The sequence below is a fragment of the Chenopodium album genome, chromosome 14 (genome assembly GCF_948465745.1).
Source record: "Chenopodium album chromosome 14, dcCheAlbu1.1, whole genome shotgun sequence".
NCBI classification, from domain to species: domain Eukaryota; kingdom Viridiplantae; phylum Streptophyta; class Magnoliopsida; order Caryophyllales; family Amaranthaceae; genus Chenopodium; species Chenopodium album.
In genome coordinates, this window is record NC_137847.1 from 4,013,680 (window position 1) to 4,250,000 (window position 236,321).

General features: G+C 34.7%; 15 protein-coding genes, 4 non-coding genes and 3 pseudogenes across 21 annotated transcripts; 11 read left to right on the forward strand and 11 right to left on the reverse strand.

Annotated features, from left to right (window-relative positions):
* Positions 1 to 10,990: 10,990 nt before the first annotated feature.
* LOC145577620 (uncharacterized) lies at positions 10,991 to 12,819 on the reverse strand. Its single transcript, XM_081635109.1, has 2 exons — positions 12,693 to 12,819; positions 10,991 to 11,328 (listed from the first exon to the last, which is right to left on the reverse strand). The coding sequence occupies exons 1-2, from the start codon at positions 12,817 to 12,819 to the stop codon at positions 10,991 to 10,993; spliced, it is 465 nt and encodes a 154-aa protein (XP_081491235.1).
* A 16,626-nt stretch (positions 12,820 to 29,445) lies between these two features.
* Positions 29,446 to 30,645, forward strand: LOC145578615 (uncharacterized). The gene has a single exon (XM_081635910.1). It carries the CDS (start codon positions 29,458 to 29,460, stop codon positions 30,322 to 30,324), a length of 867 nt encoding a protein of 288 aa, XP_081492036.1. The 5' UTR covers positions 29,446 to 29,457; the 3' UTR covers positions 30,325 to 30,645.
* A 48,007-nt stretch (positions 30,646 to 78,652) lies between these two features.
* LOC145579899 (protein unc-13 homolog) lies at positions 78,653 to 83,103 on the forward strand. The gene is made up of 5 exons (XM_081637194.1): positions 78,653 to 79,337; positions 79,721 to 80,590; positions 81,016 to 81,474; positions 81,579 to 81,768; positions 81,864 to 83,103. Exons 1-5 carry the CDS (start codon positions 78,939 to 78,941, stop codon positions 82,775 to 82,777), a joined length of 2,832 nt encoding a protein of 943 aa, XP_081493320.1. The 5' UTR covers positions 78,653 to 78,938; the 3' UTR covers positions 82,778 to 83,103.
* A 543-nt stretch (positions 83,104 to 83,646) lies between these two features.
* Positions 83,647 to 100,160, reverse strand: LOC145579900 (dolichyl-diphosphooligosaccharide--protein glycosyltransferase subunit STT3A-like). The gene is made up of 23 exons (XM_081637195.1): positions 99,937 to 100,160; positions 99,712 to 99,774; positions 97,653 to 97,708; positions 97,201 to 97,272; positions 96,922 to 97,027; positions 96,745 to 96,795; positions 95,531 to 95,626; positions 95,319 to 95,378; positions 95,123 to 95,236; positions 94,237 to 94,323; positions 93,184 to 93,287; positions 92,045 to 92,140; positions 87,555 to 87,675; positions 87,344 to 87,424; positions 87,124 to 87,255; positions 86,784 to 87,032; positions 86,043 to 86,186; positions 85,123 to 85,309; positions 84,930 to 85,027; positions 84,636 to 84,715; positions 84,446 to 84,533; positions 84,123 to 84,212; positions 83,647 to 84,036 (listed from the first exon to the last, which is right to left on the reverse strand). The coding sequence occupies exons 1-23, from the start codon at positions 100,051 to 100,053 to the stop codon at positions 83,977 to 83,979; spliced, it is 2,352 nt and encodes a 783-aa protein (XP_081493321.1). The 5' UTR covers positions 100,054 to 100,160; the 3' UTR covers positions 83,647 to 83,976.
* A 2,054-nt stretch (positions 100,161 to 102,214) lies between these two features.
* LOC145577621 (SNW/SKI-interacting protein pseudogene) lies at positions 102,215 to 104,213 on the forward strand (annotated as a pseudogene).
* A 3,391-nt stretch (positions 104,214 to 107,604) lies between these two features.
* LOC145578616 (protein phosphatase 1 regulatory inhibitor subunit PPP1R7 homolog) lies at positions 107,605 to 112,450 on the reverse strand. Its single transcript, XM_081635912.1, has 6 exons — positions 111,995 to 112,450; positions 110,417 to 110,647; positions 110,078 to 110,224; positions 109,827 to 109,969; positions 109,611 to 109,725; positions 107,605 to 108,133 (listed from the first exon to the last, which is right to left on the reverse strand). Exons 1-6 carry the CDS (start codon positions 112,310 to 112,312, stop codon positions 108,050 to 108,052), a joined length of 1,038 nt encoding a protein of 345 aa, XP_081492038.1. The 5' UTR covers positions 112,313 to 112,450; the 3' UTR covers positions 107,605 to 108,049.
* A 410-nt stretch (positions 112,451 to 112,860) lies between these two features.
* LOC145578617 (uncharacterized) lies at positions 112,861 to 118,435 on the reverse strand. Of its 2 annotated transcripts, none has more exons than XM_081635914.1 (9): positions 118,277 to 118,435; positions 116,866 to 117,308; positions 115,482 to 115,561; positions 115,274 to 115,372; positions 115,086 to 115,184; positions 114,914 to 115,012; positions 114,732 to 114,830; positions 114,222 to 114,384; positions 112,861 to 113,424 (listed from the first exon to the last, which is right to left on the reverse strand). In XM_081635914.1, the coding sequence occupies exons 2-8, from the start codon at positions 117,260 to 117,262 to the stop codon at positions 114,280 to 114,282; spliced, it is 978 nt and encodes a 325-aa protein (XP_081492040.1). In that variant the 5' UTR covers positions 117,263 to 117,308; positions 118,277 to 118,435; the 3' UTR covers positions 112,861 to 113,424; positions 114,222 to 114,279. The 2 variants fall into 2 exon arrangements, with proteins under 2 accessions (XP_081492040.1, XP_081492039.1); XM_081635913.1 differs by having other exon boundaries at positions 116,866 to 117,311.
* A 377-nt stretch (positions 118,436 to 118,812) lies between these two features.
* On the forward strand, positions 118,813 to 120,407 carry LOC145578618 (pentatricopeptide repeat-containing protein At1g77170, mitochondrial pseudogene; annotated as a pseudogene).
* Positions 120,408 to 120,451: 44 nt separating this feature from the next.
* Positions 120,452 to 121,561, reverse strand: LOC145578619 (lachrymatory-factor synthase-like). Its single transcript, XM_081635915.1, has one exon. It carries the CDS (start codon positions 121,275 to 121,277, stop codon positions 120,606 to 120,608), a length of 672 nt encoding a protein of 223 aa, XP_081492041.1. The 5' UTR covers positions 121,278 to 121,561; the 3' UTR covers positions 120,452 to 120,605.
* A 570-nt stretch (positions 121,562 to 122,131) lies between these two features.
* On the reverse strand, positions 122,132 to 124,028 carry LOC145578620 (uncharacterized). The gene is made up of 2 exons (XM_081635916.1): positions 123,848 to 124,028; positions 122,132 to 123,373 (listed from the first exon to the last, which is right to left on the reverse strand). The coding sequence occupies exon 2, from the start codon at positions 123,351 to 123,353 to the stop codon at positions 122,334 to 122,336; it is 1,020 nt and encodes a 339-aa protein (XP_081492042.1). The 5' UTR covers positions 123,354 to 123,373; positions 123,848 to 124,028; the 3' UTR covers positions 122,132 to 122,333.
* Positions 124,029 to 137,486: 13,458 nt separating this feature from the next.
* On the forward strand, positions 137,487 to 138,674 carry LOC145578621 (uncharacterized). Its single transcript, XM_081635917.1, has one exon. It carries the CDS (start codon positions 137,604 to 137,606, stop codon positions 138,297 to 138,299), a length of 696 nt encoding a protein of 231 aa, XP_081492043.1. The 5' UTR covers positions 137,487 to 137,603; the 3' UTR covers positions 138,300 to 138,674.
* A 4,451-nt stretch (positions 138,675 to 143,125) lies between these two features.
* Positions 143,126 to 155,691, forward strand: LOC145579902 (golgin candidate 1-like). 2 transcript variants are annotated; one of them, XM_081637197.1, is made up of 21 exons: positions 143,126 to 143,469; positions 145,229 to 145,309; positions 145,633 to 145,682; positions 145,785 to 146,393; positions 146,489 to 146,551; positions 147,148 to 147,225; positions 147,328 to 147,531; positions 148,048 to 148,104; positions 148,248 to 148,322; positions 148,422 to 148,493; positions 150,143 to 150,205; positions 150,291 to 150,389; positions 151,289 to 151,360; positions 151,499 to 151,567; positions 152,732 to 152,779; positions 152,868 to 152,963; positions 153,083 to 153,159; positions 153,872 to 153,917; positions 154,030 to 154,128; positions 154,205 to 154,249; positions 155,027 to 155,691. In XM_081637197.1, exons 1-21 carry the CDS (start codon positions 143,442 to 143,444, stop codon positions 155,096 to 155,098), a joined length of 2,103 nt encoding a protein of 700 aa, XP_081493323.1. In that variant the 5' UTR covers positions 143,126 to 143,441; the 3' UTR covers positions 155,099 to 155,691. The 2 variants fall into 2 exon arrangements, with proteins under 2 accessions (XP_081493323.1, XP_081493322.1); XM_081637196.1 differs by having other exon boundaries at positions 151,283 to 151,360; positions 155,027 to 155,689.
* Positions 155,692 to 156,403: 712 nt separating this feature from the next.
* Positions 156,404 to 167,791, forward strand: LOC145577622 (putative RNA-dependent RNA polymerase 5; annotated as a pseudogene).
* Positions 167,792 to 170,540: 2,749 nt separating this feature from the next.
* LOC145577623 (putative RNA-dependent RNA polymerase 3) lies at positions 170,541 to 181,365 on the forward strand. Its single transcript, XM_081635110.1, has 17 exons — positions 170,541 to 170,692; positions 170,773 to 170,899; positions 171,341 to 171,412; positions 171,898 to 172,084; positions 173,051 to 173,337; positions 173,442 to 173,585; positions 174,204 to 174,275; positions 174,385 to 174,456; positions 175,534 to 175,643; positions 176,209 to 176,357; positions 176,721 to 176,943; positions 177,368 to 177,593; positions 178,388 to 178,530; positions 178,777 to 178,939; positions 179,852 to 179,987; positions 180,629 to 180,774; positions 180,880 to 181,365. The coding sequence occupies exons 1-17, from the start codon at positions 170,580 to 170,582 to the stop codon at positions 181,117 to 181,119; spliced, it is 2,610 nt and encodes an 869-aa protein (XP_081491236.1). The 5' UTR covers positions 170,541 to 170,579; the 3' UTR covers positions 181,120 to 181,365.
* Positions 181,366 to 193,088: 11,723 nt separating this feature from the next.
* Positions 193,089 to 194,933, reverse strand: LOC145577624 (uncharacterized). The gene is made up of 2 exons (XM_081635111.1): positions 194,780 to 194,933; positions 193,089 to 193,528 (listed from the first exon to the last, which is right to left on the reverse strand). The coding sequence occupies exons 1-2, from the start codon at positions 194,931 to 194,933 to the stop codon at positions 193,089 to 193,091; spliced, it is 594 nt and encodes a 197-aa protein (XP_081491237.1).
* A 6,185-nt stretch (positions 194,934 to 201,118) lies between these two features.
* LOC145577625 (putative RNA-dependent RNA polymerase 3) lies at positions 201,119 to 211,262 on the forward strand. The gene is made up of 22 exons (XM_081635112.1): positions 201,119 to 201,209; positions 201,500 to 201,535; positions 202,012 to 202,065; positions 202,162 to 202,288; positions 202,381 to 202,522; positions 202,678 to 202,755; positions 203,064 to 203,256; positions 203,611 to 203,758; positions 203,867 to 203,960; positions 204,059 to 204,202; positions 204,577 to 204,660; positions 204,823 to 204,879; positions 204,975 to 205,046; positions 205,745 to 205,851; positions 207,005 to 207,153; positions 207,297 to 207,522; positions 208,100 to 208,325; positions 209,113 to 209,258; positions 209,857 to 210,019; positions 210,358 to 210,502; positions 210,752 to 210,915; positions 210,994 to 211,262. The coding sequence occupies exons 1-22, from the start codon at positions 201,119 to 201,121 to the stop codon at positions 211,249 to 211,251; spliced, it is 2,904 nt and encodes a 967-aa protein (XP_081491238.1). The 3' UTR covers positions 211,252 to 211,262.
* Positions 211,263 to 212,926: 1,664 nt separating this feature from the next.
* LOC145579903 (NADP-dependent malic enzyme-like) lies at positions 212,927 to 227,134 on the forward strand. Its single transcript, XM_081637198.1, has 20 exons — positions 212,927 to 213,224; positions 214,610 to 214,730; positions 214,824 to 214,898; positions 215,158 to 215,309; positions 215,387 to 215,492; positions 215,585 to 215,650; positions 215,730 to 215,825; positions 215,910 to 215,981; positions 216,083 to 216,166; positions 216,252 to 216,314; positions 224,605 to 224,640; positions 224,777 to 224,824; positions 224,917 to 224,970; positions 225,078 to 225,176; positions 225,262 to 225,351; positions 225,498 to 225,575; positions 225,704 to 225,778; positions 225,866 to 225,956; positions 226,451 to 226,579; positions 226,708 to 227,134. Exons 1-20 carry the CDS (start codon positions 213,094 to 213,096, stop codon positions 226,794 to 226,796), a joined length of 1,755 nt encoding a protein of 584 aa, XP_081493324.1. The 5' UTR covers positions 212,927 to 213,093; the 3' UTR covers positions 226,797 to 227,134.
* A 534-nt stretch (positions 227,135 to 227,668) lies between these two features.
* On the reverse strand, positions 227,669 to 227,755 carry TRNAY-GUA (transfer RNA tyrosine (anticodon GUA)). The gene is given in 2 exon segments: positions 227,669 to 227,704; positions 227,719 to 227,755. It is a non-coding gene; the product is annotated as a tRNA-Tyr (tRNA).
* Positions 227,756 to 227,855: 100 nt separating this feature from the next.
* On the reverse strand, positions 227,856 to 227,941 carry TRNAY-GUA (transfer RNA tyrosine (anticodon GUA)). Its single transcript is given in 2 exon segments — positions 227,856 to 227,891; positions 227,905 to 227,941. It is a non-coding gene; the product is annotated as a tRNA-Tyr (tRNA).
* Positions 227,942 to 229,438: 1,497 nt separating this feature from the next.
* Positions 229,439 to 229,512, forward strand: TRNAT-AGU (transfer RNA threonine (anticodon AGU)). The gene has a single exon. It is a non-coding gene; the product is annotated as a tRNA-Thr (tRNA).
* A 271-nt stretch (positions 229,513 to 229,783) lies between these two features.
* On the reverse strand, positions 229,784 to 235,293 carry LOC145578624 (protein EIN6 ENHANCER-like). The gene is made up of 4 exons (XM_081635918.1): positions 235,079 to 235,293; positions 231,616 to 231,913; positions 231,188 to 231,255; positions 229,784 to 230,307 (listed from the first exon to the last, which is right to left on the reverse strand). Exons 2-4 carry the CDS (start codon positions 231,788 to 231,790, stop codon positions 230,176 to 230,178), a joined length of 375 nt encoding a protein of 124 aa, XP_081492044.1. The 5' UTR covers positions 231,791 to 231,913; positions 235,079 to 235,293; the 3' UTR covers positions 229,784 to 230,175.
* TRNAY-GUA (transfer RNA tyrosine (anticodon GUA)) lies at positions 234,595 to 234,682 on the reverse strand. The gene is given in 2 exon segments: positions 234,595 to 234,630; positions 234,646 to 234,682. It is a non-coding gene; the product is annotated as a tRNA-Tyr (tRNA).
* Positions 235,294 to 236,321: the final 1,028 nt, after the last annotated feature.

Sequence of the window (236,321 nt, forward strand, 5' to 3'; positions counted from 1 at the left end):
CATTGCATGAACAAATTTTGCACTTAAACAAACGGTGGAGTTAAAGAATTATGTGCTCACACATTTGCTTCAATCACAAATATGTATAACTACATATGTATGTACAATAATCGGTACATAAGTGATAAGTATGCCTATTGATATATATCTCTATAGGCACAGATTTACATCAATTGATAAAAAGAGTACGTAGTACGGAATATAATCAAAACATAAGTCATAAATAAACAAGTGAAAATGTCTTCTAACTATTATCTGGTAGAAACATGTAACACTTGCATCTGATCCAAAGCAATCTTCTCCTAAACAAAATGATAATCAATTTAACATGTTTAGTGCGTTGGTGTTGAACCAAATAATAATTCATATCTTAAACCTATGAAGAAATATTTGTAATATGTGCTCTGTCACAATCTGCAAATTGTTAACTTCATTAATAACGTGTTACCATCAAATTATCAATAATACATTAATACATCTGATTAGTCGTTGGGCTGGACACTATATTAATATTGCCTAGTGCGTAATTGATTTGCTTGATGTAGAATTATTGAATTAACATGGTGAAAATTAAGAGGATGTTCTCATCTCTAAGCAATATTTACGATGTCATTGCATGAAGTCTCTTTGTTTTATTGGTTGCATACAAAAAGTAACTAAGTATCATTAGTGTAGTACGTAGTAGTATAGTACGAATGAGTACAATAGTACTTTACTAGTATAAACATAAATTAATTATAAAAAAAAGGAAATATTAGAAAAGTACTTTACTAGTATAAATTAATTTAGAAAGGAATTATTAGAAACTCTATATGTATGTATATATATGTATTGATACTATGTACATACTAACAAGTATTTTAGATTTAATTTATCAAATTAATATTCACTTACTCCGCATTTCTTTTTACTAAAACATACAAAGTATTCCGTAACCTATAGTGATCGATTTTGTTTTGGGAAATCTATACTGAATACGTACAAACCATGTTTACATCAAAATAAAGAGCAAATTTAAAATAAAATAAAATAAAATAAAAAAAGCGATGTCTAAAGTAAATATACACGCCACTACCTAATTTAATTAAAGGTTTACCCGGAAACAACTAAAAACTATATATACTAATACGTACACCCGTATAGGCATGCAATATCGTTGTTCAAGTAGATGGAGACAGAAGTAGTCATTTCCTAAAGAGAATTGAAGGTGATGATAATCATACTTCATCCGTCTTTTAATTAGATACTTACTTTTTTTTATTATGTGAGTAATAAATGCTAAAATTAAACATCTAATAAAGGACGGAGGGAGTAATAATAATAATAATAATAACATCCATCAATTTTAAACACAATGAATAGTACTTGTTTGGTTTATTTACGTACCACATTTCTTGTTAGCTACCCCCCTCGGTCAATTTATCTTCAATTCTTTCGTAATATCGCAATAAATTTTGTAAACTTAAACTGTATTGTTTTTTAGTGATTAAGTTTGATTGATAACCAACCACATTTCACTTTCTTACTTAAGATTTTATTTTTCTTTCATGTCATCAAAGTCTCGATTGCTACTACTCGTATGTATTATTATTAACTTTTAATTGCCTACCACCTTCAATAAAGAGAGTTTATATTATTAATCTATCTAAAGGAGAAAAACTTGAAGTAGTCAATTTAAATATCTTCAATTATGTTCGGATATGTTCTTGTAATTTTGTACGGTCTCGAACCATTGCTATGTCTGATAGATCTCCCCTAAAATTACACGGAGTAATTACAAAATTTACGAATATTTTTTATTCTTCATGTACATTATTTGTTTGTGCGTAGTGTATATTAGGTGGTTCTATCTGTTGCCAAGTAACAATATGATCCTAATGTAATCTATACTTCGATCGATTTCTTTTAATTCTTCTTATTACTCTTACTACTTTTTATCTCTTCCAAAAATTTCAAATAGAAAAAACATAAATAAACAAAGAAAATCGCAAACATTAGTCTAGCTAACAAGTTTAGCCTTTTTGGTGACTTTCTTCAACCTTGATCAAGAAGAACATTGAAGTAATGATCACCCAATCATGTTAATGCATTTTAGGAAATAGAGTGTCCAAACTTTAAAGGTGTTTTTGGGAACAAAAAAATGCAATTATTCGAGTTATCCTAATGGCTAAAAATGTGCTTCAAATGTACTCTTTTGATAAATCACAAGCAACATATATAATTAAGATTTTGTCCTACAACATTTAAAATGAATTTAGGTGTTGAAATCTTAAATTTGTACCATCATCATTAGCCAGTATTTTAACTTAGATTAAACATATATGGAAATTCCAATGCTTTTAAAAAAGAGTTTATTACAGCAAAATCTAAATGTTAGCTATATCGTACTAGTAGTATTTATAGTGAAGTAACGCAGTTAGCAATTTCCTTTTTTTTTTTTTTTTTTTTTTAACTTTTGTAACTAGACCTAATTATTAAATGGGGTGGTCTGAATAGGTTAATATATAGTAAGGTAAAAATGTAAAATAACTAATTGATAAAAGATTGGCTTGTATTATGGGCCAATAACAAGTTAAATTGGGTCAATAGCGGGTCATTAAATTAGTAGACATATTGATAATTGTCAATGAAAAAGAATAGTTATTATATATTATATGAGATCAAAGCTCTGGATTTTTCATCCAATTAACCAAAAAATGAGAATATTTTATATATATTCTCTATCGAGCAACCTCTAGCTAAACAAGACGTTATCAAACACAACAATCAAGCTATATATATCAATTAAATCAAGACAGAAGGAGTAAAAACAACCCGTGCGACATGAGTACGAGTAATATGTAGTACTTGATGAAATTCACCAAATATCATAGTAAGAACTTGATAAGTATTTTGTTGTTACAAAAACACGTAAAGGAAACAGAGAACAACTGTATTTGTACACTAGTACGGGTTGAGTACTTGATATTGGACATAAATAAAAATAATCAGTGGTAAAGAAGGTCGGTCCATAACAGCTTCAGTCCAGAAGAGTGTTAAATTCATCGGCCCACTTACCAGCCAAATATTACGCATACACGTACAATTGTACAAATCAACGTCATGGTCAAGTATACATGCATATCATTCATGCACTCATGAGTCATGACTTCATGAGTCAAGCACTCAGCTAGTCAGAAAAACAAACTACATTTAATTTAGAGCAGGGAAATCGATTATCTTACCTTACCTTTCCCTCTCTACTCTCAAGCGTTGATCTGCGTAGCTAGACTGACTTAATTTGTAAAATGTGTGTGGTTCAATAGGATCTTTCACCTTACAAACAAGAAAAATAAGTTTAGATAAGTGTAGGTTATATAAATTATTAATAAGACTACTTAAATTCAATTACAACTAAAATAAGCTTTAATAAGCTCAAATAAATTCTGAAAACAAAATATATGTTGAATGAATAGAAAACACCCTTAGGACCTGTTCACTTCAGCTTAATTTCAGTTCAGTTCAATTCAGCTCCTAATTTCCTTCTCTCATAAAATATTCATTTCAGCTCAGTTCAGTTCAGTTCAGTTCAGCTCCAATAAGTTCAGTTCAGTTCAGCTCAGTTCAGTAAATATGAACATAGCCTTACTCAATCTACTCTTATCTACTTGAGACACTTTAAACTAAAAGATAAGAGAAAAGAATGGACCACCTTAAGTTAATTTTAAGGAGCAACAAATGGAATAATACAATACTTTATCAATTACGGAGTATTTCTTTACTGATAAAAAAAATAATTAAAAGTAAACACATGTAAAATGAAATAAAGAGTTTACAAAAATTGTCTCATTGCATCCATTGGTGGTCATTAAACATGTAACTTTTTTCCTTTTTTGAAAGCTAACTAGACGTTCACCGTGTAAGGTGTAAGTGTGTAACACATTGCCCTGCCCTTAGTGATGAGCAAATTTCAATCATTGCTACAAGCCTTCAAGTAGAGAAATTTATTGCACCTTTTCCCAATTGTATTGTTAGCTGTAACCGCTGCCTAAAAACAAAACTTGAGTAATGATGTATTGCAAGTGAGTAAAAAAAAAAAAATCAAATGAGTCATAATAAATCTTTCTCATTAAGAACCTATTTTGTGAAATAAAATAACCTATGTATAACCGTCTAACTTAAGTGCTTTTTGTGAAAAAACTACCTTATAAAAAAATTGTTGTAAGAACTACCTTATAAAAACTAAATGTTGTAAGTTGCCTACATATGCTTAGCTTGATTTAACAAAGAAAAAGGAGAATTAGGGGTTATAAGGGGCCGATGGAGAAATTGGGTGTGAAAAGGAGAACAAATGATTGAAAACGGATCATTAAACATCCCTTATTCAATGCAATAATCCGACAAAAGGTAGCTTCTTACAACATTAAGTGTTTTATATGGTAGATTCTTACAACATCTAGTGTTTATAAGGTAGTTCCTTACAACTTTTTTTTTAATCAGGTAGTTTTTCACAAAAACTGACATATATAAGGTAGTTCTTCACAAAAGGTCCTTTAACTTATTATTAGTGATGTTAAGAACAAATTTTACAAGGTACACAAAATAGATTTGATTATAAGAGCGAGTAAAAACCCTAACAAATACAAAGGACCTATTCCGATTTACTGAAAATAATTGAACTGAACTGAAGTGATTGGGGCTGAATTGAACTAAATATACCTTAAATAAATTGTTTGTGAGAAAAAAAAAATTAGGAACTAAACTGAACTAAACTGATTTGAGCTAAACTGTACTGAAATTAAGCTGAATGGAACAAGCTCAAAGTACAACTTTATGTTAAACCTAATACTAGAAGTAGATAATATCTAATAAACACAATATAAGCATCTATTCATTTACTAGTGATTGTTATAGAGAGATCCAATGATCTCGCATCAATCGAGTATGCAATATGCTTCTTCAATTTTTGGATTTGTCTACTGTGTCATTTTTTAAAAAATGACACCATAACATGATGAGGTGTCATCTTACGATTGGTCCATTTTTGATTTATTTTTAAATACCTAAACATGCTATACATGTATGTATAATTGTGAATACGTGTATTTTTTTTATAGAATACATAATTATAGCTTTTTAAAAATTATTTTTATCTTAATAAAATCATTTTCGAAAATTAAATTAGAATTAAAATTTAGAAAAAAAAAATCATCTTTGTTCTTCGTTGTTATTCATTCATAATAGTTTTGATTAATGTATAATCTATTCGTAACGCAGATCAAAATTTCAACCACAATTCCGACCAAAATTCTGACACAATTCCGACCAAAATTCCGTCCAAAACCCCGTCCAAATTCGGGTACAAATTTCGTTTAGGATTCAATTGATAATTTTGATTAATGTAAAAATCACGTTATTTGATAGTTTTGAGAATGAAAAAAGCCTTAGGAGTGTCCGAGTGTGTATTATGATGATGTAAAAGCTAGACGAGTCATTTCGATTCCTGTACCGCCCACGATATCTGATAACAACCTCACCTAAGTAGATTGCCTATGAGCATTACGTATTCAAAAAAGGTAACCAGATCTGCAGATTTTTCAGTTTTTTTAACGTCAATGGATAATGAGGGTTTGTTCTTCGATTTAGAGTTCGATTTTTTTTTTGCACTGTTTGATTCAGAATCGTGTTTTGTGATTTTTGTAATATGTTTGTGATTAGGTAATTACCTGTATTTAGTTAGGTCATCACCTTAAAGTTGTAGTTATAATTAATTAGGTCATTACTTGTAGTTGGAATATACTTGTGTGTAAGGCACTCATTAGTACTCGTACTAGTTTTGCAAAAAATATTTTTAAAATCTTCATGATATTATTATCTTATTATATTTTGGAAAAGATATTTTTGAAATTTTTATCATATCATTTTAGCAAAAAATATATATGGGATCATTATCTTATTATATTTTGGAAAAAATATTTTTAAAATCTTGGGCATATAAATTAGTGGTTATAATTTTGGGATATTCCTAATTATTCACCTTTTTTTTTTTTTTTTGTTATTAGCTATATATGGTTCTTTATCAAATCCTACCACGTTCATCAGTAGAATTTTACTTATTTTTCTTTTTTCACGTTCAATTGTAGAATCATAAGTCCTTCGATCGAAGTTGGTACTGTTGAAATTAGGAATTTAGATAGTATGTTTAAATGACTTTGGAAGTGAAGAGTTCAATGATTAAGATAATTAGGAATTTAGATAGTATGTTTAAATGACTTAATTTGCAATTACCTTTTGGATCCTTGTTATTATGGTTTGACTTTTGCAACTAATCTAAACAACATTGAACATCCCGCATAAATATTTTGCTTTGTTTTTTATTTTTCTTGCTTGAACTCAGTTTGTTTTAGCTCTGCTTTTTGGTTTTTACCCTCAGTTGAATCAAAAAAAAAAAAAAATTGACAGGTATTAAAGACACTGTATAAATTTTCCCTATATATATTTGTAGAGTTGCCTTATTTAAATATTGTATTTCTATTTAAATTGTTAATTTTATATAATTGTGTATGTGTTTGTCTATTGATTTTTTTTAGGAAATCAAATGTTATTATATTAAAATCTATTCAAATGTCACCCATAAATCACTTGCTATCTTAAATTCTTTATAAATGATTTACAACTGAAAAAACAAAAATATATAATTTTTTAAAGGAGAATTTTGTGACGGTGCATATTGAGATTAAAAATTGATATGAGTGAACAACTAAATGAGCCTGTTGGGAGTTGGTCAAAGATATTGAAGTTTATATCTGAAGACTAACTAACAAAATTCTAGGGATTTTATTTTACAAATTCAATAAGGCTTCAATTGAAAAAAATTCAAAAACCGCTTAAAAATTTTCAATTAAAATACCGCTTTTAATTTCAAATTTATAAAAGGGATTTTTTAAATGAAAAACAAAAATAAAGGGATCTTTTTTTAGAACAAATTTTATGTAGGGGTTATTAGAAAAAATAATAAAAAAATAAAAAAAATCGAAAACCGCATTAAAGTATTCAATTTCATGTAATACTATATACTTAGGTTATTACCTATAATTGCAAAGGTTATTACCTTTATATGTTGACAGGGTTAAGTCGTATCACCTAATCAAAAGTACCTAAATCCTCTAACTAAAGTAGATAGGGAAGTAGGGTCGAATCCACAGGGAAACAAGTCTTTCTATTCCTAACTAATTATTATAATCTAAATTATCAAGGTAACCAATATTGTTATTGTAAAAAGGAATTAAACTACGGAGATCAAGTTCAGGGAGAAAAACAATAATAAGAAGGCCTAGGGTCACAGGTTCACCAATAATTAATATTCTGGGATAAAACATGACAATCAATAATCAACATTGCACAAATAACATGATTAACAGGCTCTCGCAATTTATCAATCAACATAGAACTAACAGGCTCTCGCAATTTACTAGATCTAAGTTCCTATTGAAAATAGCCTTTAATATCAAATTAACATCTGCTCGATTCATCAATTCAATATTGCTATACTTTTACAATCAAATCACATCTGCTCGATTCATAATCTAATTGCAAAAAAATTAAAACAATTCAACACGAAATTATTATGCAATATCAAATATCAATAATAACAAATTATCCCTTCATATTAATTATGGATCCCCATAAACCTTAGAATTAAACTACTCAGACATAATTAAATCTAAACTAAACGAAGCAATAAAAGTAGTCATGATAGAGTAAAGAAATAAAATAAATAACTGAGATTAAAAGAGAAGAAATCGTTACCAAAGTTAAACGGAACAAGAGTTGTAGAGAGAGAAAATAATACTAAGAGTTTAAGAGAAGAGAGAAAGAGAAAAGTTAGAGAGAGAAAAGAGAGAGTAACGGAAGGGAGAAAAGAATTCCCCCCTAAATTCGCTTAACAAAAGCGTATTTATACTAAGCTAGAAAATCCTAAGTTAAAACAAATTAAACGACGCTTAAAACGTCCTCCAGAAACACGCGCCCGATCGGGCAAGGCACCGCCCGATCGGGCGCGCCTTTTTGATCGGACGAAGGGCTGCTGCGATATAAGTCTTCTTTGCCCGATCGGGCGCGCTATCGGGCGGATCATCGGGCGGACACCTTTCCTCGTTTGGGCTCGTAACTTGGCCCAAACCAAATATCCTCTTTGGGGCTTAAATCATTCGGTCCAAATGTCTCGTCTTCACACAAGTCGAGCCCTTATTCACCGGCTTGATTACTCTAACCGATCTTGGGCTATGAAAGATGGTCGTGCTCCTCCAATGCTCGTAGTTGCTCCATAAAATCCCGGAAAAATGCTCCAAAGGTGCAATTCCCTACAAAACTCAACCAAAACTACGAAAACACATATCTATAACCCTTATAAAAGCCCCAACCCCCCTTACTATTCCAAATTTACTGTTCCTTATGAACAGGAAATTGACGTTTCTGCCCTCCCTTGCCCTTAGCACCCTTCCTTGATTGACCAAATTTCCAGGGGTGGTTTGGTCTTTTTGCTTTGACATTCCAAGTGTTCTGAATGAGCTGACGCGTGGCATTCATCCTCTTGGTCTTTTCGTGTTGCCCATTTCTCTCTCTTGCTTTTGCTCCTCTCATCATCACTTCTCCTAAGCATCCTCAAATTTCCCCCTTTCTCTCCTCCATTGAAGCGCACTTTGAGTTCTCCATTAAAGCGCACTCTGAGTTCTCTGATCCATTGAAGCCTACTTTGAGTTTTTTGCCGGTGAATTGGATTTTCAACTTTTAAGTCCGGCGTTTTCTGGAGGTTTTATTGTTTTATCCTTTGTTTTTTTTCGCCTGATTTCGAAATTCTAGGGTTAGGGTTAGGGTTAGGGTTTTTGGTTGGTTTTCAAGATACTCAAATCTTGATTTGCTTTAATCAAAATTCTTCATCTTTTTTGATGAAGTTGAGTTACTGGGTTCATTTCTTCTGCTGTAAATCGATTGAATTGTAGTTTGAAGCAATGTTTACACCCCATAAGAAGGTTTTTACGGATTGGTCTTTGTCGCCGAGGAGAGAGAATCAGAAAACTCCAGTGCCGAATACTAATTCTAGCGCACGAATTTCTGAAAATGGAGGTGCGATTGCTGTTAGGGATGGAGACGATCTCGAAGATTTGGATGGAAGAACTGCTAAGCTTGAAAATGAGGTGGGTTTATTTGTTAATTATATCTGTTTTATCTTAATTACTTAATTTACCTGTTTTTTTTTTTTTTTTTTTTTTTTTTTTTTTGCATGAATTATGATTTTTTTGCTCACCAGGGTTTGCTCTGTTTTTACTTTATTTTTGTGGGTCTTACTGTATTTTTTTCAATTCAATGAATTTTAGTATTTTGTGCTCTGATTTGAGTAGATTTGTAGTTTTGCTTAACGATATAAGTACTCCGTATTGTCTGAAGTATAATATTAATGAATGTTGGGTCTACTTGAGTAAGGTTGAGAATTAGTTGTTTTTTGCCGTATTTTAATTGGAATTCCCCACTTAAAAAAAGAAGAAGCTTGAAGCTGTGTATGTATTGTAGTCAGTGAAGTGTTGGGTGTAGCGGATGTGAGGTGCATTGGGTTAATTTCTTCTTCCGTTGTACCAAAATGGCGATCGACCTTGAATTATTACCATTTTTAGCTTTTATCTTCTTCATTTCGTTCTTTGTAAGGTATGTGGCTTTGTTTTAAAATTTAACAATTTTTTTCCCGCTTCTTGTTGTTAATTGTAAATAGATAATAGTGTTTTTTTGTTTTGGCAGCTGTTAATTTCATGGAGTGGTTTGATGGAGCTTCTTTGGTCGCAGCTGTGGATCTGGTTATTGCTATGTGTGAGGTGTGGTTAGTTATTGTTTCGCATTTTTTTGCGAATTTTAGTTTAATTATTGTTGAGTTTGATGAGTAATGTGATTTGGTTGATTTAATTAATTAATTAGTTCATTGCTATGTTGTTTTAGTTTAGTTAGTTAATTAGTTCATTAGCCTAATTAAGTATGTTATGTTTTAGCTTTAGCTAATAAAATTGTGAACAAAAATTAATTTCCTGTAGATTTCTATTATAAATTAATTAGAGATTAACTTAGCCTCATTAAGTATGTTAATAAAAATTTGGCTTTGGAGGTTACAGTGGGAAAGGAAATTTGCTTTGGAGACTACACTGTTTAGATACAGTATTTATACTTTGTATTAATTAATGGTTTTGTATTAATTCGTTATTTTGTGTGATTTTTGTTTTTCGGTGCTTGTTGTTTTTGTGAAATGTGGTTGTTTATTGTTTTAGTTGGGTGATTTGATGGATTTTTTTTACTTTTTGAATGTGGGTTGGTTTAGCTTGAGCTTTTATAAGGGGAATGAGGTGGTAGTACTTTTGGGATTTTGAGCTTTTATCTGCAATCATACTTACTGGACTTTGTGTTGTTAATGCTGGGAAAATGTGTTGATGTTAATTAGGTTTTCAATCAATGCCTTAGAATTTGGACTGGAAATGTACAATCAAATTGAGATCTTTGAAGTATTAGTCATCGGTTTTGATTTTTATTTTATTTTTTTTGGTTTCGCTTCACTGGTTCTGATTATGAAAAGAATGTCATTGGGTAAAATAAACTCAAGCCAGTTAAATAATGTGTGAAAGGGTTGAGTGGTAAAATTACCAATAGGTCTGGCTGACAACTAACTCTCTATTTTCAAGTTGCTCAGAAAAACAATGATGTGCAATTGCCAACATATATTGAGAGGTGAGTTCTTAAATAAAAAGTAATCTTTATGTGGTTTTCCCCTGTTTAGCTGTTTGATTTTGACTGTTCACTTTTGAAGTGCATATCAGATAAATTTTTGTTATCATTGTTAAATTTTTTTTTTTTTTTTTTTTTGAAAGAAAAGATAGCCATGTATTAAAGATTAACCGAGGTCCAATTCCGCCAAAGTGATAATACTTTGAGGGAACGGACCTAAACGAAGAAGCTCAGAGTTAGTGCCGGTATCTCACCTTGCAACGAGGTGAGCAACCGTATTACAAGATCTTTTAATGTGAGCAAAATTACATCCAACAAACAGCAAGCTATCTTTTCTAATATCTTCATAGACCAAGTGAATAGGAGACATCCCACCAGCAGCAGACTTCACAGCTTGAATGGCATTCAGAGCATCACTTTCTACCTCAATTCGATCATACCCAAACCTTCTAGCCACCTGCAGCGCATACCTTATTGCTATAGCTTCAGCCACCTCTGAGGAAGTATAATGTGATACCCTGGCAGCAGCAGCTAGGATTTGGCCCTCCTCATTGCGAATGACAACACCAAGCCCCACCTTGCTTCCCCCTAGCACATGTGCATCTGAGTTTACCTTGACCCATCCGTGACTAGGATTTGGACTTGCATTTTAGAATGTTTCTGCCAATTGCAAATGAATGCTCATATGGTATGGAGTGGTTACTGCCTACTGATGTGGGCTGAATGATTAGATTAATGTTATCATTCCCAGCACTATTTGCATTCTTTTAATGCTGATTTATAGTGGCTATTTCTTCAAAAACTTTAGTCTGGTGGCTAGAGAATATTTCCAAGATATAGGCAGTGTTATGAGCCAAGGTAATAGATTTCTTAAAAGCAAAAGTCTAAATTTAAGTAGTTGTATGACTTGTATAATAAAAAAAAAAAAAAAAAAAAAAAAAGCAAATGTCATTAAATTTTAATGTGAATTTGTGGACGTGTAAGGTTTTTCAAAATGTTGTTAAAATGTTTAATTACTTCTCATTTGATGAAAATAAATTAAATCATATCAAGCTCTTGTAAATGGATTTATAGCTTAGTTAACTCACTTAATGGATAAGTAAATAAACAGGCTGTTCTGAGCTGATATCCTGATCCGTTATGATTGATGCACAGGTAGATAGTTTAGGTCTGTTTGTGTGTACATCTTGCATCACTGCATATGATCTCGACATAAATTATCATGTTTCTAGACCTGCTATTTGCGATGTAGGAAGGACTCCAAAGTGTTTGCATTGCAGGGAGGGTGAGGGGTTGCATTTTGTACTTTTCTTAGTCTAATAACAGAAAAGTCATAAAGCTAAGGTATGAGATGAGAGTGATAAAGCACCAATCTACTGTTTGAATCTGTTATTACCTTTCTCATTTATGATTCTTCCAATAAATCCTATCTACTGAAGAGAAAATAATACTCATTTTATCATGTTTGGTGTATAGCACGGATTGTGGAACTGAAGGTTCTTGTGAGAGAAGCTATGACAGTTCAGCAAGAGTAAGGGTACACCCTTTATTAGTATGATTTCATGATGTCATTAATAAATGCTTTGAATTGATGTATGTTTCTATTCCAGGAGGACAATAGTAGTAGAAGTTGTAATGGGGTGCTAGACACAGGTAATGCATTCTAAATTCTTTAAATGTTAACTCTTGATAGTGATCTGACTAACTACATAATCAGTGATTATACGGAGTATGAAGTTTGAATATTAGATATTCGGAAATATTATGGCTTAGGCACACATTTGTATGATTGCTATTTCATGGTTAAAAAGGCGGCAATAGACATAGTTCGCCTTTACCTTTTGTTTCGATTAAAGTGTGATTAGTTTCCTATATACTAGCTGGGAGGTAGGAATTATCAAGTTATTGTGGAACATTTTGTTATTTGATATTGACATTAGAATGTGGAGTACTGAATCGCACATAGCCAGCAGCCAACATTACAGCATTTGGGTTCTCACCTTGGAAGAGCTTTAGGTTCTCACCTTGGAAGAGCTTTAGGTTCCTCCCTCTCCACGCAGCCCACATAAGAGCAGCCATAGTGCTCACGACCCCTGCATTGTTAAATAATTGGTGGAGTGTTAATACCTGATTTAAAAGTATTGATTCTTTATCAAATCTTGCGATCATGGCGTATGGGTATGGATATGGGTGAGATTTTCTCTATTTTTTGCAATTAAATTGATTATTTTGTTTTTATTTTTGTTTAATTAATTGGAATTTGGTATAATTTGATTTCATAATTATTGTTGTTATATTGTCATTAATATCTTAAATTTTTGGAAAATAGCAGCTAAATTCTTGATTATCTCTTTATATGAATTGTTTATAGCTCCATTGAATCTAGATTTTGTTGGATTATAGCCCTCATTGATGTGGTATTGTTGATTTAAAAAAGCAGGATCACACAAGGGAGCCCATACTTGATCTTCAAAATGTGAAATATCAGCTTGTGGCTCTTTACTTTCTTAGGGCTTAATTGTTTGTATTTAACATGCAGAGGTAGCTTTAATTATTTTGGAACTTAATGTATTTGTTTTTGGTTAATGTTGGTTATGTTAAATATAATAAGTGTAACTTGCTATTACACTATTACAACAGAGTTCCACTCATTTTCTGATTAAGAATAAGTTTTTTCGTATAAATATATTAAGTGTAACTTGCTATTACACTATTACAACAGAATTCCACTCATTTTCTGATTAAGAATAAATTTTTTTCTTGTAAAATACTTCGTATTGGGTTATTTATTTAACCTTGATTTTCCACTTGACTCCCATCCATCTTCATTAAATCTTAATTAAACTCATTCATATGTCCATTTTTCTAGCAAGTAAAATGAAAAAACTATTATGATAGCTGGTGGCTAATGACTTAATTGGAGGTAAAATGACCGGTACCTCCAATTTGGGTATATTGATCATTTTTTTAAAAAAGAACATCATTAGTGTTTACTGTTTAGTGTATGCTTTATTTTATGGAAAAACAAAGCAAATAGAAAATCAACAATGAAATATGCAAAATCATAAGAGACGAGTAAGTAAGGAAAGTACTTAAGTACTTAATATGGGGAATGAAAAAAAAAAAAAAACAAACAAATTGAAAAAGAGTATTTGTTGTAAAACCTTAGAAGACGGGGTGAAGTTAAAGGAGAAGGTAAGCAAAGAAACAAGATAGCGATGAGGTAAGGTGGGGTTAGAAGACACCAATAATAATGAGAGTTTATAGTAGAATTATGCTGGATTTATACATATGTGCTTTTTAGAAGAGAGACAGAGGAAGATAGAGGGGAAGAAAGTACAAACTCTAATAATAAGATTGAAATGGATAAATATTCTTATAAATGTGAAACCCAATGAAGAAAGTACATATGCAAGTAGCACTTAACTATAAACTCTCCAAATTGTTAACAAATAAAAAGAGAATAGAGGATGGAATATAAACCACTTAAAAAGAGATTCCTAAATGAAATAGATTACTAGAGAAAATAAATAGGATACAAGTAAGTAAGTAAGATGAATGGAAGATTTTTACTCTATTGATATTACAGCACTTAGACCTCTTTCGTAAAATAACACAAGAACAAGCTATTTATGTTATAATAACATAAAGACCTTTAAGATAATTGTTCAACAATTAAAACTTATAATTATGATACACTTATTGAATAGCTCGTAACAACAAGAATTATAAGCATTTTTAACAAAGATTTTGTGCTAGATTGGGGGGTGAAGGGGGGGGGGGGGATCAAGAGAAGGGTGAACAAGTACTACCTATAATTTTATTTTATATCCAATTTTTAAAATAAAAAAAAAAAGGAGAGAGGGAACTACGAGAAGAATAATTAGTAAAAAAAGAGGGAGTTTGGTTAAATAAAGGAAGGAATTGTGAGAGGTAAGCAAGTGTATATCAATAATTTTCAAAGAAAGAGTAAGTAGACAAGGTCAGGGGAAGAGAAACAAAAAAAGAGAGGAGAGCTTTGGGACAATAGAAAGAGTAGGTGAGAACAAAGCACTTTAAGAGATCATTTTTAGTATTTAAAATTAAGATACAACTGTCACAAAGGAGATAGATAAATGAGAGAAATTAGGAATGTGAAAATGAAAAAAAGAAAAACAAGGAGGTGGTTCAATGACTATTTTTATAGATTGTAATCAAAGAAGTGATAAAAATTACTTTTTTAAAAAGATTCTAAGATTTTAAAAACCATACAGGTTAAGTGTAAAAATGTTAAGGAATATGGAAAAGGAGAGGAGAACAAGTGAGGGTTGGAGAAGTGGTTTGAATTGAACGCAAGTAAAGATTAACTTTATGAATTTTGTAAAATTATAAAGTACGGAAGGATGGAGTAATGGAAGGAAGGAGTGAGGAAGAGAGATGTGGTCACTTAATTGCCAATTTTATGTGCTCAAACTCAATATTTGATACTTTGTATAGAAAGAAAATTGATCAATAATATTATAATTAGGAAAAAAAATCAACCTTAATGTAAAATTGTGATAGAGGGGGGGAGAGAGATAGAGGGGGGGGGGGGGGGCGGAGGGCGGGGGGGTGATGAGGGAGAAGGAGAGAACATTAAGGGACATGCGAGAGAGCAAGAGAGGAGGAGGAATAGAGGTATGTGTTGTTGGAGAAGAATCCAAGTTAGAGAAGGGATGTGGAAGAGAGAGGGGCCGAGAGAAAAAAAAGGGGTCAGGAAAAAGAAAAGGGCCAACGTAAAAAGGGTAGGCCAGGAGAGGAGAGGAGAGGAAAGGAGAAGACATGTTGGGAGAAGTGAGGAGTCAAGAAAGACGAGAGAGCGGACATAAGAGAGATCAGGAGTGAGAAAAAAGACCCAAAGTGAAAAGCTACAAAAAAGAGACAAAGAAAGTTGAGGAGTTGGGAGAAAAGGAGAGCAATATTAAGAGACTAGGAGAGTGACGACCATGAGAAATCAAAAGAGAAAGAACTAAAGCAATACAGGAAGATAAGGGTTGAGAAAGAAAGATAGGTCGGTAGAAAGAGAGAAGGCCCGAGAGAGAAAGAGATTGAGAGAACAAAAGAAAAAGGGAGATAGAGAGAAGGCCCGAGAGAGAAAGAGATTGAGAGAACAAAAGAAAAACGGAAATAGAGAGAAAAGGGAAAAAAGGGAGAAAGTGTACACTACAACAAAAGTGACATAAGGTAACAACAATTGGTAAAACTTTAAAAGTTATAAGTTTAATCAATAATTGATGTTTATTTTTTAATTATTGAATTTCAATTTTAATTTGGCAAATTGGATGTTGTCAATCTTCCAATCTCCCTAATCGAAACACCCGATCTGCAATCTTCTTATCGCCCCGATCGCACTACTCAGTTCGCTAATCCTCCAATGGCCTTGATCGCACCACCCAATTTGTCATTCCTCCAATTGCCTTGATCACACCACTTAGCTTGTCAATCCTCCAATCGCCCTAATTGCACCACCCAGTTTGTTAATACTCCAATCACCTTGATTGTACCACCCAGTTTGGAAAACCTCCAATCGCCCTGATCTCAACACCCAGTTTACCAAATTTCTCCAATTGCCTTGATTGTACCACCCAATTTGCCAATTCTCACATCCTTTTTATCGCACCACCTAATTTTCCAATCCTCCAAACGCTCTTATCTTAACACCCAATTTGTCAATCTTCTAATCACCCTGATCACAATACCCAGTTTAAATTTACGAGGTGAATGTATGTATAGTGTTACAAAAGAATATAAGCCGTAATATTTGACTCCTAAAGCTGGAATGTCGTGACTCCTGAATATATTTCATTTAGCAACTCGGAATTATCAACCACTAATGCTTAGATGAATAAGTCATGTAAGCCTCAGCATAGCTCAACCTTCTATATAAATAAACAATCTATAGCATTTAATGTTAATCAATCAATTTTATTCATAGTCTCCATTAATATTCCTATTGACTATATATTTCATTGACACTTTACTAACCAAGGTTGGTATTGTATTAAGTGAATGTTGACTCAATGTGTAATTGTTACATGAAAATTGAAACACCAATAGATTTGTTGCACAATAAGAAATTGAATTCATTTAATTCAGTCAACACAAACAATTGGTAAAACTTTCAAAGTTATAAGGTTAATCGATAATTGAAGTTTATTTTTCAATCATTAAATTTCAATTTTAATTTGGCAAATTGGATGTTGCCAATCTTCTAATCTCCCTAATCGCAACACTCAACTTACAATCCTCCAATCTCCCTAATCGCACTACTCAACTTTTAAAGTCATTCCTCTAATTGCCTTGATCGCACCACTTAGTTTGCTAATTCTCCAATCTCCCTGATCGCACCAGTTTTTCAATCCTCCAATCACCTTGATTACACCACCCAGTTTGTCAATCCTATAATGGCCCTGATCTCAACACTCAGTTTACAAATCCTCCAATTGCCTTGATTGTACCACATAGTTTGCCAATCCTCACATCCCCATCATTGCACCACACCCAGTTTTCCAATCCTCCAAACGCTATGATCATAACATCCAGTTTTCGAATCTTCTAATCTCCTTAATCATAACAACCAATTAAAATTTATGAGAAGAATGTATGTATAGTGTTACAAAAGAATAAAACCCTTTTGATATTTGATTCCTAAAGCTGAAAGGTCTTAGATATTTGACTCCTGAATATATTTCATATGGCAACTCAGAATTATCAATCACTAATGCTTAGATGAATAAGTCATGCTCAACATAGCTCAACCTGCTATATAAATAAACAATTTATAACATTCAACATTAATCAATCAGTTTTAGTCACAGACTTACAATCACCATTAATATTCTTAATGACTATTTCATTGACTCTTAACTAACCTAGGTTGGTATTGTATTAAGTAAATGTTGACTGGAAGTGCAACTGCAACATGTAAGTTGAAACATCAATAAATTTGTTGCATAATAAGAAATTGAATTCATTCAAATTAATAAACACGCCCCAAAATAACATGTTTCCAAACAATACTAATTGTTCACAATATATGTATATATATATATATATATATATATATATACATATATATATATATATGTACCAATTACATGAACACATAAACAACAACTAATTACACACTAATCACCGAAGCGAAATCACCATTGGGGGACCGCGCGCGTAGCGCGCGGGCCAACAACTAGTTAGTAATAAAAGTGGCTCTAAAGAGCCAAAAACACTACTAATTATGACCAAGGGACGGGGGTAAAATACTATATAAAATAGACATATCATATGTAAAACTAAATTCTGATTTGTTGAATTAAAAATAATACATTATAGCTAATAAATTAAAATTCCATTTTACTAAAAAAAATTTAAATCCATAAAGTAAATACCATGAGAATTAATTAGCTCATAGAAGTCCTATGCATGATAAAATGATGAGTTTACAATTTGTTTGCAATTGATGTAGCTCTACGGTTGTTTAACCGTAATTTTTACCATTACTATTAAAGGTTAATGTTTTAAAATATCAAAATACCTTATTTTTTAAATTATGTATATATGAAACTAGTTTTAGTCGACATCATTAAAAAAAAAAACAATGTAACAAAAATATACGTGATCTATGTAACTAGTTAAAAAAAAAGGCGTATGTTACATACAAATCTAATCCGAAAATTTGTTTGTCATTGGAGTTGGATTGGAGTAGGGCTTATGTTGATTAATATATGTAATCTATAATATTATTTATTGAAAAAGTACGAGTATAAATGAACAGAGCCGATCAATAACTTACTCGGGTTCAAGCTCGGTTGAAGCTTGTTCATTTTCTCATATGAAATCTCGGGATCGTGCATGGACTCGCCTAAGTTAAATGAACATGAACATAACCAAGGTAATACTCGGCTTAGTTAATATACACCTCTATGAATTGAACAAGCATTAAAGGTTAGCCATTACTCCCATCGTTTCATAATGCTCGCAAAACTTTCCGTTTTCATCCGTTTAATAATAATTGCAATATTTCCTTATTTTATAATGACCTACAATTACTTTCTATTTCTATCAACCCCTTTTACACTATTTTTTATTACTACATTTCTTTCTCCTACTAACAATTAAATATATCTCTAGTAACCATACTTTATATCAAACAATTCTCCTTCTGGTCACAACCCTATAATTTTCCAAAAACTTTTAGCCAATCCCACGTTTGCGATTATTATGAAACATATGGAGTATTTATTTTCTAACAATATATAAGTATATTATAGTATAGTGTGAGAAAGTATATCATAATCTAATATTTTGTCACTTCCATATTATAATAAGGTTAATACCAGAATATAAAAAACATTGTTTTCCTATGTAGTGACCAAACCTAGTTTAAGTCATTACCTAATCCACAAACAAATTCGAGAAAACTTAATTATATTTATCGGATCAAACAGGGGTTGCAAACAAAAAAAGAATGCGACAACTTCATCTTCTACAAACTTGATACTCCTTGTTCTTTGACAAAATTATTGCACAATTTGAGTCCACATAAATCATATTTCCGAACCATTGAAAGAGGAATTCTTTCTTTGCAAATACTTATGAACAATATTAATTTTCTAACAATATATAAGTATATTATATTATAGAATGAGAAAGTATATCATAATTTAATATTTTGTCACGTCCATAATATAATAAGGTTAATACCATAATATAAAAAAGACTGTTTTCCTATGTAATGACCAAAGATAGTTTAAGTCATTACCTAACCCACAAACAATTTCGAGAAAACTTAATTACATTTATCAGATCAAACAGGGGTTGCGGTAGGTAAAAAAATGCGACCACTTCATCTTCTACAAACTTAATACTCCTTGTTCTTTGACAAAATTGCACAATTTGAGTCCACATAAATTATATTTTCGAACCATTTAAAGCGGAATTTGTCCTTTGCAAATACTTATAAAAGAGATTGTTATTGAGATTTTTTTACGAACGAAAACCTAAAAACAAAAACTGCAAAAAAAATAATGCAAAAACACAATTTGTTTTCGAATTTTTATCACGATTTTAGTTGGGTTTTGCAAATTTATCAACAACGAACATTGAATTTAGGAATGGGGGGCTAATCTATGACATGATTGATGAACAATGATGAACGATGATGAACGAACAATGATGAACGATGATGATGAACGATATGATCGAACGATGATGATCAAACAACGATGAACGATGATGATCGAACAATGATGAACGATGATCGAACAATGGTGAACAATGAACGATGAACGATGATGAACAATGACAATCGAAGAATGATGAACGATGGTTTCTAATTATAATTATAAATTTGAAAATAAATTTATATTATAAAAATAGATTTTCATAATTTATAATGATGTATTTCTAAAAAAAAAATACATGTATTAAAAAGAATACATAAAAGAATACAATTTTAATACATTGTGGGCATTAAAAATAATTCAAAATGAAAATAAAAATACAAAATATAAGTCAATTAAATCTTGCCACATCAGCAAATTGTGGTGTCATTTTTAAAGAATGACACTGTAGAAAAATTATCAATTTTTACTACAGCAAAAAGTCAAAGGATTTTTATGTCTTAAGATTGAACGTAGGATTTATTCTTACTGTATGGCTTCTTAATATATAAAAGGGGGAAAAAATTGTTGATTAAGGTAATTAAGTATTCCGTAATTTATATATAATACTATCTCCATTAATTATTATGTGCAACTATTGAGTATTAGTTATGAGATATAAAAAGTATTAAACTTGTACATAATAATTAAAGGATATAGTTCAATAATTTGACTTTATTACTCGTATTATATATAGCTAGTAGCCTTTTTTTTTTTTTTTTTTTTTTTTTTTGGGACTTGCAAGAGGATACTTACTTCCGCCACGTCAAATTTACGTAGAATAGCATTTTTTTATGGCAACACGGTTTAGGACATAGCTAAAAAAAATTAAAATAAAATAAACTAAAAAAAGCTAATTGTGGAGCATACAATATTGTGTTGTTGGTCCCTCCTTTTCCTCTCTGAAATGGTGGAAAATCTAAGACCAACTATAGACAAGATTACGTTTTATTTTTTGTTTGTTTGTTTTCTTTATCTTTATGAATTATGAAGCTAGTTTTTTCATTTTTAAAGTTAATAATTATTAATTTCCAATTTCTCATGCATTGCATGGTGGATGTTATTTAACACGTTTTCATGTCGTCAAACTTATATTAAAATAATTAGCTATTAAAACTAATGGAATTGAATCTATATATTATATACTCTCAAAATAGAAGCAAATAAAATCCCAAAATAATCTTTGCTCAATCCAAGATATTACTAGGTAGAAATTAATTTTGTTACTTGACGAAAAAAAACAAAGGCTAGTGTATGTATGTCTGTGATTAGGACTGGTGTTACAGTATTAATTTGGTAATTATTGGCTTAAAAAGAAGAAATAAAGATGTTGTAATTATTTCATAACTTTTGATACTCCATTTACTCATAGGGAATCGATTAAAGAAGAAACTTGATACCCCATTAAAGAAATAATAAAGATGTATGAGGTACAATAATTCTCCGTATTTTGTACGGAAAAAGGCATACAAAGCTTTAAGGGCTATGTATATTTAACAGTATAAGAAGCTTAAAAAAGAGAGCATTAATGAAATATAAACATTACTTATACTAATTTACGCGTATTTTTATCATGCATTCCTAAATTAATACGGAGTGCTAAATAAAGAAAGATATTTAATGTTTTTATTTGTAGCCCTTAGGGCTACATAAAGAATTACATTTTTTTAGCACCATTGTCACTTTACGAGTTTACGCTAATCAATGCAATTCTTTGGTCATCAATATCTTTAACTATATCTATACTATATATTAAAAGGTGTTTCCAAGTTTGTGTATGTGTCACGTGTATCCTTTCTCACATATATATTACACCACATCATCATTTAACTACCATTAACATCATCCACATAATCATTCAATGATCTAAATTAAAAATGCATACAAAGAGATTCAAACCAAAAACCTCTTAATTTGAATGAAAACAACATGTATTACCATCTAAGCTAGAATAAATCATGTTCTACTAATTCACATTTATACCTAAATACAAGTATTAGAATGTAAAATAAAAACAAAATAAATCCAAAAATAAGTTGTTTTTCTCATTGTATTCTAATTTACCCACAACATAAAAGTTAACAAGACTTTTAAAGCATCTAATATAAAAATGAAATTATTTAAATTATCACCCGAAGCGAAGCCCGGGTCACATACCAATTTAATATTTGAAAAGTAGATGCTGAGACGAATTTAACGAGATTTTATATGACTATATTTTCTCTTACATATAAATCTCAAAAGATGGTCAAGGAAGGTGGTGTGGGATACAGTGTAAAAGTAAAAATGATGCAATTAAATATATAACAAAAAAAAAAAAAAAAAAAAAAAAAACTGCGGATTACTTGAGTAAGGGTATAAAGGTCTCTCCACACAATATGTTGGCGTTTTGATCTTATTGATATTTAGCGATTTACTTAAAAATTGATCATTCGTATTTCAAAAGTAGAAATCAAGATTAATCTAGCTAATAGTGATACCATACTTTTAATTCATTCCTTTCACGAAAAAAATCAGCAAAAATAGAGATTGGATATGATGATTTGTGAATTAAATAGCGTAGATTGTTACCCCGTATTATATTCACAAATTCTTATATGTGGCTAGCCACAAAGTGTGGTCGCTTCACATATAAGACGATTAATTAAATATTAAGGGTCATGGTAATAAGCAAGAGGGGTTACCTTGATGCATATGAGGTTACTTTAATGGGAAAATAGGATTATTCTTATAAATAAGTGGAGTTGCTCTTCATTAGTACGTCAAAATAAAAGAAACGGGCTACTCAAATGAATAAATGAGGTTACTTATATTTTAATCTTGATATTAATTGTGTACATAAAACCATATATGGGTTATTTTTATGGATAAATATGGTTACTCTTATGAATAAATGAGGATACTGTTAGAGGATCGTTTTAACCAAAGCTTAAGTTTATGGTTTAAGTCCATAATCGAATACTCGGTCACGTCCCTTCAATGAGAGTCATTTGGGCTTGAAATGTGGATCATCATAACTTAGGTCTCCGTAAATTTAGCACGTTATATTTCACTTGAAAGGAGTTGATGACATTTGAACATGATAATTTTGTGTCACATTAGCAATACACATACAAATATACTGCAGTACGTGTGACTAACTACACACAAGACCTATCACATTTTCATAAAAAAACAAAAAAGTACTTGTACTAAGTTAAAATAAATAAATAAATAAATAAAATTGTGAATTATTACCTCATCAATTTTGGAAGAATTCTAATACTCAACATATTCATAGATTAACTTATCACAACAACTTTTTCTCATTAAGAAGATCATGGCAGGTAACAACTCGTATCATCGACCGGAACCCTAATTTTTTATTATCCCCTTGTACAAAATATCTAATATTATTAACATTTATTTCAAAAAAAAAAAAAAAAACTATCATTTAATCGTCCAGAATGGATCAAGTAGATTATATTATCATGAAATAATGGTCTATGAATGAATTCCAGATATAACATACATTTCTGTTGCAGAGACCAATTAATTCAACCTAAATTAGTACTATTAATGAGGTATGGTCTAATGCTCCACTTCTAGCGCATCCCATGACATGAACAAGCAGAGATATCTTAGTATAATTTAATTTTAAGATCGTATGAAATATAAATGCAAGCTTTATTACATGCATAAATTAAATGATGTCATGTAGATTGCTGAATCCTTTAGTACTTTGCTTCATCTTTATTGAAAATTTTAAAAAATGTAGATAGTATTGATATGATATATCGATATTTGTTTTCTGTTCCTTTTTATGTCTCGATTAGGATATTTCATTTGAAAATAAAGAAAATTTAATTATGAGTATTCTTTGATGTATGAGGAAAAAAAATATATATATATATTTTATACTCCCTCTGTCTCATAATACATTGCCTCTTTAGGTTTTTACCCGAGAATTAAGAAAATTGTAAATTCTTTAAAATTAATGATTAGAAGTATATATGTGCATGTGGGGTTAGAGAGATAGAGGGAAAGAAAAAATAATTGGGAATAATCGAAGAGATATAGAGTGAAATTGTTGGAAAATGATATTAAAAGTGGAGTACAAAAAAGAAAAGAAAAAAAGATGACAACTCATCAAAAAGAGGGAATAATATCAAAAAGTACAATCTTTAAATAAAAAAGGGTATGGTATTTTGATTTACCTACAAATGAAAAAAGGCATTTTATTATGAGATAGATGAAATATTATTAATCTATGTTTTTTTAAATACTTTGTAATAGATAATTGAAGATACTTATTAATATTCAAAATACGTGTATTGAAAATTGCGTAAAAAAAAAAAAAATTGTGTAAAAAATAAATAGAAAAAACAATAAATTATAAAAATTTCATACAAGAATACGACGTATGGACACACGCCGCCCGGCCCAACACATGTTGTTTGTGATATGTACTGTGTGCATGCTTCGTGATTTCTCCATACAATTCATGTTTATACATTTTCATCGTAACATTACCTTAAATAATTAATGAACAATATACAAAGTATAAAATTTACTCATCTATTCTTTATCTTTAACCTAAGGAAATATTATGATGTAAAATTTACTATTAAAATTAATTTATCGTCAAAAAGTAAATTAAATTATGTGTGCATCTAGTACATACTTTACACATTCATACTCAAATTAAAATAGATATTGTTGATGTTTGTTACGATTAGATCGTACGACGGTGGATAATTCTTTGTAGGGAGATGGTAATACGTCGCTTTGTATAATATCAACCACAAAAAAAGAAAGTATGTATGTTATGTTGTTAATAATGGTACTTAAAAGTCACTAGTAGTACTGATTTTTAATTGTACGATGTGATTTTGGACCTACCATACGTGCAAACTGCAAACATATTATAAATAAAAAATCTTGGTCATCTTCTCAATTGTGCCTTAATTAATTACGCATATTTTAATGAGAAATCAAGAAAATCAACAACTACTACATCTTCAAAGATCTAGCTAGGCTCCACGATCAATTCTCATTAAGATTGAGCTGAGGGAAGAAAGGAACAATGTAATGTGATTTGGATCTTAATAGATAATCCATTGGATCCGATCCTACAAAATAATGTAATTGATTTTGTTTTTTTTCCATTCTATCGACTTTTGTGTTTCATTTCACGAAGTATTCAATGGTCCATAAGTAGATAGATATGAAGCAGATGAAGTAAATAAGATGCATTTGTTTATTTAATATACATATAATAAATTTATATTAAGCACCTTATTATAACCAAAATACTTTGCATGACTTATTGATATGCTTTCACGTAATTGACTTACATTAGAAAAAGAGATTAAACACGAAAAACATTGATTATGTAGATCTCGATTATGTGCAACATAATACAATTTTAATTAAGTTCGACTTCATAAAAAAACTGTATACATACTCCGTAGTACTTGTGTTTTGTATTCAACACATGCTTAATTTCTTTTTCAATATTTAGATATTGTCTTCACTTGATTGTCCAACATTAAAAGTACCATTAGTGAAACCTAAATAGACAGTGCTAGCAGACTATGTACCACTTATTGTCAATTAAAAAGTTTTTTCTTCTCTTTTAAATTTTCACCTCATTCCAAACAAAGTGAATCAGATTTGAAGGTTCAGTTTGTACTTTTGCATTGTTTTCAAATATTCTGTATGTCATGGACTATACACTATCTTGGGCATCTTAGTGAATTTCTAGTTTCTACAACTGTTTCCTTGCTTACATCACTGTGTGCCCACTTAATACAAGTTCATGAACTCACACATCATGTGTCAATGGTCAACTTAATACTAAGTTCATGAACTAATGTATTGATCATGGTGAGTTTAATTAGTTCACTAGAATTGCACTTATCTGAACTTATATTACTTGTCTAAATATATTAATCTCGAATTTGACTTTATGATATATATACTTGTTGGTCTTGAACTTAAAATTTCCAAACTTTCATCATTAATTAAGAATTACACTTGGCTAACCTTATAAGTCTTGATCTTATATGGACTCATTGATCCTATATAAACTTACTTCTCTAAAATAAGATGAAAAAAAATAGAGCATAATATATTCTTCTTTAGCAAAATCAAACCGTTCATGAAATTTAATATACAAGTATTGGAAACCAAGGAAACAACTTAATGTACCACATATCAAAATTTTATAATAAGTGAATTATAGCATGTGCCATTTCCTATTTTATCTACCCATAGTCAAGCCTTTACACTTGTTATACCCCTCTTAGCAATACTTACATAGTTACATTTGTACCTATAACCTAGATTTATATAAGGAAAGCAAACTCGAGTAAAATCAACACTAAGCCAAGTCGGAATTTTCACATATAAATGAATTATATGTGTTCACAACATAGCAGAAAATCATGAACTTATCTAAATTATACATATATATTTATTTCATGCAACATTGTCCGCTTTAAAATAACCCGAAACCGAGCTAATTAACTATAGTTTTTTTTTTTTTTTAAATGGAATAAAGAGGGTTGAATTCATTTGTTAAAAATCATTCAACACTTATAACCATCCTTTACAATCTAGATTTTCAATACAACTAAAGTCTTAACAGCACTAAATAATTAAAATTTAAAAATTTAACCTCAATTCATTTAATTACCATTAAACGAGGCCCACAAAGCTGCAACCATAAACTTTTCTTGACAAATGATTGATATAAATCAAAATTTAATTCATTTTTCGAATCAATTAAGCCCAACACTACGTCCGACCCATCTAGACAAGATGGACCTATAACCATCACTACTAAAAAACAAAAACCAAAATTACCAAAACTTTTTTCAGTCAAAGAAAAAAAAGGTTGTAAAATAAAATATTTTTTTATTGACTGTAAAATTATGAGAAAAAAAAAAGGAAAAAAAAAACGTGTGCCAGCTGTAAGCATGAAGCTTCTCTCATATTCTTGGGGTACTCATTTTCAGCTTCTATTTCCACATTTTGTAGGGTACCCACCGGCTCACCGGGCCAACCCGTACAATAAAAATAGTTAATAAAAAAGCGAATTACAATAAAAATTAAAAGGGTTTTTCTACATTATAACCCTCTAATTTTCCGTTTTCTACGATGTGCCCTCCCTTTTTGAGAAATCTACACTGTAACCTTAAAATACATTTAGTTTCTATACGGTAACCTTGCCGTTAACAAATTCCGTTAGTGGGGCCTACTCACCATTTTATAATTTTTTTTATCAATTTGCGTGTAGAAAATGGTTCCGTTAAAGGTTTTGGGGGTATTTTGGCCCTAAAGGATCCAAACTGAGCTCAAATTTAGCATAATAATAACACAAATGCCTCGTTTTGCATATTAAAAAATGTCTCGATTTGCGTGTTTATGTATTTAATATGCAAAACAAGACATTTGCGTCATTTTTTTGTGAAATCTGAGCTCAATTTGGATCCTTTAGGGCCAAAATACCCCCCAAAACCTTTAACGGAACCATTTTAACACGCAAATCGATAAAAAAAATATAACTAACGGAATATGTTAACGGCAAGGTCACCGTATAGAAGCTAAATGTATTTTAAGGTTACAGTGTAGATTTCTCAAAAAGGGGGGACACATCGTAGAAAACGGAAAGTTGGAGGGTTATAATGTAGAAAAACCCAAATTAAAATAAACTCACTGTTAATTATTGTATAAGGTAACTTACTATTTACTCATGGTTCATCTTAATTTGTGTGCTCCTTCATTAATTATAAACATTTTCCTTTTGTTGTTTTAGTTGATAGGTTTCCTCTTTTGTTCTGTATCATGCACAAATTCAACGGTTTATATATACTTCTAATTATAAATATGTAAAAATTATAAATAGTTGATATTGTATAAAAAGTACGTTTTTTTTATACAAATATACAATAATACGTGATTTTTAAAAAAAATCTCACATAAATATGTTTTTTCATATATATATAAATCACAAAAATACTACTCGTACTTCGTAGTCAAAATAAAAGTTTGTTAATAGTGTAAAACTCAAAACTTACTAACAAAAAATATCAGAAAAAATATATACTACAACCCCAGATAATTAAAAAAAAAAAAAAGGCCAAATTTATAAGTTCTCATTATCAAATTTATTATTTAGCAATTAAATAAACATTGCTTTGGGTGTATCATAAGGTGTTCCATTGAAAGTGCACATCTCTTTCCTTGCAAACAACAGGCCGGCAGCAACTAATCTCTCCAACAATTTTAATTGTAATAAAGTGTGTTTTTCTTGTTTTTTATTTTCTTCTATTTGGACTGAATCTTGCTATTCCCTGATTTTCCATATAAAGTAAGAGGTTGTACTTATTTCCAGCAAATAAAGGAAATATCTTCAACCATTATAAAATTAATTTTTTACTTTTCCAACTCAATCATAATAAGACATTTATCATAATGTAATTAAAAAAGGTATTGAAGAATTGTCAAAACTGAAGTACATTTTTCTTAAAGTATTATCTTAACACGGATTATGAGTACGGAGTATTAAGACATCTATTTGTACAAATAACATTAACAGCTAGTCGAGTTCTTCTAAAAATGCATTGATCGAATCAGTAAAACACGTTAAAGCAAATTATCTAAATTTTCGTACCTAATCTATTATCAAATATATATTGTAGTACATATTATTCTTGTAATCAAGCCTCGATCTTTGATTCCTAGGTAATACCATGAGTCAAATTTTTAATTTTTTACAAACCTTAACTTTTACCTGCATCCGATACTACAGAAGGTCAACTACGGTGTATGAAAGAGGGGGACGGGAGTATATAGCATCAGAGAACGAGTATATTAATTATTATTAATAATATAAGAAAAGTGATAAATATAACCATAGTCCTAACGGCTATGTATAAGAAGCTAAAATTGAAAATATTGACGATAGATTAACATTTATCACACCAATATGCGCGTTATTTTGTCATAAATTTTCAACTTAATTCCATTTTAGGAAGTATATTTAATGTTTATATATAGCCATTAAGACTACATATATCATTACCCATAAAATAATACAAAAATCACACTATATGATCATATCGGAACAATAACATATAATTGTAAATATATACATATAACACGGCAAAGAGATTCTACATTATACAATCACATAATATTTTTTTATTAATGAAAATTTAGAGCTTGAGTTTGTAGATTCAAAGCATGATTAAAATACTAAGACGAAGAATAATTAAGATTAATTAACAGTAATCAAGTAACTAGATATTCCCCTCATTTCCCTCCAAGTCCTGTATCCAACACGCCCCGCCTCACCTCTATAGGCGTAAACCTCGTGTCTTTGTCCATACTCTTCACTTTTTTCCCTCCCTATATAAATCCCTTCTCCCCCCAAAAACCTCTACTAACTTTATTTTCTCTCCCTTCCTCCTTAATTGGCTTATATTTATAATTTCACTCTCAAATATTAATCTATTGGTTCATAATTCAGATGGCACCAAAATATGATCAACATATGTACCAAGAGAATTCATCGGACGCCTCATCGACGTATAACGATGAGGCGATGGCGATAAACGTGGATGAGAATAATAATAGTAATAGTAGTCTTAATAGTAAGAAGAGACAGAGGGATACGAAACACCCCGTGTACCGGGGTGTTCGTAGGAGAGCTTGGGGAAAATGGGTTTCCGAGATCCGAGAACCTCGAAAGAAGTCTCGGATTTGGCTCGGGACTTTCTCATCCCCTGAGATGGCGGCTCGTGCACATGACGTGGCCGCCTTGAGTATCAAGGGCTCTTCTGCTGTGCTTAACTTCCCTGATCTCGCACCTTCTCTCCCACGCCCTCTCTCTAACTCTCCTCGCGATGTCCAGCTCGCGGCTGCCAAGGCAGCCGCCCTCGAGTTCAACTTCACAACAACAGAAGAAAACACCGCCACCACCACAACAACTACAACAGAAGACAATGGTGCTACTACCAGTACCAGTAGTAGCGGTAGCAGCACTGCTGCTGCTCCTGCTGGTGCCACTACCCAGGAGCATGCAACGAATAGCAGCAGTGCTGCTACTACGGATGTGGCACCAGCCTCGCCTTCCACATCCTCATCAACAACCGCATTGTCCTCAGACTCCACGGTCGTGTCAGGGGACGAGGAACAGCTACTAGGAGAAATAGTAGAGCTGCCAAGTTTGGAAGACGAGTCCGGGTTCGACTCAGCGGAGTTCGTGGACAGAACGTGGTTAATGTACGAGTTCTACGACTCGGATCCACTGCTTCAATGCTGGGTAAATAATGAAAATACAAGTGCTACTGAGGGGTATTTTGGGGAACAAGGTTTGAGCTATAATACCTCTTTTGACGCTTTGTTATGGCATCATTAAATGCAAAAGCATTTTTTTTTTCTTATAATTTTTTTTTCTAAAAAAAAAAAGTAAAAAAAGAGAGACATGTTCTTCCCTCCTCCTTAAATTGCCTTTAAGGCTTTAAGTGATGGCAGATATATATATTAAGGGAATTAAATAGAGATACTTTTTTTTTAATTTTTCTTTTTATTTTATAAATTTTTCCCTTCCCACCATTTTTCCAGGGAAATTTTTTTAGTGATTGTGATTATCGATGAGTTTTTTTTTAATACGGAGTTTACCAAGTCTCAACTGCTCAATAGTATAGTGTATGTGTGTATGCAATTACTCATATTTCATAATGCAATTTGTGATGACACATTATTATTATTTCTATCATCTTTTCTCATATCAACTTAAAAACTTACATTATTACCCGAAGGCCGGCCTAATCTGGAGATATATATTTGACTATTCCAATATCAAAGACTTCAGGTTCGGTAAGTTATAAAATCTAAAACAGTCAAATATATAAAAAACAGAGCGAGTAATAGCTAGCGCTGGCCTGACTAAGTAGGTTTGATATGGGTTGACACGATCATTTATTAATCATCTCCATTCTCCTACCATCCCCCTTTTGCTACACATTTTGACCAAAACTTGAAAGGTAAGGACAACATGTTGTTATTATAATGCACTATCAATTTACCAATAGTGTACATAAGGTGATGAAGAAAGTAGCTTACATATAAAGGTGATAGTCTGTTATGATTTTTAATAGATGCAGAGTACTTGTACATATTATTGCATTTAATTTGTATTGAATAAATGAATGGCAAAAAGTATTTACTTCTCTTGATTCATTAATAGTGGTAGAGTATTAAAATGAGGATCATTTTACGGTATTTTCCAAATCTTTTACTCACGTACATTTGTTTGAATTTAACCATGTGAAAGTACATTACTCCGTAGTAGTAACTAAAAACTGAAAAAAAAAAAAAAAAAAAAAAAAAAAAATTTAAAAAATTGAGTATAAAATTATTATAGAAAGAAAAAAATGCAATAAAATTCATGTAGAGGTTCATTTTCTAGCTAGAACTGTCATGTCTGTCAAAAACTGTTTGCTTAATTACTTGCACAAACATATATAATTGTAATTGTTGTGTAGGGAAAAAATTAATAAATACCGAAATAAATTACTAAATTACCCTTAACCTCGAAACTCGATCTTTGTAAAAAAAATCAATTTATGTTTGTGATTGTTCCATTTTGTTAGGGGTGATTTTGTCTTTTCATTCTTGGTCGATGCATGTAAATTTCATTTTTTTTAGCATATGTTTGGTCTCTTTTAGAATATAGAACTTCATATAGGTGTTAGGAGGGACAAGGTTGGTAGCTTAGTTAATTTTGTTGGGACATATCAATTTCCAAAATTTGAATTGATCTTACATTTTTTTAACTAGATAACTTTACAATTTCACTTTTGATTAAAATTTACTCCATATACGTATATATATGGGACTACATCAATTAATGAGCCAAAGATCTTAACCATTTTCTCAAAGTTTTTATAACTAGCGTTTGATCGATGTCAATTTGTATCATAGCCCTTTGTACCTGTTATGAACCAACAGTGACGACGACAATAATACAAACAATAATGTTCAATAACATTCCACCGTAAAGGTGATGTTCTTTTGCTCCACCATACTCCGGTTTAATAATTTTCACCGTCAATTAATATTAATTTCAAAAACTAAAGTTGATGGTAGGATTAAATAGTCACCTATACTACGGAATATACGCCAATATTTCCAATCCGAGTTTGTGAAGGTATAAATATTGGCAAATATATCCAATCTCATATGTAACTAACAACCTAGACTAATAACTACTTGAATGACAGTTTTTAAATAATCTCCAAACTACTATTTGGAAAAATGGAATAAATAATAATTAAATTAATACACCTATTGTTACTTCATACCACCTCTTAAGCAACATCCCAAATTAACTAATACTCCTATTAGATTAAATAATTATCTTTCCGTACACCATTTTAATTGTATGTACTCCATAAATTTAATTTAATTTTAAAAATCTAAAAGAAGCTAATTAATGTTGAATTTTATGTCATTGCTTATTTACTTGGCTACCATAAAATGAGACAGATAATATTAGAGTGGTAGACAGCTAGAAATATTATAATTATATCACAGAAACTATGTAAATAAAGTGTTAAGAGAGCGTTAAATTAAATGGCTGCTGAATATTTCATTATTAATGGTCACAACAAACACGTCAATTAAATAGTGGCACATGATAGTGTTACACGTATAAGTGGTAACTACAGGATTTTGAATTATTGGTTTCTTTATTTTAATTTTCAAAGGGCCCATTTTATATCATCTCTAACATCTATTCCTTCTTCCAAATTTTTGTATCTTCTCTTTAAGTTATTAGGTGGTTGGTGTATTATATATATTTAATATAATGGTGGTGTTTAATTAATTACTTACTCACCCTACTTCATTTAAAAGATATGTGTGGTAGAAAAAAAAAAAAAAAAAAAAAGGTTTTTTAGGGTCTGGTTCCTCTCCAGTTTCCATTTGTTTCATAAATATTGTGACATGTAGAGTTTCATGATTCACATTTCACAATACATAATATTGGGAATAATACAACAAAAGTCCAAACGATAAACTATGATTTTCCTTTCATATAGTTAAAGAGGAGTGTGTGAACTATGTAAAAGCGCAAATGCGTGGTACTATTTCTACAAAATGAAGATCGTACAATGTCCAAATATAAATGGGTTTTGGACCTTTTTTTTTTATTTTTTCTTAGTGATGATGTGTAATCTAGTATGAGAAGTGAGAATCAGGCCATGAACAAAACTTTTTGAAAAAAAGAAGGAATTCAGAATAGATAGTTGATTTGATTTGCAAAAACATGAAAGGTGATGTAATAGGAGAATTTAATGTCTCAAAAGAAAGGGGATGGACTGATGCAGATTGCAGTCATTGCACCTTGTTGGGTGAATGTGGATCAATAGATAGCTTATTAGTTATTTACTAGCCTGTTTTTTAGTATGTGTTGTTGAGTGTATTTTGGATGTAGGTTAAACTTGCTTTTATATATGGAAGGTTTATGCACTCAACATAGCTAATCAAGAATACGCCACTAAAGTTCCTTTGCAATAATCAAATTATTTGCTTGATAAATATTGCTAATTAGTGAGTGTAGAAAATGGAACAAAATAGAAGCAGATAAAAATAATGTCAAAAAGGATGAATAGGAGGGGGTAAGGTGATACGATGAATTAATTAAGTAGTTTAAATTTAGATATGGATTTGAAAAAGTTTACAAGTAGATAGAGAACAAAAATAAGCAAACTTTCGTGTTATATATTACTATTATTACAGCATGTAAACTGTGTATTTGGCTACACCATGTGGCCACCTAACACACATCAAAACCTTACTTAAATACAAAGTATATAATAATAAATAAATAAAATAAAAACTCCATAAGCAATTAATTCTACAAAAGAATTACATTCAATCATACATACTATAAGGTATCTTATTAGTTTACCAATTTCACGTATTACTTTTTTCCATTTCATTTTCTTTACTTACTTTATTATCAGTTTTGAGTTTTTGACTCTATTTTATTTTGTGTTACCAAACATAGCCACCGTAACAAACAATTAACTAGTTTTTGACATATAAAGGAGATATGTGAATTAATTGGTTTCAAGGTAAAGATGCTAGCTAATTGGTTGAAAGTATATAATACTAATATATACTTCATACATGATTGCTTGCTATCATTTGATTATTTAATATAAGCAACTATATATACTTTTAGGCTTATTAAGCCAATGGATTACATATGGATCACGCTAACGATCACTATCACCTTGAAGCATAGAGAATATACAGTGCAATTATCACAAAATTATGCACCAAATATTTAAAAGAGACAAAGAAAAACAGCTTAGCTTGTTATTATTGACAGAAATCTCAGAATCATGCACATAAATATTCGTTCTCGACCAGATTTATAATGGAGTACTTGCTTGTTTTTTATTATTATTATTATTATTATTATTATTATTAATTTTTTTAAACAGTTCAAAGCTAATTAAGGAGTACATCCAAGTGAGTACTTGCTTCTTTGGCTAATTAAGGAAAAACTATGGTACTTTCTCTATTCGGAATTAATTGTTATACACCGTACTTTGTATATAAAATAATACAAATTATTATATTAAAATATCATAAAAATAATAGTTATAAGCCGTACTTTATACATCCTAACTAACTCAGTATCTAGTAAAGTAATCTAACATAGTCTACTCCTCAATACCCCTCTATGTAAATATGCCGGAAATCAACATAGGAAAATTGACTATTTGTAATAATTATATCATATCAACTATGAACACATTATAAAACAATTTTATTTGTAGAATTCATTGTATGGTCCTCTACTCATTATATCTTTTGATATAATTAATTAATATGCAGGAGTGGAGACCCAAAACCATCAATGGCATAGAAAAAATATTATCCATCACATAGAAAAAGCAGTATTGCATAATAAATATATCTAGGCATCTTTTAAAGAAGTCAAATTTGCTATTGTGTTACACAATTCAATTCAAATAGATCATAATTATTTTGTGATCATCAAGGTTACATAATATGTATCTCAGCTCTTTTGACATTATGGCTAGTAAATAGTAATTAATCTTTGATGGCTGTAGCAGCACAAAAAAGGTGGCCACTTTAATTAGTTATATTCAACTTAATAATTATGCTTTCCTCCATTTACTTTTTATATATAGTATGATAAAAGTTTGGATGGTGCCTCTTGAAGGGCACAACATATATATTATTGAAACTAATTTTCTTGTGCAACTTGGTATTTCACTATTTCTAAAGCATAGGAAAAAGGTTCAATTTTTTTGAATTTATCTCACTTCTATTTATTAATTAGTCTACTAATTATGTGACAATATTTAAGAATACATGCATAGTGCATTATAATTAAACCCGATCACCTTATGCATGTAGGGATTATTGTATATCATCAAATCAAGTAAAATTAAATGGCTAACTGTGCTGACATGGTCTTAGATCACTTCAATCTAATACGTGTTTTATACGTTTAGAATACATTCAATCAGATCAGTAAGGTGTTGTCTAACATTTCATTGAAAAAAGTTCCCCGATTATCCTGTCACCATCGAGTCTAATTAACTTGAACAAGGATATTAGGATATACATGCTTAATTATAAGTATTTGTTTCAAAATTAATTAGTTATACATTTCATGGAATCATACAAGGTGCATTATACATGAGGTATATAATAATTGTATACTCATATACATGACGAATATTCTTGAGTAGAATTATCAATGAATATATCTCTAGAAACTTTGATTAACTGGTCTCCTTCATTTCGTTCTTCATTCACATATCTAATTTCAAATCATTGAATAACTTAATTACCTTATTCCCCCATCAACCAAATCCCAAATTGATTCCACAATAATAACATTTTCATATTTAGAATACCTAATTCATCAACAATAATATTCACTATTCTAGTATTAATATTGGTTTATAGGTAACAATATTAATTAAGAGTCAAACTCACTAACCAAACCCTTAATTTATTAATTAGAACAAGTTACACGTTGTGCATGATGGTGTAGGTTGACAAATATTGGGCACCCATGCTATTGTTTTTTCCACATGTGGAGATCAATGCAAATCCAAGGTGCCATGCACACTCCATTTAATTTATATATATAAATCTATATTTTATTTTATTTTTTGTAAAGATAAAATATATATACGAAGTATATATAATATATATGGGTCCCCAAAGCCAATCATCTTGCACCAAAATAATGACGAGACTTAGTCGTTTCGTTACATCATTTAAGAATGCAACTATATGTGCTTCCAATTCCAAATAGGGAAAAACAAGTAATCATTATTTCAAAGTTAAAAGCCTTTAATTTTTTTTGTTGATGCTAAAATAAAATAAAATCTTTCAACGAGTTTTAATGTAATATAAAAGTGATGGACAAGCATGAATATATAGTGAGAAGGGATTTTTTTTTATTTTTTTTTTTTTTTTTTTTTTTAACATTTAACTTAAGTTGCAAGTTAAAACAAGAAAAACTTTTGTTCTAGGTTTGATAAATATGTCTAGTTTAATTGATCGAAGCTCAGTCACTACATGAAACCAGTTTGGATAACAGGATAAGAAGAACTGGTTTTACCACTTAAAAACTTTTCATTGGTGAACCTGATTTGAGTTAGTAGCGTAGACTTCTTTAGAGAATATACTTACATCCTCAAAGTCTCCCTAGCTAGTGGAGATTGACTCCCAAACCTCAAATTTAGAAAGTTCTTTTACCACCAGGCCAACACGCGTTGTTTAGTTGTTTGCATATTTTATAACTTTTTGTGTAAAAAAAAAAAAAAAAGAAAAGAAAAAACTCGTTAAGAAAATGGATGAAGTACATTAATAAAGGTAAAAAGGTAGAATTTTATACAAAAGTTAGAGGGAGAAAGTGGAAAAAAAGTACAAGATATGTGCAAAATTTAAGTATAATTTAGGAATTACAATGAATAAAGTTAAAAAATTGAGGGTATAGTGGTCTTTACATGCTATCTATTATAAGTAATAGAAATAGGAATAACATTTGAAACTCCAACATAGGAAAGCAGGAACTATATTATACGAAGTAGGACGAAGGGAGTATATACAATCTATTGTTTCGGGAATGTACGTAATGATTTTCTCCATACACCCGTCAAGTATGGACAGAATACTTAATTAACACCAATGGCAAAGTCTACTGGTATGTCATAATAAGTCCTGTAATGAATATTTAATAATCATTTATATATATATATATATATATATATATATATATATATATATATATATATATATATATATATATATATATATTTCATCAATTTTCCAGAAAACTTATTTGGTCGGTTAAGAATTCGGTGATTTTCTCGACATTTGCCTTTCAACGACCAAAAATTATCTTATGGGTCAAATTGGCAACAAAATTTATGAACTCCATTAATGTTTTTATTTTACTTATTTATTTATTTATTTTTATTTAGTCATTAAAAATTACTCATTGAGTCATTAATATTTCAGTAATAATTATTGTGCGCATTAAATAAGATAGTCCTACTTAGTACAGTAATCCTTTAAATAGAGTAGAAAATTATGATGGTACACGCTTAACATTGTGACTTATAGCTGAAATTAATTTAATTAACAGAATACTTAATTAGAATTAAGGAAATGCTCCGGAATTTTCTGACAATAAAGTCAAAGATTAGTTTACTTAATTTGACAGATTTATTTGATCTGTCTTAAAGAGTGTAAACACACTAAACAGTTGGCTTTTGCCTTGGAGTTAGAGATAATTAATCAGAAATTTGTCGATTAGAAAAGTTAAAGTGTTACTCCGTATTAAATAATTATACGTAGTCGTACATGCAATCGATGTAGTTTAGACATATTTCTTACAAGTTACAACAACATTAGTCTATCTTGTAGCTTAAGTGAGAAGAGCAAGTGTCACTCATGATCAAACACCTTAAAATGAAAAATGAAGTTTCATTCTTTAAGTATATCTAAATGCATGTAAAAATCTATACTTGCAAACAAGTCTTAAATTTTTTAACTAATTCTAGTAGGATATAAACATTGTAAAAAAAAAAATGTGATTATACATGAAAACAGTTAAATTAAAGATATTTCAAAAAAAAAAAAAAAAAAAAAAAAAAAAGTTTAATTAAATAATTGTATGCAGTACATAATATATTGATCAAAGGGTGAAATAATTTAAAATTTGTGCTTGCGAACAATTAAAGAAGAATCATGCAGACTTTCACAATGTGAAATTATATATTGTATTATTATTATTATTATTATTATTATTATTAATTTTTTTTTTTTTTTTTTTTTTTTTTTTTTTTTTTTTTTTGCAAATGCCAATCATTAGACCAATTGTTAAATGTGGGATCTAGGTAAATTGTGTTGGAAATAGGGCAAATTTAGGTGAATGAGATAAGAATTGGCTTGGAGTGTTATCTCAATTGCTGGCTTTTGGGAAAAGCCTTTGTCCCACATTGGAAAGGTTAAAGGGTTTTAAATAGACTAAGGGTCTGTTCTGATTTACAGAACTAAGCTGAATTGAACTGATTAGAGCTGAACTGAAGTAAACTAAGTAGTTTATGAAAAAAGGAAATTAAGAGCTAAACTGAACTGAACTTAACTTAACTGAAATTAAGTTAAAGAGAACATGCTCTACTTACAATGTGAATTATGTAAACGATATTCCGTATGTAGTATTTGAAGTGTTTTTCACTAGTGGTTTAGATTAGAAGGCCGGGACAACCTTATATTACACGCTCCATTTCGTCTATCCAGTGCTTAATATTTGAACTTTTAAATGAAGTGATCTTGACTTATTTTTACCAGCCATGCATCAATCCTCTTCCTCTTCAATATATATATATAGGGGAGAGATCCGGTAAGAACCCTTCTTTATATAAGAACCCTTTCTTATGTAAGAACACCTTATGTTCTAAATTATTCCTATGTTCTAAATTTTTTTTTCTGCTTATGTTCTAATGTTTTTCCTATATTCTAAATTTTTTCTACTTATGTTCCAAATTATTTCCTATCTTCTAAATTTTTTTAGCTTATGTTCAAAATTTGTTTCTATGTTCTAAATTATTTTTTCAGCTTATATTCTAATTTTTTTTTCCTATGTTTTAAATTATTTTTTCAACTTATGTTATAAATTTATTTCCTATGCTATAAATTATTTTTTCAACTTATGTTCTAAATTATTTTCTTATGTTCTAAATTTTTGTTTGCTTATGTTCTAAAATTTTGCTATCTTCTAAATTTTTTTTCTTCTTATGTTCTAATTTGTTCTGCTTATGTTCATTTTTCCTATGTTCTAAATTTTTTTTCTATGTTTTAACTATGAATTCCTCAAAATTACAGAAATTTCATTACTAAAGTATCATTTTAGATGGTTAGATCAAAACTAATAAAGGGCTGAGATTGATTCTTATATAAGATTGGATTCTTATATAGAGAAGAGTTCTTACATGATATATATATATATATATATATATATATATATATATATATATATAAAAGCATATTCAATTTTCTAAGCTTCAATTCTCCCTATCTGAATGCATAGGTCATATGCATCTAACACCTCGTTTTAAGGAGATTCATCAAGTAATCAGGCTCATATTACTTCATCATGATGTTATTAATATAATTATATGTTGATACATTTTCTCGCTTATTAAATATCATTATCCATTGTAGCTCTATATATACCATGTATTGAAGTATATATGTTTTTTTTTTAAAAAAAAATAATAAATAAAATAAAATAAAATAAAATAAAATTTAAGCCAAGTCATCATGTGAAAGGGTCAATGAATAAACGTACATGGTTATAGCCTTATAGGCTTCCAAATATATCTAAGTTTGATAGGAAGTCAAATCCTTAAAAAGCTGCTAGCTTGTCTTTATATATTTGTTAATTAGTGGCTAGCCAAATGTACAAAATTCATTGTCTTTAAACATTTTCATGCCCATCAAATTATTAATTAGTACTTCTATTTTCTGAATTCTCATAATTGTTTTGTTTGTTTGTTTGTTTTTTTTTTTTTTTTCCTGATATTGTAGCTACATGCTAAAATAATTGAAAAATAAAATATTGAAAAAATATAGGTTATCCCATCCTCTGATTTATTATTTTACATATATTCTTTATATGGCACTCTACCATGTCTTACTTCCATTTTTCTTTCTAATATAGGGTTGAAGGGTTGTTGGGGCAATATAACATACATATCTGAAATTAAAGTCAGACGCATGAATTATGGGGAGCTAAGAACATGGTCAATTGATCACTCTTTCAATTGATATGATTCTTGATATTAGGAGCATTATAATAGATTTTTAAACTTCTATTCAGTTCAGTTATTTCTATTTTAACTTTTTTCCCGAAAAGAAAATCATATCAGAGGGAAAAAAAAACACCAGATTGAGAGATTAAAACATAATCTATTTGACAACATATAAAATTAGGTTTGAATGGATTAAATCAAAACATTAATTAGTTATCTCCATTACTGTTTTTACTTGTTACCCATTTTTTCTAAATAATTAATTCACATTCATCATAAGCAAAATTCATCATTTTTATACACACTCCAAAACTCTTGTGCATCATTGAGCAAGCTAAGAGTTATAATCAACTAATCCAACTGAGCATGGGCTCATATACTAGCAACATACTGAATGTAGTTTTTTCTACCCATTGCACATTCAATAAAAGATGAGTACAATCTACTACATTATTTTAGATGTTCTTGACCTTACAGTAAAGAGTGGAGATTGGACTTGTGTACAATAGGTTGCAGCCTTGCAGCTTAGAATTATCTTCCCCATTTGTAATTTGTAACGTCCATTATAAAAATAATATACGAAGTATATAAAAAAAAACTTGTTTGTCTTCTGTGAATTAGTGGGTAGAGAGTTCTAGCTTAGCATTCTCCCAACATGACCAAACAAACCCTAATTAATTAAGTACGTACGACCTTTATTTATTTTTTATTTTTTTTTGTTGATTGAAACTATTAAATTAATTACTAGTACATGTTTTCATATTTTGTAAGTGTCACACATAAAATGTGAAATCATTTATTTTTTAAGGATTACAAGTTTACAACACTATAGATTTACACAACAAAATAAAATAAATACTCCATTATGATAGATGATAAATAAGTACAAAAAATACAGGAAGAAATGGCCGACCTCCCCTTTCTCTAAGGGTCCATTATTATAGATGCACGACAATCAGTACATTTCCTAGTCTAAGTACATGGTACCATTTTTCTGGTTGTAGTAACGTTGTATTTAATTTCTTGTTGAATTAGCTTCATCACTTTCATCCTTTTGGTTCCTTTGGTGTGGATGCAAGCAACTGTTTAAATACGAGTTGAGCTTAATTTTAAGAAAATAATACACAATATGACTATATATTTAGATACGAGTTGATCAGTTTAATTTCACGACAAAATATGATCAGAGGGTGAGTCAAATATCTCGATTGTACTATTGTGAATCTGTGATCGACTAGCTCGATTATCTCCATACCCTTGACATGTCTTATTTCCTAGTTGTACTTGGTATGCCAACTCATATATTAGGTAGATAAGTGGCTAAGCTAGCTAATATCTAGTTGGCAAATAAAATGGAAGCTTCCTAAGACTAATTAAGGGAGAACAATTTGAATAATGTGAAAACCAGGTGACCTCGATTGACCCTCCAAATGTGTACATATTTTGATCTGTCTCACGTGCACTTCACTTATACGTTGACCTTTTTTTTTTTTTTTTAATTAATTTCAACGCATCACCAAAAAATCAACAGCATTAGTCTATAGCTTTAATACTAACAATTTAATTTTATTTTAATTTAATAATTAAAATCGTATTAATCAATCTCTGTCTTTGTATTATTATTACATTATTATTGAGATCTACAAGATACCATTCTCCGTTTATGTCGCATCTTCTTGACGTCTTCATGCGATTTTTTTTTTTTTTTTTTTTTGAATAACTTCAAAATTATTGATACTTCATGCCATAATTAGAAAATTTTTAAGGTAACTTAACATTATTAATGAGTGCCAAATAAGAGTTCATATAAATTAGTTTATTATAAGTTCGGATGGTAAAACATAGTTTGTAGCTGACTGAAACAAAATGTAATATTCCTATTATTAAATTATCAAATAGTAAAACATTTTCAATTTTTTTCTTAATATTTATTAAATTAAGAGCTGAACTGGACTGAACTGAACTTATTAGAGCTGAACTGAACTGAACTGAAAATAATCGTATGAGAACAGACCCTTAATTAATGTTTTATTAGTATTCTGTATTAAATTACTCTAAAAGAATGAAACAATGTTGTCAACATTTCTATGAGACATTAAGAGTACATTCCAAGTATAATACAAACAATAAAATTAGAAAATGTACTGTAATCAAGTTATTAGTTCATTATAAAAAAAAAAAAAAAAAGTTATTAGTTCATGTTTGTACGTAATAAACCAAATCTCCTGATGAAGCTTGTTTGAAGGCTACTAATATGGCTCTAATCATGTGATTAATTCACATATATATATTTCTATTAATTACTCCCTTATAATCCGTTCTTAGTATCTGCACCATCTCAAAGATATTGTAGGAGTATATGTTCACTACTCACAAATATCAAGAATCAATTTAATTTAATTTAATTTAAGACATAAGATTTCATTAACAAATACGGAATATTATGTTAGTATCATGTAAATGGACTTACTTGTATATTAAGGTAATGAGAAAAGGACTTACTTGAAGGGGAATATAAGGAAATCTCACAATAAGTCCCCTAAGATTGAGGTAGAAAACCATACAGCTACACCATACATAACATACGATTATATTATACAAGTATTTGGCTTTTATGTGTTCAAACATTTTAAGCATTAACCACTATAATTTCAAAAATAAGGATTTGTACTACTATTCATAATATGCTTGTAACTTTGTAAGTATATATACTCCCTTGAAAAATTTACTTTTGTTTAAGTATAGGTTTAAACGTAGTATTTCCTTTGTTTCAATACAATATCCAATGCGAAGAGTTGAGCATTATCAAGAAGGATCTAGTAAGATTCCACATGCTAGGAGAATAATGTACACTATATATAGGATCATTTATCTTAAATATATTATTCAATTAGTAAATATATCCTACGGAGTAATTTTTTAGATTTATGATACTCAATATACAAGTATATTTTTAGCTATAATTGAAAAGATTGTTTCTTATGTTATGTTATCTTTAGTTTTGTATAAATACTCTACTAGCTAGAGAATTTTTTTCTCTAACTCAATAAGGTGAGATTTGCACAATTCAAACACAATTTTCTAATTTTGTCTTCCAACTACCTTTAATTATTATTATTATTTTCAAATTTATGCTCTATAAAAATGTGGTGTGTATTTAAGTATATATTGAATTAAAGTAATTAACATATGTATAATAGTTCATCTTATTATTGGAGTGCTATGTATTTGGACTTTAAATGAAACGTTAGCTTCAATTTAACTATTTATAAGGCCCTTCTTGTCTGGTAAATACAAATTTAAATTATACGAATGTGGAATATTTAGAGAAGAATTTATTCATGAAAATGTTGAACTAAATGTGCAAATCTTTCTAATAGTAGCCAACCCTAAATACAATCAATATATGTTACATGCACTTTAGTGAATATTATTTAAATAATATGTCTGTTATAATCTATTTATTATATGATTATTAATAAGATCGGCCTTTAGCACGTATAAGTGTACAAATTCTTTAATAGATTGTTCAATCAGCCACATCAATCTAACTCAAGTTAATGGTTAGTTAGGAGACTTACGTCTTCTATGATGATGAATATTGTTAGGGTTGGTGAGTGCATATATAGTAGAAGCAAATTAAAGATGTAGAGTTTGAGAAATGAACACATAATATTTAATGTGGAAAATTTTCTCGATATAGGTAAAAAGAGCATGTGAAAAAATAATACACTATATGAAAATATGAGAGTATAAGAACCCTTAAAATGATCGGTAGTACAAACAAGCTCTCACTATAGGAAAATAAATAAAGGTAAGACAAATAGTATAGGAAAAACACAATATTAACGTAGATAAAATTCTTAATAGAGGCAAAAAAACCCACAATGACGAGCATCCAAAAATAATCCTCTATATGAAAATAGGAGAATACAATAAGTCAATAATTTTCGAAAGGGTAAGTAGTATAAGAAAGCTCTCAATATAAGAACTCACAAGAGAGTAGTACAAAAAGGAAATAATGAATTCATATAGATAAGGTGGATTGTATACAAGGATATTAGAAAGGTAAGAAGACTTGTGTATAGGCATGACTTCTTGTGTGTATATATCTTGATTTAATGCCCATGACTAATATTTATATTTAACTAGTCTTTTGACCCGTTCAATGCACGGCCGGGTTGATATTTAGGTTAATTTTCTTGAAATGCATATATTTGTGTAATATGAGTCGGTGTTGTTTTGGAATTTAATTAGGTATATATACATAGATTTTGTGGGATATGAAATGACATATTGGTTAAAATTATATTTAAAGTTTAGGAGATAAAAGGATTATTTAATTGTTTATGTAATGTGCACTAATTAGTTTAACTTTAATTTATTATGTTAGAAATGAAGCATTTTATTTTCTTACTTAAATTTACAAGTTTCAAAATGCATAAAGACTTACACATTATTTATTTATTTTATTTTTTATATTAAAAAGGAATTACAAAAAGGGGGAAAGGAAATATTAAGGGAAGCGGCATGCGGCATGTGGCATGTGGCATGTGAGTGATTGTAATGACATGTGGCTTAGTATAGATGTGTGGTTTGTGCTTTTAAATAATAAGGGCCTGTTCTCATACGCTGAACTCAGCTGAACTGAACTGAACTGAACTGAAAATAAACTGAACTGAACCGAAAATAAACTGAACTGAACTAAAAATAAACTGAATTGAACTGAACTGAACTTAAGTGAAGTGAAGTGAACTGAACTGAATTGAACTGAAAATAAACTGAACTGAAAATAAACTGAACTGAACTGAAAATAAACTGAACTGAACTAAACTGAACTGAAAATAAACTGAACTGAACTGAACTGAACTGAAATTCAACGTATGAGAACAGGCCCTAAGTATAGATATAGATGTCCGGCTTGATGCATCATTCTAGTAGCTATAATATATTAAAATGTTAACAAACCATATCTTCTAGTTGCTTCCAAATTCCAATTACAAGAATTCTCTAGACCGTTCAAGTAAATAATTCTAGAGAAATCATGAGCAAATAGTCAAATACTAATATGAACACAATAATTTAGCATATTATATATGACTCAAATTATATATGGACACAATAATTTAACATGACTCAAATTTAAAATAGACTCAGCTCGACCCGACCCAATCTCACTAAACCCTACTCAGATCTGAACACCTCCAGATATAAACTTACAAAGTACTCCCTCCATCCATCCCATAATATAAGTTTATCTTATTTTACACGGTTTTGATCAAAACATACATTTAATAACTATCTATATCTTTAAATATGTATATGAACAAAGGTTATACATAAACTATATGTTTAAAAACTATGTAATGAGACAAAATGTGTCACATGAGTAGCTAGATTTTATTTATATACTCGCTGGTATTCCTTATTAATGATATTTTTGACTAAGTTTATAAAATTTGACCATAAAATTAAAAATTAGGATAATACATTATAAAACAGAAGAAGTATATTTTGATTTATTATGAACCCGGGGAGTAACACATTACACATGTCAAAATGAATATGAACTTTTTACCAATCTTCCATTTTCCTACTAAGAAAAAATAGAAAGTAAGACAGTCGGCATATATATGAGGACAGTTGGAAGTGATGCATGTTTTCTCTTCTAGTCAAAAGTCAACGCAATTACTTGGAATTAACACTGCAATCTGATTGGCTAGAACCTAACCTGAAAAGGCAACTTTTAAATTTTAGGTCCCCCCTTAATATATTTATTAAGACCCTTTACCAAATAAAAAGGGGTTTTTAATTTTTGTATAATATTATTTTGCATATTGATTATGATTATTTCATGGTACGTCAATTTAACATATTCCAAGTTTTTTATTTTCAAGATTTGCGGCTGTCGACAGGATAATTTGGTTAACTTATACTTGAAAAAAAAAAAAGGAAATTTGAAGAACAAATTAAAATGGTAGCAAGATAATCTAAGTGGGGATATTTGGTAGATTTTGTTCTTCTTTTGATTAGTACAATGAGTGTCCGGAAAAGTAAGGAGGAGAATGTTCTTGGTAAGTTTAATTAATAGTCGGTGAAGTAGGTTTTCATTTGAGTTTAATGTACTATAATAAAATTATCATATGTGGCTACGTTGGATACACTGTATAGCCAAGGCGGATTACTTATTTAAGCGTTACTTATTTTGGGGTTACTTATTCAAGGGGTCGGTCAAAGGTTACTTATTCAGGAATTATTTGGTCGGGCAGGGATTATTCGATCAGGGGTTACTTATTTAGAGGTAATTCGGTCGGTTAGAGGTTACTCGGTCGGTCAGGGGATATTCTCACACAGAAAACGCGCTAACTGACTAACCCCAGAATAAGTAACTCGACCATGACCGACTGAGTAACCCCTAATTAAATAATTAATCCTGGCTACACGAAAAAGCATCGAATTTTATTTGCTAGGGGCATTTAATCATTTTAAGTAGCGGAAAGCCGGAAATTAACCATATGTTGATGAAATTAAAAATACTGCATAGTGATTAATATAAGTTTGGGCTAAGGGTTCAATTGGTTCATAATTGTATGTAAATAGGATATATGATACTAACGAGTTCGGTTTGAGACTTCAAGTTGTCACCCATGCAACCCTAGCAAGGGGCTTTTTTCTTTGTATGTGTCAACTATGACAAAAGTTATGTTCAATCTTTCAACCCTTTAGTTTAAAAACTTTTACTTATTAATATATTAGCTGTTATATTCACGTATGTAACTTTTTAGAAATGAGTATACGTATATAGGAGATTGTAACTATGAGTATATTTGCACATTAGTGTTGTTTGGTCAACTTTTGTCGACTTAAATTATAATGACATGTAATAGAAAATAGAGTAGTTTAATTTAATTTCGCTTTCTAATGAAATTGATACCAATATCATGTCCGCAATTTCTAAAACATATACAGTATAATTTATACATACACCGATCGAAAATGGTCCAGCTAAAGAAAAATACACAAAAAGTACGTGGTGGCAAGCCATAGAGCTGCCCAAAAGTACTGAAGTAAAAGAAAAACTACACAAAAAATCAAACCATGTTGAAGTTATGTTCAATTATTTAGGGCCTACATGTTATTGCATGAAGAGATGGTAGTCTCTTTCATATCTCTTAAAATCTTTTACTTAATAACTTTTTAAGCATAGAACTCTTGATTAGTGTTCTCCGGTTAAGCCACGTACATTTAACCCCAAAAAGATGGTTCAAACATATAGTCATGCATTATCATTATTAGACCATTAGACTAAGGTGGTTAAAACAAATTAAACCATAAAATAAAAACCAACTTTGCATGACTTCTTGAATGGCCCGGCTCATTACTTTTTTTAAAAAATTCTTTTTTCTAAAAGGCATCAATCAAATGGAAATGGAGATATAATATTATCAATTTCACTTTTGATGAAATCATGACAATGGGAATCTATGATGGTTTCATTATTAGTGTTGTTGATTTCAATTGAATAGGGACTTCCTTATGAAAATTGGAGTGCATGTTTAGGTATTTTTGGGAAGTTGATTGCATCTCCTAAATTCACTTTGGGTCGTGTGTTTCTTTTTTGAGTAATGCTATAAGCCAAGTCTAGTTTAAGGGAAACGGATAGTGTTGCATATGATAAAAAGTTATTTCAAGTTATAACAAGAAAAATCTTTAAAAAAAAAAAAAAGAAAAAAAATTATAACAAGAAAAAAAAAAAAAAAAACTTTATAATTTTATTTTTTTTCCGTTTTTGAGGCTAGTTGCGATTAAAAGATATCCAACGCGTACAAAAGCAATAGAATTGCTTGGGTAAATTCTTACTGTCTACACATTAAGTTATTATCCACTTAAACCTTTTCTAATTCCAATTAGGGTCTGTTCTGATTTATTGAACTGGACTAATTGAAACTGAACTGAACTGAATATTTTATAATAAGAGAAGGAAATTAGGAATTGAACTGAATTGATTGGAGCTGAACTGAACTGAAAATAAGTTGAAGAGAACAGACCCTTAGTATACCTTAATTTTTTAAAATATTATTAAGGGTTCATTTGAATTTTACCTCATTATGTATATGTTTGAGACATTCAAAAAATTCATTTGATACCAATGAGATATGGAATGATGATTATAAAAAGTACTTCATATCCTATAGCTTCAAATTCAATCCAATATACATATTTAATAAATTTTAAGAACCCTATACCTAATTGAGAAGGAGGGATGCAAATGAGCATGGAAAAGAGAGAAGGAAGCAGAATATGAGGTTTCACTAATGGAGCGTATGTAATATCTATCAAAATTTAAACATTTAATATCTCATAATTACAAGGTGAGTTTTTGGAATTCGCGTGGTCATGAAAATGCTGCAATTTTAGCATATACGTGTAATAAATAATTTTTCATTCCTAAGCTTTGTGTTCGACCAATTTAGCAGAGTGACAAAGACATCACTGAAATTATCATTATTGTAATTATTTGGTGTATGGAAATATGACTAAGATAAAAAAAAAGGTAATAGTGTATGGAAAAGGATATAAATTTTATGATGGTTAAAGATCATGCTTTTGGTAAAGACTTTGGTGCTTTTGTCTTTGTCAATTACCATTTTAAAAATAAATAGAATTATCGTCATTATAATTTGATGGTGTACAAAAGCTTTCACCTTCTTAATTTCAATCATTTTCAAATAAGACTATAAAAGTTACATGATTATATTTTATATATTTATATGAGTAACGTAACCCTCATATAAGAACTATTACATGGTACGTCTTTCTTTTCTATAATGATGATGTCTCTTAGCTTGTTTTTAGCTAATTAAGATCCATTGCTTAACCATGCACTTTAATTAATAATTTTATTGACATTTTAGATGTGCTTATTATTGATTATTGATGGTGATGAGATATTGGACTAATGTTTTTGTTGATTAATTACTTGTAACCTTTTCACCGTGACACAACTTGGATAGCATTATACTCCGTATGATTTATATCTCAATAAATCCCATGTTAATAAAACAATTGAAGAGAAGAATAAATCACTTTATGTATTTCGCACAAGACTAAACTAAGAGGCTACTATCTTTATTGCCGTAAAATTTTGGGTGTTTAGGATTTTGAGGAAAGGAGGAGGGGAAGACAACGAAATTTTCATCTTTCTTTTGGTGAAAATCAGATGAAGCCCGTGTGATGCACGTTTTGTTTGAATTTTTAAAATATTTTGTTTTATTTATGTGCTAAAATTTGTTACATATTTAAATAAAATTCCTAATATCAAAAAATAATATTTTATATTTAATTAGTTTAAACTAAAAAATCTCATTCGTCAATTTTGCTTACATGGCATTTGAATTATTTAATTCTAAAAGAAAATAATAATCTATTATTTGATTGGCCACAACTAAAATTTATACTCTTGCATGGCGCGCTAAAAAAATTAAATCCCACGTGGCTCTCTAAAAACTCGGAAAAAAACTCCCCTTTATATATATATATATGATTCTACCGTAGTCATTTGAAAATGAATATATATATATATATATATATATATATATATATATATATATATATATATATATATATATATGATTCTACCGTAGTCATTTGAAAATGAATACCACATGTTTAAATATTGGATAGATATGAGTTAATGATTTTAAAATTATTTTTAAATGCTATAATTAATTTTCCTTATTAATTTTCTAAAAAAACCCTAGCCTCCTCTCTCTGTTCTCTCTCCTAAACTTTAGTCTCCATTGTTACCTTTGAAGGGGCTTACATCGGATTATTCACTGGTGGAAAGCCCCAATCTTTAAATCTTTTATGTTTTCTTTGTTTTTTAGATTGTAATAATGTCTCTCTCAAAAGGTAGGGTTTATCTCCTTCGAAACACAAGATTTTTTCGATCTCCTTCGAAACACAAGGTTTTTCGAATTCCTTTGAAAGATAAGGTTGTTTTATTTGTGCTTAATAGGGTTTCTAGTTGCGCGGGGCTTCATCAATTGATTATGGCTCGGATTCGGGTTACGAATTCAACACAAGAATTTTCTTCCTCACAAAACTATGAAGCAGCGACGGATCCACTCAAAAAGTTGTATGAGACAACGAATCGAGAATGTGCTGAATTGTTATATCTATGTATTTGGATTCTTAGCCCTTCCCCGATTAATTCTTGTTTGATTTTGTTAAAACTGTTTTCAATATCGTTAATTGTCAATTGCAGATGCCATATGGCTTTATTTAATGAAATTTAATGTCCTTTGGGACTTCTTTAAAAAAAAAATGTATTTTTTATTTATGATATTAGTATTAATCTAAAAAATCTAAAAAAATGAAACTATGAAATTGATTTCAAATTAATGTAAACATTTAAAAATGATTCAAAAATCATGAAATTTTAACGTTCATTTCTAAACATTATGATCGTCATTTTTCAAACTACAACCATCATGTAATTTGATTATATAAATAGCGTAAGCACAACCCTCTTACCCTTGAAAAACTATTGCACATTTTTTCTTTTCTATGTATCCGTAATGATGGCTCGCTCTTTATGTCTTTAATTAATACGAAGTACCTTATATTCACATTTTTTTTAAAAATAGAAGTACATAATATTCACATTATGAAGTGATTGAAGTACATACTATCTCCATTTCATATTATTTGTAATAATTTGATATAAAATAGAGAGAAAAAATATTTAATTATTACAAAGAATATGTAACGGAGTTAATAATAATTATTCACTCCTTATACTCCTACATATCCCCATGGTCGGCATGCATGCAATTGCAAGCCGTACGTACATCAATTATATGCGTTGAAAAGCAATGTCATTTCATTTTCGATCTGTTTAAATTAGCTATCATTCTTTAACTATGGAGTCTCTTTTGGCCCTTAGCTTTCATTTTCTAATTTACTTGGCAATTTTACCAATTTTCCGGACCAACTTTTGTGGTCCACCCCTTTGTTCTTTCAGAATTTTTTTGTGTCTCCTATATAGTACTACGTAATAATATTTCTCATGAGTGTTCATAATGGTCGCCTATTATGCAAATTATAAAGTGGTATAACTTTATCTGCTCGCTTAGCTTAAATATAAAAATGCATGACGTACCATAATATGATTTTATTTTTTAATTTATCTATTTAATACATTGACAATACGTGGAACAATGTTTGGGCAAGCTTAGCTTGATTTGATACAACAAACAAATCCAAAATTTGGGCATTAGAAATAATCTATCATTATTATTCTCTTGAAATAATATTTAAAGTCGTAAACTAATCAGATGTGATAACATTCCTTATCAATTAATTAATTAATTAATTACCAAGTCGGATGAATGTCAAGAGTTCGACTCAATTAATTAGATGAACAAGTTAATTAGTGTCAATAATGATTTAAACAAATATAAAATAAGTAACAACATGAATACAAATATGACACAAAATGACTTGGCTTATATTGCATCTATATATAGTTAGCTTATACAGTATATCAATAGTGGAAAAGAATAATACATTTGATTTGTAGGGTTTGATCAATGCATTTAAGATATGGTTAGGTGCAAGGAGGATAACATCAATTAGCTTAACTGGCCATGTGAAATTAAAGGGAGATAAGATATATTTCACCTAGTTTTAAAAACTTTTTACAGAGCATTATTTATTTATTTATCTTAGCTTAATCGAGTCTCTTAATCCAATCAACTCGCTATAGTCTACTACGTGTGGCATGCATATATGTGGTGACAAACACAGTACACGATCATCCTTCATCACACATTAGCGCGTGTAGTTAATTATGTACGACATGTGTACCTTACGTGCGTGTCAACAAGTTGTCCAAAACATATAATCAACGTGTTGTTATAGATGTTTTAAACTTATTGTAAGAGATATATTTGGTTGCAAAATCGATAAAATAAAGACTAATCCAATATGCTTTCTTAAATATAAGTTTTGCAAATACGATAAGACACATATTTTATAAGTTATTCATCACAACTTTACAATTTTAATTTCTAATAACATGTGGTTGTTATACTTATTATAAGTTATAACGTAATTTTAAATTTTACTTATTTTTACTAGGCCAGGCCATAGGCCAAGGTATTTTAAGTCAATAATTAGTGATATTAACAAAAGTCGGCAAAACTCTTTATACAAAGTACGAAATGTATATACGACAAACTTGACAATCCTTTTCTACCATTATTGTTTGGCCCCAAAATATGGTTTGCTAAAGATGAAATGACGTATACAATATTATATATGAAGTCTAGAACTTTAAGTTTTTTTAAGAAAAAAAAATCTCAAAAGTTGAAATTATTTAGTTAATTTAACGTTAGTGAAAATACAGAGTACAAGCTACTATTATAAAGTTCATTTTGGATTATTAGAATACAAAACTCATAAATACTAGGATGATCATATGATGATATCAATAATACTGTATGTACTTTTACTATTGTCCCTCAAAAATAAGAAAGAAAAAAAGTTTAATCTTGTACGTACTGTCAAGAGACTAATCATTCCGACAAGAAAAATATCTGATCAAGATATAGAAATGATTTGACAGTCGCAGTCAATGATAACAATACAAGGTAAAGAATAGTGATGCCAAAGGTTTAGATCGAGATAATTTAGAGGTGATCAATGGTCTGGCCGAGTAAAAAGTCAGCCTGATAAGTCGGGTCGGGTCAAGATCTGTGTCAAAACTCATAAAATTAGACGGGATATAGCGGGTTTTTGGAATTTTTGGGCCTTTTGCCGGGCCAAAAAATAGCTAGCTGAAGATATTTACAATGTTTGTCCATGGCATGTCTGAAAAAAAATATTTCATGTCGAGCCGGCTTTTATGTCGTCCATAGCTCTCTCAAAATTAGGTCGGAATCATCTTGATCACCTCTAAGATAATTGAGAGAGGGGGATTAATCGTTGAGTGTACATGGCCGGGTCGACACCAGAGCCATTTAGGCACATCACGTAAATTTAGATCCTAAACCAAGCCCATCATAAGTCCAACAAATCCCGAGAGACACGCTATTAGGCTATTGTTGAATGCATAATTAAACATCTCTTTAAGGTAAAGTTTTGGGTGAGACGGACTCACCGTGAGTCCGACGCCACCACGATCTCCCGCAGCTAGCCTACCTCGTCCTTAACCCAGAAACTCACACCTCGACTCCAACTCACAAACACCCACCTCGGCCTTGACCAAAAATACCCACCCGACTTTGACCTCGGCCCTGACCAAAAACACCCACCCGACCCTGACCTCGACCTTGACTAGAAACACCCACCCGACCTTGACCATAATCGTTCACCTCGTCCCCCACTTTGACTTGACCCAGAAATGCGTGAATCTTGGTCGTCGAAAATCTAGCTATTTCAATTAAGGTGGGTGGTGGTCGCAGTTAAGGTAGGGTGATGGGGTGGTGGTTTCTGTTCAGTTGGTGCAAGGTTGAGGAGATAGAAAATATTGTAGTTATGGAAGAAGAAGAAGGTTATTGGCAGGGCCGTCCTAAACTATTTGGGGGCCCTGTGCTATTAATAAAATTTATATTTCTACTTGTTACTTTTTCTTATCTCAAATACTTTGCAATTTTTGTCATATTAAATAAGTGGTAAAAAAATTATGTCCACTAAAAATTAATACATACATAAAGAAAATAAGTGAAAATTATCAAACGATACAAACTTAACCAACTGAAATAAATAAAGACTTAAAAAACTACGTCAAACAGCCAAAGTTTAGAGAATTAAAAATGAGTCAAAAATCTGGGAAAGGGGAATCGAACACAAACCTGATAAAAAAGCTAGCCTCATTTATTTGTGTATGTTACCAACTTAACCAACTGATTGTTCCTTAATTTTTGCTCCTTAAATAATAATTATACTTTATCAAAATTTTAGATTTTGGGGCCCCAAATAATGTGAGGCCCTGTGCTGTTGGGCTGTTTGCACAGCCCAATAGCCGGCCCTGGTTATTGGTGAAGGAGAAAATTATGTCAGGTATTAGATGTTTATTGTTTGGTATTTTATTGTTATTGTTTGGTATTAGATTAGTATTGTCAGGTATTAGATTAATATTAATTGATTTAATATTTGTCGGGATTTAGAAAATTTTAGTTAGAAATAAGATTATTTTTATCAGGAATATCATAAACAAAATAAAGATGTTAGTTAGGAATAAGATAATTTTTATCAGAAATAAGACTATTTTAGTCAAAAATAAAACTATTTTAATCAGGAATAAGATAATTTTTATCATCGGGTTTCTCAGACCCGCTCCTTTTTGTTGCTGAACCCGGTCTCACGTGAGTCCGTTCTACGCAAAACCTTCTCCCTTTTTAATGTTTGGCACGAGCTCTACATGAGTACAATTGACGAGTCTGCTTACCATCATGCTTATTTTTACATATCAAAAATTTACTCGGTAATTCATAAAATTTATGTAGGGACTCGCTGGCAGCTTAAGTGCCTAACACAACCCTACGCCAGGACTTTGTTATAAAAAGACTTGCACATGCTTGTGAATCTGGTTAAGTAATTTGATGCAGAAGGAGTATTCCTTTATGATGAGTTTTGTTTAGCAAGCAATAGTTGATATGTTACGATGTATATGTGTTTAATGTTAATTTCTTTTGTTCAATAAAAGTTAAAATGTTCGTTAAATCTAAGAGTTTATTTTATTCCGGAACTAATTGACAATAGGACGAATATTAATCTACTTCTCCAATGTAGGAAACTTGAATCATTTTATGAGGTCTCAACAAAAGGCCAGCTCACGCAAGTCAATATCAATCTACATACTACATTATTATCTTCATAGCAAATCAGCCAAAAAAGTAGTCTTTCATAGTTTACTGTTAAGTTTGTAAATTATACGAGAATTAATTACTGTATATACTAGTATTGCTATCGTTAATAATTTACGTACATGTTTATTTTCTGGTTTTTCCTGCAAATTATTGTATATGTAAATGGGTAGTCAAATTTGTCTCTTTATTAGAAAATAAAGATTGGACAAAGACAAGGTAAATTGCCGGTTGTTGGGTTGGGCTGGCAGACTGACCAAAACAAACACCGCCACATCCCTAACACTATATAATACTATCTCCGTTTTTTTAGTTGACACCGTTTGACTTTTACACTATTCACAAACTACACTTTAACTAGCATTTGTGATTTATAGCTACGACAAAACATAGTCAATTGGGATCTTGTTTAAATTGTCTCAATGTATATTTTATTAATATCTACTTTTTATAATTTTACAATATCGAGAATTAGAGATATTAATCATCAAAATAGTGCGTTGATAAGCGTGAAAGAAAAAAGGTGTCAACAAAATAAAAATGGAGGAAGCATGTAGTATGCTTCTATGATCCAAAATTAGCCTACTTGATATTACCAACAAGTTTGACCATTACTATTCAAAAAAAAAAAAAAGTTTGACCATTAATCAAAATTCTCCCATGTTTTGGTAGCCATTCATATTACTAATAAGAAAAAAATTGGAGGAAGTATTTCGCAAAAAAATCAGTGCACTTACTCTTTTTGTATTGGATTAATCGCATCACCAGGTGTTATACAAAGCTTGGAATGAGTGTAGGCCAAAAGTTGAAATTTTAAACAACTAGTTAATGGAGTAATAAAGTGAAGACAGTGGAGCAATTTAATATTTTGTGAAGAAAGAGGTAAAATATCAATTCAACCAAAAGTTTAAGTTGATGATGTTGGAGTCTTAACATTGGTTTTAAATTCTACTCTATATCATACTTTTAAAGTATCAATTCAATCAAAAACCTAATTAAATTGATGGTTTTGGATTCCTAAGACTAGTTCTAAATTATGTCATAATAGAATATATAAAATTAACGGTGAAACTCCAATCACCAACTTAAGCTATTAGTTGAGTTAGTTCTTGACACATTCTCAATCATCATTCCATACTACATTCTCTAAAATTGCATCCAAATATCTGATTATTCAAGCCAAAACAAACAATTTTCTACTTTTGAGCTTTGTGTTTAATCATAAATAGATGACCTTCCAATCTTAGCTAGCTTCCATGCATACACCTCGAACATGTGAGGGTCGTATATTCATGCACATAACGACATACAACCAACTCGTGTAATAAGAACTTGTGATTAACATATGTTCCTTTGCCAATTAAGTGTATGACCAATTATTGTACAAAGTATATATACACTCATATGTTTTAAAATTTTTAGTCGTCTTATATTAGAGACAAGATCAAGGTAGGATCGATAGAGGACTAAAATTAGACATGGACAAGTTTTTAATAAAATTTGCTTATTTTGAGCTTAGTATATATAATCATAAATGGAAGACCTTCCAATCCCATCTTAGCTTCAATTCCACATATACTCTTCCAACATGTGACGTCGTATATTCATTCACATAGCGACCACATACAAGTATACAACTCGTGTAAGATCGAGCGAGCTTGTGATTAACATATATATGTTCCTCTACCGATTAAGTGTATCTTCCTTTAAGGTCGCCGGATACACCAAAACACAAGTATATGACCAATTATTGTACCAAGTATATCATTTTCTTCATTCTACATTCATATACTTTAAAATCGATCTTAAAGTCTTCTATTATTAGAGACAAGATCAATTGTAGATCTTTAATTTCTTCTCATACCAAAATGTATGGTCATAGAGCTAATAAATAAACACGGCCAAGTTTATTATAAACCAAGTGATACATTTGTATAAACATTGTCTTAATTATTTAGGTTTGCACCAATAAAAATAAACATTTTGGTCCACAAAAATACACTTATTTGTCTGGCTCCTAGCTTCATATAGACAATCTTAAGTATCTTGCCTACTAATTAAGGAGGTTGACCCAAATTTATAAGCTTTGTTGGAAGCTAGGTTGTATAATTGATACAAACATTGCCTTTCCTACTTGCAAATGTAGATGGCCGATTATCAGCCATGAATAATTATTTGTGACACTGTGAGAGGTTGTTGTCCTCATAGAGTACCCTAGGTTTTTTATTTGGTACCACCAGATCGCGTCATAGCTAAGAGCTTGTTCGTTAATGTTATAAGTTAACGTTAGCAAATCATGAAATATCTATGACTAATTTGATATACTATTTGTATATGACTAATTTTAAGTTTATTTTGTTGCATTGTAATTTATGTTAAAAGTCTTAAAGCCAAATGTTTTAAGTTATTAATATGCTTCTTTCGGATACATTTGTTATTAAGGTTTATTACACTTGTTTCGTGTAAAAACAATGGGACCTTGCCGAAGGTCCAGTAAGGTGGTGAAGACTGGGCTCGATCCGAGTGATGATGGACCGAGGGTTTCCTGCACAGCAAACACACGTAAACTAGCCTCGGGGGTGCTGCCGAGGAAGGCCCCTCCGATGCTAAAGTTAGTACAATGTGTAGAGAGAGAAAGCTATGCAAGAGAATTAATTGCTTGAGGCTTTTTTTTCTGTGTACAAATGTAATATTGATGGCTTTTATACCTTGGCATACATGAGAGAAATGGGCTTGGGCCCAATTGACTTGCCTTGTGGACTGATCTTGACTTTAGCATTATTTGGAGAGTTGAACCTTCACCTTGGGCTTTTAATTGGATCATTTAATGACTTGACCCAATTGGACTAAATTGGACCCAAACAACTTGCCCCCCAGACCCGATTTGGAAGAATGACGGGTCGGGTTTTAATTAACCAGAAAAAGGAGGGAAGTAAATGATTTTAATTAATCCAAAAAGATTTAAATTTAAACCGCCATTAACGAGATAACGGCTGACGGATGGATAATTTGTGGAAGTTGGACGGATAATGGGTAGTTAACCATTAATTAAGGGTAAACGTGTTTAACGGTTACTTAATGAGGAATTTAAGAGCAAATTTAAGCGTGAACCCCTAAAATTCCCATTTCTGGAAATAAAACCAAAAAGGGACGCACTCTTTCCTCATTTCTTCACCAACACGAGATTGAACCCCGCAAAAGAATCCCTGAATCCGCATCAAAACTTCGCTGAATCCCCGAGAAATAAGCTTAGAAACCGAAATTCGTCATTCCGAACTTGTAGATCGGCGAGTTCCGCTTCAGATAAAGGTAATTTCCTCCGATTTTTGTTTGATTTTTTTTCGAATTTGAACTCCTTCCCCCTTTTCTTTCGACTTTTTCTTCAAAAACCAACAATGGTGAGAGGAGTTAGAGGTAGAGCCCGTGCTCCAAGAAGAGCAAGGCAATTCCCCGATCCCCGGAATAGGATTGGGACATGGAACGGACAAGGAGTGGGGTCTGACCCTGCTGAAGGAATTAGGGCGACCCCAATTTCATCGGCGCCTCCTGAAGGAACGGAGGAGCCGAGCGTCTCTGGGCAGGACGAAGTAGTTCCCGCTCAACTTTGGGATGTCCTTCCTGGATTTCAGGAGTGGCAGGACGCTGAAGTAGCCTCGGCCATGATAAAGAACTGCCCTTACCATTGGTGGGTAAAGCACGCCGAAGTATATCGGTTTGCTGAACAAATAGAGCTGCACTATGGCATAATGGAAGCTGATGGGTATTGGTGCACAATGCCCGTTGCATCTGATAGAATCCATCGTCCGCCCCCGGGGTACGTGGGGGTGTACACAAGACAGCTTCAGTATGGGCTGAGGTTTCCTCTGGACACATTTGTCCGAGACTTGCTGATCCACTACAGGGTCTCCCTGTGCCAGCTAACTCCCGTCAGCATCCGAAGGGTGATGACGTATTTGTGGGTCTGCAAGTTTTTCAGATATGTGCCGAACCTCCACTGCTTCAAAAAGCTTCATCGGCTAGTGCCAAACACTCAAAGTGGGCACGGTGATCATGGTCCTGGGTGGTACCGAATTGAGTCTCGGCCCCAGTATTTAACCATGTGGCCGAATGACTCCTCAGATAAGGAATGGAGGGGTCAATGGATCTGGGTTAGGGCGCCCACAGATCCTGCCCATCCTTACGTCTTCAGCGCTCCCAGGTATCTATCTGATCCTGACCCTGAAATGGGAAGTCTGGGCCCTCCCGAAGATAGAGGCCCAGATCTGCACCTTAACCAGCAAAATATTTTCGGCCGGATGCTGAATCCTGGGGGCGCTGGAGGCCGAATGAAGTATATCCCGGAGACTTGGCTCCCGGATAACCACTATATTTTCCAAGAGCACATGCTAGCAGCTGTCGGGCTCAGCCGAAAGTTCAGGGATGGTAAGTTTCTTCGGCTGGGGCCGAGGCCTTTATTATTTATTCTTAGCAAGGATTTTGTTTTACACTTTCCTGCTGGGCCGATCCAGCATTTTTATTTTGCTGAACTGACCTTTGCTCTTTTCTTATACTCAGAGCGGAACGAGACAAACGTTGGCATCGACTACAATCGTCTCGGCGTCAATCAAGAGAGAGTTATTATCGACCGGGCCCCCACTATCACCGATTCAAAGCACAGGGAGGTCCATCTAGATCACTCTCATCTCCAAATCGAGGCTGTTGCCCTGTATCAGAGGCAGAAGCCTTGGTGGAAAAAGAGAGATCCTTGGCTTCAACTGCTAGCTGAGGAGCTTGAAGCCGCCCGTACAGCCGAGGAGGTTGCATGGGCTCTTGAAGCTTGTGAAGGAGGTGAAGGGTCCTCCAGGGCTGCTGAAGAAAAAGCAGCAGCGAGGGCGGCTGAAGAAGAAGACGAGGCTTTGCTGGAGACCTCGGTGAGTTGCGCTTAACTTTTTAGCTTTGAAACTTCTTTTTTTTTTTTTTTTTTTTTACTCACTCTTCTTGCCCCCCCTGTTTTTTGCAGTCCGAAGGGAGCAAAAATCAGAGAGAAGGAAAAGCTCCTGCTCGTCCCGAAGATCAAATCCGGGAAGACTCCGAAGAATCGGACATGGATGAGCAGCCCCTTCAGAAAAGGAGGAGACGGATGGCCATCATCGGCCCTCATGATTTCCAAACGGGGCCGAGGCCGTCCGGCGTCAGCATCAGAGAGCCCGGGGAATTGCCAAGGGTTCCCCCACCACCACCACAATCTCCACCGAAGACCCCTCCCCCACCTCCTGAGATGGAGGTGGACCAAAAGACTCCCGATCCCAAGGGAGGGGTTCCAGCCGAGGGAATTGTAGATAATGCCGAAGGGAATAATGTTGAAAGTGCTGAGAAGCCCGCTGCTGAGGGTTTCTCAGCTGATATTGCTAGAGAGGTTGAGGCTTTCGTCCTCAACCCCGAAGAGGAAGCAGAGGTCATCGTCATCGGCTCTGCTGAGGAGGAAGAGAAGACTGCTGAAGAAGAAGAAGTTGAACCCCAAAGGGTTCATGAAGCTCCCGAGTCTTCCTTCCCCTCCCTCCAGACGCTGCACTCTGGAGAGATGGGGTTCTCGGCCTCCCGAATTCCAATTCCAGATCATATCTAGGACATCATATGGGGCCAGAACCGAGAAGGTGCAGAAGCCTACTTCGGCAGTTTTGCTGGAATGTCCGAAGTAGACAGGGCAAGGGCCTGGTCGTTGAAGGCCACTGCTGGGATGGGTGAATCCAGCAGATCTGTCCCAGACCCTGTAAGGACGAATCAACTGCTGATGATGCAGGTAAATCCTTACTCTTGTTTTTATTTTTCTATTCAGCTCTTCAGCTCCAAGTTATTATGTTTGTTGTTGTTTTTTTTTTTTTTTTACTGAGTTGTGCCTCTGCTTTCAGTTTGTGCACAATCAGACTCTCACTGTAGAGCTGATAGACACCCTACAAGATAGGGTGGACGATGCCGAGCATGCCCAGAAGGTGGCTGCTGAGGAGCTGAAGCTTGCTCAGATGAGGCAGGCAGCAGCTGAAGAAAAGCAGAGGGAAGGGGAGGAATACGAAAAGAAGGCTGCTGAAGCCCTCCAGACCTTCTGCACTGCTATGGAGAGGGAGGTTTTCCCCCCGCTAATAGAAGGGGAGAACTTTCTCCGAGATCACATGGGAGTGGACGTTACCAAATTCAAGGCTGCCATTGAAAGCCGAATCAAGGATGGAGCTACTGCACAAGCTGAGGTGCAGCAGAAATTGGAAGCTTCAGAAGCCAGTAGGATGGCTGCTGAAGAACAGCTCCAAGCCCAAAACGTCCAACTCTCAGAGGCTGTTGCTGCTGCCGAAGCTGAGAGAGCGAAGCTGAGAGAGGCTGAGGATCAGCTAAGGGTCAAAAATGACGAGCTGACTCAACTGAAGGCTGAAGCTTCAGAGGTTCAGCAAGAGCTGAACAAGCAGAAGGGTGCCTCTTCCAAGCTCGCTGAAGAGCTAAATCAATCCAAGAAAAACTTGGAGGAGGTACAGAAGAAGCTAGCAGATGCTGAAGCCCTGCTCAAGACCCGTATTTATACTCAAGAGGAGTACAAAATGGGATTTAAGAACGGGTTCAGAGTATGCCGAAGACTTTGTCTCCATGCTGAGCCGAATCTGGACTGGTCCAAGTGTGCTGAATGGGGCCAGGATCCAGAAGATCCCCATATGAAGTTCCCTACTCAAGCCGAAGCTGAGATTCTTGCAGCTGAGGAAGCTGAGGAAGAAGAAGAGAGGAGGGAAGCTCAGCAGGGTGCACAGCCTGCTTCATCTGCTGCTGGAGCTGAAGCCAGCATTGCTGATCATTCTGATCCTCGGGCTGAAGCATAGGAACTCGGGCAGTCGTCTTCAGAATCTTGCGGTTCATCATGCGCTCAATTTTAGACTTGCCGCTTCTGAAAAAATTATTTTGCCTTGTTTTTTGCTTCAGCTTGCCTTGATGTACAAACTCTGCTTTATCTGTTTTTGTATTGTACTTCGGCAGCTGTATTTTTCCGCTTGTGGGCGGCTGCCGATATTTCGTTATGTCCTAGACAATCCTGAATTCTGTAGCTCATTTTCTGAGCCTTTGATTTTTATCTGATGCATTTTTCTTCAACTACTTTGCCTTATTTTGAATGCTTTACTTTTTTCTTAAAAACTTGCAAAGTACAAAGCTTTCAGCTTGAGGAATTCCGCTGAAGATAAACTTGCGCTGACAGTGCTTCCTGCCTCCCTCAGTAATCTGAAGACTCAGGTCTTTGGATTACTGAATTGGATTTCTGTCTAACTTTAAAAACGGGTATCTGAAACACAAGGCCAACTGAAGGCAATGTTTCGAATAATGGCTTTCTGGGATACAAGGCTCAGTTAAGGCAATATCCCAGACTTGTCCACAGATTTAGGCCTTTGGAGAACAAGTCTTGCTGAAATTTAACCTCAGCTGAAAGACCAGAGCTCTTTGAAAGGCGAGTTCGTCAGCAATCTGAAACCCAGTTACCCGTAGGCGAAGGTTTCAGACGAGGCTGAATAAATATTTTATAATAGTTGCCGTTATCCTTGGTTTTCTCTCTATCTTTAAAAATGGATATCTGAAACACAGGGCCAACTGAAGGCAATGTTTCAAATAATGGCTCTCTGGGATACGAGGCTCAGCTAAGGCAATATCCCAGACTTGTCCATGGACTCATGTCTTTGGAGAACAAGTCTTGCTGAAGTTTTAGCTTCAGCTGAAAGACTAGAGTTCTTTGAAAAGACGGGTTTGTCAGCAATCCGAAACCCAGCTACCCGAAGGTGAAGGTTTCAGACGAGGCTGGATGAAAACCCTTAAAGAGTAGATAGAATGAAGAAAACTTAAAGGAATAAAAAGTTGCAAAATTTTATAGAAATGGTGGCTCTGAGGCCTTTCATTAATAATTCAAAATGTACTTACAAAGATTGTTCTGCCCCGAAGGGTTTACACATGGTATTTCTTAAGTACATCGGCGTTCCAGTGATTTTTCAGCTCAGTTCCATCTAACTGGCGGAGTCTGTATGTCCCTGGCTGAAGCTCATCATAAATTTCATAAGGTCCCTCCCATGCAGCTGAGAGTTTCCCATGGATCCGGCCTTTCTGAACTGCAGCAGCATTCTGAAGGACAAGATCTCCAATTTTGAGAGGCCTTGCATGGACCCTTCGGTTGTAAAATTTGCTGATTCTCTGCTTGTAAGCAGCCATTCTGTCTCGGGCTGAGTCTCTCACTTCGTCAAGGAAATCAAGGGATTCCTTCATAAGTTGCTCGTTCTCGGCCGAGAAGTGGTGCACTCTTAAACTTTCAGAACCGATTTCCACCGGAAGAACGGCTTCGGCACCATACACCAACTCAAAAGGTGAATAGCCCGTTGCCTCTTTTTCAGTTGTCCGAAGTGACCAGAGGGTTCCTGGAAGCTCCTCTATCCACTTGGACTTTTGATCTTCAACCCTTTTCTTCAAGGCGTTGAGGATTTGTTTATTTGCAGCTTCGGCTTGGCCATTACTTTGTGGATGACACACTGCTGAATATGCCAGTTTGATGCCGAACTGATCTGTGTACCGCCTCAGCGGTAGATTATCAAATTGCCTTCCATGATCAAAGACAAAAACCCTCGGAATACCAAAGCGAGTAATAATATTCTGCCAGATAAATTTCCTGACAGTTTGCTCTGTGATATTCGAGGCTGCTTCAGCCTCAATCCATTTGCTGAAATAGTCGATGCCGACTATTAACCATCTTTTTTGGTAGGGTGCATCTGGAAATGGCCCCAGAATATCCAGCCCCCATTGGGCAAATGGAAGCGGATTTAGGATCGGCTGAAGGTTTCTAGCTGGCTGATGGATGACTGGTGCGGATTTTTGACATTTCTCGCACTTCCTGACCAGCTCCTTGGCGTCAGAGACCATGGTGGGCCAGTAATATCCGGCCCTTAATGCCTTGTGGGCTAGGGTCCTTCCCCCAATGTGGTTTCCACAGATGCCGAGGTGAATTTCCCGAAGGATATAATCTGCATCTGTTGGTCCCACGCATTTCAGCAATGGGGCTGAGAAGGACTTTTTTAGAAGCTCTCCTCTGAAGACGATGAACCTTGAACTAGCTCTCTTCAGCTTGGAAGCTAGAATTTTGTCTTCGGGAATTTCTCCCCGAAGCTTGAAAGCTAAGATGGGGTCCATCCAGCTGGGCTCTGGGTCGGCGCAGCACACTTCGGGTGCTTCGTCGACACTTCTTTCTCGGCGCACCTCCACGTATACAGATCTGTTCAGCTCGGTAAGAGTTGAACTGGCAAGTTTGGAGAGTGCATCGGCTTGAGCATTCTGACCCCTTGGGATCAGCTGCACTTCGAATGTTCTCAGCTTTGCAATAACTGATTTGATCTTGGCAAGATAATTTACCATGGAGGGCTCTTTAGCCTCGTAACTGCCACCAATCTGATATGCAACTAGCTGAGAGTCTGTTTTCAGACAAACATGCTCGGCTTCCAGAGAGATGCACAATTCTAGGCCTGCAATTGCTGCCTCGTACTCAGCCTCGTTGTTCGAAGCCTTGAAAGAAAATTTTAGTGCATACTCAAAGGATTTGCCTTCGGGAGAGGTTATCACTACCCCTGCCCCCGAACCATTTACGGTGGAGGATCCATCCGTAAACACGGTCCAGATTTTCTTTTCATCGTCTAACGTCTCCTGGTACGAGCATTCGGCCAGGAAGTCCGCTAGAGCTTGAGCCTTGATGGCTGCTCTCGGCTGGTAGCTGATGCTGAATTCAGTGAGCTCAAAGGCCCACTTGGCCAGCCTACCCGATTTTTCCACTTTGCCGAGAACTTTTTCCAGCGGCTGATCAGTGAAAACCACTATCTGATGGCAATCAAAATAGGGCCTCAACTTCCGAGCGGCTACCACTACTGCAAAGGCAATTTTTTCGAGTAGAGGGTAACGAGTCTCGGCATCTGTCAGAGTATGACTGACGAAATAGATCGGTTGCTGAATTTTATTTTCTTCCCTCAGCAGCACTGCACTGATGGTGGCCGGGCTAACAGCCACGTACAGATATAAAGTTTCTCCCTCCACTGGACTAGCCAGAGTTGGGAGCTGAGCCAGATGCTCCCGAAGCTGCTTGAAGGCCTCTTTTTGCTCTTCTTCCCAAATGAGCTCCTTTGTTTTTGGAAGTTTCAGGGCTTTGAAGAAGGGTAACCCCTTGTCTGAAGCTCTTGAAATGAACCTCGAGAGGGCCGCCATTCTTCCGGTGAGCCGCTGAACGTCCCTTTTTGTTTTCGGCTCAGGAAGATCTAGAGCTGCTTTAACTTTGGAGGGATTGGCATAAATCCCCCTCTTGCTGACCATGAATCCAAGGAATTTCCCTGACTTCACCCCGAAGACACACTTCTTCGGATTCAGCTTCATTTGATGTTTTCTTAAGGTGGCGAAGGTTTCAGCCAGGTCCTTAACATGGTCTTCAGATTTCTTGCTCTTGACGATTGAATCGTCAACATAGACTTCCATGTTTCGGCCTTTTTGATCGGCAAAAACCTGATCCACCAGCCTTTGATATGTTGCCCCCGCATTTTTCAATCCGAAGGGCATCATTTTGTAATTGTACACCCCGGCGTTCGTGACGAATGCCGTCTTTGCTCGGTCGTCGGGGTGCATGAAGATCTGATGATACCCCGAGAATGCGTCCATGAAACTAAGCAAGGCGTGACCGCTCGTCGAGTCGACTAGCTGATCGATTCTCGGCAAGGGATAGAAATCCTTCGGACAAGCCTTATTTAGGTCCGTGAAGTCAACGCACATTCTCCAGGTACCATTGGACTTCTGAACCATCACCACATTGGCCAGCCATTCTGGATACTGACAAGGCTCGATGAAACCTGCGTCCAGCAACTTTTTGACCTCGGCTGTGATGTCTCGGTTCTTATTTGCGGAGTAATTCCGCTTCTTTTGCTTAACTGGCCGACACGTTGGGTCGACGTTAAGCCTATGGGAGATGAGGTCTGGACTTATCCCCGGCATATCGGCTGCCGAGAAAGCAAACACATCTTTGTTGTCCCGAAGGAGTTGAATAAGTTCACAACGGGTGTTCGGATCAAGGTCCATCCCGATTGTTACACATTTCTCAGCATCCCCTTCGGTCAATTCGAGCGTTTCAGTCTGATGATCCGTGTCCATTGCTGATGGACTGGATTCTTCACAATCCGGCCTGCTGTCTATATCAGCAGGCATCCCAGACTTCTTTTTCTTCGGCTGGCTCCCTGAGTCTTTCGGCTCAGATGAAGAGCTTGCCTTCTCTTTTTCTGACCCTTTTTCTTTGGGTACAGAACCTTGCGCTGAAGCACTTAGGCCTTTCGGCTTCTTCGTGTTCGACTCTTTTTCTTTTTCTTTCTCCTCCTCATCCTCATCATCGTCCTCTGGGCGACCAGTGGATGGCTTGAGGTAGTTGCATCTTCGGGCTTCCTTTTGGCTGCCCTGAATCCTTTCGGGGAAGCCGGCGTCTGAAACGTATATCATCAGCTGATGATAAGTTGAGACAACCCCTTGGATCTCGTGAATTATGGGTCTCCCCAAAATCACGTTGTACACTGAAGGAGCATCAATGACCAAAAATTCGGTCATGACATTCCTAGCTGCTTCGTCGCAGCCGATTGTGACAGGAAGTAGGACCTTCCCATCAGGATAAGTTGAAGCCCCATTGAATCCGGATACTGGGTAGGATACCGGCGTGAGGTGCTTGGGCTTCAGCTTGATTTGATTGTAGGCCTTCCAAAACAAAATATTTGCCCCGCTACCACCGTCAATTAAGACTTTGCTGACGTCGTGGTTGGCCACCGTGGCGATTATCACCAACGGGTCCTCGTGAGGGTACGTCACCCCCCGACAGTCAGCGGCTGTGAACGTCATGTTCGGCACCGGTGACCGGGGTGGCTGTATATCAGCATGATTCACCTGATGGGTCAGAGCCCTGAGGTGACGTTTGTTCTCCCTCCGAGAGCATGTTCCTCCCGAGATAACATGGATTGGAGGGAATTTTCCTTCCGCAGTTTTGTTGTTCTTTCGGGGGAAGTTAATTTCTTGCCGAGAGTCTTTCTCAAGCTTCTCGGCCTCTTTTTTCTCGCGGTGATCCGCGATATATTTTTTCAAGTACCCTTTCCGGACCATATCCTCGATTTGGTCCTTCAGCTGGATACATTCTTCGGTGTTGTGTCCCGGTGATTCGTGGAACTCGCACCACTGGTTTTTATTCTTGCGCTGATACCACTCTGGGAGCGGTCTCGGCTTTCTGTAACTCTGCTCCTCCTTCGTTACACTGTAGATCTTAGCGCGCGGAAGGGAGAGCGGAGTGTAAGATTCGTACTTGCCCGCGAAAGGAGCAGATTTTTCCTTCTTCGACTCATTGGCCGAAGATTGTTCCGAGGCTTTCGCCTTTCCCTTTGCCTTATGGCCTTGGCCTTCAGACGAGGGTGCTTGTTTTTGTTTCCCTCCCCCAGATTGGGGTTGGGTTTTTGCTTTGTTCCACTCCTCAGCTCGGATGAACTTATCCGAGGCATTCAATGCCTCCTCCAGGGTCTGAGGTGAATTCATGACCATGAAGTCGGAGAACGGCCCAGTTCTGAGACCGTGTTGAAGGGCGAAGACTGCCAGCCCTTGGTCCAGCTGAGAAATGCTGGATGACTCGTTGCTGAAGCGAGTCAGATAGTCTCGAAGGCTCTCGGCCTCACCTTGCTGCAGGCCCATGAGCTCTGCGGTAGTCTTTTCTCGGCGATTTGCCGTGGAAAACTTGCTCTTGAACTTGGAGGACAGATCGTCCCACCCAGTAATTGAGCCTTCTTTAACTCCCTTGGAGATCCACGCTTGCGCGACCCCCTTGAGAGTGGTTGGAAAATATTTGCACCAAGTTGCTTCGGACCTGGGGCAAAGATGCATATGAGCCTCGTACGAGGCAATATGGTCCTTCGGATCCGAAGTTCCATCATAAGTAATGTGCGACGGGATTTTGACCGTCGGCACATGGGACTCCAATATCCATTGCTCGAATGGAGAACTGGAGGGCAGCATCACGGCTTTGCCCTTATTCCCAGCCGAAGGGACCGCGCTCCGCCCTCTCAGAGAGGTAGAAGTGGTTTTCGTCCCGGGCTGGGAGGTCTGGGCCTCGGCTGCGGGGTAGGAAAGGCGACTGTGCACACTTCGTTCCCTCTCGCCGAGCCGGTCATGAACGCTTCGGCGAGCAGTTTCTGGCCGAGAGGCAGAACTGCTGCTTTTATGGGTTCGGCTCGTGACGAGCTGAATGGAGGAATCCCTGAAGAAGTGAGAGTTCCTGTTTTTCTCCCTCTCGGTTCTCCAAGTATCCTCTTCCCATTCGCCAAGCTCCTTAAAAGAGGAGAGTTTCCCCCCCCTGGCCGAGGCACCTCCGCTGGTTTCTGGTTTGCGGAGGGGTTCGGCCGCGTGGAGGTGGCACGTTTTGGGCCTTCATGGCTTCCATGAGGACCGCTAGGGCTCTCACTACCTCCTCCGAGTTGGGTCCCGTCAAGGGTGTCCTCGGCTGGGAGCGAGAGTTGGTGCGAATGCTCCGAGATTGGCTCCGGGCATGAGATTGAGTCCTTTGACTGGACCAGTCGTCCTCATTTGACCGAGGTGGGCTCGGCGGATGATTGGACTGGATGATAGGAGATTCGGATCTCTCCCTAGGCTCCTCCCGAGAGTCGGGTCCCGCGGAGGGGCTCCTATCCCGAGGAGGAGATAGGCTAGAAGTGGGGCGTTCCGAGGGACCCCCTCCTAGTGACTTTCGGCGCTTTCTCATGGGAGAAGCCCCGTCGTTTTTGTTCTTGCGATTCTTAGCCATTGGAACTAAGATTGAGGTAGAACGATTGAAATTGGCTTAAGGATTTTTTGAAAGTCTTCCCCACAGACGGCGCCAAATTGTTTCGTGTAAAAACAATGGGACCTTGCCGAAGGTCCAGTAAGGTGGTGAAGACTGGGCTCGATCCGAGTGATGATGGACCGAGGGTTTCCTGCACAGCAAACACACGTAAACTAGCCTCGGGGGTGCTGCCGAGGAAGGCCCCTCCGATGCTAAAGTTAGTACAATGTGTAGAGAGAGAAAGCTATGCAAGAGAATTAATTGCTTGAGGCTTTTTTTTCTGTGTACAAATGTAATATTGATGGCTTTTATACCTTGGCATACATGAGAGAAATGGGCTTGGGCCCAATTGACTTGCCTTGTGGACTGATCTTGACTTTAGCATTATTTGGAGAGTTGAACCTTCACCTTGGGCTTTTAATTGGATCATTTAATGACTTGGCCCAATTGGACTAAATTGGACCCAAACAACACTTTTTCTAAATAAAAGAGTTTTATCTTATGACACCTTTATATGTTTCAGATGGATTTTAAAAGATCCAATCATAAATTACCACTTTCTTCTTCATTCAATCTCAAAGCATTAAAGTTGCACCAATAATATAATGTTTTTGATTAAATTAACTTCGATTCTTCAATTCATCTTTATAAAAGTATTGAAAAATGCAAATTATTAGAACATTCTATGACAAGGTGTTAACTAGAGATAAGATCAAAAACCTAATATAATGCATGTAACTTCATGCATGTCATCATATAAAGGAGAAAAAGAAAGGCCACAAAACAAAAAAAAAAATAATAAAAAATATTTTAAAAAAAAACTTAAAGAAAAATTTGAAAGATACAACTCAAGTCATCATACACCTGAAAGTTACATAACATACCACTACAATCACGTACTACCATCGTAACAATTCTAACCAATAATTAAACGTACCATAAAAGTTACAGTATTAAACTGTTTTGTTGATTTTAGAGATCAACTATGAGTTGCTTCATATAAAGACGGTCCCTTCAAAGATGTGTTTGTGGCCACAAGCTTCTCAAGAGCCTAAGTAGACAAATCACCAGGCTGTGGAACTTCTTGATGTGGAAGACATGTATAGGCTGACCAATTTGTTTCATAGAATTCTTATTACAATTATTGGTTTTAGGGCCTAAACTGATTGACTGAAATGAGCTGAACTGAACTGAATATTTTATGAGAGAAGGAAATTAAGAACTGAACTGAACTGAACTTATTGGAACTGAACTGAACTGGAGTAAAAATAATCTGAAGATAATAGGCCCTTAAACATTGATATTTTTCATTTTTGCCCCTTATTACTTCATTATTTTTTATTTCCACCTTTTTCTCCTTGTTGCTCATCCTAAATTAATTGCAAATAATGAATTTAATTTGATTTATTAGATTATTTCCCTATTTATCTTCCTTGTATGAAAATATGGATGAATTTCTTTGCATACTAATAATGTGTATGTTTATTTATTTTGTTCATAGTAAGAGGTGGCACTTTACTATGAAACTTGAGATTTGTTTCCTTGCGTGCGTGTATAATTGTTAAGGAATGAGGATAAGCCGATCGATAAGGTCATGAAATTAGGAACATAGTATTTTTTATTTGTTGAATTTTGGACGTAAACACGGGACGTAGATGGATGTATGTGTGCAGTCTGCCCTTATTTGATCAGCGGACATGAGAAATGAAACTTTACTGAAAATTTTAAATTTCACAAATTGAAAATTGTCGTAAGTGAAAATTCTCTTTCTATATAAGTAAAACTTTTCATAAAATTAGACGTTTCTACATTCAAGTATCTAACCAAATAAATCTTAACTTCTATAAAGATAATTTGACACTGGCATTCGGAGCTTCTATCCTAAAAAAATAATAATTCCTACATTAACCAAATAACAGACATCAAACAAGAGAGGAAGAACTAAGGAGTTACAAATAGGGGTGTCCGTTTGGACTTTGGATTGGACTGAAGCCTAGTCCAATCCAATCCGAAATATATTTGGACTCTTATTTTATAGTCCAAATCCAAATCTAAAGTTTTCAAAATCCAATCTAATCCAATTCAAATTAAAATCTTATAGTCCGAATCCAGTCCGATCCAATCCGAATTAATAATAATAAAAAAAACAAATCCTAAGAAATTCAAAAGAATCATAACTCCGATAAACAAAACAAACTTTAAATTGTAATGAGGGGATTTGGCGGATTTGGGCTATTGGGTTTGGGCTTTCTAATGTTATGTGGGTTGAGGTTTATATTATTATTGTTATTATTATTATTATTATTATTATTATTAGGCAAAATTGGCTAGAACAGCACAACTATCGCTTGGGTGTGCTCAATAGCACGGACTTTAAGTGGAGCAAAAAATAGCACAAACTTTGGGGTTGGGTGCGGTAAATAGCACGAACTTTAAGTGATGCGATAAACAACACAAACTTTGGGTTTTGATGCGGTAAATGATATCAGCTATTTCCAGTGTCGTGGATTCCACCGGATTTTGGCCACTATTTAAAAAAATAAATACAATTTGAAGAAAAAATAAACATGGTTATTTTCATTATTTATTGATTCCAACTCCAAAAAAATATAATTTGAAGAAATAAACATACATGGTTATTTGTTCTACTATATTATTATACTACTATAAAATTCTTATAAAAAAAAGATGACGAAGACTATAATAATAGGGTTTTGTATGATTAACTTTGATGGTTTCAAAAAAAAAAAAAAAAAAAAAAAAAAACTTTGACTATTAAATTATGGTAAAAATTTGGATTTGGTGTAATTAATTTTGACTGATTGTAAATTGGGATTTTGTTTGATTAATTTCTTATTGATTTTTATGAGTAAATTTGGGAATTTTTTTGTGTAATTAATATTGATTAATTTAGGGGTAAATTTGGGGTTTTGTTTGCTGAATTATGATTGATTTAAGGGTAAATTGGTTGCAATGCATGAAATTGATTGTACTTTTGAGTTATTCCTTGTTAAAAAAATGATATACTCATATGCTTAATAAATTACACAAATTAAATAAATTAACATATTATATAATAACAAAGAAAAAATTTGCCTAGACAAATTTTAATTACAAAGATTATAGTAGTAACGTGAGATTTTTTTTTTTTTTTTTTTTAAATTTTTTAAAAATAGTGGCCGGAATTTGGTGGAATCTACGACACCGGAAATAGTTGATGTCATTTACCGCACCCAAACCCCAAAGCTTGTGTTGTTAATTGCTTCACTTAAAATTCATGCTATTTACCGCACTCAACCCCTAAGTTTGTGCTATATTTTGCTCCATTTAAAGTTTGTGCTATTGTGCGCACCCAAGCGATAGTTTGTGCTGTTCTAGCCAATTTTGCCTTATTATTATTATTATTATTATTATTATTATTATTATTATTATTATTATTATTATTAAGGGTTTTTCTAAGCTATGCCCCCCAAGTTCTTCGGTTACTAAGTTGTACCCATGCATTTTCAAAGTTATAAGCTATGCCCTCCACCTCACGATATTTTATCAACAATTCCCTTTGACAGCCATATTCGTTAACGAAAATTAAGTTATTTTATTAACAATGGTGTCGTGGCGTTATTAATTTGACACGCGTCCCGTTCTAATTGGTTCAACACCTTAAAAGAATTAAAAAATCAGAAAATAAAATCATAAAAAAAGGTTATTGTTAACGTCACAGGTTATTGTTGATAAAAATTAGTGAGGTTGAGAGCATAGATTAGACGTTTGAAAAGGCATGGGCACAGCTTAGAAACCGAAGAAGTTTAGGGCATAACTTAGAAAAGCCCAAAAATACTTCCTCCGTTTTTCTTTTATTGCACCATAAGGACTTTTACACTATATACTTAATCTTTTTTGACCATTTTTTGTGATTTATCCATTTGGAAAAAATAGTCATGTGGGATCTAGTTAGATTCATCTCGAAATTTACTTTTCAAATATCAATTTTTTATAATGTTTACAAAAGTATAATTAAAGATATTAATAGCCAAAGTAATGCATTGGCAAGCGTGAAACCCCTTATGGTACAATAAAAAAAAGAACGGAGGAAGTATATATATATATATATATATATATATGTACATGTACATATATGTATATGTACATATACATATATATATATATATATATATATATATATATATATATATATATATATATATATATATATATATATATATATATATATATATATATATATATATATAAATTCGGACTATTTGGACTGGATTGGACTTTTTGGACTTAAAAAATTAGAGTCCAAATCCAATCCGAAAATCCGAATTTCAAAATTTTTGAGTCCAAATCCAATCCAAATTAAAAAAAAGTCCAATCCGAATAGCTTATTTGGACTGGATTGGATTTCGGACTGGAGTCCGAATAATGAACACCCCTAGTTACAGAGATGGAATTAAACTCAAAGTGTGTTTATAAAAATAGGTTAACTAATGAAATTGAATTTCATATTACTAGGCTTAATACAACGACTAGGAGAATATATATGAACTTCCCTAAGAGAATAACAAAAAAAATTAAAAATAACCAATTATGTCAAAGATTTAAGTTGTGCATTGTGAAACGTAATGAACGAAACAAGTCAACTTATAAAGAATGGAGGATGTACATGATACTAATGATTTCATGACATTCTTCAGTCTCATATGAAATACGAAGTATTTCATTTTTTTTTTTTTTTTTTTTGAAACCTCGAAGTATTTCATTTGTTTTAGGGATATTAATTATTAAACACTCCATGATATGTTGCATGTTACTTATGGGCTTAGCCTTACTCTGGCTAGCTAGATCGGCCCAAATGTAGCTCATTAAATATGGGCTGTTGGGCTGTCATAATCTCTAGAAATCATGGGCCTTCAAGCCCTTTAGCTCTATACAAAGCGGCCTAATTATTATTATTATTATTATTATTATTATTATTATTATTATTATTATTATGCACTATGTTCAAAAGGCAACAAAAGATTGATTAGTCCATCATAAAAAATTAATCCCTTGAATGATATGGTCCAAATATCATTACAAGTTCACAACATCCTATAAAACCCTAAGATTATACGTCATTTTTTAATATCGAGAAACTTCAAATGAGAATCAAACCTCCGATAAAAAAGAGAGATGGAAGCACCAACCAATGCTCCATAGCCTAATTCTCGTTTCTAAATTACTTAACACAAGTAAATAAACACGTAAAATATACTATCATGCAAATGATACAAATAGCAAATGAATGCTTTATAAATACCACATCATTTAAGGCAACTCATCCAAAACTTAAGGATGTATTGAAAATTTGGGAGTATTTATTAACCATTTCATGTACCAAATGACCATGAATTATTGCATGAAGTCATATTTATTATGTACGAGTACTCATTTATATCACGAGGCATGCATGAGGTTTATGGTTTATGGTTTATGTACTATGGCGTGAAGGCATTACTCACTCTTTCAAATTGTTGAGGTCTAAAGTCCTTAACTACCAGAGTACGCCAAAGGAAATTCTGAGATTTATAAAGGAAATCATGGTTATACCTCCATTTTTTTTTTTTTTTAAAAAAAAAGAAAGTGTATTTATTTTTTGTTTACACTAGTTCTTTGCCCGAACAACGCTCGGATATTTACAAGAAATAAAAATTATTTTTATTTTTATAATTACTATAAGTTTGAGAAGTATCTATTTATGTTATCAAATTATTAATGATTAGATACGGTAATGTAGAATACTTATCTCTAATTTTAGTTTCCTGACATCGTATGAATTTAAAATTGAGTTCAAATCCCTTTTTAGAGTAGAAAACGAACAATACATTTTATATATTAACGATTAAAGATTCAAGGGAATATACAAAAAAATATTTTATTTATTTATGTTGTTATTGTTGCTCTATTTTTTAGGTTGTAAATATATTAATTTTCATGAACAAAAAAGAGAGGAAAAAAAAAGTTTTTGGCGGAATTTTTTTTAATACAAACGTGACACGTGTACTTTGGGGGATAGGGCTGGGGATTACTTTAGTATATTAGAATTGATTCATTTTTTTAAGTTCGACTCACTTTTTTTTTTTTTTTTTTAATTTTAATTTTAATTTTATGATACACATGTATTCAAATTTTATCTTCAACACTATCACACATTGTGAAACCCATATTGTATACTTACTCCGTTTCAAATTAGATGACACAATTTGAGATAACTTGCTTTGACTTCGTTATGTGATTTCAATCCGTTGAGAAAAAGTATAGTTATGTGGGGTTTTGTTAGAATCGTCTCAACATCTATTTTTTTTAATATCAATTTTTTTACTATTTTTGCTCATATGGAATCTTCTATGTTTGCAATCGAACATATGCATTAGTAAACGTGCCTAAATAAAATGCGTCATCATCTAATATGAAACGGAGGAAGTGAAATAAATCTCACACTCGATCTTTCTCCTCATTAAAGCCCTGTTCTCATCAGATTATTTTCAGTTTCAGTTCAGTTTAGTTCAGTTCAGCTCTAATAAGTTTAGTTCAGTTCAGCTCCTAATTTCCTTCTCTCATAAAATATTCATTTCAATTCAATTCAGTTCAGCTCTAATAAGTTCAGTTCAGTACAGTTCAGCTCATTTTAGTCATGAAATAAATCTCACACTCTATCTTTCTCCTCATTAAAGCCCTATTCTCATCAGATTATTTTCAGTTCAGTTCAGTTTAGTTCAGTTCAGCTCTAATAAGTTTAGTTCAGTTCAGTTCAGTTCAACTCCTAATTTCCTTCTCTCATAAATATTCATTTCAATTCAGTTCAGCTCTAATAAGTTCAGTTCAGTTCAGTATACTTCAGCTCATTTCAGTCAATGAAAACAGGCCCTAAGTAAAAATACTCACATAAGTATGTAGAATTCCCAATTTCACATAAATCTCACACCTCTGTAAAATGAACAATGAGAACAAGTCATAATGTGAGTTCAACACCAATATCTCCATCAGGCATGCATACTTGGTTAAGAATGCTTTAATTGGTTACTTTATTATTATTATTGACACTATGTTACATTATTCTGTATAACTTTAGTAAAAGAATATAAATTACGCTAGCAAAGTTCAAGATTCTTGGTTCATCACAAAAAGTAATTTAATGATGATTAGATTGGGCAACGAAAGCTTTCATTATTAGGATACAGTTGGAGTTATCTGGCTTAATTAATTATAATTATTTGTGATTATCCAAAATATGCAAGAAATTTTGCAACAAACTTGTGTTAATAACAATACTAATTAGTTAGGAGCATGTGACAACCATTAAACGATGTAGCATATAGATTCACAAAATCGGCCAAACTATTAAAAGAATATAAAATTAAAGTTAGGAATTATGATTTAGTAACTTTATACTCCGTAATATAAAATGTATAATCATAATTAGTTGTATAATATATATCGTGTTAAATTTTAATTAGTTAATTGGGTGGTTACAAGAATCCAATCAAAACCTAGCTAAGTATAATATATTATCATGCAGCTGGTTGTTCATAGGATGATACAGTCAAGTAAGTTGGTGATGTGCCTAGTCATGCTATCTACTCAAGCCATGGTATAATTTGGCATACTTAAGATAATGTCAAACTACTTTATTGGTAGTTGTTAATTATGTGGGGAAAAATTGTTATTATATCATAAAATATTTTTTTTAGGCATTTCTAATCATAATTCATGCATTACATAACATTCTTTTTCTACAACACTAAATATAATGAAGTAAGAATGTTCCGTGGTCGTTATGGATGTACAAACTTGATCATGTATGTTGGTGATTAAGTTCTTTAGTGTATAAGGTATAACGATTATAATTGCTTTTCATGGGTATCATTTTTATTTGGGGTACTAAGCCGTATGTGTATAGTGGATCGTACGTGATCTCTTGTAGGCAAACTAATTTAATTAGTATATAGGCAAACTAATCCAATTGAGAGAGGAAGACAAATAAATTTTCCAATCCACTTAAGAACCACAATTGGTCATGCATGATAAGGATGAAATTTTTTACCAATTACAAAATTCCTTATATTTTCCTAAAATTCAATCACTATCTTTGCTAATTTTAGCAATTTCTTCCTTTTCAATAACAAATTCCTTTGTTTTTCCCCTTCCAAATTCTACAAATTCCTTCGTGTTTTCACGATTTTTTTTTTTTTTTTTTTTACATGCTTCACTTTGTGAAATAAATAAAAAAAAATGAAGCAATGGTCAGCTTTGGCCTTTGACTTGAAAACATAATTGGCACGGAATGAAAGGGTATTTTCAAAATCTTTATTTAAACATTATATTGGCTGAAGATTCTTTATGAATCAGCAAGCAACATAGCCTAAACAAAAATCTTAATAAAAACATCAAAAGCAATCTTTAAAGTCATTGTTATCCTATCTAATCCATTAAATTGCTTAGCCTTGCATCACGCACATTTTAGACTTGGACAAAATCAACCCAAAAGATGTAAATTTTGCACGATTGATGATTATTTACCTATTTGGCTATCTGTGGTATTTCAATGATTAACTAAGTTTTTTGCAATAAAATGAAATTTATTTACCAATTTGGTTTTTTTTCCCCTCAAAACTAAATATTCAAGAAAGCGAATGTATTAGATAAAACACTAGTGTTACTAAAATAGCATGTTTACTCATTATTAGCGGTTTGATTAATATAGAAAATTAATAGCGTAACACATTTCATCTCTTTATTATGATAGATGATTTTTGGTGCAGCTTTATTACCCTGTATAATAGTTTGACAATATACATATAGACTAATTGTAATAGAAAATCAGTATCTTTACTTTTATTTTTTGAAGTGATTTTACTTAATAACTTGATGCTTAAGATAATGATTAATTTGTAATTTGTTATTTTTTGTAGTGATTTTACTTAATAACTCAATGCCTAAGATAATGATTAATTTGTAATTTGTTATTTTCTGTAGTAATTTTACTTAATAACTCGATGCTTAAGATAATGATCAATTTGTAATTTGTTTACTCTCTTAATACACCTAAGGATTATTATTATTATTGTTATTATTATTTTTATTTTTTGTTATTTTTATTGTTTTTGGTTTTTGGGTGAAGCCTAAGGATAAACTCTATGTGCAGCTTTAAAAACAATTGATATAATTTGTAAAATCCCATCGCACAAACACATCGCGTAGAAAACCTGTTTGAAAAATTCACGAACACTCTATGTTTTCAAATTGATTTGCTTAACTTATTTAAACTTATATTAACTTGAACTTATGTACTTAGATTGCCAAAATTCTAAACTTATTCTTAATCTGTGTTTAGACATAATTTATCCTTTTTTTTTCTCACACTTTTTTTTTTTAATTTTTTTTATAGCATTCCCACACTTACTACGGAGTAGTTATTAGTGTATTAATTTGACCATTATTATTTTTATTTAACGAAGTATAATTTAAATTTATTTTTTAAATTTAAAGATATGTACGGACCAAATATTAAATTGAAGGTGGACTTTTTGAAAATATACAAATACAAATCAAACTAGGGCCAGAAAGACAGTACATCCTTGAGAAAATCCAGGTGTTAAAATTGGAATAATTCAAAATTCCTCTGTTTTTCCTTTTCCACTCTCTCCTTCTTCATCACTTTCCTCCTTAAACCCCCCTTTTTCTCTTTCAACACTTTCTTTTTTCTCTCTCTTCCCCACCAAATCTCCATTATCAAACTCCCATTTCTTCAAAGCAAAGCATCGAATGTTCCCACTCATTCATCGATTTCCAATCAACCCAGAAAAATTCAATCCAAAATAAGAAAACCCATTTCAATTAACCCAATTTCACTACCAAAAATCCCACAAAATAGAAAGAACAATTCATGGTAAATGCAATGGAAATTCTCTGGAGTCCAATTGGTGAATTGGGTGCTGGAATTACACAATCGGAGCTCCGAGAAACTGCGTATGAGATCTTAATCGGAGCTTGTCGGAGCTCTACTGGGTCAAAGCCCTTGACTTATATTCCTCAATCGGAGCGAAGTTCATCAACGGAGAGAGATAGGAGTACGTCATCGCCGTCGTTGCAACGGTCACTGACGTCAGCTGCGGCGAGTAAAGTGAAGAAGGCACTTGGGATAAGTAGTAGCAGTAGTAGTAAGAAAAGAGGAGAGAGAAAATCTGGGGGAACTGTTGGAGAGTTGATTAGGGTTCAAATGAAGGTTTCTGAGCAGACTGATTCTAGGGTTCGTAGGGCTTTTCTTAGAATTGCTGCTGGTCAGGTATGTTAATTAATTTGGAAACTTTGAATTTTGTTTTTTTGTTATTGAATTTTTTTGATGGAATTTGAATTATGATAGTGAGTTGTTTTAGATGTAGGGATGTTAATGAGTGAGTTAAGTCGAGTATTAGTCTGTTCGAGTTAAGCTTGATAAGAATTGTTCGAGTTTGGGTTTACTATGATCAGAGTTTTGAAATATTTGCATTTAATTGTTTGTTTATTGGATTACACTAAATTTGTGAAGAATTAATGTTTGAGATAATGTGTGAAAGTAGTAATATTTAGTTGAGTTATAGTAGTATAGTGTGCTGATTACTGATGCAGTGACTGATTAGGTGTTTAATTATGATTTTCTTTCTTGGTCTCGTTAATTGTATTGATCAGCTAGGAAGACGGTTAGAGTCGATTGTGGTGCCATTGGAGCTATTGCAGCAATTGAAACCGTCTGATTTTCCGAATCTGCAAGAGTTTGAGGCATTTCAGAAGAGAAACTTGAAGTTACTTGAAGCCGGGCTTCTTCTGCATCCTTATGTTCCCTTGGATAAGTCAGACACTTCTGCCCAGCGGCTGAGGCAGATAATCAGAGGGGCCTCAGAGAAGCCTTTAGAAACAGGAAAGAGTAGCGAGTTTATGCAGGTACTTCGAAATGTTGTAATGACTCTTGCATGCAGATCCTTTGACGATCAGGCTTCAAATATGTGCCATTGGGCAGATGGATTCCCGTTGAATCTTCAGATATATCAGGTGCTTTTAGAGGCTTGTTTTGATGTAGACGATGAGACTTCTATTATTGAAGATGTAGACGAGGTTTTGGAACTGATCAAGAAGACTTGGGTGATTCTTGGCATGAATCAAGAGCTGCATAACATTTGCTTTTTGTGGGTTCTGTTTCATCGCTATGTGGAGACAGGTGAAATTGAGGATGACCTCTTGTTTGCAGCGAGCAATCTTTTAATAGAAGTTGAAAATGATGCCAAGAGTATGAAAGATCTCGACTATTCCAAGGTTTTGAGTACTTCATTAAGCGCGATTTTGGGTTGGGCAGAGAAGCAGTTGCTGACTTACCATGATACTTTTGGAAGTAATAACATTGAGTTGATGCAAAGTGTTGCTACTTTGGCGGTAATTTCAGCTAAAATACTGGTAGAGGATATCTCTCATGAGTATCGCAAGAAGAAGAAGAAAGAAGTTAATGTGGCTCGTGATAGGGTTGAAACATACATCAGATCATCCATTCGGACTGCTTTCGCTCAGGTTAACCCTTAGAACTTTTTATATATGACATAAAGTCAGCTTATCTGTATAAATTCTTGCCTGACCTAGTCAATTGCCGCCAACCAATAAGTCTGAGATATTGAGTTGTTGGGAAGCCTGGGCGTAAATTAAAACTGAACAATATAAGTAAACATTTGTGATTACAATTTTTGAAGATGTAATTGTCTGCAGAAAAAATTCAACTTAATTTGTTTATTTTGCGTCTCTCATCTGTTGGTGGTCTAAGTAATGAATTTCTCCTCTGGTTTTTGTCTCGCATCAGGCGAGTCTTACCCTGTAGCTACCGGTACATTAAATACTTATATCTTGCCATGTTTTAGGCTAGATCTTTTAACTCTTCTATTTCTTTTCTATATATTTTCATTCCGTTACACTCATAAAAAGTGTGTTATTCTGTGACACAGAAAATGGAGAAGATCAACTTGAGCAAGCAGTCATCTAAGAAAAACCAGCATAATCCAATACCTGTTCTTTCACTCCTTGCACAAGAAGTCACTGATTTGGCACTAAATGAAAAGGAGATTTACAGCCCTATATTTAAAAGATGGAACCCTCTTTCGGCTGGTATAGCTGTTGCAACTCTTCATGGTTGCTTTGCCAATGAGCTAAAGCAATTTGTTGCTCGCATCAATGAGTTAACACCTGATGCTGTTCAAGTACTCTTAGCTGCTGATAGGCTGGAAAAGCAACTTGTACAAGTTGCAGTGGAAGATGCTGTGGAAAGTGACGATGGTGGGAAGTCAATAATAAAGGAAATGCCTCCCTATGACACAGAAGCTGTTATAGGGACATTGGTGAAATCATGGATAAGGACCAGAGTTGACCGGCTGAAAGAATGGGTTGACAACTATCTTAAACAGGAGGTACATGACCCTCCCTCCTCCCCCCCTCTTTTTTTTTTCTCCAAACGGTCTCAGTTTCAATTTCTCGTGTTAAATTGACCTTATTGGCTTATTCTTTTCTATAGGTGTGGAATGTACAAGCAAATAAGGATCGAGTTGCCCCCTCTGTTATTGAAGTTCTCCGTATTGTGGATGAAACTTTGGAAGCATTCTTCCTGTTACCAATACCTATGCAGCCTGCTCTGATTACTGACCTGACTATCAGTCTGGACAGATGCCTACAGCATTATATACTGAAGGCCAAATCTGGTTGTGGTAAGTCATAAAGAATTATATCTCTTATGCTTGTATAGTGATCATTTTTATAACTATCTGCAACCCAGACTTCTTATCTCCATATTATCCTGCAGGGACTCGAAAAAATTTCATGCCTACTTTGCCTGGCTTAACGAGGTGTTCAGCTGGTTCTAAGTTTTTCAAGAAGAAGGAAAAGTCCCAAATTCCCATGAGAAGATCACAGGTTGGAAATACAAATGTTGGAGATCTTTGTGGGGTATCACAGTTGTGTGTCTGCATCAACTCAATGCAGCGTATCCGCTCTGGAGTTGATGCTTTGGAGAAAAAGACCATTACTTATCTAAAAAATTCAGGATCTACCGACTACAAAGGGTTGGGGACAAAGTTTGACCTATCCATCGCTGCTTCTTTTGAAGCGATCCATCAGCTTTGCGAAATAACCAGCTACAAAATTGTTTTCTATGAGCTGAACCATGTTTTGTGGGACAGTTTATATGTTGGTGAGGCTTCATCTTCTAGAATCGAGCCTTTCCTTCAGGAACTCGAGCAGTACTTAGAAACTATTGCAACAACAGTGCATGATAGAGTAAGAACCCGTCTCATCACCGAGGTTATGAAAGCTTCATACGAAGGGTTTTTGTTGGTTCTGCTTGCTGGAGGCCCTTCTCGCGCTTTCACTCTACAAGATTCCGTCATAATTGAAGAGGATTTCAAGTCCCTATGTGATTTGTTTTGGTCCAACGGGGATGGTTTGCCTTCTGAAGTGATTGATAGGTTTGCAACAACCTTGAAAACTATCCTCCCTCTCCTCCGCATGGACACTGAGTCCGTGATTGAGCAATTCAAGCAAGCAGTTGCAGAGACCTATGGCCCTTCTGCCAAATCCAGACTACCTATGCCCCCAACTACTGGGGAATGGGATATAAGCGAGCCAAATACACTTCTAAGAATACTTTGTCACCGAGATGATGAAGTGGCAGCAAAGTTTCTCAAGAAAACCTATGGTTTGCCCACAAAACTGAGTTAAAGCGCTGTTTACTGCAGAATCTGGGTTTGCCTTGTATATTTTCTATCGTTATGGGCAGAAGCTTAATTCTTACATTATACAAGTGATCCTGCATTGCTAATCAGAGCTTTCAGTAAGTTGCCGAGGATACGCAGTTGAGATAATTTTGTGCTAATAATGTTTGTTGATTATTTTTTTATTATTTATTGACACATGTAAATAATTATACCTCAATTTTTTTTTAAGTGGGGTGGCTTAGAATAAATGTCTGTATTTATGTTCTTTCCCTGAAGATACTTGTTCAAGTGTAGCGACATGATATATATATACAAATTGTCATTTTTTGAGTTCTTTTGCTCGAATAAATTGTTCTGATTCCCGAGGTAAAACACAGCATTAGACTTACACAATAAATATTTTGTCTATCCTATACGAGCACTATGTAAATTGTAAAATGTAAGTTGTTTAACCAAGCTATTGTTTTTTCTGTAAAATGTGAAAATTAAAAAGTCAGATTGGACTATTATACGGGATAAAGTTGATCTTATTAGAATTAAAGTTTCTGAAATTCACTTTTGTTCTAGTAGTTATAATTTTTTTTTTTTTTTTTTTTTTTTTGAAAACTATTTTGTACCATTGGATTATTTTAACTTACCATGGTTCTACAAGTAAAATATACGCAAACAGCCTGAACGGGATGCAAGTAAGTGGGAGAAGTTAAGGGAAATTAAGGACTCCAAGCCTAATCAATCTCGAAATTTGATTTATTCAGCTGAAGCTCTGTTACTTGAAATAGAATAGAATTCTTATCCTGCGTCAATGAGCTCATACAAAAGAGTGAATATTAGCTGTGCAACTGAAATTCAAAATTGGAACAGAATCATTTTGGCTGCAAAAAATAACTGTGTAAATTACTTAGAATCTCTCTCAATGGTCTACTATTTAGTACAGTTTCCATTACCATGCCAAAAACACCACAATCACGCAACCAGAGTAGAAAATTGGAGCAGCCTTCTCTCCCCATGAAGTAAATAACTAACTGGTAAAAGTGAGAGAGAGAGAGAGAGGGGGGGGGGGGGGGGGGACTAAGCGTCGTAGGTAACTATTTCTTTGATTCAATCAATGCTCTATGATTTCTCTCTAGAAGCCCTATGGGTTACAATTGAGTGACCTAAGACTTCCCTACTCTATAAATATGCAACAAGGAATGGAAAAAGAAGTTACTGCCATGGATTCCTTTTCAAAGTGCTGCTTCTTTTTGAGCTAGCTGAGCTTGTTTTCTGACAAAAGCAAGAATACCGTTAGTGAGAACTAAATATTGGTTGGCCAGCAAGGTAAAAAGAAAGTAATGGTTGAATGAAATTACCGATTTTGATTTCTTGATCTTTCCTCTTAATCTGTTCTTTGGAGGCTTCAATTTATAAATCCTTACCATCCAGTGATGAGATGTAAATGCCTAGAGGACACAAAAAATACCCAGACAACATCCTCAGTTTTGAAGGATTGGACAATCAGAAATAATCGATAATATGGCCAGAAAAATCGGTTTTTATTGTACAATTCTTAATCTGTTTCTATTATGTAGCTTTTGTGGTTATGCGAGGGGGTAAGGGGCTACTTGGTACCCTAGTCACTGAATTACAGTACTCCCTAAAATATACGATGTACAATAGCATAAGATTACAGTACCTCCTCAAAATGAGTAAGCTTGAAATGCTTCTTTCCAATTTCAGTCCTCCTAACTCTGTCATATCCTTTTCCATCTGTTTCTACAAATCTGAATCAGGCAAAATAAGTTTTAAGATTGTAGAAATGATATAGAAAAGGTTAGAGGCAACAGAGATATCAGAAAATTATTCGAGATCAACTTCACCCTAACCTGTAGTATGAAAGCTTGTACATTAAACTATTAAGCATCGTTGGTGTTGCCTGAGAGTCAATCCGATACTGACCATCTCTCTGTACAGCAGCACAATTTATATATTTAGCAAGATGAGAATGTTAATTACAAAAAAAGTAAGCAACAACGAACAATAGAGCATCTGCATCTTACTCAGATAACAAGAATGGATGAATTACCCAAAAAGAGAGATCATCGTATAGAAGACAATATAGAGTTAAAGACTAGCTAGGTTAAACTTACTAATTGCTAGAGGTAATGTAAAGTTCTTACCAGATAATCAGGTTCCTTAATATGCGGAAATACACCACCTCCTATTCGAACCATCCATAAGAATTTATTGATATCGTCACTGGGGTAGCCCACAAGACCTATGCACAATAAAATCTCAATTCTAGGTCCCACATTCTATTTTCAATGACCGAAAAAATATCATTAAAGAAACAGCAGTAAGTGGCAAATTAACCTCCAAATACAACGAGGACATATTTAACATCCAGAGAGTTATAAATTTCCCATGCTGCCTTTTCCGGAGAAGACATAGCTGTTCCAACAGTGGCAATGTGAGTATTATTCCACGTGTTATTATCAACAATGACAGTACGGTTGGCCATGGCTGTTGTTTGGTATCCATAGTCCCACCAAGATGCCACCTGCAGAGAAGTTTTTGTTAGGATTTTGTTTCTTCTAACAGTTGGACTCCAAGATATGATATAATTTACATACTTCCCTTGTTAAATATTAGACCAGACAGAGACACATATTAATCAATTACAGAAGAGGACAGATCATACATATGAGAAAACACAATCGCACAAATTTTGCTAACAAAATTCATGAAGTCTTCCAAGCACTACTGCAATCAATTTGAAACGTGTGAATAACAAACAATTGGTCGTGAGTAATTGAGGGGTCATGAAGGATATATCTATTAGGATTTTATCCCCATATCTAGATAATGTACATGGGATTATTGTGATAACTAAAATACAGCAATGAATGGCCTCTCTTATATTTTAGTGATTACCAGATTTTGATTCAGATAAAAGACATTTGCATAAACTACTATTCATCTTCCACCAAAGGCTGACAAACTACTAGGAATTTGTATGATGTAGGTTTCTAAGATAGTATTGGTTTGATCAAAGCTTAAAGTTATGAAGTAATAACGGAAGAGACCACAGGAAGGTGATAACAGACCATAAATCGACAACACCAGTATACCAAACTTTAACAAGCACATGCAAAAGATCAAACCTAATATCACATAGATCATAGATGTTAAAATAATTGAATTCCTTTCCATACAACACGAGTTTATAAGTGTAGAATATGAAGGTAACATCAAAGTGATCAAAGATCATATGAAGACAATACACCACTCACTTTATCATCCACCTCAGTGTTGTGGCTTAACCAAGCATATGCCTCCCTGAAATCATCAAAAACATGCAGACCATCATGTGTATGAGATGTCAAAACAATAGATGGCGCCGAGTATGCCTCTGCTGCTGCCCAAACACAGTGTACCTACAAAACACTCAAACATTTAATCAGCAATACACTTGACCAACTCAACAAATCAAAATAAAACAGAAAGACGCTGGAGAATGGATAAAAATAATCATGACAAAGCCATCAGAGGTTGGTAAACAGAATAAAACTGAAATGCAATGCAGCAGATGCATCCATGACCATATGAGCCCATTTTAAATTCCACAAACCTATTTGCAATGTCTGGTTCAGTATACAGAAGAAATTTATGCTAACCATCACTCGATCTGGAGCCTCTCTAAACAATTGCCTCAAAGCTAAAGCTAAACTCCCTAAATAAAAATTTAGTGTAAGTTATGTGATGTGTTAAAATAATTTTCACAGCCACCAATAAGTAATCAATAATTTTTATTATGGCAAAAGCTAGGGGGAAAAAAAAAGGTTCCTTTTATTCAGAATTCACTTGGACGGAAGGGTAATGATGAAACCAAAAGTATAAGATTACCAAATGTGTCATTAATTTAGGTAATGAAGTCAGAGACACAAGTTGCAAACATATTTTCTGGCAGTAAAAAGAATTGTGATGAAGGTGCAGATGATAATCAATAGCATGGATAAGGAAAGTAACCATACCACATAAAAACCACCCAGCAAGACAGTCAAGAACAAGGCAATTAGAGATGCTTCAAAGGGTAAAACAAGAAGCCTTCTCCCAACACGGGACCTCAAGGGAGCCCTCTCAGGAACTTCCTTTTCCTTTTCTTTTTCCTTTTCCTTCTTCTTTCCCTTTTTCGAAGGCCGCTCTTTTGTGGCATCTTCATTTTTATCAGTTTTTGCCACATTGTTTTGTATCTCAGCATTGCCAGAACTCACTTCTCCTGCCTTGACAGTTAACACAAAACAATAAAGTTTAGCCTCCAGATGAATAAAAAGTAATTCAAATGATTTGAATGTCTTAAATTCTCATAGCCACCTCATCAGGGGGAGTTTCTAACAATGAGGGCATCTGAAATTTGATAGACCGAGCAAAAACATCAAAAGCTTCTGACAGAGCAATTCCAGACATTATGCACGCTGCCGGAGCAAGTACTAGCATAAGCCGCACCTACATCCAGATAAAAAAAGTGAACAATGAGGGACTAAAACAATTACCAATGAAAAAACAAAGTCAAACTTCTTGCTAATTTACTCACCATAACACCTGAAAAGTATACTGACATCACAATGTAGAGGACTACAAACGAGCTTGCATCAGACAGCGGTGAAAAACAAGCCTACAAGAAACATAGACCATTACAGAAAAGTGGATGATTTCACAATGATGAGAGAGAGAGAGAGAGAGAGAGAGCTCAAGGGGATCACTAAGAATTAACTACAGAAAAAAATAATACAAATACAACTTACAATAATTCCAGCGGGAACCAAGAATGCCAATACATTGATGTCCATGAAGTAAGATGGCCATGTAGGCGGTTGATGTTCACTAACACTAGCAATGATCGGTATGTATTTGCTTGCATAAGTTCTGTAATTTTCCGCCCAACCCCCAAGAACAAAGCAAAAACAAAAGGAATTTCATAATCAGCATTTATAACCAGAAATCTTAGAGAGAAGAAGCATTAAGTGAACAATTGTCTATGCTCAGAAGAAAATCTGAACTCCATTAAAATGGAAACATCACAACATTAAAAATCAATAGGCCATATTTGAGTGTGTCCAATATCTAAATACTCCATATGACATGTGGGTTCCACAGGTCGTATATACTTCTTGTGATGTATACATTACCAATCATAAACGACAAATGATCATCCATAGAGCCATGATATGACAAGTATGTGGGTTCAGGATCATTCTATTATACGAGGAGAAGTGATAGAGCCATCATCCTAAGAGAATGATCATCCATAGATATGACTGACACGAGTTAGTTCTCCACACTAAAAAAGACTTCAGACTTATGGAGGAGTTAAAAGTGAAAAGACCTTTTATGGAAAGCTTCCTGATTTAATCCCTTAGGTGTATATATTACCAACCATAAAAGATAAAGGGTTTCTGTCCCTCCACTCCAGCAGTCTAGCATGTATAACTACCACACCATTAGGGTTCAAGCTTCAGTGCAGACGTCATGTTAAAAGTTAAGCAGGCATAAGGCACTTAATATACAGGTTTAAGGATGGAGGAAAAGAAAAGAAGAATGTATCCCACAAATTAGTCCTAAATACTCTAAATCCATTATTATCCTTTTCATATTTAGGATGAAGAAACACGTCTAGAAAAGATACTCAATTTACCTACACACTCCTTTTTTTTTCATCCTTGTTTAGAACAATCAATCAATCAATCAATCAATCAAAGCCTTAATCCCAAAAGTGGGGTCGGCTAACATGAACCAAATTTGATTATTCCGTGTAGTCATCAACATAAATCTTTCTCCTCCATCCCTTACGATCCAAAACTTCATCCTCACGTAAATCCATGCACTTCATATCCTTCCTCACTCCTTCCAACCAAGTCATCTTTGGTCTCCCTCTTCCTCGTTTAATCCCTCCATGGTCCCACTCTTCCACTCTTCGCACCGGTGCACCCTCGGGTCTCCGTCTTACATGTCCAAACCAACGCAGACGATTTTCCCTTAATTTATCTACAATGCCCGCCACACCTACTTTCTTGCGAATAACCTCATTTCTGATTCTATCTCTTAAAGTGTTTCCACACATCCACCTTAACATGCGCATTTCCGTAACCTCCATCTTTTTAATATGCTCTTTCTTAGAAGCCCAACATTCTGTACCATAGAGCAACACTGGTCTTATGGCAGTCCTGTAGAATTTTCCCTTCAACTTTAAGGGAATGCTGCGGTCGCATAGCACTCCCGTGGCCGCTCTCCATTTAAGCCACCCTGACTTAATCCTGTGGGTCACGTCTTGATCAATGTCACCATTCTTCTGGATGATCGACCCTAGGTACTTAAAACATTCACTCATGGTCAAATCCTTTCCATCCAAACTCACCACTTCATTGCTTGTCCCCCTCTGAGTGCCAAAACGACATACCAAATATTCAGTCTTACTCCGACTTAGCTTAAACCCTCTAGATTCCAACCTTTGCCTCCATTGCTCCAACTTGACATTAACCCCATCCTTAGTCTCATCCACCAAAACGATATCATCTGCGAACAGCATACACCATGGAACCTCATCTTGAATTGGTCTAGTTAATTCGTCTAGAACCGTTGCAAAAAGAAAAGGGCTTAATGCAGACCCTTGATGCAATCCGATTGTAATAGGGAAATCTTTTGTCAACCCTCCGCATGTCCTCACATTTGTTGACACATCCCGATACATATCCTTAACTAGGTCTACATACCTTCGTGGGATACCTTTCTTCAACATTGCCCACCAAAGTATCTCTCTTGGCACCTTGTCATATGCCTTCTCTAAATCAATAAAGACCATATGAAGATCTTTCTTCTTTACCCTATAAAACTCCATCATTTGTCTTATCAAATGGATTGCCTCCATAGTAGATCTCCCAGGCATAAAACCAAATTGGTTATCTGAAATGCTTGTGCATGCCCTCAACCTTTGTTCAATCACCCTTTCCCACAACTTCATAGTATGGCTCATAAGCTTAATTCCTCGATAGTTAGAACAATCTTGAGCGTCTCCTTTGTTTTTATAAACCGGGACCAAGGTGCTCTTCCTCCAATCTTGTGGGATCCTTGTAGCCGTCCATATCTTGTTGAAAAGGTTTGTTAACCAATCAATACCAATCTTACCCAAACACCTCCACACCTCTATCGGTACCCCATCAGGGCCAACCGCCTTCTTAGGTTTCATCTTCCTCAGTGCAATCTCCACCTCTACTCTCCTAATCCTTCGCACATACTCCATGTTGATTTCTTCATCACTCATAGAGGTATCTCCTATCACAACTCCATTACTTCCATTAAATAATTCATCGAAGTACCCCTTCCACCTGTCCTTGATGCCCTCCTCTTGCACTAGGACCATTTGGTTCTTATCTTTGACACACTTCACCATGCCAATATCCTTCCTTGCCTCTTGTCTTCTCTTTGCCATCTTATAAATGATCCTTTCTCCCTCCTTGGAATCAAGCTTTTCATAAACCTCCTGATATGCCTTTTCTTTTGCTTGGCGAACAGCTGCCTTTGCCTTACTCTTAGCCTCCTTATACGCTGCAAAGGTTTCATCACTCCTACATTTTCCTAAGGCTTGATAGCATTCCCTTTTTTGCTTAATTACTGCTTTCACCTCTTCATTCCACCACGAAGTATCTCTCTGTACCGAAGTTCTTCCCCTTACTTCCCCTAAGACCTCTTTGGCCACTCTTAGGAAACAGTTCTTCATTCGTAACCAGGTCATGTCCGGATCCACCTCTCCATCCCAATCCGCTTCTTCAATTACCTTTTCTGTAAAAACCTTAGCTTTTGCATCCCTTAGGGTCCACCATCTTATCCTTGGTTCTTCTTGTCTAACTTTTTTCTTCGCCTTCTCTTTCAGACGAATAGTCATTACCAATAGCCGGTGTTGGGTGACCACACTCTCCCCTGGGATAACCTTACAGTTTATGCAACTTTGTCTATCTATGCTCCTTGTGAGCAGGAAGTCTATTTGAGTTGCATTTGCTCCATTCCGAAAAGTTATCAAGTGTGAATCCCTCTTCTTAAACCAAGTATTAGCCAAAATTAAATCATATGATTGGGCAAAATCCATAATAGCTTCACCACCGACGTCCCTCTGCCCATACCCAAAGCCTCCATGGACACTCTCATAGCCATCTCGGCTCGCCCCAACGTGCCCATTTAGATCCCCTCCAATATATAACTTCTCTGAGTGGTGGACACCCTGCACCACCTCGTCTAGGTCCTCCCAAAATTGTCGTTTCTCTTCTGCATCTAAACCCACTTGGGGAGCATAAGCACTGATAACATTCACAATCTCCTTGCCACATAGCAACTTCAGCCTTATCAACCTATCGTTCTTCCGATAGACCTCGATCACCTCTTTTGCCAACCTCTCATCGAGAACCACACCAACTCCGTTCCTAGCTCCACCATTCCTTGTTCTGTGGCTCGTTTCTTGCCCAACATACCATACCTTATACCCCAAAACCAAGCCTCGAGCTCCTTCTCCTGTCCATCTTGTCTCTTGGAGGCACATGATGTTCACGCGTCGTCTTTTCATTACTTCTACCAATTCTGCTGATTTTCCCGTAAGAGACCCCACATTCCAAGAACCAATCCGCAAACTAAATTCTTTTCTCCCACGCTCCCTCCTGATCCCAACTCCAAGTCCTTGATTATTTGACACCACAATTGGGCAATATGGCGCGTCGCTTCTGGGCGACGACCTAGCAACCCTTACATACTTATCACTGCACCCGGGTCTGGGAAGTGCAGCGCGTCGCTCAGTAGGGAACGCCCCAATGGCACGCCCTTGCTCATTTGACACCACACTCGGGCAATGTGGCGCGTCGCTTCTGGGCGACGACCTAGCAACCCTTGCATACTTATCACTACACCCGGGTCTAGGAAGTGCAGCGCGTCGCTGAGTAGGGAACGCCCCCACGAAAATATCTGTTTGGCTCATGTCATGGGATGTGACGAAGTTTTATACTGGCTGTCACTGGCCTACCGTAACCCTCCTCCTTTATCCAGGCTTGGGACTGGCAGCGGGAAACCCACTTGTTTAGAACCTCTCTTTTATTTTTTTTCCTTCACTAGCCCCCATTTAATCAATATTTTCTTCAGTTATTGGCTAATTACACAAACCATAGAAAAAAGGTAGCGGAGAGAAAAACATCTGCATATAACGTTCAAGGAACTATCAGTTAAACTATAAAAGAATATAGCAGGGATAGTTGCATACGGATCAAGGAGACTAAGACTTCGCCCACTCCATCCCATCGTTGGGCTAGAAGCCACGAGCGCAATAAGTATAGCTGCTACAGCAAAACAAACTGCCCTGAAACAGCAAATATACTTGTTCAATCAGTTAAAAGATAAAACAAAATAGCATAATGGGTTGAAAGTTCGATTAAAATGGAAAAATATGCGTTATTTGGTACAATGACACCATCTACGGGCCTTCCATGTTACGGATGCAGGATGATGAGTGGAAAAGTATACTACTACTTGGTCATTAGAACATGCAAGGTTGTCACTAACAATTTAGCACGCATTACATGTTGATACTAAAAAAAAGATACCAGCTAGTCTGTTCGTATTTATGAAGTGGTGGTTTGGTTTTCAAGTAATTACAGTGATGGGTAAACAGAGCTAAACAGGTCTACTCACTCTTTTACAACAAGCTTGACAAGTAGCTCAATCAATGCCAAGAAGTGTGTTTTTATTCAACGGTAAAGTTTGATTTTCCTGGCTAGCGCTAGGCCAAAGCTCCTACTGAATACATGAGACAGGCCAACCCCCAAGAATACCCAATTTAATGCTGGCCAACTCCCTAAAATACCCGAGTTAAGGCTCAGTTGTTCCTGGAGAATATCGTGATTGCTAGTGATATATGAACTTATAATCATGGAATTGACTCGATCAACAGATTCTAGATTATAATTTCATAACTCTAGCCAATTCTCATTCGGGGCGGAACAGATCTACTAATTCTCTATTCCAGTTGGTAAGAGGGATCTTGAACTAAGATATAGACTAAAGAAGCTTAAAAAAGGGTATATAATGATTATAATCGGGTTCATTGAGGGGTTCCCTAGCTAGAGAGGAAGGAAAAATACACAAAGAAAGAACACCAGCAATTCAGCATAAATTTCTCGTGATTCAATCTAGAAGATTATGAAAAAAGAGGATAATGGTTTCCCCTTAAGAAACCAACTAAAAAGAATTAACATAACAGAACTGAAACTTTATTGTGTCAGATCCCCTCTTTTCTGTGACTAAAACAAGTGTTGAAGGAAGCTAATTTAAGCTTATAACTTGGTGAATGTAACAAGAAGCATAAAAAAAAAAAAATTAAAAAAAAAAAAGAGGATTGCTTACAGGCCACCAGTTACTACAAGAGTTACAGCAACTTTGAACATCTGAGGAGAAAGAATTCCCTTGATGTAATACACAAGTGCGACCACATGGAGAATAATGAACACCTGCAGTCATCTTTCATGAATCAGACATCCCAAAAGAAAGTGAAGGTATGAGTCTAGAAGACTAGTTTTCTATGATAAACAAGCCTATGAATAACATTTCAACCCATACAGTCATACATATCAATTTTTTTACCACTTCATACAATAATCTTAAATAATTGATGATTGGTGCGTATGGATTAGAAATTATTGATAGCAAGAAATATCCTAGTTTCAACTTCATAGGAAATTAGGAATTATAATGCTTAAAACTCAACCACTTAACGTCCTGTTTAGGTGAGACGTGTACTAAATTTGATGCAACTCAAACATCTCACATCCTGCTTAGGTGAGACCTGTACTAGGTGATATTGTCTTTTTTTTCTTTTCTTTTTTTTTTTCCCTCTCTACTACCGACAACTACATTAATAGTTATTCTACTTGACTGCCATAGGTAGTACTTAGTTGTGCAATTTTCTAAATTTTCTTCACAGTTGGCAGTTCAAACTTCAAACTAAACGCGTCACAAGATAGAGCCTTGGGGTAGTTGCCTAGTTGGGTTCTGAGTAAATCCTCACCTGCCCAGCCATTATTCAAGTGGGTTCAACACAGGTAGTACTTAGTTGTGCAATTTTCTAAATTTTCTTCGCAGTTGGCAGTTCAAACTTCAAACTAAACGCGTCACAAGATAGAGCCTTGGGGTAGTTGCCTAGTTGGGTTCTGAGTAAATCCTCACCTGCCCAGCCATTATTCAAGTGGGTTCAACACAGGGGGAGTTTGTCAACATCAATAGGCAAAAGGAAGTCCCCAAAAATAAAAACGAAAACCATATCACTTTCTAAAAGAAAATAATTCATATAAACATCTGCTAATTGCTTGAAGTAATTATAGACCTGATGGAAATTCACTTGGTATGCTGTGCTGTATACCAGGAAAAAGAAACCAGAGTATGCATCAATATAAAGCTTACCAAAAATGATGCAAAATGTTCTGATGTCAAGACGGCATTGAAACCAACAACAGGAACCAATGCAGCTAACAATGTGCCCAACACAACCTGCATTCATGATGTTTCAAACAACCATTTTACTCTAAAATAATACGCATGAACAAAATTTAAGATAAAAAATGCAACATCAACCAAATAACTCAAAAAAGGCTCCCATCTTGATGAAATAAAGGGGTTAAATATACACAACCTTAAAGGCTATTTCTAACTCACCCTTACTATGATATCAACTAGAATCTGCTACTTCAGAACAAATTAAAAGTGCAGTCCTTTTAATAAGCTATTTTAATTAAGTCCATTTCACGGTCAAAATGAAGAGAATCATTTGCTCTGTTGGAGATGGACTTAAATTTAGACAGTAAGGAAATCTATTAAAATGGTTTAGAGTATAAACTGATTAGCTTGGTTGATACGCTACTTGATGCTAAAAGAATATTCAAGTTCTTCTCAGTTTGTCACATGATTTGTGCAAAAGAAATTATTTATGCAATTTTACAAGAACAAATAAAGAGTAATTAAATGCAAGTATACAGACAGAAACACAGCATGAACAAAACAAATGTCAGTCTATTAGCAAAGAATTGTAAATAGATAGAGGCAGCCTTCCTTATCCGTACAATGATGTTACAAGTCTTTTTCTTTCTACTCAAGTAACTTCTTCAGTTCTCAGCAGGAGCATAATAATACATCACACCAAATCAACATTCTTTCTTTTCACACAAAACAGAATGAAAAATCCAGCACATCATTCCATCAGTAAAACAGTTGCAAACTGGCAACTTTTAAACTTTGCAAGTTAAACTGTAGGTATTACATAAACAAAAGCAACAATGTTAGAGATGCTTACCAGAGGAGCATATGCAATATACAGTCTGTTAGAATATCGGCCAGTAACAATGCAAAGGAGCACGTGCATGGGAATAAGATTAATTATGAAGGTGTATCCTCCCCACGAGCAAACCTAAAGAAACAGAGTATAACTTACATCAAAGAGCTCAATTGAAAAAAAAAAAAACGATCAAGACAGGTCACAGGAAACCTACCATATAGAAGTATGCTATGGCATTCAAAGTTGCATAAAACAGAGAGCCGGTGTTCAAAGTCTGCACTCAAAAAGTTGGCCAATGTTAACCCACTAATAAAAAAAACCATATAGAGATTGCCAAGCTAGATGAGTTTGAAGCCTTAGAAAAAAAAAAAAAAAAAAACACACACACACACACACACAAGCACAGAAGTTGGGCTTAAAACTTACTTTGACATAAAGACAGAAGGTAAAAATCAATGCAAAAATAGCTACGGCTTCATTGTCATAGCTGCCAGCCACAGATCGAGATATATAGGATGGAACCTGCAAAAGAACAGAGTGAATAAGGATTTAACAGAAACAGAAGTAGCAATGAAAAAACAAAAACTGAAATTCATCATATGCTTGGACATGTGTAAGGCACAAAGAAACTTAGGAATAGTTAAACAAATATACATTTCATACAGGACAATGCAGCCTCGAGCTAAACCTGTACCTTTCTGTTCTGGGTTTTCTAGGCTAGAAACTATAATTCATTTTTTGGTTATGAGTAATTGAATAAATCCAACATAAGATGAACAAGGGTTTCCTCTTGATATTTCTACACATTACCTACTTAAAACTCTGGCCTTAAGAAATGAAAAGAATGTATCCAATTCTTCCAGTAGTCTGAGCTAGAATTCCTGATTTCAAAGAAGTAAATTGTCTGAACTCTTAACAAAGACATGGTATTCTTAAAGTTTTAATTCCTGGGAGCAAATTTTTGTTGAAACCTACCTTTTGAGTTTTGAAGACTAAAACGTTGTAGTTCCAATCAGTTTTACTAAGCAAAATTGACATAAAAACATAGTAGTTCCAATCGGTTTAATCGATAAAGAAACCAGGTGAAAAGAACAAAGCCTTAGAGTCTCTCTTTCAGACACCTATGGTTTCAAGAAGTTTTCTCAAAACATAAAAACGTAAAGAATTCATAAGTGCTGACTACAAATCGATAACAGAAAAATATATATTTTCACCAAATCGGTTTCTCAATGTATAAATCAACAGCGGACTATGCCATTTACATATTCATAGTTCTTTGCATTGTCCTAAGCAATTCTGAATTTGGTTATACCAATATTGGGTTCACTTTTTTGAGATTTGAAGAAAGTTTCCCATTACCAACTAAGTAAAATTAGGAACAATGAAATAAAACATGAACTTTCAAAAAAATAAAGAAATGACTGGCTTTACGAATTTTATGCAGATTAAGAGTCCGTATGTTGGAGCTATTCAAATTCCTTAAACAAAATCAAATGGTGAACAACATACTAATATGCACATAAGAATGATACAAGTATGCTAAATAGTTTTCAGAAAAATGTACAAAAATAAGAAAGCAATAGATGAAGTAGATATAATTGCCATATGAAACAAATTAGACATAAAAATCCTAGGCTTACCATGCCCAATAGTAATGCAGCTGTTAACCCTGCACCCGGGCCCTTCACTTCCTGAAAGATCATATTATTCAATGTTAACCAGTTAAATAAATAAAAAGGTCCTCTAACTTATATTAGGGTAGAAGAAGGAGGCACAACAGTATATATATTAGTTAAGGATTATGAAAAAAAACTGACCTTTGTGAGAAAATAGGTAGCCCATGATGCAAAAGCAGAAAATACTGGTGCAGTAAACACACAGACAGTCTCCACAGACAAAGGGATGTTCACAGAATGCAGTAACCTATCAACACAAAACAATGTCATTTCCTTTTCTCTCAGGTCAAGAACTAAAAAAAATTACTAGAAAAGGAAATAGTAGAATATAAACAGAGATTACATGAATCAGTGAAGCACACAATAAGATACAGACCAGAGTTGGGAAAAATCAGTTTGATTAAAGTATGGAAAACTTACCACCACATGGTACCTGCCGTCAGTGTTAATCCAGGATAAACAGTTCCACCAATCACACGACCCAGTGGGTACCTGAAAGGGGGATAATCACATTAAATATTTTAAAACATCCGGTACAAATCCAAAAGGAAAAGACAACTAAGGGCCTGTTCTCATTGACTGAAATGAGCTGAACTGAACTGAACTTATTAGAACTGAAGTGAACTGAGTTGAGCTGAACTAAACTTATTAAAGCTGAAGTGAACTGAGTTGAGCTGAACTAAACTTATTAAAGCTGAACTGAAATGAATATTATTTTATAAGAGCAGGAAATTAGGAGCTGAACTGAACTGAACTTATTAGAGCTGAGCTGAACTGAACTTATTAGAGCTGAACTGAAAATAATCGTATGAGAACAGGCCCTAAAAAAATGAATTTATATATATTGGTTAGCCAATTGTAACAGCAATTACCAGGTTCTGTCGTCAAACCAGTTCCAAAAATCATATATGCCATTCTTTGTGAGAAACTGAAAATTTTCCATTCATTGACAGTGTAAGACATCAGCTTTCAGCCATTCACAATATCACATACAATAAAAGATTGTAAAAAAAAGGACACTATATGAGAGGTCTAGAGCATATAGATTAACGAACAAGGTATAGACTACAGTGATATTGCACTACCTTAGACAAACAAGGTTAAGTTGATAGAACTGAAATGCATTATTCATTAACAGAAAATGTACTATCCTTTGACAATTGGATTCACACTCTCCCATTCTGCTTTCATTCAATAGAATAAATGACTAGCTTCTCAGCCAAAAATCAGTGATCATTATCAGTTAAAACATCGTCCCATCTCCTCATGTTTTTCATATGTTATAAACATATGATTAGTTCATTTCTCACAACCCACAAACAACACAAAGGTTTTAATAACTTAAAATAAATGGGCAACCACAGGTAAAAAAAAGTCGCTAAGATATATAAGCCAAGTACCCCCAAAGTCAAATCTAACATATTTGAATTAAATAAAATGTACAAATAACAACAAAACAAAATTCATATATTGCACTATATGTCTGTATACAAGTGTCCACATAATAGATTTCAAGGGAGACAGATGCTCTTCTACTCAATAAAACATTAAAAGTTCAAAAATTATTAGACTATTGGATATTTTATTCGTCATTGTTATAGTCCTTCCAAAATGTAAGTTTGTAGGTTGCTGAGACCGGGAACAATTAAGTATATCATGTCATACCTATTTCTAACCTAAGTTAATGAGTCTTTCATCACACACACTGGAGCTTTGCAGTTAAGATTGAATCCTTTAGTTCACTGCTTCGGTTAACAGGGGAGCTTGGCAAATATCATGACCAGAGAAACAAAGATTGTGTATTAACTAAACTTAGAGTTAAATTATGATAAATTATAAATTAACTTATAGCTCCTCCAGTGACTATTTAGATATCTTATCAACTAAATCTGTGATTTGACAGCTAAGACTCTGTTTTGTTCTAGCTTACTTTGTCTAAAATTAAATTAATAGAACTTATCTGAATATATATGAGCTTATCTTTAACTTTTCAGAACTTATCGTCAACTTACCTAAACTTATAGTATCTTGGCAGGACTTATATTATTTCCCTGTAGCAGCACTAACTTATTTTGTTTAAACTAAACTTATTCGAACTTAGTTTATCTAATATAAGTCAAAATAAGTTATAATAAGTTAAAACAAATGGACCTTAAAGATAGTAAACAATATGAGCAAGACCTAAAAGTTTATCTATTGAGGATATCATGATATTCCTGAGAGCACTAAAGCTTGGCAGCCAAATTTGTATTTCAAATAAACTATACTAGTCAAGAAAAAAAAAAAGGTAGACAAACAACGTCCGCACTAAAAGTAACTACAGCAACAAAATCTGCTACAGAGCAAGATGATCAGGAATTCAGGATCCACATTGATAACATGAAGAATCTCAGTCATGTAATCACTTAGAATAATAGTTTCTGTAAAGGCTCAACCCTCAGCAAGAAAGAAACACAATTTAGCATTAGTAATGCCTAGCTTCCACCAAGGCATTACTATTAACCTATTAGTCACGTACATGCATAATACGGAGTACAATTTTTAAATGCTAGCAACGGAAAACCTGGTCATCTAGTCTAGTAACCTAACTTGCAAAACTCAGCATTGAAATAAATACAATTTGTATAATTACTACAGCCTTATTCCCACTAATCATCTCAATAAAATGTCAATTACTCCCTGAACTGATACATTTTAGAAGCACACATGCATTATACACTTCCTAATAGCTATCTGCGAAAAATCGAGCAACGAATGACCTAACTTGCATAATTTAAGCATCTTGAACGATTCGTTGAGCTTATAAATGCATAAACCAAGAAAGATTCAACAAGTCGCATATCCAATTCAAAAAATACCACTAAAAAAATGTCAGAAGTCTACAAAAACATTAAACTGCCATGAAAATCAGCACAAAAGTAAGATAAAAACCTGAGTAACACGATAATTGAAATAAGGATCAAACTCATGAATGACGCTTTCATATTTGATAACCTGCAAAACACATAAACACATTATACCAAATTGCATTTGAATAAACATATACTCGTACATAGAATGAAATCTAACCAGAATTACCAAATCTATGCTTGAAAAAAAGCGAATTAGAATGACCTAAATTATGGATTAGATCTAAATAGAGGAAGAAGAAATTACAGAGAAAAGACGGATCGAGAAAGCGAGAACTCCGATCAAGATGAGGATGAAAACAGCAAGCACATTTCCGAAGGCGTTTCGCAGAGACGATGCATTGGCGGTTTCAGTGTCCGCCATTGGCGAGAGAAGTGAAGCTCGAGAGAGAGAGAGATTTTGCGCAGGGGTTTTGGGTGACTGACTACAGACTAGTAGTTGATGATTTTCATGAGAAGACCTGATGAGTAGACTTCAAGACCTCCAAATAAAACCCCAAATAAGGCCGGTTCACCCCACATTAAAAAAAAAAAAGAAAAAATTCACAACCCGTCACAAAAAAAACCATTATAGACCGATAAGAATATGACAAATGGCATAAAAACACAAAATTAACAAAAATTATATAAGTTCAGGTAAAATTGAACATGACACAAATCACACAATACTTATTTGATTTTTACTTAGGCTAGGCTTATTTGAGATTTTTACATTTCTATTATTTTTGCTAAACTCTTTTACTGAAATTAAATTATTTTTAATGCATTGAAATAAATTTTATTGTATTAAAATCATTTAACCAAACTGAAATTATTTGATTTTACTTGATTGAAATCGGTTTTACTAAACATTTTTTTTTAAGGTGAAGTGAACAAGACTTTAGTTCGGCCATGGTTTAACTTTTGCACTATTTGAACGCTCATTCTACTTAGACTTTCTCGAGTCCTTTGATGCATACCGAGCATTATTGAACCGTTTTTTGAATGTTTTTTTTTTTTTTTGTAATTTTAAGTGTTTCTTGGAGACTTCTTTTAAGTCTACGAGGGTTTAGATTTGGCTTACAAGGCATTTTTTTTTTTCCTTTAAGTATGTTAGATTTATGTTCTTTATTTAATTATGTTTTTAGCAGTGTCTTTTAGGGACACAAGTATTATTCTTCAATTTTATTTTAGATAATTTTAATCTTAAGAGTTGTGCCCAGTTTATCTTCCAGATATACAAAATTTGTTTATGTGGGGTATAATCGTCTTTCAAAGTACCAATGGAGAGGTATATGCGTCTTTTTATTTACTAGTTGAGGGGTACATGTGTAATTTGTTAAATGCAAATTGCAAACAGTAATTAGATAGCTCACCAAAAGTACTGAATAAATGACCATGTCTTTTGAATATATTTACAGAAATAGCCACCAGATTAAAATTCGTTACTATGACAGATAAACTTGTATTTACCCTATCTTATCTACGATGCTTTTTATCTTTTGTTATTAAGAGGTTCAATTATCTAATTTGTTTTAGTATTCTAATATATTTATGACTCTTAAAACTTATTTGTAATTTGCTAGCCTATTACGGAGTACTCCCTCTGTTCCTTTATTTTTGCCCCATTGTCATTTTTTGAGTCAAACTTTAAAATCTTTGACCATAATTTACCGTTAATCTATAAAAAATAATATAGTCATGAGTGGTCTTGCTAGATTCGTCTCATTGTATATTTTATTAATATTATGTTTTTATAATTTTTACGTATATGAAAATAAAGATATAGTTGTTTTAAGACGCGTCTTGGAGACCGCGCATAGTCAAATGGGGCAAAAAAATAGAGACAGAGGGAGTATTATTTAAAGGGTTATTCGTGCAAAAGAAAATCAATATACGGAGTATACATTAGACTTTTTTTTTTTTTTAATTTTCTAAAGTCCTATACATGGTATAATTTCCTTAAAAAAAAAAAGGGAGAGGTATTTAAGTATTTAACTATTTAAGATTGTTCAAAGGGTTATTCAAAAAAAAAAAAAAAAAAAAAAAAAAAAAAAAAAAAACCTATTACGTTTATATTTGCCCCGATTTGAATTTTTTTCACTTTCTGCGCTGCTCTATCTCCTCCATTGAAGCGCGCTCTGAATTCTTCGTTTTCCTCCTCCATTGGTGCAGCTTCCAACGTAAGATATTTTTTTTAATCATTGAATATCTTTCAATATTTAGGGCTTATTTCCGCACTTCGGTTAATTTAATTGTCGGTATAGTTTTAATAGGGTTCGGATTATTCAACTTTTTGAGGTTATAAATACTTTTATTTTTGGAAAGAATTTAGGTTATAAATACTCGAACAATTTAACATGCATACTTTGGTAATTAAGTCATATTTTCTTTTATAATTTGGTGATTCATTCATATTTTCTTTTATAATTCGGTGTTTCATTCATTAGATTGATTATCTTTCGTTTTTGTTGATTGGCAGTGAATTTCGAGATAAGTCTGAAGTTTTCTGGAATTTTTTGTTTGTTTGATTGATTGATTGAAAGATGCCGCCATACGATCACACTAATGATCCGTGGTTCAAGAACCGATTTAGTGCTCAAGAGGGTGTAAAGGGTTTGGCTGATAACGGATATAATGTGCCTCCCAATTTAAATCGGGACGGGTTTAAACCTCGAAAACCCGAAGATTTTGGTGATGGTGGGGCGTTCCCTGAGATTTATATTGTTCAATATCCTTTGGGAATGGGAATGGGAATGGGAATGGGCAGGGATAAGACACCAATTTGTAGGATATTGCCTTTTGTTGTGGATAGTAAAGGGAATGTGGCATTTGATAATGTAGTGAAGCAGAATGAAAATGCGTCGAAAATTGTTTATTCGCAACATAGGGATCTTGTGCCGAAAATTTTGAGGGGGGAGGAGTCTTATTCGGAGGAAGAATTGGAAGAGCTGCAAAAGGAGATTGAAGAGACTACTGAAGCTACTAAAGCTGCAATTGAGAGGGTCATTAATGTGAGGTTGAGTACTGCTCAGCCCAAGAATGTGCCTAAGCATTCATCTGATTCGAAGTTTATTAAGTATAAGCCGTTGCAGCAAGCTCAGGCTTTTAATTCTGGTGCGGAAGAGAGAGTTATTAGGTTGGTAGAGATGCCGGTGGACCCTCTTGAACCTCCTAAGTTCAAGCATAAGAGGGTTCCTAGGGCCTCGGGGTCACCACCTGTGACGGTCATGCATTCACCACCTCGTCCTGTGACTGTGAAAGATCAGCAGGACTGGAAGATTCCACCTTGCATTTCGAACTGGAAGAATCCTAAGGGTTTCACCATTCCATTGGATAAGCGGCTTGCAGCTGATGGAAGGGGTCTTCAAGATGTTCAGATCAGTGACGATTTTGCGAGAGAAGCTTTGGCAATGAGATCAAAGGTGCTAAAGGAGATGGAGATGAAAAAAAAGGAAAAGAGGGAGCTAGAGCACGTTCTGAGAGGAGTGGTATTGCAGCTCCTGTGGCTGCACCTGCTAGAAATATGGATATGGATGATGATGACATGATATCTGATTATGTTGGCAGAGGAGATAGAGAAGTTACAAGGGAGGCAAAAGAGTAGAGGGAAGTGAGATTGGGGCGTGAGAAAATTCGCAAGGAACGGCGAAGGGAGAGGGAGAGGGAGAGGGAGAGAAGGTTGGAGGCCAAAGATGCTGCTATGGGAAAGAGTAGTAAGATTACAAGAGATAGGGATCGTGATATTAGTGAGAAGGTTGCTCTTGATATGGCGTCCGTTGGGTCTGGAAGAGGTGAAGTCATGTATGATCAACGATTGTTCAACCAAGAGAAGGGGATGGAGTCTGGTTTTGCTGCTGATGACCAGTACAATGTATATGACAAGGGCTTATTCACCGCCCAAGCTACACTTTCCACTCTATACCAGCCGAAGAAAGATATGGATAATGAAATGTATGGCGGAGCTGATGAACAGCTTGAGAAGATTAGGAACACCAAGAGGTTCAAACCCGACAAGGGATTCACTGGAACTGCAGAGAAAAGTGGTAAGAGAGAGAGGCCTGTTGAGTTTGAGCAAGTTGCTGAGGAGGCTGATTTATTCGGTTTGGATCAGTTTTTGACTCAAGTGAAGAAGGGTAAGAAAGCCATGGAAATTGGTGGGGGAGGTACAATGAAAGCAAGCGCTGGGTCTACACGGGAAGGCTATGATGGTGGCTCCGGGAGGATCAGGATTGACTTTGACAAGGGGTGTTAATTCTGCATTTGTATTTTTTGTTTCTATTAGCTGATCCTATTTTTGCCCTATAGATAATTTAGGCAAAGTTCTTATGTCTGCGGGAAAGCCGATTGCAGCCAATACTAGCCCTTGTAAGCTTTTTTTTTCTTTTTTTTTTTTTTTTTCTAAAAAAGATAATGTTCATATAAGTACATGATGATCAATACAGAAGTTAGAATAAATCCTTCTAAGGTCGTAAGTTTGACGCCATTTGTCAGCCATCTAATCATGAAAGCCTGTTAAGAGAGAGAATGTGAAGCATAGGCACTGCTGCTATATGTCCATAAGTTGGTGAGCTTCTACTATTCTAATATTCTTTTTGACGCAACTATTCTAATATTCTTTGTTGTTTTTGTTGGGGCTAAAAGAAATGAATGATGAAAAAGGTAAGGAGAAATAGAATGGGATTATGTTTACAATGTATTTTGAATGATTTTATTGCTTCTTATAAGTTAGTTGAATTACAGTGTGATCTTGATACCCCTAAAACCAAAATAATTGGAATAGTAGACTCCTCTTTTAAATTGCTTGAATGAGATTGATATTATGATAGTGTTTTTCTATGTATGATCGTGATTTTTTGCATTATTTGGGGAGTTTTTGCTTATCAATCGTAAATTAGTCTACTTGTATAGTTAAATAATTTGTTTAGGGCCAACACTTTCTCGATCATGTAAGCAAAAGAGGTAAATCAGATCATGCAGAAGGATGTTTCTAATCAATCTGTGGAACATCCTAGGAATGCAAGCAAACTACTCATGCACTAGCTAAGTTGCACTTGGAAAATATACAACATTAGAATCTTTGGCGCATGGAAAATATACAACATTAGAATCTTTTATTGCTGTTAAAAGTCACTTTGTTACTTGTGTTTGTGTTCTTCATTTTAGAGCACTTAAAGGTATATTTTAAGAAGCTAAAAGTTTGTTAATCTAGAAAACTTTCATAGCTTTGTCTTTCGTTAGCAATAGCGATGTGATCACCCACAAGCTTATCTCTGTGAAAGAAGCCACTAAATAAGTACCTTTGTGTTATTTGTCTGAGTTTTTATTACTTGGAATTTGTAGTAATAAGAGGCGTTTTAGGATAATTTATTACTCTGCACTAATTTTCCATTGTGGCTACATATGTACATGTGATTTCAAACAATATCTGAGGATTCTGAGTTGTTGCCTTCTGTGTTTATGCTTTTCTGATTTTTTTAAGGATTTTTGGTACCTTGTATACGGATTGAGCATAGTCAATGCTCACGGGACATTAGAATAAAAATTCTGTTCTACATATGTGTTTTTTTATTTATTTTTATTTTTTACGATCTGATTTAACTCTTTCACTGGAATTAATTTTCTGAAATTTGTTTGATAATGCCATCTTTTATAAGACCAAGTTGTTGTATGATGCTTGTTAAGCTGTTTAACGTCTAACTTTATTTTACTGTCTACTTGGATAGTCATTTGGCCAAATGTGCTGTGCAATGATGTGCAGTATTATCTTGATGTTATGAGCTGCTTGGGGTTGTATATATTTATGTTACACGGAGCTTATTACAAAAGGCTTTTTTGCTTTGTTCTGTTTTAGACAACAGCCAGAGAGTAATAAAACAGTGCTGGATGCTTAAGTTAGAGCTCGAAGGTGTGCATAAAGGTAGATCTTGCACTCAAGTTTCTTTATGCTGCTGAAGTTCTCTACATGTTTCTGAAAGGTAGATCTTTGGGTTTTGATTATTACTGCCCGAGCTGAGGTTGATTTTGGGAATAATCATTTGATTGTTTTTTATGGTGATGCTATTGTTGGTGTTAGGCCCCTTGTAAATTCTCATATATTTAGTGTTAGATCAACCATGGTGATGGTATATTTTGGTGCTAACCTTAGACTTGACTTCCATAATAACTTATAGAATGATATAGTTATGTGGGAGATGCAACTCTTTTTGTACGTAGTAAATGTTTTTATATTCTACTATTAATAATTACCACTAATAGTTGAATTATTCGTTGTAGTTGATAACTAGGGGGGGATCTGATTAGCATGTATTTAATTCTTTAGATTTAGTAAGATGAAGAGGGCTCGTAGTTTCAGTAAAATTTCCCTGTTATTTTGCTAATTTCATTGAATTTTCAATTATTTACTTCATATATTCGACAAAAGGTTTTGCTGCTGACGACCAGTACACAATGTATACAAGGGCTTATTTACCGCCCAAGCTACATTTTTCACTCTACCAGCCGGAGAAAGATATGGATAATGAAATGTATGGTGGAGTTGATGAACAGCTTGAGAAGATTAGGAACACCAAGACGTTCAAACCCGACAAGGGCTTCACTGGAACTGCAGAGAAGAGTGGTAAGAAAGAGACCTGTTGAGTTTGAGGAAGTTGCTGAGGAGGCTGATCCATTCGGTTTGGATCAGTTTCTGACTGAAGTTAAAAAGGGTAAGAAAGCCATTGACAAAATTGGTGGCAGAGGTACAATGAAAGCAAGCGCTGGGTCTACACGAGAAGGCTATGAAGGTGGCTCCGGGAGGAGTAGGATTGACTTCGACAAGGGGCGTTAATTTTGCATTTGTATTTTTTTTTTTTTTTTTTTTTTTGTATGAACTTCCTGTTGGCTGCTCCTGTTTTTGCCCTATAGGTGATCTGCATTTTATTTGACTGAATAATATTTAGCCTTCTGGAAGAGGCCACTGTTTAGGGTTCTAAAAGGTTTTAATAGGGATACTTTTTTTTTTTTTTTTTTTTTTTTTTTAATCACAGTAATCTACTTATCCAAAAGTTTAGGTGCTATACTTAATTGCAGAGAAAATTGATTTAAGATTTGTTATCACTGCCAGTTCTTCTGGGTACGGTATTCTAACCCAAAACTTCCTAGTATATTTTTTGGGGTGTTCAATTAAGGTATGCATTTGAACATAAAGTGGAGGATCATGACCAGGGAGCGTGGTGGTTTTAGGCTGTGGTGTGAGCCGTGTGACCACATCACATCTTCTCTTTAAGAGGAATATAAGTCGAACACGGTATGTTTTCTCATTTCATCTTGTTCCTTGGAAATTACAAAAGGATTACCAAAGATGTAAGATAATGGATTGGAAATTACAAAAGGATTACCATAATGGATCCTTGAGACCAAACTTTGTATTACACTTGTTGAAGGTGTGCATGATTACGAGTGTAATGCACGGTACAGCGGTTCCAAGTCCATATGGTGTTAAACTGTCAATATGGTACACTACTATTACGAGTAATGCTCGGTACAGTCTGGTTCCATGTCCGTATGGTGTCAAACTGTCAATTTGGTACAATACTACAAGATGCAATGATGCACCATCCCAGTCGAATTACCATATGCACTTGAATTATTCTTCATTCATGGACTAATATTAGTAGATTGTCGAAAGCTAGTCATCAGTTATGTTGTCTGAATATGTAGTGAGCAACTAGTCGATTGTTAGACACAAACTTCCCCTGAAAATAGTACTAGCATTTCCCAACAGGCATCACATCCCAAAACCGAATTATCAAACTCAGGGTATAGCGTTCAGAGCTTCAGACCCCAAATGCCATTGCATTAAAATTCAATACATGAGCGACTAAGCCAGTCACATAACACCAATGTAGACAAAGTTATTGAGAATACAAATGGTACTACAACCTGGAAAAGAGTGTTTAAGAGCCTAATAGATCATAAGGCACACGCATACCCCATAAACGACTATAATTTAATTAGGAAAAAGTATATAAATATTACAAATACAACCCTCAAAAATCTTAATCTCAAGTCAGTACATCGTTAAAATATTGAGCGTACATAATGTTATGATTCAAGTCAAATCCATATGTTTTTGTTCAAATACTTCTTTAAAAGGACACCTTAGTACAAGGACTTGTAGCTGAATTACCTTGTCACAAGAAAAATCCTCCTGGAAAAGATCATCACAAAAATTAAAGCTACTAGATTGTCATCGTCTCAGTGGTTTTAGTGGATGTGCACTCGGGTCCTATGCTGTACTCAATCTACATTTCGTCTCCATAATTTGTCCCAGGATAATCAGACCTGTAATTTCTGGAACTTTCATAAAAAGTATACACTCTTGGGTGATCAAAACTGTCTTAATAAGCAAAAATTTGAGAATCAATCTGCTGGATTTTTGAGAAGATTTGTCTCAAGGTGTCCGTGTAGTTGGGAGATTTTACCTGACAGGTAACAGAAAGAAGATTAGTTAGGCAATTACTGCAGCAAGATAATATCATTGAAACAAACAAAATAAAGCCACATAGAGCAGATTAAGAGCACAAATAACCTTGAGTTAATCACAAGTAGATGTCACTCTTTGGTCAAGGTCCAATCAGAAGCATTGTGCTAGGTAACACATAATTTGTATCAAGATTCATATTTGTTTCATTTTAAACTGCAACAATTAATCTAAACGAGGGGCTATCACATTTACTAGTCAATCATAGTGGATCACAACTACCCCCTTGTCAAATTTCTAATGTCAATTCAGACATTCTTTCTCAACAACTCTGAACCAGTTAATTAAACTCTAATTTTCTCTAAAGGGTGATAAGGTTCAATAAAATATCTAGTAAGGTTGTGAGGAGCGCAGAAGTTACCCAACAACATACAAAACCACCAGAAGTGATAACATAACGAATTAAGTCAACCACCCCAGCAAGGAGGCTCAAATGTTATGCAACTTCCTGTACCATACTTGCAAACCACCTCTATTGATTTGCTCATTCGGGTGAAAGGATGCTAAAGCAACTAAAAACATATATCACCCACTCCATTCTAACCTGATCTCCCTGCTAGTCTTCAGAACGGAGATTCAGGAAAATAGTAGGGGCAGGCCCTCAGGAATGTAGATTATAATAAATAATTGTAAGGGGATAGAGAGGAAAAAATAGTAAGATATAAGTGCTTGAAGCCTTGAATTATGAGAGTAAAAAATGATTGATGTGATGGAGAGAAAAAAAACAGTAAATAGAGAACCCCAGCTCTAAATGCAGAAAGGAGGGAGGGGTATTTTACATCTTAATTGATAGGAAGAAATTTTTTGGACGGATAAGGCACATTGGTACACTACTCTAGAAGTTTTCCTTCTCAACCCATTTAAAATCAAATACAAGAATAAACCACTCTATTCCTGATGTATTTCTTCCTTTCCCCCATTCATGGAAATGAATAATTGTACAAAATGGAAAGAGAATTACATACATAATGTACAAGGAAGCTGAATTGAAAAGCAAAAAACATCAAGCCAATGATAGATTATCCAAACAAATGACAACTTTTTAGTCTTATCACAGTCTACTTTTTCCACCAGCCAAGGACCACCAAGTCACAAAGATGAGCAGCACACAGTCAGAAGTCTATAACAATATTCCGGCCATAGCTGATTTGAATTGCAAGCTTAGTAGTTGTACTAAGTACTTATTTAAACAAGATTTTCTAAGACACATGAGAAAGAGAATTGACATCAGAGGGCAATAAATAAAAGATTAAGAGCCATTTATGCTGCCTACTCTCTGGAGCTGAATTCTCCAGCCCCCTCATCTTCCTATCCCTCTTTCAATGAAACCACATAACAGTACCTAATATGAGATCAATCATTGTTGTTCATATTCTAGCACACAAAATAGGAGAGCAAGGTTAAGACTGGGCACATACACACGGATTATGCTCAAGATAGATAGTGGTAAGCGTCTCCCTCGAACCAGCAACCGCCTCAGCCATACCCTCTAAAGAGGCAATCTGGTTATCATTCAGCCACAGATCTTCCAACCTGAAAACAATGACATATTATTATTTATGTTGTGGCCAGATGGCCAACCACCAGTTTCATGTATAGTGCTTGGTATTTAGTGCTTAAGATAACCGACGTACATTGTCAACTTTTCAATGTCCTCTATTGATGTTAACTTATTTGATGCAATATCCAAGACACGGAGGTTTGCCAACGTTGATAGCCCTTCCATTTTTGTGATTCCATTATGGCTCAAGTATAATTCTTCAAGGGCTACACATTCCTACAAATTTTGTTGTCGCAACAGAAAAAACATGAAAAGCAAGAATCTCAAAAAGGGCCAAAGTGCAATCTATTAATCTTACATAGATTAGGGGTAAAAAAAGCATACCTCAAACCCTTTCATTGATGTCAAGCGGTTGCTCTGCAAACTAAGTTTTTTAATGCATTTTAATCCACATAAGTTGACAGTTTTGATCCGATTTCGACCGAGCCATAACTCTTGCAGGTTAATCAAAGTTTCTAGATTCTCCATCACCTGGGAAATGAAGTCATAGTTACAGAAGTTGGGGGGCACATTAATAACTTTTAGAAAACCTCAATCCTCACTCCCTCACATCAATCTGAGGAGGCAAGTTGTGACTCACATATAGTAAATATCTGCGAACAGTCTAGAATTCTCTACAGTAATTGCACAGCTATTAGCTAATAAAATGTTTAGGATACATACCCGCAACCTATTGGAGCCAAGTTCGAGAATTTGCAGCTCATGAAAATGCTCAATTTCCTCTATCTTAGTGACTTCATTTTTGGACACATAAAGTTCTCTGAGAGTGTTTGAGACCTTTGACAACCCACTTGCAGAGGGTATTTCATTGAAAGATACATCAAACACAAGAAGATTCTTAAATATGCTGACATCAGGTATCTTTGTAAGTTTGTTGTCTCTAAGTACCAGCTCCTACATACACGAACATAACAGAAAAGGCTGAATTGCAGTTGCAAATAGTGAAAATACAGTGAGTGTTATATTATCTTATATGTGAATTCAAACGTATCAATATGCTCAACAAAGTTAACAAAGAATCATAACAGCTGATGTGACACCAGTCAAAATCAGAAGTTGTGACATATTATAAAACACACATGATGGAATGACAAGATGGAATTTCATTACAATATCCTCACAATAGAAAAGAATACAAAAAATTTCATTACTAAGAAAATCCTCCTCTAAATCACCCCCATCATAATTAATAGTCTATATTAAGTGGCAAAGGGTCAACTGACAGTCATCAGCCACCTTAATACGAGGGGTCACACGGCCAAGCCGATCCACTGGTGTTGCTAAGATCTCATTGTCTCGTGGCCATATACTACTCTAAGTAGGGACTGGAAATCACACGATCATATTAGCATCAATTCTGGCTCCTATAGTCCTATAACTCCTAATTGTACAAGATGCTTAGTCTTTTACTCCCACTTGATAAATACCTTATACCCTCTATATTAAAAATTTATTAACTTTAGAGACATACCTAATAAAAATTGACAATGTACAGTTGTATACTAATCACCAAGTCAACATAACATGTATTATGACTTGATATAAATCCCGAAATTGAAATAAAGTAAAAACACACTACTAATAAATGGTTGCTACTTGCTATTATAATAGTAAAGAATGGGGAAAAAGAATGCCTTCCAAATAGAAAGAAGAGGCAATGCTTTAACAACAACAGTGAACGGTAAATCATAAAGCTAAAGTCTTTATATATAGAAAGGGTAAGGTCTAACATCTAACAGCAGTTAAACCAAGCAACAAGATATTATGATTTCTTCATAGAGGTAGTAATCAGCATTTGTCAAATATGGAGTGTAAACTAATTCTCTACACTGTGCCTCACTCCTTCAACAAAACTTAAACCAATAAATCACTCATTTTCTCTCCAATGCACTTGCCTCACATCGCGACAGACGATGGCAATTCCGAATTTCTTCTAATTGTAATACTACTAATACGCAGCACTAAACAATCCTAGCTATTACAATCCACTGACACCAGAATTTGAGGTTTTCCCAAATCATCCAAATTAAGCACAAATTAATGGGGCTTAAGGCTTAACACCAAGGCAAAAATTTTAAAAAATGCTACACAAATTATACTTGATCAACAAAATTCTTACCCAAAAAAGGGGGGAAATTCATAAATTCAAAAATTTACACAAACAAATTAAAAATCGATGAATTGATTATCAACAAAGAAAAAAAGACTTTGACATAAAAACAGAGAAAATGCAAAATTTACCTCGAGCCCAGAAATGGCATGAGAATTAGAGAGAGGTTCAATACCGGCATCATCAAAGAGATTCTGACGAAGAGAGAGCTTTTTGAGGTGAGAGAGAAGAGTAATTCGAGGATCCAATTGAGAGAGACGATTAGCAGTCAAGTCTAACTCGACAAGACTCGGAGGAAACTCGACTGAGTCGAGGTCATGGAGCTGGTAACTCGTTAGATCGAGTGAGGTGATCGTCTCCTCCTCTTCGTCGCCGTCGAAGGCGGCGGTTACAGTGCGGTGATCGTCGGAAGATTCTGGTGGTGGAATTAGGGTTTGTTGATCTTCCATGGAAGAAAGCTTGGAGGAGAGAGAAAGATGGAGGATTGTTTGTTGTAAGATTACAGGTTTAGTAATAAACGGGGAAAAAAGGAAGAAATGTTGAGGAATTAGATCGCTGATTAACGAAGCATATGCTTATGCCTTATGCGATTTACAACTTATGTTCCGAAGGGCGTACCATATGACCCGTTAGTTTGTCCTCGATTTTCTTAGCAGTCATAGAAATGAGCGCATTATTTTAGGATGGAGGGAATACTAAGTAGTCATCGTATGTCAATTTTGTTGTTATTTCTAAGTTGAATTACAGTTTCACATTATTCGTTGGGTCGTTGCTTGTTGCATTTGAGTGAACTGTTTTGCAAGGAATTTGGTTGTATTTAGGCTTTTCTAAAAGCTAGAGCGTAATAATTAATAAATGACTATATTGACAATGACAATAATTATAGCTCTAAGCCTAGCTCTAGATTGTCTAGCAATAAGCCAATAACTGGTTTTCCTTCTCATAGTCACAATTACGGATCATAAAACATGTACTGTAGTCGGCTACTTGAATTCAATTAAACCAAAACTCAAAGGTCATGCCTTATAAAACAATTTCATATCAAGCGATTATTGAAATTTATGAGTAGCTTATTTCTATATAAAAAAAATTAATAATATAAAAAAAAAAAAATAACCTCATCTGCCAAATAAAAAAAATTAACTTTACAAAATTGACAATACCCACAGTATCTGTATAACCTTGTAACAGTAGAGTAAAATCTTTGAATACACTGGCTGAGTTTCTGCATACAATGCTAAAGATACAATCTTGGGGAGCCTCAGCCCTCAGTACTGTTCTTATTCAGTCTTTCTTTGCACGGGCGGCCATTGCTGCTGCAGGTTTTGTACATACTTAAAAGAAGGTAAATGCTGTACACTAGGATGATCTTCATGTCGCCTGCTTTAAAAACTGGCTATTTGAATATTTGATGCACAAGATTGACATTCTTAACGTACAGTTTCAGTTTCCAGAAACATTCTCAACACATTTGACAGTTCTGAACCAAAAGCACAGCCTTATCAGCAGCAAGCCAGCAACATAGAAACATGTAAATCCTGTAGTTCAACTGTTCAACAACCTGGCAACCCAGTAACATAAATAACTTGTAATTCACCTGGATATGATGGAAGTGTCTGCTATTTGGCATATAGGTCAAGAGTATAGAGGGAGAGAATAAAACTACTCTAGTAGGAATGTAGACGAGAATAAATATAGTAAGTCCTCATTTTCTGCTCCGATTCTTAGTATAGCACACTAAAAAAATTACTGACAACCTATAGGCTATAGTATGGGGTAACAAACCTCCTCAAAGTTATACCAATTGGCTTTAGTGTCTATTAAATTAAATAAAAAGGTATTGAAGTTTTAATGGCACAAAAAGAAGCAGGCAAAAGATAACAGTCACTTGTAAAACAAATACAGAGTAAATCTTCAACAGAATCTTGGACAAATGACACTCCTGATTTACATGCAAGCAATCATAGAGGATTGTGCAGGATAGGGGTCATCCTATATGCTCCAAATAAGGACATAAATAGACTGAATGAATGAAGTAGCTATTAACTCGACATAATCAGAGTGAAATTGGTGATATGCACAAGTGATGATTGCTTATCAATGCTGACTGCATACACATAACCAGGTTAAAGGAAACTGTGATACATTCAAATTGGCCAAGCAGATGATCAAAAGCAACCCCAGTGCCTAATAATTGGTCTAAAACTGCCCTTTGTCTCCCATCCACATCCAAAAATACTCCCGTCCACTAAAATAAATAAATAAAATTACAACTGCCCTTAGTCTTCCATTATTTTTTGGAATTATAATGTAGAGGATGAACAAATTAACCTTGATATCCATGGGAGAATTAAATACCTTGAATATCTGAAGAATGTTTGACATGTACTACACTTTATGGAATCATGTTCACCAGCTACAGATCTCTGTTAGCAGTCATCATTTTCAACAACTTAGTAAGATCATACGCCTTGAAGTCTTTTCCATAAGCTATGCTCAGATCCAAAGGTGTCCTTCCATCCTAGAATACAATTGAGTACAGGCGGATCCATTAGTATTAAAACTAGATCTAAATGCAAATGATACCGGCTTTAAATTTCAAAAACACATACAACTACTATTTTAAAAGAGCATAAAAGGTAAAGGCATTTGAGGTATTTTATGTGGACAATAAACTCTTCATGAGTTAGCGTAGTTGTAGTATAGTAGAAAGAGTAAATGAAGATTAAGGTCATTTTAGGTGGACATCAATCTCTTCAAAAGGCAGAATATACAGACACATGGAAGTTCAACGAATCCAAGAATGTGGGTCACGTCATACGTGTCAAGCTATTAGATTTATAAATGATACCAGGTCAATGGATTTACCTTTTTTTTCCTCATTTTATCTGCACCATTTACTAACAAGATTTTTGCAATGTCTCTGTTTCTACTTTGCATGGCAACATGTAAGGGGGTCCACCCTTCCTGTTATTGGGAATTGGAAACAAAGTTACTGAGCTCAGTTAAGATGCAAAACAATGCAGGACAAGAAACAAATTCATACTTACATCGTCGGAGGCATTCACATCTACATTGTACTTCATAAGTAATTTCACAGTCTGTATGGCACCAACTTGAACTGCATAGTGAAGAGTGGTGACACCATTCTGTAGCAAATAGCATATAGTTATTTCATGCAAGTTAAAGAGTCTACAGACAGACATTCAAGGGCAGATTTACCTTATCCTTAATATGAGGATTGGCACCTTTTCTTATGAGATGACTAATAACAGCTTCTTTCTTACCAATAATGCTGACATGTAGAGCAGTCAGACCATCCTGCTCATAAAATCTTTGATAATTTAATCCATGAAAGAGATACTCTAGCCAGAGATAATGTTACATCTTACATGTTAAATTAAGCTGACCTTGTCTGGAAGATCAATCTTGACACCATTTTCAAGTAGCTGGTCAAGAAAATGAATTTGCCCTGACAATGCTAGGCTGTGAAGAGGACTCCATTTTGCCTACACAGTAGTTAAAAATAAAGAAAATCTTGAATTAAACTACAATCCAGGAAGCATAAAGATTCAAAGTACAACATAGGGATAGCTTTGGATACTTCCAAATACTTACAGTTGATATTTTTTCAAGATTTGGAGCTGCATTTTGTTGCAAAATTAGCCACTCCTCTGGTTCCAAGAGATGCTCAATCTCTGAAGACCAGTCATTGTCAATGTTTACAACACAAGAGGAATTCTGGGTGACGTTTAAACATGAAAAATACTCAAATAAATCAAACATATAAAGCTGCTACAAAATCTCAAACAATGACTACCATTGTAAAGATGGAGGTTCATATTTACCTAAACCTATTTCCTTAAGCATACCATCTACAAAGATAAATGGGACTTGTTTATCTTAATTGATTTGTTTTGAATACAAGAACACGCACACATAAGATGTTTGACATCATGAAACATTATTGAATTAGCCACATAAATTTTTTTACTAGGTCTCAAAACATATATACATAATATGCTACAAGCCTACAAGACACTTTCAGGAATGTGCAAGGTCTACCACACATTATACAAGCATACTTGCTTTTCTTAAATGAGCAGGAATGCTACAAACAAATAGAAAGAGTTGAGTCCCTGCAATTATTAGCGCACTCATTTAACAACAGCAAAAAGTTGAAATCCACGACAATTTGGTGCATGAGACCAACAATAATGCAGTATGGATACCTCCAATGGTTGGGAAGATCCAAACGTGTTTTAGGCTAACCTTGTGTAGAGTAGGGATTAGAAAATGTACCATATAACTAGATTAATAACAACCAAAGTTATTAAATTGATTGCTAAGTTCTACTGCCTCAAAATTCATGCATGATGGTTCTTGTCAGATGTTTCTAATCTTACTTCACAAACCGAATAAGCCATTATTGACTATTCCGCAGCAACAACAAAAATGATGGTTTATAAATACACTTTAATTTCAATATAATTTGTCTCATTTGAGTTACTAACTGATTGTAATTCTGGCGGCAAAGCTCAATTGTGATGAACTCATTATAATATGTACCATAAATTATTCATATGTTCTGGTTGATTGCATACACATAGATCATATCCTTTGTGACCCACATACTTATTTTATTTACTCTGTAAAGTGGAATAACATCAGTAATGAAAGATGCACATATCATGATATTCCTTAAGACAAACAAAATTTTCCAACTTGTTTAAACTGTGAAATGCTTACTGGATGAGTGCTTAAGTTTTTCCAACTTACGGTCATATTCTTTCTTCTATCTCTCCTTATTACATCCTGTATTACACAGAATCTCATTGGGGTACTAGAATTGAATTAAAACATATACATTCAGCATTTCCTTTAAAGTCATCATGTACTCCCATTGATTTACTCTTTCATCAACATGTGGTCCTAGTGCTTTGCTTTTAGGGACAAGGCTAGTTACAGAAAAACAAAAACAAAAGGAGCAAAGATTTATAACCTTTCGCGAGTTCATCCTCATACTTCATTTCTGCATCTTTTCCAGTAATTGTCGCAACTGAAGAGTCTTTATCTTCTTCCCAGTCACTCTCAAAATCCAAATCATTTTCCTCCGCTTCCTGCTCTTCATCATCATAGTCACTCCCACTTCCGTCCTCAGGATCTTCCCATACCTCAACTTTTGAATTGCCAGGAGTCTGCCTTGAGCCAACCATGCTGGCTCTTCCTTTTGAGTACTTTAGAGTCACATAAGGACGGACAATTCCATTTCTTCTAAGATTTAAAGGTTTAAGGTAGCCTGTCATGCAGCATGAAGTACCTCCTGTTGTTCTAGAAGAAACGACCGGCAACAAAGAAAGCTCTTTAAGAGGCAAGGTTGCTGTAGCCCAAGATGCCATACACTCAGCTTCAACTTGTTCTCGACTTTCGATAACTAGATGCAATCTGCTACAAAATATACACATAGAGACTTCACTAAAAAAACTCAACCCAAGGGGTGAAAAGATTACATGTTTATGCAATTATGCATATCCTCAAATACAAGGCAATTCATGGTCAATTGGTTATGCAACCCACTCCATAATTTATGAATTAGGCTTCTTGTTGTTGTTGTACAAAGCAGGCTTGTCCCTGAGCAAGGGAAGGATGGGCAACTGCCCTGGCCGGGGAGAAAGGCCCATTTCCACAGTTTTTCCATTTTTAACATGAAAGGGCTATAAACAAACGCCTACGAAATTAGGCTAAATGGTTGAAGTGGTTCAATGGTAGTGCTTCTAGTGAAGCCTTGTTAATCATCAAACCTCTTAAGAGAGGAGTTGAACCTTCAAGCCAAGTCCGAATATGAGTAGGCTCGGTTCGAGCTCAATATGATTAAAGTAGGCTCGGCTCGAGCTCAATAGCCTCAATATGATTAAGGCTAGAAGAAGAACCTCGTAGACTCGATTAGGCTCAAAAATTGCAACACATTAGCAACCAATTTGGATTGAATTATCAAATTAGGCTCTAAAAATGCAACACATTATCAACCAATTTGGATTGAATTATCAAATTAGGCTCTAAAAATGCAACACATTAGCAACCAATTTGGATTGAATTATGAAATTAGGCTCTAAAAATGCAACACATTAGCAACCAATTTGGATTGAATTATGAAATTAGGCTCTAAAAATGCAACACATTAGCAACCAAATTGGACTCAATTATCAAATTAGGCTCGAAAAAATCACATATAAATCTTCTCGCTTAAGCATACCAACGTAATTGCACATAGCAAGATTACAATCTTTCCAAATTTTGAGTAAACCAATAGTTCAAAAGTGCACCTTAGAAGAACCCTAAATTGACTATACTGAACTATTAAATCAACGATAGTGTGAAGCTAAATTCGTTGATTGAAAAAAGTTATATATTACCTCAGGAACTGATTCAATGGAGGAAATAAAGCTCAGTTTCAATAAAGAACTCAGGGTACGCTTCAATGGAGGAAAGCAAGCTCAGAGCACGCTTTAATGGAGGAGAGCAAGCTCAGAGGAGAGAAGAGGGAAGGGGGTACAGCGTAATAGTGGAAACTGAAAAGTGGATAAAAAAAAACCGATAATATAAAAAGCACGAGTGCACGAGCGAGCTAACCGTGCAAGTCCATGTACTGTAAAAAAAAATGGTCGTGTTCGTATCATGTTGAGCTTGTGTTCTATATAAAAGAGCTCATGTATGGCTCGGAGCCTCGGACCATAGGTTGTGTAGTGTTATGTCAACGACCCTTTCGATGATTCATAATTTTTTGCAATTTGGTAAAAAATAAACAGACCAACACATAAGTCGATCATTAAACTCATGCCAGATTTGGTAAAAAAATATGATGTTTTTCAACATTGTGCCGAACTTGAGTCAAACTCGAACCGTTTTAACACTTGTGCTTGATCGACCAAAGTGCTAGCTCGTCACATGCCCAGCTCTATTGGGGCGTACAACACTACTACTACCCAAAGTTCACAGAATTACATGCCACTTTGACGCATGATCTCTTTCCCACTCTTACCGCTAAGGCTCCAGAAATTGCCACAGCCAAAATCCACCATTTTTCTTCACATTGCAGCAGCAACTTCTTCTGAATCAATTGACCAATTTCCAATCAATCAAACATTTTTACAAGAACCCCAACAAAACCCAGCTGAGAAAATTCAAAACTTGTTGTCAAATTGCACAAATTTACTTCAACTTCATCAAATTCATGCTCATGTAATTAGAACCCACTACTTAGAATTAAACAATGCCCCATTTTATTGGAACAATTTCATAAGATTATACACTAGATTAAACTCCCCATGTTATGCTTTTCATGTTTACTTGTCTATGTCTAGAGCAGGGGTCTTACCTGATCATTATACCCTGCCCATCACCATTAAAGCTGTTGGACAAGCTTACTCCTTGAAAACAAGCCAGCAACTGCATGGGGTTGCAATTGTTCATGGAATTGAGTGTGATGAGTTTGTTCAAAGTGGGTTGGTTAATATGTATGTGAAAGTAGGTGAGTTTGGGGATGCATACAAGGTGTTTGATGAAAGTCCTGAGAGAAAGTTAGGTTCTTGGAATGCCATTATAGCTGGGTTTGCTCAAAGTGGGCGTTCTAGGGATGCTTTATATGTGTTTTTGAGGATGAGGAGAAGTGGGTTTGAGCCGGATGGTGTGACAATGATTAGTGTTGTTTCGGCATGTGGAGTGTTAGGGGATTTTAAGCTAGCACTACAATTGCATAAATGTGTTTTTCAAGTGAAATGGAAAGGAAAAGAAAATGTTTTGATGATGAATTCAGTCATTGATATGTATGGGAAATGTGGGAGGATGGACTTGGCTTATGAGGTGTTCTCGAAAATGGATGAACGAAATGTGTCGTCGTGGACTTCCATGATAGTAGGTTATGCCACACATGGCCTTGCCAATGAAGCAATGGAGTTCTTTCATGTCATGGTAGAAGCTGGTGTGATGCCTAATCATGTGACTTTTGTTGGGGGGTTGAGTGCATGTGTTCATGGTGGGATGGTCGATGAAGGAAAACGTTGCTTTCATATGATGAAGAACGTTTATGGGATCGAGCCTAACGTGCAGCATTATGGATGTATGGCGGACTTACTTGGTCGTGCAGGATTGCTAGAGGAGGCAAGAAATATGGTGGAATCCATGCCCATGAAGCCAAATGTTGTGATTTCGGGGTGTTTGTTGGCAGCAAGTGAGAAATATAATGATGTTGAAATGGGAGAATGGGTAACGAAGCATTTTCTCAAGCTGGAGCCATGGAATGATGGGGTTTACGTTGTTTTATCAAACATCTATGCTAGTAGAGATATGTGGGAGGAGGTTGAAAAGATGAGGGAAATTATGAAACAGAGAAGATTAGCCAAGCTTCAAGGTTGTAGTTCTGTGACCATTAGTATCAATTGAAAGAGTAACCATTTTCTTCTGAACTCATTTTACACTATAAATTGATTATCGTTTGACATTTCACAAAAATTTCAAATGGGAAGGGATGTGTTCTTTGGATATTTACAGTCATTGTCTTCAAATGTTGCAGTAAGTAATATGAGATCGACTTGAACCATCTTCAATGCCATGATTGTTGTTTTTATTCCAAGTAATATTTGTAGTACATAGATCAAACGACGATTAAATCAAAAGAAAGACGACAATTACATCGCTAGGAACAAAATAAAACACCATAATTAACTAATTGCTAGAGTTAATCCACTAGTTTATAACACCAGCTTTGAGAGCTTCTTCAATCCGTTTGGCCATAACTTTCAAGCCTTTACCAATAAACTCATCCAAATTCTCGGGTTTCCACCCTTCCACAGGCTCAACCTCGTAACCCCATTCAATAGCACACCCATCATCCTGCCTTATCACTCTCACCTTTGACACATATGAGTTGAACCCGACATTCCCATCAATGATCGAGTAGCTAAAGGTCATGCTATCTGGATCAATGGACAGCAGTTTTTGCTTAGTCCAGTTCACATGGCTCTCATCGGCATGCTCTATGTGGGTCTTAAACCCAGCACAGTAACGGACACAGCCAGGCTGACCTTCGACACCCTCTACTCTAATACACGTGCTCAGAGTCGGAAACCACTTGTTCAGGCCACAAAAGTCTGCCAAGAAAGGCCAGACTTCTTCAGCCTTAGCACCGGCTAGCTCTGCATGTGCCTTTCCTTCCCATTTTGGTTGATTACTAACAGTTTCCATAACATAACACCTTCTTACTTCTTTTGTTAAAAAGACTGAGTTTGAAGCTGAAGGTGAGCCTGCTGATTGTGCTGGAGTATCTATATATAACCAGCTCAGAGAGTTTGAGATATCCTGAATCTGAGGCAAGTTATTCATATACGGTGTGTTTGATTTGATGTAACAAGTTTTCATGGAAAACGTTTTTCCAAATTTCCCTCATTTTCCTTTGGTTGCAAATAATCACGTTTGGTTCTTATAACCGACCCCACTTATGTGATTAAGGCTTTAGATTGATTGATTGGTTGCGAAGGGGTGGAAAGGTGGAAATTAAATTTCCAATTTACCCCCTTTTTACTTTCTTCGCACCCATCCTCACCTTTCCGCTCCTATTTTTAATTTCACTTAAACGATTCATGTAAGGAACCCAACAAAGGAAAACTAATTTGCAAAATGGTTTTCCTTGATTTTTCATTGAAAATGTTTTACGTCAAACCAAACAGAGCTAGAAACAATGTACCCCGTGATCATTTCTAGTATGGAATGAGTGAATCATCCATGTGATGTGATGTTGATACCTCATTGGACCTCGTCAATGCTCATTGAAGAACCTTTCAATTCGATGCTGCATATGAAGTAAAACATCATGGTATGGCACTGATATGAGGAAGACAAAGACTAAACATATGTAAAACGAGTACGTCAACATCCTGCTGTTACCCTACTTCCAACTAGATACCAATATATGTTGTCTGATATTGTTGTTGTTTGATACCTACTTGCACGGAAAATGCATATAGATACTAATTTTGTTGTTCTTTGTTAAATTAGAATGTGTAATGAGTGGACTCAAAGAACAGACAGGCCATTTACGTTGCCTGATATTGAATCAACCTTCAGAAGGCATCCACTAAGTGGAGCCAGTCCTTTTGATATGTATCTCTAAGAATGGCTTAAATCAAATTGCAACAAACATTCAAAATTGGACTAGTTTTTTCGAATAAGCAATTATTTGCAATTAGTGATTCTGGTTCACAAGGTAAAACTGTAATTGCCAATTTGGCACACTAAACTACACAAAAGAATGCTGATTGTCTAAGCAAAGTGAAACGCGAATACAAAAATGGTATCTCTTCTTCTATACACACAACTCTAGTTGAGATAATACGAAACCATACTCTTGTAGTCTTGTATCGTTGTATGGAAAAGTTATTACATTATAGACTGTGAAGCAGGATGACTGTCACTGAGCTACCTTTCTCTCTGAAGCAGTTCTCGCATGCTTCCTAGTCCATTATCAGCAGCTACTGTCAAATGACTCGAGTCTGTCATCTCTTCATGATCAGATGTCTTCCTGTCATACTTATTCAAGCATTGTTTTTCAGTACTATTCTGCAGAGAAATTTTCTGGCATGATTCAATTCCATTGTTCGGATTTTTCAACCTTAAAACATTCCCCTTAATCGAACCCTCAACCTGGATATTGATCCTCTTAGATGGTGCAGAATCATGTTTTGGAGGCCCCGTCTCATCATTAAACTGAAAAACTTCATAATTGTTATCATCTTTTTTCAAGATCACAGCACCAAGATTGACTAGGGACACAACCTCAGCTCTAGTTCTACCTCCAACTCTCTCATCTTTCTCTGATATCAGTGTTCTACTCGCGTTCCTGGTTGAATTGACCGCCTTTTTCTCCTGTATCCCCTCCCGGATTTCACCCTCTTTAGCTGAAATTTCTCCTAACTCTCTCAATTTTAAGGCCTCATTAGCATCCATATGAGACGATTCATCATTTTCTTCATCAATTACTTCAGAAAAATCAAGAACATTTCTCTCTTCATCATCTTCTGCTACATGTTTTATCCTCTCAGCTTCTCCAATCAAGTCCATTCCATACAACTCAATCCCCTCAGCATTCTGAGATGATTCGAGACCTCCTTTACGCCCCAAAAACTTCCAACCGCGGTCAATTTTGAGATTCTTCCCTATGTCATAGTCCACTGCATACAACTTTATCCCCTCAGCATTGTCAGATGGCCTGAGACCCCCCTTGCGCCCGAAAAGCTTCACTATACGCTGGTTTCGTACCTTCTTATCGACATGTTCGTAACCATAGTCTTCCCTTACATGAAGTAAGTGGTAAATCTGGTAAAGCAACCAGAAGCAAACAACAAAGAAGATTGTAAACTGCACAATCTGCTTAATATGTAACCCTTCACCCCTCTCTTTTCGGATAATATGTTGATGATTCAGTCCAGTTTCTTTCATTGCTTACTGCAAAAATAATCCTGAAATTAAACACAACATCAGAAAAATTCAATCAGAATAATTGCTCAAGAAAGTGACATTTTCACAGTAATGCAGATAAACATTTTCACAGGGAAATTAGGTAGAAAAGTTCTGGGAAAATTATATGATTATGATCAAAATTTGGTGATAATTAAATGGCAAGAACATATTTTTCATCCATGATCGAATTTCTACCAAAATTTCTTGAAATTTATAGCATATATACGAAATATTTAATCAAATGTCAGAAATTTCATCAAAAATGTGAAATTGCCACCAAGAAAAGGGTAAAAACAGAACAACATAAGAAAGAAAACTCCCACAAAATTCATCCAAATTCAAATGTAATTACAACCCATTTACCATAATCTATAACCCTTTTCAGACACAGTAAAAAAATCATCAATATTTTTTAATTTAAAAAGATTATCAATGCGAATTAAGAGAAAAAAATACAGAGAATAAGAGATTACCCTGTTATATTGACTTCTTAATCAAAATATTCTGCAAACTTATCTCCAAACCAAGAAAAAATCAACGAAATTCCAAGTTGTATAATCTTTTTTCTTTGATTTCTTGCTTTGATTTTTTATGGAAATGAGATTATGAAGAAGAGAATTTGAATTTCTGGGTTTCTTGAAGGTTTAAGCTTTGAATGAGAGAGAAAACTAGCGGTTATATTTGAAATGGTAATCTCGAAAATAGGTTGTTAGTTTTTAGTTGTTAGATGATAAAAATATGGGAATTGGGCTTGAAAGAGGATTTGTTGGGCTTTAAAAAATTGAAACATAGATGGAAAAATTTGCACCTAGGGTTGAGCCAAGCCCAAACTACTTAGAGTATGGTGCTCTAGTTTTTCGAACTCGAGCCGAGCTTGAACCTTGTGAGTCGAGTTTTGACTGAGCGTTGACTGAGAAGATATCGAACTGTTCACGAACAAGTTTGACTTATTATCCTTCGGTTATTTGTTTTCTTTTTAAGATGTTTAATTTTACGAGTTTAATTTCTTATACAGTATATGATGAAATTACTAACTTATTACGAAGTATTGTGTAATATCTAGGATAAATATATAAATTAATAATCAAATCTTGATAAGGTCTCGAGTGGAACTCAAACCCAAACCGAGCTACCACGAACTGAGCTTTGACAGAGCCAATGCAAGCTCAAATTATTCACAAATAGGCTATTCTTATTATCACCCCTAACCGCACCATTATTTAGATATTTTCACTATTCACAATTTCACACATCCCTCTTTGCAAAGACGGATCCTCCCCCCGATCTAAAAAATATATAAGAAGATTAAGCTGCATACTAGTAAAAAGGAATGTAACTTGGTTGACTTGGTTATTGCTCACATCTCATACAATGTATGTTGCGAATTCAAAACCCAGCTACCCATTTTTTTCTTTTCTTTTTTTACTAATTCTTTTAATCTTTCTTATACTTTGTCATAAAAATCAAACCTTAAATACATTTTAGTTAATTTATACTTAAGCTTTACAAAAATTGGCCCGGTCTACATAACATTCCTAGATCCGTCCTTGCCTCTTTGACCACTTTTATGATTTTTGGTAAGATAAAATTATAATCGTGTAGAATCTTATTGGATTCGTCTTGATTTATACCAACTAACTAATATTTTATATTTCGTCTTCCACGATTTCCTTCATGCTCCCTTATCATTTTCTTGAATAGCTTACTTATTTCAAAAGTATTCAATTAAAACCCAAATTATCTGGGTTATAGCTTTTATCTCATTTGTATTTTCTTTCTTACTGGAGGTCATTTTAGAGGAGCTATTCAAGTAAAGAGGAATAGATTCAATGTTTTTTTTTTTTTTTATAAAGGGTTTATATGAAACTTGGGCTTTTTTTTCGGTTAATTTTGGAGTTGGGATATTTGTCATTTATTGAATCTTGCATAACTAATTTATTATGTACATGGTTAATTGGAGGAAGTCCAAATTTATCACGTTGATAAACAAATTTCATGTATTATTTTTTGTCATTTGTTTATTAAGGTGATAAGCTTGCTTGTATTTTCTCAGTTAACTACTGTTGTTAGGATGCAAATAATAACTTTATATTCCGCATTCACTCATCAGTCATCACCTTAGAAATATGCATGGTTGTCTATGAGTTTGCTAGAAATAATATATCTGTAAGGATATCAATTGTACATGATTGTTAGTTTATTTGGAAGTTAATTTCTCATACGTTATCCTAATTTTCCCAAATTATATCAATTTTACAAAACAACAATTATTTGTATAGCTTTTTGCCAACTTCTATATATCAAATAACCTTATTGTCACAATTAAAAGATACCTTATTCATATTCTTAATTATGAATTATTCCGTAAAAAAAAAAAATCAAACACTTTATACCCTTAAGAGCGTTTAGTTACTAACAAATTTTATGTGTTTTCTACAACTACTTGGCACTTGCATACGTTGCATTGATCCAAAATATGTTACAGTACCATATGATGGGACACTTAAAATAACGAGTACATTGTATGTAATATCAAGAATTACGTATGTACTCCACGTGTGATTAAAATTTTCTAGATTGTACTATACACATAAAGAACATTATTAATGATAAAAGATGAGGTTTAATTTATCCCAAACATTTGTAATACTCCCTAGCTAGAAGAAACATGATATGGTACGTACTCCAATTTACCATTGAACATCAAATCTATCTCTTTACATGTTAACTAGTGTACGGTGCTTTGAATATTAGATTTAGCTGCCAACTATTCCAAGACACATAGCAAGCTATTTATTGCGCGGATTCGAAATTGATGTTATCTTCGTATCTACTATATACTAAAGCAAAGACCACTAAATCACGTTTCCTTTCCTAATTACATTAATTAGATACATTATTAATTACTTTGTATGTTATAAGAATCATGGATGGATAATTTGAGCATTTAATTTATTGATTGATGTTTTGAAAAAGGTTACATTAATAAATGCTTAATATATCTTTTCATACAGTATATACAGTACTCCGTATATTAATCTATAAAAATTAAGCATGGTTTGAACTTTGAAGATTACCTAATCATAGTTGGAGAATTGCTATGCAAATCATCAATTCCAATCATTAATAATTGCATAGAAAAATAATTTCATAGACAACAAATTAATTGTGGAATTGTGTTAATCTTGTATATATCTTACAAAAGATGATAATATGACCTATAGGATTGGTTATTACAAAAGATCGATGATAAATGTATTTGGTTTATACTACTTTGTTTGGAATGTCTTGTATCAATGTTCGTCACACATTATTAGATTATACATAAGAGCCAAAATAATTAGATTGTTACGATTCAGGGGTCATTTTGGCCTTTAACTAGGTCTAAATATTTCATACATACATGAATTAAGTAATAATTACCACTAACATATACGAAATATACCATAACACATTAGATAATAAATTAAAGTATATTTCATTGTGTCAATTAAATGTCTATTGTAATAAATCTCCATCACCATCTATCCTCTAAAAATTTTATGGATGGAATGAAATTTACGAAGAAATCCTATAACATAGGTCGGGTGGATAAACATCACCATAGACATATTGGCAATTTGGCATGACATTTTAGCAAAACCAAATTTATTTTACGAAGAAATGAGCTTGTCTTTTGTAGGTGTAATAACTACAAAAATGGTGTCAACTTCATTTATTTTCAAATCGGTTAGGCCATCAACGAGGAGATCGAGTATGGACTACTTTGCAATCCCATTGAAAGAAACTTGATGCAACCCGAAATTAATTCACAATATAAACTTCTCAAATTAACTTATAACTAAGTGATTATGATGTTATTTTTCTTCTCGATCATTTATCTATTGTATATGTGATGGTATGTAAGTCATGTGGGTTATTGATGGGATATCAACTAATAATATGATAAGATAGTCGTGATTTACGTAATAAATTAGAATAGGTCTACGTGATTGATGATCACTTGAAAGCTCCCGTACCCTTTCATGTACGTAAATATGTTATGTGTGTAAGAGGTTGATCTATGCATGGATTATCAAATTTAAACGTAAATTGGTACATATATTACTCGTATGGTCATGAATATCGCAAAGGGCTCGGGCATGCATGTCACCACTAAACAAATACAATAAAACATGAAAGTAACAGCTTAAAATTGTACTTCCTATTACGGATGGCAATCCAGTCCGGATCCGACCCTACTCCGCCCCGATCCGAGGTAAAAAATCCGCTTCGAGTCCGAGAAAAAAGTAATCCAAGTTCGACTCCGAATCGGAGGTGGGTCGGAGTCGGATCCTACGAAAAATCTGAGAAAGAAAATCCGACTCCGACAAATGTCCGACTCTGACGGATTATCCGACTCCAACTCCAATAGATAGTGGATTTTTGTGTGGATCATAGTGGCATTGGGTGTGGTTGTAAAGGCCCAAATAGCCCAATTTCTCAAAGTATATTGAATAACGAAAAAAAACTCGGAGTCGGAGTCGGAGGTCGGATAAGGAAGTCGGAGTTGGAGTCGGAGGTCGGATAAGGAAGTCGGAGTTGGAGTCGGAGTCTCAGAGTCGGAGTCGGATTTAGCCTCCGACTTCCTGTCGGGTTGAAGTCGGATTTAGCATAATCCGCTTCGACTCCGACCCGTTGCCATCCCTACTTCCTATATGTTTTTGTCAAGGACTATGGAATGTAACCGTGTAATCTTTAATATCTATCATCTCATCATAGTGTGGATTAATCATGTATGAATAAATATTATAGCTCGTTATGTCTATTTGAACTTTTTTTTTTTTTTTTTACCTTATAAAAAATAGGAAAAACATATAAATTTGAGAATTTATAACAAAATTATACATAAACCTGTATGATTAGTTAACACTTTTCTTATTGTACTTACGGATGGGAAAAAACTATTGGCTACATAGCATTTTAATTACAAAACACTAATTAAATTATTTATTTATTTGAAACTAAAACACTAGTTAAAATTAGTGAGAGTGAGCAATGAGCCAATGACTATTACATTTGAATGAAGAGACAATTTAGAATGATGAGATGTAGGTCTTACAAAACCTTGTCCAATAAGTAAAACCCCACAAAACCAATATAATTATAAGAATCTAAGACGACAAAGTCCACCCAATTAGGTAATTAGTGTACTTTGGTAGGCTTAACTTGGTACCCATTTAAAAGTACGTCTTCCATATAAAAAGTGACGTTTGTTGAATTATTAAAAAATATTAAATTTCATCATGAAAAAAATTAGTAATAATTATGCCATTAAACCAACAAAGGTTTGCATTTGCCTTCGAAAATTAATCAACGTATTATATCACTATCATGTAGGGTTGAGCTAACAACCTACACATTCGTTAATTTTTTTGGGATAATCACTTTTTGCTAGGCTCCCTTGACCTCAACAATTTTTTGCATAAATAAGACTTACTGTTTTTGCTAAGAAAAAGTACATTATATATATATATATATATATATATATGTATATATATATATATATCATCCTCATAATTTTGCAATGGCTACAATAATTTTGTGGCCACCATAACTATTAATTCATGATCGTACATCTGTCAATAATAGTTCCACATCCTTCATATTGACTATTGGGTTGACTTGAAAAATAATTTTATTTTACCTTTAAATTAAATACTGCATTATCAATTTATCATCCTCTTCCACTCTAGACTCACGATTTTCATACTACTCCATTGTTTACCATGAATTGATGAATTCATTATCTTCAAATGCCATACCATACATAGAAGAAATTAAAATGTTTAAATATGTCAAATTCCACCATTGATCATATCTGATTCTCTTCTATATATACCATTCTTCAAAATTTTGTAATCTTATAATAATGCTAATATGAATCAATCTAACGCTGCTTGATCGTACAATCTGAATTTCTAATACCTATGTAGTGTATTACTGTGTATGAATTAACATTAATTTCCAACCTCCCACCAATGGAGAAGCAGTTATTAAATATGTCGTCAATGGTTTAAAAATAAATAAATAAATAAAAAAATTGGTAAAAGCAGTTTTTTTAAAAAAAAATTTAGAAAATTATGATTTGATTTGATAAATAAATGGATAAGATCTCCTTTAAAAAAAGAAGGGTTTAGATCAAAAGTTTATAGTGGCCACAGTTTTTATGTAGCCATTGAATAGTTTTCCATAATAAAACACCACACTATAGAGAATGAGGATTCAAAGATAAGCCTATGAGACTTGGGGATAATATAGTATATATTCAAAGAACCTAGCGAAATGATATACTTCCTCTATTTTTTTTAGTTGACATCTTTCTATTATCACGCTTGCCAACACATGGTTTTGACGATTAATATCTCTAATTATCAACATTATAAAATTATAAAAAGTGGATATTATAAATATACATTGAAACGGTTCAAACAAAATCCCACATGAATATGTTTTATTGTATCTATAAACCACAAAAGTGAGTCAATGCATGTTGTGTGAATAGTGTAAAAGTCAAACGATGTCAGCTAAAAAAAACGGAGAAAGTATAGTCTATAGATTGAATAAAAATCATTGTACTTATAACTAATGAGGATGAGGATTTCATAATTGAATTGTATGCATTGCCATAATTCAAGAAAATACGGTAATATAAAGTAATTCAATTATTAATTTGGGGGTAGGGCATAATTTGGAACAATGTTCTTACAAATTCTAAGCTTTATCAATGAAGTCACATACCAACTTTGAAGCATTCATTAGGGTTAATCCATAATACTAGTAATATGAAGTACGTACGTATGTAGTTCCAACTAATAATGCATTAATAAATCCATAAAAGTACCATATAATAAAACAAATATAAAACCTACAAAAGCGTATTTTATTATGCTAAAATGTGTTAATTAATATACACATTATATTTATTAATTAAATTAAATTAATTATCCTCCCAAACTAGAGTAGGTACCTTTAGAAAAGCTACCACTCCACACATGGATTTATTTAACAAAAAGTGAGCTGTATTGTATGTTAATGCCCAACCTGCTGTTTTTGGGGCCTTAATTGCTTTTTCTCTTTTTCTCTTTTTTTTGGCACTTTAAACCTAGAAAAGCTGATATTGTATGTTGTTAATGGGGATCAACGTATTCCATATTGCCATTGATCTTTTGTTTGGTCCAGTATTTGTACGTACATGTATATGAGTGTGCATCTATCTGTATTTTAAAAAATGTTACATGTAGCCATGTATGTACGTAGCCCTAAGTATTATGTACAAAAAGTAATTAAAAATAGAAATACAAAAGTTTATGAAGTATTAGGCATAATACTACCTAACTTCATTGAATTTGATCGTCACATACATTGTCATTTTAAAATTGAAATAGGGTTAAATTGTTGTTGTATTATGAGAGCTTAGGAATATGTATATTAATAAGCTCGATACTATTTTCACCGGACTATATGTGTCAACCTCACTATAGCAAACGATCAATCAAAACAATACTAGCAAAGTTGCAAGGTGAGTTATAATGCATGACTAAGCCTCAAGGGTTCAAGTGTGATATAATCTATCGTGTTAAATGTGACAATAATGTGATGACATGATCATGCTTATGTTATACAACTAGTATAATAGACATTGTTTCCAATATATCTTGCATCGATCTATCCAACATATATAAGTAGTACAATCACCACAATGGAATGACTTAATTGCGAAGAAGATATAGAAATAAAAGATGACTGAGACATTGACACTCGATCGATCTCCCAACTAATTAATTATAAATTATATATTCATATAATTATTTCAACTAGACCCAAATTAAAAGCTTAATTAGTATACTAATCCACAACAATTAGGAATTAGGATGCTTTAGGTGGGAATTAGTACATAATATTTCATAATTAAACAATGTAATTATTGTATAATCAATCTATTGGCCGCATATATGCAGTCAAAATCAGCAAACGAGGACTAGTTTACTAATTAGAATGTAGTTTTGACTTAAATGACTTTACTTAGATTTAGTTAAAAGATACTCCACTCATTAACACGCATTGACATAAGTAGCATCAATATTTCTTTTTTCAACATTATGTATGTATAATTAATTCAACTTAATTATAAAAATCCACTTGTAAATAAAATACAAAAAATTTAAATCCAAATAAATTTATGGATAAAGTACTAATAATTGGGCTAGCCAAATTTGATTGTGTGGACAAATTAAAGAGTCACAAACCCTTTTGAGGGGTCACTAACATACTTAATCAAAGTCATTAAAGGTGAAACTTAGATCAATGGGGTTTGGAACTTTGGATTATGAAAATTGTTCCCCCCCCCCCCCCCTCTTATTATGTGGCATATCCCTTTACCCAAAAAAGAAGCTAGTGCATGACCCATATATTAAATTAAAGGTATACTTGAAAATCATATTTAGAAAAAAAGATGAGATACTTGTATATCATAATGAGCATTATTATCTTCTAAAAATTCACTAAAACATCATACGATTTTAATCAACCAACGAAAAAGGAAGAAAAAAAAAAACCCAAAGAATAAAAAATTATAGTCATATCTCCTAAGTATAAATGAAATGAGTTTCTTCAAACATGCATATCAGCCTATGTATGTCTTGTTACTACTTATTTATTTGACAATATGTGCAGTAGTTTTTGGTGCATTGGTTGATTGATTCACTTGACTTGTTTGACAACTAGTTAAGGAATGTATTGAAGAAGTAATAAAAATATAAAATGAGTGCCAAAAGGCCTAAATCGAGAAAAGTGCTTATTCAAAAACATTTTAATTAGTTGCGTAGCAACTTAGTATCAAGGTCTGATCTCAAAAGGTAATTCAATAGGTAATTATTAATCTAGCCAGATTGTTGATATAAAATAGGCTTGCTTCATTACCAAGAAATTATATAATGAGAATGCAATAACCTATGCTTTTATCATTTCATCAACAAACAAAAGCAGTATGATAATTATCAACAATAACAAATTGCTTTTATGGGAGAGGAAAACAAACATAACATAATTAACATAATTTTGTTTTTTACAAAGAAAATTTAACTAATTACACTTGTTCGTGGTTGAGACTTTTGAAAGGTCAGTTATCAGATCACATCATGTCTAATAAAGTTGCAAATTTTTCTTGGTTAGCAATTGTTTTCAACCAAAATGTCAATTTTGGTATAATTATCAACTACTTTTGACAAATGTGAATATGTGATGCTTTGATTGCTTTCATAATTTTATGAAGAAATAATTAATTAAATTCATAGGAAAACTTGGATATAACAATTTTTTTGGATAAATATTATCATAAATAATCAAACTCTATTCAATGTGTATATATAACTCCATACATGTAGTTGTTACTAGGGGCTTGTTCTGTATTGTTCACCTAATTTTCCATTAATTCAAATTTAATAATTCCAGATAAGTAGTTAAGCTCATGTGAATTAAGTTAAGTTCTGATAAACTCGATTAAGTTCAGATAAATAAAAATCAGATGAATATATAAAACACCCTTATTAGGATCTGTTAGATTACCTGAGATTCATTTCCATGTATTATATTTTTTTTTCATATCATATTTTTAAAATATTTATTTATTTTATAAATACTAATGGTTGAATAAAAAAAAATCGACAATATATATACGGTATATAATTAAGTACTGTATAAAGTTAACTTTTACAAGTTTATTTTTGCCCTTTACTAGGGAGTATTAGCACAGGAATTTGGGAAAAGATAGTCTCAACTTACAAGTAACAATTGGAGTAAAAAACTTTAGCCAAAAATCAGGTTAAGGAAAGCATCATTTTAGTGAACTCCATTGAGAATTTTGAGGCTCCTCCTTTCTCTGCTTTTCATAATGTACTACGTAAATGTAAACGCTTTTGGTGTACAAAAGTTTATTCAACTCAGCTTAATTGATTCCAGATTTTCAACTACACTTCAAGTCTCACATGGCGTACGTACTGTAGTACCAACTTTATTTTTAATTTCTTTTTGATACGATGATATGTCCAACGAAACATAATTAGAGGTACAAGTATTACAAATTTACAATGCAACTTGATACGGAGTACGTAGGTACTACGTACGAGTACTAGTTGACCAATCAAATTATAGCGGATTTATAAAGTGTAATCCCCGACTTCTAGGAAGCTAGGGTTGAATATATCATCGCATTCATTAACTTTGGACTTGTACAAATATCTATACAACAACAAAATGTTGCCTAAAAATATGAAACACCTACCAGTATGTACATAATCTATTCATCAAAGGTTTACCAAATAAATCTTCAATTGTTCGATTCATTAATAAATTAATACTTTTCATTTTAAACTACTTTGTATTTCATAAAGCTGTTTATGTAAAATGGCAGAAGTAGTAGAAAAATATCAAAGGTTAACTATAGAACATTAAAACACTTCTTAATTAAAATGATAATATACTGTAAGCATTTATGACAAAATCACGTATTAATCACTTCGTATTTGATAAATACAAATTGTATGTATCATCTCTTATATCATCTCTATGTAAAAGAATAAAAGATGATACTCCATGATTAAGGACAAGATGTACAGCAACAGTACAAATAGTGGAGGAAAGCTAAGAGGGAGACAGAATCTTTAATTAAAATGTGTGACATTATTAAAATTAATCAACGGCAAAGATGCTATAATAGAATCACATTGTCCAATCAAATTTCATAGAAGATCAAGTGTACGGCTTCTAAGATATGTAGTTGATCATATGATTATATCATTAGATGATTGCCACGAATTATGGAGTTAGGTGATGTTATTCAATCATGCTTAACTCTTCTTAAGCTGGCTCAAGCCACACAACATACGGCCAATTTCAATCTTACCACGAATGGTGGGACCATTATTCGATGTGGTTAGCACTATGAATTACTTCCCTCCTATTAATTAATACAGAAAGATTTCCATACATAATACTACCAACTGTGAATTATCCCCTCCCCCTCTCCCTCATTAATTAATAGAGAACGATTTCCACACATAATGCTACGAACTGTAAATTACCCCTCCTCCATCATTAATTAATAGAGAGCGATTTCCTTATTACATAATGCTACAAACTTTGATAATTTTTTTCACACTCTATTGTGCAACATGTTATATAGGAGGAGGTTTGATGATCAAATATGATAGAGATGTAGATCATGAATAGTGAATTGATAGATATAAGAAGGATTCATTATCAAATAAGATAGAGATGTATATCATGAATAGTGAATTGATATAACAAGAAGGATTCATACTCCGTATTTGATGTACTTTTTAAGTCACGTAACTAAAAAAAAACTTGGGTTTTTCTACGAAGTATCCCTAAGTTATTCACTTTTCTAAGCTGTGTCTACCCATTTTCAAAATTCCACGCTGTAACCTCAAGGTACCTTTAGTGTATACGATGTAATCCTACCCTAATCCCTCCATTAACTTAAGTTAACATTCCGTTAACTTCAAAATAAATAAATTTTTTAAAAAAAAAACAAAAAAACCCCAAAACACCCAAACACCTCTCTCTCCTCCGTCACAAGTACCCACCACCACACCTCCAGCCGCACCACCGCCCTCCATCGACCCACCGACACACCCCAGGCCACTTGCGAGCCGAACCCCACCTGCGATCCCTACCATCACAGCCCCACCACCACCCATCGCAGGCCACCACCACCTAGTGCACCACCAAAGAAAGTGTTTGAATGCAATGGAGGAATTTAATTCGAATTCGAATTGAAATTTCAACAAATTGGTTTAGGACTTTTGTTTCATTGGATTCAAATTGCAAAATTAAGTTGTTAATTGTTGTTTTCATTTTAAAATCAAAGAATTTTGTTCAAAACAATAGAAAACCCTAATTTTCCCCCAATTTGATTTTAATTGTTAAATCATCAATTTTGGTTCAATTAGTTTGAGATTAAATACACAAAACTTGTTTTAATTGATTTTTCCGCACGAATTGTGGTTCAATTGGTCGAGATTGTTCGAATTACGCCCAAATTTTTTTGAAAAATGGTCGAAAATCTGGGCATGAAGAGGAGTTGAGAGAGAAGGAGGGAGGAAGATGATGCGGTGGTGGGTCGAGGAGAGAGGAGCGAGCCACTGTGGTGCGGCGGTGCAGCTGGATCGAAAGTGTGGCGGTGCGGATGGAGGTGCGGCGGTGGTGCGGCTGGAGGTGCGGTGGTGGGTACTTGTGACGGAGGAGGGAGAGGTATTTGGGTGTTTTGGGGTTTTTTTTGTTTTCTTTTTAAATTTACAAGCTAAAAGGTACACGCCACACGTGTACAATATAAAATTCTTACATTGTATATGCATAGCGTGATTTTCTTAGTTTGCGTAGGATTACAGAGATCGAGTAGTTTTTTTTTTAACTAATAAAAGCAGTTTTTGTACGTAATATATATGTTCTTTTTTTTGTTTTTGTTAAATATCAGTTTTTATTGGTGGTTATTTTTTTCTATGTGGCATAAATAACAGTTTAAGAAGTTTTTTTTTTTTAATTTTTTTTAAACATGAATAAGGGTAGTTATTATAAGGAAAATATTTAATATTTAATATTTAATTATAATTAAAAAGCAAATATGGTCGTATAGATTTTGAGTAATTTTGAAGAGATTTGTTAAGGGGAAAAAAAAAAAAAAGCTCGTCAAATGTTAGGACAAACATGCATATGTTAGCAGTTAGCAGTGATATTCCTCATGAGATTTTTTTTTTCCTTTTTTTTTTCTTGCTATATGGTAACTGTCAATTTTGTAGATGCATTAAAGTTAACTGCTTTTCAACGTGAAAAAATTATGATAAAGGCATAGAGCAGTTTTTTTTTAATAAAATAAAAGTTTTTTTTTTTTTTAAGGAAAAAAATAAATAGTAGTTATGAACTTATGATAGAACAAAATTTTTTTTTTCTTTTAATTAAAATAAAATTTAACTTTTAATTTTTAATAAGTGAAGTAATTTTTAATATTGAGAAGGGCATTTTGGGAAAACACAAATTTATCACCCAAGATGTCCTTTCTCTTTATATATTACAATAGATTTATTTTGAAGTTAACGGAAAGTTAACTTAAGTTAACGGAGGGATTAGGATAGGGTTACATCGTACACACTAAAGGTACCTTGGGGTTACAGTGTGGAATTTTGAAAATGGGTGGACACAGTTTGGAAAAGTGAATATCTTAGGGGTATTGTGTAGAAAAACCCAAATTTTTTTAATAATATAGAGTTTTAATAAGAATTTTTATTGTTGCTATACGTTGTTTAATCATAGTAGAAAATGAAGGAGGTGTTCATGACCTTAATCAACACTACTTTGAACAATTATACATACGAGTATGTTATTGTATGATACGAAGTATTATTGATGTATATTCTGTAAATATTTATTTCTTCTTCATAATTAACTCAAAAAAAAAAAATCTCTAATAAAATGATTAAAGATAACATAGTCAAAGATTATTAGTCTTAAAGATTGTACCATATATACTACGGGTCTGTTCACATTTACTGAACTGAACTGATTAGAGCTAAACTGAATTGAACTGATTGAAGCTGAACTTAACTGATGAACTGAACTGAACTGAATAGAGTTGAAATGAATATTTTATGAGAGAAGGAAATTAGAAGCTGAACAGAATTAAACTGAACTAATTGAAGCTGAACTAAACTGAAATTAAGCTGAACTGAAAGATAAGTCCGACACAATCGATAGTAATAATACTTAAAAGTTCAAAATAATTTTCTTAATTTAAAGGTATATTTTTCAATCTCCACCTACATGAAAAATTAATTAATCTACCTTATTAAAAAATAAAATGAAAATAATGAACATAGTCCCACAAATGTTGGGCCCACACACCAAGTTTTCTTAGTTATTGACAGATATAATTCATATACTCTGTAGCATATAATTTTATTTTATTTTTTAAAAATTTAATTTTAATTTTTTTTGTGGTTGGCTCCTTCTTCCTTTATATACCTCACATACCTCTACCCTCATTTCGTTCCATATCAACCCAAAAGAAATTCCTACACTCCTCACTCTCTCTTCTTACTCCCAAACCCCTTCAAAAAAAACAAACACCCATAAATAAATAAAACCTACCTAATACATTTTATATTTTTTAAAAAAATGGAAATAGAATCAAGCAATAAAAAAATCATTGGTAAAAAATTATGGAGCATTCTTCGAATAGTGTTGATGATGGTAAAGAAAGGCATTTCAAAGAGCAAGTTAATCTTAGACCTTAATTTGCTCTTTAAGAGAGGTAATGAATTAGCTGGTAAGGCCATTAATGGTCTTATAATCCACCACAATTCCCTTATTTGTAAGCCTAACAACCCTAACTACCACTTTACTTCTCCTAAGGGTTATGAGTTTAGTTGTAGCAACACACCCGAGTCGGGTCCATTTCAACTCATGATGATGGCTAACCAAAAGAGGTCTAAGTCCAAGCATGGCCACCGCCACCACAACTACCAACTCGAGGACCCTGCAACCATGGCGGCTGTCCAAAGGGTCCTTGAGATGCTTAATACCCATGAGGGGCCTACAGCATCCCCATTGGGAATGGGGATGGGGATGGGAATTGGCGGGCAGGGACAGAATGTTGCCCTGCCCGGGTTTGGATATGAGAAAAGTCCGTTGGTCAGACAATTAAGAGTAACGGATTCTCCTTTCCCGTTAAAAGACGGGAAAGAGAATAAGGAAGAGGAGGAGGAGGATGTTAAGGTTAATAAGGCCGCGGACGAGTTTATTAAAAAGTTTTATAAGAATTTGATGATGCAAAAATCTTTGGAATCCCCTTGTCACGTGTATGCTCGTTGATTGATGATGTTCTATCAATTAAGGGATGATTTCATAAAGGGTGTACCATATGATTATATTGGATTTATTTTTAGAAAGGATACTACAAGGTATATTATATATCCTCAAATTAGATCCATAAAGATGATCCAATATATGTTGTTGCAATATTAGATGGTATATTAATTTGAGGTAGGTGTTTTGAAATTGTATTTTTGTATTTTTTTTTTATTAAAGAAATTAAAGTGGTTGGTTGCTATTCTTGTTAAGAAGTATAGAGGAACCAAGAAATTGACAATTTGACAAGTACTTTTATTTTTGGCCTTAGTTGTTTGTTTGTTTTTTTAGGGGGTGGATGAGTGAATTAAATACCAAATTACCAACCATTTTATTTTATTTTTGGGTTCAACTTGAAATTTTAAATTGCATAATTTATTTTACAAGTTAAAAATAAAAAGAAGACTTTGGTGGACTTTAATTTGCACTTTCTTCTCCTCGAATTCATTAAAAGCAGCTGATAAGTTCATAAAATTAGGTGTATGTAGTTATGGGTGAGTATGGCAAACCAAGAATATCAATAGAGTAAATTTATAATTGACCTATGCAATGACGATCAACCCCAAAGTCTAAGAAGCAAAATGAGAAATTGACATAATTATTTATTATTAATTCATTAATTAGTTCATTTCTCTTAAATAATTTTTGACTATCTAGTGGATCATTGGACTTATTAACATATACACTACGTAGAGTGTAGACAAATGATGTATTTTTATTTCTAACATAAAACTAAATTAATTGATTTAAGGAATTATTATGAAAAGTAATACGAATTATTGCTCATAACACCATTATACTACATTATCAGATAAACAAAAGATTGAGTTATAAATTTATATGCGAATTTCATCTAAACTTTTGTGTAATAAGTACTTGGTACAAATATTCTCCTTATCAACTCAAACAATCCATATTTTACAATAATTGAAAATTAATTGATAAACATTTTATATTATTGGATCAATAAAGAATTTAAGAGCCAAGCATGCATACGCATTAAGATTAACCACAAATGTACAATATGGAAATAATATACGTATATGGTTAATTATAGAAATTTTACTAAGTGTGATTATTAAAATAATATTTTACATTTGATATCCTTAGCTTTATTTCTTGTAATGAATATATGTCTTTTTAATAATAAGATGAGGAATATCGAAAATGCGGATACTTCTGTCAAAAAAAAAAAAAAAAAAAAAAAAAAAGAAAAAAAGAAAATGCGGATACTTAGCTTTTAGAAGTTAGTGAGCTGGTAAATTTGGATTTATTAGGGTATTTTAAGATATTGTCAATTCATTCATTCTTGTGATTGGGCAATTGTTAATTAAGGGTATTTATTTCGTGGCTTTTAGTGCATCTACGTCGCAATTGTTTAACTAAAATTGAGGAAAAAGAAAAAGAAATGTACGAGTAATAGGCTGCCATGCATGAGGGGGAAAGCACGAGGAAGTTGGAATCACTTTACATGTAGTTTGTTTTTGCTTTACCAAAAAGCCATTCCAATAATAATTAGAGGGATTACACTAAGATGTCAGCATTCATACATACATAATTAAAAAAAAGAAAAAAAAAAGTTTATTTGAAGTATTACATAACGTTTATAAATCGAAAAAAATATAATTAAAAAAAAAATTATGAGAGGGAAACCGAGTTGCGGACTAAGATACTGTCAATTTTAGAAGAGGATGGATCGTGTTGTAGAAGGGACATTTCCACATATTATTCTGGATTTTTTTTTTAAAAAAAAAAAAAAATCAGCTTATTCTGTAGCTATTTTAATTTAGTTGATTATTGGAAATTGTAGCCAAGATTTAGCTCAAATTTTATAATGTGAGTTATATAATTATCTCTACCTATCATATACATTTTCATTTTAAATGCATCATTTTTTGATCATCTAGAGAAACTCCAATGGTTGTAGATAGAAACTTGCTTGCAATTTAGAATTCCCTAAGCTATTAATTAGCTAGCTTGACCAATTAGCGCTTGTGAAAAAACTTGTCAAAAAGATAAGTTGATACATTAATAACATTAAATGTAAAAAGGTAATTAACAAATTAAGGCTCAATTAAATCACAAGCTAGTAGCTAACCATTGGAGCACTAACACTAACTACAAAATAGATTATTAGCTTAAAATATTATGTGGCATAATGTAGGGAATATTTCAAGCATCCCACACTTGAGCCCCACTGTGATCATACACTTAAGCATGGTGGCGTCCAAAGGGAAAGAAGCTAGAGCAAAAGAGTCGCCAACAAGTTTTAAGAACTTGTAAACCGTTCACAGGGTGAAGGTTACACCCCTTTACAATCCATGAGATCGCTAACTCCATAGTGGTCTTGAACCATGACTGGATATTCGGGGATGAAGGTACAAATCCAACCTAAAAGAGATTGAACCTGCCCTAAAAATAGGCGTCTACTTTATTCTTCTCATATTCATGTGTGCTTTCTGACTAGCATACAATCAATATATTAATCCTAAACCTATTTAATCTATGTTGGTTGATTTATTAATGCACAAACAAAACTATTATTGGCGATCACTTGAATTAAAATCACATTACCCTAAATAAAATTATTAATTATCTTATTAAGCATGATTACAAGTATAAATTCCCTTTAAACCTGCAAGAGAGGGCGTGATCAAGCAATAACAAGAATATATCAAGCAACATAATAACAACAAATCATCATTATCATAATCGCAATCTCATCAAAGCATAATAATATTAGCAAGATTCTAGGCATGATACTAACAAGATAAATAACAAACCCTAGCATGTCACTAAACAATAAAAATCAAAGCTTTAATCTTAACATGATACTAGCATGATAGAAGAAATAGGAAGCAACCTAAACATGATACTAGAAAGCAATAAAAACATCCTAATATGACACTAGGAATCAATATAATTTAAGCATGTTTTCTATAAAATATACCAATAAAACAACTTACTTTGTTGCCTCGTATCTCTTTCTATCAAAATAATACACACGTTAGTAACTTCAATGAAAATATTAAATCAAACAATTAATTTAAATAATTGAGATAGGGATTTGGGACCAAATCCTCAGAAATTATCAACCTTTCACGTCTAGGACGAAGGCAACTTCGAGCTTGGCTAGGTGTGTATAGAACTCGTGAATGCGAAATATTGTATTTCGAAAAGGCCAAGCTTAGAAACAAGAGAGAGAAGGAAAGAATAAGCTATTGCTTTTAGAGAGAGAAGAGATAATGATTGTTGATTGATTTGAAAACGGGGAATATCGACCCTATTTATAGAAAAAAAAAATCTGAAAACGATTAGAAAAGAGTTAGAATTGGAATCAGAATAAAATTGGTTCTGTCGCAGAGTCATCGCGGCGCGATGACTCCATCGCGACGCGATGGGTCATGTCGTTTCGCGATGGAGAACGCGTTATCTAAAATCCGTACGAAATCCTTAATCTAATTAAATTAGATTAATTAAAGTCCGTACTTATCTTTTAAAATTAGATTTAATCTTTTTAAAACACTTGTTTTATTCCAAATAAAATTATTTATTTTTCTAAAAGATATAATTATTAATCCTAATTCCACTAGAATTTAAAATAACCTTCTAGATTGTTCTAAAAAATTAAAATCAATCATAATGATTTTAGGAATGCTAATTAATGGGCTCTCCACTTGATCATTGGGCCATATAAAACCATTTTGAGCCCAATTTAGTATTTTGGTCATAACTTCCTCATTATTCATCGGAATCAGGCTTATAATATATCATTGGAAAGCTCTTTTCGAGCCCAATCCAACTACACTATTATTGGACCCTTATTATGGACCGAACTAAACTGGACTGGACATTTTCCATAAATAGAATACGAAAAGAAATAATTTCGAAAACAGAAAAAAGTATTTTATTAAAACGATCGCATCACAAGACTTTTCACATTTCACCTTGTTCGATAATTTTATTACAGCAATTTTATTTTATTTTATTTTTATTACAACAATTTTATTTATTTTTTTTTTTTGTTTTTTTTGGTGAAGTCGTGAAAACAAGGGGAAGCAAAAGGGAAAGCAGTAGCAGCAACTTTACGTGAGGTTTGGAGTGAAAGGGGATAATATTGTAGGTGGGTATAAATAATAAGAAGTGGGTTTTGGGGTTTCCTAATCCAAATATAATTAGGATGACTTGTTTAGGCCCAAATATATGCCAAAGTTTAGAAATAAGGTGTAAAGTTGGGCTTGAGGTAATTTGGACTAAGCTCTTAATTTGTATGGTAGAATGATTATTGACAATAGCTAGTAATGACTAAATAACTTAAAATTACTTTATTTTCAAAATATTTATAAAAATATAAAATTATCGTAAAATAATCATATAATTATCAATATAATATAATTATAATAATTACAAAATCACGGGGGATTACAATCCATTCAAAGAGAATTGAACAAATCAAGGCATTTAACTTGAAGCTTAAATAAATGTTGATGAATAAGCAATAATATCATATGTTCATTTTTATATACAACTGAAATGTTTAGTAGTATAATATCAAATGCACATTTTTTTTTTTTTCAGTTTTATAGTCTTTTTATTTTACTCTTATATTATAAATGTTCATTTTTATATAATGCAGTGTTCAGAAATAAATGTTCATTTTTTTCCTAGTTAATGTTCATTTGCTAGGCGCAATCTCAGCCAAAAATTTGCAAAATATTCCCAAGACAAGCCCAATATATTAGCCCAAAAATAATAAAATGAGTCATATTTTTACCAAAGCCCGGCCCATAATCACCTCTCACCCAGCCCAAAGGCCCAAATCCACTCTCAACTAACATCTGGTTGTATTGTTCGCTGCCCAGAACAGAAGTAGAAAGGCACATTTTAACTAACGTCTGCCTGTTTTGTGCGCTGCCCAGAAGCTGAATTTCTTGACAAAATCGATATACTCTAAATATTCTCAATTTTTTAATTTTATTTTTTGTTGTATAATTTGTTAATCATACAACAAATTAAATTTAATTGCTCTTTAAACTGAACAAATTTCTTGGAATTCAGAAATTTAATCCCATTTTATTTCATCACTTTGATCGCTCAAGTCAATCAATGGATTCCTGGCTTAAGCGTGCTGAAGGTCTTTTTCTCTCTCCTCTCTCTTTTTTTTTTTTTTTTTTTTTTTTTTCGTTATAATGAATTTATCGATTTTGTGTTTGCAATGTTGATGGAATTGCTTCGAAATTCTGTAATTATTGATATAATTTGTGGGTCAATTTTATATTTTCTCAATTGGATCTATATGCATTGAATAGTTCATTTTAATTTAGCACCGACACCCTGAAAAAGAAACAAAAAATTTGATGGGTAATTTTTGTTGTTGTTAGTTGTGGCTTAATTGCTGGAATTTCAGTTGATTGACTTTAGTTTACTAGTTTAGCAAATGGGGATTTGGGGTTTTGTACATTTGTAATGATTTAAGTGGGGGTTAACAAGGATGGAAGGAGGGAGATTTTATTGTAGGAGCGAAATCCTTGTTGTAGGTCTGCATTTCGTTATGGGAAGCACTCTTATTATGTAGCGTGGCGGGGCGAGGTTCGGGTGTACACTAGTGGAGGGGAACCATTGTTGATTTTAAGGTGGATGATTGATCCTTGTTGCTAAGACGTGAGAGCTCCTTAGGATTGTTGAGGATAGTACTTAATGTTTGAGGATTGAACATTGAGACATGGAGTAATTGGGGACTTGGGTTTGGAACAGAGAGACTATTAGTGATGTAAGTAAGAATGAAATATGATACAGACTCTTGAGAGAAGTGTTATTGAATTTATGAGCATGGTAAGTAAACATTCGCCAACGTTATGGTGTCTATTTGAACTTTATCTGCCATTTTGGTAAGTTAACGGTGGAATGGGTGGTGATGTTTGCACAGTTTGGGTCGTTTTTAACAGTTAATGTATGCTAGTGTTTTTAGTCTTCTAGAACAAAATTAGTCCTTTTAGTACTCTATCAACTTTTTCAGGGGACTATGGTAAATGATTTTAGATTATGTTGGAACCTTCTTTTCTTAAGCCATACTGGAGCCTGTGATAGAAATCTGAAACCTTTCTATAAATGCATGGTTCATTTGTTTGATTATATTCTTCCAGATAGGACTTATATGAGGGTTCATGTATGTTCCTGGGCTGTCTATACTATGTCAAAGTCACCCCGAATAAGCTTTATGAGATTCAGCATGTGCTATTTTAGTTGTTCATACCTTTATTACTTAATAACCCACCTCCCTGAAAGTGCATTCTACAGGTGAATCCATAAATGTCTCCCTAAAGCTTTATGAGATTCAGCATGTGCTATTCTAGTTGTTCATACCTTTATTACTTAATAACCCCCTCCCTGAAAGTGCATTCTACGGGTGAATCTGTAAACGTCTCCTTAAAGTCCTCTCTCTTTTGTGCTGCCTCTAACATCCAGAGTATGTATACCTCCATTGTCATCTGACTCTGGATTCACACTCTGTAATTGCATTGCTATATAGCTGTTTGTGCAATAAGATCTTAAAATCAGGAATTTGATATTACGAAGTATATACTTTCATGTTTGAGCCATAATATTTGCTTGCATTCCATTGAGGGCAGGGGTGTTGATTCGAAAACATACCCAAATGGTTCCCTTATGTATTTCAAGTAGTAATTTATACCCTTTTTTGGATCACGCTTTCATGTTTTTTCAATGACTGAGGCTGAACTTGGAATGGTGACATCATCTTTTGCCTGCATTGCCATCATTATCTTTTTGCTCGACTTTTTTCATAAAATGAGCCATAGCTGTAGTATTTCTGTGTGGGTGTGTCTTTGGTTCCTTTTTTACTCTATTTATATATCTATTGTTCTGCGGATCAGGCTTGTTTGAAGTTGTTGATCGGAGGGCAAAGCTTGTTGCAAATGAGCTTTCAGATGAGCAGTCCAATGTACCCCAACCAGGTATTGATCCCAACTTCCATTCAAAATTTCTAAAAAGTCATCTATGCCGCTATTTATAAAGAATTTATTTTTCTTACTACTCTTACAACTACTATGACAATTGTACTATGCATCCTCTTTTAAAATATTTTTAACAATTTTTATTCTGGTAAAGTAATTCGTTTTATGTGGGTTGTTCGGAAACAACCTTTCTAGTTGAGTTTCAATAGTTAATATAAGGCTTTGTAAATGTGGACACCCCAAGATCTCCTTTAAAAGGTCATGGCTAGGTGGTTATTTCTTAATTGGTTCTGTCATGATTTTTGCTCTTTATTTTATTCCAGCTTCCAATGGAAAAGGTCCTCAGGGTAAAAGGTCAAAGGCAAAGGCAAAGGTGATACCCTGTAATTACAGACTTTAGTTTCCGGTTTTACTTTTATTAGATGATAATCCAATTTATACATTCATCTCACAATTACATCCTTTCTTTTCTCAGAAGAGAGCTTCTATGGAGGAGCGTGTGAGAAAAGGTGAAAGTGCACAGGAAGAAAGTAGCATACAGCCATCAGTATCAGATTTGAAATCCGATAAGATGGGGACCTCCACAACAGTTGAAAATAACGGACTGACCCGAGGAAACTCAACTGCCCAAATTAAAATTGAGATGGAAGACAATATTGATAATGATTCTCATGTAAATGCTGCTATATCTGATACATCATCAAATGAAGTGAGCAATAATGATGGGCAGGGCAAGGCTGCTACCAGTGATGAATTAGTCACTTCATCTTTGAATGTTGAGATTGGTAGTGGCAATATTCCTTCTACAACATCTGCTGCTGCAAGCACTGAGGCAAGCCTTAACAATATTCATTCAATTGATTCTGGCCAAAGTATTGGTGTGAAAGATGCAGATGACTCTGTGAAAAAGCCTGGGGAAGAGAAGTTCCAATCCACAGTTGATGTTACACCAATCGTAGTGAATGCTGATATAAAAAAGGTAAACACTGTTGATGTCACACCTGAACCTGTTTCCAATCCCTTTAAACAGGAGGATGAAAAGGCAAGGACATCTCCGAACAAAGTACAAGAGCAACTTGAAGAGGTAAAATATATTAAGATTGCTACCATACCGATTACTCTGTAATGCAATGTGTGGAGGAATTCATTTACCGACCTCTTACCCTGTCTGATATCCAGGCTCAAGGTCTGCTCCAATCAACGAATACTACTGGTCAATCAAAAGAGGCCAGGTTAGCTCGGGTATAGTCAAACACTCATCAGAACTTATGAACCTTGTTGTTTGGTAATATTTCTCTTGTTCGTTGCTGTACAATGTGGTTGGTACAATATTTTTAGTGTTATTTGTTCTGTATTTTTGTGCAAATTGCGAAATCATCATTCTTTTAATACACATTGAGGAATGTAACAGTGTTCAATATAACAATGTGCGTTTGACTTGTACGTGTTTGCATGATATAATCAACTCATCAGAGAGGTAGTAGGTCATGTCTTGTCTTTATTAATGCTTGTTGCCTCAAAGCTCTCTATGAAATTTGGCTAAATCATTTTCTAAATATCATCTTTTATGTTGATGCAATTATGAGCTTGAAGCTTGGGTATTACTTTTAGGCCTTATTATTTTCCCATTTAAAAAACATGTTTCAAGAAAGATAGGCTCATATAAGGGTCAATAAGTTCAGGATCTGTGAAACCATTCATACATACGAAGTATGTTATTTCCTGATATTATTATACTGTATTCACCTGCAAGATGAAATTTCTTCTCTGGCTTATTTTTGTGGTTCTAAAATCCTACATCCACGCTTCATTTAAACTTTGGTTATATTTCTCTCCAGGTTTGTGCTGGACTTTCATCGCGTCTTCAGGAATACAAATCTGAAAATGCTCAGTTAGAGGAACTTTTAACTTCTGAAGTAAACCCTCTCTCTTGCCTCCTAGATTTAGGTTTGTTTGGCTTCAACATAATCTTATGTTTGAATTCATCGTATAATGTACTCTTTTATGTTCCATGGCAGAGGGAGCTCAGTAAATTTTCTGAGAGTCGCATAAAACAACTGCAGCAGGAGTTATCTGCTGCCAAAACAGAAGTAAACAGAGTTGAGTCAAACATGGCTGAAGCATTAGCTGCAAAAAATTCTGAAATTGAGACACTTGTCAGTTCTGTTGAAGCTCTGAAGAAGCAGGCTGCTTTGTCTGAAGGGAATTTGGCATCTTTGCAGGTCTGATGTATTCTAAGGATCTTGGGGGGGGGGGGGGGGGTCCCTCTTTTACTTTCTACATCAGAATATTACTAAGTGACGTTCAGTTGACATTAAATTACACTGGAAGTACAAATTCCTAGAAGTTGGAACACTGGGGAATTATTTGGTTGACAAAGACAATTGCACACCTTGGAAATTCTACTTTCCAAAATAATGGGGGAATATACTTATGCATTCCCCTCCCCCCACCCCCCTTCCGTCCCCAACTAATAGACCCACCTGTCTGTAGTAAACCATATAGTTTTCTTCATTTTCCCCCATGGGAAATGCAAAGTCTTGAGAAGTGTATCTCTTGTAAACAACCAAACCATCACTGAGTAGTTTTTGCATCTGTCCATTTTAGTATGTAAAAAAACTGCTCCTGCATATTTGATTTTGTAAAGCTGTGCTATAAACATCATCTTTGCTGGGCAGCAAGTTTTTCTGGTTTAGATTTTTCTTCGGATTTTCTTGACTCAATGCACTTCTTATCAGGCAAATATGGAAACTTTAATGAGAAACAGGGAGCTTACAGAAACACGGATGATGCAAGTAAGTTTGCTGGCAAATTGATATTCATAACGAATCCCTTTCTGATAGCATGAAGTCAAGATGTGTATGTTATGACATGTAAGAAAGGATTTGTCATTTCCATGTACTCCTCGTTAACAGAAATCTCCATGCAAATGAATCAGGCCCTAAAGGAGGAGCTTGCCTTGGCTGAACGGCGGGCAGAAGAAGAGCGTGCAGCTCATAATGCCACCAAAAAGGTCTGTCAATTGCTTATGTAGGTTATGTATTTTCCTATATCCTTCATCACTCCCTTGGGTTATTTCTGTTAGCATAATGCTATTCATGTGAATTAACAGGCTGCAATGGAGAGGGAAGTAGAGTTGGAACACCGAGCTGTTGATGCATCTACTGGCCTTGCTAGACTGCAGGTATGGTGAGAACTATGATGCCTTATTTATGAGCAATTGAAACTTGACAATTTGAAGAACTTTTGTAGTGATAGTTTAATGTATGAACTTAACTAATTTAGTTCCCGTGCGATGCACGATTTTAAACAAACACATTGTGAGATTTGTTTATAATACGGAGAAAGAAAGTTTTGTACTCCATAAATTTTTGTTGTATACATGGTTAGTAATTTTTACAGTAGCATATTATGGAGTACTTGAAAAATATACCAAAAAAAAAAATCACAATGAACACTTTTGAACATTGAAATATTTACATACTTGTAAAAAAGAAGGATTCGGTAGGGCAAAGGGTAAAACATATGAAAGGTTTATTAGGTAAAAAGCAAAGGTAACACTTTAAAAAATAATATAAAAAATGAAACTAATGACATCATCATAGCAAATTGGCGGAGAAAAATTTATGTGAGAGTGACATGTGTACAATTTGGAGAAGGGGTGATGTCAGCATGTTTTAATTTAGTATTAGTTAATAGATTTAGGCAACACCTTGTTATATCTAAGCATTTAATGCCTTATGGCACTAGGTAATTTTAATATTAATCAGAAGCAGACAGTGCGTGGTGACTCTATTTAACTAAGATATAGGCTTTTGTATTAAACATCCCATATTCTCATGCTTCATGGCATCAAGGCGCCTGTGCTGGAATAGCGCTGTGACAAGCTCCTGGCGAGAAATCTTGTGCTGAAACAATTAGAACAAGCAGATTGTTACTCAAAGTGCGTTTTTTTCTTGGACTTCATGGATCATGTCCAAAAATAAGCTGAATATCCAAAATCATTCATTTTATGGTTTAGGAGATTAGCATATTCAACTTCACGGTTTGCATGGTTCTTAAAGAATGATATAATTATTTTAAGACATTTGAAGTTGTATAAAACTATAAAATGCGTTGAAATTTTAGTGAGGTACAATGTCTAATTTCATAAGCTTCATCAATCTTGAGTTCTGGACTTTGAGTACTGTCATCACCATCAAACACTGAAGCCAAAAGCACGTCTGTTTCGTAATTTTTTTTTTTTTTTTCAAGAGAACTGTTCACAATGCTCAATACTTTTCGGAAGATGTAAAATTCTAGACTGTCTAGTTGAAGCAGTAATTCAATTGTTGTTATATCTATGCACAGAGATATCTTTCCTTTCTGTTTACAGCTTTTTTCCATTTGTTGTTTTCCTTATTGTTGGTCATGAAACAAAAAAATTGATCAGAAAAGTTAGTTTTATATCCATTTTTCTAAATGATCCATAGTTTGAAACCTGTACTCAGATTTTTTTTCTAAATTTATTGAATTTTGTTTCACCTTTTCCAAGCTTTTAAATATTTGTGTATTCATCTTCCTGTTTCCAAGTCATTCAACATAGCTGGAGTGAAACATTTGTTTGAGATTAAGATTTATAATGACTTGAGAAAATTATAAAAGAAAAGTATCTAGCTTTCTGTGATAATAATTGGGATCAGCCAATTCATACATGTTTCTTATTTAGCAGCCACGATTCATTTATGATTTTGGCACAGAGTCCTAAACATATAGCTGCAAAATTCAGACTTGGAACACCTGCTTGTTGCTCATATGATTCTAATTCATAATTCTAAATGCTGTATGCCTTAGAGAATGGCAGATGAGAGGACAGCAAAAGCAGGCGAGCTTGAACAAAAGGTGGCATTACTTGAGGTATGGCTAGATTCATCCATGGAAGAATTTATATCACCCTTTTTAACAAAGAAATTTTAGTTATGTCTGTTTTCTTCTCTGACAGGCTGAATGTGCATCTTTGAATCAAGAATTGCAAGACTTGGAGAGTCGTTTACGTCGTGAGCAAAAGAAGTCTCCTGAGGACCCAAGTCAATTGATTCAGGTTTGGAATTAAAAAAAAAAAACCAAAGGGAACTCCACACTATTTACCATTTTGTGTCGTAAAAGCCTCAATATGTTAATGTTTCCGATTATAAAAATAAAAAAAAAATAAAAACCTTAATTTTGGCTATCGATGAAGAGGCTATTGTTTAAAATCTGTGGAAGATGAATTTCGAGAGTTTTTAGATGGTTCAAGTAGTAGCTTCCCAGGTTCCCCTCTCCTCCCCGCTCCCCAACCCCCAAACTGTTATAGTTTCATTTCTGAATTTGGCAGGGATAAAAGTTTCTGGAACTTTGGATAATTATATTGCGAGATTCTTGTTGCTATAGATTCTAGTAAACATCTGTAATTTGGAATATTTTTAGTTATGTCGTTATCATCTGGTTGTGATCAGCCATACAGCGTGTAGGTGAGAGTAGACACAGCTCTTTAAAGATTTACTAATTAATTGAAAAGAACTTTCTATAATTCCCGGTTAACCTCTCAATTTTTTTCCCCATCTCTCTGTCCCTTTTGTCTGTTTTGATCTAGCTCTTCTTTGTTGGTTTTATCCTAACGAGTGCTTGGTTTTTTAAAATAAAGTTTTGTTTTTTTTTGGCCTCATGTACTTAGGTGTCTTTTTTATGTATGAAAATAAGTTACTATTTAAGTAGTCTGACAAATGTGTTTTTAGTGGTGTTTATCGTGAATATAGATCAGACATTCAAATTAATTGTAAACTTTTCAGTTATTTAACTTGTGCATATGGTAATACTTTCTTCAATAATGAATTATGATAATATATGCTAGCATAGAATGTCAATGCTCTATAATCACTTGGATCCCTTGATTTTCAACGGCTTTATTGATTTAACACCTTTCCTGCATATTGATTTACTGAATTTAAAATGAAGATACAGACGTGGCAACAGGAAGTGGAACGTGCACGTCAGGGTCAAAGAGATGCTGAAATCAAGCTTTCTTCTCTTGATGTGAGTCAAAACTCAGAGTATTACATGTTGCACTTATATAGTCTTGTGTTAACAGTCTTCGCTTTCTGAATGATTCTTGTCTGAGTGTCTTTTAATATGTTGAAAGTTTTACCTGAATCTCAATCTCATTTTTCAAAGGCTGAATTGCAAAAGATGAGAGTTGAAATGGCTGCCATGAAGAGAGATGCTGAGCATTATTCACGTCAGGTCAGCTATTTCTGACTTTTGCTGATGCTTGATTTGGATCAGAAGCTTTGATGTGCTAAATGCCTTGAGGCACATAATATTAAGTAGGCAATTAATACTTTGTATGATATCACTATTTTAGTTCTGACACTCGTGCGTTGATCTCCTTGTATATGTAATGAACCCCCTAATCCTCTATCTAAAATAATTCAACTTCAACATTACATAGTCTATCTTGATCGACAGTCACCTCTCACAGAATTAGCTTAGCATATTCTTTTGGGGCTCTAATCCATTGGATTAAAAGCTTCTCAAGATATTATTCACACCAGTAATTCATAGCTGATAGGGTATAATATTAACATGACCAAGTTTTTCTAAAGAGTCACCCGTTACAGTGTATATGTATAAAAATTTTCCAGCGTACTCCGATGGAAACAGAGGTTTTATACTTTTATCTTGTTGATCCTTGATCTAAACACAACAACCTTTTGCTTCTACACAATAAGAAACAAGTGCGCATAGTTTATTGAGTCAAATTTGGTTTAGTCCATTTATTTGTTGTCAAAGAGGTAAAATTTTCAGCTTAATTAGAAATGGACAAACTTCATAGCTAATAAATCTGAGACATAACCTTGATTTATAGTTTTCCTGCTGCAGTGTTGGTACTTGACTCGACAGAAGCACTCAAATATGTATGTAACCACCTTCAGAACATTAGTTATTATTGACGTTTTAAACTCAATGTTCATCATGAGTAAAGAAGAATACTCTTCCCTCTCTGAAGTAGATCATTCTACACAAATTGGGTCTCAAAATGTTTTCATCAATTATCTGAGTACTGGCTAATTAAAAGCTCGAGTCAAAGATTAGATTAAATTTATTGGTTGCCTGTTCAAATTGTCTGTATTAAGGTTTGCAACAACAGCTCTCATATTCTAATGTTGAACATATTGTAAAATGCTGCAACGACCAAAATATTCTTTACATTTGACCACCTAATCTTGTTATGACATTATTGATGACTCTGGTGGTAGCTGAAACTAAAGGATTGTCAGGCATAGCTGCATAAGTAACAAAGTTAATACCATTTTCTTATTACCAACACTGACTTTTAGCTCATTTTCTGTTTTGATTTTTCTTAGTTGGACATCATGAACTTTAATTTGTGTTTGATGATTTCAGGAGCACATGGAACTTGAAAAGCGATACCGTGAATTAACCGATTTATTGGTATATAATATTAACATCTTGTGCACATTCTGACTTTTTCAATAAGGGTAGATAAAACTGACATGCTTGTTAAACCACCTTGTGTCAGTACTATAAGCAAACACAGCTTGAAACAATGGCAAGTGAAAAAGCTGCTGCAGAGTTTCAGTTAGAGAAGGAGATCAAACGTCTTCAGGAAGTACAGGTCTGTTCTTACACTTCTATTTGTTTCTCACAGCTATCAGCCTTTACTTGTTATCTGGATTTCACATTTGTTTATCTGACTGCCTGGTTTTGCATCTGACAATGCTTCTTTGTCTGTAGGCGGAAGCAGAGAGAAACAAGATTTCCCGTCGGGCATCTACAACTTGGGATGAAGAAACAGACATAAGAGAACTCGAGTATGTCCTCCCTCGTTTTACCTGTACCCACAATTTTCTGTCTTAATAAACAGGCTATTTTATGTTGAGATATAGTCACTTGCCCTCAACTCAGCCTAGAAAAGTTAGATCTAGAAAATGAGTCAGCCAGTGTATCACTTAGGATAAACCTGTGTTTCCTTGCTTGGATTAGATGATATTGAGCACGATAAGCACATTGTGTTTTGCATCTTTCTGTTAGAAATTTTTTATCATCGTGGTGTATCCAGTCCTTATTATTGCCATAATAAGAACCTTATTTCTACCATAACTATTACTTCGTATATATATATATATATATATATATATATATATATATATATATATATATATATATATATATATATATATATATATATATATATAATGTTTTCTAATAATGGACATAGGGGAAGGAACTTCAAACACATCTCGTGATTCTTATTATTCAATCACATAGATGCCTGGGTTGCTCTGTAATTTTGATACTTTAGGAGATACTGTTATCTACCTTTTGGCTTGCTGATCTTGAAAATGCTGACGCAGTGGTGTCTAAATCATCATAGGAACTAATGGGCTAATACATCATAGATTTATCATAGAAAAGCTGTGAAGCCAGAGGCATATGTACTTATTTGTGTACGAGTTTGTTTTCCATAATAAAGCATTAACCTTTGCACAAATGAGGATTATTCTTACAAAGCTGAATTTTCAGGCCTCTCCCACTACATCAACGTCACTTGGTTGGGGCTAGCATGCAGGTATTTTGTTTTTGCATTATAGCGCTCTTGTTTTGTGCCAGTGTTTTTGTTATATTCTTGAACAGTCCCTTGTTTCATTCTAATAAATCCCCCCTGAATCTTCACATTGCAGTTGCGAAAGGCGGCAAAACTTTTAGATTCTGGTGCCGTCAGTGCTACAAGGATTCTATGGCGGCACCCTAGAGCTCGAGTTGGTCTGCTATGTTATCTAGTAAGACTGGCTAAATCTCCCACCTCCATTTATGATGTTGCATTTTTCTAACTTGGGGCCAATTTACCCTTTTCAGGTTTTTGTACATATGTTCTTGATGTACCTGTTGCATCGCCTTCAGGTATGGCCAAATACAAGTAGCAATTACTAAATAATTGATATCTATGTTTTAACTTTATTTCGTACCTCTCCATTTGTTTCCTTTTCATCTTTAAAAAAAATGGTGTCATGTAAGCCTAGATATGTGTGGGGGTGATCAGCTGATTACCAAACCGAATCAAGATCTTCTTATAGAAAGGTGTTGGTGGGTGGGTGGGTGGGTGGGGGGGGGGGATCTAGATGAATTGATGAAGGCTTCATGTTCTGTTTTATCTGACTACCTACTACAGTACTACCTAGTGTCTGGGGTCAGGACTCAGGAAAAGGCTACTTTCCATGATGAATCTATGCTAATTTTTAGCATATAATATGGTTAGCTTTTCTTTTCTTTAATTTATTTTTATTCATAACCTTGAAGAGTTGAAGTTATCTCAAACTTCATTTGCCTCCCGTTTTTGAGTAATGATTCATAATTCTCATGTTTCTGTTTTACTTTTATCTGACCAACTTAGTACTAGGGGTTACGACATTGATATTGCCAGTGTAGGCTAGTTTCTGCATGAGAAATGGATTATTACTGCTATTGTATACCCTGGAAGCATGAGAGTTGCCTCAAACTTCATCTTGCTCTTATGTTGTGTATTGTCAAGATCTATATCTCTCCTGAAGGAAACTTTTGGATTATTTGAGATTTGGCACAAACCTATTCAACAGGGGAATTGTAAATATGTCATCACTTCCTTAGAATTCTGATAGGGCTAATAAAATAGATATCTTTTTAACATTTTACTATGCTTAGGCTCAAGCTGATGATTTTGCCGCTCAAGATGTTGCTCGGTCGATGGGACTTTCTCAACCCAATTTACCATGACCAATATGCTTTCAAGTGCAGGAAGCCTTTCTACCTCCACCACATGTGGAAAAGTACTGATTACTTTTCAGTAGCTAGTGTTTTGTTTGGCATTTGTTCAGAAACCTTGGAGAGTGATGGAAGTTGCGCACTATTATTCGCATTCCTCCTATTGACGCACCTCTACCAACTAACAGCAACTCTTATAAAGTTATAGTAACTTCTCCAGACACTAAAGTGACAGTGCAAAGTTTAGTTGTCGATTGTATACATTTGTCTGTTTAAAGCTGTAAGACTGATGTGCTTTCTTGGAGATAAAAGGCGATGAAGATTGCATATATGTAGTCATAAAACACACAAATACACGAAGTATTTCTTAAAATCAATACTGATAGAATTGCATTTGTTTTAGATCGGTGTTTCTTCTATCTGATAATACATATGTAAAGATGGCCAAACAATTTTCTGAACTTGTGTAAATTCTTCAGGTAGTTGAATTGGCTAAATTTCCTGTTTTTTTTTTTTTTTTTTTTTTTTTTTTTTTTTTTTTTTTGGTAAGAAATTGGAGGTGTTTTTAACTTGGCTTTAGTTTGAATGTGTGCAGCAATAGCCATGATATTTACTTTTAATGAATTATAAAATCATTGAGATTATATTTTCTGTACAGTATGAATTTATGATAGATCTCCCCACCTCTACCATAATCTGTTGCCTCCTCTTCCTCTTGAAAGTCTTGACGCTGTGTAGTGGCCAAAATTGGCGAGGTGAGTGTTTTCAGTACACCGTGTCACCGTATATGGTGATCATGCCTTTATTTTACAGTAGGGCGATGTTGGCTAAAGTGGTTTAGCATTTTCACAAGGGTAAAAAAATAAATGATGAATGTTGGCAGTTTTGTGGCATCGTGAATTTAGAGACAGACTTTATTGAATCAAATTAACGAGACACTTTAAGAGTAAGCAGGAAAGGATAAGAGATTCTCATCTTCAAATTGCCTCGAGTGAAAATTGAACCTCAGCCTTAAGGCCAACCTTACCATTAAAATCAAGCTATTCATTAATAGCTTATCGAAAAAGAAGATTGATCAAACTAGGGGGAAATAAAAATTTAAAAAAATAATAATAAGTGAACGTATATAAAGAGTCTTACTGAAGAAGCAAAAGATTATGTGATCAAACTAGCGGGAAATTAAATTAAACTTTATTTATTTATCAATTTTTTTTTATTATAAATACACTCACTCACTCAGTTTCCCCTCCATTAGCTCTCACTAATCAGTGATCAAACATCTTTGAAAATTCTCTCTCCACTTTTTCTTGACCATTAATGGCTGTTGCACCGTCGGAACTCCCGCCGCTGCCGGCGGCGTTGGTGGAGCAGCTGCATGCAATTTACGACGAGAAATCGCAGCCACCGGCGAACTCCGTCGCGATTAGTTATCTATCTGATATTGGCGAACAAGAATCTTTGAGAATTCTCGGCATTTTTCGTAATTCAAAAATTAGTATTAGAAATTTGAGTGCTTATGTTGTTTATTTGGCCAAGAACAACAATTCTCGCTCTTCTCCGCAATCTCCGCTTCCGCCTTCTCCTGCCGTCACTCCCCTAGGTTCTCTCTCATAATCATTTAAGTTAATTAGATTATTTTTAAACTTATTTTTATTGCTCAGCTAGTTTAAATTTACATCAAATTTGTTCAGTTAGTTTGATGTAGCATGCTATTGTTGCTACATATGCTCTTCATTTCCTATTTTTGTCGGATCCTTGACACTCGGACGTGAGTATGGTCCGTATGGACAATGCAACACTTTTTTTGGGACGAAGCAGGGTAATTATTCACTAAAAAGCCGAGTTCGGGTAACATAGCGTTTAAAGTAAAATACTGAGTTACTGACTTCATAGAACACTTGAATTTTCCAGGGAATAAATCAAGTGAGAATAAGCGGAAGAGGGAATCAGATTGTCCTGGTATGTAATATTATCTGAGAATATTAGAGTTGTGTTACAAGTTACAAACCCTCTATTTTCTTGTTTTTATTATTTGAAGATCTTGATCATTTCTTAGGTGGTGTAAGTACTGTAAGGCGGGTGTGTGACTTTAACTCGCCGACTAAGGGTGAAGAGGAGCCTAATGTGGTGAAGAGTAGAAGAGAGATTGTGTTAGATGCGTTTGAAAAACTTGAATTCCGAAAGGCCTTCTTAATTTTGAACTACATTGGGAGGTAATGTTAAAATCTATGACTTGTTGATTTGATTTACGATTTCAGAAATTAAGGGTGTTTTTTTGTGCAGATTGAAGCTGGAGGATATTGTTTCTGCTGATCAAATTATGAGTTATCAAAGGCTTTCTATGAGGGACTTTGAGGTTGAGATATGGAATGATTTTGGTAGAAGCATTTGCCAGGAAAAAGAGCGAGTTCTTAAGGTCATATTGTGCTTACAATTTCACATATAATATATTGTGTCATGCTCAAGTAGGTATAATTGTGACGGAGATAGCTGCTAGTAAAATGAACACACAAATAGTTTTGCTTATGGACATTATTACTGGTAGGTCATGACACCATGGGAAAGTAAAGTTCGTATACGTACCTATACATAGAATCTTTCGATTTGATCATTTTTGGTGATGCTACATATTCACATTTCATGAGAAACTGTGTTTAGTGTTCAGTTGATTGCCGTAGCATATAGTCTTAATGTTAGTGAAACATCGGCCTTTGCTGACGAGTACACATAAGACTATTATTGACTTATTGTGGTGATATACCTTTGTGCTGCTTTGCAACTTTTTAGCTATATTTAGGGGATGGTGCATGTCAGTATGTCACTACCTTGTTTTCTTCACACCTCAAGGGTTTTATTACTTTACAGTATGATAGCTTGCTCTGTATCTCATCTCTTTCTTGCACTTTTTCGAGTGTTACAGATGGATTGGGAAACTAGAGAAAGGTACAACTACCATTGTCATGTTGATGCGCAAGGAAACTGTCGCTTCAAGGTTCATACTTTTTGCTTCCTTTTAGTTCTTGTGTAGAAATTTTTATGCATGCCTTTCTTACCTCGGGTGCTCATCATGTACGCCATTGTTTGCATGAGTAAATTTATTGGTAAATTCTTCTTTGTTTGTTCTCTTTAACTTCTTGTACAATTCAATTTTAACTGTTCTTCTTTCACTTGTTCATGAGTTTACATTGCCTAGCAGCTAGTCCTTTTTGAAAGCTCTGATACTGTCGTATTCTTCTTATAAACTACTTGTATTTAGAAATTGCTGAGTCTTTACTGTGCGATGCTGATGCAGGGTCCATACCTGAACAAGGCAGCTACACTCTTACAGAAAGTTGTAGGAGATGAAAATGTACTAATAGTGAAGTTTATGGAGCAAGAAACAGAAAGCCTAGGAATAGAGGCTATGATGCAAAGTCCGGTTTTCAATAAGATTTCTGAAGGAATCTGTTTTGGTAGAAAGTGTTACCAGTTTTTTGGTGAGTTTGTTTTTAGAAAATTGTTTTTATGTTTCTGGGGATGCACAAGAAAATGACGGGTTGCATCAAGATTGAAAAGCTTTGCAAATTATTTTATCTTGAGTTTTATGTGGTACTTGGGTTGGCTCAAAAGTTTGCAATAATGATAAAGCATTGAATTTATAGTATAACTAACTTGTAGCTTGCCGTCGCTGCATACACATTGGTATTTAGTTATATATTTAACCAAGAATTTCAAATATTAGAAATTTGGAGCTCTTTTGTTCTTTCGATGTTGTAAGTTTTTATCTTGTAGCTGTCCGTTGTTTGAATCTGTGAAGTTTTAAAAACTGATCTAGGGGTGATGGGGTTCTATAACTCCAGCACTATACTTATATGCAGAGTTGCCCAAATTTTCTGGAGTTGGTACTAGGATGACAACTATGACTAGAGTGCTTGTCTCATACCTTGGGCCACAATTGTGTTGTTTGATAGGGTAGCTGCTGCAAATTGCAGAACTCTTATTAGAATCATTCATAATAATTTGTTTGGAAATTAAAATCCTTGCACAGAAACGAAAACAAGTCACTTTGATGTCAAGATGTAATTAGTTGGAGTTTTTCCGTCATACCCTCAGAAAATTATCCCATTCGAGCATTTGATTTACATTCACTTCTTATGTAAATTCTCCCATTAGGCTCTTAATATTTCTTTTTCTCTCTCTCTTTTTTTTTTTTTTTTTTTTTTTTGGTGATAAGATCTCCTAAATACAGGTGAACTATATAGACCGTAAGATTTTCCTTCAAAAAAAAAAAAATATAGACTGTAAGATTCCTTCTTTTCTCTTATCTTACTCAGGTAGTCAAAGATTTGTAAGTCATGTGTGGCTGTTCTTGAAATCCATTTGTGTGAAAGTGTGATGCATTAAGAATTGAATTTGGGATCCCCTATATTTTTTTTTTTATTGAATTCTTTGTTTCAATTTAATTTTTTTTGAATGTGACGTGACTTTATGATTTATTTCTTGGTGAGCTTGATCATGCCATGAAATTCAATGTCTTATTTTTTCCCTAATCAGTTTATAAGGATGGCGGAAAAGAGGAAAAGAAGAAAGATCCAACTTCTAGCCCCGTAAAGTGCTATTTTGTTTGTATGGAGGGGCTTGCGACACTATTAAGGAAGCCACCTCAACTTTTGAATTTGTCAGTCCAGGAAGCAAGAGGCTTATTCATGCACATACATAAGGCTACCAATCCGTCGAATTATATGGCAAGGTACTGTAAAAAGTAAAAGCTAATACCAGCCAGTGTACATACACAATGCTACCAGTATGTTGCCAGATTAAGAACTTAAATTAGTTCATTAGCTCATCTATGGATCTATGTGCTCATTGCTTGGTGTTCATGCTGGTAGGTTTTCTCTTATGCTGTCGAAAACCATAACCTTGGAGCTAAATTTTGATAATTTGTGTGTTGAAGTCGTTGAAGATGTATTTTGTCGGGTAAAGCATCAGTTTTCTTCACGTATCTATTGTTGCTCCTTTTGTGGTCCTTTTGTTGATATGTTGTATATTGTTGACAGGATGAAAATGGTGAAATTATCTATGGTACAAATAATAAAGCCTTGATGTTTACAGATGGAACTGGTTTCATCTCTGAAGATCTTGCTTTAAGGTGTCCTCATAACTGTTTTAATGGTTACGTGAACAATGAAGAGAATGATCAGGTCTGTTGTGCTGTACAGGCTCAAGTTTACTTGCTTTAAGCATTTACTTAATCAACAACTTTGTCTGAACTCTCTGAGTAAAATTATAAGAAAGACTTGATTCTTACTGTTACTAATTTCACTACAAAACCTAAGGTAAAAATATAGACAGAAGGCTTCTCTATCTGTAGTAGACCTGGCAAATGGGTCATTCGGGTCGGGTCATTTTGGGTCACAAAGTTATCGGGTCGGGTCATTTCGGGTTTCGAGTTGATTTCGGGTCAATTGATAATCGGGTCGGGTTCGGGTCAACATTTCGGGTCAAGTTCGGGTCGGGTCAGTTCGAGTCGGGTCAATCTTCGGGTCCAATTTTCGGGTCAACTTCAGGTCGGGTCATATTCGGGTCGATGCATTGGATTAAATTCAACTCTATATACTACCTCCGTTTCATATTATTTGCAACGATTTGACATAAAGTAAAGAGGAAAAATGTCTAATCGTTGAAAATAATATGAAACAGACGTAGTATATATTTATATATTTTTTGACGAAAAACTCACTATATTTATTAAAGCTACTTTTTTCATGGAATACAGTAATTGTTTGACTTTAGATTATTTTGTAATTTCATTTGGTATTAACATTATCTTATGTACGCATTATTATTGCACTATTTTTTTTTTCTAGACTTGTGAGAATTGTGACTTTTATTTCGAGCTTTAGTTAATTTTTTTAATCTTATGGACAAACTCCGTAGAATAGTCGTTAAATTTCAATCTTTTTACGATTTTTTAATAACTTATAGAGATAAAAAGGCCGAAGCAATCGAGAAAAGTAATGCTCAAAATATGTAAATTACTTACACTGTTACTCATTATAAATTAATAAAAAAAATTAAGTTAGTTTGATTGCGATTTTTTTCTATTTCGGTTTGCTCAGGTCAAGTCTTTAGCTTAAATAGATTTTGGTCATTTAAGGTATAACATAGTTTTGGTTCGGGTCACTTTGGGTTTCGAGTCTATTTGGGTCAATTAATTCAAGTTAAAGGTCAGGTCACTTTGGGTATCTGGTCAAATTCGGGTCTCGGGTCACTTCGGGTCAACTTCGGGTCGGGTCATTTCGGGTTTCGGGTTAAGTTCGGGTCAATTCCACTTCGAGTCAGGTTGATTCAAGTTTTGGGTCAATTTCGGGTCGATTTCGGGTCATGGATCGGGTCATTCGGGTCGGGTCATTGGGTTTGGGTCAGAATTGTCAGGTCTAATATGTAGGATAAACCTTAAAGGAGTATAGTAAAAGCCAACACCGTATTGCATGGGAATATTTGGGTAAGTCAATGATGTAGTGGGAATAGAATGCAGTTAAAGAAACATGTGGAATGTTTCTAGTGTACCCCAAGCGTTGTCTGCCTAATAAACAGGCCGAAAGCAATTCATTTCAATAACCAAAAAAAGAGAATCTACGAGTATTTAATCGCACACCTGATAGAGGGGCGTTTTTTAACAAAAACATCATGCTAGCAAATACTGTAGCAATAAAGAGAGAAAACACCATAATTTTATTATAAAGGCCACAGTCGGGCAAGACTACTTATATATGCTGCGTGTAAATTTTTGTTCCAGTTTTATGAGTTTCATGGCTGATTTTAGCCATCTACCTTTTTAAGAATTCAGTTAGAATACCACAAGTCTATAATGATTGACTTTCAACCCACTATATATTTGTTGGGGAATATCAGCTTGGTTAAAGTAGACAATGACCATATGTGTTTTCATTTACAAACATGTATGCTATATGTAGTTAGTAAATTGTATAGAACTTGCTTCTTAATAAAGATAACTAACTAAGTCGTGTTCTATATAGGGTGATGTTGCTAGCTTCCAATGTGTTTAATTCACGTCATACTACAGTAGGTCGATATTGCTTGAGGTTTTGTTAAGAAGTATTACAATAAATCTGCTAAATAGTGCAAAATTGTTAATAGATGTCAATCAATCAAAGCCTTAGGCCCCGTTCACTTCACCTTATTTTTGCTAAATTGAAATTATTTTTACTTAAACAAAATTATATTTACTGAACTTAAATTATTTTTATTGAACTTAAATTAATTTTACTGAATTGAAATTATTTATGCTGAACTGAAATTATTTTTACTGATTTTCTTTTATGATTCTTCTTTAAGAAAACTGAATTTTACTGAACTGAAATTATTTTTACTGAATTGAAATTAATTTTACGGAACTGAAATTATTTTTACTTAATATTTTTTTTTAAAGTGAAGTGAACAGGGCCTTAATCCCATAAGTGGGTCGGCTACTGCATGCCTGTTAATAGATGTCAACCCGTCAATAAAAGTTCAAAACTTTAAAGTCTCTCCGTATTTCTACCATCTGAATACTGACTGTGAGTTTGAACAAAGACGAAATGTGGGCACCCCTTTTTTTTTTTTTTTTTTTTTTTTTTTCCTGAACAGGTCTAGGTTGCCTCCTGAGCAAATTTCAATCATTTGGTAACAGATCAGTATGCAATAATGCAATATATTGATGAAAACAATGCTATGTGGCTCATTTGTAACAAGTTTGATTTGATGAAGTACTTTTTGTCCATCACTTAACTGCAATTATGCTTCTACGTGCTTTTTTCTAAAAGGAACATAGTTTTACCTGCAATTCTGTATGCATGAATAATGTTGTTTTACATCTCAGGGCTTGCATGGATCTGTAGAAGCATTTCATTTTCCTGACAACTATTCTGGATTAACAGAGTTGAGATCACTCCCGGCTGTGCCGGTATGTCCATTTACAACAAGCTTGCTATCTATGGTTTTAATGTTTTATGACATTTTCTGTCTGTGTCGCTTCATCCTTCTGCATGAAATTGATATATTTTTGCCTGTTGTCTCCTACTTTCAGCCTTTGCTGATACAGTTTCGTATGTTCCACAAAGGTAAAGCTATAAAGGGAACTGTTCTTGTGAACAGAAAGGTAAATTATTCACTCTTCTATACTGTACTTTATTTTTTAGGGTGGCAAGCGGAGTGATTGGATTATGTATATTGTCAAATTTCATTTTTGTTTTATTATTTCCAGTTGTATCATAGAGCTTGCTACCTCGCCGTGTTATATAATAGATCGTCTTTTTGACTCTCTTGAAAAACCTGATCTAATTGAACTCATTCCTCTTTTGTAATTTGTATTAGCAGTTGACATTCCTTCCTTTTTCCTCCAGCTTCCTCCTAATACCATTCAAGTTCGACGGTCGATGTTAAAAATTGAATCTGATGAAAAACTTTCAGGTGCTCCAACTGTAAATTCGTTTGAGGTTGTAGCAACCAGGTAAACCACTGCAGATTAATTTGCTGCATTTCAAATTGCCTAGTTACTGTTGAATATTCCTAAATCCTAATTCTCTCATTGTCCAAATTCAAGTTTTACATGAATATTTAGGCCTAAAGCTCTTATACTCATGTTTTTGAGCCAAGCTAACTTAAAAGTCTGATGGTGATACTGCACTGCAAATTTTCACATCTATGTGAAAGAGTCATTTTTCACCATAATAGAGGGATACTTCCATAAGCATGGTTACAATTTACAAATCAACTCAATGGTACCTTCATCCAACCTGGGCCACACATGATGGCCGTACTTGTGCTTCATAGTTGAAATCCACTTTTTTTTACACTGTCTCTCCTCCTCCTTTATCATACTAGTTACTGTCTTGTTGTGTAATCATAATATATACAAGTAATAATTTGTGTTTGCAATTGTTGTTTACTATCTGTCATTTTCTAGCAATAAACCAAAGGATGCTGCTTTATCAAAGAATCTGATTGCGCTACTTAGCTATGGAGGGGTGCCAAAGGATGTGTTTTTGGCTATGCTGTGGGAGGTTCTTACCAAACCTTGGTCTGTTTTGTACAGAACTAAATCAGCAACAAGAGGTAATGTTGCTGAGTTTTATTTCTTTGCCAAATCAGGATTATGTTCCCATCCCTTCTGTATTTCTTCTTTATTGAATAATTGTATAGTAGGCCAATTACTTAAATTGAAGTAATGTATATAGACCATCCCCATTTTTGGTCAATTTCTAATTTCCTAGACCAGTTTTATGGAAATTTTCTAATTTCTTTCCTGGTCTTTTTGATAATATATGTAGTCGCTGTTAATTGGGAATTCACTGATGAGTTCATTGTTGCACGGATGATTGCATCTGGAATTCCTCTGGATGAGCCATATCTTCGACACCGTCTATCTGATATAGCAAAGGAAGAAATGAAAAGTCTCAAAGGAGGGAAACTTCCAGTTAGTGCCAGTTTGTATTTAATGGGAACAGCAGATCCCACTGAAACACTGAATGTTGGTGAAGTTTGCATAATTCTGTATGTATTTATTTCTATCGTATTACCTGGCATATGTTCCTTGATGTCATGTCAATATTATCATTCAACAGCAACTTTTATTTTATTTTATTTTATTCTATAGGCTTGAGTTTGAATTGTCCCTTTAAAATTTTGGGTATACCAAATGCATAGATTGTATCATCTCGCTCAATTTTGTTCTCTGTTCATATAGGGATCAGGGACAACTTTCTGGACCAGTATTAGTCTATAGAAATCCAGGCACTCACCCCGGCGATATTCATGTTTTGAATGCAAGATATGTTGAGGGTTTGGAGGAATATGTAGGAAACGCTAAATATGGAATATTTTTTCCTTCCAAGGGGCTAAGGTCCTTGGCAGATGAAATTGCTGGTGGTGATTATGATGGAGACATGTACTGGGTCTCCAGGAATTCTGAGGTCTGCACCTATGTTCTGTTCATGTTCATCTTTTATATAGTCTCTTTGTCATCATACTCGACAAATAACATACCACGATAATTATTGAGGATCTCTGAAAATTATCTTTTGATTTAGTGTATTTCAACTTGTTTTCTGAACCTTTGTTACAGTTCTTGCAGTACACAAGTATTTTCTTATTACATACTAGTATATCGAATTCTTCTCACTCTTTATTAACTTATCTCACCATGTCTTGCATGTTTCAAGCAAAAATGCAGAGTTATCCTTTGATGAGCGTGGCATGGTAAATAATTGTAGCAGGTCCTTATGCACAACCATTGTAGTAGGTCCTTATGCACAACCATTGTAGCGTGTCAAATAATATTAAACCATTGTTTTGTAGCAAGTATTTATGCACGACCATTGTAGATTTGTAGCAAGTGTGGCTGCATTATTCTTTCTTCCTGCAGCTTTGTGTTCTTTTGGGGTTTAAGTTGAACTGCCTCATTCACCAGATCAGTTTTTCGTTATATGTGTTCTTTTTTATTCACAATGATTAAGCTAGGCTCATCAATCTTTTGTTTCAGCTTCTGAAGTATTTCAAACCAAGTGGGCTTTGGAAATGTAATTCTCAGCCAATTGTCAACAAGGAAAGTCTTCCTTCACCTGAGGAATTGGAGCGAAAACTCATTCGTTTATACAGGGAGACTAGATTTCATCCAAAGTGTGTACAGGCTCACAGAAACTGTCATTGTAATTCCACAATTGTCTAATGATCAACTTTGTTTTATTTCATTTACCCGATGGTCAAAAGAGGATTGTTCTAAGTTCTCAATTTCCTAATGCTCAAAAGACAACTGTTTTAATTGTTCTATTGCTCATGGTATGCATATGACTCGTATATCTGATTGCTAATGTTGAGCTCCTGTTTCAGCAAGGCTATGGGTATAGCTGCAGATTGGTGGCTTGTGTATATGGATCGACTGTTGACATTGGGAGATGACTGCGCTGATGAAAAAGTTGCTCTGAAGGAAAAAATTTATAAGTTGATTGACCTATACTATGATGCTCTGGATGCACCTACAAAGGGTATAACGGTCAGTTCCCATACCGTAAACTAATTGAATACTGATGGCTGGTGATTGTCCCATACCTTGATTTGCCTTTGATCTTTTTGCTACTTTAACTGTAAGCCTGAATGGCTGTTGCTGTTTTACCTTTCAGTATGGCATGTAAAAAAATAAACCTAGTCATAGTTGATTCAAGTTGTCACTGTGCAGAGCGTCATTCGGTGATAAATAAATTGTCGTGAATTCTGCTAACCTACAGTCCTACACTGCCTCACAATAATCCAATTTGTGAAACCTTGCTATTCTGGGCTCAATGAAACTTTCTTTAGCAGTTTTTTTTTTTGAATTAGTGGTTGTTAAGGAGGGTAGCAATGTAGTGGCTACTTTGAATTTCATGCAGTATGCACCTAATAGTTGAACTGATAAAGTTACATAAGTCGAATTAGTGCATGTAAATGATGTTCATTACTTCATTAGTAATGATTTTGGTTGTGGCGTAGTTTTGGTCAAGTTGTTTGATTTTCGTGTTTCTTATGTCAGCTTAATTCTCTATCTTTTATGACCTGGTATCTGCAGATTATTGTTCCAGAGAGACTGAAACCACCCAGATATCCTCATTTCATGGGAAGAGGCGAGCATTGCACCTACAAATCCAAGTCTATATTGGGTGAAATTCATGACATAGTGGATCAACTGAGTGCTCCAATAAAACGTGAGCTCTTTCATTTTCATCTGTTTTATACTTCATACTTGATTTGGTATGTAGATTATTATAATGCAACATAATTCAATTGCTAACCCAAAGTTTTCAGCTTCTTTTATAGTAGCTTGAATATCACTGCACTCCATTACCCCTATAACCACCATTTAAAATACTAAGGAAATTAGTCGATTATTACTTTACTGCTAGAATTGTGGGGGTGCTTATGTCCTCCCGTTAATGCTTTACAAGCTTTTAATGTGGTTTTGTGTCTGTACTTTACACGTAAAACTGTTTTGTTATGTTGGACCTCAAAAAAACATTTGTGCCATACTTTTGCCCAAGCAACACCAGTTATGTTCACACACTAGCAGCACTTCTGTGTAGCTTGATCATCTATGGATAGGGCTGATCAAGCTTTGGTTTTATCTGACCCTTGCTAGTATTGCTACTCAGTTTGAAGTGGCGAAATTTTTTAACTGTGTTTTTCGGTCCCCCCCCCCCCCCCCAATAAGTTAGGAAGCTAGAGTGCTATGAAGCTAATATTCCGGAAATGTATATTGTGCTGTGGAAAAATCACTACGACAAGTACAGATTCGAGATGCAGAAGGCACTAAATGAATCTAAAAATGCAGATTTTGTTTATCAGAAATACCGAAAGGTAATATTAACCAATATGTGTGCCTGTCTTTTGCTTTGGAACTCTATTATGGTCTGGTATTTATTCTTAAATGTCTGTTTGAATCATCACTAGGAACTTTATGGCGGTGTTGATGCATATGATTCGGACACGATTGAAAAAGCTTGGAAAGAGATTCGTCTTGAAGCCTTGGCTATATATCATGTTTGCTATGACTATGCAATAGATAATAATGACCCCAAAAAATGTGGCTTTGCATGGAAAGTTGCTGGAGATGCCTTGTGAAAGATATATTTGAAGAGTTCAGGTGAAAAACTTATATTGTTTGCGCCATCAGTTCTCCGCCAGATGATGCGTTAAGATGCATTGTTATTGTTGTACACTTACAATGCATGTATTACAATGTAAATCTAGTTGTATGTTTAGATTTCGGCAGACTGCTAGGTCTATATGAGCATGATCTAGTCGCTTCATTTAGTCTTAAGACTCTTAACTAAATCTGACTGCAATATCCTGTAAAGGCTGTAATACAAGTATAAGTTATTAACTTATCGGTTGGTGTAGTTGGCCTTGTGTTTTCTCCAACCAGTACTTCATTGCTAGGTATGTTACTATGCTCCAAGTTGGCGTTTTTAATTAATTGGCTTAGGCTTAGTAAATACGACAGCATGACCAATTTATTTCAAAGTATTAACTCAAACAACATGACCAATAAAGCCAGAACAATAATTATTTAAGTAATCAAATTATTCCAATTAAATGCTTGAATATTTAGTGAGCTCGCATAAATTTATTCATGAAATCCTTCTAATTACCCTTGTTGCTTGAATACCTTAATGCTTAAAACATGCATAATAACCTCAGCGTATAACTTAATAGTAATAGCTTCTTATAGACTCCTGCAAAAGGCACTCAACAATTTATAAAAACCATACCAAAAGTCTAAAACTATCCATTAATATTTTAAACCGAATTAAATCTTTAATTTAATTACATGCTTGATTCCATCAATCTTTATATATATATATATATATATATATATAGGGAATAGGGATTTGCTAGAATGAAAAATAAGAAATGAGAAAAGAAATCTCCACCCTTAGATTTAAACGTAATATTTTGATTATTATTATACAATTTCAATAATTATGTTTATAAGAACTTAGTTCTTTGACCCAAAATTTGTGTTTTTATTAATATTTTTTTATTGGTTATATTGATTCATTATTGACGAATCCTTATGATATCATTGGTGATGGTTAGTTCCTAGATATTAGTGGATAAGACCAGTGATGTATAATGGAGATTTTTTGGTAATGGAGATTTGGGCTTAATATTTCTCCAATGTCAATACATACCTCCTTTTTTGAGATATAATGTGATAAGCAGAGTTACTCTCTGTTGTATCATTTGAAAAATTTATCGGCCAAGTTGTATATTGTGCCTGCTTCAACATTACTATATCAAAGATATATGTTATATTTTGCATTATTGATAAGCTGTATTTTCGGATATTATATAAGTAAAATTAATGTTGTGAAGAAACTTGTTAGCTTAAATGGTAGAGCATTGTTAGGTGTAACTGTTTCTCTTTTTTAGTTTCATATAGTTAATCCCAGATAATTTATAAGAGTAATTACTAGATTGGGTGAGAGTATACACTTGCAAATAGTAGGAAAACTTTTCCATTATTATATGCATAATCAATGTTAAATTATTTATGTTAGTATATAATATGTGCTCTATGATTTTTTTTAATTATATTTAATCTATTACTAATTAAGTTTGTAGATGTTATTGCAATATTGCACTGTTGAATAATTGCATAGATGTTTCGTGAGGAAAAGTTGTAAACAAGTGGAAAAGGAAAAATGAAAAGTTTAAACACAACTCAATATACAAATTCCATTAATTTATCAAACTATTTTCTTTAAAAACTCAATGTCGTGGAAAGTTTAAACACAACCCAATATAAACATCAAGAAAGGATAAGCCACTCCGCGCGCATCGCGCGCGTTGGCTGTCCTAGTAAAGATAAAGTTCAGATCTAGCTAGTGTTATGTATTGGGTATTTTAGTATTGAAAAAGTGAACTAAACAACAATTAGTAAGGAAATGAACATGGTATAATTTTCTTTTAACTTTGGTTAACATGACTATTAAAGTAGTGCAAGCATTGGTGGATCATACCCACTAATTAGCAGCAAGGATAAATCATATGGTTTCACTCAATAATTTTGGTACCGCTGCCGAGGCCATAGGATTTAGGCACAAGATGACTCTAAATCCTCTAATTTATACTGGCCGTAGTCGATGCCGCTGACAATTCCGGAGATTTCATTGTACCACTAATCGTTGCTCTGGGTCTCCTCGTTCCGGGAAATTCTTTTGGAAGCAGCCAACCACACAAGAACGCGCTAAATTCTTTGGTAACTGCATTAAGCAGGAATTAGGCCATGCCACATGAACGCAATATTCTTATACATCATAGTCAAGCTTTTAGTACAGATTTAAATGCTGTCAAATAATATTTAAATTTATTGAGAGGTTATGACAATTTTTTGTAGCAACTTGCAAGAAGTATTTGGTTCAATAACTCATATTAGCAAAAGGGTATAGACAAATCTAGTCTTTTTGCTACTTTTAACATTCGGTTTTAGCATTACTTATTCTTCTACAAAAAATGCTTAGGGGAGGATTCATGTGTGGTTGCATTATTCTTCTATCCTTGGTTTTTGTAAATATAGGAAAGTTTCTATTAAGTTTCTCTTGAAGTCTGTATCTTTTGAATTAATGGGAGTGAATTTAATAGAGTTGAACTAAACTAAAATTCCAAAAAAAAAAAAAAAAAAAGTCCAAAGGACCGGGCCTTTATGTCTTACATGTTTGATTTGCGTGCTTTTAATATTCGTGTTAAAGTTTTGATCAATCAAACACTTGAATTCTATAATCTATAGGGAATACATCTTGCGGGGCGAAACGAAAGAGTGAATCGGACTCTCCTGGTATGTGATATTTGAGGGTATTAACCAAGTTTTTTGTTGTTAGCTTGATTTCCATCTATTTTCTCTTATTACTTAGTGAATAATTTGATTATTTACCTAGGTGATGTAAGTACTGGAAGGCGGGTGTGTAAGTCAATTTCACCAATGAAGATTGAAGAGGAGCCGGTTGTGCCAAAGAGTAAAAGAGATATTGTTTTTGAAGCACTTGAGACACTTGAATTCCGGAAGACTTTCTTACTTTTGAATTATGTTGGGTGGTAAAATCTAATCTTATATTCTTATCTCTTGTGCTGAGTTGAACTACGAGTTTGAATACTGAACAGTGCTTTTTGTATAGGGATAAGCTGGAGGATGTTTCTGTTGATCAAATTCTGAGTTATCGAAGTCTTGGTATGAGGGAGTTTGAGATCGATATTTGGAATAAATTTGGCAGACCCTCCGATAAAAAAGAGCGAGTTAACAAGGTCAAATAACACTCCCAATTTTGTATGCTTGCTACTTGGTAGTGTTTGAGTAAATATGTGCAGAGCTGTGATGTTTGCTAGTAAATTAAATTCAAAAGTGATCACTTTGACACTATGGGTGACTAAAGTTTGTATATTTCCCCCATTAACCTACATGAATTAAGGATGTTTGCATAAAACATTTTATACGAAAAGTTGTTATGCACTCAGCAAATTGCCAAAGCACATAAACATAATTCTCTTAAGGAAAACCTCCAATGTCTTTGCTGATTGGCTAACGTTTTTTTATTTGTTTGGTACAAGTAGTGATAGACCTTTGTGTGCATGTATGACAATTCTCTTTAGAGAAGACGGTGCAGGTCCATAACTTTGTTCATTATCTTAGGCTCATAACATGCTTTGATATCACTTCACCGTTTTAATACTTTTTGAATCTTACAGATGAACTGGGAAACCGGAGAAAGATACAACTACCATTGCCATATTGATTCCAGAGGAAACTGTTGCTTCAAGGTTTGTACTTTTACCTCAAGTTTGTTGTTGGGTGGAGAAGTAATTGATGTGTGCCTCCACTTCCAAGAGTTGCTTTCATGCATGCCCATTTCTCGCATTGTCAAATTTGTCGAGAAAGTCTTTTTTGTCTATTCCCTTCAACTTCATTTATATTAATGTTATTATAATTGTGTAATCTGTTGTCCTTACCAAGTATGAATGATAAGTACTCCGTACTTTAGTAGTACCTAGTACACTAGTACGGATTGACTTTGTTAACCTTAGACTGCTGTGAATTGATAGGAATATTATATAGGACAATATGGTTATGGAATGAATATTTGCTTATGATTTTATGATGTAGATTCACTTAAGAAGAGTTATATGACGAGTCTTACATTGCTTAGCAAGTTAATCCATTTCAGATATTTTCTTTAAGTGATTGTCTTGCCATTATCTTCTTTTGAAATATTGTGAAGCTGTTGACTCTTCACTTTATGATGCAGGGTCCGTATCTGAACAAGGCTGCTACACTTTTGCAGAAAACTGTTGAAGATGAAAATGTAATAATAATGAAGTTTATGGAGGAAGAAACAGAGAGCCTAGGACCAGTCTCTATGATGCAGAATCCGATTTTTAATGAGATTGCTGAAAAAGGATTTTTTGTTGGTAGAAAACGTTATCGGTTCTTTGGTGAGTTCTTATTCTCCTTTTATTTTTGGGTTTCACTATAGAATAGCAGGGTTTACGAAGACTGAGAAGCCTTGAAAATAAGCATTTGTGACAAAATTAATTAACTTTACTGTATCTAGGTTGTATCTAGCAATCGCTGCATAAGCATTGTCATTAAGAAACAATAATTTTAAACCTATCTGATATTCTCTCTATTCGTCCAATGTTTTAATCTTGTAACTGCCCTACTGCCATACCTGTCCGGTACCTCTTGTAATTGAACCAGGTCTGGGTTAGTGGGCTAGATACTTTGAGAGTGGAGGGGAAGGGTAGGGGATCCCCGCCTTCAAAGTGTCTCTGTGGGGATTGAACCCCCAACCTCACGGGGAAGCCTAGACGGTCCTTATTTTACCACTAGGCCAATAATTTGTTGGTGGTGTATCTGATTGTTATATGGTTGAGTTTTCCGTGCTAAAAATACTCTCACAAGATAGTATCTTGATTGTTTCAACACTCAGGTTCTGTCTTCTATGGTGAACTTTTGTCATTTAACTATAGGAGATTAGGAGGTAAATAACTCAGAGAGCTTGATTACGGACAACTCTTATACTAGCATATATTTTCCATATTTGCACATATTGTCATGTGTTAACACTCAACAGAGGGTATAAATGCTTAAAGTTAAAAACTTCACATTTTATCGAAATTATGTATATAGTTCAAAAGGTTGAGATAAAATGAACAAGCTGTAACATTTTTTTCCATCTTTTTTTTGGTCATTAGTGAGCATAATCAAGGATTACTTAGCCATGTGTGGTAGTTCTTGCTAATTTGTATGGATGTGGGATTCAAAAGAAAAAGAATGTTGTAGCATTCAATATATTATCAAATTATCGTAAGCAAATATTTTTAGTTCATGAATATTTATGGAATTTTGTGAGCTCAACTGTTCAACCTCAATGTTTTTTTTTTAAAAAAAAAATTCAGTTCATAAAGATGGTGGCAAGGAGGTAAAGAAGAAAGATTCTGTTTCTAGTTCAGTTAAATGCTACTTTGTTTGTACGGAGGGCTTTGCTTGTGTTCTAAATAAGCATCCTCGTGAATTGAGTAATATGCCAATCCAAGAAGCCAGGGCCCTATTCATGCACATACATACTGTATCCAATCCAACCATTTATAATATCAGATTATCTCTTATATTGTCGAAAGCCATTACCCTGGATATAAATTACAATGATTTCCGCGTTGAAGTTCTCGAAGATATACCCTGTCTGGTAAATACCTCTGGTTTCTTTGAAATCTTATTTTTCCAGTCATTTTGTGGGTTAGCTGTTATGAGTTTAACATTTTGTCTTTGTTTCTTACTTGTGTTTGACAGAACGAAGATGGCAGCATTGCCAAAGATAATGATGGGAAAGTTATGATTCTTACTGATGGTACTGGTTTTATCTCTGAAGATATTGCGTTGAGGTGCCCACATAATTGTACTAATGGGTGTGTGAATAGTGAAGACGATGATCAGGTTTGAGTTTCTGCTCAAGTTCGCTGTTGAGATAGTTTGCTTGTTTCATTTCATTGCTATAACTACCTCTGATGAAGCTTTGACTCATGAAAGACTAACCAATTTCCATTTTCTTCTGAACTACATGCCTTGTGGTCATTAAAAACTCGTTTGAATTGTTTGTGAATTTCATGGGTGTTTTGAGGTTTGAGTTGAATTATTAAACACGATCATCTATATGTGTGGGGGACCACAAAGCACCACAGCCAGGTTAAAGTAATTATATGGCTGCTTTGACCTGATGTAGTGGTGATATATTTACTGAAAACATTTACACTGTCCGTAATGTTTAGGAAATTTAAGGGAAACAATTGGGTGGCTGTCACTTTTGTATAGGTATGTGTGCTCTCTCCACGTCATCCCTTTAAAATTTATTCACATTGCCCAAGTAGCCTAGTGCATTGTCCACAACCATTTGTGTGCCATGTGCTTTTGAATCTTTGCTAACAGTTGTAGGGGTCTTGTTCAAATGTTTTTGTATGAATCTTAAAATGAAACTTGGGTACGATGCTTTTGAATCTTGTTTGCCTGTACTTTTATATGTGAACATGATGCTAAATTGATACTTACGACCTGCAGGGATCTTTAGAAGCTATTCAATTTCCACACAACTTTTCTGTATTAAACGAGTATAAATCTCCCGGTGTACCGGTAATTGTATCTCTTACAGCCATGGAATACGTGACTTAGGCATTTTGTTACCATTGCTACATTCTATCACATATGCAATTGATTAATTCTTGTTTCCAAAATCTTCTAGCCTTTGCTGATTCAATTTCGCTTGTTCCATCAAGGCCGGGCTATCAAGGGAACTGTTCTTGTCAACAAAAAGGTGTAGTAATCTGCTCCCATCCTCTTCATTACTGATGCTTCTTGGGTCAGGATAGGATTAAAATTCTATTGTACTGTTTAGGTTTCAATGGTGTCATGTGTGTAATTGGAGCTCTTGTTTATTTTTGTTCTCACTACTTTGAAGGATATCTCTAGATCTCGCTTTTAGATGTCCTGTTCTGATTAAGGCCCTCTTGAACTTGTCTTTCTTGCAGACTTTGGAACTCGGAATTTCCTAACTTTGAGAAATCCTCTCCTTTTGCTTCATCTTGATTGCTATCTGTTATACTGTGCTGCTGCCCCACCCCCCCCCCCCCCCCCCCCCCCCCCCACCCTCTCTCTCTGTGTGGATTTTTCTGAATCTGTACCCTGGCTTTCGGTACTGGATTGGCTAGTTTTTGCATTTTAGGTTTTTTGGGGTCACCAGTTTAACTGGAGGGTGGAGAATAGATATTTAAGATTTGCATCAAACTTGTTTCCTTATGATAAGGTTAATACTTCCTTCGTTCCCCAAATATTGCAACAACTACCATTTAAGGAAGTTTAAAAAATATTGGAACATTTCTTATTTGTACATGCTTTCTCTCTTTCTCTCTCCTCCCCGCATGGGTTCCTTTCTTTATTCCTCTCTATCTCTCTCCTCTTCTTAAAATCCGTGTCCTCTCCTCCATGTTGCAATATTAGAGGAACGGAGAAAGTATTAATGTATTGCATTTATTTACAAGTGATGGTGAGTGGATTGTGAAGATTGTACTTTGGGGGCTTGCCCAGGTTTATCTTAATGAATTTCGTTTTCAAGTGGTAGGTTTGTTATACTTTAGGGTAAAACACCAACAATATTAGCTTTGGGGTAAAACCGCTAACTAGTAAATAGTGCAAAATTACGCTATTTAATTACAAGCTTGCCACTTGAATACTTGATAAACAATAAAAATTTATTGAGTAGATATTTATTTTCTCGTACTTTAGTCTTTGGGACTGACATTTTATACTATTTTGTCCTGGAGCTAAACAATGCTGTTCTTTTTGTTATCATTTTTCAGTCTATAATTGTCGTTTCCTCCTTGACTTTTTCCAGCTTCCTCCTAATACAATTCAAGTACGACGGTCAATGCTGAAAGTTGATAGAGATGATGAAATTCCTATAGATGCTCCAGCTGTGAATTCTTTCGAAGTTGTGGCAACAAGGTAAATTAATTGTTGATATATTATGATTTCATGAAACAGTTACAGATTTAATAAGTCAAACCATAGCCACATTAACTCCCTCAGGCCTCAACTCCTATATATGGTCTTGCGCCAGCCAATCTATTTGGAAGGATCATGAATAACTTTCGTAGCATAATTATTGTGTTGGGTAGCATTAGTTGTCAACTTAGAAGATCCTTTGTTATTGGCATCATCAGGTTATGTGGAGTTATCTATGACTTCTTTGATCCTTAATAAGATGCTTTTGCCAACATGCATTGTTAATATAATTTGAGTTGGAATTTAAAGCTTCTGAGCACTGTAGGTTTGTACTTTATTTTGCATTTACCTTTTTTGTCTTGATGGTCCTAACAAAATTGTAAGTCAAGCACAGAAGCAAACATAATCACAGGTTCAGCGGTTCAACATGATTGTAATTGCTATACTCACCAATGATATTGATTGCTTGCTTAGCTAGTGAAGCTTTCATTTGTAGTTGGATGTGTTGCAATATATGATCTTAATCTCTACTTTAAAATCTATCATTGTTTATAACTATGTCTAGCAATAAGCCGAAGGTAGCTGGTCTATCAAAGACTTTGATTGCACTTCTTCACTATGGAGGGGTGCCAAGGGAATATTTTCTGGCTCTGCTCTCAGAGGCTCTTAAAAAACAACTGGCAGTTTTTCATAAACCTAAACCAGCCTTAAGAGGTAACGTTCCTGTTGTTTTTCTTTTTTCAGTGCAGAATCAAGATTTATTTCTCTTTTCCGTTAACGGTTCTTTTATACAGATTGTAGATCAGTATCAGATATTTGTTAATGCTCCAGAATTAGTTTTTTTTAGAATATTCTAATTTGAAGAAGTCTACTTACCAGGAGTTAGCTATCTACTATTATCGAAATGACAAAATTAAAATTCTGTCAAGTAACCTTCGGCTGAGATTGCGTTATTTGATAAGAGATGAGGCATTTTGTTCTTTTAATTGAGAGCAAGATCACTTATTATATGGTTAGCTAAAGAGTTGTTCTTATCTAATTATTAATGTTCTCTGCTCTGCTGTCTTTCATTTTCAGTTGCCGTTAATTGGGATTTCAGTGGTGATTTTGTACCTGCTAAGATGGTGGCGTCTGGAATTCCTCTAGATGAACCTTTCCTACTAGACCGTTTATCTGATATTGTGAAGGAGGAAATGAAGAGCCTTAAAGGAGGAAAATTCTCTGTTAAAGGCAGTTGCTATGTAATGGGAACAGTTGATCCTACGGGGACTTTGAATAGAGGCGAAGTTTGTGTAATTCTGTATGTCTTTTGTATTCAATTTACTTCATAAACGTACCCTTTTTATGCTACTTCTGTGCTATATCTGTAGTCAATTTATTTATTTTTGTCTCTTAATTTGAATATTCATGTTTGACTTGATCCGGGCTCTTTATAAGTTCTGTTGTCTTGGATATTAGAAGCGTAGTTTTGTGATTTGATTGTAGTTTACAGTACTCATTTTTCTGACTTGATACTAGCAACATTGTTGACGTTGTAGTGACATGCTCACCTCAATCGCAGTCTTGCGCATAAATTCAATTTTTAACATATTGTGTAGGGTCATAGTTCTATTGTCTGAGTGACCTCATTGAGGTTTGGGTCATTTCTTACCTTTTTCTAAAGCAAAAATCAATTTCTTATATAATGTTTCTTTTTGCTCAATGCTTTTTCTCTGCTTATGTAGGGAGGAAGGACAACTTTCTGGTCCAGTATTAGTCTATAGAAATCCAGGCACTCATACAGGGGATATACATGTTGTGACTGCAAGATACATTGAGGGCTTAAAGGACGTTGTGGGAAATGCAAAATATGGAATTTTCTTTCCTTGCAAGGGGCCAAGGTCTATGGCAGATGAAATCGCTGGTGGTGATTATGATGGAGATATGTATTGGGTGTCCACAAATGCTGAGGTTTGCAGTTTTGTTGTTTTCATCTGTTTGTAATACTCGCTATTCGGTATTTCCTCTGTTTCAAAGTAGCTGTTTCCCTTCAAAACATTTGACATTTTAATAAGTCTTACTAATAAATATCAGAGATGTTAAATGGTCATTGTAGTGCATTGGCGAAAACTGATTAGTAAACATGTCACCAGTTTTGAGAAAGTACTTAGAGGATGGTCATTTGTTTTACTTACGTTTGTCTACATCATTTTTGAATCTTAGCCATGCATGCTTCAAGCTTAATTTAGGCTTTTTGTTTGACCCAAACACATGGATTCTATCATTCTATGTGGAGTTTGATGAACGTGGAGGCCATTTCTTCCAATTCATGACATCACAAATAAATTTATCTCTATCTCTGGCTTCATTTAATCTGAAGATTTAAGGGCTTATCTTTAAAATAATATAAAATAATAGCTCTATCCCCCCAGGTTTTTTTGACCTGGGATTAATTGTAATATTATGTTCAATACTGACAATTCTCCTTGAGGGTAGTTGGCTCATAATTGATATGAAGGACATTGTTAGAATAAGTATTTATTCGTCTTTGTTTATAGTATACGGGTTTACCACCTGAAGATTGGTTAAATGTACAAATGGCTACAATATTCTTTCTTACTTCTGCATTGCGTTCTTTGGGTTTGAGAATTGTGATAATAAACAGTCTCTTCCAACATTGACTGGGCATATACCTTTTTTTCTTCTTCTTGTTTGTAATGGTCATACAGGCTATTCATCCACGCCTACTGTTTTCATCTTTTCAGCTTTTACAGCATTTCAGACCGAGTGAGCCTTGGATATGTTCAGCTTCTTTCCCAAATGTCAAAAAAGTAGCAAGTCTGTCTTCTGGTGAGACATTAGAGCGTGAGCTGTTCCGATTATACTTGACTACTAGGTTCCAGCCAAGGTTTGTTCATTGTACTATAACTGTTAGATTCACATTTCATTTTGTGACACTTTTGCATTTAATCCTTGTATTTTTAATTAAAATATGAACTTATTTTTACGATGGTGGCATAAAGTGGCTATCCACCATTTCGTGCGATAAAATAACAGTTTTTTTTTTTTATTTTAATTTGGCTGAAGCTAAAAGTATGTCTTCTAGTATGACATGTACATATGGGTTCCCTAATGTAGAACAATCTTGTTTCAGTAAGGCAATGGGTATAGCAGCAGATAGTTGGCTAGTGTATATGGATCGAGTGTTGACACTGGGAGATGAATGTGCAGATGAGAAAGCTGCTTTAAGGAGAAAAATGGATGAATTAATTAACATATACTATGATGCACTGGATGCGCCGAAAAAGGGAAAAAAGGTCAGTTCCCTCAGCACTAGATTCAGGTTTTGGGGGCATTAGTATTGTTAAGTTTTACACATCCAAGATGTTAATTATTTGATTTCTGAAACTAATTTCAGTTTACTTGCTCTTCTACTTTTGCTTACTTATATTATACATATGTGAAAACATTTTCTGAATATACTTCTCTACATGCTTGTAGCGATGTGGAAATGGACTTTTACAGGCTAATTGACGTGTGTGTTTGGAAAGTCGATAATTAAATGCTGAAGGCAGTTGCACTGTCCCATACCTTAACTTGTGTTTGGTTGTTTAATTAGTTCATAGGTTCCTGAATTCCTTTTTCTTTTATCTTGCCTTCTTGTTTTCATTTCTGTTCATGGGCCATAAGAGATAGTCTTGCTGTTTCAACCTTATAGTAAGCATTGCTGTCAAAGAAAGGAGATAGACTTCAAATTACACAAGAGTGCAAAATATTTCTGACTCTCCAACGATGAAGATTGAATGAGTTAATTACTTGACTAATGAAATTGATTGAGCACTTTCATGTGGACCTGGAAGTAATAAAGAATGTGTCTCTTAGTCACCTGGTCTTTAAGGAATTCTCCTGATCCATCTTGACTTTAGCAGGTATATTGAGCTATGAGATAACCAGTTTGCTTTTCTGTAATTATTAATTTATTATGGACCCTATTTGCTTCTATCTGTTTTGTTTGTCAATTTGTGATTGTGTTGGAGGGCAGCTATGTAGTGATGCTTCCTTGCGGTTATTGCAGTATGAACCTACTTGAAGTCACAGAGTTGAATTTTCTGTAAATCATACCTTCAAATATATGGGTATCAGCCTTAGTGTAGCTCTGGTCAAGTATATATTTTTTTGGTCACTGATATCAGCTTTTGTTTCCAAGTTTCACAATCTAATTTGTACAGGTTGTGGTTCCCGAACGGCTGATACCGGAAAAATATCCCCATTTTATGGGAAGAGGAGAGCATTGCACTTATAAATCCAAGTCTGTTTTGGGTGAAATTCATGACATAGTTGATCAATTCACTGCTCCAATTACAAGTGAGCCTCTTTTTGTAGCTTCTCTTCTGCACCCTATGGCAATTTATTGAAAAATGCATTGCAATTCATTTGCTGATGTGAAGCTTATCAGATATTTTGGTTACACAACAATTGGATGGATTTAAGTTGTTTTTCCCAGTAGAGTACAGAGATACAGACCCCTCAATTTTCTCTATCTGCATCTAAGTCTCCATACAAAATAAAAGTGCACCTTACGAAGCAATGCTTACATAATATAAAATGTAGAGGAAAATAGTTTATTTGATGGTGCAAATAGTGTTTCCGCGATCTTCTTACTAATTTACTGCTAGTGTTTAGTTGTACTCCCATTTATATGCCTACTAGGATTTTGGGGTACTATAATGCCAAAACGTCTTTGTATGAACTTTAGAAAACATTAGCAGCACTGGCACTGCTATAGTGGTAAACTTGTATTGGAAAAAAGGGGCTGATCTCGAACGTTGGTTTTATCTGACTCTTTCTATTCATCTTCACTAAGTGACAAATCAACTGTTGTGTATTTTTAAAAATTATCCAGTCCTTGATTTGGAAGTCTTCTCATGAATAAGGAAATAGTGTTACTGTTGATCACTGGTGCCTGGTAGTAACTGTATTGGGTTTGTTATATATTGTTTTACCAGTTTGGAAGCTGAAATGCTTCGACGTTGAAATTCCGGAAATGCACCGAAGATTTTGGACTGATCATTACTCCAGTTACAGAACTGATATGCAGAGGGCTCTGAATGAATCTGGAAACACAGCCGCAGTTTATCAGCATTACCGAAAGGTAATCTTTCAACCCATATTTTCTTATAAATTGTGCATATGTTTTCTGTAGAGCTTCTTTCAGGCCACGTATCTTCTACTGCATGATAATTTCAATCATTTCTAGGTACTATATGGCGGTGTTGATGATTTGGAGTCAAGTGAAAAAGAGTGGGAAGAGATTCGACTTGAGGCCTTGGCAATATATCGTGTTTGCTATGACTATGCAATAGAAAAAAAGGAACCAAAAAAATGTGGCTTTGCTTGGAAAGTTGCTGGAGATGCCTTGTGGAAGATACATTTGCAGGATACGGAAGAAAAGCCCTTACTGTTTGCTCCTTCAGTTGTACACCAGATGATGTGTTAGTATTATCGAATGCCTCGCTACTCATTGTAAATTACTTGTAAGTTATGTTTAGATGAGGTCAAGGATGCCAACGCTACTTTTGGTGCGAGGTCTTTTGGGCATGATCTGTTAGTCACCTTTGTCGGGTCACACAACTCATGCTTGGCTTAGCCTTAACTTAGCTCGTTTATCTTTCGTTACTTGCAGCCCCTATTTTTTTCTTTAACTGGCCTTTTGTTGATAGGTATGTTTCCAATTAGGGTTATTATCGGGCTCTCTAACTTCAACTTGTATGAAATACTCTTTTAGTTATTTAATCAAGCAATGTTGTTATTTTTCTAAGTTACTGTAATGTCTTTGGTTTTCAACAAGTATTCAACTCACTGTATATTTTGTTGCTATGATGTGTGAGCTTAACCCAAACAAGTGTATCATTATTATGATATGATGGTTTACTAAACTTTTTTTTTTTTTTTTTTCCTTTACTTCCCAAAAAACTTGCTACTTTGTTCCCGGATTTTTCTCGTCACAACGCAAATAATGTGGTTTAGAGCATTCACACCAGTGAGGTAAAAAATGTACATGAGAAGAAATAAGTGTGAAAAAAATACAAATAGTCTACACTAATGAGAAAGGAAATAATCTCCTCATGGGGAGAATGAAATCAACGCATAGGATGAGGAGAAATAAGGGTGAACAGTGGTACGGTGGGCCCCACTTGAAAACTGATATTCAGTTTTTTTTTTTTTTTTTGCTAACCCCACACCAAAACGACGTGTTTTGGGACTTTTGGCCTCATGACATTCCCCAAAACGCTGCGTTTTGGTGGAAGGAAGCAAAAAAAAATAAAAATTGCAGCTACTAACAGGGCACATCACGCGGCCCAACGGCATGCTGACAAGCGTCTTGTCAGCCTTTCCCAACTAATGAAAAAATTCCTGATTTAAACCAACGGTAACATTTTTGTAACCGTTATAAATCATATTTACGTATTAAAAAAAAATACACCAACGTTCATATATTTTTTTTTCCTCTATAAATAAACATCCATTTCCATATATTTTCACATACTTAAAAAATCACAAAAAAAATCCCTATATTCACTTATCTCTCACTTTGTAATACATATTTAAAATCTTCTCAAAAATTATTATTATTATTATTATTATTATTATTATTAGCATATTATTACTAATTATTGTTTAGTATTTAACTTTATATCTCATCAAATATTGTTAACATTTTTTTTTTTAAAATTTAATCATCTAATGGATCCCAACAACCCCAAGTACTCTCAATTTTCTGCTCATTTAGCTGATTTAGGGGATGATTTCCTTACCAATCTTCAATTTCAACTTTTCCTACAAAGATTAGGAAACACATCTCTGCAAAATACTTCACAACAAACACCTCCTCAAATTCCTGTTGAAAACACGTACTATGAACCACAATCGCCTCCTACGTATCAAGGGAGTAACTCTCAATACGAGGATCTTGAAGAAAATGTTCCAGAAATACCTCAATACCCTCAACCTCCTCCAAGAATGCCGGCCAATCAACCCCAACAACTCGCTAGAGCAAGTCGTATTTGGTCGGTTGCAGACGATGAAGCTCTTATTGGTTTGTACATGAAATTTAGTGAAGATGCGATTTCAGGTACAAATCAAAAAGCAACTGTGCTTTGGCGCAAAGTGTCTGCGGCGTATGATAAAGCGCAAGCTTGGAATCCCTACATCCTACCGCCCAGACTTGTGAGGAGTTTAGGAAGCCATTGGAGAAGGATGTCAACAGATTTGCTAAAATGGAGCAGTTGCTATGATGAAGCGGGTAGAGCTACAGGAAGTGGTTACAATGAAGTTGACCGAATTAGCAACGCATCCAAGTTATTCTATATTTCGGCCAAGCCTCCATATAATTTCACTTGTCACCATGGGTGGGAAATGATTAAAAATGACCCAAAATTTAGGACTAAACTGAGATGGGGATTGTCAAAAGAGGAAAGACAAGCTTGTGGTGATGATGTCGAAGATGATAGCAGTGGCAGTGGGAAGAGATCTAGAACCGAAGTTGAAGGTGATGGTCCTTTTACCGGTTTCTCGTCTGGAGGTCTACCTCGACCCGATGGTGTTAAAAAAGCAAAAGCCAAGCGTAATAAGGGGAAACAGGTGGCTTCTGAAAGTGTAGTTTTAAGCATTGGTGAGCAAATGAAGGCAAATAATGAAAACAGAGAAAGAGAGGCTATTCTACGTCAAAAGAAGTTGGAGCTGGACGAGAAAAGGGAGATGAGAAAACAAAAGCAGGTTGAATTACAAGAGAGGAAGATGAATTTTGATATGCTACAAGCTCTACTGGGAAAGACTACACCGCTAACTCCTACTGAAGAGGTGTGGAAGGATGAATTAATTGAATTAGTCTATGGTAAAAGGACAACGTAACTTTTGTATGAATTTATGTCTACTTATTGGCGTGTTTATGTTGTAGTTTAAGTTCGAATTTTAATGTATGTTAAAGTTTATTTTAGCCTATGTTGAGTTTATGTTGTAGTTTAATATCCAATTTAAATTTATGTTTAAGTTTAATTTAGTCTATGTTTAAGTTTATGTCCAACATAATGATTTATGAAATTAATTTTTTTTTAGCTTATTTAATTTTTTTTTCTATGGTACGTTTTGTTTTATACATTCAAAATTTTCTTGAATTGTCAAATCCGAGTCAATAGTCAAATACAATTAGTGCTGGTTTGCAGTGATGCATTCAGTATTTAGTACATATTTGAGTAAGTATTCAATGTTCTGTGGTTTGCAGTGATACATCATATCAATTGAAAATGCTAGTCACATGCATTGAAATAATTTTATGATTCAGAGTCATATCATATGCAAAATAGTCACATGTCCCATTTACTCTTTGTTTTATTAAGTAATGAATGACTTTGTTATATATACATGTGCTACACTCAACCGTAAACAATATCACCCCAACAATCCCAATTATCATACCAAAACCAAGCAGATGTTTTCCATCACCTCAAGCTCAAGTTCTTCAGATTCTAATCAAAATGAAGACTTCGATCACCTTGTTGATGATTTTGTCACAAACCACCTACCACTTATATTGATTCCACAAAACCCACCACAAGAAACCTAACCTATAAACGATATTAATTGTGTCCCAATTCCAAGAGGGGATAGGGAAAGAGAAAAAGGGCATTTGCAGTTATTTAACGATTACTTTGCAAATAATCCAGTTTACAACGAAAATCAATTCCGTCGTAGATTTCGAATGCAACGACCTTTGTTTTGTCATATTATGAACAAGGAGGTTGAAGGGGATCAATTTTTCCAGCAACGTCGGAATGCAGCAGGAAGGCTAGGTTTATCACCGTTGCAAAAATGCACTGCAGCAATAAGAATGTTAGCTTACGGTCTGGCTCCAGATGCCGTGGATGAATATTTGCGTATTGGCCAAACAACCTCTAGGAAGGTGTTGCAACATTTTTGTCAGGAGGTTATTAAACAGTTTGAAGGTGATTACCTACGAAGTCCTACAGATGAAGATATAAGGAGAATCCTTTACCAAAATGATAGGCGTGGTTTTCCTGGGATGATTGGTAGTATAGACTGCATGCATTGGGAGCGGAAGAATTGTCCTATGGCTTGAAAAGCGCAGTATGCTGGTCGTAGCAAGAATGCAACCCTCATTTTAGAAGCCGTTGCTGATCAAGATTTATGGATTTGGCATGCATTCTTTGGAATGCCTGGATCATGTAACGATCTTAATGTTCTTTACCGATCTCCGGTGTTTGATGATGTACTACAAGGTCGTTCACCACCAATAAATTTTTCGGTTAACGGTCATCAGTACAACTTGGGCTACTACTTAGCCGATGGAATTTACCCGAGATGGCCAACTTTTATGCAAGGCATAACACATCCTCAGCTTCAAAAGGACAAGTTATTCGCTGATAGACAAGCAGCAGCTCAAAAAGACATTGAACGGGCCTTCGAAGTTTTACAAGCTAGGTTTGCTATACTGCGACAATCGTCACTTGCTTTCGATGAAGACATTTTGTGTGATATAATGAAAGCTTGTATCATTATGCACAACATGATTGTAGAGGATGAACGACAAAACTACACGCGTGCAGAAGTTTTGAGACGGTACTATGAAGAAGATCGCCCACAACGTACAACAGTAAGGTCGGGACCGAGTACAAGTGCCACGGTAAATAACGACGAAACTTTCGAATACAATGTCGGACGTCCACCCAACATTGAATTTGACATGTATGTTCAAAGACGGATAGCCCTTCGTGATAGAGATACCCATTTATCTCTAAAACAAGATTTAGTAGAGCACATTTGGAAAAAATATGGTCCTACTAATGCCGAATAAATTATTGTAATATGTCATTAATTACTCCGGTCTATATTAAAGTAAGGTTAATTTATAATAATCTTCTAGGTCCAAAGTATTTGTACTATCGTTATTTTAAATTCCATTGTATTTTTATATTAATGTAATATAATTAAGAAATGTGGTTTTAATTAAATAATTAATTTCAAAAAAAACGTTGTTTAATAGTAAACTTTTTTGGTTTTTGAAAGTAAAAAAAAATTATTAACAGGGTGTAATTAATTAAAGCAAAACACAAATTTTATAACGTTAATTGTATTCATAACTGTATCCTACTAGTTTAAGCAATTATCAAAAAAAGAATATTGAAAATAAAAAAGGTGATGTGTATTGTGGTGGGGTATAGGAAATAGTAAGAGAGATAGTGGAGAGGAGTTTTTTTTATAAGCATTGATGTGGTAAAAAATATTACTCTTGAGGAGAAATGAGTGGGAGGAGTGAGATAGTGGGTAGAGAGAGAATGAGGAGAAATAATTCTCCTCACTAGTGTTAGTGCTCTTAAACTGCTAAACTTTATAACTTTAAGAGAAATTATCATTGATACACCTTAGGTTTGTGTTTTTTTTTTTTTATCAATGATATACCTGCTTAAATTTTAATTATCAACAATACACCTGTAGTTGTAACTAATTATCTACATTAAGCATTCTGTTAATTAAACGTTAGTAACAAGTTAATGACTTGCAATTTTAACTCCCTCCTTTTTTTTCCCTCTTTAATTTCCATGCCATATTTAAAGTAACCCACCTATTTCTATCATTATATAAAGGAAACCCCCTCATTTGCTCTGATTTATGAAGCTCTTTATTTGTCTAATTTGAGCACCAAATGTAGAAAAAGAAGCTGCATAAATGAGAGCAAATAAGGGGGCTTCATTTATATAATGACAGAGGTGGGGAGGTTACTTTAAGGAGGAAAATTTAGGAGGGAGTTAAAATTGTTCACATTAACCTATTATTAACGTTTCATTAACGGAATGCTTACTGTAGTTAATTAGTTGAAAGTATAAGAGTACTGCTGATAATTAAAACTTAAGGAGATGTATCATTGATAAAAGCCCAAACCTAGGGTGTACCATTGATAATTTCCCTAACTTTAATCATGTAGTCTGACCAATCTATAAGCAATGATATTAATAATATAGTCATATCTCATGTGAAATCTTGTTAGAGTATGTATTAAGATGTGTTTTGAAGGTTCTAAAAAGTCCTATGAGACAAAGAATAAAAAAGTACGGAGTACTTTGTGTAGCATGTAGCCAATACAAATTATTTCATCGAGTACAATTTAATTTAATAGTCACTTGACAAAAATTATTATAAAGAGCTATAGTTATGTATGAATATACCACCTCAAAGTATTTTTTAACGGGATTTGATCTTACAAGTTCATGGTTGTGACTTGTGAGATGCAAATAATCTCAATAGATTAAGAGTTGGACATAAAATGTTTTTTTTTTTTACTTTATCCACTATTTATTATATCCACATATTGACATACCCCACACACTCTTTCTTATTTCATCCGTTTTTTCTTACATTCTCACCTATTTCGGCCAAGTCCATTGGCCTAAGCCCCTTGGAACTACGAAAATACCCCTCTATGATCCAGCCCATCATTAATCATTGTAAGGTACAGATTTACCCTTAATCTGTCCAACTAAAAACAACTTCTGCCACTTGAAAGTACAACTATAAATAACTCTCCAATCATTAATGATGGTAACTGTTTCGGGGTTTTTTTAGAATCCCTCGAGATACTGGTCACGCTTCGCCGGCAATGAGACTCGGACACCTGCAAAACCACAGAACTCCGGTTTGTCGGAGATCCGTCTCCGACGATCTAGTGAGTAATCAGAAAACGGAATAAACTAGAGAGAAAGTAGAGAGAAGTTGGAGCTTTTAGTGCTCTATTCAATGTTATGTCACCATCCACCCCTCCCATCATAAATGATTGGGGTATTTATAGGGTTGGGGAATTGAGCCGTTTAGGGTTATTACCCTAGAATGACGCGATTTGATTAGCGGCACAATCAAGTTGCGACACGTATCTAGGGGTCAGCGCCGTTTTGTGGCTTTCTCGGGATTTGGGCCTCATACTTTTCTCTCATTTCAGGTGCTCTTCTTGATCTCGACACGCGTCATCTTCCCATAGGGACACGTGTCGCCCTTTGATTAGGCCACGTGTCACAACGGGATTGGACCACGTGCAGGGGGTATTTTTACCCTAAACATTTGCCCCTCAGAGGGGGTGACTTGTACGCTACGGGCCGCCTCCTCTGATTCTCTACTCGTCCCAATGCGTCCGAGTATGTGGAGATGGGACTTATAGCTGAATAGGCGGACGAATCAGTCCGCTCATTTAAGGGATGGCAGCCTTGGGCTGAATGACGTGTCCAGTCCGCCTGAAACTCTTCTAAGGGACGTTTGAATCTGAGAATCAGGCGGACGAAACATGCCGTCTAAATTTTTGGAGGTAGGCTTGGACGCCTGTATTTCCAGAAAAGCAGTTTTAGATTCTGCTGACGTGGCCGTCTATTTGGATGTGCCGTTACTCGTCCGTCTCTTTCCCCGTTCAAATTAACAAAATCATCTTTTAACCTTTTTGAATTCTAGGTTAACTTTTTTCAAAAACTACTTGTTCGAATTCTTGGGCAAGAAGAGTGGACTTACCATTTTGCCCCCATAAATTTGGCCTATAAATAGAAGAGGTTTGACCTCATTTTGGCACTTTGCAACTTTGAGATTTTTAGAGAGAAGTCAGAGCTTTTAGAGGGAGAAAGTGACTTCTTCTCTGAATCTTCAAGAGCTCCGACGTACGATTGAACTTTTCGATCAAAGTTTGAGTTTTCCGGTCAACTTCCAAGACTTTCAAGGATTTCCAGAGTTTTCTACACGTACAGAGGTAGGCCGACTATTCTTCTTACTTCTCTTTTTATTTGCCTTAGTTTTTCTTTTTGTTTAAACCTGGATCAATACTCAGCTTTGTCCGTTTCTCCTCAAGAGGCCGGTCGTTCGCTTGAGATTGAGGAGTCTAGAGTGGACGAAGAAGAGCTGTCTCCTTCATGGAGTGGGTCTAATTCTAGTGAGTACCAACTCTTATCCACCTATTCTTCTCTATCCCTGCAATTGCAAATGGCCCGTACGAGGCAAACGTACGACAAAGACGCCGCTAGAAATCCAGACAGTAGTCTAGTGCACCCAAGGGTCCCTTATGACCCTAACAACCCGGACGCCGCGACTGAGTACGCAACCAACACGGCCACAACTAGTGGCACTAAATGCTCTATGGTCGAAGTGACCACTTCTTTCGAAGAACGCCAAAGAGCATAAGGCGTATCTTCTACTAGGGGAACGTCCTGGCAAACTCCGGAACTAAGGTTCCCCCAATACGCCAACTCGGTCATGGATCCGGCCGAGTTGCTATTTCGTGAGAGGCCTCCTTCCACTTCTCGGGCGGACGCTGCTGGACCGTCCGTCCCAGTTCCTAAACAACCCCATCTCCAACATATCAGGTCGGACAGGCCTAGAACTGGCATCATAATTGGTGAACCGTCCGACTTGCCCCCTCGCAACGCTCCTCATTCGGGAAACCAGGCGGACGCAAGTAAAGATAGGGGCAAAGGTCATTTGGCAGGCCGAGGGTGTTGTGATGGCAGGAGGCGGCCAGAGCTCCAGAAGCAGGACCTCGGCCGAGGCTGCTAACTTAGATAGAGTCTTGTCCTCAGAATTTGGAGCTGCCCCTCACCCTGATGAAGAGGAAGCAGAGAACGAGGCAGGAAATGAGGAGGCGGCAGAGGAGGCCGTTGCCAACATTGACAATTTCAAGGACCCGTACGCCTGTACGATGGTTAACATGGCCTTGGGCTACCTGAATGATGGGTTGGATGAATACAAGGAATTCTTCCAACTGAAAGAGGGGTTTGAGCTGGTGGCGCCCAAAAAATCCTTTTCTTTGGTCGCCTGGGATGATGAGCGGCTGCGCCGCATATTCTTCAGCGTCTATCGCGCCGCTCTGTATTGGGCTTTGCTTCCCCCTTCATCCCTTTATTCGTACCGTTCTAGACGAGTACAACATCGCCCTCTTTCAGCTGATGCTGAACAGGTGGGTGAATATCTTTGGATATCTAGTGACGTGCATCTGGAAGGATTTCAAGCCTGATTTTCCGGTATTTTGCGTGATGCACTCCATGATTTGCCTGGAGAAACACACGAACGGCTGATTCATCCTTAGCACCACTAAGGATTATATGGTGGTGATGGACCGTGTGTCAAAGTGGCGAGACTGGAAGAACCGATTCTACCGCATCAAGACAAAGGATGTGGAGTTAACTTGCGAATGAATTGGTATAATGCTAAGCCGATGCAGCTTGGCCGAGGGGATCACAAACCATACAAACCACCCGTCCACCCTAGCCAGGAGCATCAACTTGACTACTTTAGGGTCAAGAAGGTGAAGAGAGACGGCAAAATAGTGGCTGTGCTAAAGAACTAGATTCCTTTGGCCGGCTGGCTTCGGGACCTGATATTTATGTCGGCGTATGGCCTATATCGGAACATTCCCCAAGGCGGGGATTTACAACTTTTATCGTTCGCATGCCAAGTTTTTGAAAATTTTTCTAACTCTTTTTCTTCCTTCCTTATGCAGAGGAAGCGTACACCATGCTATACAAGGAGCATAAGGGAGAGGTCGACATGTCCGAAATTGACTTGGCTCCATACAAGGCTCGATAAAAAATGTACGAGCAGACCAAAGAGGTACGGACCATTGACCTAGAACTTGTAGCTTTTTTTTTTTGCTGAGCTGGTATGTTGGGGGAGAGGTCCTTCTCCTATTCATACATACACTTTTCGTCCGTGTTGGTATGTTGGGAAGAGACTCCTTCCCTTCTTCACGCAGACTCTTCCTCTCATCCGAGTTGGTATATTGGGAAGAGACTCCTTCCTAATTTTGCGCGGGCGCTAATTCATTTTTCATTTCTTATTTAACACTAACTTTTTACTTGTCTTTTTCAGTTGGCCACTCCTACTCCAAGGTCAAAACGAAAGCAGTCAGCCACTTCTTCCAAGGACGGCAAGGCGTCTAAGACTAGGAAGACGGTTGCATCTAAGACCCCTTTCGATCCAGCGACCAAGACGAAGTCGCGGACGAGAACCACCCTGGCTGTCACAAAGCGGGGTCTCTAAGTCCGTGGATCCGACAACTGAGTCGGTCCATGATGCGTCCGTGTAAGCGGACGATGGGGGTAAGACGTCCCCGACAAAACCGACCGGCCATGTCTTGACTTCGCCTGTCCAGAGAGTTAAGAAATCTGATAGGCAGACAAGTTGAGGAGCAACTCAGTCGCACAAGCAAAGGAGGGGACGAACCCTTGCCGCCTCCTCCATTCAACTTCAACCTTCCTTCTCCTCCCAGCTTCTCAAACGGTTAGTAAAAGTTGTTTTATATTTCCCTTTTACTTGCTTTCTTGCAATCCCCTTTTGCTCAATTTAACACCATTTGTGCCCGCGCGCAAATATTGCGGAGGAGATGAACATGAAGCTGCCCGGCCAGTCACTTACTGGCGCAGATAGGAAGGCCATGAGAGAAGCCATGGCCAGGGCCGTCCCCCAGAAGCAACGGGACAAGCTAAGGGGAATCAATGAGGGCTTCCTCGGCCCCATGCTCAATTGTAGCGCCGAGGTAACCATTCATGACTCTTTGCCATTTTAGATTTCATACTTATAACATATTTTTTAGTTTGTTTTTGCTAACTTCTCTTCGTCCGGGTGCAGCTCTTCCTCAGGCTCAATGCCTTCCTAGATTGGAAGGAGAGGGAGAACGAGAGGCTGAAACAGGCCTGGGATAAGGTTAGGCGGGCGGAGGATGCCATCACGGGAACGGCCGTCATCCAAAGGATTCACTTGGAAACCCAGATCACTGCGCTGTTTGACAAAGCGGCGCGGCAAACTGAAGATCTGGTGAAGCTGGGCAAGGCTCTTGAAAAAGAGACCTTGGCGAGGGAGACCCTTTAGCAAGAGAGGGATTTGGCGATCCTGAATGCCCAACAGTGGAAGGAGGGTTTTGACGCCTCCGAGAAGCTGAAAGGGGACCTAACCTTGGCCCAGCTAAACCTTCAAACGGCCCTAGACGAGGCGGACGCCCTCAGAGCCGAGGTGAAAACTCTGTAAAAGTCCGTTTCGGACTTAACTGAGCAGTTAAAGGCGCCTCGGCCGCCCAGCCCTACTGAAATCGTCCACATTGAGCAAAACGCCGAGGAGAGGCTAAAGAGCCACTTCTTCGAGGCATTTGAATTAATGATGGACGAGGGGGAGGCCGCCTATTACCAAGAGTGCTTCACCAAGCGCCTTAACTTCGCCTGCCTCAGAGAAGAGGACAAGAAGGCGGGGCAGCCCTCTCCTAAACTTGTCGTCACCTCAATCGAATCCGAGAAGGAAGAGGATGATGAGGAGGAGGCGGACGAAGTTGAGGACGAGAAGAAGGAGGAGCAGACTAGTGAAGGGGTGCCAGCTGAGGAACCGTCCACCCTTGCTGCGGCCGCTGAGAAAGAGTCGGCCTTGGAAGAGTCTGCCTATGATGACAAACCGGCTGAGTAGAGCTCAGGTTTTCCAACAGCGCTTGCCAAGCTTCAGTCTTCTGCTTCCCGGACTTAGTTTATTTTACTTTTTGCTGAACAATTTATGAATTTTCATGCCGCCTGTTTTGAGCGGTTGTGTAAGATATTTTTCCGCCTTTTGAGCAGTTTTATTTTATTTTAATTTTACCGCCTTCTGAGCGGTTTGTATGATTTTCCACATTTAGCAAATTTTGCGCATTTTGTTATGTTTTTTATTGCTTTCGTACGAACACTGGGGGTATACCCCTTTATTCGGCGTTCGCCTATTTCATACTCTAGGTGATTTGATTAACTTAGTAATTTTTATACCTAGAAGGGTATGACGACTAGTAGGTTAATAAAATCATAGTAATGATTGCCCTTGGACTAGGCGAATCGCCGAATCAACATTAGGTATACGGCCGTTTAGTTGGCTTTGTATGAGTCATCCGTTGAAGCTATCGCTCGGACAAACTCAGGAAATTTCAAGTAATATCTCAACTTGGAAATTTCTAAGTTTTGGCTGGGCTAGAATGCCTAGGTATACCCTTGCCCCTTTTTGGGAATAAATGCCTTAAGCAAATTTAGGCTACCTTAGTGCTTAATCGTCTGTCCTGGTTAATGTCAAACGGTATCTTTGACGTTGGGATGCCCTTGCTAAATAATTGCACGGCCGCTCGGTTGTACCCTTTGCGACCGAGCTGTTATGTTGCAAGTAACCCAGTTATTGTTTTTATTTGGCATTTTTGTTCAGTCTTTTAAAGGACGAGCTGCTATGTTGCGAGCAGCATCGTTATTATTTTCACTCGGCATTTCTACTAAATAATGGAAAGACATAAACATACAAAACAAGATAACAATGCTTGACCTTTTCATTAATTTGTCAAAATTACATTGTTGGGGCCGTACGGCCTTAATTACATTGCTCGGTCATCAAGACCTAGCTGTATATACATCTTTTGGCTAAGTAAAAGAAAACTTAAACATAGTATTTCTTCAGATTGTCCGTGTTCCAAGTACGAGGAATCAGACGGCCATCCAAGGCTTCAAGACGGTAAGTTCCATCTCGGACTTCTTCTCTAATTCGGTACGGCCCTTCCCAGTTTGGGGTTAATTTTCCATCCTTTTTGGCCCGGCCTACCGCTTCCATTTTTATTAAGACCAAATCACCCATCTTTAGCAGCCGCTTAGACACTCGGCGATTATAGGCTCTTGTCATTCTAAGACGGTAAACTTCATGTCTAAGCGCCGCGTTACCCCTTGCCTCTGAAAGAAAATCCAAGGCAGTCTTCATAGCTTCCCAATTGGCATTCTCATCATATAGCATCACTCGAAAAGTTGGCTTGTACATTTCAATTGGGAGCACAGCTTCAGCACCATAGACTAAAAAAAATGGGGTTTCTCCTGTTGAACTCTTCGCTGTTGTACGTATAGACCACAAAACATTGACCAACTCATCTGCCCATAGGCCGCGTGCTTTCTCAAGCTTTCGCTTGATGCCATTGGAGGTCAGCTAGTTATAGGACTCAACTTGGTTGTTGGATTGGGGACGGCCGACCGAGGCAAAACAGTGAGTGATGCCCTGGTCACTTAGCCATTCCTTAAGTTGGCGCGTTTTGAACTGAGGTCCATTGTCAAATACCATGGACTGAGGTACTCTATAACGAATAATAATATTTTTCCAGATGAAGGCAGATACGTCCGTCCACTTAATCCCTCAGACGGCCTTAACTTCAACCCATTTTGTGAAGTTGTCGACAGCTACAAGCACATACCGCCTTTGGCCGGACGATGGTGTATACGGCCCCAAGATATCCATGCCCCATTTTGCAAAGGGAAGTGGATTGCTTATGGCCGACAAACTATTGGCCGCACGCTAAATCAAGGTTGCGAATCTCTGGCACTTATCACATCTTTTTACCATTTGCATGGTGTCCGCGTTCATGCTCGGCCAGTAATACCCCAGATGGGTGGCCTTTTCTGCTAAGGCCCGTCCACCTATATGGGATCCACAATGCCCTTGGTGGAGGTCGTCCAACACATCATGCCCTCTTTCCGGGGTGATACACTTCAAGTATGGTTTCACAAAAGCTCTCTTAAATAATTCCCCTCTCTTCATTTCGAACTAGGCTGCCCTCTTCTTTATCAGCCAGTTCTCTTTCGGATCAGCCGGGAGTATCCCATCCCTTAAGTAGGAGGTGATCCCGTCCATCCAAGTGGAGCTTCTGTCAATAATTTGTATTGGCTCGGCATCAATACTCCTCTTTTCCTTTACTTCCCAAAACACTGATCTGGGAGTATCACATGATGCCGAGGATGCTAATTTAGAAAGCGCGTCCGCTTGATGATTTTCTGAACGGGGGACTTGTTGTAGGGTAAAATGCTCTAGGCTCTCGACCTCCTCTTTAACCATCTGCAAATACTTCATCATAGCCGGCTCTCTGGCTTCGTAGTCACCATTCACTTGGCTGACTATCAGCTAAAAGTCCGAACTTGCATCAACTTTTGTTGCCCCATCCGCCTTACACATTCTAAGGCCGGCCAGAAGGGCTTCATACTCGGCCTTATTATTGGAGGCTTAGAACTGAAATCTCATTGCATATTCAAATTTATCTCCCTCAAGAGACTGACAAATAATCCCAACGCCGTATCCGATCGCTGTTGCATTACCATCTACATAGACCTTCCAGATCTGGTTCCCTGCCGGCTGCAAGTCCGGCCGAGTCATTTCAGCCAAAAAATCAGCAAAGGCTTGTCCCTTGATCGCCTTCCTAGGCTCGAACGTGATGTCAAAACCTCTCAACTCTAAGGCCCACTTAAGCATGCGGTCGCTGGCTTCCAAAGTTGTAAACGGCTTCTTAAGTTGCTAGTCTGTATAGACCACAATTGAATGCGGTAGAAAATACGGTCGTAGCTTCTTTGACGCCATATACAATGCTAGGCCAAACTTTTCAATGGGGGGATACATAAGATCGGCATTATGCAAAACATGGCTAATGAAATAGACTGGGATCTGGTGGCCGTCCCTTTCAGCAAACAGGACGACACTTAAAGAATGTTCTGAGATGGCAAGTTACATATATAACTTCTCATTCTTGAGTGGACTGACGAGCTGAGACAATGTATGCAGATGGCTTTTTAGCTGTATGCTTCCTCGGCCTCTTCTGTCCACTCGAACATGGCTTTCTTCTTGATGGTCTGAAAGAAATATCGGCACTTATCCCTTGACCTTGACAAAAATCGGCCGAGTGCGGCTAAACAGCCGGTCAATCTTTGCACCTCTTTGATTGTTCTTGGCGACTTCATATCTAAGACGGCCTGAATTTTTTCAGGGTTGGTCTCAATTCCACGTTGATCGATCAAAAATCCGAGAAATTTGCCGAACTCAACACCAAAGACACACTTCTTTGGATTTAACATCATCCTATGCCACCTAAGTTTAGTGAATGTCTCTCGGAGATCTTTCAATGGTCGGCCGGATTTTTTGATTTGACAATCATGTCATCAGTGTACGCCTCCATGTTCCGGCCAAGATGATCCTTAAAGATTGTATTAACAAGTCTCTGAAAAGTAGCAGGGGCGTTCTTAAGGCCGAATGGCATGACTTTGTAACAGTACAGCCCCTGCTCCATCACAAATGCGGTTTTTCCTGATCTTCTTCCCATAAATGGATCTGATGGAATCCGGAGTATGCGTCCATGAAGCTCATAAGGGCATGCCCGGCCGTATTTACAACCAAACGGTCGATCTTGGGCAAGGGAAAGCTATCCTTGGGGCATGCCTTGTTTAGTTCAGTGTAATCTATGCACATTCTCCAAGTTCCATTCGGCTTTTTCACAAGAACTACATTGGCTACCCAGTCAGGGTAGTAACATTGCCGAATGAAACAAGCGTTCAGGAGCTTTTTCACTTCTGTTGCGGCGGCCTGATTCCTCTCTTCTCCATGATTTCTTTTCTTTTGTCGGACAAGTTTAAAAACTGGATTCACGGCCAGCTTGTGCACGGCCAGGTCTGGGTTTTTACTTGGCATTTCACTAACTTCAAATGTGAACACATCCTTGAACTCTCTCAGCAATTGGATTAGGTCATTAACTCGCTGGCCGGTTGGGCCTCAATTCTTATGGCCGGCCGACGGTCATTAACTGCTATGCTTGGTCAGTCATGGCCGACTTGCGCTTCTAGCCGACTTGGTATGCTTGGAGTGACACTTATTCGGCATTTGACTTGGACGGCTTACCCTGTCCGCGTATTGTTGGCTTTACCGCCAGCTGATTACACTCCTTAGCCATTTTTTGACTTCCTTGGATTGAACCAATTTTCCCGTCCAACCTGTTAAACTTTAACAGCATTAAATGTGTGACGATTACTGCCTTTGTTGCGTTCAATGTGGGCGGCCGAGTATGACATTATAGCCAGTGAGCTCTTTGACCACTAGGAAACGGACAACCATGTCCCTTCCTTCCCTCTTCTTCCTAAATCGGATGGGCAAGTCTATCTGTCCGACTGGATGAATGATGTTCCCCTCGAACCTAACCAAAGGGTGGGTGATGTCTTTGAAAGCGTCTTCTAGGAACCTCAAATTTTTCAGGACAGCCAAGCTGATGATATCGGATGAGCTGCCCGTATCTATTAATATTCGAGCGACTTTTAAATTGGCTATCTTCATGATAAATACCATGGGGTCATTGTGCAGGACCTTGACCTCACCTCGGTTTGCCTCACTGACCGTTACTTCTGGGAAAGGTTCAACTTTCACTCATTCAGCATGCATCACTTTACCAAGCTTCCTAGCGTCTTGCTTGATTCCTTTCATGGTAGGGCCGCCTGCAGCAAAGCCGCCTGATATTACAGCCACTAAGCTAGAATCGGTGCTATTTACATCATATTCCTTGTCATTTTGTTTTTTCTTTTCGGACTTGTTGTCTGTCTGGGTGTAAGTGAAATTTGATTTCAAAACGTACGAATTCAACTTGTCCTTTTCTGCCAGCTTATCCAACAATCTTTTCAGGTTGATGCATTCATTCGTGTCATGTCCCACGTCCTTGTGCTAATGACAGTATTTGTTCTTGTTGCGGTACTGGGCTGAAACTTTCATTGGTTGGGGCTTTTCAAACTCTAATTTATCCTTAATTTCCATCAGGATTCAGTAACAATCTTTGGTGAACTCGTACTGTGGCTCGACGTCTTGACCTTCTTTGACTTTGGCTGCTGATCGTCCGCCATCCAAACTTCCTTTCGCTTGTTTCCTTCCTTTTTCTTTCCGGCCGAGTCCTGCTGAGAAGGTGGCTTCTTCTCAACTCCCTTGGCCGACTGTTCTGCTTTGGTAAGCAAACAAAAATGAGCTGCTTCAATATAGGCCTCGGCTTCCCGCAAAACCCCTACATATGTCCAAACCTTTTTCCTGACCAAATCAAACTTGAAACCATTATGCCTTAATCCCTGGAGAAATTCCGAATAGGCCACTTCATTCGACAGATTATGAATTTGGGCCTTTTCTTGGTTAAATCTTTGAACGTACGAACGCAACCCTTCATTCTTCCCTTGGACGATTGTAGCCAAGTTAAGGCTGGTCTTTCTTGGGGGAATGTTGTAAGAAAAGTTTCCGATGAACAATAAACTCAGAGTAGTGAAAGCAGTCAATGCACCTGGCCGACAAGCTATTAAACCAGTCATGTGCCACGTCCCTTGAGGGTGGCCGGGAAGCACCTGCACCAGGTAGCATCATCTACGCTTCACAAATACATCAAATTTCATTACGAAGTGACGTGTTCCTCGAGGTTGCCCGTACCATCATAGGCGCCCACAAGTACACTTTTCACCTTCGCTGGTTAAGGAGAGTTGGGAATCTCTTGAGAAAACGGAGGCGGCTTGTCACCAAGATTCAACAAGTGCATTTGCCAGTCAATAAGCTAAGGTGGTGCGGCCGGTCCGGCCAGGTAAGATGTCTGGCCGAACGGCTGGCCATACTGCCCGTACTGTCCGAAGACAGGGGGGTTAGGCGGCAGAATATTGAAATTCTGGGGTCTCTGATACTGAAACGGTTAAACTAGAATAGGAGTTTGAGTACGAACAGCTTGACTCCCACTAGTCCTGGCCGAGCTGGTATGTTGGGAAAAAGAGTGGTTAGAGAATTCATTCGGCATTATGGGAGTAGAGGTCGTGTTCGAATAGGTTGCACGTTCCCGTTGCCTATGCCGGATGTAATCCCTTGCGTCCCTCCAGCGTCTAGACGGCTCAGGTTCTTCCCTTTGACGCTGTCTGGTCTACCCCCCAGCAGATTGTGTTTTCTCAAGAAGCCTAGACAAGTTTGTCCGTGGCACCCTAAGGGACCTTCCATGCGGCCGGCGGAATGGGGTATTCCCAGCATCCATAGCATTAGTTGCCTTGCTCTGATTCTTCCTTAGAGCGCCTTTTTCCTCCCTTTTGGACGGCTGTCTAGAGGTAGATGGCTTTTTACTCTCGAGCTCCTTTCGAAATTTGTTCAGAGCGGCCTTTAGGGAAGCAGCAGTAACTAGGGGGTCCTCGGCCTCATGGAATGAGGCGATCAAAGGATCACTAGAATTGATTGTTGCAGTTATGTCTTCTACATGGCTGTCCTGACCAGGGCCAGGGCCGGCATTAGGTGTTTGACCATCTATTGCCATTACGACGCCAAATGTTTTGGGGTTTTTTTTGGAATCCCTCGGGATACTGGTCACGCTTCGCCGACAATGAGACTCGGACACCTGCAAAACCACGGAACTCCGGTTTGTCGGAGATCCGCCTCTGACGATCTAGTGAGTAATCAGAAAACGGAATAAACTAGAGAGAGAAAGTAGAGAGAAGTTGGAGCTTTTAGTGCTCTATTCAATGTTATGTCATCATCCACTCCTCCCATCATAAATGATTGAGGTATTTATAGGGGTGGGGAATTGTGCCCTTTAGGGTCATTACCCTAGAATGACGCGATTTGATTGGCGGCGCAATCAAGTTGCGACAGTATCTAGGGGTCAGCGCCGTTTTGCGGCTTTCTCGGGATTTGGGCCTCCTGATGTAAGGAGGCCCTTTTATCTCATTTCAGGTGCTCTTCTTGAGCTCCACAAACGTCATCTTCCCATACGGACACGTGTCGCCCTTTGATTGGGCCACGTGTCACTACGGGATTGGATCACGTGTAGGGGGTATTTTTAACCTAAAAAGTATCTTTTTTCTAATTCTCTCTCATTCTCTCTCTACTTTCTCTCTCTAGAGAATACCTTTGCTGAATCAAGCATCGGAGGGGCTTTCCCGAGTCACACCCCCAGAGCAGTTAACCTTCCTTGTTTTGCAGGCCGAGTTTTCGGACGAGTAAGCGGAGCTCTCAGACATCCTTTTGCTAAGCGGAGCCGAAGGACACTTAGACAATCGAACAAGCTCTAGGACATCTTGATATACCTTATTACACTAAAACTCCTAGGAGCATTCTGTTTCCAGAAACATCACCCATTTACACTAATTTTCCCATTGGCCTTAACTTATACTCCCTCCGTCACTTAATCTTTGACCCTTTTGGCTAAAATATAGTTCCAAAATGATCATCTTTTGCATGAAAATATCCTCCAATTTTCAACAATATTTGTGCAAAGTTAGCTTCTTTATGTAAATTTTGTTTTTTCCATATGTTTTTATTGCTTTCTCTCTCTACATTTTTACAAAGCCCATGTAAATAACTTTTCAATGTAATTTTTAATTACTTCCTCTTTCACTTTCTTTATTCTCATAAAATTTGCCAATAAGGGTCAAACTTAAAGGGACGGAGGGAGTACATATAATGTAGAATATATACTCCCTTCATTTTTTATTTGCATTATTGTGGCCAACACGAGACATAATTTTGACTTGAGTAGTAAAAATAGTTAAAAAAAAAAATTAAATTATGAAAATAGGCATTGTAACTAATCCAATCAATACTATTATTTTAAAACAGGAAAGTTTAAAAGAAATCTATAGTGCCACATCATCTTTTTTGTTTTTTTTTTGTTGGTGAGGAAGCAGTTATCCTCCTTAATCGTCATTTTTTTTTTAAACAATTTTTTCAGTTTCATTCACACGACGCTTCATCATTTTATATATGCATCATCTCCTTTGTTTTTTCTTTTTAAGCTTTACTTTATTTTTAATTTTTTTTTTCATTTTGCAGATGTAGAACTTTATTTATTTATTTATTGTTATAATTGATTGAGTTACATCTTTTTATAGACTTCTATAATCTAATTTCAAAGAAAATTAATTTTAAAATCGAGCATGCCCGGGAATTATGTAGTACGGAGTATATTTTAACACACAAAAAGTGTATAAGATGTTTTATAGCTTCAAGTTATATATATTTTGAAGTTATCAACTTTTCATAATTTTCAATAATAAATAATTAAAAGTATAAATGATCAAATTTATACATTATCAAATTTACCTTATCAAACTAATCATTTACTTCCTTCCAAAAAAACAAAAAAAACTAATCATTTACTTTAAAACAAAAAAAGTACACATTGAAACTTATATTATGAATGATCCGAATTCTCAAAATAACCAATAGTTATCGCATGTGTCACACACAGACCTGTTCATTTCGGCTTAATTTTAGTTCACTTCAGTTTAGTTTCTAATTTCTTCTCTGATAAGCAATTCAGTGAATCAGAAGATCCTAATTTGAAACAGCCAATACGATTGGTAAATAATCAAACTAATTTCTTCTACCGTTCTGACAGGCAAAAAAATCAAGAAAAAAACAAAAAATAAAAAAAGAAAAACTATAAAGTATGAAACTGCACACTCTCTTCCTCACTATCAAAGTCTCTCTGCAAAAATGTCACTTCCTATTTCCTACTACTACTAGTCTTCTTCATCCCTCAATTCCCTAACAAAGCTTCCCTAACAAAGCTTCCCTAACAAGTTTTTCATTTTAAATTTCAAATTTTTATTCAATTTAGCAAAAACCCATTTCAATTTTTCCACAATTTCGCCAAAAATACCTCTAATTTTCATCCAAAAATGGCGGATTTTTCGAAAGAATGCTCACTTCCTTCATCAGTAGAGGAGTTAATTAGGCTGATTTGCGAGGAGCAATCACAACCATCCCCTGGTTTGAATTCAAGAAGAGTGCTCGCATTATTGGGGGAAGATGATTCGATTAAGTTACTAAATTATATTCGTAGAACCAAAATTACCAAATCTTTTGATGGGTTCATAGTTTATTTGGCTAATAATTATTATAATAAGACTTTAAACACTTCTTCTAAAATGCCAACCAAATTTGATTCTTATAGCTTTCAAGGTTCCTTAATTTCTCATAATTTTTGCTGTTATTTTGAATAATTTTTTTGGGTATTTTTTGTTTGTTTGATTTGAGGATTATTTATGATTTTCCTGCAGAGAGGAATTCAATTGCTGCTTCGGGTTCTTCTTCTGGTAAGCTGCATGTAGAACATACCTTTTTTTTTTATTTTTTATTTTTTTATGTTTTTCTAATTGGTTTGGGTTTAGTTGTCACATGGTCGCATCACTTGTTTAACGTACAGTATCAACGTTACTATTAATTCCGTAAAGATTTTTATTTTTTTCCTACTCACGTGTAGTTTACCTATTAGGCTATTACTCCCTCCGTTCCAATATGATTGCACCGTAGTGGAGAACTAAAATAGTTAGGACTTGGAGGTTGACATGTGGGGTTCTTGCTTTGTCTTTAGTTGTAAATTGGTTATAATGTGGGTGAACATAACATAAAGGGTAGTATACTAGTATGAGAGAAGCTTAGTGGACTACTAGAAAAGGAAAACGGGGCAATTCTGGTGAGACGAAGGGAGTAGTTCTGTAATTTTTTTTTATCTAGGAGGTGATGATTGCTGTAATGAGTTTAAAAGTTGACATTTGAAGTTTATGTGCAGGAAGTAATGTTAATACATTAAGAAGAGATGGGTCTGTCATGTCTTTCTTATCTGGTAAGGTGCCTTTTTCTGAAAAATCAACTTATATTAAGTGTCTCTACATTTTGTTAACGAGTCTTTGATTTGATCTTTTGGTTAATGTTTTTACAGATAAATTATCATCGATGAAATTGAATGTATTTAGCTCCTCTAAGCCATACAAACCAAGTCGTGAATTTCTAGCCCTGGAGAAATTGGGATTTTGTCGAGCTTTCCTTGTTTTAAGTTACATAGGAAGGTATATATGTCACTCATTTTTTGAATGATAGATGGTGCTATGAACCTTGTAGTATTTCCTGTAGTTTACTTTTGATTAAAATTCTGTTTTAGGAAGAAGCTTGAGGATGTAGCTTCTGTTCGCGACATTAATAATCTAGTAGCTGAAAGTGAAAAGCTTACAATGGGCTCTTTTGAGAAAATGGTGTGGGATCGATATGGTGATCAATATTGTCTTAGGAAGGACAGGAAAAAGGTTAGTGTCTGATCATTTTTATATTTCAATCGTTCTATATATTGCTTGTAAAGTTGTAAGTTCTTGCCTTAGTGTTTAAATATTGATGATGTTTAAGGTGTGAAACCTGGTACAAAAATAATGCATTACAATTGTTTTTCATTGTTGCTTTGCAGTATCGTAACTGGGAATCATCAGGGCCTTACTACTTCTATCAATGTCACGTTTATCTTGACGGAAGTTATTGTTTCAAGGTGTAGTTTCTTAACTACTGTTGAAAATCTGTACAACTTGCTCTTTCCTTTCACGGTATATTTCTGTTGTTTGTATCTGCATCAAAGATTAAAAGGCCATGGAGCATACAATTCATTGTTTTGTTTCACTTTTTCAATTCTCAAATCTTCAGTTCATACACTAATTGACAACCATGGGACTCTAGGATCTTTTAAAAACCTACAATATGAAATATAGATAAGACATTGAAGCCACTTTTAACCACTTTCAATTTTTGTGCTGTTTGATAAAGTCTAATCAACTCCTTGTTTTTTTCTCTTCCATTTAGGGTCCTTTCTTAAGCAATCGAACAAGTCTTCTTCAAAAGGTTTTTAAAGAAGAGAATGTACTGATCGTGAAGTTTGCTGAAGAGGGAAAGGGGAAAACAAAGTTTAGCAAGGGTTCTGGTTCTTCATTTGCTGCAATCAAAAAGGTTGCACGAGACGGAATACACTTGGGTCGAAAGTTGTACAAGTTCATTGGTGAGTTTCCTTTTCTTTTGGCATCAATTTATTGCATTTATAAAATAGAAGTTGGTTTTCCTACATGTTTTGTGAATATTTGTGGTGTATATAGCAAATATGAAACTTCCATCCTACTGTCTCGTAGTAGTATCAAACAGAACAAGTTCCTAAAGCTTGTACTTTTTTTTTTTTTTTTTTTTTTTTTTTTTGGGGGGGGGGGGGGGGGGGGGGGGGGGAGGGGCACCTTGTAAGATCATGTTACATGGAATTTGGTTACTCTAGTACCATATTTGTGCCTTGTGCATCTCTGCACTTCTATCTAGTTTTTGTTTGTTAAGATGATGAACTTCATGTGTATGTGATGTTAATTAGCATTCAAAGATGGGGGGAAAGGAGAGAAGGATGGAATAAGTGGATCCGTGAAATGTTATTTTGTAAACACAGATATGTGTCCAAGAGAAGTAAGATCTATGTTCATGCATCTGGATACCCTACCTAGCTTGTCCAAGTATGCAGCCAGGTATAATGCTTCAAAAGTTAAAAGTTGTTTTATAGTGAAGTTTTTGATTGATTCATTTATTTTAAAGCACACTTTCATGCTTAGTATTGATATATGTGGTACATGTAGATTTGAGCTCGCACTTTCAAAAACAGTTACTTTACCCATTAATTTGGATGCTTTAGATATAACCCTTGAAGTCATCAACGATATACCATGTCAGGTGAAGTATTAATCTTAAATTATTGTGAATTGAGATTTTACACTATCTTTGGTACTTAGTTTTCGAGCTTAGTTTATTTCCTTCTGCTCTTTGGACAGCTTTCAGATGGTTCCGTTGTCAAAGATAAAAATGGGAAAGCTCTCATACACACTGATGGAACAGGCTTCATATCGGAGGATCTAGTTTGTGGGTTTTCTTGGAATAGTTGTAAGGCTAACTTGATGAGTGACCATAACTCTGAGGTATTCTCTTGTCATTTTTAAGTCCAAATTTACTGTAGTTAATGTGGCAAAGGATTGCTATCAAATCCCTCTTCAGTGCTCGGAGTTTATTTCCTATGTAAAAACAATTGCATAAAATGTACAGATTACGTGTTGTGTTTAAGCTAAGACTGACATGTTATGGCTGTTTTTTTTTTTTTTTCAATTCTGATATAATAACTTTATTTGTCGTCATTTTATCAGGATAGAAGGATCTATAAGTCATGAGGCTTTTGCAAAATTACACTTGGGAAAAACTCTATGGAGAGCTTACTCTTATTCTTATCTTTGATGCTTAAATCATAAGTTTTTGGTTGCTAGTTATAAGTTGATTAGTTTATCTTGTCTCTTTGAAGTTCTCTAAGATCATAGAAACTCTAAGGAAGCATGGTGATATTCATGGTGATATGGTGATATACAATATGAATGGTACTGGCATGGTTTAGCCTGTCCTTTTTTTTTTTTTTTTTTTTTTTTGTTGTGGGGTGGGGGGGAGGTTCATATGCAATTTATTGCTGTAATATTTGCAATTTTTCACGGGCTAGTCCTGTATTCTTCCCTGATATGTTTTGCATTCTTGTTCTCTCATTCTATCTCTCCAGAGAAATGATGTCCATAGTTTCGAGCTCAATGGGCTTTCTTCACAATTTGCTGAACTGGTACACCTGCCTTTTATAATCTTACACCAGAAAATGTTTTTTAAAACCATGCTACTTATTCATATAAGTTGTATTTGGTATCTTCCTTTTTCCAGCCTTTGTTGATGCAGTTCCGATTATTTTACAAAGGTTATGCTGTTAAGGGGACAGTCCTTGTTAATCGAAAGGTATAAAGATCATTTTTATTTATTATTATTCTTAGGAAATTTTGCAAAAAACAACCTTTTAAATCTCGTTTTTTGCATATTTCCACATTGTAAAAAAAATGTTGCATAAGACCACCAATTTTAAAATTTTTGTTGCAAATTACCACTTTTTTAGCCAAATCTATCAATTGATTTACATTGAACTGGTGGCAAGTTGCAACAAAATTTTTAAAATTGGTGGTCTTTTGCAACAATTTTTTTAAAAGGTGGTAATATGCAAAAAAACAAGATTTATAAGGTAGTTTTATGCAAAATTTCCTTATTATTATTATTTTTTTATCCCAATTGGTATTACTGTTAGTTTACAAGTTGCAGACCTCGATGACAACACTAAAATCTGTTGTGTAGAACATTGAAAATGCAATGAATATGTTCTGTTTGTGTCCATAAACTGTCTTCTATTGCAATATATGATGCCTTGTGCTTTGAAATAGCTGTTCTATATTATAAAGGGTCTAAATTAGAAATTTGAGACATCAAAGTAGTGGAAAGTGATATATATTAACCTTATTTGTATGTATTCTTGATAATTTGTCAAATATTGAATAGTGGAGGATTGCCTTTGAGAATTCCTGCAGTGTGCTTTTTGAAAGTGTAATCTTCTAAATAAGTTGACTGAAATGCCTTCTATTGACAAAACTCTCATTGGTTTATCATAGCTTCCTCAAAGAACTATTCAAGTTCGACCATCCATGATAAAAGTTCTAAAAGATCCGGAACGCGTACATTCTCTGATTGTGAACTCATTCGAAGTTGTGGGAATGAGGTAATCTCTTACATGACATGCATTTGCTATTAAAAGTATCCTACATTGTTAATATTATAACTTAGCTCAAGGATACAAGTTACATTGCAATATTGCAAGAACTGCAACTAGATAATCAATTCAATGACAAATTACATGTAAAATAAGAGGAGAAGATTAAAATTGATAATCCATTGTGTGTTATGTGGATATTTCTATTTGTTTTGAAATAACCTACTAGCTGCCTTCATATTTAAACCTCAGAAAATATGTAAATGAAAAAAAAATTCACCCAAAAATGTTACACAGGAACAACAATAACTTATTCGGCTGTAAACTCTGGTAGACATGTTTGATCATCAAATATATGTACTGTAACATAATACTCCAGCTATCAAGGGTCTTGACCAATGTGGTCAAAAAAATTTGGATTTCTATAGTCGCTAAAGAAGTATTCCAATTTCAAACAGGATTACATAGATATCAGACAAATACTTCATTTGGTGTATTACATGCTACAAATTTGCCTTATGAGTTCCACATGGTCATTCGTAAGAGACTATTACTTGGGAAAGAGTACGTAGAATTCCTGGTCTGTACTATAGACAATAAAAAATGTTATTTCTCATAAAGCCATTGGCTTGAGATTCTTTGGAGTTTATCTTGAAGTGTGTCAACATATATTTTGGCTAAGACACTAACTATACTTGTAACTAATGAGTTCTTAGCATCTCTGTTGGATTTTTGTAAATGATTCATATTGGTATGTCATAAGTGGCTCTTGGTCAAGACCCTTGTGGCTTTTGATTAATAAATCTAATGCAGAGTGAAGCTTAAAGTTTAAAATTAGCTTGATTTCCGCCTTTTTTTTCATTGTTTACCTGCATATCCCTTTGACTATTTGTAGCTCTTGTATCCTTTCGTTTTGTCTGAAAATTTTACTCTTAAAAAAATTTTGGGCTAAAATGATCTAAACATTTGTGATGACACATACAAGAATTGGCATTGATTCTAAATTCACATATACATTTCAGATTATACTGGTATCCTATTTCCTCTTAGCTCTTTCTTGTCAGATTTGTTGTGATTGCTGGTTTATATTCCTCTTTTTTTTGACGGGTGGGTTTTCTGGTAATTTTTTTCTTGGTTTAATTTTAATTCTCCTGATTTCCAGTGGTCGGCCTAAGAAAATATGCTTGACAAAATATTTGATTGCCCTACTAAATTATGGAGGGGTACCAACAGAGTTTTTCACAAACATACTAAAGGATACAATACGTGATGCTCGAACTTCACTGACCGACAAAAGAGCAGCTCTGCAAGGTGATTCTGTTCAGAAATTTGCGATGAGGATCTTTAAATTGCGACTTGCAATTGTTGTGTATTTTAATCTGTAAGAATGCAATTATGCATTTGAAACGACTTTGTTTGGGTAAACCTAATATTTGGTTAATTTTTTCATGTAGTTGCTCTTGCAAGTGGGGATATGGATGACGAGTTCACAATTGCTAGAATGATTCTATCTGGGATTCCTCTTCATGAACCCTACATTCAGACACGTTTAAGTTTCCTTACAAATCATCAAAATAAGAGCTTGAAAGAAGGGAAGCTTCCCATCAGTGAAAGCTTCTACCTTATGGGGACAGCTGATCCAACGGATACCTTAAGAAGTGGAGAAGTCTGCATCATTCAGTAAGTTGTTTTATCATGTGAATTTTCAACTTGAACCTCCCTGAAAATGGAATATGTTGGAATAAACAAGGCCTCAGGTTTGAGTACAAAAGGTTGCTCTACCAAATTGAACTAACGAACTAGCTCTATTCCTTAAAAGTATTCATGTTCTTTTTTTTTTTTTTTTACACTTTTACTTCTATCAGTAATCGGGACTAAGGCTTTGACATTGTTGTTGCTGTGATACCTCTTTATTATTAGAGAGCAGTTGAATAGAGTGCAATGTTAACTGGGGGTTGAGAGAAGTAGAAGAAATCAAGAAAATAGTCCTATATAAATCTTTCTACAATCACTGATACCTTGAACTTGTTTTACATGATATCAAGTTATTGTCTAATTTGAGGAAAGCAAGTAAGCAAAATAGGCTATCCCATTAACCAACCTTGTTGATGGTGTGCATTTTAGTGTAAACCTTAAATCTGGAGCTAAAATGGATGTCAATTGAGATGTTTTATACTGCACAAGTTTGTAGCCGGCTAATGATAGTTTCAGAATGTTCTTTCAGTAACTAATATATTATGTTTCAACTCTCTTGTAGTGAAAATGGACAAATTTCTGGCAAGGTCCTGGTTTATCGTAATCCAGGCATTCATTTTGGAGATATCCATATTCTCACTGCAAAACATATAGAAGGTTTGGAAGAGATAGTGGGAAATTCAAAGTATGGCATATTTTTTCCCACCAAAGGTTCAAGGTCACTGCCTGATGCAATGGCTGGTGGTGATCTTGATGGAGACATGTATTGGATATCACGGAATCTTGATGTAAGCAATTACAGTTTCTTGCTTCTTGTTTATATCCTATTTGCTTTACACTTTTCAGCTCTTCTTAGTGAGATGGCAGAAAGAAATATGTTCACGTGTTATTTCAATTTGCACTTAAAAATTATCTAGTGACTTTCCCTTATACAAGGGTGCAGGCCTCCTTGAGAACAAGATTTTTGAAATGCTATCCAGTTATCATGGAAACATAGAGATCTATAGATAAATCTGCTATCAGTTATGCTCACGGCTGAAGTTCAGCTAAAGTTTTCTGGAACAAGCATGCTAAGGACTAAGGAATACCCAAAGCCTGATTCACGATTAAAATAGGACTACTCAGACATAGTATGCTAAAACTACCCTCACTAAAACATAAGTTCGGATAAGGACTACCCAAGCTTAAATTATGACTAATTTAAGGACTGATAAGTTCCAAACTTCCAATAATAACAGATAAGTTTGGATTAGTTTTAATAAGTTTTGACAAGCAAAGACCAGGTGAAAAGATGATGAGTTTATTAATCTACAAGTTTATAGGTCACTGAAATTCTAATTTCCTACATTAGATGAAATGTATCTAAACTGGTTCACTAGTAGGCTGCATGAAAAGACTCTGTAGCATGTGTGTTTAGAACTTATATATGTGCTGAAGAATGGGAAAAAGACAGGGTCAACGAATTGCCTTTTTTTTTTTTTTTTTTTTTTACTCATTACAGCTGAAAGTTATGTTTCAACAGCATTTATTTTTGTTATGTGGTGATTCAAGATTAAACAAATGGTTCCCTTGCAGCTTCTAAAATATTTCAAACCAAGTGAACCCTGGACATGCGTGAACCAAGCATCAGGTTCTGACCAGAAGAAACCAGCAGAGTATTCTAATGAGGAGTTGGAGCATGAGCTTTTTTCTCGTTTCTTGGATGCAAGATTTCGACCAAGGTGTAAATTTTCATATGATTATTTTTAGTTAAAGTTGATTGCACTGTTGCGATGACGAATATAGTGCCTTGATCACAAATACTAGGGTCATGTGTAGTCTGTCACTCTGTCTCCCTTGCATGAGCTATCCAATGGATAAAATTAGTGCCTCCGTTTCATATTATTTGCAACGATTTGATATAAAGTAGAGAAGAAAAATGTCTAATCGTTGCAAATAATATGAAACGGAGGTAGTATTATGTATGTCCCGATCAAAGGGTTGGGATTGTGTTTGGATCTTTGAATACATTCCTAAGCTTTTTGCTTCTGCTCTAAGAGCTTTGCAATTACTGCCTTTGTTTCACACTATGATTGTCTTAGTTAATCAACCTTTAAAGAAAAGTTTGATACGACCCTCAGCTTGTGTATAGGAGTTGTGAATTCAATGCACATATTAATTATGAATACTTTGGGTATCCAACCAAGATAGAAGCGGGGCCAATAGTATGTATCAAGTTTTTTGCAGCCTTTTCCTGTTGACTAATTATAGGTTTCTTAATCTATTAATGTTCTTTTAGATTTAATGATTCTAGCTGCTAATATGCAAATTGTTTTCCAGTCGAGCTATGGGGATTGCTTCTATCAGCTGGCTAGCACACATGGACCAGCTATTAAGTTTAGGAGACAATTATGCGATAGAGAAAGAGTGCTTGAAGGAAAAATTGTTAAAACTAGTGGACATTTACTATGACGCACTGGATGCACCAAAAACAGGCGTAGAGGTAACTTTGTGGATGTTCAATGAGTAGTTTGTTTCGTCACCCAAACTACTGTCTTCATGTCATTACTACCATGTCTACCAATTTCTTGTTTTTCTTATATGCATTTTCTCCTTTGAGTATGCTGCCATAGCATCACGCTGTTGTTCATAAATGTAACAAGTTTCTTCTGCAGGAAGTTTGAACTATACACTGTTGTCAAGGATCTGGTTTTTAGTCCATCAATTTCCTTTGTTTATCACAATCTTGTTTTGTTTCACATAAGATCTTATTTCTACAGTTAGCTTTACAATAGTTTTTCTAGTTTTGACAAGGATGGTAAAACAAATACTGCCCTTCAGGTTACTGTTCCGCGTGAGTTGGTTTCAGCCAAATATCCACACTACATGGAGAAGACATCATCGTCTAATTACCGTTCAGAATCTGTTTTAGGGATTATCTACGATCAAGTACAGGAATGGGAAATTGAGGATCCGTCCATACCTGGTGAGTGTTCTTCAAAGGCGTGTATATCTTGCGAATAGATTTGACTTTCCTGTTTCCTTCATTTGTGTGCCTCCAGAAATTCTTAGCCCCTGTAAATGATTTAGTTGGATAGGTAAGTTTGCAGCCAACATGAATATAGTTTGAAAACATAATCCATAGATGGCTCTTATCAGATGAGAAGTTGAAAATTGTAAAATCCTGCATCATTGTAAGGCTAATTTAATGTTCACTTCTTGTTCTGTTAATTAGTTTGGAAGCTGCCGATTTTGGATGTTGAAGTTCCTAACTATAACTTGAAGACATGGGAGTATCTTTACAATAATTATCGAGGTGAAATGAGAGCAGCGCTCTCAATGGATGATGAAGAACTAAGGACAGATACTGCAGACAAAGTTGTACAGAATTATAAACAGGTAATGGCACAAGTAGCAAGCCAACTAGTGGACGTTGTTTTTCTAGGCTATTCGTCAATTTATATATCGATTGTGTAGATATTATACGAAGCAGATGACTTTGGAAAGAGCTCCAGAGCATGGGAGGAGATATATTTTGATGCATTGGCCATCTATCATGTATGCTATGATTATGCAAAAACCAAAGGTGCGAAGAAATGTGGCTTTGCGTGGAAGGTAGCAGGTGAGGCGTTGCTAAAGATTATCACTGAAGGTCAGGCGGAGAAACCTCTAACTTGTCTCCCTTCAGTACTCCAGGAAGTTCTTACTAGGAAAACTTCCCAAGAACAAATGTAGAAATGTTAATAGTGTAAGGTGATGTGCATTTTGTATGTATATGTAGTATATTTTTGCCGCCACTTGCAAGGCTTATAAACGAGGTTTAGTACTTAAGAAAGTTCTTACTAAGAAAACTTCCCTGTAACAAATAGCTATATTCATAGTGCGATAATGTGTATGTTTTATTTACGCGCAGTATATATTTTGCCTCCAATTGCAAGGCTTGTAAACGAGGTTCAGTACTCCAGGAAGTTTCTTTTTAAGAAAATTTTCCAAAATGTATATATGTTCATAGCGCGATAATGTGTATATTGTATGTAGTATGTACACGTAGTATATTTTTGCCTCCATTAGCAAGGTCTACGTTGTACAGCTAGCCTACAACAGCCAACAGGTGCTCCTTTGAATCATCAGTTTCATTCATTCATTCATATGATTCATCATTTGTCTTACAGGCCAAAAAAAATCATATTTATAGAAATAATGGCTAAGTTTAAGATAAAAGGATTTATTATCGAAATTTTGGGCTTAAGGGAAACTTTGAGTTCAAGCAATCTTTGAATATAGGAAATGTAGCTTATGTTGGAGTAAGCGAGAATAAAGGAAGATGCTAGTAAAGGAACTCAATGAATGAGAAATATTTAGTTTATATGATGTTGATGCAATCTAATAATGACTTAATAACTGCAATATACACTGAGGCACCTTATATACTCATGTTATACTATGATTGGCCAACTGGTTTTGTTCGACATGTTAACCCGTCCAATTCGATCTCTTTCTTTATATGAATAACTTAATACTTATCTTACCCATTTTAAATCTAAACGTTGTATCAAAATTTCACGAACCAAACATTCCAAAGGAAGCCATTAGCATTAGTTACAAGCGCTATAGGTTGGAAAGTGCAAGTGTGTAACCATCCCAAGCCTTTAACTAACATTGATACCCTTTTAAATAAAAAAAATACTAATTCAAAATTTGAGACGTCATTAGGAATAATCAAAAAAAAAAAAAAAGAAAAAAAAAGGCATAGTACAGTTTTGTAAAGAAAACAAAGATAATTGGCATGAATAAAGACAACTCTAAAGTCATCTTTCTTTCCTTTTTTTTCTCTTACTTTAATTCTATGATCAATATTAAGAGCAGCCTTCCTCTTAATTTCTGGAAACCCACGAATTTAGCTTGTGATTTTCATGCATCACATCATATGCTCTTTCACCATGACCTCACTCCCTAGAAACACCTTCCTGGTTAGTACACCAATTATCTTATAAAGAAACCTCGGGTCGGAATTAATTGTCACGTCTATCGTATAACATATACTACTCTATACTAGACTATACATGTAACGAATTATTCCACAAAGGAAGTTCGGATTTATATGTTATATTAGTCGATAGTATAAAGTATACGATTGTGACAATTATTCCGAGCAAAAGGAGTAATTACTAATTAGTAATAGTACTATAAAGTATGTCACACTTTTTAATTGCATAATTGTTTGTTGGTGCTAGGCGCACCCAAATGAATTTCACATCAGTCATGCATGATGTCTGATTTTAATGTTGAATTTTCAAACCCTTATCATAAATTTAATCCATAATTATTATATCTAATGATTTCTTACTAATTAATCATTTGTTTATTACCATTACTAACTATATATATTATGTGAAACAGAGGTCCAAAGATATCAATAACTCTACTGATATTACTGTTAATACTAGTAGCAGTTCTTCTTCTTCACCTGTTAATGGTGGTTTAACAAGAAAACCCAGAAAAAATCATAGCTTGAAATTCAGCAATTGTTCTTTGAATTTGAAAAGTTGGTTTTTTTTCAAAAGACAAGTTAAAAGTATGGAGCATACTTCTGCTAAGGATATTGTTGATGAGAAATCCGCCGTTGGTGGTGGTGTTCTTGACGTTTACGGTGAAGATTTCGCCACCGAGGATCAGCTCGTTACACCTTGGACCGTTTCTGTTGCTAGGTATATTAAATTTTCTTTATTTTGATTAATTTCATAATTTTTTGATCATATAAGTTAAGTATTAATTTTTCATGTTCAAGTAATCAAGTGTAATGATTATGTATTTGTGTTCTTGTTTATGAAATTGTTATTCTTGAATGATTGATTAAAGTTAAACTTTCATTTTTAGGTAGTTTTGTTATCAGGTTGATTGTCAATTTTGCATGTTCAAGTGTAACTTAAGTTTAATTTTAATAAATTATTGCTATTATGATATTGATTTTCTGGCCTGGAATTATTAATTAAAGCTAAAATGTTATTAGAATTTTGTTTTTGTAAGAAGTTGCATGTATTTGATGGATTCTTGGCGTTTTGCTTTAAGCAAGAATCTACCTTTGACATTTTTAGTATAAACCCTTGATTCTATTACTAGATGTTATTTATCTTTGATTACTTGAATTTTTTGTTATGATAATTCCATTATTTGTACTATGTTTAACTTAATAAGCATTACTTAACTTTTAATGACAAGTTTTTGGACCGAAAGTACTAATGGGTGTTGCAAGCTCGGAGCTTAACAATCACTTATCAGTGTTTTTGAGAATTATTGTTTTAAGTTAGAGAAAGAACTGAAGGGTGTTTTTGTACAATTTTCGATTTAGTGTTCACTCCGAGCATAAGAAGGAACTCTATTTAATTTGCTGTTGGTAAAATGAAATGTTTTAAATTGGTTGAGCTGATTGCCTGATTGTGTGATTTTTAGTTCAGAACTTTTAGTTTTGGATGCAACACTTTGATGTGGGTGTTAGCATATTCTTGCCGTTAAGCTGGCAGCTCCCTTTCTTGCTTAAATATGCTAAAGTGTGATAGATCTATGATTTTTATCTTATCTGTTGTTTACAAGAGAACATTTAAAATGGTCAGAGATTTTTTCTTTTTAGGTTCTCATTGCTGTTTGAATCTTACTTAATTTTTTGAGCTAATATACTTTGTACTTTTTTCTTTTGTTCTTACAATTTTGATATTCTTTACCCTGATCATAAGCTGCTTTCTTTTAAAGTTCAGATCAGATAAGCTTTTAGCATACTGTAAATCAAAATAATCGTTTATACCTTTTAGAATATCTCTGGACTTATGTCTCTAATAGTTTTTTTTTATATTCCTTTCAAATGTGTTTAATAAGTTAAGCTGCTAAAAGCTTAGTTGCAATTTAATGATATAATTTGTAGTTTTGTACTATCTTTTAGAGGGATGGGGTGCGATTCTAGTGTTCACACGACTTACTGCCAATGTAATAGGCTTACCTGTATTGCCAAGCAAACATGTACTAGATTTGAACATGTGCTAGATGTTAGCACGGGTCTTATTTGCAAGATATGAAGCGTTTTCTTTCTCTCATGGTGCAGTGGATATTCATTGTTGAGGGATCCACACTTCAACAAAGGACTGGCTTTCTCCGAAAGAGAGAGAGATGCCCACTACTTGCGCGGTCTTCTACCTCCTACAGAAATCTCTCAGCAGCTTCAGGTTGTGTTCTGTAAAATTCTTTATAATAGATATAACCTACTTTCTGGCTTAGTTATGTAATATTGCATGCACTTATGCCTAGTTAATTTGAAGGAGAAGAAAACAATGCACAACATTCGGCAATATCAAGTTCCTTTGCAAAAGTACATGGCCATGATGGACCTGCAGGTATCATTTTGTTCAATTCGATCTTTGGGTAATCTATGTTGATAATTTAAGTTTTGGCATGTGAATTTTGAAAACAATCAAACTAAATAGTAAGCTGAACTCACATTTTGTTATGGACAAATGGGTTTGCATTCTTATTCTAGACATGATGCAATATGTACATTCACACAACAAAATACATTTAGCTAAGTATATTTCTACGATATCTAATGAAATCTGTATCATGTTTTTTTACCTAACCCCCTCGCATTACCTGCAGGAAAGAAATGAAAGGCTGTTCTACAAGATTCTCATTGACAATGTTGAAGAATTACTCCCAATTGTCTATACACCCACTGTTGGTGAGGCCTGTCAGAAATATGGAAGCATCTTTAAGCATCCTCAGGGTCTATACATCAGTTTAAAAGAGAAGTATGAATGTTTCTTGCATTGTAAATAACTACTTGACTATATTGCTTTACTGAACTTGAAGTGATTGGCTTTAACAGGGGAAGAATTCTTGAAGTTCTGAGAAATTGGCCTGAGAGAACCATACAAGTTATAGTGGTGACAGATGGTGAACGGATTTTGGGGCTCGGTGACCTTGGTTGTCAGGTGGGTAAATATACCCTACCCTAGCTCTCAATAGCCATTATTATTGTAAAACTTGTGTGATTTCATAGCTGTGAGTAATGAACTTGTTTCAGGGAATGGGAATACCTGTGGGAAAATTAGCTCTTTATACTGCGCTTGGAGGAGTTCGTCCATCAGCTGTAAGCATTATAGATCCTAATTATTATTTTTTGTTTAATTACTAATATGAGAAGCTTCATCCTAGCTCTCTTGTTTCAGTGTTTGCCAATAACCATTGATGTCGGGACTAACAGTGAGAAAATGCTTAACGATGAGTTCTACATTGGTCTAAGACAAAAAAGAGCAACTGGGAAGGTAATAAAGATTTGTTTTTACTCCAATATATGTGATGAAAATACTGTTACATTGTATACTGAGGCAACAGGAAAATATTTGTAGGAATATGATGAACTTCTTGAGGAGTTCATGAGTGCAGTGAAGCAGAACTATGGAGAAAAAGTTCTTATACAGGTTTGTTACTGTCTATAGTTTGATTATAACCGCCATTGTTTAAAGTAATCCATATCCTTTCATATTTTAAACTTCTGTACTAACTGGATTTTTAACTTTAGTTTGAAGACTTTGCCAACCACAATGCCTTCAAGCTGCTCTCAAAATACTCAACAAGTCATCTTGTGTTCAATGATGATATTCAGGTATGTAATTAGATAGATAGATGCTTATGTAATTGTTTAATCCTTTGTCATCTCAAACCTTCTTTGTCTATCCTTCTCTGCATAGGGAACTGCATCTGTTGTTCTAGCAGGAGTTGTTGCGGCACTAAAATTAGTTGGTGGCACCTTGGCAGTGAAGGAATTGTGTCTTCGATAAGTGCAATTACTAGATATATCAAGGATCACTATTATGGAGATAATAAGTTCATTCTATTGGGGCGTCATCCTCTGTTGCTAGACTATGAGAGATGATCTTTGGGCTAGTCAAATAGCCCAAAGCCCTTTAGAATGGATCCTATATTGGTCACACACAAGGGTATTGGGTTAAGCAAGTTAGAGGCCCATTAATGGGCCTCATGAGCAATCAATTAGTCATAAGCATGAGTGGGCTAAGTATAGTTTGAGTGGGATTAGGAAGTGGGCTTGGATTTGGACTTGGACTATTATTTAGAGATGCGATCTATAAATAATAGCCTTGCCTAGGGTTGCACAATACAAGTCACAATTGACACACAGTGAATTGTGAATCAAGCAACCACCATCCAAAAGCCCTCATCCTCCCTCTCTCACACGCACGCCTCTCTCCTCCCCCTCTCACCCACGGCCGGCCACCCCTAGTGGCCACGTGGTGTTGCGCGGTGGTTCTTGGCTAGTTGATCGTTCGTTCATCTCCGTAGAAGGTCGATAGAAGTGTTCTTTCGCGACTAACTAGCATTAGTGGAGGTCTTAACTTGTGCCCGTGGACCAAGTAGAGGAATCACGCTTGAGGTTCTTTATCTCCCTTTGTTCTTGCTCGATCGCACGTGGAATCACGCTTCAAAGGTACGATTATTTGTGCTTTATGTGTTATGCATTAGATCCTTGGATTAGGTACTGTATGAATATGATTCATGTTTATTTCCGCTGCGTAGTACCTATATAACCCTACAGTGGTATCAGTTAGCCTATTGCATTTACGCATATTGCCAATAATTCTTTGATAATCCACAATTTTAATTCAATTAGGAGAGAGAATAATTAATTATGGGTCAATTATTATATTAAATGTGATTTAACTTTTGGAATTGATTAAATGTGATTTAATAATGCTCAAAATAGCCATGAAGTGATCCGAATTTTGCCCCAAATTAATCAAAAAAAAATTCGAATCCCTAAACCCTAATTTCGAAAATTTCGAAATTTTGAACCCTAATTTGTGTTTAATTTTGATTTATTTCGATGGTAATATGTTTAATGATTTTAATCTATTTGCTTTCATGATAAATTATGAATTTTTCATGATCAAATTATTTAATTTAAGTGTTAAATTAAATTGGGGATTAATTTCATCAAGAACCCTAATTTCAAAATTGAATATGATTTAATTTTGGGATTAATAGGACCACATAAAGTTTAATTGATTTTTACAAAATTTGTTTTGTTTTAATTAATTAAAATAATAAAAAAAAAATAAAAAATAAAAAAAAAAAGGGAAATTACAGCAGCAGCACCGCGGCTGGGTGGCGCTGCCACGGTGGTGCCGCTGCTGGTGGTCCGGAGGGAGGGGCGGGGAGGGGCAGCAGCAAGGATCAGAACAGCAGCAACAGCAGTGCCGCACCGCAGGTACACGGTGCTGCTGCTGCTGCCCTGCGCCGCTGCACAGCAGCGTACACCTTGTGGTGTACGGCCACCGTGGCTGGCTTCGGCTGGCCACACCACGGTGGCTGGCGGTTTTTCAAAAAAAAAAAAAAAAAAAAAAAAAAAAAAACAGTTTTTGAAAAATTATTTCAGGATAATTACGAATTATTTTGGGATAAAAATCAGTTTTATTTTGGATAAAATCTTTTATTTTAGGATAAAATCAAATATTCAAAAGTTGTTATATTTGATATTATCCATATTTAAGTTGTTAAATTAGTAGTTATCCATAATTAAAGTGATTAATTTTGGATAAGATCTGTTAGGATATTCTGAGCATATTCCAAAAGGATAATAATTGATTTAAATAATGTGATTATCCCATAATTATTTTTTGGATATAATTGATTTAAAATATTGTGATTGGCTAGTAATTAGGATAGAATTTTCTAACTTTGTTAGGATAATCTTTGAGGATAAATATGATTTATCTTTTAAGATTAAAATAAGATTTGATTCTATCTCATGACTAATTTAGAATATATGATATTTTATTGATGATCATGAATAATATATGATATTATCTAATTACAGTAATTAATTAAAATATGAGATATTTATAGCCATGTTTCCTTCATTATGATCATCAGATGTTATAGTTTAGGAAAGCATGATGAGTGATTTATTATATGGCACTTTATAATATATGATATTGTTTATTGCTATATATATAGACTAGTATGGCCCATAGATTCTAAAATACGATCTGCGCATCGTGATGTAATTTTGTAATCTAAATACGGTCTGCGTACCGTTGAGTATTTTTGTAATTTATTTTATTTTATTTAAGTAGTAGATAGAATAGAATAAAATTACAGGTTGCAATTGATCCAAAAACCAATGAAGTGAAGGCCCAATGGAGCAAGATGGATGAGATCCATGAAGGTTCAAGTGGGAGCATTTACTTTATTAGTTTTCTTAGGATTAGGGGCCATGCTATGTCTTATTTATGCATTCATTATTTTATGCATGTTAGATTTTATTGATGTTTTGTGATGATGCGCTAGAGTTCACTATTTAATCACAACATAATAAATCTAGATCCCAGTAATATTGATGCAACTTTTCCAATTAAAAACCCGACGAAAACCTTGATCGTTTGTGATGGGTCAGCCCTCAGCAGAGCATCATAATATATCTTGGGGAAGTGGGGGTAGGACCGCATATCTACACTTTTAATTGGTTATATTCAACAAGGTTACCTAAACCGTTTAGAACCTTGAAGCTAAGAGTAATAATTAAACATGCGATGGTTAATTATTCAACCAAGAATTACAAGAGTTGTAATCAGTAAAGAGTTTACTCACCTTGAAAATGTAATGGTTGATGCGGGGCTTCACTCTGGTTAATTATTGCACAAATAAAGGATCTTGGAATCACTTAATTCAAGTAGGGATCACTTAAATTGAATAGAGTGTTTTAAAGTTACCAATTTAATTCGCTTATGGTACTTTAAATTTAATAAACATAATTGAATTTTGCGCTTACTTATAAGTAACATGTCGTTCTAATTTTATTATTATATATAATCTCCTCGATTGAAAATAAAGTTGAGAAACGTTCTCAAAAGGTTTAAAAGACAATCCATAAACCTATATTCCAATTTTGCTAAGATTGTTCTAAAAGGCAAGTTTTAAAAATTTATGTCACATGTCTAAGATTGGTTTTATTCAAAATGTTTGAGTAAAATACCAACACATCTTCATTTTGAAAAATGTTTCAAGGGATATAATGAGATGGGAGGTACAAATCCTCCAAAAGACAAGTATAGAAATCCAATAAAATCTCTTATCTTCAATATGATTGAATATGAGAAAGTGATTGGAAATATCTATGATCAAAAGTTGATCAAATGACAATATTCTTCATCTATTTTATATAGAGTTTAATACTTGATTAAACTCAAATATAAATAATGATATAATAGACTTAGCAAAATCATGAAAAATGCTTAAAGTAGTTGAGCAAGGTATCATTTTGAACCTAAGAGAAATGTTCTAAGTGGCTCAAATGGAAGGGTTTAGGAATATATGAGGATTGCATTAAGAAGTTATAGGCCAAGAATTGCAAACAAGTTGCTACTTCTCAAACCTAGAACTACTTACATGCTAAAAAGTTGTTATGAACAACAAATGTTTCTAATTAAATGGATCTATTCCAATTGATTAGATACTACCTCATATAGTTGGAAGGTAAAAGAATGGAAATGTTCCAATTTAAGAATTATATTATAGAAATTGATTTAGCATATTGCTACTTCTTGGACATATGATGTCTTGTTTAGATCACTCATTGCACAATGTGATTGAACTAAAGGAAGAAGTTATTGCTAAAGGAGAAATAAATTTACAAGTTTAGAAGCAAATGTTGCTACTTCACAAGTAGAATCTATAAGTTTGGAAGCAAAAGTTGCAACTTTACAAGTAGAACCAGTATTTCACCACTAATAATTGGCTAGAATTAAATAAATGTTATTCATTCTTGCCATTATCAAAACACCATTCAATGTTAGTAATGACTAAGCATCGAAGATTCAAAACGTGGAATAAATGTTATTCTATGCTTCATTGAGTCATAATGTGTTTTGAATTGCTAAATAGGTTTAAAATTCTATATGATAGAAATAATTAAACCATTTCTATATATATAAATTGTCTCTAAAATATCAATTAATTCGAATGAAAATGAAAATTGCATGCGGAAGATCCAAAAGGATGGACTTTCAATATCATTAGATTATGAATCTATTGATATATGTAATTATCATTCTAATTTGAAATTTTGACTAAGTCACCATTTAGAGAAATGATGATGTGAACTCGAGGTCGAATACATATCGATGTAAGAAAACCAAAGGTTCAAGGCTAGAGACGAACAGTGAAACTTCATTTGTGATATGATCACTTGTGCTTAGTTGAAACACAAGAGTGAAGATTTTGAAAAGTTCAAAATGTTCAGTATGAAGTTCAGTATCAACTTGACAAGAAAATGATTACATTACAATATGATTGTAATTGTGAAAATTTAAGTCAAGACATGTAATTGGCAACATATTCGAAATATTGTGATATGATCGTAATAATGAGAATTTAAGCCAACACATTGATAAACATCCAAGAGTTGTGAAATCGTTTTACAACAAACTCCGAAAAACCTTGTGAAGTGTTTATGAAGGGAGCTATCAATCTATATGAGATATATTTTAATAATGGATGTAAATTACCTATCTTCCAACCATTTTTCAAGGGATATACTTTTAAGATAAGCTACAAAACTAAACAAAAATTACATAGGTCAAATCAAAATGTAGCAAAGGCTTCATATGTGATATGGATAAGAAAAGTTCTTATTAAATCTTTCTACAAAGCAAGGAATAAAACATGTATTAAACCGTTTGATGCACGTTCGATCCCTATATAGAGCACGGGGTACTACTACACAACCATACTTAGCACAAAATGTTTGTTGCTCAAGTAGGTGCCCTTATGGAAATTGTTCCAAAAGGTCAAGTGGGAGTAGTATAAAACTCGAAAGAGTTTGAGAAAAGCAACAAACAAACGTGGTTCAAACCATGATTGGTTCACCCTATGCTAAATATGCCTCCTCAAAAGGTAAGTGGGAGTATAAGAACCTCGAAAGGTTCGAGAGCCTTGAAAGAGTTCAAGAAAAGTGATTTCGAAAATCTCGAAGAAATTTGAGAAGTTATCGAATAAAAGCAACAATATGAGCATGATTCACCTCATGTTACAAATGACAACGCGTGGTCTCATTATGTGTAATGGGATTAATAACCATGTGTCGAAGGTAGTACATTCCAAGTGCAAATCCTCTATTGTCATTTCTCATTGAAAACTAAACAAAGTTGTTGTATGAGTTTCAATTGTTGCGTAAAACCCACAATGATGACTAGCATATGTAAAACTTAGCCAAAGAAATATGATTTCATATTGACTAAGAGTTCTTAAATATTTATTTTGGAACGTTATGATTATGCAAGTAATAAAGATGATTTGACAAGTTATAACTCCAAGTGGTTTAAAACCAGGAAATCTGAAATAGATTCTAAATCTGTAAGCAAGTGTATGACACTTGAATAATTTGCCTAAATTGGGTGAAACCCATTGTAAGCAAAGCAGACAAGAAAGAAAAATGTTTTCTAACTAAAGCAAAGATTTGTTAAAGGATTCAACTGATTCATAGTATGACTATGATTACGATGAAACCTTTACATGTTGCAAAGATCTATTAAAGATATTTAGTGATTTCTACCTTATAAGATTTGGTAGATGGATTTCAAAACACTTTCTTGAAATTGTTCATGAAAGAAGATTTGCATATGATACAATCAAAAGTTTGGAGATCCAATAATCCTAGGGATGCATAAAAGATCTATAATGGATTGAAGTTAGCATCAGGGAGTTAATGTTCTTAATTTTGCGAGTTAGTCAAATCGTTTGATGCTCTCGTAAAATGAAGGAAAAGGTCTTGAGTGTACAAGACGTTTAGTGGGAGCTATGAAATCTTCTTGGTCTAGTACAAAATGCAATTATTGAAGGATCAAGTAATGGCTAATGCATTTTGTATGAAAACCTTGAAGAAGAAGATGAGTACATTTGGAATTCAAGATCTATATAGATAGGTCTCGAAGGATGTTTGAGTTTTGGTTAAGAAGCTTATATTGATAAGATTCTTATAAGGTTCAACATTATATTGAAAAGAGTTTCAATCCCATGTGACATGGCACGTTGCTTAATGATTCAATACCTTGAGAAAGGTTGATGAAATTAAGACTTTGAGTGATGATCCTTATGCAATTCGCAAAGGATGCATCATGCACATGCCATGGACTATACTCGTCTATTTGATTCGCGTGTTTTAAAGAACAAGTGATGATAGATTTCAATCGAAATCCAATGCAACGTTGGAATACAAATTAGAAATTCCTAAGTTCATTCCTTGCGAAAGGGCGAAGGAAAATTCTTAGTGTATGGAGATTAAAATGATTATAAAATTTAGAAATTGCAAAATTCATGTTTATGAGAATGTCTCATGAACTCTACTTACTAAACCCCTTCCATGACCAAGGTATAAGAGTCATACTAAGGTTTTTGGATTGAAGCAAGTTATGTAATTTTAGTTGTGTATGTTTTGAGAAAGCATATTACAAAAGTAAATACATTAGCTTGCAGAATTATGTTTATCAATTGAAACAAAAATTCAATCTTATTTAATCGTGGTTTCAAGATTAAATAAAATGTCCAAAATAATTATGAATTGATGGGCTCACTAGGTTAATGACCTTTTGAATGAAACCCCACAGGTGAACTAAATTCATATATTATTTAAGTTCCTAGTTCGGAATCATTAAAGTGGACATAAATGATTTCCAATAATGAACTAGCATGTTAAGATTGATTGGATAGCGCAGTTTCATGGGCTATAGGAGCGTAGTGATGCTCGGTCAATCACATGGATATGCATGAATGATGCATGATCGAACTATTGACCTACTTTGAAGTTCAAGTATAGAGCTTCCGGATATATTAGTGGATTCCTTTGACATGAGTGGAACATTGATCTCATTCAATGGATGTTATAACTGTGGTACATTCAAACGTCTTCCCGTAACTGGAGATTATAAAGGGTGTTTCCCGGTTATTTCAGAAGTTGAGTGGGAGCTTTGGTTGCCACAAGATTGGATAGAGTCTACCTATTAAATTAGGAATGTGTCATGTTTTGGCCTCTTGAAGAGGGAGAATTCAGAAAATGCATGGCCGTGCTCAAATGTGTTACATAGTAACCATTTGTTTTGTAATTCTAACTCGGATTTCAAGAAACGATTTGTAGATTAATATAGATTGCATAAGATGCAATCATATTATCAAATCGACACAAAATGACTTAAGGAATTTGAATATTGCGCACTTGTCTCAGACAAGTGGGAGATTGAAGGAATTGTGTCTTCGATAAGTGCAATTACTAGATATATCAAGGATCACTATTATGGAGATAATAAGTTCATTCTATTGGGGCGTCATCCTCTGTTGCTAGACTATGAGAGATGATCTTTGGGCTAGTCAAATAGCCCAAAGCCCTTTAGAATGGATCCTATATTGGTCACACACAAGGGTATTGGGTTAAGCAAGTTAGAGGCCCATTAATGGGCCTCATGAGCAATCAATTAGTCATAAGCATGAGTGGGCTAAGTATAGTTTGAGTGGGATTAGGAAGTGGGCTTGGATTTGGACTTGGACTATTATTTAGAGATGCGATCTATAAATAATAGCCTTGCCTAGGGTTGCACAATACAAGTCACAATTGACACACAGTGAATTGTGAATCAAGCAACCACCATCCAAAAGCCCTCATCCTCCCTCTCTCACACGCACGCCTCTCTCCTCCCCCTCTCACCCACGGCCGGCCACCCCTAGTGGCCACGTGGTGTTGTGCGGTGGTTCTTGGCTAGTTGATCGTTCGTTCATCTCCGTAGAAGGTCGATAGAAGTGTTCTTTCGCGACTAACTAGCATTAGTGGAGGTCTTAACTTGTGCCCGTGGACCAAGTAGAGGAATCACGCTTGAGGTTCTTTATCTCCCTTTGTTCTTGCTCGATCGCACGTGGAATCACGCTTCAAAGGTACGATTATTTGTGCTTTATGTGTTATGCATTAGATCCTTGGATTAGGTACTGTATGAATATGATTCATGTTTATTTCCGCTGCGTAGTACCTATATAACCCTACAGGCAGAACAAACATTTTTATTCCTTGGAGCTGGAGAAGTAAGAATGATGCCTGTTTTCTTTGACCTTGAAGCTTGAGTGTAACGATAAGTCAATAACAAAAAAGTGTGGTTCTGATTGTTACAGTTTCTCAATAAATGTGAAGCTGATTCATTCCTGTGGTTTGATATTGTAGGCTGGTACAGGAATTGCTGAACTTATTGCTCTTGAGATGTCCAAACAGGTATGGAAAATAAATAGGTGGAAATATGCTCCCCTTCTTCGTGACATTTGGAAGGAGGACATTAACACAACTGTGACCTTTTTTTGCTGCAGACAAAAGCACCTTTGGAAGAAACTCGCAAGAAGATTTGGCTGGTTGACTCTAAGGTAAGGGAGACTTGAACACTATGAAAAGAAGAAAAAAAAAAATTGCCTTTGTGTTGTATCCTCTATTTCAAATCTCTATATTCACTTATATCGAAGTTTTCTTCCAGGGCTTGATTGTCAGCTCAAGAAATAATTCACTTCAAGAATTTAAGAAGCCATGGGCTCATGAACATGATCCTCTTGTTGATCTCATAAGTTCTGTCAAGGTGAAATTTTTAACTAAATGAAGGTCATTTCATTGGTTTATGTTTGTATGTTGTGATGTCAGTTGACACGTGCAATTGTCTTTAGGCAATTAAGCCAACTGTATTGATTGGATCATCTGGTGTGGGGAAAACATTTACAAAAGAAGTCATCGAGTCCATGGCCTCTTTTAATGAGGTGAGCCAAGACATTCACTGGAAATCTGCAATAATATAGTTTCAGCAATATACTCATTCAGAAGATTGCATACAATCTTTTCTATATGAAAGACATATGAAATAGAACAAGAACCTTTACTAATTATATCTAAACGTGTGGTCCAGAAACCTCTGATTATGGCTCTTTCTAACCCTACAACGCAATCAGAATGCACTGCTGAAGAAGCTTATACTTGGACTAAGGTAACAAATTGTATACAGTGTATAGGGACCTTATATTACTAGAGGGTCTTATAAGAATTCTATACATTGTCAGCAATGTATTGGCTTTATTGATTCTGAATAGCTTCTTTCTTATCTCTGAATAAAAGGGTCGTGCAATTTTCGCTAGTGGCAGTCCCTTTGACCCTGTTGAATATGAGGGAAAAACTTTTGTTCCTGGCCAGGTAAAGAACTTTATCCTTGTACTATCTCAATTAATACTACTATAGAACTGGGTGGAATGTGATGGATTGTTTCATTTTCATCTACAGGCCAACAATGCTTACATCTTTCCTGGATTTGGGCTAGGTTTAGTGATGTCTGGTGCAATCCGAGTCCATGATGACATGCTTCTGGCAGCTTGTGAGTATTGCTATAATTATCTTCAGAGCTATTCCTCTTGTACTAGTTTCAGTATATTTCCGATTTTTATTAAGGGTTCAAACATTATGTTAAGTATACAAAAAACAAAAGGATAAAAGTTTAGTAATAATTTATTTTAGGAAATTCTGAAGTGATTATCCTAAGAGGATATCATTTAATGTTGTATTACTAGTATTAATCTGTATATCCTGACATAATTTGCTCTCTTGTATTCTTTATAAATGTCTGAAAATGCTGACCCATTTTAACAGTACCAGTATATTTGCCATGTCCTAAAGTTACCCTTGATTACGAAATGAGTTCATACTAACCCTGCATCAACAAGCTTAAATGTTGAAACTATAAATATCCACTGCCATGAGAGCTCATTTTTTCAGTATTTCCTTGTAAAAAATGGGTATATACCTGCAGGATTTGTAGATGGGACAAAAATCATAGGACAGACATAATTCTAAACTTCATTTTTATTGTAGCGGAAGCCTTAGCTGGACAAGTGACTCAAGAGAATTATGACAATGGGATGATCTATCCGCCATTCTCCAATATTAGGAAGATATCAGCACAAATTGCTGCTAATGTTGCTGCAAAGGCCTATGATCTAGGTGAGCCTTCTTGTGCACTATATTTACTTGGCATATTTACCTTAAACTTCGTCTTTGGCTAAAGGCTGTATGCAAATTTTTTTCTTCTCATATTGCATTGTTACAATGATTTACGTATTTTTGTGCAGGTTTGGCAAGTCGCCTACCTCGTCCTGAAAACCTTGTCAAGTGTGCAGAGAGTTGTATGTATAGCCCAGTTTACCGCAGCTACCGTTAATTGAGTAAATGACAAGTGTGTTGCCTCTATGTTTTTTGTCAAAGGCGTTTTTTTTTTTTCCTATGAATCTTTTTCATTGTGTGATTTTGTGAGTAGGTGTGTATTCACGGGAATAAATACTTTTAGTAACGACAGCAACCATATGTATTGTGTGTTTCAAATGTATCTGGCTAAGTCGCCTAAGTGTCAGTAAACATCCATTGGACAGTTTGTTGTTTGTTCATATGTTGAGCAAATGTAAGTTTGTGAATAACGTGGATAGAAATGTAAGCTTGTAAAATGTTGATGGAAATGTAAGTTTGTGTTTGAAGAAAAGACTTCGTAAACAATTGCTAGTACATGAAGTGCGCGTCTCTTCAATCCTTTGAATGAATATCTTAAACTTGAAGTAAAAAAATGCTTGCTTGCAATCCAATGAATAAACTGGCTAACATACATCAGTACAGGCATTATTAATTTAACGTTCATTGACGTTTACAGTAACATGAACGTGAAAAAGACAGTAATTTTCAGTCCTGCGCAAGTCCTACAAAACTGCGGTTAATCTGGTTATGCTTCTTAATGCAATAGCATGTCATATATATTCCAAAGAAATATTCAAACTTCCAGATGCAATATAATGAGCCTAGCTAACTCGTTTTCGACTCAAAATTTTCATTAGCCAGCTCAGTTAAAGACTGATTTGATTCTTGTGAACAGGCTGATATATCTAATATCATCTTATAAGGACGAATTTTGGTTCGAGTTCAACTGTTTATCCATTAAGGCTATAACATGGAATAAAATCTACAAGACGTATAATAATCAGAGAGAATAAACAAACTTTACTATATATGTTGTCACAAAAAAAATATAAATTAAAAAATAAATAATCCGACCTGCCGGAATCGAACCAGCGACCTAAAGATAATCTGCAATACAACTACAGTCTTCCGCTCTGCCAACTGAGCTAAGGTCGGTTATTGAATTATATGAATGTTAAATAATATTTGTATTAATTTAATATTAACACGGAGTATATTATAAAGTTGGGTAAAAAATATAAAAAGAAAAAAAAAATCCGACCTGCCGGAATCGAACCAGCGACCTAAAGATTATCTGCATACAACTACAGTCTTCCGCTCTGCCAACTGAGCTAAGGTCGGATGTTGTACAATTTTGGACACTTTATATATTAATATAATTGAGTCTACTAGTTATATTCGTACATATATATAATGCATGTTATGTTATTCACTTAATTTATAGGGATAAATCGATGTATATTCGTACGTGGTCCAACCTACTCTGAATAAAACCTAGTTGATAACGGCACAAAAAAGGAGATAATTTAGTTATTTTTCATAAGGACTTTATGTTAGATTGATTACATAATAAAAAAAATTATTCGATCTCTTAATTTCAGATTAGTTGGATGTTGTTCCATGTAATTACTCTAGACTGTTCCTAAGCATTAGGTCTCGCCATCTCGTAATAATTTTTTTCTAACTAATAATAATAATAATAAGAGCTATTCACAAAAACAAATAAATGAACAATAGTAAAGGCTATCTTTTTTTTTTTTTTTTTTTTTTTTTTTTTGACTCGGTATTTTGTTAATTTATACTACTACATTTAATACTCCGCATTGGCTTTTATTAATTTTACTAATTATATATATTCAATTATTAATGTTCATACTTGGGGTTGGGGATATATTGTTCAGTGTATCAATGAAACTATTGCAATTACTATAAGAAATGAAAAGAGTATCAATTTTCTCATAATCATCCAAAATAAAACTATAATAGTTAGTTGGATTATTACATAATCCTTTCAATACTAAAATTTACATGAAATTGTTGCATCTACTTTACTTTGTCTCCGTTATGGAGTAGTTGTTAGACAGGTTGTTTCTATTACGTACCATACTACAATTTGACTCATAGAAAGTGACTTGTGCAATTATGCAGTTTCAAAGCAGCTGTCAAATTTTTAAAGACAAACTTTTAACAAATTGATAATTACTCTCATAAAACTTATAAAAGGTTATACTCGTATGAAATAATCAAACAATGATACAAAAAAGCGCATAAAAAAAAAAGTCCAATTTAGTATATGTACTCCATTTAAGTACAACACCATTGTAGTTCTATTGAGGGGAAGTTTTATTCAATTCAATATAATAAATCCAGATATTTGTTAGATTTTCAAATATTTATAACTAATACTAAAATAATTGCCGTTGACATCATAACTATTCACGTGACATCTTATAAAAATAAAAAAAATTTCCTCTAAAACTATTGTTGACATCATTTTTTTTTTTTTTAAAAGCTAACATTTTAAAAAATTTATTATTAGAATATTTATATCCTTCATTTTAACTCAATAAATTTAACGAGATTGATCACTATTTATTATGTTTTGCTAACAAAATTTATGTTACACACTTACAAGTAAATTTTTTATTACTAAAATCGTGTATTGCATTGGAGTATGGGACTAACCTAGTGTTGTAATAAAGTAATAATCATATGTCTTTCCATTATTTTACTCTGAGAGCTCCAATTTTCTATCTTTGACATCGTGATAGTTTTAAACGTTTAATCTACAAGAAATACTAATTCAAAATCAAAAGTCACACCTTTATTATCAAAAGTGCTCTCGTAGCTCAGTTGGTTAGAGCACCCGTTTAGTAAGCGGGAGGTCTTGAGTTCGACTCTCAACGAGAGCATTTCATTTTATTACTTTTTGGTCAGAACATTAGATCAGCATGTTTGGCCTTTTCGACTTGTTAAAGAACATCACTGAAACTTCATTTCTAAAATGTCTGATGAATTTTAGATCAGCAATCAGAATAGAATCTCATCCTTCACATTATTTAAGGCCATGTCGAAAAGTGTATTTTTTTGGTAACTGGAAAAAGATTCAGTGAAAGTTGTTTGACAAGTGACAATTGATCTAGCTGATTCTTATAATCTCTTAACCACGAATAATGAACCAAATGCATAAAAAGCTAATATATTCACATCTGCTGAATGATTCCTGGAATATCTGGGGACCCAGCCTGTTATAATACCAACCTCTAAAACTACAATATTATAGCAATTCAGCAAACATGTACATGTCTAGACCAATTATTCAACTGACTAGTGACTACTAGTAATGCAGTAACATGTATTTGAGAGTTAGATGCACCACCTCAGCTGCCTGATTTGAATCAGATTACAGATTAAAGATTGTATTACTTTGTGATGGACACAGTTCTGCAGGTAATAGTGGATAATCTTCAAGTAATGCAGAGTTTTGCTGACAAAAGTGGCTTCATCATATCTGAACGATGGGACTAAGGACATGGCAAGTATCTAAACAAAGGTTGTTGAAGGGAAGCAATAGACTACTTGAGGACAACAGCAGCATTTCTAAGAGCCAGATACCGCTGCACATAATCATTGGGAAGTGACCTGATTTGCTTAAAAACTTCAGCATTGGCATAACGCATATTGGTCCTTGGATCAGAATAAGGTGCCTGCATGAAATGATAACAAATTTCACACACTAGGAAAAAAAAAAAAAAAAAAAAAAAAAAAAAATCTAACTATATATGAGCAACCACCTTTTTTGTTATTTACTTATCAGGTGGAAGATTTACAGATAAATTATCTACTCATATAAAAAGGATGCTCATCTTCATGCAAGCAGGTGAAGGATACTCATCTATTAATCTAATACGAAGTACTGTATATCACAAGGATTAGCTAATAAATTGCTAAGTAGCACCTAGCACTGAAAGACCATCAATGTAACATCAGAGGAGTACTATATCCATCAGTCTAAAATCTTCAATGAAAAGTTTCCCACCACCTCCATTTGGACTAAAGAATTTTTACTACCTATTCTAGTCTCCAACTGAGTTCCACATTCATATCAAACTCAAGGCATAGTGAGTGTGTCTGCATAAGGAGTTACACTATTCAGAATTCTGAGTAACAATCAACAAAAAAGGATGCATTCGGAAGAGTGGTCTTGAAATTCAATAATTTTGAAGCTACTACAACCTTAGCATTCAGTAAGCATAGAATTTCCTTTATTCGTTGTAAGACCAAAACAAAAGGAACCACAGCATTTGAGTTTAAGAGATGGAAGGGAATCGACCTTCAGCCAAACACACTAACACCATTAAAATATGAAAGTTTCTCAAATATTGGCATCAAAATTTGCACCCAATTCCTTACTTTGAAATACACTGCACCCTTTAATAAACACAACCTGAGTTGATCTCAATTACTAACATCTAAAAACTCAACCATGGTAACACAGATAAAGGATGATGGTCACCATTAATTAATGTTTGGTAAGTATGAATCATCCACAGCAATAAATGTTGCATTATTTAAAAAGGGACTTACCTCATATCCTGTAAAATCACAAATTCTCTTTGGTGGATGCATTGAAGGTGGTGACTCGATATTAACATCTGTGAACAAATGTTTACAATGGGGAAAATGCAAAATAAATTTCATCAAAGAGCAATTGAATTGCTTTGAGATATAAACGAAAAATACCTACAAATCCTTTACAGATGCAAAAATCCATATCCTAACCGTGATAATTCACACATAAATTTTGAAAGACATAATTCAATACCCCTCCAAAAAAATGCTCTTAAAAATAATCACACATCAAATCCCCAAATAAATACATAAGACAAAGCATTGAAGCAAAAGTGCAAAACCCAATTCAGAAGTTATACATCATATAAAAAACACTTAATACATCATCTGTTTAGTAGCAAATAAAATGTGGGGAAATAATGCATTAATAATGAGAAACTCACAATTGGGTTCATCAGGAGGGTAATTGCTGTAATTTTCAGCCTGGAGAATCTGTTTGAGATGCTTCCAATGCCTGCCCCTAGATTGACCCTTAGGGTACTTCTCATACATCTGAATCTTCTTGAACTTCAAGTGGGTTGGCAGCACTAACTCTGACTCCACCACCTCTCTCTCCATTCTGGGGCTTCAAAATCTCGGCGTATTCACTGGCTGGTAATTTTATAGTACAAGTGGAAGACAGATTTTCCCCAACAGAAATCTTATCTTGGATCCCACACTGAGGCTTCTATGTTATCAGACCTATAAAAAGAAAAGAGCATGCTAAGAACCAGATAAACACTGAAAGCAAACAAAACTCCGAACAGCTGGATTTGAACCAGCAACATAAGGATTCATTGTATAACCAACTACAAACCTTCACTCTACCAACACAAGTACACAACTAAGTTTTAATCAATCAAAGCCAACAAGAGTCAATCTTTTGAAATAATGTAACCATGTTGTGCCTTATCAGTAAATTTAGTAAAGGAAAGGACATCATCTATTTTTACGTATCCAATAAAGGCGATTTGACATTATAGCTTTACCAAGAATTACATTCATGCAATGGATGTTAATCCCGAACAAGAGACCTATGGAACAGGAAACCCACCAGGCCACCAGTTCCTGACTCAATTATCCCAAGAACATTAGTCATACAGAATAGGAAATCCACAAGTTCCTAATTCAATTACCCAAGAACAACACTCTTATGGAATAGAAAATCCACCGGTTCCTAACTCAATTATCCCAAGAACAAAAGTCATACAGAATAGGAAATTCACTGGTTCCTAATTTAATGACCCAAGAACAACACTCCTACGGAATAGAAAATCCACCATATCCTAACTCAATTACCCAAGAATACGGAATAGGGCTTCACACCAAAGAAGGGTATGGATATGCGCCACAAGTAGCAGGTTTACCTGCTTGCTTTAACAACTATAGTCCTCTGCCTCTACCAACTGAGCTAAGTCGGTTATTGATACAATTGCACAAGTTCTATAACTAAAGTTCACCATGTGACCAGCTTTATACCATGTAATCGTTTAGACTTTTAACCAACCATGAAACGAATTTCAAGTTCCATGGTGCAGTGGAGAACAAGACCATGAGAAGCATCATACAACCACGAAGACGTAATAGCCAGTATACACATTTTTTTTCTACTATTATGTAGACCTTTGCAATTAAAATTTTAGATTAGTCATTTCACTATTAGAATATATTCATGGATACTTCATTTAAATTGATTACCTCACCAAGACATTAATAATCTGTATACAAGATCCTAATTCTCACTATGAACATAGATACCATAACTAATAAAATAACACAGCTAACAGCCGCACCAGCATAGAAAGCAGTGCTTCAAATCTTGAACACATGTTTTCAAGATCCCACGCATCACAATAGCATGTTATGATAATAAGTAACATCTAAGACTTGGAGCAAAGGAAAATTTTGGAGGTATGTGGAAGAAAACAGATTAAATAACGCAACAACAGAGAATTATTCAAGCAGCTGGATCCAACATATTTTGTGTCAGAGATTGGTTCATATTCAAATAAAATGAAAAGTACTGGGAGTTAGCCATAATTTCTTCTCTTTACCTAATAATTTTAGGAATTTTCAGTGTCAAGGCCAAGATTTCTTAAATGTAAGAAGAGAAGCTCACTCGGCTAAAAAACCTCTTATAGGCTATCAATAAATAATTTGATCATTACCAAAATTATAAATTCCATTCCAATTCCAAATCCTTCAGGAGCTTAGGCATCTTAATCTAAGTAACCTTTCAGTATGAAACCAAAGACTCAAAGCCACCAGAATGAAAGAGGTTTGACTGGACATTAGCTAATTTCCTATAGTATACAAAAAGAATCACTATAAGTAATTCCCTTCCATCTTGAATGTCAATTTAGCGTTATAAAACAGCTAAAGCAGTAGAATTAATTGCCAAAGAATCATAACAGGACCACTCATGGTCTAAATCTTTAAACTTTGTCATAATAGGTTACGTTAAAGGATGCTTATTTAATGCATTTCCTCCTTGCTCAGGCTTACTGTTTAAATACAGAAAATTAACATATCCATGATAATCAGCATGGAATAATATATATAACAATTTCTTTTTTTCTGACCTTATAGATATTTTCTTTATCTAAAAAAACCTTGAATCCTCTTCTAAGTCTAAAGTACCTCAGCAATGCCACCCTACTATCATGGTTTCTTCTCTGGCTGCTAACAGCTTACAGCCAAAGACTCGATTTAAGAAAATTTTCATGGATGGAGAGTGGAGAAATTTTATCACATATACATCACAAAAATGGATAATCAGAAAATATGATGAATTATGATTTACTGATTTAGTCACGCCAATCAACCAAGCAAAATGAAGAAGTGCATAAAGATAGTCTGTTCGATCAACTACAGTCCTCTACTCTCCATCATATCTAAGGTCGGATCTCGTCACTATAGCTAAACATAATTAACCACAAGTCTAAATCCCTATTGTTATATCAACCAGGATAGAAACTGTAACACATACTGTATTTTAATTTGATTACCTTAGATCAATTGTCAATTGCAGCATATAATCCAACATTACATAAATAATCTCCAAAATCTTAGGTATGTTGTTTACCTCTTCTCTAATTAAGACAGTAATGTTTAATGAGAGAGTTACTTTATTCAAATTTATTTATAACTAGTATAAAACATACATGCTCTTCTCTATAAAGATATGATCTTTCAGTAACCTAAATAGGGACATGACCTCCAAAAATGAAGAAAACAGCCACAAACAACTAATGAATATCAGCAGTATACAATTCAGAGTGGCACAAATAATCATGTGGAATCAAGCAAATTAATTGACCAGGATTAAAAACTTGAAACAAAACAAATTGTTATGTCATGTAGATGATCCATGAACAAAAAAATCCGACCTGCCGGATTCAAACCAGTGACCTAAGGATTAATCTGCTGATCAACTACAGTCCTCCGCTCTACCAACTGAGCTAAGGTCGGTTCTTGCTACCCTTATTCATAATTAATTCTATATAAAATGCACAAATACTTATGTTTGAAGTGAATTTGAACATTATCAATTCAAAAGTATATCCCAAATTAATGGATTATTTTATCCAAGATATATTTAACCTAACAATTGCCAGCTAAATTCGAGTACACAATTTAATTCCTCAACTTCCTTTGAATAATTCGCATGTTTTCTCCATAATCATACAAGAATCATCATCAGTATAGTAACAAATTAAACATCAATACGATATTAATCTAACATAAATAAAAATAAGAAAAATCAGAAGTCGTATGGAGAGATAATTCAAGAGTTTTAGTATGGAAAATCAACGAATTGCATATATAATTAAGAAAAAATATCCAATAACAAAAAGAAAAGCTTACCATTGACTTTAGAATGGAATCGAATCTGGATAATTACGGTTTATTCTTTTCTGTTGATATGGATGATTTTTGGGCAGGTTTTCGATTTCTTCTTTTCTGTTGCGACAATTTTAACCGGAACTCTGATTTGAGGTTGGTTTTAGGGAGCCGTGTAGGGTTGTATACTTGTGTAAGTTGTGTTTAACGGTTTATTACAAGAGCTTAGCTCACCATTGATTTTGTTTAAAAAAAAATTTAATGAAAATTTTGTAAACTTTGGATTGAGCGGAGTTGATAAAGATCGAAAGCGGTTGGATCAGGAGTAACGGGGCAATTTTTTTTTTTTTTTTTTTTTTTAATCTGAGGGTAAACTTTTAGGGACGAAGAGAGTACTTCGTATTATTCATTCTAGTTAAACTTTTAGATAAGTCAGATCAAATTTTCTTAATTCCTAATTTGTATTTGTAAAAATTATAAAAATTATATTTGAAAAATATATGGTGAGAACAAAGCCAATCATATTCTCACTTGATAATTTTTTTATGAAAGATTATTCAAATCAGCCAATCATATTAGACTAGATTGAAAAATTTTAGACTAGACCCAATTTTAAAATTTTAGTTTAGAACATCTCAAGGGAAGAGAACAAAGCCTTTGCTAAAATAACCAAACCCAAATTGCCTTGATTTGAATTTGAATTACATTTAGAATTTAAATGATTGAAACTGATCTAAACCATATCCAAATTGTAAACGAAAATGAACCTAGACTCGGCACGGCACAACTGAAATCAAATAGAGTTGAATTAAATTGTTTTCTGCTTACTAGGTACTGTAATAGACTAACCTAAGAAGGGGCAGTATGGGTATTCTGATAATATTATTTTACTAGGTTAATAAGTCCTAAGTACAAATTATAAATTTGCCTCTAAAAAAAGTACAAATTATAAATAGAGTTGGAGGGAAAAGAAAATGGTAGGTAGAAAACTGCATTTGGGAAAACTTAGAGAGTCATGGCCTCAAGCTATTAACCTATCCTTTAGTCGTTTGACACATGCTCGAATCAAATGTCTCCAAACCAGAATATGAACTTTATGGACCCAGCCGAAATGTTACCCACCATAATATATTAATATCACTTGATGACTCGTTTGCTGACGGAATGCCTCTAAATGACTCGTTTGCTACCTCTAAATATGTTAGGTTTATCTATTTTTCAAAATTTTGACAAATAAAGAGAATCTTAATCAATTGGTAGCCCTGTG

What these genes read in the sequence shown, in the direction of transcription:
- LOC145577620 (XM_081635109.1), bottom strand. Translation starts at nt 12,819, where the DNA reads ATGGCTGCTCTTATGTGGGCTGCGTGGAGAGGGAGGAACCTAAAGCTC. An exon ending in TGCTGGCTATGTGCGATTCA is followed by an intron (nt 11,329 to 12,692) that starts GTACTCCACATT and finishes CACATGTGCTAG; the next exon opens with GGGGAAGCAAGGTGGGGCTT.
- LOC145578615 (XM_081635910.1), top strand. Translation starts at nt 29,458, where the DNA reads ATGTACCAAGAGAATTCATCGGACGCCTCATCGACGTATAACGATGAG.
- LOC145579899 (XM_081637194.1), top strand. Translation starts at nt 78,939, where the DNA reads ATGGTAAATGCAATGGAAATTCTCTGGAGTCCAATTGGTGAATTGGGT. An exon ending in TTAGAATTGCTGCTGGTCAG is followed by an intron (nt 79,338 to 79,720) that starts GTATGTTAATTA and finishes TGTATTGATCAG; the next exon opens with CTAGGAAGACGGTTAGAGTC. An exon ending in TTCGGACTGCTTTCGCTCAG is followed by an intron (nt 80,591 to 81,015) that starts GTTAACCCTTAG and finishes TCTGTGACACAG; the next exon opens with AAAATGGAGAAGATCAACTT.
- LOC145579900 (XM_081637195.1), bottom strand. Translation starts at nt 100,053, where the DNA reads ATGGCGGACACTGAAACCGCCAATGCATCGTCTCTGCGAAACGCCTTC. An exon ending in ATATTGCATATGCTCCTCTG is followed by an intron (nt 94,324 to 95,122) that starts GTAAGCATCTCT and finishes TCATGAATGCAG; the next exon opens with GTTGTGTTGGGCACATTGTT. An exon ending in AACATTTTGCATCATTTTTG is followed by an intron (nt 93,288 to 94,236) that starts GTAAGCTTTATA and finishes AGATGACTGCAG; the next exon opens with GTGTTCATTATTCTCCATGT.
- LOC145578616 (XM_081635912.1), bottom strand. Translation starts at nt 112,312, where the DNA reads ATGGAAGATCAACAAACCCTAATTCCACCACCAGAATCTTCCGACGAT. An exon ending in TTGGCTCCAATAGGTTGCGG is followed by an intron (nt 110,225 to 110,416) that starts GTATGTATCCTA and finishes TTCATTTCCCAG; the next exon opens with GTGATGGAGAATCTAGAAAC. An exon ending in CATCAATGAAAGGGTTTGAG is followed by an intron (nt 109,970 to 110,077) that starts GTATGCTTTTTT and finishes CAAAATTTGTAG; the next exon opens with GAATGTGTAGCCCTTGAAGA.
- LOC145578617 (XM_081635914.1), bottom strand. Translation starts at nt 117,262, where the DNA reads ATGGCATCTTGGGCTACAGCAACCTTGCCTCTTAAAGAGCTTTCTTTG. An exon ending in TGAGGATGAACTCGCGAAAG is followed by an intron (nt 115,562 to 116,865) that starts GTTATAAATCTT and finishes ACTGGTCTTCAG; the next exon opens with AGATTGAGCATCTCTTGGAA. An exon ending in ATCTTGAAAAAATATCAACT is followed by an intron (nt 115,373 to 115,481) that starts GTAAGTATTTGG and finishes ACTACTGTGTAG; the next exon opens with GCAAAATGGAGTCCTCTTCA.
- LOC145578619 (XM_081635915.1), bottom strand. Translation starts at nt 121,277, where the DNA reads ATGAAAACTTGTTACATCAAATCAAACACACCGTATATGAATAACTTG.
- LOC145578620 (XM_081635916.1), bottom strand. Translation starts at nt 123,353, where the DNA reads ATGAAAGAAACTGGACTGAATCATCAACATATTATCCGAAAAGAGAGG.
- LOC145578621 (XM_081635917.1), top strand. Translation starts at nt 137,604, where the DNA reads ATGGAAATAGAATCAAGCAATAAAAAAATCATTGGTAAAAAATTATGG.
- LOC145579902 (XM_081637196.1), top strand. Translation starts at nt 143,442, where the DNA reads ATGGATTCCTGGCTTAAGCGTGCTGAAG. An exon ending in CTGAGCATTATTCACGTCAG is followed by an intron (nt 151,568 to 152,731) that starts GTCAGCTATTTC and finishes TGATGATTTCAG; the next exon opens with GAGCACATGGAACTTGAAAA. An exon ending in TTGGTCTGCTATGTTATCTA is followed by an intron (nt 154,129 to 154,204) that starts GTAAGACTGGCT and finishes TACCCTTTTCAG; the next exon opens with GTTTTTGTACATATGTTCTT.
- LOC145577623 (XM_081635110.1), top strand. Translation starts at nt 170,580, where the DNA reads ATGAAGATTGAAGAGGAGCCGGTTGTGCCAAAGAGTAAAAGAGATATT. An exon ending in ATAGTGAAGACGATGATCAG is followed by an intron (nt 173,586 to 174,203) that starts GTTTGAGTTTCT and finishes TACGACCTGCAG; the next exon opens with GGATCTTTAGAAGCTATTCA. An exon ending in GGGTGTCCACAAATGCTGAG is followed by an intron (nt 177,594 to 178,387) that starts GTTTGCAGTTTT and finishes TCATCTTTTCAG; the next exon opens with CTTTTACAGCATTTCAGACC.
- LOC145577624 (XM_081635111.1), bottom strand. Translation starts at nt 194,933, where the DNA reads ATGCTTAAGTGGGCCTTAGAGTTGAGAGGTTTTGACATCACGTTCGAG. An exon ending in CTGGAAGGTCTATGTAGATG is followed by an intron (nt 193,529 to 194,779) that starts GTAATGCAACAG and finishes TACGTACAACAG; the next exon opens with CGAAGAGTTCAACAGGAGAA.
- LOC145577625 (XM_081635112.1), top strand. Translation starts at nt 201,119, where the DNA reads ATGGCGGATTTTTCGAAAGAATGCTCACTTCCTTCATCAGTAGAGGAG. An exon ending in TTAGGAAGGACAGGAAAAAG is followed by an intron (nt 202,523 to 202,677) that starts GTTAGTGTCTGA and finishes GTTGCTTTGCAG; the next exon opens with TATCGTAACTGGGAATCATC. An exon ending in CAAAAGAGCAGCTCTGCAAG is followed by an intron (nt 207,154 to 207,296) that starts GTGATTCTGTTC and finishes TTTTTCATGTAG; the next exon opens with TTGCTCTTGCAAGTGGGGAT.
- LOC145579903 (XM_081637198.1), top strand. Translation starts at nt 213,094, where the DNA reads ATGGAGCATACTTCTGCTAAGGATATTGTTGATGAGAAATCCGCCGTT. An exon ending in GAGGAGTTCGTCCATCAGCT is followed by an intron (nt 215,651 to 215,729) that starts GTAAGCATTATA and finishes CTCTTGTTTCAG; the next exon opens with TGTTTGCCAATAACCATTGA. An exon ending in ATCTCATAAGTTCTGTCAAG is followed by an intron (nt 225,177 to 225,261) that starts GTGAAATTTTTA and finishes AATTGTCTTTAG; the next exon opens with GCAATTAAGCCAACTGTATT.
- LOC145578624 (XM_081635918.1), bottom strand. Translation starts at nt 231,790, where the DNA reads ATGGAGAGAGAGGTGGTGGAGTCAGAGTTAGTGCTGCCAACCCACTTG. An exon ending in CCCTCCTGATGAACCCAATT is followed by an intron (nt 231,256 to 231,615) that starts GTGAGTTTCTCA and finishes ATTTGTTCACAG; the next exon opens with ATGTTAATATCGAGTCACCA. An exon ending in GTGATTTTACAGGATATGAG is followed by an intron (nt 230,308 to 231,187) that starts GTAAGTCCCTTT and finishes CATTTCATGCAG; the next exon opens with GCACCTTATTCTGATCCAAG.